This window comes from Ochotona princeps, chromosome 5 (genome assembly GCF_030435755.1).
Source record: "Ochotona princeps isolate mOchPri1 chromosome 5, mOchPri1.hap1, whole genome shotgun sequence".
NCBI lineage: Eukaryota > Metazoa > Chordata > Mammalia > Lagomorpha > Ochotonidae > Ochotona > Ochotona princeps.
In genome coordinates this window covers 45,986,901-46,275,258 of record NC_080836.1, presented here as the reverse complement: position 1 = coordinate 46,275,258, position 288,358 = coordinate 45,986,901, and the positions used below count along the sequence as shown (strand labels likewise).

Genomic DNA, 288,358 nt, shown 5'->3' with positions numbered 1-288,358 from the left:
TTTTGGAAATATACTCATACTATTAACCCTTAGCAATTACAGTATGTAAGATAAGTAGCCATTGGTTTGGCATTTCTTATCAGAATCTTAAAATTAATTTCAAGGAATGATATAGAGAGGATAATAATGCATGCATTTAAAGACTTAACTTTAAAAATTGTTATTAATAGTGCAAAACCTTAAATAACCTCATTGTCTAGTTACAGTGAATTGACCATATAATGTGTTACAATTGTACAGCATAATATGAAGTCAAAATTGTGAGGTCATTGAGTATTTTGCTAACATGGGACATAGTGAACACTATATTGATTACCAAAGATAAAATATAATGTTACATTATGAACTACTAGGGTCTTTTAAAGTATTACATATTTATACACATATGAGGGGCTTAACAATTCATGAAAACTGTAAGAGGTTTTTTGGGGGGGAACCAGAGGAGATAAGGAAAGAGAAGAGAAAAGGAGAGAAGAGAAAGAAACGCATACTCTAAATACAAGCAGGTTGGGCTAATCAAAATACTATGTTGTAACAGTTTCCTTGAAAATTTATTTTTATTTGAAAGGCAGATTTACAGAGAGAAGGACAGAGATCTTTCATCTGCTGGTTCTCTCCCCAGATGGCTACAACAACGTAAGCCGAGACAGGAGCCTGTGTTCTCTTGGTCTTCCCTATGGCCCAATGACGTGGCCGTCCTCCACTGCTTTCTGAGTCATATGTTGGCTCAGAAGAGGAGCAGCCAGGACTCAAACTGGTGCTCATATGAGATGGAAGTGCCACAGTGGAGGATGAGCCTGTTACACCACTGTGCCAGTCCCTAATACATATATTTTTTGGTGGGGTGGGGGAACTGTAGTTTTCAGAGAAAAATGGTGACCGGTAAAAATAATTGATTTTTGTAAGTATGTGCAAAATGCTGTTGTGATGTTATTTCTGCATGCAGAAATCACACCAATTAACCAGAAACCATTTTGAAGATAAGAAATAGAAGGCTTTAAAACTATGAAGTACAGAAAATGTATGGTTCTTTCTAGACAAAGCCAGCCAGCAGGCTGAGTTCTCGCTTTAAGACACTAGAATTCAGAATTTAGTGATATAGACTAAGAACTTAATTCAGAATGTAGCCAGAAGCCTACAGTGACAAGCCAGCAGGGATTTCTGGGGAAAACAAAAGAATTGGTGCAATAAAGCTGGAGAGATCAATGAGGTGTGTTGTGGAATACGGAACAAAGTCTGCATGGGTCTCCTGGGCTTATTGTGCAGAGCAGGGGCAAAATCAGCCGAATTCCTAGTTCAGCATCTGAAGGAGCTAAGGGAGAGACTACCATGCAAAGAACAAGCTCACAGCAGTCATGCTTCCCATAGAGTTAAGAAAACCTAAAATTCAAAACCAGGAATTTACAAGTTATGGGGTAAAAGACTCGACAGATACAGAATGAAACAGACTTTAGAAGTGTTTTTCTCAGGGAAAATTCAACTTACCCACTATTGTTTACACCAGTGGAAATGTTAAACACTGGGCTACAAACTAAGTCAAAAATACTACCAGTACACTAAATTTAACAATAAAGACAGGGAGTAATTTGCCAAGGCAAGCCACTAAAGCAAGTGATACAAACAAGTTCCAAAATCCATTCAATGCATGTTAGAGCAGAGAGGGAGAACTGGTAGCCTGCCAGCTCCTTATCTCAGTGAGACAATGCACTCTGCCATCCAGGATTAGTAATGGGTTCAAGGTTTGGGCTGGAGCATATTGTAATTCTATGTTGTCTTCCTGGGGAATGGCCTTTATGTCCATCAGTTCTGGAATCCCATCCTTTGGGTTATGGGCATATTACCAGCATCTCTGATGATTTCTCAAGTTTGAGGATTAGGCTTTACCTGTAGACATATTCTGATTTTCAACACCTCTAACCTCTTAAAATTTGTTCCAGCTTAGACACCAACAGATTTAGCTCAGAATCTTTCTTGTATGAAAATGAAAAGAACCCAAACATAGAACTAAATTCATCTGAAAAATTTATACCACCTTTATACCAACCATTATTATTATTATTTTTAGTTCCTACATTTTCCTTGCTGCTAACCATATTTCTAGCAGGCAACCACTTTTAGAGGAAATAAAAGCCTATGTTACCTAAAGCTTAAAAGGTCATACAATGGGACAGAAATTTTAAAATAATTGCCAAAATCTCCGTTGCACATGGAGCAAGTCACACTGTAAATTATAGAACAGACTGAAGCCTTTGTCTTCTTGAGGTTCTCTAAGGTATGTGGAAGGGGCTATGCAAAAATGTTTTAAAACACAGGTGGTAGGGAAAATAATACAATAGCAGATAAAATAGATTTTTGGCATAAAATTTGAAAATATCCAGTTAGATGCTGACTTGTTCTGCAATAAAGGGGAACAGCAGTTGTGCTCACATGTCTAGTCTCCATTCCATGAAAATTCAGGCTCTTAGTAGGTCGGAGTGAGGGAAAAAGCAGGTTTTCATCTATACTGCATCTCTAGCAGTGAAAAATTTTTTGACTTACATAAAACCATAAATTAAAAGCAATGTTCATTGATCTGTAGGTTTTAAAGAAAATATTTGGAGAAGACGCTTCTAGTACACAAAATATACAAAGCACCATCATGTGTTCTAATGAACATAAATATACCAATAAGTTGAATGCAAAAATTTGTATGAATTTCAGAAGAAAATTCATAGTATTTAAAGAAACCTTAAGCTTGTTTTGTTTCTTAAATCATGTCGCTCCTTCTCAAACCACTACTCCCTGACAGTTCATAGTTCCTGCAGTCCATCACTGAGAATATGGTGGACTTTAATGTATCTGTGGTGACTTTGAAGTAGCAAGTGATAGAAATGTTTAACACAGTTCTTGTTATTTGAACATTGGCCAGGGAATGGCAAGATGCAAGATCCTTTGTAGGGCCCAGTGTGCTAGCCTAGTGGCTGAAGTCCTTGCCTTGAATGCACCAGGATCCATTATGGGTGCCGGTTCTAATCCTGGTGGCCTGCTTCCCATCCAGCTCCCTACTTGTGGCCTGGGAAAGTAGTCAAGGACGGCCCAAAGCCTTGGGACCCTGCACCTGTGTGGGAAATCCAGAGGAAGCTCCTGGCCTGGCTTCAGATTGTCTCAGCTCCAGCCATTGAGGTCACTTGGGGAGTGAACCATTGGACAGAAGACCTTCCTCTCTGTCTCTCCTCATCTCTGTACATCTGCCTACCAATATAAATAAGTAAATCTTAAAAAAAATCTTTTGTAAATAAGGAGTGTATATCTAGACATTTTCACATGTTTTCAGATGTCAAAAGACATACCAAGAGTAATAAGAGGGTCAATCATTTCATTATTTTTTAATTAACAGAGAGAGGGGGAAGATTCACTTCACCTCAAAGCAAAGGAGCAAAATGTTTCTTTTCCTAGAAATCATTATGGGGAAAATAGAGAAGAATGACATCTACACCTTTTATCTTCACTTGGTAAATAATGAGTGTTTCTGAACTGAACAAATCAAACAGAAAAATGGAAATCAAGTCATAATGCTATGTCATAAATTTAAGCTAAGATGAAGAAACTGAGATCAGAAAGAAAACAGAAAAGGAAAGAAAAGGAAAAACATGAGAAAGAAGTGAGGAAAAGAAAGTTCTGAGTGTGTAAGACAATTGCACCCGTTGGAGATTCTACAAATGACTTTTTTTCTTATAAAAAGTGAGCTCCCCCCCAAAAAGTGTGATATTCTAAATAATAACTCTGAATGCTTAACAGTAAAATATAGATATGGTAATATTTCCTCCCACTTACAATTATAAAATTAACATTAACTGATAGTAAAAACCTTCCATGTACTCAACATCATGTGATAGATAAATATCATTTGTCATGTAACTAGGGTGATGGCAATATTTTATTCAGAAAACTCAAGGTGGTTCCTGAGGTAAAAATCCTAAAGTACCCTGTGGCTCACTCTCAGAATATCTTCGCCATGTCATCTCTAAAGCTCCGTGTTCACAGTCAAAATTTGAAAGCCTAATGCCACTGAGTAAGTAGCTTCCTTCCCCTCTGCTTTGTTTCCGTGCCATAAACAGGCAAAAGCAGCATGGAACTGAATGTGCCAGCAAGAGTTGTAGTTGCTATCCACTGTTCCTTTCCCCTGACGTTGAAGAGGTCAATTTGTCTCCTGTTTAGGGCAGCAGAAAGAATACAGTGATGCAAGTAAATAGGAGTATGGACTGCTACAAAGAGTTTTATTGGAAAGTCCATCAAGATAGGAAGAGCAAAGGGAATGTATAGGCTTCCTGTAGGAATGTTTGTTTTATATATGTTGTTTGCAATTTTATTTTGAGTTATAACATATGTGTCTTACAATATGAAAATAATGCTCGCACACTTTGTGCAACACATGGTCTTATAACAGATTTTAATTAATACACATTCACTAATGTTTAATTCATAAATTTACTGACTTGTTTAAATAAAAGCCCAGTTTTTGTAATTTTAAAGTCATAATCTCTTGCAATATAATGTTTTAATGTGTTCAATAATTAATGCATACAACAGAACTACATGTAGTGACTAATAATTAAATATCACCACGGGAAGGATGTACAGGCTCTACTAAAAAAATTTTAAACATGTTTAGTGTACTGTAGAAATTCTACAAATAATTTCAAAATTGTAGAAGCCATCAATATATAGCTGTCATCTCACAGAATCAGTTGTTTGGATGGTAAAGTTTGGTTTTCACTTGGTCAGAGTACTGGCATGTTTGCTGTCAGGCAAAATCAAATAAAAATTGTGTTCAGTAGATTGATTCTTAGGTAAGAAACAGGTTCAGCTACCATAGGATAGAACTCGTACAAGTACGAGGAACAATAAATTAAGAAAAACAGGAGTAAACTGAGGTTAAATAAAACTGCTTTTCAAACGTGGAGGCTGCTTGTTCCAAATTTATGTTCCAGCAATGACAACAAAATGATAGTCATTTGAGCAGCAACCAGAACACATACACAAGGCATGATCAAGTTTGAGTTGAAAAAAGCTTAGAAAGTTCAGTTGGCATATTTGGTTGAATTTAGTTGAAGTGAACTTTGAAAGTGTATTACTGGCAACCTCAAGTTCAAACTGGCTGTCCTTTCTAACTGTAGTGTTAACCTAAGAAAGTGATTTTAAAATACAATCAGGGAACTGTGGAGGAATGAAGCTCTGATTTTATATGTATACATTTATGTGTATTTTTAATCTCTCGAGACGTCAAAGTTTCATAAAAAGTAAATTCTCAAACCCTACTGATAATTTGTGTTGCCTAAAATGACTGCCTAAACAAAGGAGTTTTGTAGACAAATGCCGTGCTGTCAGCTTCTCACTGTGGCCGTCGTAACATCAGTCTCACCACATTTAATTTATCACTTTTCATCTGGTGGGTTCTCAGTATGTGTTTGCTGTTGATAGTGATGACAGTGGTTGACACTATGATCTCATTTTCCAGACTGTGAGCCTCTTCTCACTTTCAAGTCCCTCTCCAGGCCAGCAAGGCTTTTACTCTCACTCATCATGACGATAAACCTGTCATTGTGATCAGACCAGACATAAAAATTGTCAAGGCTAGCACGCCAATTCCTTTCCTTGCATGCTAGCCTGACTCATTCTTGTTGGTCTTGCTGGTGTCAGGAAGGTCACCTTGTATATCATCTGCCCATTTGTAGACCGAAAAGTCTACAAGGACAGGGCATCTAAATCCTGCTAATCTTATTTTGCAGCCCACTGGTTTGTGATAAAGGCTCCAAGATGACAAGATTTTCTTTTCAACAGCACAGGAATGTGTTTCTTTGCATTTTTTTCAGAATAGATCTTTAAAGAATATCAAAATGTGAGTCAAAAGTAGAGACAGCTTAAACATTTAAAATACACCTAATCCCTAGTACACAATCTGGGAAAGCTACAAATAGGCTCCCTACTTACTTGATGAAAACTGCCTATGTAGGTATTTGTGTTTCTCTTCTTCCTAAGAGTAAGTCATACTTAAAATTTTTCCTAAATTTCTGAAAATGTATCTTACTTTTAAATTAAATAAAGTTTAAAAAATCTGTGTAAATATACTGTGAGTGCTTACAATTTGGACTATTAGGATGTCAGTATTTACTGTAACAATAGCCTAGCTAAATCTCAGTATACCTGTTGGGCCTACAGGGAATGGGGATTGGTCACGATGGAGGAGCAGCAACAAAACCCCTGGGGCGGCTTCCCGATCCCTTCCAGATACAGGTGCAGCGCTTTCCCCCAAAATATTTCCAATTCTCAGAATCGCCCAATCACAAAGTTTATGGAGACCTGTAAATAACTTTCGCATTCACCAAAGCTTCACTCCCATGTTACTTGCCAGCCTATCACCTAAATCAACTCCAAACAACCCTCCAAGAGCATGACTCCACTGGCCCAGAGTTTCTCCCTGGACTAGTGGACCTTGCCCAGGAGTGCGGTTAATAAGGACTCTTTACTTTATTAGCCATCTCTCTCTTTTAAAGCCATACAATAGATTTCCAAAGTTTTTAAAAGCAACCCACAGCAACTGTCTAAAGTAGGGAAATGACAAATGACTTCGGGGTAGAGAGCAAAATACGTGAAATAGCACAGAGCAAGAAGCAGAAAAGTACCAGTAATATAGTTACTACGAAGGATAAACAAAACATCGCTTCAATTCTCAGGCTGCTGGTTCAAAGCCCTTGTTTTACTGATCTTCACATTGGTATTCTTTATGAAAGTGGAGCAACTTTTGGTGAGATCAGTAACTTCAACACACACATCATTTTATTCCATTTTTTCCCCAAGTTTTTTTTTTCCAAAGTTTTCTCTAGTGCAAGCAATTCATTCTTTCCTAGACAAAGAATGGTTGTAACATGTACTCATTTTGTCAACACAAATTTTCTGAAACAGAATTTGATGTTGAAAACAGCAAAAATAAAATGCATGGTCTTATATTCTGTTCATTCAGAAACATAATTTTCCAATTCTTAACAACTTAGCATAAAGTGTTCAAATTTAAGATTATTTTAATATCAGTAAACTGCCAAGATTTATACTTAAACTAGCTAAACATCCTCAAGAAAATAGATCCCACTATTGTAGCTTGACAAAAAATAGAAGAGGAAAATTCTTGTGTCCTTTGTAACAGTGCTTATCTTGTGGTCTTTGAAAAGGGGTGAAGACCAAGAAGGAAATCAGTTCTGCCCTCATTTTTCTGGTCCCAACGCATCAATAAACCTCTGAAGGTTTGACAGAGAGCACACAACATGTGCACGAAGCAGCCTGGCCTTTCTTAACACTTTGTTACGCCCTTTCACCTTTCGAGATTGTCACGGAGAGGCGACTGAATAAGGGATCTCAGGGCTACGTCCTGGATGAAAGATTGGATTTCAAATCTGAACAGCGCCTCCATCATGTGAGTGCTGTGTGACCATAACTGGGATGAAGAGTCTGGAGATGAGTCTAGTTGACTTTCTCATTTACAATGGAAATTTGGACAGCTAAAACACACCTACACACAAAGCACAAAAATAGCAAGCATTGAGATGTTGAAGCTACTACCTCTCTTGGATATAAAACAATTTAAGGATGTTGAAAATTGGAAATCAAACCAAAATCTTTTTTAAATACTCACATTCCACATGTGTGATTTGGGGGAAAATTAACTCAGGATTTTTTTAGGCATTCTGGAATTAGGTTTTCTTTTTTATGAAGCTCATATTCAAAAGAAAAAAGGGCAGGAAAAAAGATAACTTTTATAATCATGAAAAACCCTCCAAAAGAGGATTCTAATTTCATGATGCCTATGAAGACTTCAAAAATAATTACCACAGAAAAATTCCATTCCAATCATTTTATGTGACATATTTGGATAAACACTTTCAGTTGTACCCTGAAAACAAACAATTTCTGTGTGTGTAGCTGGTAAATATTTTTAAAATGTTGATTGATTTATTTTCATCTGTGAGAGAGAGGTGGGGCGGGGGCTGAGAGAATGTCTTTCATTTGCTGGTTCACTTCCCAAATGTACACAACAACCACAGCCAAATTCAGGAGCCTTGAACTTCATCCTAAAGTTTCTGGGTAGTCTCCCATGTGTATCATAGAGTCCCAAGCATTTGCACCATACTTTTCTGCCTACCAGGATCAAACCAAATGTATTTATCAGCAGGAAGCTGAACTGGAATAGAGGTGCAATACTTGAAGTCATTCTGTCATACGGATTGTAAGGGTCCTAAGTAATAGTCCAACCTTCTATGCTACTACATCCCCTCCTAATTTGTAAATATTGTATTGCTCATTTTGTGCATTTATATTTATACAAATTATAAAGATATATATTTTAAAATTTTTTTCTTGCGCTTTCTGTATGGAATTAAAAGATACTTGGAAAATAATTTTATGAAGTTTTAGAAATTTATGCTGTATACAACAGTCAAACTTATATGAATGGAGTTCTTGATTCCTTGATTTTGATTTTGATTTCTTCTCCATCTGATCAGGAGGAAAACCTAATGGACAGATAGCCTAATGCATATACAACTGTATATGTGTGTATATATATACACATGTGTGTATATATATATATACACACACACGTATGGTTGTGTTATAAGTTTAGTCAACCTCTTGTAAAGAAATTGAATTTATAAAGAACTTTCTAATTCAGGACTTGGAAAATTAGCATTATAATTGCAATTATAATGTCATTAGCTGGGCCTGGCATGATAGCGTAGTGGTTTAAGTCCTTGCCTTGCAAGCGCTGGGATCTCATATGGGCACCAGTTCCAATCGTGGCAGCTTCACTTCCATCCAGCTCCCTGCTTGTGACCTGGGAAAGCAGTCAAGGATGTTTGAAAGCCTAGGGACCCTGCACCCATGTGGGAGACCCAGAAGAGCTCCTGGCTCCTGGCTCTGGATCAGCGCAGCACCAGCCGTTGCAGTCACTTCGGGAGTGAATCAGAGAGAAAGATCTTCCATCCGTTAACTCCCTAAGCAGCTGCAACAGCCTAAACTGCACCTATCTGAAGTCAGGAGCCTCTTCTCGGTCTCCCACGAGGGTGCGGGGTCCCAGGGCTGTGGGTCATCTTTGACTGCTTTCCAAGGCCATGAGTAGGGAGCTGGATGGGAAAAGGGGCCACCAGGATTAGAACCAGCGCCTGGCGCATGCAATGTGAGGACTTTAGCCACTAGGATACCTCGCTGGGCCCTGCCATAAGGTTTTAAGCAAAATAGAAATGTTTGATGGACAATAGCATCACTTCTTAAAAAAAGGAATGAAGCAGTGCAAAAACAAGCAGCTGACACAAAGACACAGAGATAGGAGACCAAGAAGCTATCATAAAGGAACTGAGGGCTAAGGAAGCATAGAATCACAACAGTGATGCTGAAGACTAGCAGGGAAGGCAGGGAACAGATGGGTAGCCTGGGTTTTATTAATGTATGGGAAATCTTTGAAGAAATTTAAGAGGTGGGATGAAGGTCATGTTCAGATATTGGTATTAGATTAACCTCAAGGCAGTTATATTGGGAGGAGATTTGAAGGCATGTCAATGCAATCAAGGAAATCATCAGGAGGCTATCTCTTTCTTCAGGTAAGAAATGAAGAATAATGGAATTAAAGTGGGGACAGTGAAGATGCAGTTTTTGGGAGGGTTAAAAAGTGCATGAGGCAAAACCAGCACAACATGGTCATGATTTTTGAGAAGGAACCGACGAGTGAGAATAAGTCATCTTAGCTACTTTGAGGCTCTTTGACTCAGATGCTTGGCTACTTGTAACTGAGATGGTAGACACAGCAGCAGGAAAAATATTTGTGCAGGGAGGCAATCAGCAGATTTGAAGAAAGAAAGGTCCACAGTGACATAAACAATTAGAATGAAGAAGAAAAATAAAAAGGATAAATTATGTGTCTCTTCCCTGGAAGTAAATTTTATCTTCAATACTTCAATACTTCAATACTGATTTTGCATTGTTACAAAATATTTGCAAGCATTTTAATTGCTTATCTCTCCAATTTAATACTGTGAATGTGTGCTTCTGTTCCGTTTGTATCAGCTCTATGTGTCTACATTAAAATGCATGCATATTTATTATTTGGAAGGCGGAGTTATATAGAGAGAAGGGGAGACAGAGGGACAGATCTTCTATCTGCTGATTCACTCCTCTAATGGCTGCGGTGGCTGGAGCTGTACCAAGTCAAAGCCAGGAACATGAAGCTTCCTCCAGGTCTCTCATAAGGGTGCAGAAGCTCAGGTGCATGGTCATCTTCCACCACTTTCCCTGGAACATTAATAGGGGATTGAATTGAAAATGAAGCAGCCAGGACCTGAATCAATGCCCATGTGGGATGTCAGCAAGTAGGTGGTGCCTTAACTCATGATGCCACAATGCTGGTCCCTCCTAATGTTAATCTAACATGTTCTTAGTATTTTTCATGCTATTAAAATTTCTTCTAAATAAAATTTTTGTGACTGTGAAGTATTATATATTCTGCATACCCTACAATGTTTTAAGACCTGTACAGGACATGTATACTATTTAAATATTTCAAATATATAGAATACTATGGTGCATTTCCTTTTCTTAAAGGTGAAGTTACACTTTTAAAGATTTATTCTTTTTTTTTTAAAGATTTATTCCATTTTTATTACAAAGTCAGATACACTGAGAGGAGGAGAAACAGAGAGAGGAAATGGAGCTGCTGGGATTAGAACCAGCGGCCATATGGGATCAAGGTGAGGACCTTAGCCACTAGGCCACGCTGCCAAGCCCAAAGATTTATTCTTTTAAAATTTTTTATTTGAAAGGCGGATATACAGAGAGGAGAAACAGAGAGGAAGATCTTCTATTGATTGGTTCATTCCGCACAGCCAGAGCTGCACCGATGCAAAGCCAGGAGCCTGGAGTCTCTTTTGGGTTTCCTGCATGGTTGCAGGGTCTAAAGGCTTTGGGCCATTCTCCACTGCTTTCCCAGTCCACAAATAGGGATCTGAATGGGAAGTGGGGCCACCAGAATTAGAACTGCTGCCCATATGGTATTCCGGCATGCAAGGCAAGGACTTTGGCCACTAGGCTACTGTGCCAGGCCCAATGCATTTCCTTTTTTTTAAAATGAAAATCTGCCAATTTAAAGAGAGTTTCCTAGTGTATTTAACTACTATCTACACTTCTACCAACAGTATTCATATTTGACAATGAAGCAGATATGCAATAAAACATTTTCCTAATCTGACACTAATATTATTTCTATTTAGCTGACTTCTATAAAACATGAACACATTTTTTGTTTGTTTTTTCTTATTGGCTATATAGTTTTTGTAAGTTATATTTTCATTTTATTTTTAAAGACTTGTTTATTTCTATTGGAAAGGCAGATATACAGAGAGGAGGAGATAGAGAGAGAAATATCTTTCATCCACTGATTCATACTTCTTTCATAGTCAGTGTCTCCACATCTTCGACACTGAATATGTTTATAACCTATATAACCAAGATTAAGCAGCTTGTCTAAATACTCACAAATAATTGTAAAATGACATACGCTCAAAGTTAAATCTGACTTTAAAAATGTTCTTGCGGGACTGGTGCATTGGGCGAATAGGCTAATCTTCTACCTGCGAGTGCTGGCATCGCACAAAGACAATGCTCAGGTTTCGGCTGCTTCATTTCTGATCTGGTTCCCTGGCTGTGGGCTGGGATGGCAACAGAGGGTGGTCCAATGCTTTGGAAAGTGTTAATGACTCTGGATTTTAATAATAATTGCATTATATGCAGTGTTTATTTTCCAAAAGCCCTCTTTTTTTAAAATAGAATTCATCACATTTTCTAACATACATACATGTCTTGTACAATCAAACTCTCAGCACGAATTTTTGTAGCTACCAAACAAGCTGATTCTAAAATTTACAGGGCAAGGCAAAAATGAGGATATAAAAGCATTTTGTGAAAGAAAAGGATTCACATACCTGATTCAAAGACTTACAGCAAAGTTGCAGAAACCAAGACGGTGTGAGGACAGAAAGTGTGAGCACATACATCAATGGAGCAAAATAAATGTACCAGAAATTAACTCAAAGTAAGTCATAAATATAATTATAAAACACAGTTACAGCACATTTAGAAGAAGATACAATTAAAAATCCTTTGATTTTAGGCAAAGAACTCTTAGATACAACTTAAAAACAATTCATTAAAAAATTGAGGACTATGACTACATCAAAGTTAAAAATTCTTACTCTGTGAAAGACATAATCAAGACAATGAGGAAAGTCACAGTCACAGAGATTATGTTTTCAAATCATATATGCCCCCAAATATTTTTGTCAAGAATATTTATAAAGAACTCTCAAAACTCAATAATAGAAACTTAATTCTATAAAAATTTGGCAAAATTATTGAGCAAGCATTTCCAAGCAGATATACGGGTAATGAATAAGCATAAGAAAATGTGTAATGTCACTACCCATTAATGATAAATAAATTAAAACCACAATGATAATTAGAATGGCTAACATAAAACAAACAAAATAAAACTTATAATATCAATTGCTGATGCTTGTGTGAAACACCAATTATGTCCAAACATTGCTAGCAGACATGTAGGTGCATGTAAGCTAGTCAGGAAAACAATTTTGCAGTGTCTTAGAGAGTTCATTACATGAGGGCAAGTCCAAATGTTCAATGAAAATGAAAATAAATGTATGAATTTATTTTGGTCAAAGTTTTTCATGTTATGTGAGAAATCCATGTTAAAAAAAACTATAAATATGACTTCTTATTTCTCTTGGTACCAAGATTAATTCACTTTTAATTTCATTTATGTACTTTTTTATGTGATTCATAATCCTCCACACACGATTACTTGCCATGACAAATGGAAACTGGAGCTCTTAATAAAATTTCTATGTGAATGTTCATATCAACTTTATTCAAAATTCTGAACACTAGCTTAAAGGCCATTGTATAAACTGGTGTAGCTATCCAATGGAGCACTACTTTGTAGTAATAAAGACACATCGACAGCACGAAAAAAATTCAAATACATTGTTCTGAATGAAATGTGTTATATGCAAAAAACTATGCCCTCTAAACATCTATAGATTTAAAAATCCTGGAAAATCAAAAACTATAGTGACCATGAGCAGATCAATTTTCAGAGAGTAAAGTGAGAATTCGTTAGGATATTGCTGCAGGGAATTTTGGAGGCTGATCTAACTATTATGTAACTTAATAATAAGTGTTAGTTATAAGTGTTCCTTGGATCTTTGCATCAAAAAGTGAATTTTTAAAAATACATTTAAAAATAAATGACTTTTAATTTTTCCCTTTTTTTTTACAAAAACTAAACTACATATTTAAACTATAGCTAAATTTTATCTTAATATATGATATGCAGATCACATCTTATTTTTCTCCAAGTAGTTAAGAAACTTTTCTAATACTATCTACTGTTTGAACTGTGTTTCTTTCTTCCTCTCTGTTTTGGAAATAGCTTATGGTTTATTTATTTATTTATTTATTTATTATTTTTTCATAATAGGCTCCTGGTATTTTCCTTATTCCAGCGCCAATTTCCCTCCTCCACCGAGTCCTTCTATATTATTACTAAAGTATAGTTTTTCATACACAGTCATATGTCCATCATTGTGGGCATGGACAATGGCATAGAGTCCAACATCCTATTGTCAAGATATACTAAGCAGTTTCATTGTAAGTCCATCTTTGTCTGGAAGTAGAGATGCATACTACATTGTATCCTCACATCTGAATATATTAGTCTCCATTTCACAGCTACTGTATATCCCCTCAAATGAAAGGTTATAATATAAAATCAACAATAGAAAAATAGAAATTTATAATGTCATGAAGTTAAATAACATGTTACTAGATATGACAGTCTCCATTATACAGTTACTATACATCCCCTTAGACAAAAAGCCACAAAACAAAATCAACATCAGGAAGAAAAAAGAAATTAACACCATGAAGTTAAATAACATGCTACTAAATGACTAACATGCCACTGAAAAAATTAAAAAAAAAAAAACCAAGAACTTCCTTAAAAAATGATGCTATTGTATCATCAATGAGTCATTGAAGAATTTAATGAGAAGAAAGTGTTTTGAAGAGGTGAAACTAACAGAAAACATCAAAACCCAAGCGATATAGTTTCCGCTGATTTTTGTTGGTGAAATGTGTCTCTTCTAGACGACAAATAGATGGGTTTTGTTTTTTAATGCACTCTACTAATCTATGACGTTTGATTGAGCTTAAGCCATTTACATTCAGGGTTAATATGTATGGATAGTACGTTGGTTCTGTCATTGTAGGAATGGATTTTTCATTGGTTTAGTCTTCTGTTGTTACTTTTTTACTGGGATGTTCTTTGCATTTGCCTTTGGTTTTGGTGGGCACAATTTCTCTTCTCTGTCAAGAGAACATCTTGAAGTATCATTTGTAGGGCAGGTTTGAAAGAGGCAAATTCTTTTAACTTTGTTTTACTGTGGAAGAATTTTATTTCATTTTCAAAGAAGAAAGAAAGCTTTGCTGGATATGTTATCCTAGGCCGAAAATTTTTTTCTTTTAGAATCTGGAATATGTCACTCCATTCTCTTCTTGCCTGTAGAGTTTTCTGTGAGAGGTCTCCTGTGAGTTTAATTGGCATTCCTTTATATGTCAGTTTATTTTTTTCACGTGCACATTTAAGGATCTTTTCCTTATGTTCAACTGAAGAGAGCTTAATTATCATGTGTCTTGGTGAAGATCACTTTTGGTCAAGCCTATTGGGAGTTCTGTGCCCCTCCGGGATGTTATTTTTCAATTTTTTCTCCAGATTAGGGAAATTTTCCCTTAATATTTCATTAAATATATTTGTAAAACTAGTTTCCCTTTCTGCACCTTCTGGGACTCCCATAACTCTTATATTAGGCGTCTTAATAGTGTCTTTCAATTCTTGAATACTTTTTTTGGCCTGATCCAGCACTACTTCCAGCTTTTTGTTTGTTTCCCCCTGGTGACAGGAAATATGTTCCAATTCTGAGATTCTCCCGTCTGCTTTCTTCATTCTATTTTGGAGACTCTCCACTGTACTTTTCATTTGCTCTACTGTTCTTAATTTCTGATGTATCAGTCTTGATTTGCTTTATTGCTGATGTTGCTTCTGTAAAATATTCCTTAAATTCTTTGAACTTTTGTATGTGCTTCTCATTGTTGATCAGAAGCTTTAAAATGAGTTTTATGAATTCTGTGTCCTGCATTTTCTCAATGTCTTCCTTAGTGAACTCTGAGGTTGGCATAGAATTTTGCTCATTTGCAGGGGAGTTTTCAGTAATATTCATTTTGCCTTTGACTCTTCTTTTGTTCTTGGTCTTTCGGTTCTTTTGTTCTTGTACTTCTGGTTAGCAGAGTCTTCTCCATGGGGCAGGTTTCTAAGCTGAGTCACCCACAGGTCTACAGTTTGATTTTACTTATTGCAGTTGGTACACAACTCTTTGCTTGCAGCCACTTGTGCTACAACCTCCAGCGCGTTCCAGGTCTGGGTTCTTACGTTAGATTTCCACAAAGAACTCAGTAGCCCCAACTCCTGGCTCACCAAATCCTCCTCCTATAGTGCCATGCTGAGGCTGCACCATTGTCTGTACAACCTTTCTCCCCCTTCCAGTTGGAGCAGGTCCCAGGATTAGGAAGACACCAGGTGTCCTATATAGCTAGGTTGTTGGTGGTGCTGATCTTGCCGGAACCTGTTGGACATAGGTCTGGGTGCCACACGGACCTATCTTGACCTGTACAATGCCACAGTCAGTATTATTTTCCTGTGGGACCAGTGCAATTCATGGAACTCAGTGAATCTTGTGAGCTCAGCACATGCACAATTCACTGTTGTCCCCTGCAGTCCTAAAGCATTTGCCACAGTGTACAAAATGGCGCCTTATGTACCACTACTAAAGTTCTTAATTTGCCGGCCGTCAGGTCTGACGGCTGCCCAGACCTGTCTTGGGTGGAACCTGTAGAATGCCACGTTGATGCAGTTCACTGAATCAGAAATGAGTTCACCCCCATCTCAGCGTATGCTCAATCCTTTATCTTGCCTTTGCTTCCTTATGCAAAATGGCACCCAATTTGGCTTTAGTGGGTGACTTGGCTGTGAAATCCACCCGGTTCTCGCAATGCCTGTTTGGGATCTGCTGTTCTGTCTCTGCTTCTGTTCAAATCAAATGGACCAGCAGGATGGACGGTTCTTTGTCTGGGTTCACCTTCCAAGCTCCCAGTGAAAGTCCCTTCCCACCTGGTTGCTGGTGGAGTTCCGGCTGCTGGTGGAGTTCAGATCGCTGTTAGCTGAATGCAGCTGGAGTATCAGTTACTGCAACACCACACCGTTGTGTCCACTGCTTTCCTGTGTCTGTCAGTCTCCAGGTACCCCTCTGCTGTTGCTCTGTCCTCTCCTATTTCCTGGAATGTGTCCTCTTTGCTTCATCCTGATTAAATGTTTCTCCATCCATTTAAACGTGTCTTTCCCCTATTCTGCCACCTTGATTCCCTCAGAATGCCTTCTGGTTTTAAAGTTCTCAAGTATTTATTTGAGAGGCAGAGAAGAAGACAGACAGAGGCTAGGGAGAGAGAAAGATCCTTCCATTGGTTCACTCAGTATCCATTCACAAAGGGTGGAACTAGGCCAGGCCCTGCCTGGTGGATGGGAACTCAATGTTTCCCACCTAGATGCCAAGAACCCAGTTATTGGACATATCACTGCTGCCTCCCAAGGCTTGCATTAGCAGGAGCTAGAACCGGGTCCATGGCCTCTAATCCAATATTGGGCATGGGACACAGGACATGCCTACTTTAACAGATAACTAATTCGAGTATGTCAGCTTGTTGACAAACTTTCCTTGAAGAACTTTTTCAATGGAAATCGATGGGACTGCTTCAGAAAATTCATAGAGAAATGGATTTAAAAGATGTTTATTCTTGTGCAAACATTTTTTAAATCAATGCATGGATTTTTCATAAGATGCATTCTTTGAATTTTCTGAAGCCTCCTGGTCATTCATAAAGTCAGAAGAGAAGCTTTGTTAGACTAGGTAGTGGTGGCAGCATATAGAGTAATGGGCTTGGGGTGAATCTCCAGGGAGTACTGTCAAAATAACTTCTGTGGCCATGTTATTTGACCTCCACAGTTTGTTATTTTCAATTAGCCGACATTAGTCATTTATATGATCTAAATACATACTGGTATTTGTGTTTGTGATTCATGACTTTCTGGATGGACGATCAGAGAAAGAAGAAACTGTGAAAAGATCTTATAAAAACATTCACAGAATTTGGGAAACAAAGAGGGAGGTGTGTCATAATATCTCAGTGAAAGAAGAAAATGCACTTAATAGCTAGTCGAGATAATGGGTCTGGGTCATCTGTGACTTTAGAGAGAGTATACTATGTTAAATGGAGTTAGAATCAGCTCCCACTCTGCTATAGAATGATTAGGTCTCAGGAATTGAGTATAATGAGTGTAAACTGTTGCTATACAGTGTTTGAATGAGACGAGAACACAGGTGGGAGGGGTGAGCCCCTGTAAAGAGAAAGATGGGCTTCTTTCTGTGCGTTGATTTGCTTTCTTTGGACAGGGGTGTGAAGAACAAGTATGAGCTGAAGAAAAAGAACCAGTATAGAGGAAGAAGTTGAAAGGACAAAAAGAAGATAATTAATGGAAAAGGTCTTAGCCTCTGTGGTAGGAGTAAAATGAAACATAGGCCTGCCTGAATAGCAGGAAAGGCTACTGATCTTTCTTTGAGATTACAGAGGGGAAAGGAAGAGTATTTATTGATGTAGCTGTTTGTTGCTGGATGGAAAGTATTGCAAGGATTCACAAGTAGTTTCCACACAATGACCTCAATATTCTTGTTAGAATAGCAGGTGCACTAAGAGTGAAGGGGACAGATTGTGTGTGGCTTGAGTAATGCGATAAACACTTGAAGCAGTAGCTGTCTGGTTAGAGAAGGGTTACTGAGTGCTATTGAGCCATAAATCTGCAGAGCGACAGAATTTCCTCTTGCAACACTCAAGAACCCTGATAGGACGGGAATGACTGTAGCTCAAATGCAAGCCTGTATGTACCATGTATGAAATGACAGGTTACAGAGCCCTGTAGGGTAAGCTGCTGGTGTCCAAATGAAATTCTCAGCAAGACATGGAGAACATATAAGGAAGGGAGGCACTCAAAGTCACACTGAATTCTAAGAAAAAGGGAAAAGAGAGTTACACTTATAACTGCACTTCTAACTTAGTCTTATATTTTCACCTTGTTTCTTCTTCAGTATTCTCACTTATTTTAAATTCATCCAGATTATTGTATAAGACATGTTTCAGGTACACATTGGACACGCACAAATAAAAGGAAACTAAACATAGGCAGGTAGCCTAACCAAGAAGGTGATATTTAAAGTTCTCCATTGAACCATTTTAATTAAGAATAAGGTGTTAGAGGTAGTTAGGAGGTTTTCTGGATATAGTGTAGAAATTCATTGATGTTGTAGAGGTTGGGCTTTTCATTCTGTGGATAATTTTGTTCTGAGGACACACTGGGAAACACTTGAAGATATTTTTGATTGTTAAAAGTTGGGAAAAGGGTGGATGCTATTGATGTCTAATGCCAGAGATTCTAAGCATCCTGGAATACATAGCAAAAAAATCATCAAATGGATCAAATGCTGCTTATGTTAAGGCTGAGAAAGCCTATGTTAGATATGTTACGTATAAGAAGAAAGGAATAGGGGCCCGGCGGCGTGGCCTAGCGGCTAAAGTCCTCGCCTTGAATGCCCCGGGATCTCATATGGGCGCCGGTTCTAATCCCGACAGCTCCACTTCCCATCCAGCTCCCTGCTTGTGGCCTGGGAAGGCAGTCGAGGACGGCCCAAAGCTTTGGGACCCTGCACCCGCGTGGGAGACCCGGAAGAGGTTCCTGGCTCTTGGCATCGGATCGGCACAGCACCGGCCGTTGCGGCTCACTTGGGGAGTGAATCATCGGACGGAAGATCTTCCTCTCTGTCTCTCCTCCTCTCTATATATGACTTTGTAATAAAAATAAAATAAATCTTTAAAAAAAAGAACAAAGGAATAATAAGAACACTAGAAATCATGTGAAGAGCCACTAAAGACTGATGAAAGGAAGACCCTTTACAGCAGGCCCTGCCAGCTGCTGTACAATTCAAAGGGTATATGTATGTGGGTGGAGCTTGCTAAAAGATGAAGAATTCATCATTTGAAAACATACATGGGAAATTAGATTCATGGCACAAATTTGCAAATGATTCTTGTGTTAACACATTTAAAAAGCAAATGTATGGAGGATAAAAACAAAGAAATTTAGGGGAAGAAATATTCTATTTTCTGCTTGCACTTGAACAGTTCTGTTTCAGTTGTCCTTAAATAAGAGTTTCTGGTTCTTTCTATAAAAGTTTCCAGATGGCTCAGAAAAGGTCAGCACTGGTTTGGAAAGAATCTGTCTCCAACACAGTCCAAGAGCTTTGTTTTTGCCGTAACGTTCCGTTGGCCCTTTATATCTCATATTTTTCACCTTTTCTTTTGATTTTTCCAAGACAACATTGATTGCCTCCTTGTGATCAACCTCACAGAGCTGGCCATGAAGACTCCTAACAACAGATTATATAATAAACACTTTGTTTCAGTGTAATTATAACAACATCTCTAAACCTTTATGTTTCTCTTAATACTCCAAATAGGGAACACTTACTTCCTTTAGATAATACACTTTGAAATGCTATGTTTTGAAAGACCAAAGGAATTTCAGTGATTGAGTCCTCTTAATCCACAATTTGCTGTTTATTTGGGAGGATAAATATTTGCTTTACATTGACTTATGTTTATTCAGAGTGAATTGACTTAATTACTTTCTGTACATATGAAATTTAGTTAAAGATTTCAACTCTTCAGTAAGTCAAAGCTGATTTTTGTTTGAAGATTTGACTATTTGTTTAAAAGGTAGAGTTAGAGGGGGGAAGATAAGGGAGTAGGGGAAGAAGTAGAGGGAGAGGGAGGATAGATCTTCCATCTGTTGGTTCCCTCCCCAAATGGCTACATCGGTCAGGCCTGTCCTAGGCTAAGCTCAGGAGACAAATGGTTGCAGGAACCCAAGGATTTGAGCCACTTTCCTTTTATTACTCTAGAATATTAGCAGAGAGCTGAATTGGAAGTAGGACAGCTGGGCCTTAAATGCACCCATTTGGGATGTAATCACTGCAGATGGTAGCAGCCTAATTCACTGCATCACAATGCTGGTTGCAGCTGGAAATCACTACACTCACAGAGGTAAGCCAGTCCCAAATTAGAATCTTCTTTGATATAAACCAGCTAAAACACAAAGTACTATGGGTATGTGTGAATGTTTGTGGGTGAGTGTGGGTGTATGCACACATATACACAAACTGCACAAGGGAGATCAGCATACTTGGAAGTAAAGGTATTATTCAGTATGTATCTCTACTCCTGATAAAAGCAGGACTCCCAATTTAAAAAAATCTGTCTTTTCCTATATTTTTATGATATATTTAACTATCAGAAAGTTAGCCATATAACATGTACTGAGGCACTAGACTATCATGATAACACAAGGGCAAATAGCAAGAGGGTGAAAATGGGGAGACACATGGGGGTGGAGTAGGGAAGAACTTCTGTGCCTACAAAAATAACATATTCAAGAACATATATATAGGCTATAAAAAAGCTTTCTTGAGAAACCAAAAGGTGTACAATTAAACTTCAACCAATCTGGATTCCCATCCCGTTTTCATATGAATCCACAAGAGTTTTCTGCTTTCAATTCATTTCAAACTCTGAAGTTTCCCGAACATGGGAGAAAGAATACTTTGGTGGACCTAACAAAGAAAATAAATTAAATTTTAAAAATATATGCAATGCTACCCTTGTTCTTACTCTTGTTCTTCTTTTAGGTGTTTGTACAACTCTTTCTTTCTTTCCTTTTTTTTTTTTAAGAGTTTTTATTTTTGTTTGAACGTCAGAGTTACAATAAAAGGAGAGACACACACACAGAGATATTCCATTTGCAGCTTCACTTCCTAAATGGCTGGGGCTGAGCTGATCTGAACCCAGGAGCTTCTTCTACGTCTCCTTAGTGGGTGAAGTGGCTCAAGCACTTGAGGCATCCTCCACTGCGTTCCCAGATCACACACAGGGAGTTATGTCGGAAGTGAGGCAATCAGGACACCAACTGACATCCAGATAAGCTGCCAGTGTTGCCGAGTGAAGGCTTAGCCTACTATGCCAGGGCGCCAGTCCAAGTACAACTGTTTTCTACAACTACATTTACAGAAAGAGACTGGCAAAAGAGAAAGTTTTATTTCCCAGAATCTCATATTACTAGTGCTGTACTAGAAGAACTATTTTAATGAAATGTTGGTTGGGTATGGATCATAATGGAACACTGTTCTCGCTAGCATAAACTCAGCATTCAGGGCAAATAAGAGCCACATTTTAATATATGAATAATCCTCAAATAATTCCCATTGAGATTTTTGTATAAAACTCATGACCTTTTTAAAATCTAGCTTACCTTTTAACAACAAAATTAATTTTTACATAACAACTTTTTAGAAGAGGCCATATCTTATTCATTTTGAAAAAACCAAAGCACTTAGGTTGTTGGCACAGGTGTGTGATAAGTCCTAAAGAAGGAAGTTAATCCTTAGATAAATGATGCAATGATAGAGACGTTGAATGTAAGCTTGGTCAAGACAATCAAAATAATCATCATCACCCTTTTATTTAGAATTGTGAGTATTTGATATTGGGCCCCACAATATAGTAAATTCAGTACATCCTCTTTTTATGTGTCTCATTGTAGTTAAACTTCTAAATTAACATTTTATGTTTCTTGTTATAATAAGCTGCTTACTAATGAATAGATTTCTTTTCCTTAAAAACTTGTTTATTTTTATTGGAAAGGCAGATAGATATACAGGGAGAAGGAGATACAGAGAGGAAGATTTTCTGTCCAATGGTTCATTCCCCAAGTGGCCACATTGACCAAAAAAAAAAAAAAAAAAAAAAAAAAAACCACAACAAACAAACAAACAAAACCAAAAAATACATCATTTCTTTGGCCATAGTTAGGGAAGTTTTGGGAATAAAATTCACTCAAGGAATTTTATGACGATTTTTGAGGAGCTCTCCTTCTAAAATATATGTGTTTGTTGCAACCAAAGATATTAAATAAATGAAAGATTCACAAAGTAGTTAAGCATTACTTAACAAATCAGAAAGGAAATTTTATAGAGATGCATGGAATTTTCGTTTTTATGTTAACAGTACTACCCATTAAGAATGAAGTAAATTGTAATAACGAGTGACTGTTTTAAATTTTTTCTTTTAGCCACTGCTAATAGAACTCATTATACTTCAGAAATAAATGTATATAAGTATAAAAAGTCTTTTTTTAATTTCAGGAGATTTTGCTTAAAATTTTTACTTAAAATGTGGATTTGAAGTAAGAACATCTTTCTTACTATTCAGTTGCATATAAACAGTAACAACTTAAAATGGTGTACATTTTCTCTTCAGAACAAAAAAGTAATAATAAATGAATTGCTAACCTTGAGATCTCATGAACTCCAGCACTTTCCAGAAGATTCTATGCCTCTGAAAACATTTTTTTCAGTTTCTTGAAGTCTCCTTACTTTTTCCTTAAGAAAAAATAAATCGCTTTAATGTGTTACATAAGCTTATGTTTGTAATTAGTAAAACTGATTACAACTTGCCATCTTAATGTTTATACAAAAAAAATGATAGGAATATTCAAATATAAATAAGGCACTGAATAATATAAATGAATAAGCACATTCTATATAATTTAGTAAAGGAAGAATATCCATTCTAGAGGAATGCTTAGAATTTCTAATTATGCATACTTGCTTTATTTGCTATTTTCAATAAATGTGAGAGTCCCTGAAAAAGTTTACAAAGTGTATTATGAATAACTATTAATGAATGTTTAATTCATTTTGTACCATAATGCATTTATTTTGTAATTTCACTTTTCCATGAACATTTTGAAATCCCCTTATTTTGGTATAACCAAAACATCAAAGACACTCATTTTTTAGTCAGTTTTACACTAGATTTAAGCGATGGAATAGTTTCCAGAAATTCTCAAAAACATAAAAATCAAGGAAAAGTAACTGAAATGCTTTAGCTTTTGATAGTTGACAAAAATCACAATGATTACTACCTATGTTCATTGATTTACCAAAACAAAATACTCTCATCCTGACATTAACTAAAATATTTTCATATTCAGGGTTTTTTATAAATATTTATTTATTTTTATTTCAAAGACAGATATACAGAGAGGAGAAGAGACAGAGAGGAAAATCCTCTGTCCGAGAAGGAGGCTTTTATCCCAAACCTGAAGACTCCTAGATCCTCACCAAGGACTATCAGTATGAGCACCGAGGACTACATCCCTACTGCCAAGGAGACCACGGGGGAAATGGAGTGCCTTCGGAGACCAAGAACTCTGAGGTCACCCACCCCCATTTGGATCTACCACATGGGATGGAAGAAGCCCAAATCCTGCCTTGCAGGATCCAAGGTCATTGGAACAACAACCAGGATCCCTGAGCGGTGCACAGAAACAGAAGAACAGTAAACTTCCTTCGGAACTAGGGAGAGGAGCTTTCTCTGGTCTTTGTCTGCTTCCAATTTTGGGTCCCCACCCCCTCTCGTAATAACCATCAGGAGCACTCCAGAAACCCCTCAAAACAAACAAACAAATAGAACTAGAATAGATAGACAGAGGACAACAAGGAAAGCTTAGAAACAGACAGGAAACGGTCAGGGGGGATGCACTTATAACTCACTGGGTGGGACACAAAGATTAGTTACTCCTCACTGGGGTATGGAAGATTTCTCTGCACACCCCTCCTAAACATGCTCACCTAAACAGTTGACATATATCCTGTTAGAATTATAGAGTTAGACCACCTGAAAAACAGCCAGGTTCAGCAAAAACATGCTTCAATGCTACAAACTGCTAAAGACTAAAATTAAAATAGGCATGAGACAGCTGAATAGCAATCTAAGCCATTTTAAGGTGTATAGAACACGGCTGAATATAAACCAAAATTGAAATGTCTATGAAGAAGTCACAGGTTGTGGTTGGGAACCTGCATTTTCCTAGTAACATATTGGTTAATCAATACCATGTCAATTAATGTCACAATGTTGTAAATGGTTGGAAATATTATGTTGGGGCTTTTAATTGATTGGGATGATACTCTGCCGGCTCTACCTTCAGACCAGAGATGGTCTCACCAACAAACCATTGAACTGACCAGGACAATAAGATGCTGGACTTTATGCTTGGTAAATACCTCCAATGAAAGAATGTCAACTGAATTTGAATTATGGAAATGCAACAAGGTGGAGCAATCCGCCGGGGGGGAGGGTGTGGGGAGGGGTGGGGGGAATCCCAGTGCATAAAAAATGTATCACATAATGCAATGTAATTAATTTTTAAAAAATGAAATGCAATAAAAATATGTTTAAAAAAAAAAAAAAAAGAAAATCCTCTGTCCGATGATTCATTCCCCAAGCAGCCACAGCGACTGGAGCTGAGCTAATTGTAGCCAGGAGCCAGGAGCCTCTTCTGGGTCTCCCATGCAGGTGTAGATTGGTGCAAGGTCCCAAGGCTTTGGCCTGTCCTTGGTTGCTTTAACAGGATACTAGCCACTAGGCCATTGCACTGGGAACCATACGCAGGTTTTAACGTAACTTAGGTTTTAAAAAAATACATAAATCATTATTTAAAAGACACGCTGTAGTAAAAATTATTTTTAATTACAATATAATTCAGAATGAATAATGCAAAAATTTGAAAAGTTAATGAAATTCTACCAGTAATAACATAGACTATACTATATATATATATAGACTACACTATATATATACTATATATATAGTAACATATATGATATATATGTTACTCTTTCTATGTATTTGGTGGATTTTTTACTTTCACATGTCAAGGAAAACGTTATTATGTGCCATGTAAAAATTGTCCTTCAAAATGGGGCAAAGAGCCATGGAAAGTGTCATTTAGATATTGTGCTTTCTTAGTAGGCAGAACTGAACTATCCTTCATTGAGCCAATGACAGCTAACATAGAAAGATTGCAGTGTTACTTGAAAGAAGAAACGTCATAAACAAATAGAAAAAAATTATCTCTGTCGTATAGATTTTCTGGGACCTCTTTATGTTTTATGAATACCCTTTTAGATATGCTCTGATAAAGATTTGGAACAAACTGGTACACCTGTGATTCAATAAAAAATGATCAAGTTGTGTGTTGAATTGCAAAGCTAATGCAGATGGTTGTGTCCAGTTCATCTCAGACACCCAGACTGACAGTAGCAAACACGAAGAATCACGAAAGACAATTCAGAATTCAACTCAGTTATACTTCACTTATTTATACTTATGATACAATTCCATAGGTTCTGGGATTCCCCTCTGCACATAGCCCTCGCATCCCTAGACCCTTCCTTGTCACCAACGTCTCCTCTGTTATCACAAGGCATGGTCGTTAGCCCTTCGTGAATATTTGTAAGTCAATTATTCCACTATTTAAGTGTATCCTGATATTGTAGGTATGGACAACGGCAGAGTTAAGCATCCCATTGTCAAGATATGACTAAAAGTTTGTTTTGCACATCTTAACAAGTGACTCAACTTGTATTTTTTCAGTTTCAACTCAGGTAGACTTTAAAATATCTCTAAATTATATGATGGAAACCATATAGTCAAATGCTGGCACACGAAGAATCTCTGAAGAAGTTGACTCATCATTACATTCATTCTGAAGAACTTTTCAGGGTACAAGCTCTTCTATTTTAAATGTTAAAAATAAGCCATTGGATAGTAATACAAGCATCAAAAAGTAGGAATAAAATAAGCACACTAACATCTCTCAATTTTGCTTGAATACAAACTCAAAAAATGTTACAACTAAAAAAGAAAGAAATTAGATGCTGAGTTGAATATTTTGATAATTTTCATTAAACATATCAACTCAGACTTTCCTAGTTATGATAATAAATTACATGTTATTTAATATATGTCCCTTTTTCATATAGAGATGGCATTTAAAATTTTATCCCTTATAGTGCAGTTTTTTTTTGCTATAAAAAATGAGGAAAGTGCTGCCTAGTGCAAGCACCTTATTTAACAAATAAGAAACTGACTGTAATATGTGTCTAAATCTGAAGAAAAAAATTGATTACAGATTATTTAAATTAAATGCTTTAAAAGGCATTTTAAGATAATATAATTACGCTAATTAAAGATATTTTATTTAGAAAAGCAAAAGCATTGAGAAATCTAGTTAATTAAATGTATATATCTGTCCTAAAGACAGGAGCTATGGGAAAAGAGGAGTCAAGCTCTAACCTGTCTGTAGGTTAAGGCTGTGTAAATACATTATAGATAAGATTGACCCTATCTGAGATCATTGGGGTCAATAAGAGGAAGTTCACCACAAAAGATGGGTTTGGAAGAATAAGCCATGTTAATGACAAAAAGGTTCAAGTGTTGAGAATCAGTGACAGTTCTGTTCTGTGCACAGTAATTGATATTGGCAACTATTTCAGTTCAGTGTAACCTGTGGGCATTGGTTGGACAAGACTGCAGGAAAGTGTGTGTTCATGGAAGGAGAATAATGAGATTAGAATTGTGTTGCTATGATTTATAATACTCATGGGTTTAGCATGATTGCTCAGTGACTAAATCCTCACCTTGCACATGCTGGGATCCCATATGGGTGCTGGTTCATGTCCCAGCTGCTCCATTTCCCAATCAGCTCCGTGCTTGTGGTCTGAGATAGCAGTTGAGGACGGCTCAAAGTTTGGGATCCTGCACCCACATGGGAGACCTGGAGGAAGCTTCTGGCTCCTGGATTTGGATTGACTCAGCTCTGGCTGTTGGGATACTTGGGGAGTGAACCAGCAGATGGAAAATTTTTCTCTATGCCTCTCCTCTTCTGTAGATCTGATCTGATTTCCAATAAAAAACAATGATTTTATATTATAGATTTAAATTGCTTGCTGTTGGTCAAGTTTGTAGTAGAAGCATCTCTGAAAAATGTATTCAGGTAGATCTGGGGCTTCTCTTCTTTCTGTGCAGGCCTTTGGGTACATTGTTTATGGTCTGCCAAAGACAATGGGAATGGATATCATGCCTGAAATCCTAACCTCATGAGGTGATTGAGATTTGATTGGATTGCCCCAATAACATACTACAGAAGTGGGTAGTCAGGCAACATGTGGGCTAGGCACAGGGTCTACATCTGGGACTGGTTTGGGGTTAAACATAACCATCTCAGGTTGTGTGCAAGCTGAACTTATAGAAAACAGAAGCATCGTATACTCATGTAAATAGTGACAACATTTGTCTTCATATGACTTTGCTCTACTTGCCTAAAGAATGTCTGACCATTTATATCTGACCTTTTGTTACATTAATTAAGAAAGTTTCTAAACATCAGTTTCTTATTATCTGTTCAACTTCTTCAATATCACAATGCAGGAGAAAAAATGTAAAGACCACTTCTCTTCCTTCCAGTTATTTTAGCTTTCTAGTTGGCAAGAAACTCTACTGCAAATCACCCTGTAACCCCAAGAAGCCATCTGGAGTGACAAGGGCCAAAGCACTCTTCCATGTTTGCCAACAGTTTCTAGAAAGGGCATCTTTGGTAGGTCACTGAGGCACACAACTTTTGTTTTCATGTTTCAATCAACAGCCAAGACAGCACACATTGGAGTCACTCAATGTCACATCCCATTGAGCATAGGTAAACTTCTATTATTTTGAAAAGATGATTGGGTGATTAGCCATTAAGAAAACTTGCTTATTTGACATGCTTTTGTCTTGTTTCTTCCTTTAAAGAAATCTTTCTTGCAAATGCTTGTGTTTTAAGAATGAGCATTTTTCTCCAAGAATAATGTAAATTGAGACATCTAGTTCGACAAGTTCTGCATGTTTACAAGTTGTTTCATATCATAATTTAAACACATCAAAAGAGAGAACTGGTTAATGAATGCAAGTGTAGAAATTTTTTAGTGTTCATAAAACTTATAAGTTTACTATAATAATTTAATTATGATTGCATCTCAAAATAACACTGAATAATTAATAAGTCTCCAACCACTAAAGGTCTTTTCTATTCTGGAAGACAGCTTTATGACAGAAGGGTCCAGGGCAAAGGAATCTGGCAGGAGAGGCTGAACTGTTGTGTAGAGTTTGACCTAATCTTTTCAGGAGAAGAAATCCAGCTGACAAGAGATGTTGATTTGATTTAGAATTTTTCCTAAATAGGGCCCTGCAGCGTGACCTAGCAGCTAAAGTCCTCGCCTTGAAAACCCCAGGATCCCATATGGGCGCCGGTTCTAATCCCGACAGCTCCACTTCCCATCCAGCTCCCTGCTTGTGGCCTGGGAAAGCAGTCGAGGACGGCCCAAAGCTTTGGGACCCTGCACCCGCGTGGGAGACCCCGAGGAGGTTCCAGGTTCCCAGCTTCGGATTGGCGCGCACCGGCCGTTGCGGCTCACTTGGGGAGTGAATCATCGGACGGAAGATCTTCCTCTCTGTCTCTCCTCCTCTCTGTATATCTGACTTTGTAATAAAATAAATAAATCTTTTAAAAAAAAGAAACATTTCTATATATAAAAAAAGAATTTTTCCTAAATAAGAATACCTCTCCAATCTTGTGCCTTCAAAAGCAAACTGAAATATGACAGTGAAAAAAATATATAGGTAATACATTCATCTACCAGTCAATAGAAATTAACTTTTTCTAAACATATTGAAATATTTTCAAGAAGTATCAGTGTAAAAAAGTAAGGAACATGGTGATAGGATATAGTTATTCTATTGCAGTAAAGAGTTATAACAAAGTTTCTTCTATTGGTCCCATGCTCATGATGGGATTCTTCCATTCTGTTACTTGTGTTCCAAAGTGTGCATGCAAGTCTCTAGCATTTCTCAGGTTATTTTCTATTCAAAAGCATGGAAAGAAAAGTTATAATTCTATAATTATTGAAAATTAGCAAGAATCTCAAAAGAACTAAAACAACAAATTACATAAAAATTTTTAAAATCTAAGGAACAAGATGATTCCCCAGAGAATCATTAATTACTAAGACTGGCCCCAGAGGAAATGAAATCTTAACTCATGGCTTTTTACCATGGAAAGGTTGAAAATGTGATTCAAGTTTGACTACGATAATAGGTGATGGTAATAGGACCAACAGAATGTAGGAAAGCCTTTAACTTTTATGACAAAGATTTCCATTGCTTAAATCACAAAGTTCAGTAATAAAATGATTTCGACCTTTTACTCACTCCACTAAAGTTCCCACTTTCACACTCACTCAATCTACCTTTCACACATCATGATATTTTTCCATTTTATTGACTTATTCCCACCATGTGAAAAGATGTTATAATTTCACTCATTTTACTTCCCCTCTTTCTCCAGCACTCCATCTCAAATCATTTTGCATATCTGCTCCATTTGACAGCAAAACCTCTTTTTGAAAACATATTCTATATTCTTAAGCTGCATTCTGTATTAAACTCTGCAAATTAGGCTTCACTTCCACAGTGTTACAGAGATAACACTTATGAAGGTTATCAGTGAACTTGAATATTGCCATCTCAGTGGTGAATTCTCAGATCTTATTTTCCTGTCTCTCAATCTCTCTCTTCCCCCTTCCTCTTGCATCCTTCTCTCTGAGTTATATCAGACAAACATGATCCCTTTGTTGACGGTTTGTTGGATGTATTTTCGCTTGGCTTTTTAAATACCACACTCCCTTGGCTCATTGCTAAGTAGTAATTTACCGCTGTTTCTCAATCTCCGCTAAATTTCTTCCATTTTTCTGAATTCTAAGTCCTTCAACAAATTCAATTCTGAGACTCAACTGGCAAAAGTTGGAATGACTTACAGAACAGAAATAATGGCAGTATTAAACTGTATTAAACTTCCACCTCCCCCAAATGATATAACTGAAATTAATCATAGTGTTAAACTGTAACCCCCCGTTATAGTCCATAATAGTAAAAATAGGACTGAATAAATAAATGCATGGAGGAAAGAAAAATGTTTCACAGAAAAGAGGGATTTTTAAATAGTGGAATCAGATGATTTCCCTACAAATGGGATCCTCATTGACATCCCATCCAAAGCCTCACCCTCCATGTAACTGGATTTAGTGAAGAATTTTCAATGGAAGAGAGTATGGGAAAGTAAGTTATGTTACATTTCCATGGGTGAACGTGGTAGATGTCATCTCAATCAGTTGATTAACAATACCATAAGTAACAATACGTATTACAGGTATTGTGTACTCTCTGATACAATGTATTAAGAAGAACAATGCTCAAGCTGGCATTATGGCACAGTGGGCAAAACCAACATTTATGATGCTGGAATTCTGTATGGCCATGATTCAAGTACCTGCTGCTTCTCTTCTGACCCAACTCCCTGTTAATGTGCCCATAGAAAAGCAACAGAACATGGCTCAAATGCTTATATTCTTCTGCCTATGTGGGAAATCCAGGAGTTTTTGGCTCTTGGCTCCTGTCTGGCTCATTTTGTGGCCATTTGGGGAGTGAACCAATGGATAGAAGATTCTCTGTCTCTGCTTCTCTATAACTCAGACTTCTAAATAAAATAAACCTTTTTAAAGTGACATGTGACATTCTTCCTCAAATCTCCCTCTCTCAATCTAATCATAAGAAAATATCCTGAAGCTACAAGAATTTAGACTAGGGATTAAGTACCAGTTTAGACATCCATAGCCCTTGTTGAATGTCTGAGTTGTAACACCAGCTTCTGCTCCGAACTCAAGCTTCTTGTTCATGCAAAACTTGGGAAGTAGCCTCAACGGGCCAAATAATTACATTCCTGGTCACACTGGAGACCTGTATTTAGTTATTGGTACCTGGATTTGGCAGGTACAGTCTTGATCTTTGAAGACATTTTGAGAAGCTGTCCATCTGTACGCCTCATAAATAAATACCTCTTAAAGAAAATAAAGCATCAGAGAAAATTAACGTTGAAAAATAGTCACAAAAATTTGAATGATATTCTTCAAAATAGTTAGGGTCATGAAAAGCAGAAAACATTGAAGAGTTGTTCCAAATGAAGAAGACTAAGAGAAGTGGTATCTAAATGTCACAGGTACTCTTGGTTGTATCCTGTTCAGAAAATGGCCGCTGGAGCAGGAACTCTGAAATGTGAAGAATCTGTGCTTCAGTTCACAATGCTGCCTTCACTGTAACATTTTGGTTTTGATATATTTCTATGGTTACGTAAGAGGGTAAGGATGGGGGAAGTCAGGGAAAGGGTTCAGGGGAACTCTTTGAGCTATGCAGCTTCTTTATAAATCTAAAATCATTCCAGAATAAAATTTCATTTGTAAAAAATCTAGGAATGATTTATGCTCACTTTGTGTTCTTGCATTACATAAACAACCATCCTCCACTGTCAGCTACGCCCTCAATGTGTATTCTGAATCTGACTTCTTTTACAATCTCCACTGCTGCCTCCCTTGTCCAATTCTCCACATTTCTCCTTTCCCCTACTGGACAGTAACCTCCCACCAGGTCTCCTCTTTACCACCCTCAGTGACTCACCATTGCCTATTCACAAGTGCCAACCTCCTTTCTCACATTTTAACTTGTTCCTTTTCTGCAGAAGTTTCTCCTATTCCAGATATTGAATGATCCACACTCTCACTTCATTAAGCCTCTATAAAATAATGTCTCCAGGGAGGCCTTTCATTATCATCTTATCTAAACTAGCCACCCCTCTTCTGTTCCCTAACACCACTTAATTTTCATCACAGTACATTTGTGACATCATAATAATTTCTTGTTTATTTCCATCTTGACTACTAGTATAAATAGCACAAGGGCATGTTTCATCTTACTGAATAATAAATAAATATCTATTGCTTAAGGAAACAAAAAGTGGAATCTTATCCAAAATTGGTAAAAATCAGTCTTTTCTCATTTTTTGGAAAAAACCCTATGCCAATACGTATTAATTCATTATGTCTGCACATAGAAACCTATCCATTAAAAGGAAATCACCAGTAAATAAGAAAATATTTTAAAGAACATGCATACCAGTCCTGTTCATAATTTCATATTAAACAATGTGAAACAAAGGAATAATCAAAGAGGAAAGACAAGTAAAATTGCTTCAGATCTATAACTCAGAATACTATACACTGATTTCTGATGGCTTTTTTTGAATGAAATAAAGCTACGACAAATAATTTGGATAATTTCTATAAGGTGATATCTAATGAGAAAATCAAGATAAGCAAATTTGTGTGTTTATATATATCATGTTTTTTGGAACAAAAACTGTGAGGATATGTATATATTTATTCCATGAATATATCAATTGAAAAAATCATGAAAGAATATAAACCATGGTGTCAAGTTATTCTTGGTGGTAAGAGATATGGGTAAAGGATATAAGAAAAGACTAGAAAAAAGTTAAGCCAAAAAAGGGGAAGAAGGAGAAACAAATTCTGTTATGGTATTTAGGCACTTACACAAAGGGGTATGTTTCTTTATGAAAGAGGATTCAAGGAAAATGTAAAATAGACAATGGATTTTGATATGGGACTTACAATTTAATACAATTTTAAATAAAAAATTTGATTTCAGGGCTCCTTAATCTCAAAGAAGGCAGGAAATTGCTGCCAGAATCGATCAAATTTCCCAGGAAATGCATAAATTCTTACAGATGGTCCTAGGAATACATTTGAACTGCATGCTGAGTTAGTCAATGTACTTTCATGCTCAGCTGCAGAAAATAGAAACCAGACCCAGAAAAGGAAAATGGTATCTATTGAGAGGAATCAAAGGGTAGACCTTCCCAGAATTTGCTAGTTTGACTCTTAGTTAATTAAGCAATCTATGGTTGGTGCCTATCTTCACTGTAACAATGGACATTTTCCCTAGTGGATATCTCACAACAACTGCTATTCACAAAAACAAAGGTGAAACAAAGTCTTGACTTTTTGCTAGGTCTGCCTTTCAACTTTCATTCTCTTAAAAAGCAAGGGACACATCGCAGACTTTTTGGTAAGAATTTGTTCTTTGCCACAATAAAATGTAAGGTATATCCCAAGTATTCCCCTGTAAATAAATGCTCAGTGCCTAATAAGGATTTAATAAATGTTTGCTTACTTCTTCACACTTCTGAAACATTGTCTTGGCAGACAGAAAAAATCATATACAATTAAGTGATTAGCCTCATTCCTGATTGGTTCCTTCCCAACACCACAAAGCACATTGTATCAATGAAAGGTTCAAGTTGTAGATTAATGAAAGAAGGAATCTTTCCAGATATTTTAGAAGGAAATTTCATTACAAAATATATTTGTAAGTACACCGCATAATATATAATTTTACAATAAATTGACTTTACAAAAAGATGAAAAACAAATGATCCTGGAAAGATTTTAAATGTGTAATCATAGAAATGCACATTTAGCATAGTTAATGAGAGAAACAGTAGTGATGTGATAATGTTGTGGAAAGTATGTGGGCTCTGCAATAGCAAAACCTGAGGTTAGGGGCATGCATGCACCAGGATCCCATATGGGCACTGATTTATATCTCACTACTCCATTTCCCATCCAGCTCCTTGCTTGTGGCCTGCGAAAGCAGTCAAAGATGACCCAAAGCCTTGGGACCTTGCACCCATGCATGAGACCTGGAAGAAGCTCCTGGCTCCTGGCTTTGTATTAGCTCAGTTCTGGCAACTGAAGCCACTTGGGGAGTCTGCCAGCAGAAGATCTTTCTTTCCCTGTAAATTTGACTTTCCAATAAAAAAGTAAATATCTATATCTATATCTATATCTATATATATAGATATAGATATATATATACACATACACCCTGAGGTTAGCCCTGTTCTGCTATGTCTCACTGTCTCCAGACACAGCCACTGGGAATCCTCCCCAAGGCATGGTTGGGAGAGTGGGAATACGCAGGAAGAATCCTCCTGCCATCCATTGTCCCGGCAGAGCCTTTATTTGCTGAATCCACCTGGAAGTCAGTAGGCATGGAAGTTAGGAAGGCAGCAAATTGCAGCAGCACAAGGACTGTCTCAGCACAAACAACCACACAGTGATGACCCTTGAAATCCAACCTGTTGAATACAAGAGTGTTAGAAACAACTTTCTGCCTTCCAGTGCATGGCATAAAAAGGATATGCATGTGTAAACATAGGCAACATCTTCTACAGATGGCTAGGGTAATTCATAATCCCTTATGTAGTAGATGAAAATGAGTTCTTCCGATAGTAAAAAGGAAACCAGCTTCCTATGTCCTGGGAGAATATTGAGCTTGATAATAAAGCCTCATGTCTACTTTTGCCTAACGTTACTTTATTTTTGTCTTTCTTGGTTATGTTATTTATTTATTTGTTTATGCTTAATCGTGTAGGGCTTTGATTACTTGCAACAAAAAATCTTCCTAAGACAGCCACTATTAATTTTAATATTTAATATAGGTGTTAGTACAATTCCTAAGAATTATTAGTAAAAAAAGAATTAAGTTTAAGAAAGAATGAAACAAAAATGGTTATATTGGTAAGCCTTGTTCACCAAAGTGAGTTCATTTTCTTTTAACTTAAGAAGGTAGTATAGTTTTCAAAAAGTAAAATTTGCAAAGGCAATTTCTCTCAGAAATAAAGGGACAAGTTATATTTTTGATCCATATTTATAGAACATAAGATGCTAAAAAGAGCTATGTTAACCATTTTTATCCCATATCAACACTTGAAGTAAGATTTTTTAAAAGGGAGGATAATTTTTATTTTAACCTGTATGGAAAAGTGATAAAAGTGTCCCTATCCCCTCTGTATAAATCTAACCTTCGGATCTGAATTTTAGTGTTTTTTATTTTTTTCCTTTTTTTAATGTAACTCCTGTTCTTTTCGTTTTATGTTTTCTTCCTTGAATAGAAAATAGAGGAAAGCCAATGAATTTCATTTCCATAGGATAAAAATTCTTGCAAATACGAAGTTAATTTGCAGGTGTATTCTTCTATTATTATTATTTCATTTTGATAATCTTTACATAGTTGATTAGGGCACAAAGGGTCAAGAGCGATAGGAAAGTGGGTAAGACCATTGTTTCCACTTTATTTATTTATTTATTTATTTATTTATTTATTTATTTATTTATTTATTTATTTATATTTTCTAGATCTGGGGTAAGGGAAGAATAAAGGTAGAAGCCCCATCCAGCCTCCCACCCATCCCAGGTCCCCGACGTGGAGCATGCTCTGAGAGACCTGCTCAAGTGGTTTTGATAGTCCAATAGTTCTGAATTGCTGCCAACCTCGTCGTTTCAAACATTAAATCTCTCCAGAATCTGGCGGGGTTTTGTTTGTTTGTTTGTTTGTTTTTGTTTTTTTTTTTTTCTCTCAATAAGCCACTTTATTTCTCAGGGTTGTAAGGATGACATCAAAGAGCCAGCTGTGGCAATGACAAGGTGGGGGGGTGGAACCTTTTGCAGCTCTTCCGGGGCAAGGATGCGGAGGGCACGGGGTTGCCAACCTGGGTCACCAGCCTCCCTGAGACCCGGCTGGCCGTGGGTCCATCTGCCTGGGGGGGCACTCTTCGGTGCCAGGTCCCTCACCTGGGTGCCACATCTGGTTCTCCTGCCGCAACCGCTGGTTCTCGGTTCTCAGCCTCTCGACCTAGGCTGCCAGCTCCTCCACGTGGCTGCAATGCCGCTGGCCCGAGCGGCCCTGCAGCTGCTGCAGCCTCCTCGTCTCCTCCTCCGCCTGAGACAGCCGCCTCTCCAGATCCAGGTAGTCGCGTACCAGCTCCTGCTTGCTGAGGCCCTGCAGGCTCTCGGCATGGTAGCTCTCATAGGCCTCAGAGAAGTCCCTCTGCTGGAACTCGGCACGCGCCTGGTCCCGCCCATCGCTGTCCCCTGCCTCGCTCTCCCCACTGGAGTCTGGGTGGGAGATGCCGGCAGGTACATGCAGGTCAGGCTCCTCTGGGGCCCGGTCATTCATCAGGAACTGGGTGGTATTGTAGGGCGCTACGGGTTGGCCCTTGGCAAACATCTCTTCACGGGCCCCGGATGCCCGCTGGCTCTGCTTCTCCTCCCGTTGCTGCTTCTCATCCCAGCTCAGCTACAGGTAGGACGCCAGTGGGGAGAGCTGACACAGTCTATCTTAGAGTCTCCGTTAGACCAGATTTTCACTGCCAACACTTGGCTACGGCAGATCTCGATTTGTTCTGTCCTCTGTCCTGTTGTGGTACCAGGAGTCCTCTGCAGGTTCCAATGGACTGCCATGTCCTCCATGTGTGCTTGCATTTGCTCTCCACTGTTCCATCTGAGACTCCGAGGAGGCTCAGCTTTGACACTTGCACTCCATGGTCAGGGCAAGGAACCTGCACTTATCTTCATGGTTGGGGTTCTGAGATCAGCAGTTCAGTTGGAGGGATCCTCAAAGAAAATTCGTCTGAGGCGATCCCAGGCCTGATTCCTGTGTGTGCATGCCAGTACAGGGTCCAGAACAGCCAGTCGCCCCAATCAGCTTACGAAAATGTTGGTGGCTGCAATTGCTGGGTCAGTTCTGTTTATAGCCCTGTTTTCTAAAAGAACCAATGGATGTTGCAGTCCAGCCTGATTCTGCCTACCACACACTCGGCCCTCACACAAACCGGTGGGATTTGCAGCCTGGTTGGGGCGACTCCCAATAACCCCCACCAGGCCCACCGCCCTGCCCTGGTTGCCATGCTTGCCAGTATGTGCAGCAGACTTGTTCAGTCTGTCCAACATCCCATTCAGCTCTTCTACATGTCAATAGGCATTGAAGCCTAGTTCAACCCCACTAGCCTCACTATCCAGCCCACACTCATGCTGGCAGGTGCCATTCTGTCCAGTCCTGATTTTTATACTCTCCAGTGGGAGTGATAACCCAAGAGGGAGGTGCCCACTTTTTCCCAACTGGGCCCACTCCCACTCACAGATTATGCACTCTCCAGGTGGTTCTGCAGTTCAACTTGACAGAATTAGCCCCCAGGGGCAGTATCTGCCAGCTGATGCTGTGGCAATGCCCAACCAACCCTTACCCATTCTGATTTATGCTTGCAGGAGAAGGGACAGTCAACCAGGCTCTTCCCTGGTCTGGATCACATGACCTGTGCTCCAGCCTGGTTTTTGCCCTTGTCAGTGAGGTAAGGCTGGCTTGGCCCTGGTCACCCCCCCCCCCCCCACGAAAGCCAACCCACACATTAGCCAACAGTTGGAGTTACCCTGCTTTAGGATGTTTGTTTTTTTACCTAAGGCAGAGACAGACATCTTCCAACTGCTGGTTCGTTCCTATTTACCTCCACCTGATAGAGCTGGCTGAGGCTAAAGCTAGGAGCCTTCAGTTCAGTCTGAATCTCACTCATGGGTTTTAGGGATACAAATGTTTGAGCCGTCATCTGCTGCCTCCTGCAGCATACAATAGTAGGCTGGATCAGAAGCAGAAAAGCCACAACTCGATCCAAACACTGATTTGAAATATGAGTGTCCCAATGAGAGATGTAACAACCATACTGATCATCTGCCCCAGTTAGCAGTTTGTGTTTGTTTGACATACTGAAACTGAAATGCAGCTTACTTGTCAATAAAAGTTTTTGTTTGAAAAATAAATTTGTAACCCCTAAAATGTTCAAAGCTTTTGTCCACTTAATGATGTGCTTTTTACAGGTCTAAGTTTCAGTTTGTGAGAATGAACTTTTCCCCTATCTAAAGTACAGCAGTTGAAAATTATATTTCTCAGCAGTTTAGTATGTATTAGTCTGAATTTCTCAACTAGAGCATAAATTTCACATGACAAAAGCACACTCTTAACTCTGTGTATGATACATTTCAATGCCATCTTTAATCCTCACTTTGCTCCATTAATACTTTTATGAATGGGATCTTAATGGACTCTTGATACATGTGAAGAATTTATATATCATTAGTCATGGGAGGTACTAAAGGCAGGGCATCAGAATTTCAGTGTTTAATAAAACTAGTTTTAATGGCAATCAGTGTAGATAAGTTACATTTAAACCGAATCTCAATCTCTATCACTTTCCGTGTATTTCATTCCATTGTAATTAGTATCAGGTGAATTTAAAAAGTGTATGGGAAATGAAATTAAAGCATAAATTTACTTGGTGTAAAAGTTTTTGAAATCCATGAAAAAAAAATAGACATTTTTTATGGACTTTTTGAAGACCCCTTATACTAAAGTATAACATTGGAAAGTTACTTATGTTTCATGCTGATTTTTTGTTTTGTTTTTAATTAACCTTAAAGTTTCTTTTCCTGAACTCTTCTCTTCTCTTTTCCTTTCTCTCCCTTCCTTCCTTTCTTTTTTTCTTTCTTCTGCCCCTTCTTTTGACAGAAGAAAGCAGTTTATTTGTTTTGCACAGAGGAAGGAGTAAGGCAACTATCGCCCAATTCCTGAACTGCAAGCTTAAGTTGTAAATTTTCATTAATTTACTGGAGAGGAAAACAGACAGACACATGGAAGGAAGAGACAGAGAGGTCCCACACATTGATTTACAGGTCCAATGCCCTCAACATCCAGGACTGCACTAGACCAAAGCCAGGAACTAACTACTGATCTCTGTAATAGTCATCCTAATCAATAATTCTTTTGCTGAAAGTTCTTGAAATACATGTCAGCAAAAGTATGTACACGCACGCAGACATACACACATATGTATTTATCCAAAATATGTAGACATCTGTGACAGCATTATGAAGTAGCATTATGCTGAAACAAAATAACGATATTCTAAATCTACATTGTTATTTCTTCCAAATCAGGTTCTCAAAAATGGGCTGAATTCCTCAAATTAAGACTTAAGCTTATAAAACTCTACAGGACATATGTCAACAGTTTAGGTGCAGAACAGTTTTGAGGAGGGGTGTGCAGAGAACTCTTCAATGCCCTAGTCAGGAGTAACTAATTTTTGTGTCCCACCTAGTAAGATATAAGTGAATCCACGCTGACCTTTTCCTGTCTGAAGATTTAAGCTATATATTCAAAAATATAGCTGTTATTATTGGAGGAATTTTAAGATGAAGTATAACAAGTATTCTTTAGTTGTAAGTATGTGAAAGACAATTAATTTGGTTCAAAACTAAAATATGTGCATTCTCCATAACACAATATTCCCAATGACATTAATGAAATATGTATGATTTCATTCATTTCTTCCTCCACAAGACCTACCACAGAAGCTCCTGGTCTTATCACACATAATAGGAATCAATGCATAAATGTTTAGTACTTTTAGCAATCTGTCTAGCAATCTTCACTATCTTTACAAAGCGCAAGTGCTTTGGAAATTGTTTTGAATTTTATATTTTGAGGTTTTTTTGTCGTTGTTGGTAGTGGTGATTCTACTTAAGACTATTACAGATATCTATCAAGAATCTTAAAGTGACTTAATAGTTCCTTATATTAATCAAAGTTCATAAACCAATCAAATTGTTAGGATCATAATAATATAAATCAATCTTTACTACTGCCTCATTATTGTAATATTTCTAAGACAAGATAAAAGTAAACATAAGAGAGTCCATTCCAAGTACAGCTCTGTACGTATACCTTCATACCCAAAACTTAGGTGTCATTCAGAGAATTTTAAGTGTTGGTCTTTGATTTTAGGCAACCATTTACCTTCTTTATGACTTGCTCTTTCTTTATGGTCTTAAAAAATTGCACTTTGAACCCTAATACAGCCCACAGAGGAATGAAATTGAAACTTATCTAAGCCTTCTAACTTGTTCCAGATGCTTATAGTTGAATTAAAAAAACAATATGATAGAATAACTTGTTGACCAAACAAATAATGAACACTTCTGACATGAAACAGTTTCCTTTCCAGAGTGAAAGGGTTAAATAGGGCTGCCTATTTGGAAGTCACATCAATCACACCAACTGGCTTTAAAGCAGGACCAGGTTGAATTTTTCCATTTTTGGTTACATGCACACAAATACACATCTCCCAACCTGTCAGAAAGCATGCCTGCCTTTGTTCGGGAAACACAAAGACATTTACTTCAGGCGCTGGTTTCATCATCATCATCATACACAAAGAGGGTAAAGCCAATTTCTGGTATTCAAATCAAACTGAGAAGATAATGGTACTCTGAAGATGATTAGAAGAATTGTAGTTGTCTAAATTCATTTGGATCTGTTTTTAAGCTGCTATATTTTGCAGCTAGGTAAATCATTTGTTTTTATCTAGGCCATACCTAGATGACCCTCAAAAAGATTTCATTTGTTTACCAAGAGGTTTATAAAATGTAAACATACTAAGATTTATTTGAAAGGAAATCATTCTGTTAATGCAAATGTTTTTATAAAGATGATATCTTTAATTCTTATGCATTGTTGAACCGATGACAATATCAATTCTACCTAGAAGCATCTTGAATAAATCATACATGTGGAAATTTAGAACATTTTCTGTGATGCATTTCAAATCTCATGCTAATTAAACCTTATCCTTCAAATGCTGATAGTGCCATTATTACCACTAAATTACCTTTTATTTAGCTTGTTATCAAATCATGGGTAGCAAATATAAACTACAATTGCTGTTTTTCTGGATCCGTTATCTATTTTAATGGGTAAATAGAGATACATAAATGAAATCTTAGCTGTGATTCAATCCAATTCTGTTTTTAAGTAAAAAGTCAAATTTAAATGACTTGACAATGTAAACAAAATCTGTAACTAGTCAATAAAATGGAATAGAACCACTGCTTTCAGCTGGAACTCAGTGAAATGAAAGGAAAGTGGGTTCCTGTAGTCTTGAACTATTGAACAAGTTATGTAAACCCCTGAAGTCCAGAGGGTTTATTATCTCTTTCTAATGGAGTCAGTAAATGAAAAGTACAAAGGGTTTACTTTTTTATATAATTTTTTAAAATATTTTTTTAATTGGAAAGGGAGATATACAGAGAAGAGGAGAGACAGAGGAGAAGATCTTCCATCCACTGCTTAGCTCCGCAAGTGGCCACAATGGCCAGAGGTGAGCCTCTCTGAAGCCAGGAGCCAAGGAGAAGGGAATAATCTCACTTTGTTGCCTGTCATTAAGGATTCACCACACCTACTGTTCATTGTAACATTTTCACAGTATCATAAGTAGCATTATGTCACCAATACAAACCAATTTCTTTCATGTAAATGTAAAACAACATGTTTGCCCTAAGATATTTCCATCAATGTCAGTGACATGCAAGAGAAGACTCACCAGTCTGCCTTGTCATTTACTTATAGGGAAGGAAAATGAAACGTTCTTTCCCATTCAGATCAAATCTTCTACCTTCTGTTTCATTTAGCTCACGAAATTTGTTCAAAAGCTCATCATTGGCAGTATTCTACAGCCAGCACATGCTAGCATTTTCATTAGAAACCAACTGAAATGAACCCAAAACGGCAGGAAGCAATGAGGCAACAATTATCTTCACCCAAACATAACATCACTCTATTCCTAAGAGGAGCTGAGGTAGAAGAAACAGCTGTTATTTTTACTTGATGACTTGGGTTTCTCTAGCAATCAGTCCTGTAATTGATTCATAAGGCAGTTGTATTGCCTACTAGACAGACTCTAGACCCCTATGTGGTGCGGGCCATAGCAAGTGGACCACATTTTGATTCTTGTCCAGCTACTCTCCCTGGCCTTACTTTCCTCATCTATAAAGAAAGAGAATCTGCCTGGAATGTGTCAAAGATTATATTAGTTGTATCATTTTTTGATCATAGGTTGAAGTTTGACTCCTGTTGGTTTTTATTTTTTGTTTGTTTGTTTTTGCTTATTCTGATACAAACAGAACACATGGTAGTCTTAAACAAATGGACGGGGCTTCTTTAGAATACCCCCACATTAACAGAAAGTGCTTGCAGATCACATTTGCAATGTCTTTCTGTTTATTCTTCTTCCTCACTGTTATTGCCAATCATAGTTCTGATCACTTACCCAGATACCAGTTATTCAACGATGTATATTACCATTTACATGCAGCAATGTTTCCTTAAAATTGCTTGGAAATTCACAAAAGATATTAATTAAGAGTACTGCTGAAAAATATTCATCCAACCCTGCAAAGGTTGTTTATTGTTATAGTCTAAAACTACTCCTCTGACCACACTGGAAATGTTTTCTGCTCTATAAACTGAAGCAAGGGAGAAACTGAGTAGCTATAACCACATATCAAAACAGTTATGACAAAAAAGAACTCCTCTCTGATGGGACTTCTTCCTTCTGGGGAACTACTCTGGTGCTCAGAACAACTGCCTAACTTCCCTCTTCCAAACCCCAAGAACATCACTTTCATCTGCAAAGTATTTTAAGTCACAATTGTGAGACCTGATGTTGCCTAAATGAGCATGACAGGGACTTTGTGAACTCACAAGCTATTAAAAACAATAAGCATCTTGCATAGAGAAGTCCTGCAATTGATTTCTCCAGGCAAGAGCAAAATTCGTAGCTTTAGGAGAGGCATGGACACCAAAGCAGTCATAAACATGCTGGGAATGTTAAAAACGAAATCATGGGCATGGAAAATGCTGCACTGTTCTAATGGATGAGGTGGTACCTCACAGAAACGTGATCTTAGATTGATGACATTTTTCCAGAATTGTTAAAGGGAAAGTGATGGAGAAACACTGGGCAGCTCCTGCAGTGCTCTAGGACTTGGAAAAGGAGAACTCTCCAAAGTACACACAAAGAGTATTAATAGAGGGTGTTGGGGATCTTCAACATGAATGTGTTCCATTGTTATTTCCAAAGTAAAAATATGCACTATTCATTATTTCCAGATTGTAAGAAATGTCTGAGGCCTGACTCCATGGTTCAGTTAAGTAATGCTCTCCTTGCAAGCCCTGGATCTTGGCTGCTGCACTTCTCATCAAGTTCCCTGCTTCTGACCTGGGAAAGCAGTACAGGACAGCCCAAAGCCTTGGGACCCTGTACCCATGTGTGAGACTGTGGCAAACACTCCTGAGTCTGCCTGCTACCTGGTGGGCATGGCTTAGAGCTTACCTCCCCATGACCTGAGGCACAGCTTCTAGGTCTACATGGGTAAAGTAATCTCTGACATAGCTAAAAGGTCAAGGAGAATATATGTAGGACATGGCCTCTGATATGACTGGAAGGTCAAAAGCTGTAACCTGTGCATAATAAAGTAGACATTCCTCACCAGCTTGTCTACGGAGATTCTTACCATTGCCTCACCCTCGATGGTCTCAGGGCCTGCTGGCAGCATTTAAACCCTAAGATGAGACCCACAAGAGGCTCCTGGTTCCCAACTTCAGATCAGCTCAGCTCCAGCCATTGCAGCCACTTGGGGAGTAAACCAGCAGATGAAAGATCTGTCCCTCTCTCTCTCTCCTCTTTGGAAATATGCCTTTCCGATAAAAAAATAAATCTTTTCAAAAATAACAACATCTGAAATTATACTCTTTATTCAGTAAAGAGCTCTAGGCATTATCAAAGGCTTCTAGGCACTGATGACAATAAGATAGAAAAGGAAAGAACCTTGTTTTAGAAAATGATATGAGTTCAGTCTAATCTCTGTGTAACTCACCAAGTTTTGATGGCTATCTCTACTCAGCTGGGTATGTTTGTATATGTTCAAAAGTACATATCTACTAAAAAAAAAATAGAAAAGGAAAGGAAATAAGAAAAAGAAAACAAAACAAAATGGACTCAGCATGGTAGCTTAGTGGCTAAATTCCTCTCCTTGCATATGCCTGGATCCTGTATGAATGCCGGTTCATAGCCCGATTCCTCTACTTGTCATCCAGCTCCCTACTTATTGCCTGAGAAAGCAGTCGAGGATGGCGCAAAGCTATGAGACTTTGAACCCAAAGTGGGAGACCCGGAAGAAGCTCCTGACTCCTGGCTTCGGATCAGCTCAGCTCCGGTGGTTTGGCTACATGGGGAATGAACCATTGGATCTTTCTCTGTGTAAGTCTGATTTTCCAAAAATAAATAAATAAATAAATAAATAAATAAATAAATAAATAAATAAAAGCATCTTTGAAAAGAAATGTATCTTTTTAAAAGGCAACAAAAATGCCTTCCACAAGGTTAAAACCATGAAAAGCAAGGTGGGGAAAAGGCTGTTAACAAAATCTCAAGCAAAGCTAATCCTTCCTAAACCCATTGTCTGCCAACAAGTTTTCTATGTTATTGGACAATCTTGCCTTTAAAACTTGTATTGGTTTCTCTATTTCATTATTTCTGTACTTTTTAAAAGCCAAAAGCATATGTATGCATATGTATGTACGCATGTATATGTATGCTATATATTTATATAGGCACATATATATGTAAGCGTGCATACATACACCTAAAGAAAACTGTCTGTTCATTACGTCATGAAGCTGACCACGAGTCTAATTTTACTTGTGTACCAATCACTATAAAGATCTCACTGATTTCAAGACCTTGATTTCATATCCACATTCTGTTAAAACCAAAAGCATCTTCTTACATAGAAAGTGATTTTGTTTCACACAGGATTAAAAACGTTCTACATCTCATTGACTACTATTAGAAGTCCAAAGTGACTCAATTGATTAGTTTTCCAAAATATGGATCTATTTCAGAAAGCTGAAGACAGACATTAGATCATTTTCAGTGGTCATTTGCTTTCCTCTAGACAAATTCCTACCTCCATTATACTTATTCCATCCAGAAAACAGAAGCATGCTGCTGAGATTTAATTAATCAAAATGCTATTCTGTAAATATGTCTGGGATGATGAAGAACTTGAAGCAGATGTAAGCCAGTGGATACAGCTAAAAATCCCAAGAGTCTGTTATAAAACATGATTTAGAGCACAACTTCAGATACTCACAGGAAAAGTGATTAGAATTGGGTGAAGTGACACTATCAACACGCTCAGTCTTATCACAGCTAACACCTTCATCATCTGATTCCTGCACAGAGGAGCTGACAACTTCTCCAAACTCCCCTTTTAAAATTCCACTCATCGCTGCAGCGCTGTCACATGTACCTGTAGCAGGAATGGGAGCATTGAAGCATTTAAATACTTGTCTGCTGAATGTATAGCCAAGGTTTCAAAGTCTTTTCAAGGTCTGCAATTTTTTTTTTAGCAACACATACCACATTATCATATCCAGGCAGAAATTATTTTTCCCATAATGTTAGAAAGCGTTGAAACACCTAGAATGATTCATTGCTACTTTCATTCTTACTCTAATGGGGTCTTATATGAAAAATCCAAAATAACTGTGATGAACAAGAAAATATGCTTAAAGTGTTTTGAAATGTCAAAATAGGAGCCAAATACATTTATTCAATTTGTCCTAGTAAATTGTGCACTGTCATTGACAGAGCAAGAGTTCAGAATGAAATAGATCACTCACTTGCATGCTGTCATACCCAGAGGACACTGATTAGGGGATGTCTATCATGCTTGGGATTTCTTTTTCCTTGGGTACAAAAGCATCTGCTTTCCTGGGGCTCTTTGTCCATCAAAAATCAAATTGGCTGCTAGGAATGGCTATACCTGCAGAATTTAGATGCTTTATTATGTTTCTAGTCAGTTCAGCAGAGCTACAGGTCCTATGCCAAGGATATTGGTTGAATAGATTTGATACATGGCAAAACACAGTCCCTAAACTATTTTCTGGAAAAAGACAAAAGCATCACTTTACTATCTGTTTCAGCCTGGTTAGTAAAAGTCAGTTCGATATAAGGTCATACATTTAAAAAATCTATGTCAACTTAGATCATTCAATAAATCTGTGCAGATAATAATTTTTTATGAGTATAGAATGATAATTATGGTGATCAGGGGTTGTAAACACAAATTCCTGTGGTTCCAGGAAACCTCAGTGAATAGACAGGATCAGATAAATAAAATAACGAAATCATCTTCGTCTTTGTTATATTGCAATTTATAATAAAAGGTCCAAGAATTACTTCTCTACTTGAATATATAAAGACAGTAATAAATGGCCTCACCACTTTGCAGGCAATAGGTCATTAGTAGTGTCAATTACGGCGAACAAGAGAAGGCCTGCCCAGACTAGAGTGTGGGTAAGTCATCTGTAGATCTGGGCCTTTCTGCCTTATGCTATGAGGGTGCAGTAGTACACTGTGCTTTCCTCCTCTGTACCAGCAGGGGGCTGCCTGACAGCTCACCTTGCAGTGTGGAAATGAGGGAGTCAATTAGGGGCTACTGCAGTCAGGTCAGGCTTGCAGGTTGTGTCTAAAACTGGCCTTTAAATTGATTGGTGGCTGTGAGGAGTGGGGTCACCAACCAGGCTACTGTTACTAGTGTTCCGGGCTTCCTGTTTACCATCCTTTTTATAAGCATCACTATTAGACTCAATAAACAGATCGGTTGGTTGACTCCCGATCGTCTCCTTTCTCCCGCAATCTTTGGTGGGGCACCTAGAGCCTCACTTTGACATCTTCCAGGAGGACGGCATAAAGCAGCCTCAAGAGAGGGAATTCGTAACCTAGATTTAGGTCATATTGGCTCTAAATGTGACCAAAGCTCTAAATGTGACCATTCATATACAGAATGGTCTTTATACCATTAGGTTTCATGTTCTCTGTTCTTTCCCTTGGTAATTTTACTTGTAAAGTTAACAGAAAATTTTAGCATTGCAATTTAAATTCCACTTGGACTGAGTCTCTGAAATAAGGACAATGATTTAGAGCTGCTGTTTGGAGAAGTTAACAGACCATGGGAACAAGACACTTTTCTCCGTCAATTCAACATTGCCCCTTCAAAGTTTTCTACTAGAGCTACATCAGTTCTCTATGTGTATGGAGCAGTAAAAGACCTTATTTCACAAAAGACACATTATACAATATATACTACCAAAGAGAAGTGAAATCTTAAGCCTTTCATTCCTAGCATGGCCATCCTACCTATACCTTTCTAGTAGCAAGAATCATGTCTAATCAGAGTGACATATTTCAAGATGATAACAACCTCAGACTATCTTTTCTGATTATGCTCCTCATAGACCTCATGTTTTCCTTTGATTTGGATAGTGATATTTCACCGAGAAACCTCCTACATTAGGTTATCTCTCTCCATATTTTTTTAACATTATTTATTTATTTTAATATGTTGGAAGATTTCTGTAGACAAAAGCAACAAGCCCTCCATGTCATGCAAGTGGGGTAATCATCTTAAGTTACTTTAAAAAGAAAAGATCGTATTTCTTAAGATAATTTACCCTGATTTCCAAGGAACTTTTTCTTTTGTATTTTAATAGTACTTTTTAGTTTCTTTTTTTAATTAAATTTATTCATTAATTACATTGTGTTGTTGTAATTACATAGAATCTGGGATTCTCTCCCCACCCTCCCCCCATGGTGGGTTCCTCCACCTTGTTGCATAACCATAGTTCAAGTTCAGTTGAAATTCCCTCTTTCCAAGTATATGCCAAGCATAGAGTCCAACATCTTATAGTCCAGTCAAGTCCAACTACTTATTGGGTAGACCCTCTCTGGTCTGAGGGCAGAGACAGCAGAGTATCATCCTGGTCAAATAAAAGCACTAATATACCATCTGCAACAATTAACATCATTATGGAATTAATTGACATGGTATTGAGCAGTCAACATGTTAAAAATAAATGTGATTTCTTTTTTTATTAAATTTATTCATTAATTACATTGTGTTGTAATTACATGAAATCTGGGATTCTCCCCCCACCCTCCCCCCATGGTGGGTTCCTCCACCTTGTTGCATAACCATAGCAAATGCGATTTCTTAACCACTTTCTGTGACCCCCCCATTCACAGTTCAATTTTAGTTTATATACGACATATGACATAACATCCATAACATAACATGTTATGCTTAACATCATATCATCTTAAATTAAGGCAAACATGTGGTATCTAACCTTTTGGGATTGGCTCATTTCCCTTAGCATTATGGTTTCCAGTTTGGCCCATTTGGCCACAAAGAACTGCATTTTGTTTTTTTTAATAGCTGAGTAGTATTCCATGGAGTAGATGAACCATAGCTTTCTTATCCAATCCTCTGCTGATGGGCATTTTGGTTGTTTCCATGTTTTTGCAATTACTGATTGTGCTGCTATGAACATAGGAGTGCATGTTGGTTTCTCGTAAAACAAGTTTTTTGGATATATTCCTAGGAGTGCTATAGCTGGGTCATACGGTATGTTGAATTTGAGTTGTTTGAATATTCTCCATACTGATTTCCATAGAGGCTGTACCAATCTGCAGCCCCACCAGCAGTGGAGTAGGGTTCCCTTTTTCCCGCAACCTCGCCAGCAAGTGTTGTTGGTGCTTTTCATGTGGGCCACTCTTACTGGCGTTAGGTGGTATCTCATTGATGTTTTAATTTGGATTTCCCTTATTGCCAGGGAGCTTGAGCATTTTTTCATATGTTTATTTGCCATTTGGGATTGTTCCTTTGTGAAATGTCTGCCCATTTCCCGTGCCCATTTCTTGAGTGGCTTGTTTAGTTTGGTGTTTTGGCTGTTTTGTAATTCTTTGTATACTCTGGTCTCTCCGTATTTTTGTGAGATCCAAGATCGTGAGAACAGACTGACCTCAGCCACAGAAAGCTATCAGAAAAAAAAAAAAAAAACAAAGAAAAAACTACATTCACAGCGAAATGATTGAGAGAAATTTTCAGCAGAGAATGGGCAAAACAGAACAAATGGTGAGAAGAGAGGACAGAAAAACCACCACCATCAAATCCTGCATTTGCATGACTGGCTTCTGACTAGTAAATTCTGTCTTTATAGGACAATCTGAGAGGAGGCTGCCATGGCCACTACCACCACTTGTGGCTATGATACAACTATGACCTACTCCCTTCATGTCTGGCCTGGGAGCTGGACATGGAATGAACAACCACTTGGCTCTATGAAGGAAAGTTGGTACCTCTTTGCTCTTCTGCCATGAAAATGACGACTCAGTGTACTGTGGTGGAATTGCAGCTGAATTCTGTATTTTTATAGAAGGGGGAAGAAGGGAAGTAGGAGGTGGAGAGGAGAACATGGGCAGTTCTGCTGTCACAGGAGTGGCTGTCTGGGATCTGCTGCTCTGTCTCTGCTCCTGGCCAACCAAACAAACCAGCAGGATGGGCTGCTCTGTCTCTGCTCCTGGCCAACCAAACAAACCAGCAGGATGGGCTGTTCTTTGTCTGGGGTCACTTTGGAGTTCCCAATGAACTCCCCTTCCTACTTGGTTGCTGGTAAAGTTCTGGCCACTGGTGCAGTTCAGATCGTTGGTGGCTGAATGCTGCTGCTGAGATGCCTGGTCATTGCAACACTACACGCGGTCTCCCCTGCTTTTCCATGTCCATCAGTGTCAGGTGCCCCTCTGCCGTCAGTCTGTCCTCTCTTATTTTCTGGAATGTGCCCTCTCTGCTTCACCCTGGCTAATGTTTCTCAGTCTGTTTATACAAGTCCTTACCCTATTCTGCCATCTTGATTCTCCCCAATATGTGGGCTTTTTTTGAGAGTATATGACTGAATTTGATTCATATTTTTCAGCAGCTGAAAAATAATAGGGTTTATGTATATTTATTAGAAGTCAGAGATTTTTGGAACCTAGCAAAGTCTTGTATTTCCTAGTTTCAAAAATTTGATGCTTTGTTGGTTTGTCAAAATGTATCTAGTGGAAATGCAGTGTTATTACAGATCCTAAATGCAGTGATCATTTTTGAAACAGTACTCCTAATATGAAATGGATACATTTTTCACATTTATAGGACATAAAGCTATGGTCTGAATGCTTGTGTCTCCCTACAGTTCATGTACTAAAATCCTTTTTCCCAAGGAGATGATGTTAGAAGATCAATGTTCGAGGAAAGGATTATGTACTATATACTATGCTGCTTGAATACCCAAAGTTTAAATATACTGAATAGTCACACCTTATATATACTGTGCTTTTTTTACTCCTATCACCCTATGCAAAAACAGTTGTCATATAGCTGAGATGTAACCATGGTATTTGGTCATAGGTTAACTAGTAAAAGCTAGAACAAGGATGCGAGCAGAAGTTGGAGCTAGAGGTGGATGAATAAAGATGAGTAAATGGGAAGGTAGATTGTTCAGTCCCGGTAAAAGGGAGTGGAGTGGGGAGTAAAACAACAGGAAAACTGTTTTGAAAAATAGAAGGAAGAAAATGGTATAGTATTTATACATAACTTGTATGTATCTTCTAGTTGCTTGCAATACCCAACACAATCACCTCTAGTAACTAATGCAAATGCAAATGACTGGCCGGCGTGATGCCCTGGTGCCTAAATCTGAGCCTTGCATGCACTGTGAACCTATATGGGTGCCGGTTCGTGTCCTGGTTGCTCCTCTTCTTATCTGGCTTCCTGCTTGTGGTCTAGGAAAGCAGTTGAGGACAGCCTAAACCCATGGGACTCTACACCCACATGGGAGACCAAAGGAAGCTCCTGGCTCCTGGCTTCAGATTGGCTCAACTTTGGCTTTTGAAGCCACGTGGAAGATCTTTCTCTGTGTCTTGCCTTTTCTCTATAATTCTGACTTTCCCATAAAATCAATAAATCTTTTTAAAAATGCAAAGGATGTATAAAGAGTTGTTAAATTATATTGTTTAGAAGATAACCACAAAAAGTAAGTACTTGTTCAGCACAGGTGCAAATATTCTAAATCCATGGTTGGTTGAATTACAGATATAAACCAAGGATGGAAAACCGAAAGATCCAAAGGGTTGATCATGATATTAACATAATATAAAGAAGTAAGGTATAAAATGGGCAGTGTGTATGTATAGACAAAAGTCTCCTGTCAATGACACAGAGCCCAAGCAGAAATTGTGCAGCACAACATGTGTGTGCCTTGAGAACATTTGTAGTTGATCTTGTAACACTGAAAAGCATTAAAAGAACATGCGAAGGACTGCCCTGGAACGCAATGAATGAATGACTGTGGGAGGTCAAAACAGGCTAATCGAATATTATTTCTTTAATTATTCAGCAGCAAAATCATTTGGAGCACATATTATGTATCAGCAATTGTGTTGAGGTATTGATACAGAGACAAAGGAAACCCTTTGTCATTCAAAGTATAATTTAGGTAGCTCAGTGAAAGACTGCCATGAGGTCAAAGTGGTTGAAATGACTACACCGAGAAGCCATGGTAGAGAACACTGGACAGACCTGAGGTTTCTCTCCTTAGCTTCTACTGTGTGTTGTTTAAAGATTTCTGAAGACAGATTAGAATGCAGTCTCCAAGTCCAATTTCACATTTGACACTCTGCGATAGGTGACTTCACTGGGTAGATAGCATTGTCTGCTTGGGCTCCTTTATTTTTCAGATACCATATTGGGAAAACAAAACAAAACAAAACAAAAACTTAAAATAGTAAGGATATGTATTTGGTACTGTGGTTAAGATATTACTTTTATTGCATACATTCCATGAAGGATTGTCTGGATTCCTCCTCAATTCCAATTTCCTGCTTACGGAAAATCTGGGAGGCGCAGGTGATGGTTCAGGTAGCTGGTTCTTTGCCCCCCACATGAGACAGCACTGTCTTTCTCCTTGGTCCAGTCCTAACTGATGAATTTATCTGGGGAGTATATCATGAATGAATGATCTCTCTCCCCTACCCCTGTATTGTCTCTTTTTCCAGCCTGCTCTCATCCCTTCCTCTCAAATGAAATGAAAACAAATAATAAATACTTTAAAGAAACTGAAATTGTGAATTTAGGCCTCATGAGCTATAAGAAAAGAATTTTGATTAAACAAAGTAATGATTCTTTCTTCTTTTCTTTTTTTTTTTTTTTGACTTAATAAAGCTTTTCTCAGAATCTTTCTGCCTTAATATACTAACACCAATACAATTGCTATACCTGGGTAACAACTGATGACACATATTGATTTTCTATGACTAGCCTAACCTGAGGATGGAAAAGGAAATGCAAACCTCTATAAATACACTCAGCTATCCTGTTTATGGCATTACTTATTGTTTTTATTAAATATATTATCATGTGTCCACAAAATGACAACTATCAACAAGTACTAGAAAAAAAAAAGCTAACGTGAATTTTTGACCTTCACAGTAAGAACATGTAAAATGAAGGAGACTGTGACATCAGTCACACATATCAGAGTCATTCAGTGTTTTGGGTAGATAGCAAGAGTAAATTCTTGGTGTTCTGTAGCACAGCAGGGTGGCTATAGTTTAGTTCATAATGTGCTTTGATGTGTGTTGTAAATAAGTAACAGACAGGAGCATAAAACTTCAAAACATAAAGCAATGATAATGATGAGAAGTCAGAAATGTTAATTACCCTGATTTGGGCAGTGTACATTGTATATATTAACTGAACACTATTCCAGAGATGTGTACAATTATCACATTAATCAAACAATGTTTTTAATGTTAAAGAGAATAAAATGTTAGCTGTTGTCATTTGATCACACACATTGTATACATATTGTAGTATCACATTGTATCCTATAAAATACCCAAAAAATAAAGTTAAGAATTCTGTATGACCCTAAAATCCTCATGATGTTAAGTGTCAGAGATCATCAGCTGACACTGTGCTTTCTTGTCTACTTACAAAGCCCTCCTGAATTCTACGCATTTCTTTCATCCAATTCTAAAAGAGTCATTTAAATTATTGTGAATCATTTAAAATAATTATTTAAAATAAACAAACGGTATTTATTTTATGTGATTTTCCAGAAGCAAATGTTAGTCTCCTACTAAAAATATCATAGTCCCTATGCGTTAAATTCTTTATAGGTAAATTGATTAACTTAGAGTGAAATTACATCTGTAGACTGGTCACATGATTCTAGGATACTAGATACCTAAAATATTCACAGGTAGTACATGGAAATTAAATGATTTTTTTTAAGATGTATTTTTATTACAAAGTCAGATATACAGAGGAGGAGAGACAGAGAGGAAGATCTTCTGTCCGATGTTTCACTTCCCAAGTGAGCCGCAACGGGCCGGTGCTGCGCCAATCCGAAGCCGGGAGCCTGGAACCTCTTCCGGGTCTCCCACGCGGGTGCAGGGTCCCAAAGCATTGGGCCGTCCTCGACTGCTTTCCCAGGCCACAAGCAGGGAGCTGGATGGGAAGTGGAGCTGCCGGGATTAGAACTGGCACCCATATTGGATCCCGGTGCGTTCAAGGCGAGGACTATAGCCGCTAGGCCACGCCGCCGGGCCCAAATGATTTTTTAAATTAGATTTTTGACAATCTCTACATAGTTAATTAGGGTAAAAAGGTTCAAGGGCTATGGGAAAGTGGGTAAGACTATTATTTCCATATTGTTTCCTTCATGAATCTGAGGTAAAGGGGGATATTGAGGGAGAAGCCCCACCCAGTTTCCCACCCACCCCAAGTCCCGGATGTGGGGCATGCTCTGAGATGCTTGCTCAAGTGGTTTCGATAGTTCACCAGTTATGAATTGCTGCCAATCTCACCACTCCAAGCACAAAGATGTCATTGAAGAATCCACTGATGGACATAGTCCATCATAGAGTCTTCATTTGCCCAATATTTCGCTGCCAACATATAGCTGAGGTGGTTGATTGACTTGTTCTGTCCTCTGTCTTTTGATGATTGGGGTTCTGAGTCCAGAAGCTTGATTAGGGGGATCCCCAAGGAAACTTTGTCTGAGATGTTCCCAGACCAGATTCTTGTATATGCTAGCAAGCACAGGGCCCGGCACAGTCCATTATCACGATCAGCTGGTGGTTGCAATTGCTGGGTTGGTTCTGTTTCCAGCCCCGACTTCCACTGGAACCAATGGGTATTGTAGTCCAGCCTGGCTCTGCCCAGCACATACTCGGCCCTCACATAAACCAGTGGGAGCTGCAGCCTAGTTGGAGTGACCCACAATAACCCCCACCAGGCCTGTCCCCTACCCTGGTTTGCCAGTATGTGTAGTAGACTAGTCCAGTCTGTCCCACATCCCATTTGGCTCTCATACATGTCGATGGGTATTGAAGCTTAGTTCCATCTAACCAGCTCAACTATCCAGCCCTCACGGATGTTGTCGAGTGCCTCTCTGTCTAGCCACCTCAGTTCCTGTCCTAGTTTTTGTGCCCTCCCATGGGAGTTGTAACCCGAGAGGGAGGAGCCCACTATTTCCCTCCCTCCCAGGTCTCTCTCACTCCCGGATTATGCACTCTTCGGGGAGCTCTGTGGTTTGACTTGACAGAATTAGCCCCCCGTGCCAGCTTCTGCCAGCTGATGCTGTGACTAAGCCCAAACAACCCTCGCCCACTTTAATTTTGTTTGCACCAGTAGGAATAATCAGCCCAGCCTGGCTTTTCCCTGATCTAGTCCACATGAGACGCACAGGTGTTGTAGCCCTTCTTAGTCTGGTTAGCCCCCATTCCAGCTCATGCTCTCCAGTGAGAATAGCTGTCCAGCAAGGGAACCCCCCATTTTCCCCCTGCTTCTCTGTCCCCTCCCTTCCTGGTTCGCATGTGTGCTGGCTGGGTACTGCACTCACATCTGGCACAGGCAACCTCACCTTGGCATTCCATATTGTGTACTGGTTTTTGTCACGACCAAACCTGGCTCAACCCACACTCTGTTCTTGTGCTCGGATTTGCCAGTGGATGACGTGAACTGATTCAGCCTGGTCTGTCCCCACCCATGCCAAATGTATGCCTGTGGGAAACTTTCCATGACCTATTATGGGCTGTTTCCTGTCATGCTTCTTGCGCTTACCTGCAGGGTGTGTCCTGCCAGAGGAGTTGCCCAGGCTCCTCCATCAGAACCCTTCCCAGTGCCAGATTTTGCACATACCAGGGGATCCATGAGCCAGCCCTACTCAGTTCACCTCCTGTCCTAGCAGGAACAGTGGTTTTCTTGGCTGGCTTTCAACCCCTTCTGGTTCTTGCTGTTGGATGTTTCAGCCCAGCCACGGCTCGTCCATACCCACATATGGCTCACATGTGGCTCAGTAGGGGTTGAGACCTAGCCTAGTCTGCCCCACATCTACCCTGGTCCTCCAGGACACCAGACGGTGTTGGAGTCTGGCCTGGCCTGGAGTGTCAAGTCCCAGTCCACACTGGTGCCAAGGGAGATTACAGCTGTATCCTGATCAGAACGCAGCCCCCATTCCAGCCCATGCGCCCCTTGGTGGGAATCTCAACCCAGTTAGCGTGTCCCGTTAGCTCCCCAACTGGGCCTGTCCCCAGCCATAGATCACGCGCATGCCAGTGGTTGCTCTGACTCAGCTTGGCTCAGTCCCTCACCTGTCCCAGCCTCTGCCTTAGACACTGTGGCTTAGCATCCCTGACTCATGCAGACCAGTAGGTGCAAAAGCCTAGCTTGGCATGACCTGTGCTCCATCCTGGCTTCTAGTTTCACTTGTAGGCTAAGGTTTGCTCAGTCCTGCCCAGTACATCCCATTCCATTACCAATTCACACATTAGTCAGCTGTTGGAGCTACTTTGCCCAGCTTGTCCGACCCCCAGGTCTGGACCATATGTTCACCAGTGGGAGCTTTGACTCGCCAGGGGAGTTTCCCAAGTTCTGCCTCTTGATCCACTCCCAGACCCAGTTCTCATACATGCCAATGGGTTTTAGGCCAGTGCCTGGAGCAGTCTGGCCTTCCATTTGGCCTTGTATGAGCTGGTGAATGTTGCAGCCTGGCCCGCCCCACACCCTATTCAGGATGCACATTCGGGTGCTGCTGCCTTGACCAGTCCAGACTGTTGTGGGTTCCTTTACCTGTGATTGATGGCAGGCTCCTTGGTCACACCTAGCTTAGTCCATCACCATCCCAATTCTTGTACCAACCAGTGGGGCTAGAATTTCCACAGGGTTTGGCCCACACATTCCCCACAGAATCTACCCCTGGATATGGTTCTCGAGTGCTAGTTAATGTCATGGCCCTGCCTAATGTGACCAGTCTCCTGATCTACTGTCATGTCAGGCAATAGGATATCCTGCTGGACAAGCCCCGAGCCTTAGCTTTTGCATGAACTGGTGTTCAGTGCTCAGCCTTGTTCAGTGATTACAAGTTCTACAAAGGGAGAGTTACTGTCATTGGGAATCTTAAGGTCGTGCCCCTCACCAAACCCATTCACTACTCAATGAGGGTGGCGGGTCGGCCCTGGGCCTGCCCAGTCTCGGAGACCTCCCCCCTCGGTCAGTGTACTCACCCCGAAGGGAGCATTCCCCGGAGCCCAGTCAGGCCCGGGAACAGCTCACTACATGCATGTAGTGGCTGGTGTCTGGGATCCAGGCATGAGACGCCCCGTCCTGAGACCCACCCCGGAAATTAAATGATTTTTAACCAAAATACTTTTATGAACTTTGTATGAATGTGTGTATAAGTTAGGACAAATACAGAAATGTGTGTATGCATCACACTATTTTTGTATTCAAAGATATGCTAAGACCTTGATCTCACTGAAGTGTCAGGGTTCTTTGAAAATAAGTCACACAAATAATATCTATTGTTTTGGGCATATGACTAAAATCAATCAAGAAGTTAATCTTATTTAAAGAAGATTCCCTACAAATGTGTGATACTTGCAATTAGTGTTTCCATTTATCAAGTTCATCATAATCATGAATTAGGCACCTGAATGTTATATTGCCTGTGTATTCTCAGAACATGCACATTCAACAATTTTTTAACCAAACTGCTTAGGTCATTGTAGTAACTGAGATTCAAACAACGGAGAGAGGACTTAAATGATGTAAAGCTCCATCGATTCAGTGATAGACCGGAAACACCCAAATCTGATCAGTAGCTCAGTCATTAAATACATTGCTTGCTCCTTGATTTTTAAAAAAATTTATTTATTTTTGTTGGAAAGGCAGATATACTTAAAGGAGGAGAGACAGAGAGGAAGATCCTCTGTCCAATAATTCACTCTCTAAGCAGCTGCAATGGCTGTAGCTGAGCCAGTTCAAAGCAAGTAGCCAGGAGCTCTTCCAGGTCTCCCACGTTGGGTGCAGGGTCCCAAGGCTTTGGGCCATCCTCGACTTCTTTCCCAGGCCACAAGCAGGGAGCTGGATGAGAAGCGGAGCCACGGGGATTAGAACCGGTGCCCATGTGGGATCCTGGCATGTGCAAGGCGAGTATTTTAGCCACTAGGCTATCATGCCAAGCCCTGTTCCTTGATTTTAAAATGTGGAATAGGAACCTGGAGCAGCTGCCTAGTGGCTAAATCTCCACCATTCATCTGCCAGGGCATTGGTTAATGTCCCAGCTCTGCTTCCCTTCTAGCTCCTTGTCTGTGGCCTTGGGACCCTGCACTCATGTGGGAGACCTGAAAGAAGCTCCTGGCTCCTGGTCTTGAATTGGCTCAGTTCCGACTGTTGTGACTACTTGGGGTGTGAACCATCAGATGAAAGATCTTTCTCTGTCTTTTCTTCTCTATGTAAATCTGACTTTCCAATAAAAATAAATAAATCTTTAGAAAAAAATGGAAAATAACATTATTTTTAAAACAAGCTCATTTCTATGTTATTATAAGCCTTGTGTTAAACTATAAGATATTAAATATATAATGTCAAAAATAACACCTGATTCATATTTTTAAATCATCGTATTCTTCACCATAGAGGTTAATGTGATTCTACCTTTGCCTTGATTACCTTAATTATTTAGTGCAACGAAACAATGAGATCAAATTGAAGCTTTCTCTTACAAAAATTCCATTTCTTGTAAATTCAGTCCCATTCATTTCCAATAGCATGGAATTATTTGCCGAGCTACCATATTTCTGCTATCAATATAAAGTTGCCTATCTACACGTTAGTAGAAGCTGTTAAACATTTGCTTTTCCTTCGTGTATTTTCTAACTTAAGAGGTCCATGCAAACTCACAATTCTAAAAACCAACTTTTAGCTAATAAATCATCATGAAATAGTAAATGGACCCTGATAACAAACTCTAGAGCTGTCTGTAGGCCTGAATAGCCCAAAAATTACACCATTCTAGGAACTTCAGATACATTTGAATACTTTGATTGTTCCTGAAATATTGGTTATGCATTTTTGACACATAATCTAGTTCCTGGTGCCTGATTTGCTGTTAGTGTGCCCTTGAATGTCATCTATGTGTGTGCTGAAAGTGCTGGTACTGAAGTGCTTTACTCGTGTTAATTAATAAAAGCTAAATACTTCCCACTATTCCTGCTGCTTTTGAAAAATAAAGTACTGGCACACTAAATTAATTAAACTTTAAATAATGTATTGGCTAGATGTTAAATATTTTAACACATGGTTTAAATGTATGGTACTTTATTTGCTACAGTGCTAACACTAAATCAAATAGACTAAGGTTAATATTATGAAAATAAAGTATCATGTCACAAAGATTTAAATAAGTGGTCAAGAGATAATAGAGTGAGGATTATCACCCTAATTCTAATACCAGCAAAGCAGTTACAGCTTTATGATGATTTCTCCCCTCAACTAGCCAGGAGAAAAAAGGGGTGATGTATGCTGGCTTTACAGCATACAGTTTTAATTTAAGAAACTGCCTAAGATCAACCATGATGATGATTGCGTTTTGTTACAGAGAAAAGCCACATTAAAATATTTTCTTTTTTAAATAAAGAAAAATGTTTCAAATAAATCAGAGAAGAGATATATACATTTATTTTTATTCCATTTTAAATGAATTAATATTAAGACAAACAGTTTTTCAGTTATTGGGATGTGTCATTTTTAGATTAGATTATGAAGATAAAGAAATGACTGAATTACTAAAATATGGTCTGGACATGAAATTTGAAGAATTTTTAGCTTAATAATCCCAAATCATCATTTAATCCTCTGCACTATCCATTGCCTGGATCTATATAATAAGCTTTTCTGTTTATTGCTAAGATGATTAATATACTTAAAAACTGCCTTTTAACATACTATTGTATTTTCTGTATTACTAACTACCGCAAACGTAAACAGAAAAAGGAAATGAGGCTTTTGCAAAAGATAATAATGTACACAGCATCCTCCATTAAAAGCCCACATTTGAATCTTACAAACATTTCTGCCAAAGGAAAAGCAGATGCTCTTGCCTTGCCATCTCTCACCAAGCAGGCTTATTTGCCTTGTCTCGTTCTTCACTTGGACAGGGACTCTAGACTGTTTTCTTTCATGCTTTTTTCTCTCTCTCGTCTCCCTTCTAGCATGCACTCACACACCCACTCTCTTTCTCTGTTTCTCTGTAGATTCTGCCGTGGAAGCTACCATGGTTGTCTCATTTTTGTAAGACATGCAGACACTTGCCAGAAGCTGCTAGGAATTGCTGACTGAGAAACGGTTATCTACTGTTCAACCAAAATATGTGAACCATTAAGGAAATTATATAATACAGCAACAATATACTCTGGTTTTATTCAGAACCTTTCCCTTAGTGATTATTAAAGAGATGATATTTTTAGCCAAAGAAAGCAAAATGCATCTGCAGCAGCTGGTTTCCAAGGAAACAGAATAATTTAAAACCATGTGGAACCCTGCTCTCTAATTTTCATCAATTCTCCTTCATTCCTAGAGGTAGCACTACTTGGAATTCATAATTTCCAAAAATTATAACTGCATTAACTTAGTTCCTCTAGCATATTTAAGAGGTGAATATCTGGCCTTCTATATCTCCATAAATTACAGTATAACTGGTAGACCAATTTCCACCACATTTTGTTTAAGTATTAAAAATTTTAAAATTCATCAATAACTAGAAACTTGGCCAAATGTCAGTATTGGGTAAGGATTTTTGAAATTGGCAAATAATTCAAATATATTATGCACCAGTCCTTATTTGGATCAATAAGCCACTGAAATATGTAGACATGTTAGTAACAATGTTTAGTGCCTTTAGGAAATTTAAGGTAACATTTATTTACATAATCTTTACCTAATGTTCAGTATTTTTCTTATTTTTTTTCATTTTGCAAAAACTACTACATTTTTGTGCTCTATTCACAAACAACATCTATTCAACAAAAAAAATGAAAATAAGACTTTGAACACTTCAGAAATTAAACTCATTTTATATTAGTTTGTTTCAGGAAAAAAAGCATTAAAATATATCTATGAACAAATTGTATCTTTGAAAAATTTTATTTCATTATTAAAATCAACAGGTATGTATTGATTTCCGAAGTACTCAAGTCAATAACATTTCTTACAAATTCAGTGTTAATGAGATCTCTCCACCTGTAAATAATTTAAAACAATAGAACTAAATGACTTAAATTACTTTTCTGTATTTATGGCAAGTGTGTCACTTATTGTACATGTTTAGAACTCTCATATTTTCTCTAAGGGAAAATAGAAGATGTTGTTAGGAGATATAAGTCTTGAGTGAAGTAAAATTTCAGCTTTATTGCTGTTACAAGGGTTCCCTTGGGGGCATTCCCAGTGCTATAAACGTTGTGATGGAATTCTTATATAGATACAACTGATTGATGAAGTACAACTACCAATGAAACTTGCTATCTTTTACTGCATTGTTTAATCCTTCTCAATTAGGGCTTTTAGCTTTAAAATGAATATAGTCATGTACATGGTGATAAATAGAAATAGAAGGTTGTTTAATTATCACACAAACTTAAAATTAACTGAATAAATTGACACAACTACCCAATAGCATAAGATTATTAAGAGGGATACAATAATTGAAGGTATATGTAATACACACAAATCTTCATTCTAAATTAGTGCTTTTAAAAATCTACAGCCTGCAAAATTATTCTCCCAAGCCATTTATTGCATTGTAAGTATCAAAAGACATCACAATGAATTTTATATTTTATATGCAGAGAAGGCTCCATTTTCTCAAGACCTGTGGAATTTACTGAGCTTTTCTCATTCTTCCTTTGATTCTCAATAACACAAGCTTGAAATAAAACAAAAACAAGACAAATGACGATTCACACTATCTATTAATTGTTTAAATATCACTTGCTTGTAATGTTCTTGAGGATAAGGCATGCCTTTGGTTTCTTTTTCTGTTTGTATTGTTTTAATCAACCAAAGGTTCTGCAGAGAAAAAGCGCAGCTATTTGCAAAGCTTCCCCAAGTAATGAAAGGGGCACAATTTCAGGAACTGTCCTCAGAATTATTTCCGTATCACACAATTGTTTCAACAAGAATGGTTAGATTGTCTTTGAAAGAAAACAGCATTTTCTTTGCTTTCTCTCATCTATTTGCTTTATTTGCGCTTACCTGTAAATATGGTTTCTGTACTTCGGCTCCGTCAGAACACACTGAAGAGCATTCACTCCTCCCTCCTCCATCCATCCGGCAGCAGCCAACCAATAACAAAAGCTAAATCCTGGCATTCTCTAGCTCATGCTCCCTGCTTTGCTTCCATTCCTTGTTTCCTCCCACCCCCACTCTTTTAGAGGACAAATCCCTGCAGCTGGGAGAGAGGACCGGTGAGAGGGGGGCTGGGAGAAAATGGAGAGGAAAGCAGAGATAAAAGATACTTCAAAGAATAGCTTCCAGTTATGGAACACGTGCATAAGAAATCTCAGCTGATGTAGAAGGTCTTAGTGTAGACTGAAGGAAACATGGTTAATAAATGCCTCGACCACCTGAAATCAAATCAGGCCATTCATACTACTCAGTGGATTTACTGATTTTCCTTAGCAAAAAACAAATTCCCTCCTCATAGTATATTTTGATACATAAAGGAAGGAGGGTGAACATCCACATAATATCATGCATATTTAATTTGCAAAGAGATAAAATTTAAATGACTCAAATGTTTACATTATTAGTGCTACTATCTCTGCTGATGCCCCCATTCAAACCCAGTTTCAGGACTTAATACAAAAAAGTTACATTTCATCCTGAGTGTTGGAATATTCAAGTATTCCAATGTGGTTTCTATTACTTCAGATTCCTTAAATGCCAGCACCAATTTGTGAATGGTGGTGTTTGTTAAAGATTAAAAGGGAATCAGCCACTTGGCTGCCATGTCTCAAAGTGACTAATTGAATGCCTGTTTTATTCTACTAACCTTGGACAAAATCATTTCACTTCTGAACTAAAAAGTGTTACAGAAAGAAGAGGACAAATGAGGAAAACACCAGATTAGAATTAAGGCAACAAAGCAAATTCATCTGCAGCTTCAAAAGGCTAATTTAAAAGGAAAAGCTGTAACACAGATCCAGGCTTCTTGTGATAAAATTACAGTTAATTGAACTTATCCTAGTGAAAATGATGGGGAGAGGTTTCCTTGGGGAGATATGAATTAAGCAAGGCAGTTTATTTTCACCATACAGGTACACACTGTTTGCTTAAGATATTTAAAGAATTTTCTACCTAATTTATTAAATTGGTAATGTGTCCCATGGAAACAGGAATGAAAGAAGAAAAAGGTGGTAATAAAGTGTCTGACGTGAGGGCAAATCTTGATAGCTCAGAAATGGCAGTTCATAATGCCAAGAGGTGTCGCGAGAGGAGTAGCTGGTAAGTTAAAACTGACTATTGACATACATTCACCGACTTCACTTGTTTTTCATCATTATTTCAAGCAGTTTGGGGAAGCTCTTCCACAGGGTATAAAGCAGGTAAACTCTTAGACCCATCGCTAATGATCTCTATTGGCAAAAATGCTTTCAATGACATTACTTGTATTGCTAGTAATGACTGGAAGAATCCCTAGGAAAGCTACATTTTTTTCAAAATGGGCAGTGGAAGCTGTTTGCATCAGAATCTTATTAAAATGCAGATCCTTGGGCCACATTTAATGAATCAGCATTTAAACAGTTTGTGGCTGAGCTTTTTAAGCAGGCTCCCCCGCAAGTAATTTTTAGGCTAACTGCCTTATAGTGATTCATTGACAAGTGTTTCCTGGACACACACTGGAACTAGATTTCTTCTAGTTAGATGATATTGCCACGGTTTCAGCCAAATGAGGAAAAAGATGTTTGGGTGACAAAATGAGAAATGCACGTTTTGAAGGTTTTGGACATATAAATTTAGATATTCAGCAGTCACGTAACTCATGAGTCAGACTGACCAGCTGATCTAATTTGGAAATTGCTAGTTTCTATGGTATGGTTAAAGTAAGGAGAGTAGAAGTTAATAGCCAGATGTATAATGAAACCATCCAATTCAATAGTGGCAAAACAAAGTTAAAAACACGTAAAATACCTCAATAGATATTTCTTCAAAGAAAATATACAGAAATCAATATCTATAAAAACAGATGTTCAATCATTACTCATTAGAGACTTCCATATCAAAACCTCTATAAGATACTAGCTCATAACCTATTAAGATAGCTATTAAATTTGAAAAATCAAAAACATTGGCAAGACTACAGAGAAAAACAATTATTAGTTTTTTTAAATATAAATGTTTTGCTTGCAGGGGCTCAAGCACTTAGGCAATCTGCTGCTGCTTTTTCATGTTCATTACCAGGGAGCTGGATGGGAAGTGGCCCTGTTGGGACTCAGATTGAGTCTCATATAGAATGCTGGCATTGCAGGCAGTGTCTTTACCTGCTGTCCCACAATGCTGGCCCAGAAAAAGAACTCTTGCACAATGTTGGTGGGCACAATATTGTTGGTACAATCTTTATGGGAAAGATACAAATATTGCTAAAGAAACTGATAAGTAGAACAACTATAGAACCTAGCAATTTCTCTACTAAGCATATACCCAAATGAAATAAAATCACTATCTTGCAAATATGTTAGCTATTCTATGTTCAGTGCATTGGTTACTATACCTAAGATTGGGAAACAACCAAAGTGTTTGCTGATGAAACCATTAGGAAAGAAACTGCTGTGCAGTGGAACACTATATCCTACCTATAGAGAACAGCAGAATCAGCCAAGAGATCCCTCCAATTGTATTTACAGAAACTGGGGGCAATCGGCTTACTGTCTGAGCTGTAAAAGAAAAGCAAAATCTCACCCTGGAATGAGACATCATCCTATAAGAAACATGCTCACTCCCTTTGAAACCTTCCAAGAACCCAAGTTTATAGCAAGGGTCAGGTTATGGACATGTCCTAGAAATGTTTCAGAAGAGCTAGCCCCACTGCTGCTACTTTCTGTTGTCTGGGTTGTCACGGGCAGTGGGAGACATTCAAGCTCTTTCATAGCAGCACATAGATACTGATGAAAATTAGTATGAATCTGTTTACTAGTTGCAAGAAAAAATAACAATATACTTCCTACAACAAATTAGTTGAATATTTTTATTTGAAGAACCAGTTGTTGGTACTGAAATGTTGTAGTAAACAAAACCAAATGCCTGACCGATGGAACTTCCATCATTCTAAGGGAGAAAAATTGCATTATGTAGGAATATACACAGTATACATACACGCATGACATACATATATATATATATATATGCAATATATACACATACAATATATTCTCTCATTCTCTCTCTTTCTTTTTCTCTTGTGCCTGAGGCTGGAATGATGGTACAGTGGGTTAAGTTGCTACTTACGACACTTACGACATTAACATTCCACATCAGATGGCCAGTTTCAATCTTGGCTACTCCTCCAAAACAGCTCCCTGCTAATGCATCTGGGAAGACAATAGAAGATGATCCAAGCACTTGTGCTTCTGCCAATTTGAGGCCCTTGATTTAAGACAGATGCAGACATCTGGGAGATCCAGCCATTTCGGATGTAAAACAGCAAACAGAAGATCTGCTTCTCTCTCTTAGTTCTGTTGCCATCCAAATAAAAATAAATAAATCTTTTTAAAAAAATCAGCTTTCCAAGTAATTCTAAAAAAAATTACGACTCTGAATTTGTCATGTACAGAGATCCAAATTAAATAGCAGATAGACTTCCTGCCAAGAAGCTGGATTCCAGCAAAATGCATGACAAAGCGAGGATCCTGGACTCCAGTACAGCAGTACAGGAATCTGAAAAGAGTCAAATGTCATCAGATGTTTCCAAATAATAAGTAAAAGTGTTACAATATCCTTGAGGAATGGTAAACTGTCTGAATTTTCTGATTTCCCAGGAAATGTACAAAGATAAATAGTAGGTAAACTTGCAAGTCAGCATTAATAAACAATAAAATGGTGTATGTTTTTCATCAGTAGATATAAAGTTACAGGTTAAGAGTAGGTTAATTAAACTTTGGAATATGATATCCAGAGCCTGTATAGTAATGTAGCTAGTTAAGCCTCTAGCCACAGCATCAGCAACCCATAAGAACATAGGTTAGAGTCCCAATTGTTTCATTTCCAAAGCAGCTCCCTATTGATTTAAGGTAGTAAGTGATGGCTCTAGTCCTTGGGCTCCTGCACCCGTGTGGGAGATCTGGAAGAAGCCCTGAGCTCCTGGTTTCAGACCAGTCCAGTTTTAGCTGTTGTGGCCATTTGGGGAGTGAACCAGTAGGTAGAATCGCTCTCTTTCTCTTTTTCGCTATCTCTATTCTCTGTAAATCTACTGTTCAAATATAAATAAACAAGTAAATAAATATTTTAAAAAATATTATAATATTTGAACATCTGTCATAAAAGGAAAAGGTTGATATAACTTGAGACTGGTTCCTAAATATATTGTTAACAAAAAGTTTTAAGAAGAAAAAGAAATAAAACACGCATACATCTTTTCTTTCCCACTTTCTAGAAAAAAATATTAAAACATGGATTCATTTCGTATAAACGAGCAAGGAGAAGCATTTGGCTTAACATTTAAGATGCCCCTTTAAGACACTGTGTCCATACTGAAATGTCTGGGTTGGATACTAGGCTTGAGCTTCTGACTCCAGCTTCTTGATACTACAGCTCTAGGGAGGCAGTTGTGGCTTGGGTAATGGAAATCTTGCCAATACATGGTAGACTTGGATCAGGTTCTTGGCTCCCAGCTTCAAAATATCTGGCCCTGCTGAGCCATGTTGGCCATTTAGGGAGTAAACTAGTGAACTCTTTCTCTATCTCCCTGCACTGAAATAAAGACACATTCTCTGCCTTTGCCGATAGATAAATACAGGTTGTCTAAATACATCCCCTCCCTCTGCAGATAGATAAATACAGGTTGTCTAAACTTGAATTTCAAAAAATTATCAAGGAAAACAGATGGAATCTTCCAAATTATATGAAAATATGCATTTTCTTCAATGAGTCCAATGAATTTCTGTAATAACAGGAAATATCTGCAGAAAAACAAATCAACTGATTATTGGAATTAAGGGATTTAAAATGATTTTGATCCAGAGATTTTATTAATTTGGAACACTAAAATAATATCTTTAAAATATTAATGAGTGCGAATAATGTAAACCAAAAATATTAATGAGCGTGAATAATGTAAACCAAGTTACAGACACATGGAATATCTTGCAAAAAAATACAATCTCATGTAAAATAACAAATAATTGTTTTCTCGCCCTCATGTCTCAAACATTTCATCTACTCTTCATGAATGTGAAATACAGTGAAGCAACTTGAGCTTATTTCAAAATAATTAGAGAATATTTTTAAGATCTTATGATTCTCTGTGCCTTAGAAGAATATAAAGGAAAAATACTAAGCTTTGTGAGTAATAGCAATTTCTGAAAGTGGGAAATAAAGTATACAATTTAGAAATAAAAAAGATTAGCAATCTCATGAACCACAACCTGAGATCAATACTTTATTTTTATAACATCAATCTAATGATTCTCTGCCCAGAATATTCTGAGATTAAAAAAAAAAAGTGGAGGAAAACAACCTCCTTAATAGGAAACAGTTTGGCAGGTGACATAGAAAGAGAGCTCAACTAACATGGAAACATGCAAAGTACCTCTAAGATCCCTGCTGATTTTTCAGTTAGCTATCAGAGCCAAGAAGTTGAAAGGATGCTTGCATTTACTGCTGGTGAAGACTACAGAGACAGCCTTTACTAAAGTGTGAGTTGGCTTTCCCCCAAACATTGCATTACCCTTGAATGGAAAATTGATCAGATGACATATGGTGATAACATCTGCCACCCATGGATAAAGCCATAGTGCCATGTGGGTGGTAATGGAAGCTGTAATAGTGAGGGGGGAGAATTTAATGACAGTATGTAACACTGGAGAAAGTAACAGCAATCTGAAACAAAGGGACAATTTGTGTAAATCTTTATGATGGGTGCTACAGGGTCATCCATCCTGTTCCTCTGTAGTCATCCCAGAGTGAATAATAGAATTGAAAGATGCTTTGTCATTTTATTACTTCCAAGTTGATCTCTGCTGTAACCCCAAGGGAGTTATTTCTTCTAGACTGTATTGTGGGTATGAATTCTTTCCTTTGCAGTAAACAGATAATTGTTACACATTTGAAATGATCACAGCAAGGAGTTATGGCTACCAGGTCCATTTACATTTGAGACAAAATGAGGGCAAATACATTATTTTTAAGTCTCTGTTATCTAAATGAAGTTTTCTGGGTGTAAGGCAAAACAAGGAATGACTTCACTAAGAATTATTTTTTAATAAGAAGACAACTAATAATTCTTTTTTAATAAAATATTTGCTTTGTTCTATTCATAGAGGAAGAAGGTAAATGATATATATACAACTGCACATGTCAAATAGAATAGATTTACTTGCAAAAAACAGCAAAGAAAATCATGCCACAGCCATGCACAATGTGAGGTTTGACCTAAGTTTCCTAAATTATTGAAATATTGGAAAAGGTAGCAGGTCCCCTAACAGACTTGGGACAATTAAAAATATGTCAGGTGAATTTTCACTTATAATTACAAAAATGGCCATGAAAGGGACTCCCAATATAATTTTTAAAATTCCTTTAGTTAGTTTTAAGATAGATATGTATGCCTGTGCATTTAATTCTAAAGGATGACTTTCCATTCTTCTCTTTTTTATATTGAAGAAAGCAGCTACTGTGAACCAGCTCTGATACTCAACAGACTCCAAACTAACATCTGAAAGCCACAGATATATCAGTAATAATATGTGTGTGTGTTAATTTTTTGTTCCTCTTTTAACATTCATATACGTATATTTTATTTAAAAGATTTATCTATTTTTATTGGAAAGACAGAGAGCAGGAGAGACAAGGAGAGACAAAGATCACCCATCTGCTTGATCACTCCCCAAAAAGCCGTAACAGCCGGAGCTGAGTTGATCCAAAGCCAGAAGCCAGGAGCCCCCTCAGGGTTTCCCATGTGGGTTCAGGGACCCAAGGCTTTAGACAGTCCTCCATTGCTTTATCAGGTGACAGACAGGAAGCTGGAAGGGAAGTAGACCAGCAGGGACACAAACCAGTGCCCATACGGGATTCGGGTGCTTGCAGGATTAGCTGGTTGAGACACTGCACCAGCACCAGTACATACACATACATCAGAAATTTTGTAATCTTTTCAGTTTTCTCCCTTTTTTGAGGGCTACAAAAATAGCAATATTTTTTAAAAGACTTATTTATTTATTGTAAAGTCAGATATACAGAAAAAAGGAGAGACAGAAAGGAAGATCTTCCGTCCAATGATTCATTCCCCAAGTGGCCACAATGACTGGAGCTGAGCTGATCTGAAGCCAGGGGCCTGGAATCTTGTCTGGGTCTCCCATGAATGTGCAGGTGGCCAAGGCTTTAGGCCATCCTTGACTGCCTTCCCAGGCCACATGCAGGGAGCTAGATGGGAAGCGGGGCCGCTTGGATTAGAACCGGAGCCCATATGGCATCCCAGTGTGTTCAAGGCGAGAACGTGAGCTGCTAGACCACTGTGCCGGGCCCAAAAATAGCAATATTTTTTAAGCCTTGATATTACCAAGGAGGATGCTATAGGGTGCCTTATTATTGTTCATTAGTTTCCTTTTTTTTTGCTGCAAATATAATTTTTTAAATTATTTTTTAATAATCTTACTTAGTTGATTAGGGAACAAAGGGTCAAGGGCTACAGGATGAAAGTGGGTAATACCATTGTTTCCACACCAATATCATTTTTCCCTGTATCTGGGGTGAGGGAAAAAAACAAAGGGAAAAGCCCCACCCAACCTCCCACCCATCCCAAATCCCCAATGGGAGGCGCGCTCTGAGGGTCCTGCTCATACAGTTTTGATAGTTCATCAGTTCTGAATTGCTGCCAATCTCTCAGTTCCAATCGCAATGAACCCTATTCAGAATCCACCCACTGACAGTCTCTTCATGGTTGGGGTTCTAAGATCAGCAGTTCAGTTGGAGGGATCTCCAAAGAAACTTCATCTGAGACGATCCCAGGCTGATTCTTGAGCGAGTTTGCTAGTACAGACTCCAACACCGTTCGTCACACCAATCAGCTTATGCACATGCTGGTCGTTGGGATTGCTGGGTTCGTTCTGTTTCCAGCCCTGTCTTCCGTGTGAACCAGCGGGTGTTGTAGTCCAGTTCGATCCTGCCCACTTCATACTCGGTCCTCACGCAAACCGGTTGGAGCTGCAGCCTAGTTAGGGTGACTCCCTACCCTGGTTCCCATGCTTGCCAGTATGCACTGCAGGCTTGTCAAATCTGTCCCACATCCCATTTAGCTCTCGCACATGTCGATGGGCATTGAAGCCCAGCTCAACCCAACCAACCTACTATCCAGCCCACACACCTAATGGCAGGTGCCCTTCTGTACAGCCACCCCTGCCCCTGTCCTGGTGTTCGTGCTGTACAATGAGAGTGGTAGCCCCGAGGGAGGTGCCCACTATTTCCCTTCTAGGCCACACTCACTCCGAGATTATGCACTCTCCAGGTAGTTCTGGCATTTGACTTGACAGAATTAGCTCCAAGTGCCAGCCTCTGCCAGTTAGTACTGCGGCTAGCCCAACCAACCCTCACCCACTCTAATTTTTGCTTGCACCAGTCGGAACAGTCAGCCCACCTTGGCCCTTCCCTTATCTAGTCCACATGAGGCCCACAAGTGTTACATCCCTGCCTATTCTGATCTGCCCCCATCCTGACTCACGCTTTCCAATGGAAGTAGTTGTCCAGCAGGGGAGCCCACGTTCCCCTGTCAGCTTTGCCTCCTCCCCCTGATTATCACATGTGCTGTTTGGGTGCTGCAACCACATCTGGTACGGCTCATCTCACCTTGGCATTCCTTATTGTGTACTAGTATGTGTCGCAACCGAACCTGGGTCGGCCCACACTCTGCTCTGGCGCTCGGACTCACCAGTGGGTGATGTGAACAGGTTCAGCCTGGTCTGCCCCCAATCCATGCCATGTGTATACCAGTGGGATAATTTCCATTGCCTATTCTGGGATGTTTCCTATTGTGCTTCTTGCGCTTACCTGCAGGGACTGTGTCCTGCCAGAGAAGTTTCCCAGGCTCCTCCATCAGAAACTCTCACATTGCCAGGTTTCGCGCATACCAGTGGGTCCATGAGCCAGCCCTGTTCAGTTCACCTCCTGTCCTAGCAGGAACAGTGGTGTTTCCTGACTGTTCTTCAACCCAACTGGTTCTTATTGTTGGATGTTTCAACCCAGCCATGGCTCTTCCATACCCCCATACAACTTACACATGGTTCAGTAAGAGGTGAGACCTAGCCTAGTCTGTCATACATTTCCCCTGGTCCTGCAGAGCACCAGATGGTGTTGGAGTCTGGCCCGGCTTGGTGCTTCCATTCCCAGTCCACACTTGTGCCAAGTGGGATTACACTTGTATCCTGATCGGAATGCAGCCCCATTTACAGCCCATGAGCTCATTGGTGGGAAACTCAACCCAGCTAGAGTATTTGCTTAGCTGCCCAACCGAGCCTGTTCCCAGCCTTAGATCTCGTGAAGGCCAGTGGTTGCTCCGATTCAGCTTGGTAGAGTCCCTCACTTGTCCTGTCCCCTTAGATGCTGTGGCTTAGCATCCATGTCTTACGCAGATCAGTAGGTGCAAGGACCTACTTGGCATGACTTGTGCTCCAACCTGATTTCTGTTGTTTCTTGTGAGTTAAGGTTAGCTCAGCCCTGCCCATTCTGTCCCCTTCCAGTGGCAGCACGGCACACACCACATACTGTTAAAGGATGCACTTTCAGGTGCTGCTGCCTTGATCTGCCCTGACTGTTTTGGGTTCCTGCACCCATGTGTGATGGCAGGTAGCATGGTCACATCTAGCTTAGTCCATCCCAACCCCAACTTGCGAGCTATCCAGGGGAACTTGTATTTCCACAGGGTTGGGCCCACACAACCCCATAGAGTCTACCCCCAGACCAAGTTCTCTTGTGGCTGGAGAGAGTCTTGACCCTGCCAAATATGACCACTCCACCACTCCACCAAACAGTTGGGTAATGCTACCCATCACTGCCAAAGAGGCCCCCATCCATAGCATTGGTGTGGGCTGGTGTGCGATGATAAGTGATGTTCTAGGCTAACAGGCCATTTCTGTATTCCTAATTGGGCCGGTGTATCTGTCTAATCGAAATTGTCTCCTGGGTACTTCCCTCCAAACCACCAGTTCTCAGTCCTCCTGCATACCTATAACTTCCATGACCTTGTCACTGGGAATCACCCAAGATTCACTACTCACCTACACTAAAATTGAACTTAGTCATGGGTGTCCCCAGGCAGCAAACATATCTTAAAAAACCCCAGAGTTTGCCGCTGGGCGGCCAGCAGGCAAAGCCTGGCACCACATGGTGCCCTGGCCGCCCTGGGGGAGGCCGAGGACTCTTTCACTGCCTTGTGGCAAAGTCTTTGGCGTGAGCCCCCAGCATTGGGTCCGACCAGGCGGGGGCACCCCCCACAGCCGCCACACTGTGAGGAGTGGCACTTGCCCCCAAACCCAAGGCCTGAACCCCTCCCAAACTCACCCAGCCGCAAAATATTAGCAGCTGGGCGGAGCTAAGAATTTTAACTCAGTTCCCAAGTTCCCTCATGGCGCACTTACCCTGAGGAAAGAGCTCTCTTGGGTCCTGGGGGAGTGTTCATTAGTTTCTAATAAAGATCAGCTTGAAATCATAAATGTACTTAAAGTAAAAGGTTAGAATCAGCAGTGATGTGGTCTGTGGTTGAGATGGCTGTCTGTGTTCCGTATGAGAGTGCCAGTTCATTCTGATTCTGCTCCTTACGCTACCTTTTGTGGGACATGAAACGTGGCCTTGGTCTAGAGTGGAGTGTCTGGGGGCATTGTTGGCTTTAGGGGTAGAATTCCCAGTTGAGAACATCATCTCTCTCTCTCTCTCCTCTCTATCTCTCTGTATTTCCGCCTCAGAAACAAATAAAACAATTTTAAAACTTTGGAAAATACCCTCAAGTTTGCAAATGAGCACAGATGAATATGATGTACTTTGTGAGTTTTTCATCTAAAAGTTGAAGCAAAGTGCAATTAATGAGATGAGTTGATGAGAAGTATGTGTGATTAGCTTTGAAGTGATTATTATGTTACCTTTGCTTTTGTGGATTCCAGGAGAAACTGTATCAACCATTTGAATTTTTGTCAATGATATAGATGATACACAAAATACAGAAAATTTGAATGTTGAGTTCATAATACAGATCCAATAAATTGTGGCTATTTTCCTTAGAGTGAGATATGTGCCATGATTATTAATAGAATGGGATATAATTTACTTTTGGTTTCTATCAGTGTTCCGGAGATATGTTCAAACTCATAAAAGAGAAGTCACCCATCACAAGCTTTCCAAAATCTGAACAAGTATCTTAGGTAACCTTGGATTTTTCGTCTAAAAGGACTATGATTACTGAGGAAGAAGAGTTTGATGCAGAATGAGCTCTGAATTTGCCAGCAGAAAGAAGTTTTTCCCAAGAGATGGGAAAGAGTGAAAAGTAATAGAGGAAACCAGGGTGATTTCTTGCATCTCTGTGTTCCGAGCATCTCTTGCCTCAGTCACGCAGTGGTTGTAACGGACTGATGGTGTTTAGGAAAATAGTTACGTATGTGAATAAAAAAAGCTCAAAGTGAGTGTCTTATGTTGTGGCACAGAAAATTAAGGCTTCATTTGTATTGTGGGTCTCACCTGTTAGAGTGCTAGTTCAAGTTCTGGCTTTTGATATATTCTAAATCTCTGCTAATAAACTGATAGTCAGGCACAGAGATGGCCTGGCTTTGGTCCCTTCAAACCAAACGGTAGGTCAGAATGGAGCTTCTGGCTCCTGCTTGCGTTATGAACCGGGCCTGACTGTGGCAACCATTTGGGGAGTGAACCAGCAGATGGAAGACCTTTTTCTCTCTATCCTTCCCCTCTCTGTGACTGTACTTTTCAAATAGATATGTAAAAATTCCCCCCCTCAACTTTTTAAAAAGGAACATAGTCTTAATTCTGCACAAGATACTGTACTGCAATTGATTATGTCCTTTTTTATAGTCTAACCATTTAAATCTAATGTAATTACTATATAAATTTATATCGAGTATCTAATTTGTTTAAATTAATCCCTGATTTGCAATCTATTTTCTCTTGTTTTATTTTTTGTATTATTGAAACATTTTCATTTTCTTTTTCTTCACTTGTTATTTATATCTTCTTTTACCACTTTTAAATGACCACTACGTATAGTGGTTACTATGCAGATCACATTTATTGTAGTCAAATATAAACTTTATTTTTATCCCACCCCAAAACTTCTTTTGATATACAGATGGCAAGTTTGGCAACATGAGATATTTCTGAATTGTTGAAGAATATTGTGTAAAATGTCCACAAAGCTTAACTAAAATCCAGATCACTTCAAAACATGTGCAAATAGAAAGAAAGCATTCAGGAATGAAGTGGTAGAACAGAAGCCATAAGGAAGTGTTTCTTACCTGTTCATTTGGGCTATAAAACCTAACAAATAGGAGATACTCAGTCTCTGGATATCCCCCTAGAGTGAATCCCAGATGGACCTATTCATCCTTTTAGTTTTCGACATACCATCAATTCCATACAACTGTGACATGAGATCTTGATATGCGTCTATCTTTTAGGCCTTTCCTTATGCTTTCCTAAACAGCTGTGATCATGTTGGTATGAGGACTGTAGAAGACCATTATTCTAGACCACTTCCTTTTGGTGCTCATTTCACTGTTACATAAGACAGAACTTGATTAAGCAAATCTGCCAAGAGTTGTAAAACATTCAATAGTCCCCACTTTTCTTCATTAATATTTCTGTCTGCATACATTTTTTTCCCCAAAAACAACAACAACAAAATTTGGATTGAACAATTCAAAGTTTTTTTTTTCTTTTAGTTTGCCAAGGTACGTATTTTATGATCTTCCTAGATAATTAGATTTGGAGAAATAACTTTTTGGCATGGAGCAAGCAAATTGGTCTCAGGCCAATATTGAGCCTTTAGGAAAAATGACTTAACAAAGGGAGTATAAGCCAGCTGTTATATGGGAGTGGTGATCAATAACCAACTAGGCATGTTTCCCTTTTAAATTGTAGCACAGGAAAAAAAGTTATATTTTTACAGATAAAACACTGTTACATCATGGTTTATTTCTATTTTAAGGCTCAGATTCAAGTTAAGGAGGGAAGAAGAAACCCCACCCCATTTTCAAGAGGTGTTGCCCAGTGTGTTCCACCACCTACTTTAAATTCTGATGTGTGAAACAAACACTCATAGCTAGAGAGCTCCCTAGTTACCACGCAGGTGCAGCTGCTGATCATAACATGGATGCAACTAGTTTTGACACCAACCGTTTGTACTTGAAGAAATGTCTAATTTATTTTTTATTCCCTCAGATGGTTCCACACTCCTATAGCAAGTGGAAGCTTTTATTATAACATTCATTTTGGGTCAAGCTACATCCATTTTTGGGAACTCACCAACACAAATGTTAATAATATTCAGATCTGGCCTTTTCCTCAGACAGCATTGCATCAGCCAAACTTCATTTCCTGGGGAGGTTGCTAAGACAAGTCACACATCTTGCCAAATTTTGCTAATGTGCTGAGTAGAACCGATGTTATCATATGGGTGTTTATCAGGAGCCAAATCTCTGTACATACATATTAATCATCTCCTTTTTGTGTGCTTTTCCAGACTACTAATTTCCATAAAAATGGAATTTTGGGTGATCTCAACATGTATTCCCTTTTAACAATATCAACCACAAGGCTTTTATATACTTTCTCCCATGAAAGTCGAATTATTCACCCTTCTCCAAACATAGCTTATCCAGGCTGTGGTTCCTCCGCAGGTTGTTATGGGTCATCTGTGAGTATTACATTCTGTTCCAGAAGTCAATACACCCAACACTTCCACCTGGCTGTCTCAAAATCTGCATACCTCTCCTGACTTATTACATGCTGTAAAAAATAACTTCAAATCAACACTTCAGACAGCTCAAGACATATGTAACAGAAAGTTCTTCACAAACATTGTGTTTATGTGCAGTAGATTTGTGTGGCTATTGACAATCTAGTGTGTGATGTTTTGCTGCAATAGGTCAGAAAGGCTAAAAGATCCTGTAAAGTTACACAGTACATTCTTCATTAAAATTTTGTCCTGATACTCTGTACTTTAGAGAATATATTACTATTTTCATTCATATACATATTTTTTAAAAATTTATTTTTATTGGAAAGTCAGATATACAGAGAAGAGAGACAGAGAGGAAGATCTTCTGTCTGCTGATTAATTCTCCAAGTGGCTGCCAACGGCTGCAGCTAAATCAATCTGAAGCCAGGAGCCAGGAGCCATCTCAAGAGGGTGCAAGGTCCCAAGGACTTGGGCCTTCCTCGACTGCTTTCCCAGGCCACAAGCAGGGAGCTGGATGGAAAGCTGGGCCACTAGGACACAAACTGGCACTCATAGAAGATACCGGCATGTGGAAGGCAAAGGACCTTAGCCGCTGGGCTACTGTGCTGGGACCCCCATTAGTATATTTGCTGTGATGATTTAGTTCACATATTATCTCCATAAATAAACCAAAATTTCCAGAAATGAGGAAAAGTTTTCCATTTTCTCATAATTCTTTAAAAATGCATTACTTTTTAGGCCTAGCTTCTCTTTCTTGTTGCAATTTGTTGGTTTTTAGTTTCAATGTCATTTATTTTTGCTTTGATTTTAATCACTTCTTGCTTCCTTTTCACTTTTGATTTTTTAATAAGTCTTCAAGATGCATTATTAGCTATTTCTATTATAATAGTGAGGTATTTCCATTTTTGGCAAGCACATAATGTTGTAAGTATTCCTCTCAAAACTGTTTTTGCTACATCTCATGGATTTTGATATATATTTTAAAAAATTTTCATCTCTTCAAAAAAGTTTTTTTTCTTTTTGATTTCTTCAGTGACACATTGGTCATTCAGTATCATGTTATTTAACTTCACGTTGTTGTAAATGTTCTATTTTTCTTCCTATTATCGATTTTGTTTTATGGCTTTTCATCTAAGGAGACGCAGAATAACTGTGTAATAGAGACTGTCATATTCAGATGTGAAGATACAATGCAATATGCATTTCTACTTCCAAATCAAAGACAGACTCCCAATGAGACTGTTAAATATCTTGACAATATGGTGCTGGACTTTCTGCCATTGTCCATACCTACAATCTCAGGATTCACTTAAATAGCAGAATGATGGGCTTATGACTATTTATGAAGGACTGTAGTATTGCAATGATAGAGGGGAAATCAGTGGAGGATGGAAATTGGGGAAGGGGGAAATGCCAGAGTTCATGGAACTGTATCATAAAATAATTAAAAAGTTATAAAAAAATGTATTACTTAAAAGGCAGCTTCATAAAACACACACACACACACACACACACACACACACACACACACGCCAGCACACAGAACTGTCACAGGGAGGTTTACTTCCCAAATGTCAGAAGCAAGCTAGAACACAATTCAAGTCTCCCAACTGAGCCATTGCTGTTCTCCCCCAGAGTTTACATTAGTAGTGTCTGGAGTTAGAAGCAGAAACTCAGTACTGACAGCAGGTACAGGATGATGGCATTTTAGCTGGTATCTTAATGTTTTTTGGCTGAACATCCACTCCAGAGAAAGTTATAATTTATTTATCATTCCATTCTACCAAATAGTAAGAGTCAGTAAATGAAAACACTGGCTTCAGAACCAAAACTTTAATTCCACTCTTAGTTCTAATGTCAGTTCTCTAGGCTTCAGTTCCTGCTCCATTTTTGTAGAATTATTTTTAGAGAGATAGCATCTTTCTTATGCACACACAAATATTTATTAAGATACTTACATGTAAAAATTGTAACTAAAATATTTTAAATGAATATATTTAGTAAAAACAAATTACAAAGTGTTAATGAATTCCTCATCAGAATTTGTAATGTACTGATTTTAAAGTATGAATGCTTTTAGGAACTCTCATTTACGGGGTTACATGAGCGTGTACCAAGATTTCAAAGGACATCCTGGGAGGCCAGGCAGAGTGATGCTGTAGGGCTGGAGCTTCTCCGAGAAAAGCTGTGAGAGTAGAGCTGCAAAGGACATGCACAAATCACAGAGATAGGTGCCTGTGATGTCAGACACACCCTGAGAGGGTTTTAAGCAATGAGGCAGGCCGGTCATCAAAAGCCGAAGACATGAGCGTGCAGTCTCAGAGAGCAGCCACATGGGCAAAGTCGAGCAGCTGTGGGATCAGGGGTTCCTCAGACAAACTGGAATCCCAGGTAGAGACTCATTCCAAGGACAGAGTTACTACAAAAAGCAACCAGCAGGGAAATGCCTAGTGACGTACTGAAGAGATTCCTACTCGTGAGAACTGAAACATGGGCTGTTGATTAGCAAAGGGAATGGGACTGCCAAAATGAACTTTGGGACTCAATCTTTCTCCTTCTGGGTTTTGGTTTTGTTTTGCCCAATTAATTCTCTTTGCTTATCTCCCCTATGTGAAATGTGAATATATACCCTTTCTGTAACTAACTAGTCTGTTTTGGAAATACATGGCTTATTTTTATCACACAGGTTCACGGTTGATAGAATCTTCTTCAAATCTCAGGTGTTCAGATGTGCCTGTAGACTATGGACTTTTGAATTTTTTCTTAGGATTTGTTTATTTATTTGAAAAACAGTTTTATATATATGAAAGGGGAGAGAGGATCTTTCATCTGCTGGTTCACTCCATAGCAGTTTGGGTTGGACCAGGCTAAAAACATAGAACCTGCATCTCCATGTGAGTTTGCTACGTGGGTGGCAGGAGATCTGGTACTTGGAGCAACTTGAATTACCTTCCCAGGAGAGGAACTGGGCACTCTGTGCAATGCCATATAGTAAGCAGCACTTAATGTATTGTGCCATGGGGTCAGCCCCCAGACCATAGACTTTCAAATTAATGTGGACTGAGTTAAGACTTTGGGTGATGGAATTGACTGTATGTTGCATGTTACAAGAATATGAGTTTTAGGGAACTAGGAGCTGAATATTATGGGGACAGCAACAACTCTGCAAAACTCGTGCAGTTTCACTCTGATGACATAGTGGTTGACGGAGGTGTGGGGCTGGCGGGATGTCACTGGAGGCACGACCTTGGGGCGTAATTCTCAGCACAGAGTTCAAGTTACCTCCAGCTCTGTCTCTTTCCTGGCTTACCCTGTGACCATTATTCCACACCCACCAAGACCAGCTGTCAGCAGGTGCCAGACTCTGCGGCCATCTGATGCTGAACTGTCACCTCCAAAATGAAAACTGAAAAGAACATTTTCCATCTCAGAAATTTTCTGTTGGCTGTTTTAGTTTAAGTAACAAATAGTAGATCAATATGCCCAGAAACTAATTATTTGTCAATTGCCCCCTGGGTTCAGATAAAAGAGAAAATCCCTGGTGCTTCTCTAATTCCTGCACCAAGGTGGGTGGCAACAGCCTAGTATGTTGTCTCACACTAGAAGCTCCTATAGAGCAGCAATTCTTATGCATCTTTGGATTCTTGTTGTTCAGCACTGTGTCAAATGTATGAAAAAGTGATCTGCAGTACAACTGGATACATAGCACTATTCCAAGTCAATATCTATAGTAGACAATGCCAAATACAGTTTTATTTCTGTGAGTTTGTTAAATAGTTGTACATGAGAAAATAGAGAATTTGCTACATGGATGTAGGTTAGAGGTATTATTGCACTGAAAATATTAGCAGTAAATCAGATTTTCACAACAAATACATGAAGAAAGATGACTTACTAGTTATTTGTTCAGTATGTACAATTATTTCAAACAGAAATGTTAAACTGGCAAGATTTGGCAATGTCACATATATTAGTATAAAGCATAAGAGAAGCGTATTAAGGCTAAAATCTTTTCCTTAATTTATTAGAATTTCAAACATCAATGTTTAATTCTATTGCACTGCTTAGTAAATAATAGAACACTATTGTGCCATTTAAACAAACTATATATTCACTGCAAAAATGTGCTTCCTGATGTGGAATGATATATACATTTCAGTGTATGTGTGTATGTAGCGAATTTTGAAAGAATGCTCAAAATCTATCATTTTACTTCTGGAAACATTATTATATATCGCTTCTGTTTTCCACCCTCTGAATCACTTCCCAGATAGCCATAATGTCCAGGACTGGACCGGGCTGAACCCAGGAGCCAGAAGCATTATCCAGGTCTAGCCTATTGTCTGTAGCAGCCCAGTCCTAGCGGCTATCTTCCGATGCTTATTCCAGGCCTTAGCAGGAAGCTGGATGGGAAATAGAACACCTGGGACAGGAAGTGGTGCACATATGGGATGCTAGCGTTGCAGGTTGCAGCTTTATAATACTGGCTTCAGTAAAAGAATATTTTTTTAAAAAAAATTGTTATTGGGAAGTCATATATACAGAGAAAAAGATCTTCCATCTGCTGGTTCACTCCCCGTGTAGCTTTAATGGCCGGAGCTAAGCCAATCTGAAGCTAGGAGCCAGGAGCCTTTTCCAGGTCTCATATATGGGTGCAAGGTCCCAAGGCTTTGGATCATCCTCAATTGCTTTTCCAGGCCACACACAGGGAGCTGGATGGGAAGAAGGGCTGCTGGAATTAGAACCTGTGTCCATATGGGATTCTGGTGCTTGCAAAGTGAAAACTTTCTCCACTAGGCTACCGTGCCAGGCCTAAGTAAAAGAATCTCAAAGCAAATTTGTGGTAGAAGTATATTCCCTCCCCCCAAAAAACTAGCAAAAGCAGTAGATATCTTTTGTTGACAGGTTAGGTTAAAGAGGCATCCTTATGATTTGGTTCAAATTTTCAGTAGAATTATTTTTGTTGAAGATTATACAATGACTTTCTTTCTTCTTCTACCTAAAAACTTTATTTTGGAGGACATACTACAAGAAAATTTAAAAGCAAATAATTTGTTAGAAGTTTTTCATAAAAAGTTGTTTATAAAGGGAAAACTTGAAAATAACGCAGATATACAAAATAAACAATTGTCCAATGAAAGTAATGATGACCATTGGCAACTAGCTGGCTAACACATTAAGTTACGAGGACTATGTCAGTGGGAACTAACACTTACAGCAAATAAGTGAGCTACATACATATGTGAAAGTTTTAGAGCTATATAACCATGTAAGTATGTGCATCAATGATCATCAGAAAGGATTATGTAGTGAGGGTAAGAAGTGAATTCATATTTACTTCTATAGTAGATTTTACTAAGCACTTTACCTAATTCATCTATTTTAATCTTAGGGCAACCCTATGAGATAGAGTTTACTTATCCAGTATCTACTCAGCAAGTCATGTGGCTTGCCAATGAATAACTTCCTGGGTGACAGAGCTCATAATCAAATTTGATCTGAAATTACTGTTTATTTGATGTAGTCAGAAATGTAGAAAATAGTGAGAGAGAGATCAATGAAATTAAAATCTCAAGGATATTACAAATATATGCATGTATACTATATATGAATATTTTTTATATCTGCAAGTTAGGTTTGCTCACTAGGCATGTACTTTGTAGCACTATAGTTTGAGCTTACAGTGGAGTAACATTTATTTCAATTAATTCCAACAGGTATTTATGAAACACTTATATGTGTATTAATTACTACAAAGGCTAAAAAAATGTTGAACTTCAAGATGCATATGATATGTGATTGTGAAATTTTGAAAGTACAAACCTTATTAAAACAAGGCAAAAGATACAATTGATACAAATCAGACCTGACACAACAGCTCAGTGGCTAACTCCTTGCCTTGCAAGCACCAGGATCCCAAATCGGCACTAGTTCAAGTCCCAGCTGCTCTGCTTTCTATATAGCTCCCTGCTTGTGGTCTGAGAAAGCGGTAGAGGATGACCCAAAGCCTTGGACCCCACACCCACTTGGGAAAACTAGAAAAACCTCCTGGCTCTTAGATTTGGATCAGCTCAGCTCCGGCTGAGCTGACCACAAGGGGAGTGAACCAGCAAATGGAGGATCTTTCTCTGTGTCTCTCCTCTCTGCAAATTTGATCTGCAGGTGTTGCAGCCTGGTTGGGGTGTCTCTCAATTAACCTCTACATTTGAACAATTATACTGAATCAGATTATTCCAAGTTGAAAACATTAAAGTATCATGAAAATAAGTGGAGGTGAAGCCTTTCCTAATCATGATTACAGAAAAAGAAATGGAGCAGAATCTCACAGCTTATAAGTGGACAGTTTGCCTGGTCTTACAATGGGTCCCACATCACAGTGCATAGGATTGACTCCTGCTTTTGGTGCCTGACTCATGATTCCAACCTCCCACTAACGTGGATCTTCGGAGGCGGTTGTGATGGCTCAAATAATTTGGTTTCAGCCCCAGGGGAGGCATGCATTATTTTCCAGTTCCTGGCTCTGAACTGACCCTGGTCAAGTTCCAGCCATGTAAGCATTTGAGGAGTGCACCAATAGATAGAAACTTTGTCTTTTAACTTGTCTGTGTCTCTCTGCTTTTTTATCTGTCTTGTTCACTTTCAAGTCTCTCTGTCCCTGAATTGACTAAATAAAAGTGTATCCTTAATATTATCTGACATAGTCGAGAGGATGCAAAACTTAAGGGCCTCTGATTAGGATGGGGAAGATCAGGGTGGAGGAAGATGGGTAGAACAAATGTTTCAGTTTTTTTTTCCTGTGTCTTCAGGGAAGGAGGGGGAAAGAGTTGCTTCTAGTTGTCAAACTACATCAACACCCAGGGATGGGAGCAGTCATTTGATGATGCTTTGGAGAACCTGGTATGGGGAAAAGTGTTCTAAGGGTGTTACTTGAGTGATTTTGATAGTTCAGAGACATTGTTAGTTTTGTTGCTCTTGAGTTAAGAAAATCTTTTCAATGACTATAGGCTGACCAGATCCACGTCAGGGCCTCCACAGACCCAGTGATTTGCTGCAAAACTTGGCCTGAATTGTCCAACCTATTTTGCTTTCCAGCCTCTCATGGGATAGTCAATGCCCCTGCTGGCCTAGATGAGCTGGCATCAAGTCCTCTGTGTGCATCTGGGAATGCTGTCCACTGCTCAGGCATCAGCCACTGAAGAAGGCCAGTCCCAGTACATGCACTCTAAGGTTGTCCCATATATATTGTGTTTTTCCCTTTGGTCAGGGTATGAGCCCAGAGTCTAGTTGGGGAGTCCCCCCAGAAACCTCATCTATGGTGACCTCAGACATGACTCTTGTGTGAGTCAGCCAGTGTAGGATCAGGTGCAGTCTGTCACCTGGTCAGTTCCATTTCAGTTCAACACATCCCATGAACCAACAAATGCTTCAGCCCAGTCCAGCCACAGACCCAGTCCTCACACATTCCTGCAGGTGTTGCAGCCTGGTTGGGGTGTCTCTCAATTAACCTCTACCAGGATTGTTCCCAGCTCTGGCTTTTGCATGTGCCAGCCTCTGCCTGAATAAATAAAAATTAACACAACTTCACACAGTTTACTGAATGAACACTGCTGTGACCCAGATTTCATGGGACATAGTCCTGAAAGTAATTACTATAATTTACAACAGCTCTGTTAGAAAAAAAAAATTCATTCTCATGTAGGTTATAAACCAACCAGAATGTGATGTAAGTGCAACAGATAATACTTGGGGGAAATTATCATGTACAAAAATATATTGGCAGAAAAAATCTAACTCATGATTTAATTTTAAAATGATAATTGGTTCATTTTTCAAAAGACCTTAATACTGAAAATGTTTTCCATATCCTTTTTGTGTAAGTAAAACCTAATGATACCCTAGATAACAAGTTCCCAAATGAAATTACCAACAATTAGATGCTACATATAGTATTTTCAAGTCTACAATGTTATCAAATTAGCCTTGCCTTGCAAATTAATACTTGCTTTCATTTCTATAGTAGTGACCAAAGGAAAATAAGCTCAAACTGAAAACAAAGCAGTCAATATGAATCACTAAAATTTGTGCCTATTTTTCCCTAGAGTATTTTCCTAATACATGAAAACTATGGCTTATAACAACAATAATAAAAAATTACCCATCCTTTTTGGTAAACCTGGTGCCCCCACCACAGGATCTTTATTTCGCTAGAAAATTTACTACAGAGGGAATACTGTCCACTGGACAAAGCCTGCATATTAAATACGCTTTTTCATATTTGTTGCTGACTTATCAAATGTGTAGTTGTCAACCTATTCAATACCTTTGATGGCCCAAGATTTCTGTTACTGAGAGTAAACATATACCTCTGAGCTGTATACTACTCTCTGAAGACCAAAAAACGTGGTTGTCATGGCAACTGTGAACCGGGTGATTCCATCACGATGCAGTGATGGAAAACATCTGCCTAGAAGTCACGAACTGGCATGAGGTCTTCGGAAGGAAGCATTTGAGAGAATTTAACCCACAAAGTTTTGCTTGGTTCTAGTCTTATGCTTTCTCACTATAAATGCTGAAAATTTTTCTATTCTTGCCAACAAATGCAGCGCACCATGTAAAGGGAAACAGAGATAAAATGTGATGTTTTAGTCATTGCCAATAACACATCTTTTATGGAATTAAGGTTTTCTTCCCTTGGAATAATACTATTTAAAATAGGATATATTTTCAAATCAGAAGTAAGAGTAGTAAAATAATTTTTATTATTTGACTCAAACTACTGGTTTAAGCTTGCACCGAAAGAACACACAGAACTTGTTCATACACACGTTGTGGGGCCCCATCTCAAAGATGATTAAGTAGCTCAAAGTAGGGTCGGAAAATGTGGGTTTCTGTAGTTCTTCTGTGATGCCACCATTACTTGTCGCAAAGCCACATTTTAAGAACCACAAATCCAAAACAAACAAACAAACAAACAAAACCTTCAAGTATTTTAAAAGTTTGTTAGGAGCAGAATCTTGAGAGGGATCAGGAGAATATAAACTATGAAGCTTACTTTAATGATACAAACTCCGTGAGAAATCACTGCAGAAAATTCCAGATCTTACTGCTAGAGTTGGTCTTGGAAGAAACTCAGTAGATATTCTGAATAAGCAGCCCAAGTTTATTCCAATTAAACCTTCACCTTTAATTTGGGATCCATTGATTCAAATCATGTTGTCACTTGGCAGTGTGCAGTGATCAGCTCTGACATTTGCTTTCAAAGTCTGATAAGGAGCAGGAATTTGTTCCGGTAGTTAAGATGTCAGTTAAGAATCTCCAGTCCGAATACCTGTGATGGTTCTAAGATACATGGCTTCAAAACCAGCTGTGACTTTGGATTCTGCCTGTTCACTCCAGCTTTCTGCTCATGGAAGCCCTGAGAGGCAGAGATAATGGCTTGCCACTGGGATCCTCACAACCATGGGGAGGCCTTCATTGGATTCTCTCAGCTCTTGGCTTTGGCTCCTTGTCTGCACCAAGACCAAAGCGGATGTTAGCCAGTAGGTTCCCGGGAACAGGGCAGAACAACTGCTAGGTAGCGCCAGAAGTTTCCGTGGAGAATAGCTGACCCAGACTCATCTAAATGAAGCTGACCAATCAAAAGACAACACATACGTTTACCTCCAGCATTGGCATCACCACTATTTAAGGTGGGTGCGCCTCAGTCCTGCGTGACTTCAACTGCCCACCACTTTGCTACTATGTTACTTTGCGGACCGATGAACCTCGCCTGGTGGCAGATCTCAATGAACTCTGATTTTACCATTATTCTGGTCTCAGCAATCTTGCTGTTTTGGTGCGATTTTTTGTCTAACAGCAGGCATTTGCGGGGTAACCTAGAGGATGGACAAGTTTGGCTCTCCAGCTACCTTTAAAATAAGTAAATTTTATGAGACTGAAATAAGTAAATTTTAAAAAGTTTAAATTTTGCCCCAGCAGAATTCTGTAGGCCTAGATGGGACGCAGGATCATGGAATTTCATCAAGTATCACCAGGATTTAGTGCAGGTGAACGCAAGTATTACTCTTTAAAGTGAGATGTTAAAAAAATCTATTGAAGATAGAGAAAAGAAGTGATACCTCAAAAACATTTTTTTAAAGTCTGAAAACTAAGCTTTATTTGTATCTGGCTCTCACAATTTCTATACACTCAAATACCACTTTCTAGGAGCGGGAAGAAAGTGGTACTCAGGAACCACTTTCTCTTCAGCTTGGAGAGATTAACATCAATGTTTGCATTCCAGTGTAGTTACAACAAAGAACAGTTGTTTGGCCTCATTTATGAGAATTTCTCTGTTTCTTTCTAGTTTTCACTGACCTACACCTTCAAAACTTAACTAGTGGCTTAAGGAGAATGTCCATTGATTCAAAACATTGCAGATAACCCAAACACAAGTGAACCCTCTGAAAATTTCCTAGTTAAGACATTCCCTATTCTTGGTGCAACTTGGTCTTTCCTGACCTAAGAATATTCTAGGACCTTGTAAGTAGCTGATTAATAAAAATGATCATTATTTTTTGAACTAAAAAAGGGCAATGAAAGACTGCTTTGTAAATGGATGGTTCTTTGATCTTATACTGAAAGTCTGTGCACTGAAAACATGGAAAATGGATTTTCTGCTTCTTTAAAAATCTTCAAAAGGATTTCAGTTAGTTTTAACTAGCTTAAAGATAATTAAACTAAAACCAGAACTGGATCTGCTTGCATCCTGATTTCGAATTAGCCAGCTGCCAGAAGGGTGAGAAAGAAATTTCTATCGTTTAAATACAGTCTGCAGTTTTTCTATTTTGACATTCTGAAGTGATTTAACACAGGGGCCGTGGCACCAATACAAGATTTTTATAGCTTTTCTGATTTTCTAGACTGATTTCACCTCACATTTGTTAAAATTTTATTAATGGGTAAGTATATAAAGGCTAGATAATGCTAATTCTTATCTAGTTTTATCACCCATTTTAATACTGCTACAATGCTTTGATTTTATTAAGTATGAAGCAGCAAGCTAGGGATCTATACAGAAAAGACTATTCTCATTGTGATTAACTTCTGAGACTTCTTAGATCATTGTACTTGATCATGGCTCAATTTCACATGTTTGCTAAGGTGAAGTTAGTTGGATTTATAAGTAAACAGCTTAATAAGCTTGGAGGATAAAAAAAGACTTGCTAGATTATATCATACAGAAATGAAGTGAAATGAATCCTTAAAGGATTAGGGGTTTTAAAATGTTTTATTGTGGGTTGACATTTGACACAGAAGTTAAGATGCCTCTTGAAACATCCACAGCCCATACATGAGCCGAGTTGAATGTTGTCTCCTCTTCCAATCTAGCCTCTTGCTAATACACTACATGGAAGGCAGTAGGAGTGGCTCAAGCATCTAGTCCTGTCACTCAAGCGGATTGTGGGAGAACTAGATGGAATCCCAGGATCCTTTGACCTGGCCCAGCCCTGACTGGCTATTATGGGCATCCAGGAAGAGAAACAACAGCTAGACTTGTCTGTCTTTCTCTCTCTCTTTCTTGCTCCATCTTTCAAATAAATAAACATTTGAAAATTATCATAAACCTTATTTTTATTCAAGAGATAGGGATGACTTTGTAATTTTTTGCTACATACCTATATACTGGGTCACCTACTTAGGCAAATTATTTATCAATTCTGTATCACTAAGACACAAGAAGAGTGGCTGCCTACTTAAACTCAGTGATGATGGTCTCCTCCTCCCTGCCTCCCTGCCTCTGGTCACTAGAATGTTCCTGTTTTCTTTTGGCACCTAGGTATACCAGGACTTAGGGGCCCTGTGTTCCCACCCAGTCGGCTCATTAAGGCTCAGAGCTGTCTTTGCACCAGGGGTGGTTCTAACGGTAGGCTTTGACTGTGCAGTGGTGAGGTCACCCATGTTCTGGACCGTGTGTTTTTTTGAGGGGCTGAGTACTCAGAACAAACCTTTTGTTACGGACAGTACATCCAGTCCACTCTCAGCGCTGGTACAGAGCAGGAGCCGCAGACTGAGCTCTGTACTACTTGGCTCCAGCCCCTCTTACAGTTACTGAAAATTCTGTTTTCTGACATCCCTTAGCATCATACTAGTCTCTGCGTTCATTGTGATGTAGTAATACCGAACCTGGTGGTCAAATTCAAGCACTCCCAGCATTTGCTTCATCAAACATCTGCCCATTGCTTGTTTTTTTTTTATAAAGATTTATTTATTTTCATTACAAAGTCAGATATACAGAGAGGAGGAGAGACAGAGAGGAAGATCTTCCGTCCAATGATTCACTCCCCAAGTGAGCCGCAACGGCCAGTGCTGCGCCCATCCGAAGCCGGGAACCAGGAACCTCTTCCGGGTCTCCCACGCGGGTGCAGGGTCCCAAAGCCTTGGGCCGTCCTCGACTGCTTTCCCAGGCCACAAGCAGGGAGCTGGATGGGAAGTGGAGCTGCCGGGATTAGAACCGGCGCCCATATGGGATCCCGGGGTTTTCAAGGCCCCTGCCCATAGCTTGTTAAAAAAACAAACGAACGGGCCTGGCGGCGTGGCCTAGCAGCTAAAGTCCTCGCCTTGAAAACCCCAGGATCCCATATGGGCGCCGGTTCTAATCCCGGCAGCTCCACTTCCCATCCAGCTCCCTGCTTGTGGCCTGGGAAAGCAGTCGAGGATGGCCCAATGCATTGGGACACTGCACCCGCGTGGGAGACGCGGAAGAGGTTCCAGGTTCCTGGCATCGGATTGGCGCGCACCAGCCCGTTGCGGCTCATTTGGGGAGTGAATCATCGAACGGAAGATCTTCCTCTCTGTCTCTCCTCCTCTCTGTATATCTGACTTTGTAATGAAAATAAATAAATCTTAAAAAAAAAAAAAACAGATGAACAACAGCAACAAAAACCAGTAATAATCCCCAAGACTATTTTGTAGACAGCTACTTTGTTTCAAACAATGAATAGTGTCCCAGAGACTCAAAGTGGAAAAATAGAAAACTTTCTGCTCATAAAGTCCTGAAATCCATAGTGGTAAGTGCTAAATTAGAGCTATGAGTGAGAGGGAAAGAAGGATGGAAGCACGATTTATTTAGCATTTTTGGAACAGAGAGAGACCAAAGTTCGGGACTGAATGACAGGTAAGGTGTGATTTGTCAGGAAAGGAGGAGAGAAGGCACTGCATGCCGAGAGAAGAGCATGCGCGGGAGTGTGGAGACACCCGCTCTTGCTTGGCCGCACTGGATCATAGGTATTTGTCCTCCACCTGACAAGTTCATTACAGGAACAAGAAATGGAGTTATTGGGAGAAATACCAATGATGATATTCACAGAAACTAAGCAGGTATTTCTGAAAAAAAAAAAAAAAGCTTGACAATGTAAATGGACATTATATGCTTTATAATTATTGTTCCTGCTGCCTTTTAAAAAATGCCTTTGTGAAAGAAAGGAAAAACAGGGAAAGAATGTGTTTTGCATCATTTGCTAAGGAGGTTGCCATGGAGAAGCTGAACCTCAGAGCAGGGTTCACTGATGGAGAGGTTACCAGAGCAAGTCTCAAAGTATTCTGCTTTCAGGCACATGACCAGTTCCCCTTGGTATCAGAGACATTCTCTAACAAACATGTGTTTTTCAGGATACTTACACTTGCAGGGGTCAACCGTTTAAGAGACAAGCTTTACATGATCTGATGTTTTGTTTTTCATCTTTCGTTTTTCCTATCAGCCACAGAGGCGAAATTACATTTAATAGTAAGATCGCTAAAATCCAAACAACAAGCCATAGACCCGGCTTCCCATTTAGTTAGCATTAGATTCCTTTGTTAGGTACATACATGCTTGTTCTGCAGTCTTTTGTGCTGAGCAGTCTTCTAGGCTTTGAGATTAAGCTGACAATAAGACAGATAGGATCCCAAACCACAAAAGCCTCATTCTGCTATCAGCACCGCTAAGAAATGGGCAGTTCTACTTGGTCATCAGTTGTTCACAGACCCCAGAGCTCCTGAGCCCTTTTCAGAGGGTCTGTAGATGATGCATAGATGATGCAGAATCATGGCTGGTTTGCTGGCTGATGTTGTGGTCTGAAACCCATCAGTGGTACTCATTATTCTGTATGTTTGATCATTGTATTCTTACAGTCACATGCTAATAGAAAACATTTTTTAAAGCAGTTTCATTTAAGAAAGTCCTTGATGAAACAATAAAAATATATTGAATCATAACCCTGGAGAACATCCTTTACATATCTGCATGCTTAAACGGTAAGTATGAACAACCCACATCTGTTTCTTACCAAAGAGTACTGGTTATCTCAAGAAAACACATAAATGAGAGTCTAAGCCAAGAGCTGAACAAGCTGCTGTTTTTTTTTTTTTCATGGAAAACCACTTTTTCACTTGAAAGAATGATTGGCAAACAAGCTATGGTTTTTCAGATTTGAGTATTTGGCAGGCAGTTCCCTGAACATGAAGGAGTGAGGCTGTGATTTTAAAGAAAAGTGACAGCGTTTGTTACACTGATAAAATTTAAGGTTTCAAGAAAAAAATTAGAATTTCAGAAATCTGTCCCATTCCCATTAATTTGAGAACTAGGCAATAGGTAGTGGCATTAAAAAAGTTATTTTTTATATTGTATGGTGAAATATATCAATATTTGGCAATTATGCATAGCTCTGAATAATTTTTTCTAAATGACCAATGCATCATATTATAAAACAATGCATTAGTAAAATGTACCCTCAAAATTCAGGATAGATCAAGATATTTTAATATAGCAAAATACAATGACTTAATTGGCATTGTTTCAAATTTCACATTGCAGCTCATTTTTATAAAGGTACCCTTGTCAATTTCTGGAATAGAACTAAACATGAATGCCTATGATAATCTGCAAAGACAAGTAACATGTTGCTTCCTTTTGTAATTGTACATCTGTGTGAGGCCAATTTTGTTTTTTTTATGTTTCCACAAGCACTACACTCTAACACTTTTAAACATAGAAACAGACATGAGATTCAGTTGTCTTCTTTTAAGTCAGAAATTTGCATAAATATCAATCATTGTCATTTTCTCAACTTTAAATATTAACTTTTCAGGAAAAATAAATCACTGATGTTCAAGTGTTATATAATAATGAAATATTGCTACCTATAATAGATTTAAAAAAATTTTTAAAAATTAGTTATTTCCTTTAAATCCTTATGCCGTGACTATATCCCCTATAATGTAAGCTATTGGGTGTCTTGCAGAATTTTCCACATGCTCCTGTTACTAGAAAGCATTTCAGAGGGTTTTTTTGTGAGAATATGTCTGCTAAAATGCTAAATGCAGGGAAATCTTGTAATTCACAGGAGAATCATCAGGTTTATAAGTTAGACGTCTTTCTGTGAGGAAGGAAAATGTGACTGGGCATGGAAGGGTGAATAATAGTTTTCCAAATACTAGTGTGGGTCAGAATTAGCAAGACAACCTGAGAAAATATAGAAATCCGCTCCTTTCTACATTCCTGATCCCATGAGATTTCAGAAAATCTTGAAGCTCTTGGTACAGCAACCAGACTAGGAGAGTCATTACCTGCTGTGCTTGAGGGAAGTGTTTCTACATTGGAGACTGTAATGGATTCTGACAGCTAGTCATGGCGAGTCAAGTTTTACAAATGGGACCACCATATTCAACCAGATTGAGCTTGCTTTAAATACTAGTTGTAAATGTGGAAGTTTCTAGATCATTTGTAATTTTGACCATCTATCTAACATCTATTCCCCAGGGTGGGGGTGTTTCTTACTGCTCCTTCAATTACTTACTAAAGCAAAGCACAAATCAGAGAAAATACTAGACTTATGGTTATAGCATTTAAACTTCACTTCATTTCATTTCTTCCTTTTTTTAAACATAAAAACTGCAAATAGTGCTAGCCAAAGGGAGTGAGTGACACACAGGGTAAATGGGAGAATCCGAAATATGAAGGATCCATTTCCCTCTCCCTGTGGACACAGAACGGTCACCATTTCATCACCTCAACATGGGAAGACACACAAAGTACAGTGTTTCACCTGTTCTTTTGTGTAGGAGACATTATTGCAGTATTATTATATGGCCAGGGTTAATTTAGTTGTTGGCTGTGAGTGAGCTGTATCTCCAACCCCTGTGTACTCCTCAGATGTTGAAGTAGTATCTTGTGCCTTTGTAGTTTTGCCAGCACTCACTATGCGTCACTGCATTAGTGTAAACTCTCAGGGTCCTCCAGGAATACCCAGAGTACTCTTCTCATAAAGGAAATTCCAAGGACTTCAAAACTGCTTTCCAAAAACTGGGGCAAACCACCAGCCAATTCTTTGTTATACCGCAGAGACCAAGCACATTGGCACTAAAATAGAGACATAAATGTGTTGTTTTGCATGAGTAATATGTGTGTCTTGACTTCTAGATATTTCAAAATGAAAAACCTAGAAAAACAGCTTGGGGCCATTTTTGAGATACCCTTGAAAATGGCTTATGTACTTTACCCTTTTCCTAAGAATGAGTATCTGTAACTATATGTGTATATATATATATATATATATATTTACCTGAATTACATTACATTTTTTACTTCAATTACATATATTACAGCATTTCAAAAGATTTTAGAAAAGACAATGGGCTTAGCCCACATTTCTAAAAATCTCATGTTTATAAATTGCTTCCAAAGAAGCTATCTTTATTGTGGACAATACTAGGAGATGCGCCTCTCCTCTTTCTCAGGCAGTCCTCTGGTCCACTCAGGATGTTTATTTCTCTGTGTAGAATGTGTGTTTGTTCCCTCATCATTAAGAAATACTATTCCTGTTTGTGCACACTGAGTTGTTTCCATGCTGACTAACACTTTAAGACAAGTAGTAAAAGCTTCTTTATGTTCCTGTACAAGTTAGTGTCTGAATTTCCAGGGCTGATAGTCTGTGTAGCCCCATGCCTAGACCAGGGACTGTTCCTTGTCTTTTTTAGTTAGCTATTCACTTTGTTATTGACAGGTTTTTCTCTCTGGAATTCCATATTTGTGCTCTTCCTAGGAGTAATTTTCTGTATCTCAATTTATCAATGCTCACACTGACCTCTTAACCTGCCAATATATTACTTCCCACAATTTCATTCTAGCCAGATGCCTAATTATATATTCTCATTATCAAGTTGATCATGCCAGGAAGAGAAATTACCAGATCTTAAACATTGTATCATTTCCCTGTGGTCTTAGTTTTTCATGCACAAGGATTCTTTCATTCTGTTACAACTTCCAGCTCCTAGTCACACACTGTGATTTGTGCCCTTGTATACTGCACGGATATGACAAGATACACAGTGCAAGACGGACACACTAGTTCAGCCACACTGTTCTCATACCTGTTACTTTGGTTTACTGATTGATGGTGGTACTGGTTGATTACATTGGAAAGAAACATAGGTGTTTTGAACTATGAGATACACTGATCTTGCTCACATGAAATTCTGAACATGGTTGAAGTGTTAGGAGCTAAGCAATTAGTGGAAACAAACACAAGAAATACTGTTATAAAATTTACAGTTAGGTAACTTGCAACTTGTTTGAGTATAAACACTATTAGAAATCTGTAACACATCTCTACTTAAATATACCTATGAAATAATTACTAATCTATTGATATATTTTTATATGGTATCTTCTAGAATATATTTATAAACCTGGGATCCAGGGTTATCACTGGATCTTCTCTTAACTTTTTCATTTTTTCTGGTTTCAAACAACCATTTTTTCCTTAACTTTTATTTACCTAAGAGATGGACTGAAAGAGGGTGGCCATCCAGTGATTCACTCACCGAATGCCTCCCAACAGTCAAGGTTGGGTCAGACCAAAGCAACAAGCCAGGAATTTCATCCAGATCTTCTATATAGGTGACAGATACCCAACTGCTTAAGCCATTGCTACTGCCTCCCACAGTCTACATTAGCAAGAAATGAGGATCAGGAATAGAGTTCAGATATGAACCAGCCCACTCCACTGTGGGATGCAAGCATCTTAATGCTTGGGCCGAATGTCTACTTGCATCCTTTTCTTTTAATAAAACGTTACACTTTTCTGTGAACAGTTGCAGTAGTTGTCGTATCATTTTTTTAAACAGAACTCTACTGAGGAGCATAGGTTATCTTACAGTTAATTATTCTTACAAATAACGTAGCAGCGACATTTTTCTTGCATTTTATTATATTTATATGAACATGCTTATAGGATATGCTTTTAGTAATGGGTTCGATGATAGAAAGGGATATGTTAATTAAAATCTTAGATATTATAAAATTGCCATTCCCAAATGTTTCACTTTATAAGATCCTGGTTAAAAAATAACACAAGTATAGAGGTAGACCTTTTCTGCAGCAGGTAAGATACCCCTTGGGATGCTTGTGTCCCCTACTGGAGTGCCTGGATTGAAGCTGGCTCTGTTTCTGATTCCAGCTTCCTGCTAATGTGTAGAAGGCAGCAGTTATGGGTAACAGCTTGGGTCTCTACCATCAATATGGGAAACCCAGTGATCTCTGGGGCATGCCACAGACCAGGCCACCACACTCACGGGAAAGAGAGGCAGCTTAAACTGGGGGCATGTCTGATTTAGGCCAAGGTTCCTACTCACATGGGAGACCTGGGCTAGAATATGTAACATTGCCTGTTACCTGCCAGTGAATGCAGAAACTAGGGCTGTGAGGCATGCCCAGCAGCGCTAGGCTGCAATACTTGTTATTGAGTGTCAGGCAGTGGGTGGGCCACATCAAACTGGTTTGGGAGTAGGCTGTAGTACCCAGAAGCATACATGTTGGTTGAATCTGAGGGTAGGCCACATTGGTCCAGTCCTTAGCACTTACTGGTACGTGCAAGAGCCAGGATGGAGTACAGGCCAGGCCAGGTTGGGTTATATCATCTTCCAGTTCATCTAAGGGTCAGAACTGGAGATGGGCCAGGCTAGGCAAGGCTAGGCTGCAGCACCCTCCAATGAATGCTAAGACTGTTGGCGGGCTATGCCAGACTGGGATTGCCACACTGGCTGGTATGTGCCAAGACCTGAGGCTGAGAATGGGTCTGGTATACTTTGGGGACTCCCCTGTCAGGCTGCTGCTTCCACTTGTGAGTGTGAGAGCTGAGACTGGGGTGGGCTGAGCCAGTTAGGGCTTCAGCACCCATTGCCTGGCATGTGGGCTGGGTCTAGAGGTGGTTCAGGCTGGAGAAGGCTACCACGCCTGACGGCATACATGAGAGACAGAATGGTTTTCAAGTAACATCCTCAGAACATTCTAGCCCATATCAGGGTCTCTAAAGAGTCACAGGATGACTGCCCCTCATCCACAGGGAGCTGATATCATTTGACAGTAGAGAATGGTACCAGTCCCTTCCCTTACTGTGGACACAGGATGAAGAAAAACCGAAAGATTTATTCACTCCCCTTCCTCCACGCCTCAATCCTTCCCACTCAACAGAGGCCCTGTTAACTTTGTAAACAATATTAAAATAAAAAACTAAGAACAATTTATACTTTATTATTTTTCATGTGCATTTATTCATGATGTGCTGTTATGCTTTTAAAATCTTTGTATATAATCAAGAAGATAAGTCATTTGCATTGGACTTTGGGGCCTTTGTTAACTTAGAAAGTCATTTTCTACTAAGATAATATCAACAGGGGCTGGAGTTGTAGTATTGTGGAGAAAGCCTCCTTCTGTAATGACAACATCACATATTGGCACCAGTATGAGTCCCGATTGTTCTGCTTTCCAACAAGCTTCCTGCTAAAGGTTTGGGAAAGCAGCACAAGATAGCCCAAGCGCTTGGGCCCCTGTAATTCCCATCAGACAGCCAGAAGAATCTCATTGATCATGGCTTCTACCTGGCCCAGCCCTAAATATCGTGTCCATCTGGCCAGTGGACCAGAAGATAGACTATTTCTCTCTCTTTGTCTCTCTTCTCTCTGTGTCACACTGACTTTCAAATAAGTAAATTAAAATCTTTAAAAAAATACCAATAATATTAACATTGTCTCATATATTTTTGCTTTTATTTTAAATATTTGAGTGATGGCATACCTTTAATTTATTGTTATAAGAAAGGAAATTTAGATTGACTTCTTTCCCAGTATATTGATACAGCTGCCCAACAACACAGACTAAATAATTGGTCTTATCCAACTTGCATGAAATACCATGTCTTTCATATCCCAAATCACTGTTTGGATCTCTTTCTGAATTTGCACAGGCATAATTGCATTAATATATCTTGCCTGTGCCAGTATGAGCTATGGGACTTCCCACAGCTTTAAAAATGATTGAACATCTTGGACTTATCCTCTCCCAATGATAATTTGAAAATAAGTATAAAGATTATAAAACTGAAAGTAATATTTGGCCAGTAAATCTACTTCCATGGTTTAATTTAAAAAAAATTAAAATTGTCTATTACTCAAATGTATGTGATTCAAAATTTTTCAAATCTAATACAAATATAGCATAAATTAAAGAATTACAAATAAAATGACCAATCCTTTGCCTACAAATAAAGAATATGTGACTTTCAGTGCTAAAACCAGGAAATTCTCATGAAACCACATGGTTGATTATCTCAGCTTCCATGTGCTTTTGAGTTCTTGGTTCTTTGGCTTATGCATGGTTTCTGTGCTTGGAAATCTTTCTTCCTACAACTATCCAGGGCAATGCTAGCTTTCATGTGTGTATACTCAAGAACAGCTGATAATTACTCTCACTGGCATTTCTGTGGTTCCATGTGAATCTTTGTTGTGTGACGGTGGTTTCGCTGAATTCACTGTTGGTACACATGTACGTCACCCTGAAGCCAAGCACCTGACAGCCAAAGTAAAAAGACCAGATTTTCAATCCTGAGAAAATCTTTCTTTTATATGGAAGTTGCAGGGGCAAACTTGACAGACGCTGCCATACCGGTTCTTTGATGTACTCAAACCTCCATTTAGAACATCCAAGCTACTGAGTCCTCAAGCCTGCCTTCAGTAAGGAACTGTCAGAGGTCTCTTTTATAAACAAATGGTTATCTTTTGTTTTTTCTTGACTACTCTGTTGATGTCAGTGAATTCTCAAGAACTTACCTTTGGGTTGTCACCTCTCATTTTTTTCGTGTGTTCAATGTTAGAAGAAAGCTGGATACTCTTAGAGCAGAAACAAAACAACTGCTGGTGAAGATTTACATAGATTAGGTTGATTGTTATTAATTTTACAACTTTTCATATGGATGAAAGAAGAGAATACCAGAAATTCATGAATGTACTTCAGTTATTTACAATAAACTTAAATCACCTGTATCATTTTAGTATCTCCTGACATTTAAGTGTCTCTTTGTAAATTCAACTTAGTACATTTATGTGGATTTCCAAAAGCAGCAATGATCCTTATTTATCTGCCAAACCATTGATAGATAGACACATCAGTAGATAAATAGACAGGTAGAATTTCATTTGGATATTACCTTGTTACTGAGAATCTCTCAGGAATTAATTCTATTTCCTTGTGTTAATAAAATAAATAAATATTTAAATCACCCTACAGTCCTACAGTAAATATAGGTCCCATGTTATGTACAAAATACTGATTTATAGCATGTCTGAAACTGCTGTCTTTATAGTAGCCTGATTGCTAGGTTGGGCCTCGGCTGGAATCTGAGGATTGAGGTACACTGATATGTAACTTTCCCAAAATAATCAGTGGTTCATCGTGCTTAGAATATTTTCATAGATCATGTGTTTTATGTTGAATACCTGTTTTCATTCTAGGAGTCTAAATCTCCATGTAATAATATGTGGTAAAAAAAAAAAAAGATAATGTGGGGAAAAAAAAGCATGGGAGTTTTCGCTCCCTGCCCCTTCTCTACCCTTGAATAAATAAATTCTTAAAATACAAAACAAAAAGGGAAGAAAAGAAAAAAAATTATGTGGAATGCTGTGAATTCTTTCAGTGAATGTCTAGAACTGGAGTGTACTTGAAATACCACACTTTCCCTAAGCAGAGATTTAGTACTATCTATTCTAAGGTTACAGGAATATTTCAGGGGAAACAATATAAATGACAGCACTCTAGATTCATTGAGTTCCTGTGGGCATAATGACTGTAGTGATACAGGTGACACCAGCTAAATTAATTCTCCCATTGCCTTCGTGGAGGGATATTTTTAAACCATCTATCCACTTATAATAATTATGTCACAATTTCAATGTCAAATTTTACTGATTAGAAAAATTCTGTTTCCATGTAATAATTTTTCAAATTATGTCTGCTTTTTTCCTTACATTATATTTGACATTTTGTGTTATTAATTGTTGAGTGAATCTATTTTCTCAAATTTTGCTACTAAATAAAACTTTAGCAGTTTGTATGTTTACCCAAATGGGGCACTTATAAGACACTTATTATGCCAATTTAGGCCCTGAAAGACTAACATAATTTGGTTACAAAATGTGCATTGGGAGCTCCATGGATTTTATTTCTCTCCTTTTCTTTATTTCTTCTTTCTTTTGGTTTATCTTCATTTCATGCCATCTTGAATACTCCATCCTTATTGGTTGGGGTGATGGTCTTGTCTAGTATCATCAGAGAAATATGTTTGTATGTCTGAAGCAAGACATACTTCTATCCAAGGTTACACATTTCAACCTCAAAATCTTCTGAACTAGGACCACCAAAATAACATATTTATTTATTATTCCGGTGGTATCAATGGAATTTTTGCTATTGTATTTTCTTTCTGTTCACTTCTTTTAAAAAAGAGATTTAGTTATTTGTTTGAAATGCAGAATTATGAAGAGAGAGACATAGATATATAAAAAGATCTTCCACGAGTTCCTTTCCTCTCACCTGTCCAGAATGGCAAGGTTGGGCTGGGCTGGGCTGGGCTAGACCAAGACCGGGAGCCAGGAACATCTTCCAAGTCCCCAGGAAATGTGCCCAAGAACCGGGATTTCTTCTGCTGGTTTCTCAGGCACATTAACAGGTAACTGGTTGGGAAATGGAGCAGCTGAACTCAAACAGGCACCCATATGGGATTCTGGCATTGTGTGTGGCAGCTTTATCTGCTATATCCCAATGCTGTTCCATTTTTTAAAACTTATTTAAAGGAAAACTACAAGCTTTTTTTATATTAAAAAAATAGTTGAGAGGAAATGAAAAAAAGGGGGTGGGGAGAGAAAGAGAGAGAACACTCCCATCCACTCTACTAAAGCTTTAGTGTCTCTGGACAGAGTTGAGTACAAGGCAGAGATCTGGGAACTCAATGCATGTGTTCCAGTGCAGGTGACAGGAACGCAGCCATCTGAGCAGGAAGCTGGAGTCAGGAGCCAGAGCTGGGTGCTGAACCCAGGTTCTTTGACATCAGAAGCAGATGTGTCTATCACTGCTTCCCATTCTCCCCCACTTCCAAGAAACCCAAACAGTGGCACTAGAGTGACATTTTAAAAAGATTTATTTGTTTTTTATTTAAAAGGCAGATTAATAAGAAGGGGAGAGGGAGAAAGAGAGAAAAAGAGAGAGAGATTCCATCTGCTGGTTTACTCTTCAAATGGCTGTGATGGCTAGAGCTGGGCCAGTTTGAAGCCAAGAGCTGAAGCTTGTTCCAGCTCTCCCATGTGGGTTCTGGAGCCAAGGATTTGGGCCAACCTACACTGCTCTCCCAGCCCATAAACAGGGAGATGGATCACAAGTGGAGCAGCCAGGAACTGAATTGATGCCAGTATGGGATGCTGGCATTGTAAGTGGAAACGTAATCTACCACTCCATGGCACAAATCCCTGTAGGTGAATGTCTTAATATTCTGTTTTATAAATGTTATTTCTTTTTTATTCTATTCGAAGATGTTTCTTTTTGTCCTCTACCACAGCCAGAGCGGCAACATCAGAATTTCTCTGGTGGCATCTCTCTGCTTCGTTCCTAGCCTGTAGAGTTTTATCCACTTATGTAAAACATTCTTTGAAGATGTGCTAACCAAGGAGGCATCAAGAGACTGCTATTCAGGATTGCCGGAGGCCCAAGTATGTTGCACAAACAGAATGGAACCTGGCAAAGTTTGTATTCAATGATAGGTAAGCCTTTTGAACTAAGCCATTAACAGAGGAAGCTAGAATCTGAAGGATTTCAGATCAACCTCACCCACACACCAATTAATAGAGTTTAGAACACTAAGATAACAAATGAGAGCCATTTGACATATGTGTATGAGATTGCAAACAATACCAGAATGTCCCTGGAACTCTTATAAAATCAATGGAGCTCACATTATTAGAATCATTTTCACACTTTTCAGTTTCGGTTTTGTAAGCAAGTTTCTTATTATGAACACATTTTTGTTTTTACCTTAGTGTGCTTCATGTGATACCGAGAGATAAAGAGTGTAAATTAGCACAGAGGTTGGAAGGATTCATGTGAGATCCCTGGTTCTGCATTTTCAAGAAGTGAACTCTGCAGACATATGGTCTTCAAATATTGCCATGCTGTATAATTTTTATTACATATTAAAAATTGCTCTTTAAGTAGTGTTACCATAGTATAAATGAAAATCCCATGTCTAACAATACCAATTAAGATAATTAGGCAGGAAAAAAGTTCTGAAATAAATTGCCAAACAATCCTTTCATTTGTAGTTTATATTAAAAAAATTTTTCAACTTGCAACTGTCATTAGAAACTGAGTCTGGAGCTGTTAAGCTGGATTACAGAGATCTGGGCCTGGACAACATTCCAACAGTTACTAAAATCTTAACAAAGTGAATGCTGAAACACTTCTACTTAAATGTTATTGTCCACTTATTTATGCTTATTACCATTAGTAATAACATCTGTTTTGGATAAAATTTCTTTTCCAGAGAGGGTTGTATGCTGAAAAATAAAAATTTAAAAAATTCCATCTGAATCAGAAAAAGTGAAATGAAGAAATGTAGAATGAAAAAAGGGGCCTGGGGAACATTTCCAACCAAGTACACTTTGGTTGGATCAGAAAAATTGGCTTATTATTATTTAAAAATTAGTTGATTTTTATCACCTTGCGTTAGCTAAATGTAGTGCAAATAAACACAGTCTCAAAGGATGAACTAACAAGAGCATAATGCCAAAATCTGCAAATCTTAACTGTTGAGTTTACAGCTGCAACCACAAACAAAAGTTGTGTAGGCTGACCAGACGTATACACATGATACCCACAAACACTGACATTCAAAAGCCATAAGAGGCTTCTGCAATTAGAGGGATAGCTTCCTGTTTCCACATCAGCAGTTTTACCAATTACCCAATGATTACTCTTTACAATAAGAGCAACTGCTTTTTTTCTGAAAATTATGAACACTAAATTTGATTATGATTTCTTAATTCCTTTTGAACAAATTCAGGCATGGTGTTACTCTCAGCCTGTAATCGCTTGCTTACCAGAATGTTTTGTCATCATTTTCAGAGAGAGAAAATTAATGTTGATGGTGCTCTGAATAGGACTATTTGTTATTGTGGTTATTCTGTGGCATAGCACACCAACCATCCACCTGCAGTGCTGGCATCATATATGGGTGCTGGTTCACGCCTTGGCTGTTCCACTTCTGACCCAGCTTATGATCTGGGAAAGCACCAGAGGTTGGCTCAAGTCCCTGGGCTCTTATGAGAAACCTAGAAAGAAGCCCCTGATTCCCAACTTCAGATTGGCTCAGCTCCGCCCATTGCAGCAATATGGGGAGTAAACCAGCGCCGATTCAAAGCCAGGAGCCAGGAACCTCCTCCAGGTCTCCTACATGGGCACAGGATCCCAGAGCATTGGGCCGTCAAGCAGGGAGCTGGATGGGAAGTGGGGCTGCGGGGATTAGAACTGGTACCCACATAGGATCCCGGCATATTCAAGGCGAGGACTATAGCCGCTAGGCCATGCCACCAAACCCCACATCAATTTTCAATTGACTTCCATAGTGGCCACACCAGTTTACACTGCCATTAACAGTGAAGTGGGATACCTTTTTCCCCCACATAGATGCCAGTAAGTGTTGCGAGTATTTTTCCAAAGGCAATTCAATCCCACTGAAGTTAGGTAGAATCTTAATTTGGTTTTATTTGTATTTCCCTAATAGCCAGGAAACCGAGGCATTTTATCATAAGCCTATTAGCCATTTGAATTTGTTCTTTTGAAAAATGCCTGTTTATTTCCTTTGCCCATTTCTCCAAAGGGCTGTTTGTTTTGATATTTTCAGTTTTTAAAGCTGTTTATAAATTCTGGATATTAGTCCCCTATCTGTTGTGTAGTGCGCAAAGATTTTTTCCCAATCTGCTGGTTGCTTCTTTACTTTGTTGATCATTTCCTTTGCTATTGAGAAGCTTAGTTTGATGTAGTCCCATTTGACTGCCTGTGCTTTTGGTGACTTTTCCGAGAAGTCTCTCCCAAGCCCTGTATCTAGAAGAGTGCTTCCATGTTTTCCTCTAATATTTTGATGATTTCTGGGTGTAGAACCAAGATGCCTGTTGACCAAGGTATGGCTAAAGAAACTGTGGTACATCTGTTTCATTGGACACTACTTAGCCATTAAAAAGGAATGGAATTCTAAAGAAAAAAGTCCTACTATTTGCAACAAAATGGTTCCAACTGGAGACAATCTTGCTCAGTGAAATAAGCCAATTCCAAAAGGACAAATATCATATGCTCTCTCTGACATAAAGCAAGCTTCATGCAAATTACAAGACCAACACACACACACACACACACACACACACACACACACACACACACACGTAGAGGAACTGTATAATGGAGACTAACATAACGAGAAGTGAAGATGCATTACAGTATGCATCTCTACTTTAGAATTAAAGGAGAACTCTCAACAAAACTGCTAAGTCTATCTTGACAATAGGATAGTATATTTTCTACCATTGCTATACTTACAATGTCAGAATACACTTAAATATCAGAATGTTGAACTTTTGACTGTTTTTGAAGGCCTAACTCTTGTAACAATATGGAAGAACACGTGGGCATGAGGAAGAAGCAAGGGGAACTGGAGAATCCCTCTACCTACAAAACCCTATTAGGAAAAATAAGGCAGCTGAACAGAGGGATACTACCCAGGAGGAAGTCAAGCACAAGATTTCTTACATCTCATGTTCACAGAGTGTTTCAGTTTATGCTTCCAGTTTTCTTTCCTAGAAAACAAAAATACGTTCAAAATACCCCAACACTGTAGAAATAGAAGAGCTGCCAGGGCAGGCAAGATCGGCGTTTCCCTTTTTTGCTGGTGCTGAGGCTTTATTGATGACCAAGCTAACCCTATGACTTTGATCTTGTTTGCCTCTGAAGAAGTATCTTACACCTGCTGTGACTAGACTGCTCTATGAGCATCCTTTTCAGTACACAAACCTGACCATAGAGATCTACTTTCCTGTGAAGAAAAGGCTTAGATTTAATAACTTGGACAGTCTTCTCTTAGCTGACATGTGGGATTCTGGTGGAATTTGTGTTTTCCCCATGTATGCATTATGAACTATTTTAAGTGCTGTCAATCCTATACCTTCTAAAACATCTCTTGTGTTTGCATCCTTGTGTGATCATGCATTTTCTACTTGCTTTGAGAAATTCTATACTACAGACTTTAGACATTGCATGAGGTTTAGAGGCAGGAAGTCCAAATGAAAGAGGAACTGGCATGCTGGTACTATTCATCCCCTACACTACAAGGCAAGTGTTCATGAAAATACTTGCTGAGGGCCCAGCATGGTAGCCTAGTGGCTAAAGTCCTCGCCTTGCATGCACCAGAATCCCACATGGGCACTAGTTATAACCCCGGCAGCCTCGCTTCCCACTCAGTTCCCTGCTTGTGCCCTGGGAAAGCAGTTGAGGACTGCCCAAACTCTTGGGACTCTGCACTGGCGTGGGAGACCCGGAAGAGGCCCTGGGCTCCTGGCTTCAGATTGGCTCAGCTCCAGCCATTGTGGCTGCTTGAGGAGTGAATCATTGGACAGAAGATCTTTCTCTCCTCCTCTCTATATATCTGACTTTCTAATTGAAATAAAATCTTTAAAATAATATTTGGTGACTGAATTAGTGAGTAAACACAGAAATAAACCTCTGTTACAGCATCTGTTCAACTCAGCTTTGGATTCCCAAGTGCCTATGAAAGCCAACTTTTTAAATAGACACTTGATAAAGTGACATTCCCCTCCCTCACCTGTGAACTCTCCACCTGATAGAGTTCAATTGAGGGGGAATATTGGCTGTTAGCACTGTTACAGAGTGAAAACCGTCTGAGGAGTATTTTACCTGTTGATAGGACAAAGATATTGAGTTAAGAAAACAGGTAGATTAAAGAGAACTGAGTCAGATTCAGAGATGAGGCATATTTCAGAAAGTAACTTGGGTCATACTACATAGGTACATATTACTGATCTTTGTGACATCGGGTGAGTTAGTCAATCTCATTGTTCCTAGTTTCTATATGTGGATTGTCACAAAACTTTTACTTATTTATATTTATATGGTATTAATTCTTCATTTGAAAGGTAGAAAAAAAGAGCAAGAGAGAGAGAGAGAGAGAGAGAGAGAGACAGGAATCCTCCACAATGACCTGGGACCTGGGACCCAAGAGACCACAATGACCTGAACTTAGCAAGGCTGAAACCAAGAGCCTGGAACTCCATCTGAGTCTCCTAGCTGAGTGGCACAGTCCTGAGTCCTTGGGTCATCTTTCACATTTTCAGGGTGCTGGATTTATAGGGGAAACATCCAGAACTTAAACCTGTACTCATGGAATGTGTTGGCATGGCAGGCAGTGGCTTAAATTTATGTACCATAATGATGGTTCCCATTATATTTTGGTGAAAGAGAGAAATGAGACAATTTACATACATTGTTTAGAGTGTCTGATAGAAAGGCGAAATGCAGGTCAACAGTAAGAACAACAAATGTAACACAAATATTATTCTATTATCTTTAATAATAGAATTTAATATTTTAGAATGTTTTCTTCATTATGGGTCTTACTGGGGGTGGTACATAAATTATTGTGAAAGAAAAATCTCTGAGTATGGTAGGTACATTGCTCATAAAGAATTTTATGAGACCTAACTTTGGTAACGAGTGATTATTCTGAGGAATGCACAAAGTTGTGTGTTAATCTTCCAATTTCTTTCCCTTGGTGATAAAAATTATTCTGTATTTCTCTTTTCTCCAACCCTTTTCTTACCAGTTTACATCATTACCCATCACAAGCCTATTTTTCTCCTCTTTTTTTTTACTTAGCTTTTAAACTACAAACATACAGAGTCACCAAGATTTCCCTGTGCATATCAAATGAAATGTTTATGGCAAGAGGATCATGTGGTTTGAAAATCCTAGCAGAAGGAGATCAGCATTAGGAAGGCTAACTCTTGAGGAGTCATGAGGCAAGGGAACATATGGAATGAACTAGAAGGGTTGATGTTTTAAGGAAATGAGATGGTAGAAAGGTTATACCATGTGAGATCCAGATTGTTTAGGGGACAGTGTGTCTCCATTATGCTATGTGCTACTTAATTGGAAGAGTTAGCCTCACCTATTCATAGCAGGAAGTCAAACTTCACCACAGGACCCTGCCTACTCAGCCTTTAAGCTGCCGAGTGAGCACCATCTGTGTATCCAGATGATTATTCAACAGTGACAAGAATTCAGGCTCTCACGTGTGGGCTTATTGCCAGTATGCATCCGTGGACGTATATGCTGTCACCTTTCACTACTGAGTTTGACATATGAGAGGTGACAAAAGATTTGAAACATTCCTCAGTGTGAGTTAATGTGTGGTCAAAAAGGAAGCTGTAGGATTTTATTGAGCAGTAACCTACAGAGCGCTACAGTAACACCAAGAACAAAATAGTAGGAGGAAGTTTCTGGCTCTTATCTTCAGATCAGCTCAGCTCTGGCCATTGTGACCATTTGAGAAGTGCATGAGTGGATAGAATCACTTTCTCTCTCTCTTTTTTTTAAAGGTTTTTTGTTTTTATTTTTATTGGAAAGGTTAATATACAGAGAGGAGAGACAGAGAGGAAGGGAATTCAGACACTCATGCCTCTGCTTAGACTTACCCGGACTCCACATACCAAATAAATAAGTAAATACATAAATATTTTAAAAATTGTTTCTTACTATGATTTTTTAAATATTTATTTATTTTTATTGCAAAGGCAGATATACAGAGGGGAATAGAGAGAGAGAGGGAGATCTTCCATCCAATGATTCACTCCACAAGTGAGTGCAATGGCCAGTGCTGCGCCGATCCGGAGCCAGGAGCCAAAAATCTCTTCCAGGTCTCCCACACGGGTGCAGGAACCCAAGGCTTTGGGCCATCCCCCACTGCTTTCCCAGGCCACAAGCAGGGAGCTGGATGGGAAGTGGGGCTGCCGGGATTAGAACCAGCATCATATGGGATCCTGACGCGTTCAAGGCGAGGACTTCAGCCACTAGGCCACTGGGCCAGGCCCGGAATCACTTTCTCTTGATCTTTCTTCTCTCTCTGTAAATCTGCCTCTTAATAATAATAATAATTAGTGATTATATATTATTTAGCAAAAGGCTTAAAAATAATGTATAAACTTGACTTTTTATGGTGCTAGCATTATGTGACTGAAAAAGCAGTAAAAGAATGTTAAAGGGGATATTTACTTATGTTTCATTAAATCCATGAATATGTTCACTTAATGTTATATGTATTGGAATGAACAAGTCAATTCATAAACCGTGATTTGTTAATGGAAAGTTGATCTTGAATGTTCAGCAGAGCCACTCAGTGTTTCATCTTTGCCCAGTCTTCACACTCTGTGCTCCACTTTCCTTATGATCAGTTATTTCTGCTGAGAATTCTATGCTTACATGTTTCCATTTATCTCTAGATGGGGAGTTGTTGTGGGTGGTTCAGATGAATTTATATAGAAACATCAACCAGAAAATGAAGTTATCTGGGGTTAAATTTGTCGCATTCCTGGAGGTTGCAATGTGAGGGTGTGGAAGAAAGTAATTATATACTCTCCAAAGCTTCAAGTTGGATTTATTTCAAGTTTGAAGTGTTCGAGTTTGTAAGAGTGAGAAAATAGGTTGACTCATCTGGAGTTTTCTCTTTTTTCTTCCTTGGTCACCAACACATTCCAAAAGTAATAGTAGCTTTGTGTGAAAAATAATGTCATCTTTAGAGTAGACCAATTTAAAAATTAAAATGAAAGATAATTACTGAAGAGCTATTTCACGGAATGTAATGAAATATTGAAGAACCTGGTCATGTGAAGAATTAAGGGCTTACCAGCTCTACTATTAAACAGTTCCTCTAGCAATCCCAAGACTGTACTTCAGTTCAGATTTGTAACAGACAGGACCCGACCAACCCAGTTTGTGTGAAGTGTTCTTTCCTCATCCGACCAACTTTGACCAGCAGGATAAGGTAGCACAATGGAAGAATGTCTACTGATATCTATTGGATGTGTTGCATGTACTTGGGGAGGTGTGTTCCTTCATAGAGTGCTACACATTCAAGTAGCCCCCAAACTCTTTGGAAAATCTCTAAACCTGTTACCATCCCTTCTATTTTGCAGTGATCTTTGGTGAATTCGGTCAGCCCTTAATGTCCCTGCATATCCAGGTTTCACTTGAAAATTCAACCCAGTGCACATGGAAACCACTTGGAAAAATAATGGAACATTTACCAACTGTTTTCTTGTTACTATTCCTACACGAACACAATATCACAACTATTTGCATTGTATTAAATATGAGAAATAACTTGAAGATTATTTTAAATATATGGGAGGATATGCAAAGGTTTTATAAAAATTCTGTCATTTTATTTATTCTAAAATATTTATATTTATTGGAAAGGCAGATATACAGAAATAAGGGGATACAGATAGGAAGATCTTCTGTCCAATGATTTACTCCCCAAGTTGCCACAATGGCCAGTGCTGAGCTGATCCAAAGGCAAGAGCCAGGAGCTTCTTCCAGGTCTCCCGTGCGGACACAAGGTCCCAAGGCTTTGCCCTGTCCTCACCTGCTTTCCCAGACCACGAGCAGAGACCTGGATGGGAAGTGGAGCAGTTAGGATTAGAACTGCTGCCCATATGGGATCCCGGCATGTGAAAGGTGAGGATTTTAGCCTCTAGGCTACTGTGCCTGGTTCTCTATGTCATTATATATAAAGAACTTGAAAACTTACCGGTTTTGTTATCAGTGTGGGTACTGGACTCAATTTCTGTGATTTCTAAGGGATGACTACAACTTCTATACAGCTGAAACTGTTGAGTGAATGTGGGAACTGACATAACACCCTGACATAGTCTATAATTTTTCCTAAGCAACTGACACTAAATGTTTCCAAGAAGCCAAGATGCATCTGTGGTCAGGAATCATCCCAATGGAGACCAGTTTAAATTCCGTTAATTCCTTGCATAAAGACAAAAATGCAGATTTCCTTTTTGACAATGTATTTTGGACAATTCATTATGCTATAAGGTAAATGATGTTGGCTTTTCTTTAGCGTTTAAGTTCCCTTAATGTCCTGACCTCTTCATTATCATATGCAGATTCATGCCTTATTCAACTCTTGCACACAAAGCCTAGCACCTCAGCAGACATGTATTAAACCAAAGCAATCACTTCCTGATTGATCAGCTTGCCTGTTCCATTTTATTAACATCTGATTAAATTAGGACTCAATTAAAATGGTTCTTAAGTAAGAATTAGGCTTCAGTTTTAGATGATAATTCTCATTGGCACATATCATTCTTTAACACATTTTGCAAGATCTTGCCAATAGCATTTAAAATCTATCTGCAAATGTACCACTCTGCAAACTTTCTCAAGCACCAATGTCTTCCTGGGATATGTACTGCCTCGCAGAAGTCTTTTCAAGCTCAACATTATTTTACAATATTGTTGTATCTGTTTTTTCCTGTCACTGTGTTTGAGTATGTGTTTTCCAGCTTGTGGCTGCATGAAATAATAATTTATTGTCACAATTACAGAGTTACGAGGCTGCTTGTTCATTTATGTTTTACTTTATGTTTTCAAATGCTTAGGTAAGTGATATTAAAATGAACTGATTGTGCACTTTCTAGGTTGGTAAAACTGCATATGCACAAAATTCCCAGGAATTCCTCATATCTTCAGTAACAAAGCCAAGTAAAAACAATGACTAGGTGAATTCTCCATGATTTTCTTCTTAGTGTACTGGTGGAAAATTAACTTCATTTTTATTTTATTATTTGTTATTTTTTTAAAAAAGGTTTATCTATTTGAAAGTCAGAATTGCACAGACACACATACACACACACACACACAACACACACAAAGAGAGAGAGAGAGAGAGAGAGAGAGAGAGAGAGAGAGAGAGAGAGAAAGGGTCTTCTATCCGTTGACTTATTTCCCTCCTGGCAGCAATGACCGGAGCTGGGCCTGGTCAAAGGAGTCAGGGTCTTCTTTTAGGTCTCCCACATGGGTGGCAGGGACCCCTAAATTTGGGCCATCTTCAGCTGCCTTCCCAGGCATGTTCACCGGGAGCTAGGTAAGAAGCAGAGCAGGGTTAACTCAAAATGACACTCCCATATGGCATGCCAGGCTGACCATCAAATAGATTCAAGATTTCTTCAATGGTAATGCGACATGACTTTAAACTCCTTATTGGTATGAATGCTTGGATATTTTTCTAATTCAGATTTACTTATATTTTTAAAGTGTTTTCATTAGTAATTTCTTTAGTTTATAATTTGTTTAATACTCAAGGAAATATTTTTTTTCTAAATACAACTGGTTCACATCATTTCTTTATGAACAAACGTAATGCTTTGTTTTACAGTAATGTTTATAAAGTGTACATTTTCTTCTATTGTTTTACATCTAAGGTAGATGTAAAATAAGAAAAAAGAGTTAAGGCTAACCACCTAGACGCCCTTGCCTATCGGGGGGGAAAAAAGCTAAGCATGTTTCTTCATGGAAGCAGCGCCCCCTAGTGGGTATGATCACAAAATGTTTTCTAATTTTTTTCTCATGAATTTTCACTGAGATAAAATTTAATTAATATAACCATTTTGAAGTTTGAAGTTCAGTGATGCTTACAATGTTGTACATCCACCAGCTATCCTTAGTTTAAATTTTTTGTCAACTCTTTAAAATATCTCATAACTGGGGAATAATTACTTCCTATTCTGCTTTCCTTCTGGTAACATTTAATCTGCCTTTTGTCTGGGGTTAAGTTAAGCTAAGTAGCTTCTTCACAGCAAAACAATTAACAATGCAACCAAAAGAGTAGGAGGACATGTTTGAGAAGTCCCACTACTGGAAATGCATTCAAAGAACATGAAATCAGCATCCATAGGAGACAGCTCTTCTCCCACTTCTAGAACACTTCAATTCAAAATAGTCAACACATAGAATCAACCTAGATTTCTATCACTTCAAAATTTGATGAAGAAAATGTGGCAGGAATACACAATGACGTAATACTCAATGATAAAAAGTATCAAATCCTGCAATTGCAAAGTATTGATGACCTTAGATATCAGTATTGAAATATTTATATTCTAAATAAATTATAAAAATCTAAATAAATATTCTAAATGAAATAACCCAGACCCAGAAAAAGCAAATTTCATGCTTTCAATTATTTGTGAAATTTCATATGAGTATAAACATTGTGTGTATGTTGTAGCATTTGATATATAGTTATAAATGCTGCTTCACTGAATCATACTATGTGCATGATAATATATCCATTTTCCCCATGTTATGGTCATTGTGGTACATATGTGTAGGTGCACAATGTTTACATTTGAAATCCATGTGACAAAACGTCTAAAAATTGTTGTGTTTAAACAAACACAAGTAAAATTACAATGAAAAAGTAGCATTTTCGGACAGATGAGGTGCCTTGTATTGCTAGCATTCCCATTTGGCTGCTGGTTCCAGTCCCAACTGCTCCACTTCAAATCCGACTCCCTGCCGATGGCCTGGGAAGGCAGCAGCAGACAACCCAGGGTTTTAGGTTCCTGTGACCACCAGAAGATCCTGGCTCCCAGATTCAGGCTTCACCAGATCTGGAAGATGAACCAGCAGATGGAAGTGATACCTCCCAATCTCTCTCTCTCTCTCTCTCTCTCCCTCTCTCTCTGTATAACTCGGAATTTCAAGTAAAATAAATAATCTTAAAAATGACAGATTGAAAAGGGATCATACAATATATGATTTTTTGTGACTTGCTTCTTTTACTTTGTGTGATGTCTTTGAGGTTTATTCAACCTCACATGCTTTTAAAGTTAATTCAGTTTTAATATATGGATATGTAAAAATGTACTTATCTATTCATTTATAGGTAAGAAGTTGGATTATTTTCACCTTGTAAATAAATTAATTTATAAAAATTGAATTATTTTGCTTATTTGAGAAGTAGACAGACACTTGCTCACACACACAAATAGCACTCACATGTATGGCTTCACTCCCCTGGTGCCTGCAGCAGCCAGGACAGGTGCAGGTTTAATCCAACAGCCAGGAGACAAAACTACTTCAGCCTTTGAAGAGTGCTCATTAACAGGGTGCTAAAATAGGGAGTGAAGCTGGGATGCGAACTGTATACAGAATATGACTTTCTAAGTGGATTTTAACTGCTGTGACAAATATGTGCCTCATTATTATTATTATTATTATTATTATTATTTACAAATTCTGCACATTTATATAGAAGTTTTTAAATGGGTATGGTTTTCTGTTTTTCTTGGGTATATATTTAGAAGTGGAGTTTTTGAATTATATGATCATTTTATGTTTGAATATTTGGGAATTTGCCAAAAAATTCTAACCAAGGCATATCAGAATATATGTTTCTACTATATAGACAGAATACTGAATGCCTACTATTATGGGAAAAAAATGGCAACAGTTACAAAACTCAATCATACTTGCTTCAAGTAATAGGAACATTTTATAGGAAACCTTTCTAGATTTGGGCATGGGATGATAATACTTCTTACCTTCCTAAAAGCTGTCTCCATTAATACGCTATAAGATTTAGCAAGTCAAATATGAAGGATACAGTTCTATATACAAAGTCAGTGTTGAACTTAACCCTACTAGTACTCTCTCTTAGTAAATTCTTCATAATAAAGACCATGAGCCTTTTTAATTCAAAAACAGAAATTCAGAAGCCAACGGGATCAACAAGGAAAAAAATCACCTTCAAATTTGACCTTTTCAACTTTGTGGGAATAGTCAGTTTTGCACGATAAGACCTAAAGTTCAGATAACAGATCATAGCATAGATTTCAGAATAAGGGCAATGTTTTATGTAAGAGATGGTTCCTTACCTCCCAGGACAGGAAAAGCACTTCCTGTTGCTGGTCTGAATCATCAAAAAGAAAAAAATGAGCGATGACTCAGTTGCCCTTCCTCACAGGCATAACTACATTGTGAAGACGGAAGCAAACATTAAAAGGTAGATTTCAAAGACTCCTAGAGGGCACAAGACCAAGAGAAATACAAGGAGTAGAGCTCTGGAGGACTTTGGATTAGTCATAGAGGTGCAGGGGGAACCCGAGGTGACGGCCGCAAAGCCGCACAGTCTCCTGCCAGCAGGCAGGAGGATCCAGAACTCCTTTAGGGCTCTGGCACAGGCAGCAGCAGGGAGTTAGATGGAAAAATGCAATGGACAGAGACATCTGGACACAACACTCAAAGAAAAAACAATTACAGCAAACATCTGGGGACTGCAGAGCCTTGAATTTTGTGAAGTCCTGCGGTGGCTACCAATTAACTCCTTCATGTAGCATAGTAAGTGGTAGGTGATCAGGGTTTCATTTGGTCTAATTCCTTGATTCATTGGATCACCTCATGAACTAGTGAAATCTCAAATAAACTGACATCTGTTCATTTTTTTATTTGTAAAATAGTCTTGGGTTTAGTATTTTTTTTCTTTTTGTTATTTTACAGAAGACAGTGAATGTCAACCTATAATGGTAAAATAGAGAAAAATTATCTCCATATTTCATGCTTACAAAAAATCCTTCTAATTGGAGAGAGAAAATTTGGGGCAAAGTAAACTTGGGAATTTCAGTAAGAGGAGATCCATACCAAAGCAATTACAACAAATAGTATTTTTTTGTCAGCAAGAAGAAAAATGACCTACAGCTTAGAAAATACAGGAAAGAATAAAAAATACTTTCAGGTAAATATGAAAGAATATTCCTTTAGCCTGATACCAATAGCCATTACTATGGATATTCTTTTACATTAAAATAAAAGTCAAAGGAAAAAATTAAATATTTTATAAACTTAAATAGGCATTGACTATAGAAGAGTAGCAACAAAATGTTTTCCAGAGCTTAAATTACATGTATAATAAAAACACATGCTAATCACAGCATGAATAATGAAGAGGGAGAGATGGAATCAAAGTATTCACATGTTCTAGCAGTGTGCATGGAGTGGTAAACCACAAATTTATTTTGGAATTTAGTCAGTTATGTAAGCACGTGACAATTGCTGGGGTATCCGCAAACGATATGGGAACACAATATACCACTGAGTAATACAAACAATCAAAGAGCAGTCATAAATTCATATACAAATATGGCGTGTGTGTGTGTGTGTGAAAGACTTCCAGGCTAGATACAAAATGAAGCTTGTCAATATTCATTACTGATTATGAGGTTAAAGATATGCTGTGCAAAACCATCCAAACCCACAATTAGTTTAATACCATCAGACCAAACAGCTTAAGACTTGAAGTGCTGGAAATGATGAGATCTAGTTCATAAAGATAGCAGGGCTAATCTGCTTTAGAAACATAGCAATTATAAAGAGTAGTCATGTTATAGCTATCAAATAATGACAGAAGAAACAGGGGAAATTGAAGTAATCCACAATCATATTGGAATCTTTCCATTTGTCACATTGTAAATTGTAGACAAAAATAATCAAAGTAAACTGATAGATGTGCTTTGAATGATGAACAGACTTCACCGGGTTAACAACTGAAAGCATTGCAAGTATAAACTGAGCAATGAGATTTATTTTCAACAGAACAAGAAACATATGTCACATCTGAGCCATGCTAAGTTACAAAACAATTCCTCCCAAATGTTAAATAAAAAAACACTGTGAAGCAATGATCTGAACAAGAAATTAAATTAGCAATAGAAGCAAATATGTCTAGAAAATTGTTCAACTATTTGGGCATTAGGGAGTGCTGTTCAAAATTTCCAGTGCAATGAGAGACTTAAAAAAATTAAAATATATTTTAAGCTTGTGGTAAAAAATAAACGCACATCTACAGGATCCTGCTAAAACTATGTTTACTAAGAAATTTGAAGCCAAAAGTACTTTTATTTTAAACAAATAATAAAAGCTGAAAATCAAAGTATCCAATAGTCATTAGAAAACAGTGTTATAGTAAAACCAAAGAAATAGAAGGAAGATCAGGACAAATATAAAAATGAACAGGTAATAATAAAAATACAAAAAGAATACACAATAAAGAATACCTGCAAATTGAAAGTTGGTTCTTCGAAAATTAGATAAATAAATACAAAAAAATCAGTAATCAGAAAAGGGCTCATTACTTCAGTTTTAAAAGATAAACAACCTTACGTGCGTGAACTTGCAATATCAGCAAGTTACACAAACAAAAAGAAATGAAAATTAGTAGAATCCTTCCCATTAAAGAAAAGAGTACAGAGAAACAGCTCAGTCTCAGAATTTTTCACTAGCTATTTATCCAAATAACTAAAGAAAATATGAGATCCATCGTAGTATCTATTGGAAAATTTAAAAAGAATTCCAATTTATTTTTAAGATTCTTTAAATCATTTGAAACTCATAGTGACAGACAGAAGGAAGAGCTGAAGGAAATTTTCCATGTGGTGGTCCATGCTCCAGATGCTCATGCTTGCTAGAGCTGGACCAGGCTCAAAACAGGAGCCTGGAACTACACTTGGCTCACTCATGGAGGTGACAGCAACTCCAGGGCCTCCCAGGTTACCTGGAAGCTAAATCAGGTGTATAGTGGCTGGGGCTTGAACAAATGATTCTGACATGTGTTGTGGATATCTCAAGTGATGTTGTAACCCCCTGTGCTACAAAGCACCTCTAACAATTTAAGAAGTTAGCCTAACCTTGATATTAGAACCCCTACAAGGAAGCATAACCTCCTTCACAAAGATATAGGAGTAGGAAGCAAAATATTGGAAAACCAGATACAATAGCACTTGAAATTGGTATCTAAACAATATTTGAATTTGGTGTCTAAATGACAAAATCGGATTCTTTAGGTATTAACATTATAACATCAGTGTCTGTTATTTGTCACAATACTGGAATACAAAAGGAAAGCAAGATTGAATAAAACACAGACAAAATTTATATAATTCAGTATTTAGCAATTATAAGTGATATTCTTAAAAGTAGAAACTGAAGGAATCCTCTTTAAGAGGATAGTGAGTATCTCTCAAAAAATAAAACTCTATACCTGAGGGTACACGTCACAAATTATTATGAAGCAATTTATTCCACAACTCAGATAGGAACCAGAGTAAAGCTAGTATTATCATCATAATTTTTCAATGCTATTTGGATGGCCAGTGAGTAGAGTAAAAAAAAAAAACCCTGAAATTGATAATAAGATTAGAAACTGATAGTGACAGAAACCTGAACAGTACAAAGAAATTGTTGCGTATGTTAATAAAGCTTCAGAATTCTTAGAATAATCAGTACATGCATGAATATATAATTTTTGATATCAGAAGTGAAGGAAGAAGAGTGTAGATTTGTTATAACAAGTAAGGTGCTTGAGAAATCCCCATCACGTATTAGAATGCCTGGGTTTGAGTCATGGCTCTGCTGCCAATTCATTTCCTGTTCATGTCCACCCCAGAGGTAATAGCTATTGCTCCAGAGGTTGTGTTCTTGTCTCCCAAATGGGACACTCGGATAGGTTCCTTGCACCTGGCTTGAGCCAGCCCCATGCCAGATTGTTTCAGGAATTTGGTTTAAAAGAACTAGCAAATGGAAGATTTGATAGCTAAGCAACTTTTTTTTCCCCTCACACTTCTCTCTTTTCACTTCCCCTGTCATTGCTGCAATTAACAAGCAGAGCCATTTCAGAAAATAATTTATGAAGCATATCTTTCCATTTCGTATGTCATCCCCTACTTCTATTTTGCCTTTTGTATTTTTGCACCCTTCCTTCTGTCTTCCTTTTTATTTGTGCATTCATTGGTAATATACAGAGTTCAGAAAAATTATTAATTATGTCAGCTGACCCAAGAAGGCAGAAGACTGGAATACTTTCTTGTCTCGTGAGCTAACACCAGCAAACCTAAGTGTACTTTTTACAGCTGACCGGTGAAAGCTGTTTCTGAATTGTCTAAGTTAATTATTTTGAGTTTCAATACATTGTCATTACACCTAGAAAAGCACAACTTGTCAGAATATACACACAAATACACACAAACCTTTGTTAGAGAGACTGATATCTTTAGTCAAAATCTCTTGTACAAAAAAATGCTCAAGATCCTGGTTTCATTTATAAATTCTGTCAATAGTTGAGAGATGACTTCACTTTAAAATATTATTTAAGGAGTGAATGCCTCCTAAACTGAAAAAGGCTCAGTTGATTGTTATCACACAATAGGGCATGATTCACCTGTCGGTTCTTCCATGAATTCATTATTTCTTAGACCATCCCCATATTCTTCTGATCTAGCTTACACTAAAAGTGGGGATGCCATACTCTGTGTGTGTGTGCCTGTGTATGTGTGTGTGTGCATGTAAGATGGGAAAAAAATCATCAAACTCTTCTCATAGAATCCCTTTTACATTACAATCCTAACAAGCAAACCCAGGTATGTATTAATCAATGTCAGGTCTCACAACATGGGACACATACTCTAAAAACCATCAGATCTCAAGCCTCCTTCATGAATTGTGTATTGGGGCCCCGGAAATGAGTCTATTTTCTGTGAAACATTTTTTCCTAATGGGCAAGGATATGCTTCTATGTTGTTTCTCAGCTTTCAGAATGAATGAACAGAACACCAGTGAGGATCCTTATAAACATTGCATGCTTCTGTCTTCCCAGAAATGCTCTAGTCCTCACACACACAATAGTGTGTGTGCATGCATATCCATATCTATAATTAACTACGAATATAAATATGTGTTTAAACTGCTCAGATAAGTCTAATGTGTAATTGGAGTTGAAAATCTTCTAAAATGCTAACAATTATGTGGAAAAACCAAATCTTGTCATTTATGAATTCTATTTGTGGGTGTTTATTATGAAGAGTTGATGTCTAATCTTTCCTAGAGTTTTTCCAAGGAAATTTTTAAAAAATGAGATAGAGGCACTATTGTGTACTTGGCAGTAAACTGTGAGGGGCCCACTGTAAACCATGAATTCCTGTAGACTATAACAAACATGATTTGATGACTAGAAAGGAAAGTGGAAGAATATCCTGAGTGAAAAATATTAACCCAAAGGAGGAATGGAAAAGTTTATGAAAAATAAAACAATAATAGATAAAAAAGACTAAAAAACTGACAACAAAATTAGGTAGACAAAAGGAGAAAGGGATACACAACTTAAAATGTTAATCAATTTTTTATTAATTATCATAATTTTCCACTACTCTGAAGCCATTTCTGAGGTTTTGGCCAATATTAAAACTAGATATCCAGTACACTCACCTCAATTGATTTCCATTCCATGAAAAAATTTTAAGATGAGTTATTATACTTAATGTGTATTCTTTACATTTACCTTTTTCTGAGATCATTTTTACATGGTAGAAATTTAAGTGGCATTTCAAAGATAAAAACAAAGACAGAACAATTAAATACTAAAGCAAAAACAAAACCTTTATTCTTTTGGCTTGATTGTAATGTGGTTTTACCGTTCTTTATGGTAATAGCATTTTCCTGCATGCATTTCACCAACACACTACAAGTCAATAGCTTTAGTATAAAGAATCTACATTTAATGCTGCTTGTGAAACACAAAATATTTTGCTGTAACCGGTGAAATAATCTCACTACTTGGTTCTGTGAGGGGAAAAAGGCTTGAATCCTGTATCATGTGGATACTAGAACTTGTAGAGTTCTAGTGCCATGTGGGTTGGTGTGATTAGACTTGTTGGTGTGAACAAACACTGGAAAAGATTGCTGATTACTGAATAAAAAGACCAAGTAGAAACAAAAAATTCAAGCGATGCTAAGACTCAGTTGATCTTTCCCTAAGCCTCTCTTGATGATAAAGGTCTCACTATTTGAAAGCAAATACCAGGACTCAGCTTGAGATTTATTTCACAATGGAATGTGTGCAAATTTACAAGATTCATAAAAAAGCAGAAACCTCTACTGTGTCTTAGTGCTTACTTCTTATTCTGTGAAGTGCTTTAATTCAAAAGTGCTAAGAACAAAAACTAACAATGGTGACTGTGACATCAACCTGAAGATACCTTTAATTCTCATTTAATGTACAAAAGGCTGAAAAATAAAATAAAATGAACTTTGTACAGTATTTATATTTTCTTAGAAAACTCTAACCATATATTTTCAACAGATTTAAGCAGCTTGCAACGTGTTTGTACAGTCAGGCTTTTCACCGCAGACGACTCAGTCATGATTGGCAGAATAAAAAGCAAGTAGCTCTTCACGGTTTGCTGCAATCTATTGCTTCACAACATGAAGAATGAGGTCTTGATAGAACAACACGCTTCAATCTACCACTGACATATGGCTTCCCATATCAGACTTTGGAACAGTAGAAGGAATAAGATACAGCAGCATTGGCAAGATAAACATGCAGCAGAGACAGCCTCAAACTATAATGGAACCAATTACATCATATTATCTGTTGAAAGCTTGCAAACTATACTTACGGTGGTACATATTTGATGCAATAAATACTGTGCTTAAGTCATCATTTTTGTTTGCTCAAACATGCACCACTGGGTAAAATTACTATTTACAAAGCAGACTTTTGTTTTTAAAATTGAGATATGTCAACCTTACCAAGAGCAGAAGATGGCTAAACAATACTGCAGGAAAAAGTAGAATCAACTTTATAAAGTGGTGGTGGGGATGCTTTTTGGTCAATTTGGATTTCATAGAAAGAACTGACAGGATATTTTAATTTTATGCCAAAGGACACTTATAAAAAATGTTGTAGTCATGCTGCTGGGACTCAACTCTGAATGACTATGTAATGGTACCTATGTATGTGTGAGTTTGTGCATGTGTATATGCATATATGTATATACACACAACATACCTATATACATATATACATGTACATTTAATGGAGTATGTAAAAATAAAACAACTCTTAAATGCTTGTGTTCTATGAACATTTACAGGCACATTAAAATCTTTTGTGGATGAAACATCTCAAAAATATGAATAGCTATTTAAGCACCTCAAAATCTAAAAACATCCTGAAACAAGACATAAACTCTTTCATTGAGTGATGTGATATCTTTTTCATGTGTGAATGAGAGTTATAACATGCCACGATTGAAAAATGCACCCAGTTATACAATAAAGATATGGGGGATTCACTCCCTTGACTCCCTCTTCCCAAACAGAAACCCGTTTACAAAAATAGTCACGTGTAATAGTAAACAACCTGTGGATTTAAAAAAAAAGTGATAAAATCACAGCACACAATTTGTAAAAATATGACAGGGGTGGCAGTTAAAACATAAGCAGTGGTGACAATTACTATTATCAGTGTCACGCATTGAGTTTACATACAAATTGAACTTCCCTCCCCCTTTGAAATTGGTTCCTATAGTCTGAGTAGCCATTAGGTCTCTGCTCTTCAGCAGTGTCAGCTGGTTGTGAAAACAGAAACCTCCTGTTGACGCTGTTTCCCGAGTTTATTGAGTCTCCGTTTGCTGACCAGAGGTCGCTGTCTTGTTATAGGCACTGACCTTAAGTACACATTTATGAAAACACAGTCAGTTTGGCATAGACTTCCTGTGGGAGTCCTGTGGACACAAATAAATCACTAACACAGGCTGTAAACAATTGATCACAAAATGGAATACTCTTCGCTTCTTTTTACTTTTTACTTTCCCTGATATCTTTTCCTTTGTCTTCCTTTTCTGATTTGTCTTTTTCAAATTTTTCCTTTTCTGGTTTTGTCACACTATCATACGAAGGTGGAGAAGTGGTGGATGGTGTCATGTCGGTTTTCTCTGGAGTTGAATTCTCATTTAGTTTGTCAATGAGGATCTCTTCTTTAATAGGTGTCCCATCACCTTCCTTGCTTTTGTCTTTCTTATATATAGATGAAACCTTTTTAACCTTTTGCTTCAAGAGGTAGCGTCTGTAAGCCCTCTGGATAACGATAGCAGACACTTCCTCTTGCTTGCGTTTCAGAGTGGTTGTGATGGGTTCATAAGAGACCTTGGAAGGATTTGAGGCCATGAATCGTTCTTCCATCTGTATTCTAAGGGCGTCCATCTCTCCACTCTCACCCAAAACACGCTTTGTAAAAGCAAACAAAATGTCGAGGCAGTGGATCCGGTCGCCACTGACCATGGGCAGGTCCATGGCAATGAGCTGTACTTTGTTTGGTTTTGCTATGAGAAGAGGAGGATCCAGGGCAGCGGCAAAATCAGAGAGCTTGGAGAACTCTATAAACTGGGTGGCATCTGGGTCAAACTTCTCCCAGACCTCGTAGAACATCTCAAAGTCATCCTCACTCAGGGGCTCTGCACTTTCCTCGGTAGCAACACTGAAGTTCTCCAGGATGACAGCGATGTACATGTTCACCACCACCAGGAAGGATATGATGATGTAACTGACAAAAAAGAAAATCCCAACGGATGGGTTCCCGCAGTCTCCTTTAACAGAGCTCCCAGGGTGATCTTTCTCAGGGTCACAGTCGGGTGGGCCACTATTGAGGATAGGTGCTAGCAGTCCATCCCAGCCAGCAGAGGTGGTTATCTGGAACAGGCAGATCATGCTGTTGCCAAAGGTCTCAAAGTTGAACATGTCATCGATCCCTACTTCCCTCTTAACATAGGCAAAGTTGGACATCCCGAAGATGGCGTAGATGAACATGACCAGGAAGAGCAGGAGGCCGATGTTAAACAACGCAGGAAGGGACATCATCAAAGCAAAGAGCAGGGTACGGATCCCCTTTGCTCCTTTGATCAGACGTAGGATTCGGCCAATCCTGGCCAGTCGGATCACGCGGAACAGGGTAGGTGACACAAAATATTTCTCTATCAGCTCAGCGAGAAACATGCCTGTGAAAAACCAACAGGCAACAAAAATAGTGTGAATATTATGAAACAAAAATCTGTAAGGTAAAAACTACCCAGTAGTAAAAATCTTTAGTTGATAATTACATATTCAAGCACATATGTATTTATATGTATATATAATTTGAGAATGTTTGTTTAGTAAAATAAAACTGGCCTGTTTTGGTAACAACATTAACATCTGTGCTAAGTAAAGATGGTAATGGTCAGACTTATTTCAAGATAAGCATTTATTGAGAGAGTGCATACTAGCGAAAGAGTGACCTAAGCATTGAGTGACCCAATCACTCAATGATCAGAGACATCACAAGTGCATGGCAGCCAAAGACAGAAATGGATTACTATTTACAACATACCAGTCTCACACTTTCGTAAGGATAAAGGAAAAGTCTTGTGATACTTTATCAGGAATATAGGAGTTCTTATGCTTCTGAAATAGCTGTAATACAGATTTATTTGGGAGGGGGAAATGATATAAGGAGTAAAATAAAGCCGTTGTAGACAGGCATACTTGTGACAAAATCCTGTCCCTTGTTTTATGCATCACTGTATGCTGAAAGTGCCAAAATTTTTGTTTTTATTGTTCTAATTAAACCTAACAGTTACTGAATCTTTTCTTTGTTCTAGGCACAATGGTAAGCGCATTCATGTAAACAGACTACAGACATACTACAGTCATCGAGACTACAGATACAGTCCTTGGAAAATGAGGGGCTAGAAGGCTGAGGTAAATTGTCCCAGGTCATAGAGTTGGTAAATGGTGAAATATGAATAATCCCTGTAGATACACATGAGTCATCTCTTAGGAACTACATCCTGGCATTTTTGCGAGGAACCAATGGAATGGTACACAGGTAAAATGCCCTATAATAGGAGCACTTGCAGAATGAATAATGGTATATTATTTTCTTCCCCATGTTTACAAGGGTATATATTTTAAAGTTCACAGCATACTAAAAGATAAATTTATCTTGGTATAAAATTCTTCATGAAGTTCATAGAAAATACGCATTATGAAAAAATGGAAGAATTGTTTTAAAATGTCTGCACCAAGACAAAATGTATCTATTATTTCAATTATGTTGAGGAACTTTTGCATGTATACTTGAATATTCCCTTTCTTCAAATAGGCAGAATCATGTCTTGATTTGCCCACTGTCATCACCTTATTTCATATCCTTCACATAAACACTTAGCACATATTGCTGATAATGAATTTGTTTTCGGTTTTTGAATAAGATGTCATCTTCTGAAAATCAATATTACATTCCATAGAAAACTGTTCGGACACAAAGATAATATGAAAGTTCTATTGTGCTATTATGTATAGCCCTATACACTATTCTGTCATTATCCATATCCATATATACTTTGAATTATCAAAGAAATAATAGTTATATGGATGGCTTTATACCACAGGAGTATGCCTGAGTACAGGACATTTATGCAAAGCTGAATCGTCTTTTGAAACATGACTAAAATAAGAAACGCAGGTGAAAATGTAAATTTTTTCTGGCACATCATTTCATGCACAATATGAGATTAGAGAAATAACTGAAGGATAACTATTTGAATTTTATTTGCAGTTTCAGGATGAAAGGAAAGATTAGTGGAAACACATCGAAAGTTTTAAAATGCAACCTTTTACTCCTAAATTTCTTAATTGAGTAAAAGCACCTCCTCTTACCGACAATGGAGAGAATGACCACAACAAAATCAAAAATATTCCATCCAATTGTGAAATAATAGTAGCGAAGGGAAATTAGCTTTAGCACACATTCTCCAGTGAACAGCACAATAAACACCAGATTAATCCAGTACAGAATATTTGTCATTTCTTGACTCTGGTCGTCCGTTTCCACCATCATGGTGACCATGTTGAGGCAAATGAGGATCATGATGCTGATGTCAAAGACTTGCTTGGTGACAAAATCAAAGACCATGCCTTGGAATTTGTTCTGCAACAAATAATATATAACAGTGCATTTAGAAACTGGAAATCTGACATTAATCTAGAGCTATGAAAATGTAGCTTTTATAAAACTTATCACACTTATTTTATACTCAGGATACAATTTTGTATATCAGAAAATCTAACTCTTTCAAGTATATTCATATTGTTCATGAAGCAAGACTTTATAAATTGACTACTAACAGCTGTCTATGATGTTCTTAGTGCCTAGAACATTAATGTATTTGGATGGATTGTCAGTAAATATTTAGCACTATAATAAATCTCTTTAATCAGTGTGTTGGTGGTGAATATTGAAACTAATTTTAAAGAAGTAATGAACACTCCTGCAGATTTTTCTTGTTTTTTCCTTTTATTTCACTCATCAGTACCACAATATCTTAAACTCATCTGAAATTTCAGCCGAGAAATCTTTTCAAAATGATAATTCAGTTTTGGGAGGTAGCATGTGATGTATTTCTCTTGGACTTTCAAATCATCAGACAGTAGTTTAAGAAAAATTACATTAATGAAAAACTAGTGAAATCCAATTAACTTGTGTGATTGAATGATATTTTATCGTTTAACTTCTTAGTTTTAATAATCAGGTATTGTTTTTTATGAGGATAAATTAAGTTTGTAAAATAGTTAACATAGCTGTATAAACATTATATGATCAACTCATCTGAAGTGATAAAATTATTACTTAAAAGTTATAGCTCACAGTTATATTCAAATTTTATTTTCCTGGATCTTGATACTAATATTGTTCTTAATATTTCATACTGGTGTTATGCTCCTTTTGGCTTAGAGAGCTTTCATTATTTCCATTTGAAATTAGGAATCAAGCATCATCTGTTCTACGTTCCTCTTGAGAAAATTTTGGCCTGACAAGCTGGATGTTTATTAGAGGTTTCCAAAAGCTAATAGAAAACACATATTATGAAAAAATTACATTGATTTAAATTTTCGCACCAAAGCATACTTTTCTTTCAACTTTACTTTCCATAAAAGTTTGGAATTGTCATACATGCATCAGCTGAATCTGCCCTCCCAGTATCCCCTTCAGCTTAGCACACATGTCTAATTCCAATCCCCTTGTTTCTACCTTTCAGCTATCCTGTCTTCCACTCTCACTAAAATATACAACCTGTTCTCTATGATTTTATCGTTTATCACTCTGTTTAAACAACCTTCCTTACTGTTTCTACCTGGTGAATTCTAGCTCAATTTTAAGAAAGCATTTTGTGCTCTCAGAAAACTTGTTTCTTTTCATCGATAATAAAAAAATCTGACTGTATTATAAACGTTTTGCTTTTTCATTTTATTAATTTTTTTCCCATTCCACTTGCTTGGGAGTTCCTGAAGAGAATGGCAGTGTCATTTTCCTCAAAAATGAAGCACCTGAGATTCATTCGGTTCAAAATACCTTAAAAGAAGGAATTCGGTCTTAATTTTTATGTCATCACAATCAACAAGATTCACTGCACATTTAGTAAGCTAAGGAACACTCTACAATCATGAATCACTAACATTTGTCTCCAATAGAAATATTGGGTGTTGGATCAGATGAAGAGCAGTAAAATCCTGAAGATCGTGCTTTCCAAGAGGTATGTTCTTTAATTCCGTCTTGGTCTTTAGTAAGAAGGATGATACCTATGTCCTTGGTTTGCTCAGTACAATTCCATACTTCTCGGCAACTTCACATTGTATTTCTCCTGCTTCTTCTATGAGAATCTCAAAATTAGTGCTAGGGAAGTCCTCTATTTCCTTTAGAATTTTGCTTTTTTTAAAAAAATATTTATTTATTTATTTATTTATTTATTTATTTATTTATTTATTTGCAAGTTAGTGAGTTCCTTCATCTGTTGGTTTGCTGGCTTAATAACCAGATAGTCACAGGAGCCAGTGTTGGGCCAGGACAAATCAGGAGCCAGGAGCTTTCTTGCTGTCTCCCAGATGGATGCAAGGGTCCAAGCACTACAGCGATTTTCATTTGTTTTTTTCCCCAGAACATTAATAGGACGCTGGATTGGAAGTGGAACATCTAGACATGAACCTGTTACCATTGGCAGATGCCAATGTCACAGGAAGCTTTACCTACTAAAATGCATTGTATACCCCAATTGTCTGGTTATCTTGATTTTCATATTTTTTCATGCACTATTAAATTCTTTAGAATTCTCTAAATCTGACCTCATCACTCATGTTCTTCATTCACATTCTATGCAACTTTGTCACATGCTTATTCCTTCTCTCCTCAATTTCTTTCCCCACAGAACTCCCTTCAATGGACCTCAACCTAATCTCCCAGTCTTGAGAACTTTGATTACTTCTTCTAAATGTTAACCATTTCTCTTCAGCCTTCCTGTATTTGTCTTTGGATGACAGACCTCAAGGGCTCTGCTGGCAATTTCTTGCATTAGCCCAAACAGAATAAGCACCCACAATATGCAATTGGAAGAGTTATAATCATAAAAAGCATGGTATTATTCCATGTAGGCAGTAGTAGAAGAAAAAAGAAGGTTTAGTTATCTATTCAACTAGAAAAAACTGTGATCCATTTCATTAATAATTCCATGCAATCTGCAGTGAAAATAGTTGCATCTGAGATATACCAATTACTTCAATCAGTCCTATGCTGAGTATATTCAGTATTTCCACATTACATAGGATGTGTATATGTTTTCCTATCCATATCATCATAAACTGCTTACCAATGTCAATTTTGTGTGCTAATCCAGGCATTTAAGCCTGAATTTTAAATTTATGCAATGCTTACATTTAGATACAAGATTTATCTATAATAAAATCTGTAATGTTATGTATATTTAAAATACACTTATTCAGGCTATTTAGCCTAGCTAGTTACATCATAAAGGTAAAAACTTTCTGTGCAAATTGACAAAATACTACTTTCCAGCAATTTTGTTTTTAAAAACAATGGAAAACATAGCTTTAACTGGAGAGGAAAGGATGGTATCCTTACAGCAGGTCGAGGTATGGGTTTTTGTGGCTTCTTTGAACCAAGTTTTTTCATTGCATTGTAGTATTTCTTCTGTTCTTCTGTCATAAAAATGTCCTGACCTCCAAAGTAAAGAAATGAATACAAACTTGTTAAAACCATGTTCTTCACTGGCTATATAATCCAACTTAATAATCATGTTAAAAATTGGCTCCCACAGTGTTATACAATGTTAACAACATCCATATTTATGGAAATGCATATATTACACACATAAATTATAGTGCATTTGTTATATTTCCAGACTAGAAATACACAAATCCATAACCTAAATTACCAATTAAATGTTGTCCCTTATCAAATATATCAAAGTAGTTTCAGAATTTTATATTGTTTTCTTTTGCTGATAAAATTTTGGAACATGCAGGATGCAAAGTAACATATGTTCACATTTTAGAACAACGACAAAGATTTAATATACTTATCTTCTTTTTCTGTTGGTTGAAGTTATCTATAATGACACCAATGAAAAGATTCAAGGTAAAAAATGAACCAAAAATGATGAAGATGACAAAATAAAGGTACATATACAGATTGTCTTCATACTTGGGTTGCAATTCTACCTACAAAATATGAAGAATAATAATCACTGAATTTTTTTCATAAAAGCACCTCAGTGAATTAAATTCTTAGAGCATGCCTCAATCATTATATGAGAAGAAACCAAACATTAAACTGATTTGATGATCATTCACATTTTGTAGAGTCACAGATAGCTATTTGTTGATTTGAGGAAATAAAATATTTAACAGATAAGTTAAGAGTGATAAAAACTTTCACTCACTAAATGCCTATGAATGCATTTTTGGTTATAAACGAAGATCTCATTGCAACATGCAAACTAATGTTTTTTAATCTTATAGAAGATTAGCATGTATTTTGTCTGCCTTGCTTCCCTCAACTGCAAAATGGATACAATAGAATCTGAACCTCATAGGGCCACTGCAAAACTTAAATATACTAATACAGGAAACATACTTAGAAATGCACCTGTATAGTAGTAATTGCTAAGTACAAGGGTTTAATGTAAACATATAATTCCTGAAAAGGAATAGGACCACTACTGCACATTTTAGGCAGTTGGAACTGTTTCAGTAACAGTTACTGTCTTATCCAACTCACCTGTTTAAGAAGAGACAGTATAGTTGGTTTGAATTTCGGCTGTCACTAGTTTTAACAGCTTCAGTTCTCACATTGGCTTAACACATTGAGTTAACTAGTCATTGATGATAACAAATACAAGTTTTCACTATGGGAGGAGGGTTTGGGGAGGGGTGGGGAGAATCCCAGTACCTATGAAACTGTGTCACATAATACAATGTAATTAATGAATAAACTAAAAAAAAGTACAAGTTTTGATTCATTATGTTGTGAAATCAATTTAGAAGGTCATTATCAACATAAAGTTCCCTAATAATATAGTAAATAACAGAATATTGTAAAGTTACCTGTTTGGTGAGATTTCAATTTTATTTGTATGTATGTGTGTGAAGCAATATAAAATGTTATTTGAAAATGTTTTACAATTGAATACAATACACATTCAAGAAAACCTATGGTAATAAATGCAATATATGAAATGCATTTCTAGAAAGTGAAATCCATAGCCCAGGACATTTTTATAAGCTTAGAAATCTTTAGTTTATTCTTTTCAGCCACAAATCCTAGCAAACCTGTGAGAGGTAACCATTATTCTAGCACACACGGTAAATTTTTATTTACTTGATTTTTTTAAAAGAAAGATTTCACACTGTTTTACTATTTTCTTTTATAATTTTACAATTAAAAAATGCCATCTTCACCATTTCTGAAATGTTTGTTTAGTTGAAAGAGTGATGAAGAGATAGGAAGGGAGGGAGAAAAGAGAAGCAAGAGAGAAATAGTGTGGGGAGTATTCCATATGATTTTCTCTCAGAGTTCTCACACCAGTTGGATCTGGGCCAAGCAAAGGTCAGGAGCCAAGAAGTAATTGGGCCTGGGAAGTAGTGAAGAGAGTGGTGCTGAGTCCATGCTTGTGATCAGAGTTCAAACACATGTTCTACATTTAATGTGTGAAGCCTCTTTCTTCAACGACAAGATAAGATTGATATCATCTGTATGATAAAGTTGGTAACTGAGATTAAATAAGCTAATTTAAGAAAGTCCTTAGCATAGTGAACACTCATAAAAAAGTTATTATGATTCAGAAAGCATCCACAACTGGGATTCCTGGCAGCACTAACAGAGGGGTTTAGTTTTTCCTTCTATTTCAGCTTTTATAAGGTAGAAAAAATTTTATGAATTCGTCATTTGGCAAGTTAGCTGCAAGGTTGACACTTTGGGACAATGTGTTAAGTTGACACTTGGCAGCCCATTATTCCATGTTGGACTGTTGGTTCAATTTCTGGTTGCTCTGCTTCCTACCAAGCTTACTACTAAGCTACCTGGAAAAGTAGCAGGTGATGGCTTAATAGCTGGGTTCCTGCCACACATGTAAGAGACCTTACAATTCTCCTGGCATTAACCTTGCCCAGACTTGGCTGTTGTGGCTATTGGAGGAGTAAATTTGTAGATGGAAGAGCTCACTTTCTCTGTGTCCCTCTGTTCTCCCTGACACTTTGCCTTTCAACCAACCAATTGATCAAATATAATGAATTTCTTTAAAAAGAAAGCTAGTTCCTGGTGCCAGAGAAAGAGAATTTTGAACTTAACTGCCATGCTCTTGCAAACTAAAATGTGATTTCTCCCTTGTTAAACAGTGAAAACTGTAAAAAAAAGTTGCAAAGTACTGATACATATGACGTAAATCTGAAAACTTCTGATTTCTATCATATAAACTCACTTTCAGAAAGAAAAAAAAGCTTCTAAATTTCCCTTGGTTGCTATTTTTCTCCAGCCATTAGTCACATATTTACTATTATAAGGAAGACAAATTGCTGAAGCAAATGTATAACGGATGAAAGAAATTGCCTATTAGGGTTTCTAGTACATAAATCATTGGGATGACCAGGGCTAAAACCCAACACTCTCAATTTGTAAATATAACCAATATTTGTTAAAATATTCAAAGTGAATCAACAAAAACATACTAGTAGGATTGAAAGAAATACTCTATAATCAGTTTGTATATATATACATATATATACAGATGCACTCGAAAAATTGATCTATGGTATGTTGGAAACATCACTAAATTACAGAGCTGTGGAAATGGTTACTTGACTGAGTCAAACTTTCCTCTAAACAAACTTACATTTCTTGAGTCGACAGCTGCATACATGATATCCATCCATCCTTTAAATGTGGCCTGTAAAAAGATCACATCATTTATTTTTTCTAAATTATAATCGTAGAAAATATGTTTAAAATCCTAGTTGATTCATATTGTTTCAAGTACAGGCATATAAAATAGTTTGAAGTTAATATATAAATTTTTGATAATTTTTAAAACAGCCTTTGAAAACATCTCAAATTCCTATTTTTATAATATCTGTATGTATAAGTTAACATCTAATTAGATCATGTTTTGCCAATTATATCCTATCATGAAAGTGGCATCTGCATTTTTTTACTCCCATACGATTATAAGAATGTCACATAAAATTTGATGAAAAAATTTCATTTACATCAGAATGAGATAAATCCAAAAAGATGCTGAACTGTATGATTTTAAAGTTTTGCTTCTGTTTATTATTCTAAATGATACTGTCAAGAAGCATTAGGAATTTCTATTGAGTATTTTCAGGTAATTAATTTGTAAACAACCTCCTAGTATGAAAAAAAACCATACTCAACCACAGTTTGGCATTTTAAATATTTATTTCCTGATGTATGTGCAAAGGATTCTGAAAGCAGGAGTCTTGCACATTTTCGCAGTGCCTTAGTGCCTTGGGCTCTGTCTTTTGCCCATTTATGTCTAGAGTGTTTGATGAGCTCAGGGAGCAGGCGGAGAGGGGACACTATGTTCAGCTGATGAACTGAATGAATTCTTATGAACATACAGCAGACATAACCTTGATAGGACGCATTTCATTTGAAGGAGAGTAGAGTGTTCATCTGGCAGGCAGGAATATGGAAACAAGTACAGAATTTGAGCATGGGTGAGGAAGTAGGAGATTTGGTTATGCTATGGGTGGTATCTGGGTGGGTGGTGATTTGATATTAGCATATACTATCTGCACTAGAAAAAGGAAATCTCTTTTTCCTTTCTCCTGAGAGAAAAAATATCCTCCCAAGCTTTTGGGGACAAGCATATCTACTTTGCTCAGAGTTGGGATGGGAGAAAAACAATGGAAACCTAAACAGAAATCTCACAAGTAAGAGACATGAATGGGGCTATTCAATTCTTAATCTGAAAAATCAAACTTTGTGGAACTGTCTTGTTTTCCATCTGGTACAGAGAAAAAAACAGATCAACAATTACTGAGGGAGGAACTAGGGAAACAAACCTTAGAAAGATTTTGCAAATGCTGGGGAAAAAGAATTGAAGTCCTATTTACATTTCATATATTTATGCAGTTTATTATATTTATATATATCTGCCTTTTAATTTTAGTTCCTTTAAATTTCTTTTAAAGTGACAAATAATAATTATATATTTGCACAATATTATATTTTGAAATACACATACATTGCTGAATAGTTAATCTAAGTAGCATATGCATTACTTCATTTATTTTTTTTGTGGTGAGAACATTTAAACTCAACTCTCTTCATGATTTTTGAGTATATAAAGCATTATTTACTAAAATCATCATGCTATACATTAGATTCCCAGAATTTATTTCTCTCATTAAGTTGAAAAGTTGTACTTATTGATGAACTTTCTCCCTATATCCAGCTCCCGGGAATCTCTTTTTGCTCTCTGTTTCTTTTTTAGATTTCATATCTAAAAGAGATCATGTGGTATTTGTCCTTCTGTTCATGACTTATTCCATTTAGTATAATGACCACAGATTCATCCATGTTGTGAATGTAGTTTTCTTTCTCATTAAGGCAGAAGCATTCAGTTGTGTTTGTGTGTGCATATATACACACTACTCATTACCCATTCATTCATTGACACATGTTTATGCTGATTCTGTATTTTGACTTGTGATGATGGCGCTGGATGTAAAAATGTTTAGACACCTGTTTTGGAGACAGTGACTTCATTTTCTTTGGACATATGCCCAGAGGTGGGAAAGCTGGTCTTAAGTATTCTTATTCTTAACTTTTGAGGAACTTTCCTACGGCTTTCAACAACGGCTGTGTTGATCTGCTCTTCAACCAACATGTTTGCAAGGATTCCCTTTTCTCCACATAGCTGTCAACACTTACCTTTCTTCTTTTTAATAATATTTATTCTAGGTGTCAGGCACTATTTCATTGTGGAGAAGAATTTTAGACTCCTTATAACCGTATATCACAAAGATTAATAAAATGATTACTTACTACTTGGAGCAGGGAAAGATATCCAAGTCCCACGTTGTCAAAGTTCACTTTCACGTTTTTCCACCTTGCTGTTTGATTGCTTTCTATGAGGGCTTGACATTCACTGTAGTTGTTGACTACGCTTACATCAAACATCTCTCCTGTGGTGAAGTTAATGCAGTGGTAAAACTTGCCAGCGAAAAGATTCACTCCCATGATACTGAATATTAGCCAAAAGATCAGACAGACCAGTAGGACATTCATTATGGATGGGATGGCTCCTAAAAGAGCATTTACAACCACCTGGCACAGAAGACAGGGAAAAAGGTGAAAATTCAATTATAAATCTTCACTATTATGTATTATCACATAGGATAAAAAGAATGAGGGTCAAATATTAGAAAAGTATCTGTTCTTTAAGTTCTTGTTGAGTAGAAATTAGGTTCTAGTAGGTCTAAAAATTTTACAATTATAGTTTGGAAGAGCAAAAGATAATTATTTTATGGTAGAATGTTTTTTTCAAGATGTAAGTGTATGCATGTAATAATGTTTTCCCAAAGTGTCGTTGTGAAAGCAAAAATAAATACAAATAGTGACCTGAGTATAGAAACATGGGCATCATCTCAATATCACAATTTAAAAAACATTTTTAAAAATATTAAAAAATCATGCCAACTATGCAATTTGTTATCCAGAATTTGAGAGTAAAGGGAAATGCTTGTGTCAAATTCCATATAGAAAATATAAAAATTGTTGTTTTGTTTGTTAAACTTACTATTGCAAAACAACTTATTTCAAACTGATAAAATGAAAACAACAGCAATTCCTCTCCATGTAATTCTATATACCCAAGTACACACACACACTACTCCCACAGAGACACATACCTCTGTACATGCCATTCATTTCTGGTTGTGTTTGCAGCAGAAAGAAGTCTAAGTATCACTTGAAAATATCACAAAATGTCCATTTTCTAACAGTTTCTTTTGCATAGTTAGAGCCACTAAGACACAGCATCGTTGTTTACTGGAGAGTGAAGGCATGTGGTCTGTGGTCTTAGGTTTGTGTCCTAGGCTATGACACATTTCAGCACCCATTCCCCCCGCTTCCATTGTGGCACCTTTCTAAATGAATAATTTGTTTTCCACAGTTGACCTACTTTTTAACCATCTCAGCCTGTTTTTAAACTGACAGATCACATTTCAGCTAAAAATACATTATTAGAACAGTGAAGAAATGATGAGTAAAGATTCAAAAGTATCCAAATCCAGTGAGTAGAAATTCCTGTACATACATGAATGGAATGGATATAACTAGTCGTAATTTAAATCAGTAGCTTGCAAAAACATGGTATAAATTTCCCATAGGACAAAAATCTAGTCAATTAGAAACAAGCACTGGGATATCACATTTCATTATTGTCTCTAGTGGTGGCAAGTACTACGGATATCTGATAAATGTGGTTATTGATTACTTTATTACATCAGTATTTATGTAGACAGCACAAATTATCCACGGACTTGCCATCTGCAAGGTAAAAACTATCAGTCTGGTTTCCTTTGTGGCTTCTAGGAATTCTAAAGCATTTTGTCTTACCCTCATTCCTTCAAAGCGGGATAAGGCCCTCAATGGTCTCAGGGCTCTTAGTGTTCTGAGGGATTTGATGGCACCAAGTTCTGAATAACCCAAAGCATTGGCAGTTAAGCTAACCAATGAAACCTAAACAGAAAAAGGAACACAGTCATCTTAGATACAGACAAAGATATCTATTCAATTGAACCTTGCTTTGTGGAATAAATATCACCCAGAATGCTTATCAAAGATACCAATATCTAGCAGAGTCTTATTTAGTAGGTTTGGGATTTATAACTGAGTACGTTTCTACAAGTTCTGAGGAGAGGCTAACAATTTAGGCCTGTAAATCATAGATAACAGAAGTTGGGGATAGACATTGTGGCACAAACTATGTTGCTGTCTGCAACACTAGCATCCCAAACAGGAGCTGGTTCAAGCTCAGCTGCTCCACTTCTAACCCAGCCCTCTGATAATGCAAAATATGGTCCAAGTACTTGTGTTCCTGTCACCCACATAGGATACCTGGGAGGGATTCAGGTTGTTGGCTTCAGCTTCGCCCAGCCTAGGCGAGTCCTAGCCCATTTGGAGAGTGAACAAGTGGATGGAAGTTTTCTCTGATCCTTCCTCTCTTTTGTTAATTGTGCCTTCCAATGAATAAATACTGCCCCCCAAAAGACCTATACTTTTCAATATTTTTCACATAGAATACGCTTACCTAAGATTTATGTATTTTAAAATCAGAGTTACAGAGAGAGAGAGAGATAAGAAAGGAGGTATGGATGTTGGAAGAAGGAGAGAGAGGGAGAAAGAGAGACAGTCTGTTGGCAGGGGTGGGTCAGGCTGAAGCCAAGAACCAGGACCTCCATCAGGGTCTCTCACACAGAGCCCAAGCACTTGGGTCATCTTTCACTGCTTTTCCCAGGTCATTATCAGGGACAAGGTTTAGAAGTGAATCAGTTGAGACACAAACTTACACCCATATAGAATGCTGGCATTGCACATGGTGGCTTTACCCAACACATCTTAATAGTGTCTCCATCAGATAATATATTTTTTAAGAAATAAAACAAGCAGAAAAAAAAGTACTATGATCTTCATCTATAAGTCTACGAAATCATATTATTTTGAAGACCTGAAAGGAAAATTAAAGCTTGTTAAACAAGTAAACTGCAAATCACTGGTGAAAATGAAGATACATACATTCAGATAGGACCAGTTCTCAAAATAGTGCCTGTGTTCTTTTGGCAAATTTCAGTGCAAAAGGCACAAAACAATTTAGTTAATCAAATACATTTAGTGAATTAAAAAGGTGAAAAGTTAAGATTTTATTATAATCAGAAATTGCAGGAATAATGTTTTGTTGAGTTATTCATGTAGTTAACAAAAGTAATGTAGTTAACGAAAGTTCTAAAATCCCAAGTTAAAAAAAAAAAGAACTCTCATAGGAAGCTCAGAAATGTCTGATTTCTGTTGGAAGAATATATAGAAACTAATTAAATTTATGTAAACTAAAGAATGTATTTTGTAATGTAGTTCTCTTGAATTTCAAAATCAGATCCACAAAAATAAAGGTTTAGTATTCCTTTTAAGAGCATGTTTAATACATTTTTAATAATAACCAGGCTTATTTAAACTGATTTTATATTCAGGCCTGAAAGTGCTATATATATAAATTTAGGGAAAAAAACTGAGCTATAAATCTTATCTTCAATGGTCTGTGTGGTTTTAATAAAACCTAATTTTGTAAGTTGTTAAATTATACAAAATTGTGAAAAAGGTCTGCAATGCAACACAAGAGCTTGTAACACCATTACCTTCTCTGAAGACAAAGCCAAAAAGAACCAGACGTAAGTAAAAATATTAAAGATAAAAAGTTTGATATAAAGACATACTCTGAAAAGGGGCAATACTTATCAACTTGTTAAGACAGGTGACAAATCATCCATTGTATGTGTCTGTGGTGTGTGTGTGTGTGTGTATACCTGCCTTGTGTAGCTCAGTGTGCAAAGGAGATATAGTTAGTTTTTTTTTTCTGGGACATGATAGTAATCATGTAATAGGTCTTTTGGTCTCGAAATAACCCCATTTCTATTCCATCATTCACTCTTCCAGCAAAGTTGTTTCATTAAGGGAACAAATTGGTCTTGTGGTACCCTGTATGTGATTCTTCACCGCTTGAGCTTGCTACCTTGTTACCAAATTGTAAATCCAAATTTTTTTGGATGGCAGTTTTTTTTTTTTTTTTAGCTCTTCTCCAACTTACCTTTCTTACCTTATCACTTAATTGTAAATCTTTTCCTCCATTTCCTGGCATCCTGTATGTATCCACAGTGACTTCTTTTTTGAACCAGCCCTGAATGTTATGTCAGTGTTCTGATTCTTTGGGGTCTTTTCCCTTACCTACTAACATCCTCATCCTTCGAATTCCAGCTCAACTCCACCTTTCTCATGAGAACACTCCTCAAGTGACAGAAATGATATTTTTACTACAGGTGTCAAGTTGTCATAGGATACATTTCTGTTTTCACTATTCAACTAAGATCTCACAAAAATTTAAAAAAAATTACTCTATTTGTACCTTCTAAAACATAATAAACAATAAGCATTGGAATTAAAGAAGTGTTGATCAGCTTATTATGCCAAAATAGTTTTCATAAACCAAGAAAAGTAAATATCAAAGTAAATTAGGTAATTTGAGCTCTGTCTGCAGGACAACAAGATATCTCTTAAGAACACCTTCACAAGACACAATGCAATATGCAGCCCTACTTCCAAATCAAAGATGGACTCCCAATGAAACTGTTGGACATATCTAGACAATGGGATGCTGGACTCTCTGACATTGTCTGTACTAGCAATGTTGGGATACACTTAAATAACAGACTGATGAAAGCACAACTTGTTATGAAGGACTATACAATTGTAGCAATATCGGGAAAATCAGTGGGGAGGGAGGTGGGAATTTGAGGGAGTGGAATCCCAGAACCTACCTAATTGTTCCCTAAAATTCAAAATTCAAAAATTTTTACATTGAAAAAAGGAATACCATCACAGCCAAGTAATGTTGACTTATTGTCTTTATCATCATGTAGATATATTAAATATTAGATACTTCATATGTCTGCCAGCCTGTCATGATCATATGCAAAAAGTAGAGAAAGAATGAATACTTGTAGTATATTGCATAATTGTATCACACAAATAAAAGATTTCTGCATTTGTGCCTTGTCCCTCATTTTTAATGTCCAGGCATATATGCATGATTTTAAATATTTCTTATTTTATTGCTAGAAAAAGTTAAGATTATTATACAGCTAATCAATAAGTTACATATAGTGGACTTGTCTGATTCTTATTTTAAAACTTTTCTACAATTTGATACTCCATCTTTATCAATACTAGTGAAATTTAATGAAATCTTCAGATAATTGGTTAATAGCAAGTCTGTTTCTACCGACAGAAAAATCAAGTAGTGTTGCCTGCTTTTTGGACTTTAAATTTCCTTATAACTGCTATTCCAGCTGTGTGACAACCCCATCTCAACAGGCTTTTATGATGAGAAAGATATCACATCCAAAGATGCCTGGGAATAATTTAAAGTTATTTTGTGAAGCGTAAGAATGAAAAAAGCGAAATTTCTAAATTACTATATGATCTTGAATAACTTGTGATTTAAAATACAACTCTGACATTAAATTAGCAAGTATGTGGGTATTTCAACCCACTTATGGAAAATATAATTAAACATACATTTACTTTAGTGTCAATTTTTAAGAATCAATGTACAGTTTTTCCATAAGATACATTGTCTATAAATTTTATGGAGTCTTAGAATAAGATGATATTTCATTGTTCCTGGCTCTCTGAAGATACATGTATTCAAATTGGCAAAAATGTTTTTGGGATGTCCTCTCCCTGGGAAGCAGGAAATCTCATGTGTATTAGGGTGCAGCATGGGCCAGGAACCATTGTCAAGATGAGTAAACAGCAATGAATGAAAGAGGAAATAGAAAATTGCAGGATACTCACATCAACAATAAGGAAGTCTAACCAGCACCAGGCATTGGTAAAATACATTTGAAAACCATATGCAACCCACTTTAAAAGCATCTCTAGGATGAATATATATGTGAACACCTTGTCAGCATATTCTAACATGGTCTTAATGGTTTTTCGCTGTTCAATGTAAATATCTTCAAAGGCCTGTAAGTGAAAAAAAATGCTATTGAATTTATTATCATAAACAGTCTCTTGGCTGTCTTAGCAAAGCAAATGATGCAAGTCGCCTGGTCGGGGCTTCAGGCTGCATGGCTGCATGTTTCTCAGAAGTGACTTTTACTTAAGTATTATTAACTGATTTTTATTAAGTATTATTAACGGATACCTGGGTATTTCAGTCAACCAAGCAATTCTAAAGGTGTATGGATTTTGTTATCAGCATATACCAAAAGATTATGAAAATTTTGAGAGCCTGTCCACTAATTTTCTTCAGAACAAGATTCAAGGCTCCACAGTGCATCTTGGTAAGTACTTGGTGAGCGGGAGAAGCAGGGGTGACAATAATAGTGGGATCACTATCATTGAGCCATCTGGGACCTGGCTATCCTTTGGGGAAATTAATGACCCAGCAATACAGTGGGTGGAGGTGGGGTGGCGATACAAGGAAAATAATTAAGAAGATAAAGAGGGAAAATGTCATCGTAATGTATGTGATTTCCCTTATAAATGCGAAACCAATGCAATCCTACCTAGACTAGAAAGAAATTATACTGACTCTGAAAGAGGTAAAAAGTCATCTGAGGTTCAGTATTCTTTGCTCAACACAGGTACTAGGAGGTGCTCCTCCTTGTACTACAAATATAAAGTAATGAGGTCCCTCAGCTTGAGGGAAATGGAAAGGATTCTCATCTGACACACACACACTCCCTTCCCCCTAAGCAGGGTGTATGCATGTAGGTCTCCAAACTATCACTCTCATACAGAGTGGGAAAGCATAGGAAACACATTGATGTGGACACCTGGATCTTCAGGAGTAAAAATACCACTTAAATTGAACTGAAGCCTCTTACAGGAAGAATGAGCAGGTAAGATTGGTGGCCTCAATTAAAAACAATGGAAATAATTCACTTTTAAAGAATAGTGGTATCCAGGTTTAAGACCATGGCTCAGTGCAAGTACCTACAGGCTTTTGGGCCCAGCTTACAGTTGGAACGGAAACCTTCCTCAAGAATCAGACACTCCTCAGTCATGTTTGTGTGTTTTGGTGAACTTTCATGGGATACTAAGAACCAACACCTGTTACAGGAAGCTCACTTATTATCCTGCAGAATTCCCTCTTTAATGGCAAGAGGACCCTCTGGGAATTAAGTGGCATGATGGAAGATTCATTGTCAAACCAGAAGAGGGCTTAGTGACTTTCAGACACAATGCAGTAGTTCTTTTAAAGGGACCAATTCACCAAGCTCTCCAATAATTTATTTTTTTCTCCAATAATTTAATGGAGAAAATTAAAGAAGTACGGCCACATGTGAAAGTGAGTCATGCCACTTTTACCACGTTTTTTAAGTATTTTTGGTTGATTATGGTCAATCAGTGTGAACAAGCCAAAATTTCTTGCAGCATGGAATTTATGTTTGACTGTTTGATATCTAACTGGCAATCCCTCACCATATCTTCATAGCCATTCTTTAAGAATTGTCTATGGACCAAAAGTCAGCAAATTCCTCTTTTACATATTGCAAGAAATCATGCCATTCTCAGCTTGATTCCATCTATGGAACATGCCAGGCAGTAATAAAAGGTGCTAGTTACCAATCTTCATTCTGCGGTGAATGCATCGTACATACTGTCTCTCATTTTCATAAGCACTGTATTTCGAAACAGGGTAAAGTTTCTGGCAGGAAAGGGAGGGATTTCAGGTGGAAGAGGAAGGAGCATATCTCAGGTCACCTACCAGAGCCCCACTGCTGAGCAGAATCATGAAGACAATGAAGGTTTCAAACCAATTGTGCTCCACTATCTTATAGCAAGTTTTTCGCAGGTTCCACCAGAGTTTCCCTTTGCCTTCTTCTATGCTTATTTGACAGCACTTGAACTTCCGTACACAGTCTACAATATAGAGGAGTAAATAAAGAAAAAAAAGCCACTCAGTATGTGTGTGTATCCATGTATGTTGGTGAGAGAGTCGGCTACACTATGAGATTATGACACATTCTGGATCACAGCTTTAAATTACAGCTACCACTTATAGAAATCAAGATTACCTGCATAAGGGCCTGGCGGCATGGCCTAGTGGCTAAGGTCCTCGCCTTGAACACACCAGGATCCCATATGGGTGCTGGTTCTAATCCCGGCTGCTCCAGTTCCTCTCTATCTCTCCTCCTCTCTGTATATCTGACTTTGTAATAAAAATAAAATAAATCTTTAAAAAAAAAAGATTACCTGCATAAGCTTTTACATGATTTGTTTAATATTTATTTTTGTTTGTGAAACTAATATAATTATTCTGTTATAATAACAAAAGTATGAAGATAGAAAAATAGAGAAGATAAAAATTAACCAAAGCTGATTTTTGTATCAGTATAGTATAATTACACTATAAGTATTCTACATGGACCCTATATGTATATTTGAATTCTAATTAGTCCAATTAATAAAACATAAATGTTTTCTACATCATTACCAATAAATAAATTTACAAAAAGTTTCACAATAGAAAAATGGGAAAATAAACCAAAAAAGTTCCTTAATTCTGTGAATAAGATTACTAAAATCCATTGCACTACTATTGAACATTTAAGTTGCTTCAGTTCCAGGCATAATCAGACCAATGTAACAGTCAGCCTGTGGAATTCATGGACTGCTAGATAAGACGTTTTTCAGTCAGTATTAACTACTTGCTGTATTTGAAGGACTGTGCCGCACAACTCGCAACACTATAATATGCAAGGTAAGTCTTTTCCCTAAAAGAATGTACATTTTAAGTACAGATGATTTGCTTACAACTTATCTAGTGATAGAAAAGGAAAAAAATTACTAAATAAAGTATTGTAAACATGCATTATTCAAGTTTAATTTTTGAACTTTGTGTGGAAGACTATTTGGTGATGGGTACTGAAGGTGTACAGACATCACATAATGTGGGAAAGCATGTGGCAGTTAAGACGTCACCTTCTGATACAGAGCCTCAGAGTGCCTGGGTTTAAGTCCTCGTTCCATCCCTAACTACAGCTTCTTGACAAGGAACAACACAGGAGGCGGGAGGTGACAGCTTCAATACTGAATCCTGGATTTCTGGCTTTGGCCTGGACTATTCCTAATCATTGAAGGCATTTGGATAATGAATTGATGGATGGAACATCTTTCTTTTCTTATGAAATAAAATCAAGATAAATAAGATTTCTTAATTTTTAAGAAAATAATCACAAGTAGGATATGAAGCTGTAAGAAAAATAACACAAGCAAAACTTAGTGGTTGGAAAGTTTGTCAGTTGAGCAGAAAGAATTAGGAAAAAAGTGTAAAAACGTTGCTTAAATCCTGTGGTTTCAGATGGCATGAAACATGACATTTTTATTACAATAGGCAATTGATCCATATTTCAAATAGTACAGTTTTAACTTTCTTTGAGATTACCCCAATGACATGTTGCCCCACTTAAAGCAACCCACAGTAAATTTTGACATTTCATTGTTTATTATCAGTTCAGAAATAACAGAAAACTTTGACCTTGAGCAATAGGAGCTGCTTCTGAAGGGCAGATTAAATTTACACTTAACATTTCCTATAAAATGACAAAACAGTAAGTAATAAATGACTTTTTTCACTCATAAAAATTTAATTTCCATTTGTTAAACATAAACAGTGATTTGAATGGTTGGACCTTCTCTCCTGTTAGATATATTCTGGAAGGCTAGAGAATAGCCTGCTAGTTCCATGTCGCAAAGTTGAACAAGAGCCAAGAAAATAATAACTACTTACACAAATTATGCCTCAACCTTTTTTAAAAGTCTGTTTAATTTTGATATAGAAAAGCAAACATCAGCAACTAAATGCAAGTTTTTAGGTGGTTAGCTTCAGATGATTATGGATAGATGGGTCATTGGTAGAGACAGAGGCTAGCTTGGTGGATAATGCAGATGCGTGGATAGGAGGAACAATCATGTACATCTGTGTGTTGCCTACCTTCTGTAAAACAGGCTTCAGGTTCAAGGGATTCTTCAGGTTCAGCTTCAGGTTGTTCTCCCTCGGCGGGAGCTCCAATGTCCACAGTGCTGCCTTCTGATGAACTAGTTGCATTTAGCTTCTGAAAATCAACCCCACAGGAAAATGCTTAAATATTTTCCGTAATCTAAATATAAGAATATATTAGATGTGCCCCCTGTCTTCGGTATGCATTTTCTTCTTCTGTAATGTAAAAGTGACTTAACCATAATGCCAGTCTGCTTTGGTAAAGGCGGGGGGTCACAAGATTAGATACAGAAACAACACCATTTTGTTTTCTTTACCATATCGTGCAAACAAGTGGAATAATTTTTATGTAAACCCATGTATAGAGATTCTAAAATAAAAGCCCACAAAACTTTTGTTAGCTGCCAGAGACAGAGGATCTGGTGAGGTCAGATTATGACTCAGTTTGCAAACAGAATAAACAATTTTTTACTCTAAAATTGTGACCCAACCAAAGAAAGCTGCACAAGTGCATTTTCATGTCAAATGCAGAAAAGATTTGTTCAAATGCACATAAAAAGCAATAATCTAAGTTAATCCACTTTTCATTGACATGAAAATGTTTTCCACTGGTTGTTATTAAATGTATGCTAGAATTTTCTAATTCCAGAGAGAGCAGCACATTGTTAGCTACATAGCAAGAGCTGATAAAACTTCGCATTCTCTTTGGCCAATGCACCCCTGTGCTGTATTGTGCATTCGGAAACTACTTGTTACTTTGGCACTCTTACCTGTCCTGCGAATATGACAGAAATTAGTCTTTCTACCATTTTATTTATTTTCCTTTAGGCTAAATAAATTATCACCAAAAGAAAGACACATTAGAAAGAAATCTCAAATTTTAAAAATCAATGAAGCTTAGCCAGGGCAGGCCCTTCTCGGGATTAGCACAAATGGAGGTAACAGCCAAGCTTAAACTTGGTTTTTAAAGGACACAACAATGATGTAGGGCCAGGTGTGAGTGCCGCATGGAATCAGAGTAGTTTGGGCCAGAGCATTCTCGAACCTGTTACAATGTTATTACCATTATTGTATAACATTAAGAAATGGCTGAGCTGACAAGAGGAAGGTTATAACCGCAATGAGGTAAGCACATGGCAAAAATGCACACGGAAGTATGTTAAACTGGAATAAAATGGATGCTGTTGTCAGCACTGGAATTATTCTATTCATATGTAGGCTAAGGATTATATGAATTTTTTGCTTGGAAAAAAATATTTACATCATAAATATGTAAAATATGTAAAATATTTACATCATAGAGTAGCACCAATAAAGTGAAACCATTTATATTAGGTAACATATTTATGCGAATGAAAATGCTTTTGTCCCAGCTAATCTAATAATATTATGTTAGAAACATAAACAATAGTTATTTCTGCCTTAGTAATGTTAATTTGGGGATTAATTTGTAGTTTAGCCAATAGTTAACTCAAATACTGTATATATGTTTCCCGAAGGTAGTTGGCTTTTTCTCTTCATCAGGCTGTTCATAATCCACACTTGATCTTAGCCAAAAGGCCGAGAAGCGATCATAATCCTAGACAAATAGACAAATCCTAGACAAATAGTCATGTCTTTCTCAATAAATTTGAACATACTTTGCTATAAGATTAAACATTGGAGTGAGAGATTTATTACGAAGTTCAAATTTTTAAAATTTGCTATCACTTATCTTTGGGAAAACTCTTAGACAATTACATATCTAATTACATATCAGTAATTGTCTAAGAAATTATTAAATATCCCTTCATTTCAATCTTTCTAATTCATGAGAAGCTGCTACACATTGAAGACTGGCCATATTGGTCTTCCCATTTGCAGGATGTTGAAACATAACACAGGTACATAGATGCAGTAATGTTTAGTTGCATATGATTGCCTTATAGAGACCAGAGCTTGCACTCTCTTTTCAATAACTAACTACTTCCAACACCTTCTATCTAACTTTTGATATAAGTGATATTCTCTGTATTTTAGGGCACTACAAGTCCTCAAAGGCTCTGATTGTATAAGGAATCTTCATCTAAATGAGGCTGCAGATTATTCATGAGACTATGAGATAAACTTAAGTTTAACTCTGAAAGCAGGAAGACTATTCCGGAATCATTCTAACATATTTACTCTTTCTGCTTTGCATACAGGGATCTATAGTTTGAGTAGTAAATGGAACCTCTTTCAGGATAATCAGTCTCATCCTTCTTCATCTTGTTTAGGACCTGTGACACGTGTAAGAGGTCTTCAAATGTTCACATGAATGAACAATATGGAAAACTGTGGATGGAGTTCAGCTTTTTGCATCAAAATAGACCTAACATTTTAATTTCAATGTTTCATGAGTCTTTTTTGCAGTATCCTCATACTACTCGAATATTATTAAACACCTGGTACTTACAGATATAAGAATCTAAGTTGCCCTATCAACACATCAAGAATCCATTTAGGGAAGGAAATTCAAGTTGAATCATCTATCAGTGATGAATCAGTGAATCAGTAGTGAATCATAATGAATCAGTGTTGGACTCTGGACCTTCTGCACCTCGTATCTGCCACAATTCTCTAGAGGGCTTCTTTGATGATTCACAAGCAAACTCAAGCTTTATTCATATGAAATTTTGTGGACTAGGCAAATATCACAATGCATGTGACATCGTTCATTGACAAGTTTTATATTCATGAACTTTAGTATTTACTCAAGCTATGTTCATGATGTTCAGGTATTTTAATGTAATGGCAAATTCATGTTAGAATTATGTACTAGCAAAGTTTACTCTAAATAATAATCCTGAGAAGTAGATAATTAAGTATTCATTTAGAAAATCTTTCTTAATAACCTCAATTCAATGATTTCTTTAAAACACTTGAGAGAAAAATGTCATAACATTATGAAATGTGTCCCTAAAGCAACTAAAATATGTAAAGAGCCCATAAAAGCACATGAAACAAGTCAAGGATATAAAAACCTTTAGCTTCAGATAAGTTCATAATTACAATCAATATAGTGGCAGGGAAATTCGCAAATTAGAGTTGTCAAACGCATGTCATTGTATCGCTCTATTAGCACCTCACACACTTACTGAGGAATCTTCAAAGAAAATCCCAAACTGGGCATCACTAACTCCAAAGTGCTACATAAATAACATTTTGTACATAAATAGGAGACGGAAATATAAACTGGCTATAAGTAGCTTAATAACCTTTAACTTTCCCTTTGGTAAATTGGAATGTTCACGTTGTCTTTCCATTACCCATACTTATTCATCTGGAAATATATACTGAAAATATTAGTTGAGCATTTTTGCTGGAAACTTCTTCACATGGTAGATACTCTTTAATATGCTGAATTCGAAGTGGGAGGTAATCCATTCATACGTAGTAAGCAGGAAAGAATTACAAGCTGCCTAATAGTCTAATAAACTTCAAGATGCAATATTCCATTTTGTATTTTATAATACTGCACTGCAGATTTTACTCCATGTGATAAATCAATACTAAGCATTAATAGTACTTCCTTCAGGACCTGGAGCATTGGCCTAGCAGCTAAAGTCCTCGCCTTGAACGTACCAGGATCCCATATGGGCGCCGGTTCTAATCCCGGCAGCTCCACTTCCCAGCCAGCTCCCTGATTGTGGTTTGGGAAAGCAGTCAAGGATGGCCCAAAGCTTTGAGACCCTGCACCCGCGTGGGAGACTTGGAAGAAGTTCTGGGCTCCTGGCTTAAGACTGGCTCAGCTGCAGCCGTTGCGGCCGCTTGGGGAGTGAATAATTGGTCGGAAGATCTTCCTCTCTGTCTCTCCTCCTCTCTGTACATCTGCCTTTCCAATAAAAAATAAAATAAATCTTAAAAAAAATAGCACTTCCTTCAGAAAGTAAACTAGATATACATGGGTAAATTATTTTTAGATATTCACAATAAAAAAGGCAAGTCTGATTTCCTATTAAGTTTTTCATAGGAACACTTGTTTCTCATTATGAATTTAAGACATTTTAAAACAAAACAAAATTAGTAAACGACATACAAAATTTAGAAAAATATCCTTATTCCAATCATAAATGCTAAGAAATTGGGAATTTGATTTAAATAACTTTAGATGATATAACCCAAATCTTCTCTGACAAGTCAGTCATTTTGCATGAAAAATTGAGAAAACTTTCCCATAAGTACTACATATTACTCAAAATAAAACTTTAGATTCAGGTGTTTTGGCCCTTCCCGCTCCCCTTGTATTGGAAGTCAGCCTATCCATTTAGAGAGTGGACATTTTGTGACAATTGCTCAAGGAAATTTGAAATTTCAGTAGTTCGAAAGTTCAGAATAAATGTGACCACACTGATTCCTCTAGTCTGTGCCTTACCACTCTCCAGACAAATTTCCTGTAGTCGTGGGTCGATAACTTACTGATTGTAACTTTGTCTCCTTTATCTTTCTACACAAGAACTTGCAAAAATATTATGCTCAGATAAAAATAAAACTAACTTTTGCTCTTTCCAAGGAACTTGGAAAATAAGCTATTATATTTTTATGAGTTAATACAAGATAGTGGAAAAAAAAACCCATATTTTGTCCTTGTTTATACGTGTGTATCTGTAGTTGAGACTGAGCAAATATTTATTTTGAATTCCATTTAATGTGAATCTATTCCTCAAAAATATAAGGCATTATGTTTCCTGAAAACTATAGGACCTCTAACTGAATTTCTTTTTCAAAAGTATAAAGGAATGTTCCAGGAACACCATAACGATTGCTATTTTCAAAGAAGTGGAAAAAAAATCTCTCTATATATATGTAATTTGATTTACAGTTTTAATGGAAGAAGAGAGGAATTGTTATGTAAATGACAACATACTTAATATTCTTTTCTTTTTAGAAAGAATTAAATTTTCCTGAACAAATTGATTATTTGTGCATAAAGCTCTGATTTCAATACCAGAACACGCCTGGAGCCCTAACTGGAGTCCATAGTAGGATTGTTATGAATCAGGATAAGGGCAGTCTCCTTGCTTGAAAGACAGTAATGCAGCAAGAGCTCTCCAATTTCTTCCCTTACAGGTGTGAAGTGTGTGTGGTTAGACCTACTGAAGCAATATTCTTCAGGAGAAAGTTTTTCAGTAGGTCTAGATGAAATTGAGTGGGAGACCCCATCATGGACAAAGGATAAATTAGATGAAGAAGGTGGACTTGAAGATAGAATGAGCACACCCTTTAGCTCTCCCTCTGCGTGAGCAGAAGACAATTATTTTTTTCTGTCTAGGAGTTTTAAGGATAAATATAAGCTAAATGTCCAAGGGAATCTTATTCTAAATCCAAAACATTTTTGGTCAATTGCTAAATAAAGCAATACCATTTTCTCTAAAATGAAGCAGATAAAAATTATACTCACGCAGCTAGCAGCCAAGACAAACATGACAATTCATTTACATATAGCACATTAAAACATCATTTAGGAAGTTTACACATGAATAAGGGATTGCTTTAATCTGTGAATTTTTCTTCAGAAAATGATAGAATGGCATTAACCAGAAAAATTACTAGCAAGTACTTTCATTTGTGCTGTATTAAAAACATAAAGGTAGGAGCAAGAAAACTTTTCTGAGGAAATTTTTCGTAATATCCCTGTTACTCCTTTAAGCCTTTAGCATTTTCAAAATTCTGAAAAACTTACATGGAATTAAATAAATAATAAAGCCATGCACTTTTATTTTTCATTGAATACGACTTCTATTAAAATCTATGTAAGAAAATCAGCCGCTAAATCTTAAAAAGAAAAAAAAAAAAGAGAGAGAGAAAGAAAGAAAGAAACTTAGGGTTGTCAAACTTGCCTGACCATGCTTTCTATGACTCAGCATAATAGCAGCTGTGCATGTTCTTATTTTACTGCCAATGGATGGGCAAGGAACATAGCTGAGTAACATGCAGGCCAGTCAAAAGTCATTTAGAAATTGATTATATTGATATATGCACAACTTGCTTGGGTAACCTGGATAAAAGTGGTGGCACGAGCCTCTGACTTGTTAAAAAACACCAGAGCTGTATTCTCGATGGCTCCAGCTTGATTTTACCCCTGTGAGAAGTAAGAATGGTAAGCAGTGAAGGTCACCATTATTGCACTATTCAATTTTACTTCAAAAAATAATAAATTCAAGTATGGTTTCAATATTAATAAAAACTCTAAAAGTGAAATCAGTCATAATTATGCTAAGTATAGTCAAAATAACATAAGAGTTAAAGCATATAGTGTTATGACATGAATCTTAAGTGAAACACTGTAGATAATATATAGAAAGCTACAAAAAATCAGACTTGATAGACATAGGAAAACACCAGCAAACCTTAGTCCACTCAGCTAAAATGCCTCATAAAACAAGAAATGCACTTAAATATTGCAAAATAGAAACAGTAATTTTCTCTTTAACAGTAAAAATCACAAAAGGAATAGTGATAAGACTCATTTTCTTTCTTGCTTACTAATTCAATATTTTGCACCCAATCCATCTAGTAAAATCCCATCCAACCAATCAAAAAATGACCAAACAAAAATTAACAGAAGGCAAATACTGAAAAAATATTTTTCAAGGGGAGAGTTTTAAATTCTTGGAAGGTTATTTTGATTCTGGTTTATTTTATAGTGTAAAGTCACAAAATAAAACTCTACAAAATTAAAATCTAAAAATATTCTTGATCAGCTGGTTAACACAATCCTTTCTTTGTTTACAAATTTATATCTAGAAAGTTTGCTATAATGTCATTAAATTAATCATTTCCCAAGTATCAACTTTAACATCAAAGTAGCTAATTGACTAACATTTGATTCTTCATGATTATAAATCTTAGTTTATATAGCACACTAGATATTCTACATGGGAAAAACCCACGTTTAGATACAATGCCAAAAGACTAAGAAAACAATATATATGAAAATTCTATTTTCTAAATGCTGACTTTAGCTGCTATTTAAATGTAATAGAGGAAATTAGATCTAACCTTTATACCATTATACTCTTTTAAAATTTTATTGCCAAGTTTGCCACATATTATTCCATCTTAAAAAAAATGTTAGTTCAGTTAATAAAAATGTTAGTTCAACTAATTTCAGTAATTCTTTTCTCCAAGCTATGGTTTACTATTTTTTCACTGAATGTCTTCAATTATGTGTTAAACTAACATCTCTTATCCTGTCACTTATATTTTAATATTTAGCACCAATGTTTAAGCAGTTTTAATTTAATGTTAAATATCTATATCTATATAACAACTTATGAAGAGCAAGTTTATCTACCCCAAAACAAAGACAGAATGCAGATTACTCTTGAATAATCTTGTGAAGTACATGAAATCACACTGTCTGAAACATCTAGAGTGCTCTTCTTAAAAATATGCTTTCCTGGAAATTATAATTTACCTGTAACTCTCATGAGAATAGATTAAAAATCATGCTAAATTACTTCAGTTTCGTACTACTCTGTACCAACTTCCCATATCATCTGTCTTAATGTAAGAACAGTCATGAAGAGCTTCATCCTCTCTGCCAAGCAATTCCAATGAAAAGGGGCAAACCTTTGCTGTGAATGTCTCTTTGTTAATGCAAGAATTTGCTACTAAGCATCTTAATTTCATTTTTATAGAGTTAAAAATCCCAACGTTAAGATGTTTAATTCACCTTTCTCTGTTGTAACTCAGCACCTATTAATCTATAGGTTAATACAAATAAGACAAACCAAAAACATTGTCTGGCTCATGTTCTGTAAAACAAAGGCTACCTTATGTTACCAGAATACGGCTGTCTATTGAACTGATGAATACAGAATTTTGCATTCTTTAAAGTATTAAAGTTTTCTTTTTGTTTAAACAGTATGCTTATTAGGATAAAAATATTTGTAGCATGATTTTTTGTCACTACTTCTATTCCTTAAAAAAATTGCTTCAATAAACAGAAAACTGCAACAGATATCAAGCCAACATCCCAATCAGCTTTCCATAAGTTATTATGCCTGTGCAAGCTAAATAACATAATGCTTTATTAAACATTTCATAAAAGACAAAATGTGACAAGATGACAACTAGAAGAAGTACCCTCCCATCAATTATTTCTCGGATACATACAAAACCACCATTGTGGGTGAATTATAAGGAACAAAATGTACAAGCAAGGCATTTTTGCAAATCTAAAATCATTTCAATGTACTTAGGAAATTTCATATTAGTTGATGTTAATATTATCAAAGATACCAAGCAATGCATATGTGATAAAAGTTACATCTTATATTTGGGTATATATTAATCTCTCATCAATGTACTTATTACTACTTTTGCCATAGAAAAGATGCCAATAGATATTTTCTTATTCTTCTGGAAAGGAAGCATATAATAATTTTAAATTTAAAATAATTTTAAAGTAATAGAAGTGTAGAATTACAAAAATACCTTTTTAAAATTTCCTACCTCTTTGCTTTCTTCCATATCTGATTCACTGCTGAATTCTTCAGTATTCAAGTTTTCAAAGTCAGATTCCCCAACAGCAATTGGCACCGTCACTGTGAGGCTGGGGTTGTTTATAAATGACATGTAATCACTTTCGTCCACGACATACTTCTCTACACTGCTGCCTATGCCACTGGTAGTGCCATTTCCGTCTTTGAGATAGTTAAGATCCTTGCCTATTTCTATGGTGGTATGGTTGGAAATGCAGCTGTCTTTTTTGTTATTTAGATCTTCAAGAGGTTTAATTTCATCTAGAGCTTTCTGCTTTCTAACAAAAGCTTTCTGAATAAATTCACGTATTTTTCTTTTAACAAAATCAATTCCTTTCTGCATCCTTCCCACAGCAATCTGGAGGTTGTTCATTTCGTTGTCATCATCAGTGGCAGCAAGGTTGTCAGAACTGAAGGAACTTAAGAGCAAGGCCAGAAACAGGTTCAGAACCTAAAAGAGAGCACGGAACAGGAGATCACAACCTCAGTCATTTGAATCGTTCTAACTAAATCTCCTAAAGCATTCCTACAACTTAACTGTATGTTAAGGATTTTTTTTCTAGTTAATGATTAACAATCCTCAAAAATGAAAGAAACTAAAAATACCTGATCAACATCAAATCTATCATTGCAAAATCCTGAGGCCATGATTGCACAGATTTGATATTGATCAGGTATTTTTAATACTATGAATAGCACCACAAATTTTTCTGTAAATTGGACTTCCACAAATAGTTCTTAGTGGTATGAGTGAAAGGTTTGGTGATGAGAAATCATTGTGAGAATTCAGAAGGAGGTAATTTTCTAAGGAGTCAGTCATTCCCAGGGATACAGGATTAAGTCATATCTTATTTCAGGATTTGACAGATAGTATCCATGATTCCCTGGTTATTGAAGCACACAGAAGGTTATTAACAGGAAAGATGGACAAATGCATATAAACAGAACAGTAGTATCAAAGAATCCTAGGAAAAAAATTAAGTAAAATTCCAATGGAAACGATGCTGCGTTCTACTCTATTGATATCTTTCTATTAAGCTAATGAGGCTTAACATTTCCTTTGTGTGAAAGTAGTAAATTAGGTTGAACAACGGTGCTTAAAAAAACAAAAGTAAGAAAAGGGCAGAGATCCAGAGCAGTGATTTAGATGATGCTTGAAATTTCTATATTCTATATCAGAGTTCTTGAATTTAAGTCCTGGCTTTGTTTCAGATTGCAGCTTCCTGCTCAAGTAAGCCACCCATGTCAGAGATTAACATTGACATCCAGACATCTGCTCTCAGCCTGACCCAGTAACAACTGCTGCGAACAATGGAGGAGTGAACCAGCAACTGAAAAACCCATGTCTGTATCTTTACCTTTCTTTTTTTAAAAAAGATTTATTTATTATTTTTATCAGAAAGGCGGATATACAGAGAGGAGGAGAGACAGGAAGATTTTCCTTCCGATGGTTCACTCCCCAGGCGGCCGCAAGGGCTGCAAGCTAAGACAATCCGAAGCCAGGAGTCTGGAACTCTTTCTAGGTCTCCCACATGGGTGCAGGGTCCCAAGGCTTTGGGTCAGTACTCGACTGCTTTCCCAGGCCACAAGCAGGGAGCTGGATGGGAAGCAGGGCTGCCGGGATTAGAACCGCCGCCCATATGGGATCCCAGCGCATGCAAGGCGAGGACTTTAACCACTATGCTGTTGCGCCAGGCCCTGTATATTTACCTTTCAAATAAATAATTGTAAGTAAATTAATATTTACAAATGATAAAAATATATAAAATTTAATAAGGACCGCAAGTACTTTTGAAAGCCTGTAGTGACCCATCCAACAATCCCCATGTGATAGAACCTGATAATTATACTAAGTCATGATCAGTTACTTCTGGAAGTTTTTTTTTTCATGGTAAAATTATTTTATTTTGATTTACCTTTATGTAGATGAAAGAGATAAAAGAAGGAAAATAAAATTAAATATTACATTTTCATTTTTATATATAATGAAATAAATTTTTCTCTTGAGTATTTCCTTGATTTATTTCCCTAAAATGTATTAATTTTAATTAAAGTTTGTTAATTCATCCTTATTTATTAAGTGAATTTTTCCTGTTATCTATCAGTCAGAACTCGTAGTATGAGATCTAATCTCTATTGCTTTAATGTACTGGGAAAATTACTTTACTTATACAAGTCATTTATTGTTCTGTTTACTTGATTTATTCCCCTTTCTCATACTGTCTTTGTAAATTTCTTCACTCACATCTCTATCACATTGTATTAGATTCTTTTTGCTGACAGACTGGAAGCTTTTTAGGTCATAAACATGCCTTAAAGAGTCATATCCTAAAGCAATATTGATACTTGAAAGAAAGAATGAAAGTAGCTCTTTGTGAGCATCTGGCTTATGCTAAGCATTTTATAAGATTCAGATGACTTAAAACTTACAGCAGTTCCATAAAGCAGTACTTATTATTGTTAAGTTTATAGGTAAGAAGACTGGAGATTCTGTAAGCTTAGCTTGTCTAAGATCACCCTTAATCACTAAGAAAGTGGGGTCAGCATTGTGGTGCATCATGGACAGCCCAACCTGAGACCATCTGGTCTCGGCTGCTCTCCTTTCTCTCCAGCTTCCTGCCAATGGCCAAGTGCTTGGGCCTCTCCCAGCCATGTGAGAGACCTGGATGAGGTTCCTGGCTCTGGGCTTTGGCCTGACCCAGCTACAGCTGTTGTAGACACCTTGGAAGTGAACCAACGAATGGAAGATCTCTGTCTCTCCCTCATTTGCTGTAACTTCTTCAAATAAATATAATTTAAAGAATTAGAGAAGCTGTGTTATTTTGCTAATATGATTTTGTGATGTTTGCTCTTGTTATGGTTACAGAATGAATAAGGAAACAGTTTTTCATTTCCACCTTGTTTGATGATTGCTTTCTGTTATTATTTTCAGTGTCATTAAGGTTATTTTTCATTTTTACTGCTCCTATATCATAACTTACTCCACTGCTCTTCCCTTGTCAGGAAAAAGTATTCAATGAAAATGACCTTTTTATGTCATCAATACACATGTGTGACTTTTTTTTTTTAAAGAGATAAGAGTTACAGTACAATAAGCTAAGCTATTGCTTGCAACACCCACATCTCATTTGAGTGTATAACACCTTCAGTTAAACATCCTTTGTCATGGTTACATTACCTATCATTGAAAAACGAGGAAAATATTTTTTACTACATACCACTAGGTTTCCAATCACCATGACCATCATGAAGACAGTAAGGCACATGGTTTGACCAGCGACCTCCATGCAGTCCCACATGGTCTCTATCCACTCTCCACACAGCACGCGGAACACAATCAGGAAGGAATGGAAGAAGTCATGCATGTGCCAGCGAGGAAGTTCACAATCATTGGAGATCTTGCAGACACATTCTTTGTAGCTCTTACCAAAGAGCTGCATGCCGACCACGGCAAAAATGAAGACAATGATGGCTAACACCAAGGTGAGATTTCCCAGCGCCCCCACGGAATTGCCAATGATCTTAATCAGCATATTTAGTGTGGGCCAGGACTTTGCCAACTTGAAAACTCTGAGCTGAAAACAGAAACAAGATGACTATTAACGTCTTGCATTTCTGAAGAATCTACTTTTTTATAGGGAAAATTTGTAGTAATAACAATCTCAGGTGTAGACTAAGAAGAGGTTGTTTATATGCCAAACTACTAGCAAATGCAGCAGTTACCTGAACCTCATAGAGTATTTTAAATCCATAAAGAGCTTTACTATAAATATAATAAATGATAGAATACAAGTTTTTAAATGCCAAAATTTCTAGAATCCTGCAGAGACATTTGCCTTATCTTTTTTTTTCTTCAAATAACTGGGAAATTTGAGATTACTGGTGGTTAATTAGCACATATTCTATTACACAAAAGTTGAGGTTCCCATTTATTTATTTTTTAAACATTTTATTTATGAGGCCAGCATTGTTACATAGCCAGTAAAACCTGCAATTCCAGCATCCAAAATGAAAACGGACTACTTTCCTGGCTGCTCTATTTCCTATTCAACTCCCTGCTATAGGCCTGGGAAAAGCAGTAAGCCCAGGTGTTTGAACCCCTACCACCCACATGGGAGACTCAGATGAATCTCCTGGCTGCCGGCTTCAGCCTGTGGCCAACTGTGCAGTGAGTCAATAGATGGTTTTTCACTCTATCTCTCTGTCTCTGTAATTCTGAGTTTTAAAATGAATAAATCTGCAATAAGTAAATTAAAATTTTATTTATTTATTTAAAATACGGGGTGACTCTTGAACATAGATCACTTCTCAAATGTGTTTAATTACCTGGCTTGGGGTTGCTTAAGGCCATAAATCAGAGTTCAATCCAGTCCTCTCACATGAGAGGAAGGAATCCCATTACTTGTACCATCAACATTGCCTCCCAGGGTCTGCATTAGAGTTTCTCATATTAAATCTCAAAATATTTTCTTTTCTGTGTAGTTGAAATTCATGATGAATGCCACATGTGCAAATAATATCAACACTTAAATCATGTAAGTGTAAGAAGAAAAATAAACCAATTTCTCTAGGTTTTCCAATTACTTTACTGTAACTATATCTTTTCATTTGCTGTAATGCTAGACTATTTTTAAAAGATCTATTATGTTTGAAGAAGAAACACTTCAACTTCAGTAAAAAGTTGCACATTTTCAATATTTATGTGACTTAATTAATCCAATCATTATACTGTTTAAATGGCCTTCTGCCGCTATGTTTGATACATTGGTTGTAATATTATAAAAGCCCTCATGTGCCATTGGTATTTAAACAGCAGCAGCACTTTATTTCTGATGTTTCAGTAAATGTCAAGCTGAGAGTAGCACATTGTTTAATGGCCTCTAAGTGACCCAAAGCAGCAAATATAAGATTCAATATGTTTCATTTATTCCCAGGGAAGAATTTATGCAAAGAACCCTCAAACACTACGTAAAAACTAAATACATGCTTCCTTTTTCCCCAAACATACTTCACATAACCATGAACATTTACTAAACATTTTAAAAAATGGTTGCCAATACATCTCATATAATCATTTTTCATTTCTGATGCATTTCATGCATCCTTATAGTTTCATATTAGATATATACTACCCTTGCAGTAAGAAGATCATAATTAGGTAACAATTCATCTTTCAACTTTGAAAGTTGTAGGAGAAATTTTAAATTTCACAAAAATCTGGTGAGTTCTCAACATTAAGATAAATCACATAGGAATTTGTGTTTGGTAATCTTTTTTAAAAATTGCAAAAAGTTATAGCCAACTTAAGATACAATAAAATGTACCAAATTTCAGTGGATATATGCCAAATAAAATTTTGTACCTTAGCTTTGAAACACCACAAAATTTACAAAACACAAAGATTAATGAAATATACTTATTTTAAAAGTGACAAAATACATTACTAGTAACTCTATTCACAGAGTAGATTTGATGACTTTTCAGTTTGACTGAAGGAGCAGATGTATGTGGAGTTGTGTTTGTTTATGCTCCCCTCAATCGAACTCTTTTCCTGAGCCCCCACCAGAAAGAGCGAGCCCCTACTGGCTCCTGATGAAACCTTGGGCATAATTTCACAAAACAAACATAACGGACTGGCAGCTGTGGTATCCTTAGTTGTGATTTGTCTGTGACTTCCCGTTCCTTCCTTTCCATTATACCTATCAATTAATACGGAGAGAATTATTCACTGCTCATTTGACTAAATTTAACATGTTTATTAAAGTTACAGTGTAGGAGAGCATTTCGTCCTAGCACTTAAGCCGCTGTTTAGGATACCTGTGTTCCACATCAGAGTTCCTTGGTTTGAACCCAGGCCTTGCCCAAAATTCCAGCTTCCTACAAAAGTGCACCTTTGGTAGCAGCAGATGTTGGCTCAAGTGTCTGGGTCTCTGGAACCCATATGGGAGATGTGGATTGAACTTGTGATCCCTGGCTTTTACATCCCAAATTAAAGTTGCAGGCATTCTGACAATGAACAAGTAGAGGAATCTCACACACATTCCTTTCTCTCTCCCATCCTTTCTCTGTCTCTCTGACTCTCCAAAGAAGAAGAAGAAGAAAAAGACTATCAGGTGCAACAACAGATTTGTTTTAAAAATGAATTCAAATAAAATTGTAATTGTGTGAAATTTTGTTATAAAATATGAAGACTAAACAAATAACTCGTGAAAATACATATTACAGACATTTCCACTTAATTTACCAGACGAAATGATCGAAGAACGGACAACCCTTCCACATTGGCTAAACCCAGTTCCATTAAACTAAGGCTCACAATAAAACCATCAAAAATATTCCAGCCCTCTTGAAAGTAATAATATGGATCCATGGCAATGATCTTGAGAAACATTTCTGCAGTGAAGATCCCAGTGAAGACCTAAACAAGAAATGTATTTTATTAGATGAGTGAATAACATTGAAATGTAAATTACTACTGAGTAATTTAACATACTCCCAGAAAATCAAAATGAAATATTGCTTTTAAAGATTGGTGTGTGATCAATGAATTGGTGTTCTCAAGTTCTTTGTATTTAAGTACGTATTTAATATTTGACTATATTGAATGTCAATCAATTAACAAAGAACGCATGGATCAACGCAATAAAATTTAACAGCTGTATTCTCATATGAAACAGACATCTGACTTTTTGTGTGAGACTGCCTGGGGCTGTTTCTGATGTCCCTAGGCTTATGAAATGACCACTTATGAAATGAACAGTTAACAATTTAGACTTCAGTCATCAAGCACAGTGGATTGGTCCCCTCTAGCGGCTGTGCAGAGGGTCACTAAGGATGCTTATGGAACCTGAAATTTACATTGTTACCACTAGCCTTACCAATGATAAGATATTGTTAAGTTCTTTTCTTTTTCCAGCCAAAGGGAGGCAGCTTTTTCCATCACAACAAACTTTTCCAAACTCTCTGTGTCATCCTATCCTCAAAGTTTTTTTTTCCTACTGCACTCTGCTTCAACACTCTTGCCTCTCACAGGTAATGGAACTCAACCAATCTGGGATATTTCTTTTTATCTACTTTTTATACTATGTATAGCTCTTTCTATATCTAGATTTTTCCTTCTTGTTAAAACGAAAGAAGTGCTCCTATTTTGAGCTAATCTCTCTCCAATTGTGTTATGCATCTCCCTTGGACTTCACAAGAAATCCATCATTTCAGTTGATCTGTAGTTTCAACCTGTTCCTCCTACTGGTTGCTATATGGAAGCATTGGATGTGCAATCCTTTCTCCATCTCAAAAATGCCAATTACTGTCATCACAGAAACTCTTTTTGTTTTCCACACCCACATCCCTTTCTCTTTGCCACAATTCTTGTACCAAAACTCTGTAGGCAACTGTACTTTTCTATTTTCACTAGTTCCATTTTCTACAACTTCACAGTATTAGTCAATACAAACCGCTTTAACTAACTTCACCAACATGGCTAACCCTCAGTCGATGTAACAGAAATTTGTGATAGTTATCTTACTTTTCCGCGTTGTTTTCTATTCCTTGTTCCAAGAAATATTTTTTGTCCTTCCCTTCTGTGATTCATTCAGCTTTGTTGATTCCAAATTTCCCTAACAAATATTCCGATTTCCTTGAAATTCTGTCTAGGATCTTTGCACTCTAATTTTTTGTTAATGGTAAGTTAAGATTTTTATAACTTGTTGGCCTTTTGAGGTCTATCTTTTTTTTAAGGAAAGCTCTTGAACTCCAGAACTCCACTACTTACATGGTGATGCAGTGCCACATTCAGATGGTTATTTCATGGGTTGCTAAAGCACACCAGGTACAAAACTTACCCTCCCACTTTCTCTTTCATATTTGTAACCTCAGAAAAATGACATCTCTCTACCTAGATGGCTGACTTAGAAATCAGAGAATCTTAGGGGCATCTTAAACACTTGACATTGAGGTTCATCCATGCATGCACTATTTATTCTTTTTGTTGCTGAATAACTATAAATATCTTTCATATCTTTTCTAAGAAATCTTTGCCTGGTCAAAGGTATTTCACATTATCTTTTAATGGTTAATTTCACTGTTGGCAGAATAAAGGACTAGATTTCTCTCTTTCTCTCTTCCTGTCTTGCCCTCTGAAATCAGGACAGTTTGTTCTGAGGTGAATTGTTTCAATGTGTGTAGGTTCCAGGAATGTACAAAGTATCTTCTTTCTGATTTCTTCCAAAGATATGCTTGTATTTCAACAGCACAACTAAGATGTGTGCAAATGTATTGTGTTTTACATTTATCTGTTGTTCACTGAAATTTTGTAAGTTAACATGTTAATATTAAAATATCTAAATTTAATTTTTTTCACTTTATAACACTTTCTTTGTTCTAATCTCTTGCTGGCAGCTACATGAATCCTATTGGGTTTTTTAAAGATTTATTTTATTTTTATCACAAAGTCAGATATACAGAGAGGAGGAGAGACAGAGTGGAAGATCAGCTGGGACATGAACCTGTGTCCTTTTAGAATCCATGTTGATAGAATGATGCCAAGAATGGGAGACTATCCAGGAAGAAAGCAGGGAAACATTGAAAAACCTGGCGCAAGAAGCCAACGCTCAATGACATTGGCTGGACCTCGAATCTTGCCAGGCTGAAACCTGAAGCCAGTTCCAAATGGAGTTTAGTTATCAGAGGTGATGAAGTCCCTTTACTTTTGTTTACACTCATCTGATTCATCTCCTAAGATGAATAAAAACTTTCATGTTTCAGGTACCTCATAGTTACAGGAAAGTATAGTAAAATTATATATTTATAATGTTGAAGAAATGCCTATACAGATGAAAATTTGGGCAAGATAACATTTTTTGTGCTTTCCTTTTTAAACATTCTGATTTGTAACTACAGCATACAGTAAGTAGCCTCTGAAAGCTCTCAGAATCTCTCATCCAGAATTCTGAACTTTCTCATGGTCACAGTCTCCTCATTTACAAAATAGAGACAATCATACTATCTACCTTAGATACAGCTTTATGGAACCCTCTGGGTATATGTCATATAGACCATTTGGTCTAGTATCTGATACAAAATAAGTGATCAATAAATGCTAATTGTATAAATTTATTTAGTCATAAAATATTTAAAATAGAATTTTAAAATATGGCTTTTAATTTATACCTCTAAGTGATATATTTAGAATATATTATTTATAATTTACATACAACCTGTTACTTTATTTATCAAGTTGGGAGGTGCATGTTAATTTAGGCATTTGGTATTGATAGTGATAATTTTGTCACATAATTTAATTTATATGGTTTCTCTGTATTTCCATTTGTTTATTTTTAAAATAAATTCATTTTATTTTTTACTTGATAGAGTTATATTGACAGGTAGAGATAGACAGAGCTTCCATTTGCTGGTTCATGTTCCAAATGGTAGCAGTGATGGGAAACCAGCTCATAACCAGGGAGCTGGATCGAAATGGAGAAACCAGGATTAGAACCGGTGCCCATATGGGAGGCTGCAACTGTTGGCAGAGGATTGGTCTGATAAGCTATTACACTAGCCCCTCTCATTTTATTTATATCACAGTAACATTTATCTCGTGAATGTTAGGACTTATTTTAAATGAAAATATAAGCAAAATTTATTATTTATAAATCCTTAATGTGGTAGGAATTATTTACATTGAAATAATATTTATTCATATAGGATTTCCTACCCAGAAATCTATCTAAAGATATTTAAAAATATTTCAAAATTATCTGGACTATCATATTTTTATGTCTGATGAATGTAGGACTCTCCTAAACAATCTGTTCTAAATACTTGAGAAATATGTCATATACAAATATCTTCCATAATTCATAATCATCTTTCAGATTAATAATTTAAATTCAATTATAAGCAAAATTTTAAATAATGTTCATATTTCCTATCCATGTTTCATCACAGTTGTATATTAAAAATGATGATAAACTTTTGATGTACAGTTGAATATATTAATATTTAATTTCAATAAGTTCATATTTCATTTCATGAAATTCACTAGAGTTAGCCTTACCAGATTTCCAACAGACAATACACTGCTGAACTGCTCTGTCATTGGATAGTGCTCCATGGCCATGAAGAGAGTATTTAAGACAATGCAGATGGTGATGGCCAGGTCAACAAAAGGGTCCATCACGACCAGGTTGACAAGATGTTTCACTTTTAGCCATGGTTTGCAGCAGTCCCAAATCAAGCACATGTTAGCAAACTTATACCAACAAGGTGGACATTTCTGTCTTGATTCTTCAAGTTCTGGAAGAAAAGAAGTTGGGATCTTCAGTAAAACCATTTGCTTTCTATAAGTAGTCATTGCCTTAAAATCAATTTGCAAAAAATTGTCAAGTTATGTTTTAATCTGATTATGATGCAGGGAAAAGTATCTCTACTTTGGTCTATGTCATTGAGCAAGTGAGTACAGAATGTCTAGTCAACTTTGCAGTTATATCTGGGTAAAACTTAGTTTCTAAGAATCTATGCCAAATTATACTATCTGATAATTCTCAGGGTCACAAGAAATTAAAAAGTAGATATTAAATTTAGTGTACTTATTCATCCATGACTCAATGAAACAAGAGCATATATCAAAGTTTTTTTTTTTACAGGAAGTATGCCAGAAGCCTTAATCACTGATGCTGAATCCGTTTCTTAGATTAAATAGGGGCTATGCGGGGAAAAGAGAGGGGAAATGTTTTAATGAGATAGTTTTGTTAGTGTCATGGGTCTTAGTTATAAAGTCTTCCAATGAAGCCCCTTTAGATGTAAGCTTGTGTGTTAGACTCAATTTGGTCTTTTCCTGTATTTAACTGGAGGACACAAAAGAAGAGTGAATTGCAAATCTGAAAAGGAATGGTCCTCCCTATGAGCATAAACAAACATTTCTTCAATGTCATTGTAATTGTGCTATATTGCTTTACATTGTCAATATTTCATGTTAAAATAATGAGATTTTTTTCTAATGGATACATGTGATATTGAAGAAAAGCCTGTTTAATTAATGTCATTAATTAGAAAAATACCTAAAATTAGTCACTGCCCCAAAACTTTAAATGCCCTGAAATGTTATAATGTATATGAAGGAAACTTGATTACAGTTCCCCAACTTGACAATTTATTAACATTATATGACATTAATAATAGTGAATTGAGAAGCTGAAAGAAAACTTGCTAACTGTAATAAACAAAATCTGTTTTGATCTATAAAAAAACAAAACAAAACAAACATTTCACGAAGTAGAATGCATGTACTATACATGGTAAATCCAATAGGATTTTAGTAGTAACATGTAAAATAATAAATGCTCATGGTATGCATTGAAAATTTATGCACTGAATTTTATGTACTGAAATCTGTTACGTCAAGCCTATGATATATACTTCTGTGTTAAAATATTTTCATATATAAAGAATACAGTCATTTCAAGAACTGTAACTAAATAAATAGGATTTAAAAAGAGAAATGAATGAATCTTAAAGGTGACAGCCAAAATTTGGTTCACATGATGAATAATTTTGGTGAATTGGGAATAGGAAAAGAGTCTCCCTCTTTCCTTTGGCAACACAGTTTCCACTGAATCCTCACTGGGAAAAGAATGAAGAGTTGGTTGTTTCTGATAATAACATGGCTGTAAAGCCTGTCAGCTGCCTGCTAAACATGAGATCACCACTTTTTAGCAATGAAATGGAGAGTTTCTTCCTTTTTCATCCATGGGATAATTCCTCTTTATTGTTACTATTGTAACAACTGGATTTTTTCTCCATACCCACGATAATAATGAATTTAAAATTTGTAAGGAATATATCTGCATATGAAACTGACAATCACAAGTATAGGTTACAATTATTTGTTTTACTAGTAAATATATAACACAAGGTAATGCCATCTAGTTTAGTAATTCCCTAAAATGAATTAGTTTGCTATTTATTTTGCAATAGAATTACATTAGAAGTAGATTCTTCAGTTGTTTCTCTGGATATTGAAATTCTTGAAGCTTGGTATTTATTTCCATTTTTTAAGCAACAAAATACTTGAGTTGTAAATTAGAGAAAAATACACATGCGATTTTTTATACAGTATTTATTTTGTAGTTATTTTATGACTCCACATAACTGCACAGTTATTCTCATGCTAAAAATGAGATAGGATTATTCATAGGATAAACCAAAAAAGAACTCACAAAATCTCACTTTGTATCCTGTCAGAATAATTATTTGAATGCTAGCTATTACTTAGTAAATAAATAGAAGCAAAAAATAATTGCACAGGAAACAAATCAGAGAAGTTTAAAAGAGAAAATTCAGCAGGCAGTGCTCATCTTCAAACTGGGAAAAATCAAAGTTGAGTTCTAAAATAAAACCATACAATCATTTATTATAAAAAAGCAAATCGTGTTCTTTGAAACAAAACAAAGCTCTGAGAACTACAGCCACTCCTCCATTAGTCCACTAACTCATTCGCAGCTTAGTTTATACCTTTTGCTGGCTCAGCTTGACCCTTGGGGTGATTCTAGCTCACACTCCCAGTATCATTCTCAGGGTATGGCCAAGAGATATTTCTGTATGGTTTCTGAATCTTAAAAACTTAAAAATCAAACCATTCAATTCTGCTCTTTTCCATTACAACTTTTTGAAGTTTGAAGCTATTTGACTATCCTGGACAATGAAGACTTGGCTGTAGTTCAAAAGAAGGAAAACAAAAATTGCCAGCCGGATCCTAAGCCTGGTTCATGAAAAGAGAATCGGAACTAAAACCATCATTAGACTTAGAAGAAACAATTCCCAAATAAACACATTATTTCAAATAAGAAACCTTTCCACCGTTAACAGAAATAGCAGCAACAAAAAGGGGGAACTGAATTAATGTTCTGGTGCGGTGTATATGTACTGAATACAGTTCATAACCAACCTTTACCAATACCACATTCCAAGTGTTTGAACACAATTACATGAAGAAAAGTCTGCTGGTTATCTAAATCATAAGTTAAAGCAGCATGAAAACTTAGGCATTATCCCTCACAATAATACAAAACACTCTGCAGACAAGTAAACGAAACACTCCCAGTCTGCTGTTTCCTATGCCTTATTTATTCCTAGAACACTTCTTTTTCCATTCTAAAAGAGCAATTCCATGAGATGTGATTCCACAGAGGAATGTGTTGGCGCATTCATTTTAAACTTTGTATCTGAATTAGTGGATACGTCTGGTCTGGTGGCTATTTGATGTGTTTTAAGTAACTTCTTACATTTAATGTAACTTCTCAAATTTAATGCTATTGGAAGTGCAAAGTATGACTGTTGATTTAGACTTACCCTGTCTCCTTCTCTACTTCCTGCTTTAAGGAGCAGACATGCTGCTGACATCGGTAGCAGAACCACTGGCAGCTTCCTCTCAGTGGTTTTGCTCTGGCAAGGAGCAGAAGACCAGAGAATCTTCAAAACATTTACCTAGAGGGATAGGGAGGAGCAAGCTACTGGCAGCTGGGGTGGAGAGGGAGTGCAAGCTAATGCAGGCGAGGTTGGGGAAGAACGTATCAATTTTTAATTTTTAATGTTTCCTTGAATTCAGTGAAAAGATTTCTGATGTTCTACTAGGAGATTATGTATATCGGGTCTTATAGTGTGGACTTATTTGGGATGTACATAGTAGTCTACACTGTGAGGTTTTTTATAGCTATGACTTTTCAGTTTTGGTACTGGTGTGAATATCATGAGATCTTTGCATTCAGATTGGAAAATAACTATTTCAAGTATCTGCCCTGTCTCAAGAGTAGCTGTAATTAACATTCTTTCTCTTGGCCTCATTGGTTTTTCTCATTCTCCTTTGACATAAACACAACAAGCACATCTGTGGGAGGAGGTGCAAGGGGGAGTTGTAAAAAAGGAAATGGATGGAATACATTTGACATAAATTAGGAAGGCAAACTAGAGAGGGAAGGGAAGAAGAGGGATAGGCAGAGCGTAGAACACATTTTACATGAAGCATGTCCAAGTAGTTGAAGTTGATCATTGTTGCTTGAATTCACTTACAGTATGGAAAGGAAAAAACATGTGAATTAACAAAAATAACAATAATGGAGTAACAAATAATGATAATATTTATTGCCTTCTGTATGCAAGATATGTAAGAGCTTTATATATGATATCTTATTGATCCTTACATCATCCTCACAGCTAAGCAACATTATCAACACTTTCATGATGAGGAAACTAAAAATCAGAGTCACAAAATAAGACATCTCATGTGGCAGAGTCAGGAACTTAACAAAGATAAAATCATTTCCAAAGTCTTTATTTTGGTATTATTCAATACACACTTCTAAATACAATGTGAACTACTCAGATAAAATCTGCAACTAAACAAAAAGTTGAAATACTGTACTATTCTAATCAGAGACAAATTATAGGATGGAAAAATTTTAACACTGTACTTCATCAAGCTCAGCATCAAATCCTAATTTACAAATTTCATTGATATTGTTGGTTAAATAAAGGAATTGTATAGCATATTTATCAAGCAGTTAACATAATTCGAATAGGTTAGCACAGTCTTCATGACCTATACTTATCATGACAATATTTTTTTGACATGCACACAGGTTTCAAGAGTTTAGAACTTCAACTATGAAAGCAATATTCCAAATATACCTTGAACTTGCAGGAGCTTTCTGGAAGCTAAATGTAAAACCCACACGAAACAGTTAACTGAGTCCATGCTATTATACAGTAGATATCTAATTATAGTATATGTGCTGTTAGGAAGCTTCCTCTTGGAACTTATGGGACATTTGTTTTCATCATGAACAGAGCTCAAATAGTTATGATATAAGGCTTTTGACATACCTTCCATGGTGTTGGTTAAAATACTCGCTATACTCATTGCTCTTTGCCTTGAATTGGGATCTTCCAACAAATCCATGGAAACATGATAAGAACTGGATCGTCGCTTTCTTATTTCTGTTTCAGTAGTTGTGCCCTAAAAATAGAATTTCAGGTTAAATAATCATTATTCTTGAGGACAGAAAAACCCAAAGCAATTCCCATAGTGGGTGTTATTTGACTGAATGCTTTCCTGTTTTCTCACACATAAACAGATTATTATATATGGCAGGAATTATCATTCCTGGGCAGGATTTTTTTAACAGTTTATCAGAGTCTCAGCTTTTGAAGATGGCTGGGTTTACCAGAAAACTTCCTGTTCATGTGTCCTGGTGTTAGGATGGAGAGATCTTGTCTACTAATGCTGATCTTTCAGCATTTCAGCACACCTACCTACAATGTTAGACCAAAGCATTGTCCCTTGATTGATCTCTGTTTCAGTTATTAAATCATTACAGACCTCTTCTTCTGGTCCAATATATAAAAAGCAACTAAATTTTTCTTTAGTAATGTTTTCCCTGAAAAGTGAATTTCAGTGATAAAGTGCTTGTTGATTAAAGACAGATGATATTTCTCAACATCCCTCATAATGGAACCAAGTTTAAGAACCCATCTGTAACTTAGACTTACATTTGTAAAATAACTCCATCCTCAAATGACAGATTCTTGACTTTGAAACTCAATGTAAGAAGAGAACACCAAATTGGGGAACAGTTGGCTTGAGAGAAATTGAATTTTGGCAATGATATAATTATTTATTTCCTTCCCACAAAAAGATAGATTTACTAGGATTTTAATAAGAGCAGAAATGTATCCAAGAGAGCTAATGATGGCAGATCTCTTGAATAAATTCTTGCATTCAGTATTATAAGCAAGAAGAATAAACTCAAATATTTTAAATTCAGGTCTTGGTGTTTATGACCAATAAGAAATCATTCTCAGTTCTCTGTGGACTTTCTCTATTTCTAATAAACAAAATGAACGCTATTCTTCTATTTGGACCTTCTTGTGCTGTGAGTCATTAACATGAACTTAGTCTTTACTAACTACATAACTCTATCACATATATATTCAAAACCAAAATTTTTCCACTAAGTTGATTCATTGTTACCAATGGTGATAAATATCCCTACAGGTCACTTTAACTGTAATTATAAAGGAGAAGAGAGGTAAAATTGAGAAAAGAAAGCTTGAAAGCTTTCTGAAAATAACACTCCTTATATCAAAAAGGTGTCTTTCAGAACTCGAAGTATTTTGTCTTGTCAGTGAGAGAGACAATTTTGTTCCATTCTGTTTTTGATAGGGTCAGGTTGCAGTCCACACTGTCTCTCCTGTTCTATACAGAACTGTGAGGACAATTCTGGAGCAGTTCAAATTCTAATGAGAGTTTTCAAATCCATTTGTGGTATTACTAAGGAAATTCTTAAGTTATACCGCCCCAGTTGAGCTTATGTGTAGAGTATAGTAAATGGCATGTTTTGGAGTGTGTCATGTGTCTGTAGCTATTTAGTTTTCATTCTCATTTTCTGTTTGCAGTCCTCCAAAGCAGCCTCATTTCGTCCGTAGCTGCAGCTCATTCTGAACAATAGTGCAGTGTCCTGCCTCAAAGCCTCTGATCACAAGAGGGATGAATGGACTTGATGGCTTTAGGTAAAGGGATCACACCAAGTTTGGCATCAAATCAGCCCCAGCTTTTTCTTTAGAGATATGTCCCATTGTCTCTTTTAGGACAAAAGACTTATGATGATTACTAGTAGTGTCTGATTGACTGACATTCTCTTTGTGTTGATGCAAAGAAGTGACGGATTTTTTTTGTTTGCTTAATAATATATGTAAGAATTAATCTGGATTTTTTTTATTATGACTAAGAGCCATGTGGGCGTATTGTGAAGGACAGAGATCCCCAGATATTGCCCTCAATCTGAGTAGGCTTGAGTGGCCTAGGGATCTCCATTTTCTAGGAGCATTCCAGGAGATTCTTGTGTATATAAACAAGCACTGGTTACAATGAAACTGTGTGTTTCCTTACTCTTCTCTTATTTTCCATTTAAAAAAAAGTTTAAAAAAACAATGGGAGACTATATTTCAATAAGTAAATAAGTACTGAATGTAGATTCAACGTCCTGCAGACCTCATGTCCAGGAGATCTTAGCTGCACCAGCAACTGGCCTCAGTTTCCTCCTATGTAAAATCTGATAGAATCGGTAACTACCATTAACGGTTGTTGTCTGGGTTAAATTGATTGACATGGGTAAAGTGTTATGGGTAGTGTTTGTTACCTAGTAAGCTATGATAACCATTACAAAAAATTGGTATTTCCTCTTCACTTTTCCTGATTTTTTCCACTATGACTTTTTACTTTTCTCATGGCTTGATCTGATTCCAAGGAACTTGGACACTTCTCTATGAGGAAGAGGAGGGACAAGGTCATACACTGGAAAAAATGAAGGTCAGGGCTATTTTTTTAATTCAAAATAAGCAGCTTCTCTGGGGGCTGAAAGCTAATTTTGTATCACTTCAATATGGCTTAAAAGTTTGTCCAACTAAACCAAAGAAGCTATGTTAAACAATTCACATGAAGGTAATTTAAATCTCATCCATAGAAGTGTAAAAAATGGTCAAATAACACTGTTGGAATATTTTTATAACATCAAAGGAAATTTTATTTAACACCAATATTAAAGACATCTGGTTTTATGATGGAAATGTCAGTAACATGTTCCCCTAATGGTCTAGTATTTATCTGAAATTCTTTTTAATCTGTATGGTTTTGGACTTTATTAGTTTATAGAAGAATCTATGATAGCAATGTAAAATTGAAATCTACTTAAAAATAACAACACTTGACTCTGCACTAGATTCATTTTGAGTGACCTCTTTATTACACAAATTTGCAATGGACATAGGGCTACGAGTGGGATTATTTGAGTGGATGCCAAATATGTTATAGCACTCTGACCTGCAAAGAGAAAGAACGTTGCATTATAGGCTTCAGATGTATATTAGTAATATTACTTCAAGTAGAAGGATCAAAATTTTTAAAGAAATATCGACATCACATTTCTTCAGAGGAATATTTATATAATTTATGATCCTTGATTTTTGTATTCATTGCAATTAATTAAACTTTTAATACATTATTATTTTGTTTCTTGATAAATTTCAAGTGGTAGTAATAATAACAATTTTTAAAAACACTCTTTGGATTATATTGAGACCCAGACTACATTTGAAATGAATTTATCCAAGCTCTAGACCTTTAAGCAAAAGGCTCAGCAATATACTTAGCTGTAGAAACTTCTGCCTGAGTCAGTCTATAGCTCACTTCCATTCAGCCGCAGTTTTACTCAGCCTTACCTCTGGCAGGAGCTGTCCTGTGGGAGATGTGAGGGCAGAAGGTCCCCCAACCAGAGATACCACTCCATTACAATCCACAGCACTATGCATCTTCCCATTCATGGGCAGAATGGGGAGCACCCTGGAGGTGCGGCTAGCCTGGCTCACATTGCTGTGACGTCGTTCTCCATGCCTGTGTGGCACAAACAGAGAGTCTCTTCGGCTGTCATTGTCCTCAAAAGTACTGTGCTCATCATCAGCAAAGTCATTTTCAGAGCCAATATCCTTTGTTCTCCCTCTGAAGCTGAAAAGGCTTGCCCTACTGTTGCGTCTTGGAGAGAAAAGGGAGCCGCGGATGCTCAATAATGACTATGAAGAAATAAAAAGAAAAAGATGGAAAAAGTCAGGGTTTGTATCCTGAAAAGTATAACGTGACTCGTTGCTTCATAGTTGGACACTTATCTAACTCATTGGAAAAGTATGATAGAGGGTTCCTGTGGTGACTGCTGGTTGCATACTGGCACTCTACCAGATTCGTCTCCTTTTCTTTTTTTTTTTTTTTTCTTTCTATTGGTCCTTTTCTTCATCATGCAAGAGCTGTCTCATTTTCTCCACTTAACTCATGCTGTAACACAGTCAGAAGTTCCTTCTAACAATGCTCTGTCCTATTTCTAGCTCTCAGAATTAAAATTTTTGCTAAACCCTCTTTTGGATGTTAGTTTCACATAGTGATGCAAAGCAAAACAACCAAACACACATATAACTTTAGATCTTTCTGGGCCTGGAGTGAATCCTAAAGTCCCGTGATGGCCACATCCTGATGTAAATCTCACCAAGGTAGAATGTCAGTTTAATTATACTACAGGAAGATGCCTCTCCCACTTCCTTTCCATATTATAGTAGTCTTCAAGAATATATTAAACAAATCAAGATGATGGAAGTACATAATCTGTTTCCTGCTTTTTACTTCTCTGTCTCAAGTATTCTGAAGAATAACATATTAACAAACGCCTGGCTTTCTCTAAAAATTTTGTGCAAATCACCTAATATTTTCTAAATTTTGATCTTATCTGTCCCATTATTTATTTATGAGAGAACTATAGACAGGGAGATGGGGAACAGTGCCATTTGCTGTTTCACTCCTCCAAATGCCTGCAATGTCATTTGAGACAGACTGGTGCAAGGCTGGAAGTGGGAACTCAATCCAGGCCTTTCATGTGGGTGGCAGGAAACTAATAACTTGACCAATCACTGCCTTCCCCCCTTGTTTGCGCTACCAGAAATCTGGAGCCATGATCCAGGCCTGGGAGTCGATCTCCAGTGCAATGATATAGAACATAAATCTGTTCTCTGTTGCTTTAAGTGCTAGGCTAAACTGTTGATCTGCTACTCAACCTTTGTGATTCATTATATTGAAAATTAATGTCTGCTTATCCAATGTACATTTTCTTCTGTTGACTGGCCTCTGAGTGTCCTTAAGCAACTGTCCTCCTCTCAATTCATGCATCTAGCAGTGGGAGAACATCCTACTTTCCAGAATATTTCAAACACTCAGCCATACAGACTGGCTTAAAATTGGGCATAAGATGCAGCTTTTTCACTAAGAGCCATTCCTTTTTAAAATAATTGTCCAGAACTATGCTTTTCAATTGTATAGAAACTACTAGAGCTGCTCCAAGCATCTTGCCACAATTAGAGAAGCCTGGACTGAGGTACTGGGAAAACTTGGCTATAGTGAGCCTTAGTGGGATCCAGTCATACTTTAAGTCTCTTAAGATATTATTTACATGAACAAATTATAATTTAGAAGAAAAAATTCTACTCTGCATTTTTTTTCACTTGAAGGCATAAATAGTTTTCAATCACTCTTCCCAATATATCATGAGAGATATGGGGCCTCCATCAATATGCCCAGATTAAATACTTCTTACTGGTTTGCCTTTTCCAGTGTTACTTCCAGTACTTGCAGGTTGGGGATAGTGCAATTTTCTCTTTCTTCCCTCCTCTGTCTCACCTATCTCTTCCTCTTCCATCTCTCCATCTTTCCTTTTGTCTTCTCTTCAACTGCCTAGTCACTTGTCTCACTATTTTTTTTTTCAGGTACAAAGCAAGCATGCTTCAATATTGGTATGCAGAAGCTCCATAAGAAATAATCAATGATTTGCTCTAAACATGGCATGTCTTACAAGTTTGTGATCACTCACTGCCTAGCTAGCTAGGAAATAGAGGTAGGAAGACACTATAGGAACAGTGCTATCTCTCTGGACAAAATTTACAGAAAGAAGCGCAGCAGAGCATGACTTTCCAGGTTTCCTCATTCGTCCAGAACTACTTCAATCCAATTTGAAATGAAGAAAATTTCAAGGAATCATTGGTATCTACTGATATTATGCTTCAAATCAATGCAAAAATTTAGGCACATTAGGGTAAAAACATAGACAAACGTAGGCCAAAATAGAGGAAAAAAATAAACAATATTTTCTCCCTGACTTTTTCCTTTTTTCTTCTCCTAGGAAAAGAAATGCTGTCTTTGATTTGATTTTTAGGATACTCACATTGATTATTTAATGTCTGGACTAATCAAACTCTAAAAGTTGTGACAATAAAATAAAATTTAATGAGTAAAAGTTGATATTTAGTGAAGGACAAATTGTGTTTTATGATTGGAATTGAATGCCAATAAATCTCATTTTCATAATTTTATTTGTTTTCAGAAGGAATGAGACTTATGTGTTTACTACATGTAAAGGTGCATGGATTTGGCCAAACAAAAGGCATGAAGACAAAGCATAATCCATATGTCAAATACATATCTTTTAAATGAAATTGCATTATATATTTTCCCACTAATTTATTTTAAAGATTTATTTATGTTTATTTAACAATAGATCTACAGAGAGAAAGAGAGACAAAGATTTTCCATCCACTGGTTCACTCCCCAAGTGGCCACAAAAGCCAGAGCTGAGCCAATCTGAAACCAGGAGCCAGGAGCTTCTTCCAGGTCTACCAAGTCTTTGGGCCATCCTTGGTGCTTTGCCAGGCAACAAGCAGAGAGCTAGATCAAAGTGGAGCAGCTGGGACAGGAATCAGTGCCCATATGTAATCCTGGTACATGCAAGGCGAGGACTTTCAGCCACTAGGTCACTGTGCAGGATCCTCAATTAATTTTTAGAGATATTCTTTACTGATAGACTGAAAGCATGGAAAACTCAATTTTTTGATATAAAATCTTATTTGAATCTCAACCCTTAATAATAATTATATGGTATTATTTAACTCATTGAAGCAAAGACACAGTGGATATATACCATACAGTATCACGACTAACAATGATTATTATAACGTGGAAGGAATCATCAAGTATATAACAGGCACTTAATAAGAAATATTCCCCTTTATAGCTAAAATCTGAGAATATAATTAAATTAGTACCTATTCTGGTTTGTAATGAGGGACTTAAATTTGTATAAATAGCAATACAATGTGCAAGTATTGATGGTAGCATTGCTAAAGATGTCATTGTTACAGTTGCTATTTTACTTAATGAACTTATATTCACTTCTTAAATTGTCTTAGGAACTATTGTGAGTTCCTAGCTATTCTCTTAGAAGTTTCAGTGACAATTAAAAATCTTAAATTTCAAAGTTTCCAAGGCTGTATGAATTACACAAGTTGAGGCAGCTGGTGACCAACCTCTGCAGTACATAAATCAGGATATGCTTTGGCTGCAAGCCCTATGTATAATCTGAGACACAAATAATCAAGGATGGTTAAACACCATCTTTCATTTAATGTCATGAGTCTTTTGCAGTGCCTGTCTCCTCAAGAATTTGGTGACAGTTGGAAAAATTTTCCTTCTGTTCCCTTTGAAACAAATGGACAGGTTTGCTTTGCATATAAAGATTGTGTGAAGTGGGAACAGCCATGCACATGTCCTGGGGGCGTCCCTAATCCACCTCTGTGCTCAGACCATCCAGAAAATCCACAATACACTGGGCCCAGGTACAGTAGCTAATAAGAAATGGGAACCATCTACTGGTAATTCTCCTGTGGAATATTGCCTGAGGATGCTCAAGTCATTAACAAAACTCCAAAACTGCATCCCTTCCCCAGCCAGCAAGATCTAAAAATTCCTTTCTGGAATTCCAACAAATGGTAAAACTTGCAAATTGTCAGAAGTGACACCTGAATCCTGGAACGCCATTATCATTCAGTGAGCAGTGTGCCATGCAGAGGACAGTGTCTCTCCATCAAAGTTGGCCATGCTATCAATAGCTACTCGGCTTAGACATTAGTGTTGTTACCTGGTGTGGAGAAGAAAACCTCTTTTCATATGTCAGCCTACTTCCTTCTAAGGAAAAGCGGAAACCTTTTCTTCTTATGCTGTCTTCAGATTCAGATTTTCTGACTACCTCCGTCTTCTCTTCTTCTCCGGACTGTTCTTTCTGCTTCTTTTTCTTTCTTCTGTTTTTCAACTCTTTCTCACTCTTGGAGCTCAACTTCGATGCCACCGAAGAACTCTCGGAGAAAACGCCAACCCCGCCCGCGCCACTGAAATCCCTGGATTCAGCGGAGGCCGCTGCAGCTGCTGCCTGGAGGGCACAGAGTAAGTGGTTATCGCGTATATCTTTCTAGAAATCTGTCATGTTGCTAATTTAGTTGTAATAAACTACTTAAGTGGGAGAACAATAGATAGAGAAGAGAGAGAAAGTTCCTGGCCCTTGCCAAATGCCTGCAACAACCTGAATCTAATCTCTGCCTCCCAGGACACGCAGAAGATGTTGTCTGTGACTGGTGAAAACTCATAAGCCGCTAAAATCACATTGTGTTTTCTAATGATGAATGATCTGTCTGTGGCTTTAACTATTATTTTAAGAAAGAAGAATTTTAAGAATTAGAGGCTTTCCATTTTTAGCTTATCGGCAGGTACACTCCAGCACTTCTCTTTGGCAGTGAATATTAGTGCCAGCCTGCATTATTTGATTTAATTCAGTATAGTGCCGTGTTTTACAGAACTTTTCTCTCCTTGAGACTATTGCTAAGAAATGTAGGTCAAGAGCATATTGTGTATTGTACATTGGGAAATTATAGATCATAACGCATGAATTTATGTACATTATGGCAATTAAAAAAACTATAGTGTCCAAGTTTATTGTTACGGCCTTAGGACACTGTGTTGTTTTGGAAATTATTATGCATTTGAGTACATACAGTAACAAAAGGAAATAACCCTCCATATTCAAAAGAAGCTTGAAATAGTCCACTGGATTACTTAAAGCAATTAAATCAAGCAAACAAATTATGAAATCATCACCATGTTTCAAAGACTCTTCAAGTCCAAATTAACAGATTTGTAGCATGCAAGGTAGATATGTGAGTGTTTGTATTGGTTGACCCCTTGAGCAATCCACACATTTGCATTTGTGCACATCATCTAGAGGAGAACACCTGCTGACAAGGTCCTTGGCTTTCCAGACTTAGCAAGTTATCTGTTCAGCTGTGATTTTCTGACCCTTTCATCCTTGGCAGCACTGCTGTAATGAAAAGCAACTGCGACCACATCTTTGTTCCTCAGAATTTAGGATATGTTGATGAAAGTCATGTAGGATGCCTAGTTTGAGAGCATGAGTGCGAGAGGGTGTTGATACAGCAAGGCAAAGAAGTCAAACAGAATCTCCATGTTTTGATGTCAATAGTGTTGCTGATAGTCATCACATAAATAGGCCTCAACACTAACACATAGACAAATTTCTAACGTGACTGCAGTCACTGATCTCGGCAATTAGGTTAGAGCACTGAGAAAGTGAGAGTGAAGAGGTTACCCATACCTGAGCTTCTTCTTGCTGCTTTTTCAACTGCTCAAGCATCTGCTGAAACTCAGCTTCTTTCTGTTCAGCCTCTTCCAGGGTGGCCTGATTCTGTTCCTCATAGGCCATGGCCACCACAGCCAGGATCAGATTTATTAGGTAGAATGAGCCCAAGAAAATAACCAGCACAAAAAATATCATGTATGTTTTTCCTGCAGCACGTAAGGTCTGTAAAAATGGAGTTGACATTTTAACAATTATACTGGATGTTATAAGCTCAAACTCAAATAATAAAATATTCTATAGCAGTTCTGCTGATGTTAATACTTCTTGCTTGCTAGAAGGATTTAAAAAATATTTTCTCTTATTAATAAGGATTTAAATAATATTCTATAGTCATTATCTTGTTCTTAGTACTTAATTCACCCAGAATTATTTTGTCTTTCTCACCAGTTGATAAAGGTTTTCCCAAAAGTCTTGAGTCATGAGGCGAAATAAGGACAAGAAGGCCCAACTAAAGGTGTCAAAGCTCGTGTAGCCATAGTTGGGATTCCTACCAGCCTTCACACAAATGTAACCTTCTGGGCACTGGCTGTAGTTAGGTTAGAGAGAAAAGAGAAAATCAGTAACAGCATGTCAGCTGGGTAGCTTCTCTGTTCTTGATATCCATCTTAACAGCCTTCCATTTTACAAACTTAATGGAAACTTATTTCTCTCACTCTAACTAACAATTGACCTAGCATTATGGAGACTAACCCACATAATAACAATATCTATTAAGTTTTTTTAAAACTCTTCTATGCTTTTAATTCCCATATTATGTCTATCATGTTTTCATGTAAGAGCAGTCATTTCTTCTCTAATACCTTCTGGAAATTGTGAACATAATCCCATAAGTAAATCCACAGGAACAAAGTTTGTTTTCACTGAGTATTTCTTGAAGCAGAAGTTTGTGTGAGTGTAGGGTAGGAGAGATGAACAAAGATTGGATGGAGCATAATAAGAAGAGAAAATGGCTTTGTTTAGTGAGAATTTTATTGTATGACCTTAAAAATCAACCAGACCAGATCTAAGTGGAGCACTTTGCACTGTTGGGCAAGATGCTCATGAACAAGTTTCGTAATCTTGCTAATCTTCATATATATCATATGAGAGGGCTAATACTAGAGATATCTCTCAAATTCTGAAGCAGTGAATAGGGTCATATATATGAAGTATTTAATGCTATGATGGTAAGAAGTTAAAATTGGTTTGTTTTACTTCTCACTGGCATATGGAGATAAAGGTAACTTTAGATTTTTGTGTCTACTTCAAAAATCTTTCCAAATAGCTAACAGATCATTTCTTTGAATTTCCCTAGGATTTAGCTCCATGTACCATGCTTCTTAATGATAAATGTTTGAACGATGTCAATCATAATAATTAAAAGCTCCTACTGAGTGCTGTAATTGTTCTACATTCATTGATCCACTGAATCCCAACAGCAATCCAATATAATTGCCATTTGTCACTAGAAGAAACTAAAGAAGTACATGATGTAATCATATGTGAATCTGTGTGGACTCTGAATTACTCTCTCAATGACTTTACTAAAATACACCTGATATGTAGTTACCATCATTCTGAGATCGACATCGTATTCAGCAAGCTATTTTCAGCCATGGGGATCACATTAACAAATGCTAAATATAACACAAAAATATGTGCATATCAATTCTATCAACTTAAGCTTCTTCTGTATAGGTACCAATTTTCTCTATTTTCCACTGAACTAATTTGAAAGATTAGACGTGACCTAGTATGGAAAAATAATTGCTGCATAAGAGTGTGTGAAGGAGGTGAGAATCCACAATTATCTGGCTATTCTGAGTCAACGTGACCAGGAATTTATGGAGGACTTTGAATGAGAAGTGAGCGGGGGAGAATGGGGTAGGGGTGGCAGATTATTGAGGCTGATGGAGCAACATATACTGAAACTTATTAGGAAGCACAACTTACCCTGCATCTGAGCTGTTGCCACAAAGCAGAGCATCATTTTGCCCTTCCAAAAAATAAAAGTGACCTATTTGAAGATCAAAGTTAGAATCATTAAAACAAATCTTGAAGGCATTTTACAGATAATTCCATGCTTTTGGAAAATATGTAAAGATAAAAGATTAAAGACAGAGTATTATAGATGAGGCCCAGATTGTGGCATAACTGGTGAAACTGTTACCTGCAAACCGTGTATTCTACATGAGTGTCAATTCTAGACCCAGCTGCTCCACTGCTAATTCAGCTCCAGGCTAATGCCACCAGGAGTGCAGAGGAGGGTGACCCAAGAGCTTGGCCACCTGCACACACAAGGGAGATCCAAAGGAAGCTCCAGGTTGAAACTTCTGATTTCAACCTGACCCAGCCTGGCTATTACATTTATGTTTAGAGTTAACTATCAGAAGAAAGATATCTCTCTCTCACTTTCTCTCTCCCTTAATTTCCCTCTCTCTCTCTCACTTTCTCTGTAACTCTGTCTTTCAAATAAATGAATTATTGTTTTTAAATAATATAAAGGTGCCTATTTTTATTATATCCATCACAGGGCATCTTCTAAACATAAAACTAGAAAGAACCAAGTCATCCCATTTGGTAATTTAAACCAATATTTAAGAATGATAATGTATTTATTTGAGATGCAGATGGGGGAGGTGGTGGGGAAGTGAAATTGAGAGAGCAACCATGTAAGAGTAAGGTCCCATCTGGTAGTTCATTTTTCAAAAGTATGTAATGGCCCAAACCAGAGCTGAAACAGTCCAAATATCCCAAAGAAGTGGCAAAGACCCAAGGTCTTGAGAATCACCAGATGCCTCCCCAGCTGTGCACAGCAGGAAGCTATAATCGGGAGTGGAGATAGGATGCAAACCAGGAACTCTGATATGAGATGCTTGTGTCACAACCCATGTCATAAACGCTAGGCCAAACCTCTTCCCCATAATTGGACTTAGGTATACAAAATTTGTTATCATTTATGCATTAAAACAATTAATAAGATGGAAAATAAAAGCTTAAAGATATTTTTGTCACAAAAGACACTACATTGTTAATATATCTGATAAATTAAAGAATCCCTACACATTCTAAGGGGTAAAATGTCAACAGATTCTTTTTTTACATTTAAAAATATCTTACTTCTTTTTATTATTATCATTTTATAAATTTTATTATTATCATTTTATAAATTTCCCTTATCCCCGCCCCAGTTTCCTACCCCCTCACTGAATTCCCCTGTATCATTACTATAGTATAGTTCTTCATACACGGTCATATGTACATCATTGTGGGCATGGACAGTGCCAGAGAGTCCAGCATCCTATTGTCAAGATATATTAAACAGTTTCATTGGAAGACCATCTTTGTCTGGAAGTAGAGATGCATACTGCATTGTATCCTCACATCTGGATATGAGAGTCTTCATTACACAGTTACTGTACATCCCCTTAAATGAAAAGCCACAATACAAAATCAACAACAGGAAGAAAATAGCAATTTACAATGCCATGAATTTAATAGCATGCTACTAGATATGATATTCTCCATTACACAGTTACAATATATCCCCTTAAATGAAAAACCACAAAACAAAATCAACAACAGGAAGGAACAAAAGAAATTAACACAATGAACTTAAATAACATGCTACTGAATGACTGATGTGTCACTAAAGAAATGAAAAAGAAAATCAAGACTGTTCTTGAAGAAAATGATGCTTCTGTATGATCTATCTGTCAGTGAATAATTCAATGAGAAAGAAAGTATTTGAAGAGCTGAAAGTCTTTACTCCCAGTTTCTCTTTCTGCACCTTCTGGGACTCTCATAACTCTTATATGTGACCTTTTAATTGTGTCCTTCAATTCTTGAATTTTTTTTTTTGGCCTGATCCAGCCCTGCTTCCAGGTTTTTGTTTGTTTCTCCCTGGTGACAGCAAATATCTTCTAATTTTGAGATTCTTTCTTCTGTCTCCTTCATTCTATTTTGGAGACTCTCCACTGTACTTTCAATTTGCTCCACTGTACTCTTCCTTTCTCATATATCAGCTTTCATTTGATTCATTTCCTGTGTGACGTATTCCTTCATATTCTTGAACACCTGCTTTACGTGCTTCTCATTGTTGATAAGCAGCTTTGTAACAAGTGTTTTTAATTCCGTATCCAGCATTTTCTCGATGTCATCCTCAGTGAACTCTGAGGTTTGCAAAGGGCTTTGCTCCTAGGCAGTGAGTCTTAAATAAAATTCACTGTGCTTCTGTCTCTTCTTTTGCTTTTGGTCATTGTACTTCTGGTTATCAGATCCTTCACCTTGGGGCAGGCTTCTAAGCTGTGTCACTCACAGGTCTACAGTTCAACTTTACTTATTGCAGTTGATACACGGCTCTTTGGGCTGTTTGTTTGCAGTCACTTGTGCCACTCCCTCCAGTGAGTTCCACGTCTAGGTTCTTATGTTAGATTTCCACCATGGTCTCTGTAGCTCCAGCTCCTGGCTCACCACCCTCCACCGCCTGTGATAACGTGCTGAGGCTGCACCGTTGTCTGTACAACCTCTTTCCCACTTCTGGTTGGAGCAGGTCCCAGGATTAGGGAGATACCAGGTGTCATATATAGCTAGGTTGGTAGTGGTGGTGGTGATCTTGCTGGAACCTATTGACTGTTAGGTCTGAGAGCCACACGTAAGTATTTCAACCCGTACGATGCCATAGTCAGTATTGTTTTCCCATGTGACCAGTGAAATGGACTGAGCTCAGTGAGTTCTCGCCGAGCTCAGTGCATGCACAGCTCACTGTTTTCCCTGCAGCCTTAAATTTTTTCTATATTGTAAGAAATGACGCCTGATCTGCCACTACTAGAATTTTGATCTGTTAGCCATCAAGTCTGAGGGCTACCAGGACCTATCTTGGGTGGAACCTGTAAGATTCCATGTTGTTGCAATTTGCTGAGCCAGAAATGAGTTCAGTCCCAGTCCAGTGCATGCGCAGTACTGTCCATAGCCCTTGCTTCCTTATACAAACTGGTGCCGATATGGCTCTTGAAGGCCAACTGGGTTGTAAAATCCACCCTCCTCCCGCACTGCCCATCTGGGACCTGCTGCTGGGATCTGCTGCTCAGTCTCTGCTCCTGGTCAAATCAAACAGACCAGCAAGATGGGCAGTTCTTTGTTTGGTTTCACATCTGGAGCTCCTGGTAAACGTTCCCTCCCACCTTGTTTCTGATGGAGTTCTGGCTGCTGGTGGAGTTCAGATTGCCTTTGGCTGAATGCTGCTAGGATATCAGTCACTGCAACACCACACCATTGTGTCTGCTGTTTTCCTGTGTCTGTCAGTCTCCAGGTCCCCTATGTTGTTCTGTCCTCTCCTGTTTCCTTGGAATGTGCCCTCTCTACTTCACCCTGGCTAATATTTCTCTGTCTGTTTAAACGTGTCCTTACTCCATTCTGCCACTCAACAGATATTTTATATAATAGTATAGCAAATACACAATTTATTAATAATACTAATAAACATTCTACATATTCTATTATATAAAATGTTAAGGACTAAATGACAAAAGCAGGTGCATTTTCATTCTATCAAAAGATTTTAAAAATGATAGTATGTATCAGTAATATAGCCTATATGAGTACTCAATTCAGTACTAAGGTCACTACTCTAGGGAATGTATGGAAGTATGACCTCTCAGAAGAGCAGTACCACTACCACTGCCATAGATAGTGTGCAGCAAGGTGATCACCCAGTAGCACAATCTGATAACTTCAAAGTAGTTAGTCTTAATTTTGTCATATGTTTTAGCACCTCAAAATGCTATTAGTAAAAATTCATCTGAAAGAAACACCTGCAAATAGGAAAAAATTTATGTACAAAGATTGTCTTTATACCATTATTACAACATTAATCAGTGGGAAATCCATTTTGAACAGAACAATTCCATTTGTCCATTTATCCAATGAATCTTTTTCTCTCAAGTACAAATCATTATAAAGCTGCTCACTAAACAGTATATTGTGAGAAGTTATGTAATTTTATATGACTCTAAAAATCATGCAGATCATGAAAAATATCTTGGAATAAGTGTGCTAGCAGGGTATTGATAATAAGAGATCAATGGATATTAACTAGCTAACAATGCATGGAGAGGGAGACTTCCAAATGACAGGAAGGCTGACTATAATGATAAGAAAGTTTATTTGTAAGTCCATGCCTAAAACAAAATCAAATGCCACTTATAAACATTATAATAGACTGACAACAAAAGGATAAATTGGAATACCAATAAGTCAATGGATAAATCAGGGTTGCTTAACTTTCTGGTAATTGCACAATTTCTGGTTTTGCCTTGGTGAATGATATCTGTGTTTCCATTTACATAACATGTATTCAATGAATGTGTTGATTCAACCAAATGAGATACTGTGCTCCATCACTACCTCTATTAAAAACACATTTCAGCACAATACACTGAACAGTTCATACTGCAGACTTAAATATTTACAATTTTATTTTAATTAGTTTTTAAGAGTAAATGTAAAAAAATACATGTAATTTTTATAGATGTACTTTCTTCTTTCCAACCCCTTCCTTCTGCTATTCTCTCCTTTTTTTTAGTTTTTAAAATAACATTTTAGATTTGCATTACTTTAAAAGGCTTAACATTTCATTCAGAAAAGTGTATCAAGTAAAAAGCACATATTTTTGTTCATATAGCATAAATGGAATTGCTTTCAACCCTGGTTTAGGAAATGATGTTATATATTTTCCTATAATGATGTATATTAAATTGCCAAATGACAGAAAATTGATAAGGAGTAAAAGCATCACTTGGTGTTTCTTTAACATGTAGTAAGCTATTTTAAATTAGTAAAATTTTAAATTTTAAATTAGTTATCATAAAATTCACATCAAAGTTGAGATACACTTCATTATATACAGTTTTCTTTTTCCCACTCCCAAATCAAAAGAGAATTCCCAATGAAAGTGTTAACTATATCTTAACAATAGGATGCTTGACTTTCTACCATCACCTATACCTACTATATCAGGATATATATTAATAGTAGAATGATAGACTTGTGACTGCTGCTGCTGAAGGACTATACTTTTGTGATAATATGGGTCGAAACAGTTGGGGGTGGTGGAATGAGTTGGATGGAAGGAGAAATCCCTGTGCCTATGGAATCATATAATGAAAATTTAAAAAAATTAAAACAATTATTAGATAAAAGAGTATATCTTACTTTTATCCTCGATATACTCATCCCAGTTGAACATATTCATTGTCCTGTTGAAAGTGGTGCCATTTCCATCCAGTGAGTTATTAAAGAGAGAAGTAATGTTTACTTCAAAGGAAGAGTTATCTGGGGGCCACTGCAAACACTTGTTCCTCAGGTTGCCCATGAACAGCTGCAGCCCTATGAGAGCAAACACGCTCAGACAGAACACGGTCAGGATCATGACGTCAGAGAGCTTCTTCACCGACTGGATCAGGGCTCCCACTATGGTCTTCAGGCCTATAGAGAAAATCAGAGGGAGAAATTAAATATGGCATCCAAATGATTCTTTACTGATAAAAATATCATTTGCTTGTCCTGGAAAATAAAAATGTCATGCAGAATGACAATCATATTAGTTATGTGTGTGTGATTGAATATTTTCATGAAAAGCCTGCTAGCTGGTGAAAATGAATGAAAGCAAAACCTGTATGGTCATTAGAAAACTGAATGGAAATGAATCAAAGCATATTTCTAAACACTCCTTAGAGCAAAAGAAATGATTTTGTTATTCATGCTTAAATATCAACCTTGTGTAAATATTTTGCTTTTATTTGCAGATGTCTTACTCCCTAACCCCTTATTGGTTTTAGACAAACCTGTATGAATGGAGTAGAAAGAAATCGTGAAGCCACTGAATTATGAATTTATATATTTGTGGGTTTCGCATACTTGGAGATAGGTTAGCAAAAGGAAGACATCTGAAAATTGAGCCTCATGCAGCACTCATGCTATCCCTTGCTCTTTCATGTATTTGCAATTAAAGATTACCAATTTTAGGCCTGAATGTTTTATTTTGTATCTGTCTGAATGTCTTAATAATTCAGCTTCTATGCAGAAAGCTTGATGTTACAGGATGCAAACCATGTAGCCTGTTACTGCCAATGCCTCATGCAAAAGTTGTTAAACTCAAAGGCTGATTTAGAACAGTTGTAAAGAAAGCAACCAGTAAAAAGCGAAGAATCCAATCTGTTCCGAATATGATGCAGTGATTCTTGCCTTCCGTGTGCACTTTATCAGCATGACACGACAAGCAACAAGGCAGCCTCTGCACAACAGCTGTGGCCGCAGCACCAGTGCAGCTAAAGTCAGCCTCGGTGTTTAACCTAGCTCTCACCTGGAATGACTGAAATTGTTTTCAGTGCTCGGAGAACTCTGAATGTTCTCAACGCTGAGACATTGCCCAAGTCCACAAACTCTGTCACATATCTGTAATAGGGGATTCACACACAAACACAATGACAGAACACAAGAAACAGTTGGAGATATAAGGAGCCTACCACCTTATACCAGTGTCTTCTTACCTGGGATTACAGAAATAGTTTTCAAAGCTCTCAAGACTCTGAAAGTTCGAAGAGCTGAAACATTGCCTAGGTTTACAAATTCTGTTACATACCTGTAGAATTAAATCAGAGTTATTCAGAATTTAGCGAAATCTAAGTCTATGTTGGTCTTTCATGAAGACCTTTTCTACTCAATGAGTATTGCCATCAAGTTTCCCATTTAAGAGAAAAAAATGGCAGTTTCATCAATCAGGATCTTGGATATGTGGGCAATCATATTTTAAGGTGTTTAATGGAAACAAAGCCATGTCATTTACCACGAGAGTTCCTAATTTCTCCAAACTGAATATTGATTAAAAACAATCCTAGATTTGCATGACAACTAAGAAAATGCTTGATCTGGCATATGAATCCACCAAGGAGAACTATGGTTCAGGATCCCACTAGTGATTCACTCTTCCAGGTGAATGTGTTAAGAATATGTATTAAGATACTCACGCAAAAGTAATGACTGTGAAATCCAGCCAATTCCATGGATCCCGTAGAAATGTGAAATCTTCTAAACAAAAGCCCCTTGCAAGTATTTTAATAAGTGATTCAAAAGTATAAATTCCTGTAAAGGTGTACCTGAGAGAAAATATCCAAGCTCACATTAAATAGTAATTTATATGTACATGTCTTAAAGGTGTCTTAATAAACAAGCAAAAAATAGAGGCTCCCACAAGAAATATTAAAATGAAAGACATTCTCAGTATAAATAAATGAACTTTGAGCTTTCCCTATGAATTAATTTAATAGATTTAAATAATATAATTCCCTATGAATATCTGAAATATACTGGCATTCAATCTGTTTAAGCAACTAATATTAATGTAAAAATGAATGAAGCATTTGTATTTCATAAAACATGTACCATTATGGTTAATGAAATCAGTACTACTAAAATAAGAGACTGTAGTAATCACGAGAAAAGGAACATTGAAATTAGGTATAATTTTAATCAGAAGATACTAGTAAGAACTGTGAGAAACTCGCAAGGAAGAGGGTTACAAAAACTGATAGTCAAATGGTGCTGTTATTTGAGCAAATGAGTATGCCACTGCATGCTTTAGCATAGAGGAAATTAGTGCTTTAAATGCACTTGAATTAGCATCTGCTTGTATGATTTGGTAAGAAAAAAAAGTGACGTTAAAGACACAAATTTGAAACAGAAGAGGATGTTGATATTATAAGAGGATTTTTAAAAATTTTACTTACTCCACATTCTTTGTCCAGTCGGGAGGGTTACTCATGGTCATAAACACACAGTTGGTCAGAATAGTGCACATAATGAGCACATTGAATAAAGTAAAAGAATATTGTTAAGGAAAACACAAGTCAATGGAAACATCTTATTTTCACACATTCTCATGCCTTCATCTGAAACCATTATGTTTAAAACAATTTGTGTTATCCTTGTTTTATGCTACTATTTTATCATTCAGTTTTTTCCTGTATATACTTCAATAACTGTGTATCTAAATCATATCTCAAGTCAAATTATGAGGTTATTTGGAGGTTTTATAGATACTTGCAGTAGTTAAAAAGACTGAATGCAACGAAATGAGTTCATTGGTTGATTGTGCTCACTCCAGTAGCGCATATACTAAAAACTGGTTAACAGTTCATCAATGTGTATTTTCTTAGTGATGCACTCAACTCAACACCTGGAATTTCAGTGCACAAATAAATGCTAGCAAAAATTCACCAAGAGGATTTGAGTAATTAATGTATTATGACTTGATTATAAGGGTAATGTTGGTGGGAGGTCTTATAATAAGCTCCTTTCTAATTGCAGTGTATAATATCTTGTAATTGCCCATAAAATTCTGAAGTGTGAGACAGGATGACTAGTGTTAGCACTGGCAATTCTTGAGTTTATGACTGAGTCAAATTACTTATTAAGTTTCCTGGGTCTTATTGACCTAATCATAAAAGCAAAAAAAATCATGTTGTAGAATTGCCATGGAGGTCAAATTAATTAAAAATGGGTGAATCTCCTGCAATTGAATATGTGAATATGAATGCTGTGAGAAAATGTTCAAAAATCTGTTTTTCTTACTACCTGAACCATAGAGATCACTGTAACAATGCCTGATTTGTTTCATTCCATCACTCTTTTCCATTGTAAATGTAGCCAATATCCTTTTACTTTCCTTTGTGCTGAAAAAAATAACAAAAATAAAAGTATTCTGAAGTATTCAGTACCCTGAGAATTTAAATGATTTTTCTTCACATTTAGCAAAATACACAATAATGGCTCATGGCAATTATGTAAAACCTCCTTTATCAATGTGACAATTTAAAAATTTGCAGATGGAATATATAATATTCATTGTCTATTTTTGTTGTATCATCACATTACTTATATATAATAAAAAGTAACCCAGATTTCAACTGCAGTACAACAGGACAATGAACAGCTTATGTTTTGTTCATCTAGAAAGGAAGATTCTATGCACATACAAATGACTTTATTCAAAACATCATTGATTTTTCTGTTTCTTTTTAGTTGCAATGTAGTAAAGCCCATGCTTAACTCTCAGCTTGCTCGAATGAGTATACATGAGAAACAGTCACAAGTGAATGATGTGGATTGGCCACCTGAGGGCACTAGAATCAGAGAAAACAAAACCACCATTTCAGGGAAGAAACAAATTATTTCCCTTTATTGCTAAAAACATGAGAAGATCAAACTAAAGATATTTGATTATCAGTTGGTACCATTCTAATGCATGCTCATCAATGCTAATGGTCATCTACAAGTTTTGTATTTTCCCATGTGGCTTCATCTTCTACTTCATGCAAATATAATTTCAAATATTTTGTCCTCTCCTTCAACACCCAGTCCTTTTCTTTCATCCCTATCCATTTCAAGCTGATGACCTTATTTCTCCCTCATGATGAGGAGAGGTAACACCAGGGTGTTCCCACTTATAATCTCAAAATCGACCACATCTGGACTTATTCATTTCTTCTATTATAGTGGCGAAGTTTTCAATCTCTGGATCCTTTCCTGTCAACTGAAATTTGCTTAAATCTCTCCTTTTTAGAGCAAAAAAGAAAAAGAATTACCTCCTGCAAACCACAGCCTCCTTTCACTGCTTAGGACCCTCTCTCTCCCTTTGATTTCACACTCAAATTTCTTGGGAAAGTGATTTATCTCTCTTTGCCCATGTATAACATTCTCATCTGTCATCTTTATCGCTAGATGATAAACATTTCCATATTTTGTTCTAGAAACAAAAAATACTACTGCTGAGTTCTTCATTCATTATGTTTTCCAGCAGCATTTGGCAACAGTTATTCCTACTTTTTCTTGAATTTTGTTTTCTATGTTTTTAGAAACTAATCACATAGTTGTTTCAAGTTTCATAGGCAAAAAGTTTTCTACATTCCTTGAAGTACTTTGGTCCCATTTTTTAAAGGAAAGATACAGGATTTCTTTGCTATCATTTTTCCTGCTATACTCAGCTTAGTAGATTCCATCAACAAACATAGCTCCCGGCACTAATGACGTACCCACTGGTCTCAAATGCTTCTCTTTAGGTTAGATTTCTCTTCTGTATTCCACACCACCAGTTGGCCATAAAATATCTGTATTCACAAATCTCATCAGCGTGACAGTCACTTAAAAGATTTTGCATTCTGAAACTTATGAATTACTTCATCTCATCCCTCTTCCAATACTACTCCTCTGAGATCTCTGTATCTTTTTGAATATTCATTGATTTGGCTAGGAATATAAGAAGACATCTGTAATTTTTCTCTCTCCCTAAGTCTGCACATTCACTGTACCACCAGCTACTATCATTCTGGATTCAGCCTATTTTGTTTTATCCTAACATCATTTTACGGTCCAAATGTTTTTCAAGATTAGCGTTAAGACAAGTATTCACGTTTAATCATTGCAATCTTTTCAGTACTAATCTTTCTGAATCCATGTTTGACTTGCTTCAATTCATTGTTCATTCTGCATTAAAATAATCTTTGTAACTGTAGTTTGAATCATTTCTCTAGCTTTCTACTACTCTTGGGTAATAATGAAAATGTCTTCACAGAGTCAAGATTTTAGCAGGACTGACTCCTGTCCATTTCCCTAATTTCCTGAATGTTTTAGATATTCTTTCCCAAACCAACATCTTGAAAATTCTACCTCTTTTCCGCAGAAAACTCATTACTTCATTGTAGCCAACTCATCATTTTTCTGTAGTACTGAGATTGACCAATTTTGATTCTACCAGCTATGTGTCTCTATAACACCTTGCATGGTTGCTCCAATGAAAAATATTAATGTTGGTTTTTCTACTAGATTTTTGAGGACAGGGACTGTTTTATGTTACTGACTACTATACATTTGCCATTTCACCCAGTGTCAGTAGACTATTCTTAAATTTTGCAACTTATTTATAACTGAAATGGTTAACATTTTTCCTTTGATGATGAATTGGGTAATGTGATGGAAAAGCACAGAATGCAACATGAAATTTGTCATTACATAGATTGTATATGTAAGTTTCCACATGTTTTTGGAAAGATGGGACACAGAGTGGCTACACTGTGTAAATTAATAGCTTCACAAGTTTGTGTCACATAATTCATTTAATTGTGGTTTTAAGACCATTCAAAATTTTATTCTTGGGGAGAACATCTGGTCTAGTAGCTAAGATATTAGTTGCCATGCTTTCACCTCACATCAGAGGACCTTGGTTTGTCTTGTGGTTCTGCCTCATGCACATCTTGAGAAGCACCACTGATAGTTCACCTGTTTGAACTACTGGAGAAAACTGAGTGCACTGAGTCCTCAGCTCCCAACTTCCATAGCCCCACCTGTTGATTCGTGGGGGCCCTTGTGGAGTGAACCAGTGAATAGAAACTTTCTCTCTTTCCCTTGTTGCTCTCAAACACATAAATGAATTTTCAAAACTCTACCCTTTATAATAACAGAATGTAATGACATGCAGAAGTTTCAAAAGTTCATGGAAATGTATATTATCTTCTAATTGAATTTTCTATAAAGTTTTGAAACATTCATATATATGAAAACAAATATATATTTCAATATTAATCATCAATTGATATAATTTCCAGCAGCTCACAGACAATAAAATATGATGTTCAAAAAGTGAGTTATTTTCCAGATTGTATAACTATCTTCTTCACAAAACAGTATATATTTAAGATCCCTGACAGATGCTTAAAAAGAAATACAATTATTTTGTCTTGAAATAACGAGATAATCTGTGTTGGTTTTTATGCTTGAGATTTAATAGTTATTTCTAGATAGAAAGTTGCAAAATCTATCAACGTTATTATTCATTGCTAATTTATTTCATCAACTCCATCCTCTTCAAATTATTGCATTTTGGTGAATGACTAAAACAGTAGAATATAAAAAAAGAATATCAAATAATCATTTCAGGTTTTGAGGCATATAAAAATACAATGTAGTTAAGAATTTATACTGATGATATAACAAACACTGAAAAAGTATAGAAAGTCAATATTAAGGTAGATCTTTAAAAATGACTTTAATAGCCATGCTAGTTGTTTTGTTTTGTTTTGTTTTGTTTTGTTTTTAGTGTATCTATTGATTTGAGAGAACGATTCTCTTCGCTTAGTTCACTCCCAAATGCTTGCAACAGCTGGGTCAGGTCAAAGTTGAAAACTCAAGACCGGTCCCTCATGTGAGTAGGAGGTATCTAACTACTAGAGCCATAACCTGCTGCTTACTAGAGTATGTGGTTGACCAGAAGGTACTATCAGGGCTCAAACTCAGACTCTTTGATACGCAATGCAGGTGTCACAACAGGCATTCTTAAGCTCTGGGTCAAACATCTGCCACAAAGGCAAATATCTTAGACCTAATAGTGAAATGCATGTTCTACATTATTTTCTACATTTATAAGCCAAGGCATCTGGGCTCAGTGTTTAGCCTAGTAGTTGAAGTCCTCTCCTTGCGCGTGCCAGGATCCCATATGGGAGGCTAGTTCCTGTCCCGGCAGTCCCAATTCCCATCCAACTCCATGCTTGTGGCCTGGGAAAGCAGTCAAGATGGCCCAAAGCCTTGAGACTCTGTACCCACATGGGAGACCCAGAGGAGGCTCCTGGCTTTGCATCAACTCAGCTCCAGCCATTGTGGTCACTTGGGGTATTAATCAGCAGATGGAAGATCTTGCTTTCTATCTCTTCTCCTCTCTGTATATCTGTCTTTCCAATGAAAATAAATAAATCTTTAAAAAAGAGGCTTGGTAGTGCACAGATTGATACACTGTTAATGACACTAGTGCATTCTGTTTGAGAATTTAAGAAGGCATTTTTCTTTTGTTTTGGAATAGAAAATGCAAAGCTGAGAACTAGAAGGCATGGTATGAAGTTTTTAACTCTACCACTTACAGAAAACATAGCTGTAGAAAGTATTAAATATCTCTGGGCCTCAATTAACTGATTTGAAAAATCAGATGGTTGGGACAGCTCACATTGTGCCTTGTTTACATATAGCACCAAATTCTGATGCTACCTCTAAAACCTTAATTTTTTTTTACTAAGTCATGATGAGACTTGGTTGCTCCATTTTCCTACCCAGCTCTCTACCAGTGAACACATGAAGCAGTGGAAGATGGCCAAAGTGCTTCAGCCTTGTCACACACATGTGGGACAATGTGGGAGATGTGGCAGAAGGTCCTGCTCTTGGCTTCAGACAGAGCTGGCCATTGTAACTTCTGGCAAATGAACCAGAAGATGCTTTCTCATTCTCTCTCTGTATTTTTTCTCTGTCCCTGTCTCTAACCCTTGCTGTGCAACTCTTTAAAATAATTAAACAGATCTTTACAAAGAGTCATGTGTCTAATAAGTAAATTTGAGAGGTGGGATTTGAATCTAGATATGATGCCAATAGCTAGCTTGTCATTTTGCTGTTTTGTAAATGTTGGGAAGTTTAGCATTACTGTGTGATTTGGAGCACCCTGTCATGACTTTACAAGTTATTAATATGCTCATAATTTACAGAGTTATATTGATGTACAGCACAATTCCTTTCAGTATCCAGATTGGCATGTTAACCTCAGATCTCACTGAATATATCTCAGCCATATCAATCATAACACACTCAAAGCCAAGCTCTTGATTTTATCCACCAAATCGGTCCACTCTGAGTCATCTCAAGCTCAGTCAACAGCAATTTTGGTTTTTCCCTTCTTGACACACCTAGGGTTATCATTATATATAGGGTTATAATGCCTTTCTGCCTCATTTCTAAGTGGCCAGAAAATCCTTTTAGCTCTGCTGTGAAATAAATCTACAGCTCTTAGCCTATCATTGACATTATTGTTCCTACTGTGGTACAAGCCACCATAACCTCCTGCCATCCTGAGCACAGCAGACCTCCAGGCTTTTTCCTTGCACCCAGTCTTTCTTTTCGTGCTGTTTACTCTCCATAAGGTGAGGATAATTTCAGAATGATTGATGAAAACATATGGCAGGTCATGATACTCTTCTAAGGGGAACTCTCCCATCATCTCCCCTCTTCTTATTTAGAATGAATTTGATGTCCTCACCATGGCCCATCACGTCAGTACCTGCCCTCTCTGCTTTAATGGTTCTTTCTGGTTCCCATAGCTCATTTTCCTTTCCCACTGATGTCCATGGTTCTTTCTCTCACTTCCTGAACATCTGCTATAATGACTTTTTTTCATATGTACTACCTCATACACACCCTATATATATTGTAAAAATCAAATATATAAAATTACATTTATTCATAAGAGTGATTTCAGGGACCAGCACCATGGTGCAGTTGGCTAAGCTTCCACCTGTGGTGCTGGGCATCCCCTCTGGGTGCAGATTCATGACCTGGCTGCTGTACTTCCAATCCAGCTCCCTGCTTGTGACCTAGGAAAGCAGTAGAGCGCAGCCCCAAGTCCTTGGGCTCCTGTACCCACATTGGAAGCTCAGAAGAAGCTGCTGGATCCTGCTTTCAGATAGCCATAGCTCTGGTTTTCTCAGCCATTGGGAAGTGAACCAACAGATGGAGGTTCTCTCTCTCTCTCTTTCCTGTAATCCTGCTTTTCAAAAAATAAAATGAAATGAATCTTTAAAAAATACTGATTTCAAAATGAAAAGTATTGAGGGTGTCACATTGTGGCACAGTGAGTAAAGCTTCTATCTGCAGTGCTAGTATCCCATGTGGGCACAGGTTAATATTTTGACTGCTGTACTTCTGATTAGGAACTGTGCCAATGTGCGTGAGAAAGTAGAGGACAATTCAAATGCTTTGGCCCCTGCACTGCCCTTAAAGTCAGGGAACCAGAATTTGAGTCTAGGTTTGCATTGTGAAGCAGAGGGGATAAACCCATTGTAAAAAGCTAGTCACAGGCTACAGTATTATGTGCATTTAAGTTCACCAGGATCTCTGAAGAGTTGTGCCAGCATCACCAAAACACTGAAGGGTTTGGTGGGCTGTATTGTTGGTAAAGTGAGTTAAGCCACCATTCATAAGGATGACATCCTGTACCAAAGTATCAATTACAGTACCTGCTTCATGCCAATGTGCCTGAGAAGGCAACAGAAGATGCCCCAAATATTTGGGTCACAGCTACCCATGTAGAAGATGAGATGGATGACCTGGCTCCTGGACTCTTGGATTTGGCTTGGCACATACTTGGTTGGGAAGTGGACCAATACATGGAATTATGGAATCTCTCTGTGTCTTTCAAATAAATATATATTTTAAACAAAGGAATTTTCTATCTTATCTGTTCACCCAACTGTTTTTTCTTTTATCTCTTCTCCAAATTAAGACATCTGAAGTATGTTGTTTTTGTTAAGGCAATGAGGGATTTGAAAAAATCCTATATTCTATTGTGGAGCATCTCTATGGCTTTGAGCAATCTATAAGTTTCTAGCTGAGATAGCAGTTCAGCTTGGCACACCTTAATCCATTTACCTGGTTGACTATGCATTTCAACTTGCATTTCAACTTGCATTTCCATAGGCTTCAAAACAACTCTGCTGCTTGGAGATTGAGTTCTTTCTTCTGGCAACCTCATAGAAACTTCAAATGCAAGCTTTACCGATGTTTTCAGAGAGCACCTGTCTTTAGCTGCGCTCTGAATTCCCCAGATGGACTGGCTAGAACTTCTCAACCTGCCTTGGCTCTCAATCACCAGAGACGTCTTTTCCAGGATGTCTTAAAGCTAAGTTCATATTATCTTAAGATTTTATGGAATAGAAATGATAATTTTTCTGAGTTTTTTAAAAGAAATACAATATCTTGTAAATATATTTTAATAGAAAATCTGCCTTTTTCTTGGTACTGGACTTTCGGGATTCCATCTCATCATTAAGATGCAAGACAAAACAGTTTTCTGATCAATTTGAACTTTCCATTCCGCCCCCCTTTTTTTTCAACTGAATTCCTAACTTCTGATTTATTAGTCACTTATTTATTTTAAATACCCTGTTCAGTGTCTATCATGAACTAAGTTTTGGGCTAAGTATGAACTCCACAGAATTTCAGAGACAAATTATGTTTACATAAGGAACATAAAGTTTTTAAAACTTACAGTGACAACTTATGGAAAGATTTTTTTCAGTGTAAAGAATATAAACACTTGACACGTAATGGTAGATCATCATTTATATTTATATAAATATGGATCAAATATAAATAATATGAATCTTAACTTTATTGTCAATCAAAGGCTAGTTCCTTGTAACTGGGTTAACTTACTTGAAAAAAAAAAACAGACATAAAAAAACATATTATTGCTTAATGTTGACAGGGCCTGGATCAGTAGCTTAATGGTTAAATCCCTGCCTTGCAAGTGTTGGCATTCCATGTGGATGCCAGTTCATGTCCTGGTTGCTCCATTTCCCATTCGGCTCCCTGTTTGTGGCCTGGGAAAGCAGCAGAAAATGGCCCAAAGCCTTGGGACCCTGCACCTTTTGTGAGAGACCTACAAGAAGCTCTCGGCTTCAAATCAGCTCAGCTCTGGACATTATAGTCACTTGGGGAGTGAACTATCAGATGGACCATATTTCTGTCTCTTCTATGAATCTTATCTGCCTTTCCAATAAAAATGATATTTAAAAAAAGAGATAATGCAAGATTGACTACTAAATATTAAAAGCATAAAACATAAATATTAAATGTGAATATATTGATATTCATATAAATTGTCATAGGAACAAGGTACTAGAAGTTAAAAACAGGACTTACAGAATATCATGCTGCTAAAGGCATCATTTGCCACCTTCCTTGGCAAGATGGGAGGTAAGCTCTACAGTCCTGATCCTTAGAATTAAAACATGTCCTTCATATCAGGCTTACTCAATATACAGAATTCTCTACATTATTTAATACAAAATATTTTCTGGTCATGCTAATGGCAGTACACTTCTCTACTGCCAGGATTAATCATAGGTTGATCATATTATGGAACCTCAACAGTGGCTTTCTAAAGAAGAAACTTTAAAAGTTGTCCTGGGGCCAGTGTGGCATTGCAGCATGGTAATCCCCTGCCTGCAGCACTGGCACTTCATATGGGTGCTGGTTCAATGTCCCAGCTGCTCTCCTTCTGATCCAGATTATGGTCTGGGAAAACAGTGGAGGATAGATCATGTACTTGGGCTCCTGAACCCACACGGGAGAACCAGAGGAAAATCCTGGCTCCTGCGTTTGGATGGACACAGCTGTAGCCATCACAACCAGAGGACGAGGATCCCTGTTTCTCCTTCTCTTGTTTTTATTTGTAAATCTCTTTCAAATTAAGTTAAACAAATCTTTTAAAAATATTTTTTAAAAAGTTGTTCTGCCAGAGGCTTTGCTGAATGTGGGTTTACCCTGACTTCTGGTTCCTGATGCTTAACTCTAATCCAAGACGTCACAGTTCTTCCTGTTAATGCCCCCGTCCAGTACAGGCTGTCTTTGGCTTTTTCCAGGGCTGCCTGCCTGTTAGGCAAAATACTGTCCCTGGCCCAAAATAAAATCTTTCATTTCCCAAATATTCTTTTCAACTCTCAAGACAAATCAAATTACTAACTTTCACCAATGTTTCACCAATCTCATTTCTGTAAAGTAGATGTCTTAAAAAATGGCAGTAAAGACTAAAATAGAAATGTACATCAATAGGTAGATGGTAAGCCTTTGGAGACAAATGATTGTAGTAAGCAATGTGTAGGACTGGTATAAAAGAAAATAAACAACAAATGAGAAATTAAAGTAGGAAATCAATAGGAATACTGTGTGGAAAATAATTTGGAGAAAAATTTGAAAGTCTGATGTCTATACCGACACAATTGGAAACATTGACTAACTTAATTCTTTCAAATGTTAAAACTAAAGACAAGAAATTAAAACAAATAAGACCAAGATAACACAAAATTGGAAAATTTAAATTAGATATGAACTTTGCAAATGTAAAAGTAGAAAAAGATAGCACATGCCATTTATTGTATTATAGAGCACCATAAAATTAGAAGTGATGGATGCAGCAAGGAGTTCCTAAAAGACTAGAGAAAAGAAGAAAGAAGAAGTAGAGAGACAATGGGAAGAAAACAACTTGGAAGATGACGGGAACTGATTTGCTTACCCGTGATATCATTTTATAATATGCTAACTGTAAACAAGAAGGAAAAAGACAAACATGTAACCTTGCCAACTACATGTATTTTGAAAACTCAAAAGCTCAAAATGTTAAACAAAGAAGAAAATCTTATGAGTGACATCAGAAAAAGGATATGAATGTACCAAAATCTTTATAGCTAATTTTCTAATAGGGTTGAAGGGAGTTAAAATGTACAGGGCAGGGGTGGCACTGAACCGAGAGATTGCTTTCCCTTTATTCAATACTATAAATGTCTGAAAAAGAAAGCACACACATAAGGCAGAATTTAGGGCACCCATTAAAGACATGTTAAGAGAAAGGCTGAGATCACTATTTAAAAATACTGTCCTATGAAATAATATAGTAATGTACTAATTATCAACATATGACAACATGATAGTTTCACTTTCTTTCTGAATATTATAAACTTTCCTAAATTTGATAAGTGCCATGAGGATCTCCAAAAAAGTTGCCAAGGATTTCTTGGCATCTTTATCGATTTTTAACCTCAGTAATTTAAATTGTATTTGTTATTCACGTAAAGAACAAAAATGAAGCTTTGATTATTTCTTTGATTAAATACTTTTCTCCAGAGAACTTCAAAGCTTTTCAGGTGTTCTTTTGTTCAAACTCTCTTTTGGCCTTAAAAAGTTACCTGTTTCAATTATTTCTGTGGAGATCCAATAAAGGAAGAAAGTCTATGTGGTAAGTATAAAAAATCAGATTAAAAAATGATTGATAGCTATAAATTGTCAGAGGAATTCAGATCCTCTTGGAAATGTAAAGATATATCCAAATTTTGCTGCCCCAAATTCTAAGAAAATAGAGTGAATTAGCATTTTATTTAGGAAAATTATTAATATTTAAAAGGTAAATAGGCTTTTGTCCTTCCTCAGTTTCTCTGCTGTAGAATGGTCCTTCATTTTTCTGCCTGTCCATAGGATATAGGTTCCAATGAGTGTTTCCAAAAGACTTATAGAACAGTAAGTCTTTTAGAACAAAAGATCTGACATAGGGTCAGACCCATCTAGCATATTAGTCATATTGTAGGCAGAGGGGAGGAGGCACAACATTCTTTCCCATCATTCCTGGGACTCACCCAGAACTTTTCAGTGTATAAAAGAAGAAAGGCGACTTGACTAACACTCACTTTCTTATTAAGATAGTAGGGGTCCAGGTCCTCCAGAGGCTCTGACACCATCTCTGGAGGAATGTCTCCATAAATAAATGGAAGAGACTTTCCTGCTTCCAAGTCACTATTTGGCTTTGGGCCATTTTCATCATCCTCATCCTTGCGCTCCTGCTTGGGTCTCTTGGCTTTCTCTTCTGCAATGCGTTGTTCAATAGCAGCAAGGGATTCCCTGGTAAAGAAGCGGAAGCTGTCAGGTCCTGGCGGTACCAGCACTGATTGTGCCATCTTTTCATCCTGCTTCTTTAATCACTGTTTAGCTCCTTGCATAAGAAAGTGCTACAGAGACAGGGGAAAAAAAGGCAGTGACCATTAGGATTCAAATAGTAGCTTTATAACACTGAACAATGAGATAACAAATACAAACTAAGAGAGTTGTAGTAATTTACACATACAGCTGTATATGGCATTTGGGGAATCTCCTGCATGCAAGCACTCTGTTGTTTGCATGGAGATCCATCTGAAACAGTCACTAGGTGTCTATGAGGTAATCTAAATTTCCACTCCCAAAATACTCTAAGTAACTGGGCTTTTGAAAGGAAACATTTAATTCAGAGCGTTCAAGAAGAGAGGTAACTTGTTTATGCTTGCAGTTTCAGTACTGATTTGTGTTTGCTGTTTTGACTTGTGTGAATATTTTGGCAGCCATCTTTTTAGCATTCCTTCAAAAAAAAATCACCAGACATCCAAAACAAGAGATGAGCGATGACACAAAATTGTAAGACTGCCGCTTTGCGAGGATTTACAAGTATTTGCATTCCCCCACACTCTTTGGCATACTTCATCACATTTAAGAGTTTATTCAAAGTCAATACCTGTGGTAAGGAGGTCTGGAAATCCTGAAATGCCAGGCTATGGAACCCTAGGAAGACACTGCTTGAACGCAAGAGCATGGGAAAGCGCAGGAGCTGCCTGCTTGTGTTTGGAACTGCTCGGAAGCTGAACAGGAAGGAACTCGGCTCCTGCCAAACTGGGCAGGAAGTCACCCACGTCAGAGGTCTGTAGCTTGGACCCCTGGCTTAGCAACCTGCTGCTAGCTGGTGGAATTACTTCTTAAACTAACAGATTTTTAGTAACTTAGAACATGCTATAAAAGTAGCTCATTTTCTCAAATACTGCCCATTTTACAAAACCTGCAAAGCAGTCTCTATGATTATTTTAGAATTTGGATTAAAAATATCACAAGTCCAAGCCAGCTTATCTTTGAAACACACTCTTGTCATATGGGTCATTGTGATAACATAAATGGTGTTTCACTAGAATTAGACTCATATTTACCAGCTCAAAGTGGATAACATCAGTCATTCTAAATGGTATTTCTATACGTGGAATGGAGTTTCTCTCTATTACTGGAAACAGTACAAATCAGAGCTTGACTATCAAATGCCGTCTGCACAAGAACACTTAATCAACATTTTTCTTCATTTAAAATCATCAATATATTTTAACCCCTACCACACAGAATGAGAGTTATCACTTAAAAATAGGAAATGCATTTTCAAATATCAAAGTGTATTAATAATCAGTCATTTATGCAATATATACTAGAAAAAGAGAGAAGCCTAAAATAACATAAGCTACAGTACAGTTTCCATTTAAAAAATTCTTTGAAGTAGACCAGGACCCTTCAGCTAGGAGGCTGCCCTCCCAGCATCACAGCATTTCTGAATACATCTCTCTCATTCCTCACTCCTCCTCAGGGACCCTCATGCCCAGCGATAGGCACAGGCATGAAGACAGTCTTTGAAAGTCTCGGGGCAGGAAACTGCCATGCCTGGATGCTCTAATAGAAAGAGGAGACATGCTAAAACATGCAGCTAGCAGCTTCAAAATGAAAGTGGTCCCCCTGCAGAATTCCCCAAGGATTCTACTGTAAAGGTAACAGCATCACAGAGAAAAAGCATAATAAGAATATTAAAACATTACCCCTGCAGAATCTTTTACACTCAGAGTTTGGGGTTGATAAGCTGGCACCAAGAAGACTGCAGCTAAAATTCCATCATGCTTTAATTTTTTTTTTTTTAATTCTCCTTCAAAGACCACACCTAACTTCCTGTAAAAGGATTCTGGTAACTGAAGTAAGAACAGGCATTTCCTGTGCAGGGACTACAAAGTGGCGTTTTTATAACCACCACTAGAGGGCTGGGGAGCTGTGAAGAGAAACACATTCCTTCCTCAGTGTACAGAGACAACAAGCATAAAGCATCCCAGGCTGTCAGGGATGGAGCTCTGATCATGTGCAGGCTTTATTTAATTGTTTTTTAAAGCACTAAACGTTAAGACTTTACTGGTTTCAGTCATGAATTATGTACATCAATGATGGCTTCTCTTCATGTTTTTATTTGCAAATAGAGGATTTCAATCCATGTAATGAAATTGAAAAGCATTGAAAATAAAACTGCATCTAAAATAATAATTATATTAAAGACATTCTTTTAAAAAACCGTGAGATTTAGTATTTACTTTAACCCAGTGTCTGAAATCCAGTAGAGTCCTTGGCTAACTCCACAGAGATGACTTTTGCTGTGGGAGTGGGAGGAATTAACACAGTGACACACCAATATTATTATTATTTTTTTTGTTTAAGTCGCTGAAATCAAGAAAGAGTAGTGGTAATCCAAGGGGATCTTACGTGTCAGTCTTTCATTGAATAGCGTACTTACAATTGAAGTATATGTTAAGTGTCAACCACTGAACTACAGTACCTGCATAACTATAGCTTTACATTCTCTGCCCCCTCAAGTTCCCCCACCACAACTTGAAAGGTAAACACTTTTGAGATCCTTATCTGAAAGCTGAATAAAGAACACACATTGATATTAGAAAAAGTAGCCTAATATCATACAAATTCAAATATGAAAAAAATCTGTGATTTTTACTCAGTGTTTAAAAAAAGCTGTTAATGTACTTAAGGCCAAAGAGGAGATGAAATAAGAAGCAAGCATGACCCCAGTTACACTCAGAGACAGGTCTACCTATTAAATAAACACATTTTGCACATTTTCTGATTGTACCATCTTCATCAGGAAATAGTCATTGAAAACAAGGGGAAGATACAGTCTTAAAAATATTTTGTTCACTCTCTTAGGAAACTTTGACTGTAAGGGAAAAAACAATGTACATATTCATTTGGGAAAGGAAAAAATGGACTAAAGAAGGGAATTGGGTTCATGGTTTATTTCCAAGAGTTAGTTTTAGGCAAGATAGTTGCTGGAACTCAACTCATGCTGAACCAGCTGATTCTGAGTCCCACAATGACAGCTTTTCTAGAGTTCTTTCTCTTACTACAGTATGCTGTAAGAACAGATCCAGCATCCAAATCTTTGAAACTCAGATCCAATAGAAACAAAATTCCAGAGAAAACTCTTTGGATCTCATTGGCCCCAGTAGGATTTGTCATTCCTGAAGTAATCACTGCAGTTAGGATAATGCTGTCCTAATTTGGTCTTAATGAAGTCCTATGACCCATGCATGCAATAAGGAATAAATATCACTTAAAACTTAAGACCATGGTGATAGCATGAAAATATTCCTTAAAAGTAGAGTTGAGGTACCAGCACTGGATAAAGGGGGAGATTAATTTGCACTTTAGTCACATATCAGTCACATCTACAACACCTCAGTATTTAGAGAGTGATTCTGTGTATGTATGTATGTATGTATCTATCTATCTATAGATATAATCTATCTATATATCTAATATATCTATATATGATATATATATATATATATATTTATATGACATATATACCTATATATCTAATCTTCCATGTTAGGCAATGTAGAGAACAGAAAAGATATCTTCAAGATTCGTTTCCCAAAGTGAGTTGACAAACCTAATCAAACACAAATATTTCACAAATCTCTCTGGTGAGCATTATCTTCATCTATCAAATATTCTTTACAATAGATATGTTTGTCATGCAAAAGATTCTGGTTCAAAAAATAAATATGAAGCCTTACAAACTAATTTGCAAATATTATATCAGGGGTAAATTGAACACAATAAGAACGGACAGAGCACCTACTTTCAGTCAAGAACTAGTTTAAGAGCTACAAAACCATCTATTCTTATAAAAATTTGATGATCATCTTTATGGAAGACTTGAGAAAACAGACACCAAAAGTTAAATAATTTGTGATGTGCGTAGGTTCTTACAACTGGAAACAGTAGAGTCAGAATTTGAAGCTAGGCTCTCAGGCTACAGAGTCTGTTCCTAAAGATTATGCAAAGGTCAACATTGTGATACAGCATGGTAAGTCTCCATCTGTGATACTGGCATCCCATTTGGTGCAATTTGGAGTCCTGGATGCTCTGCTTCTGATCCGGTTCCTTGCTAATTGCCTGACAAAACAGCAGGGGATGGACCCAGTCTTTGGGCCCCTGTACCCACATGGTAAACACTAATGAAACTCTTGGGTTCTGGCTTTGGCCTGGCCCAGTTCTGGCCACTGTGACCATGTTGGAGTGGGCTAGGGTTGGCAGACCGGCCCCCCCAACCCCAACCTCTTCTTTCCTTCTCCTTCACTCCAACTCCTCCTTTTGAACAAATACAAAACAAATACTATGTAAAAATTAAGCAATGCTTAAGACATTTTCTGGAATCAATCACTAGATACATAGTTTCTCTGAAACTATATTAGCTTTTGCTCACATGGACAAATCAGCTTATTAAATTCTTTACATATTGTGACTGGACTGACAAAACATGACTATAGAATCTGCAGGAAGAAGGAAGATGACCAGAAACACTGAGAGAAACAAAGCATTCATGCTATTTAAATCCTGAAGAATTAGCTTTGCTGTTTGCTCCTCTAATGTTTTCAAACCAAGAACTGCACTGGGAGAGGAACACATTGCATGAGAAACTCTCCCATGTCACTGCCCCATCCTCCTTCTCTATAAGTCAAGGATATCTCTCATATCTCATGAAGCACCTTCCAAAAAACACAAGAAATGAAAAAAGCCACCTGGTGGAATGATATTATAGTATTACAACTTAAAATTGTGCTATCCAAAATAGCTGTAAGACAGAGTATTCTGAATTGATATTGTGGTTCAAACAGACCTGCAATATAATCTTCTATGCAGATTACACATTTTCAAAGAATTACAATATGAATTGGGGCCTGGCGCCGTGGCCTAGCGGCTGAAGTCCTTGCCTTGAACGCGCTCCAGGATCCCATATGGGCGCCGGTTCTAATCCCGGCGGCTCCACTTCCCATCCAGCTTCCTGCTTGTGGCCTGGGAAGGCAGTTGAGGACAGCCCAATGCATTGGGACCCTGCACCCGTGTGGGAGACCTGGAAGAGGTTCCAGGCTCCTGGCATCGGATTGGTGCAGCACCGGCCCGTTGTGGCTCACTTGGGGAGTGAATCATCGGATGGAAGATCTTCCTCTCTGTCTCTCCTCCTCTCTGTATATCTGACTTTGTAATAAACATAAATCTTTAAAAAAAAGAATTACAATATGAATTAACAGAAACAAAACTTATACAACCATTATCTTTCAAAAATTATGCCGAAACAATGTCAACTTTCAAATTGTAACTTATGGAAACAATTTTCTGCAGTCACCTGTTCATCACAAATGCCTCTCAGTAAGTGGAGGCATTTCATCGTCCGCCAGCGGCATGGCCGCTTCCTCAGGGTCACCCACCCTAGGCTGTGAGTTTTGTTTGTTTTGTAGACTGACCAAAAGTCTATTTATGGATATGATGTTTTATGTATACAAAGTGAAATGACTGAATCAAGACAGTTAATACAGGGCTTGGCACAAATGGTTCAGTGGCTAAATCCAAGCCTTGCACATGCCAGGATCCCATATGGGTGTCAGTTTGTGTCCCAGTTGCTCCACTTTCCATCCAGCTCCCTGCTTTAGGCCTGGGAAAACAGTAGAGGATGACTCAAAATCTTGGGACCCATAGGAGGCTCCAAACTCCTTGGTTCAGATCAGCTCAACTCTGGCCATTGCGGCCACTTAGGGAGTGAACCATCGGAAGGATGATCTTTGTCTCTCCTTCTCTCTGTAAATCTGCCTTTCCAGTAAAAATAGAGAAATCACTTTTTAAAGATAGCTAATACATTCATCACCTAATATACTTATGTTTTGTGTGTAATTATGCCTTTCACTAGGTCTATAAGCTGCTTTACATAATAAAGTCGTTGTGGAAATCTATTTTCTTCATTTTGAATTGAAACACCACTTCAGGTATTACGAATTTGGACAACATGAGTTAAACCCTGAAACACACCCATTCTCATGTTGACATACATTTGAGATTGAAAAATTTAAGACACTGTTGGGACTTTTTCAAGCGCACAATAATTAGGAAATATTCTCAGGTAAAGATTTACAAAATAACAAGGAGTTGGATGAAATGAGATGTTAAGGAATTAAGGAAATAAAACAGTTAAGAACAAGCCTTTTAAAATTAGATACCTTTTCACCTTGCGCTCAAACCTCAGGCTAGATAATAAGAGAAGGGACCATAATAAAAGATTTTGACAAACGAAACATAGGTTAAGATTTATACTTCTACCTTAAACCTTACCCTCCTGCAGCTTCTTATTACATTGTATTATATTTATGGCTATGTATAACAGTTCAGAAATAGATTTTGTACCCAAGAGGTAAGAAGACAGAAGAAAAACTAAGTAAGGGATGTCTTCTGCAGTGATTTTTTTTACAAATGGATTTCTGATTTTCTTCAGCACCATGGAGAAATGTGGCAAACATATACCAAGGTTTACTAAATATTATTTAAAAGTTTACTGTCCAGATTTCCTGGCTTGTTGGTTCTATAGATGAGTTCATTTTCTCACAAACCTTTTGATTGCTACTTGACATTTTTTTTTTCATGGAATTTACTCTTTAGTCTTAATCCACTAGCTCTTTACTATAACTAACAATTTCCATAGGGGACGTGGGGGGAAAGTTCTGAACTGTCAGAATTACATGATTTTCTGCCATACACCAGGAGCACAGCATAACAGAAAATTGAAGGGTTCAGTTGAATGTGTAGCATTCAGAAAAAGTGCCATTCTTCTGCTTAACTCTTTTATTCAGTTCTAATGTGAAACAAACTCAGTTTGAGTTCTTTACTTTTATGTTATGTGCGTTGAGCAATATTCTTTATGAAAGTGTCAGTATTGCTGTAAATGATTCCTATAGTTTAAAGCATATTTCATTCTACTTTAACAGAAATGCACACTAATTTTTTCCATCAAGATTCCTGGAAAATAGCATTTAATTTAGACATTACCCTTTAAGCCTGATTTTCCTTGGAAAAATAAGCTGACCATATAAAATAAGATGTGCACACATCTTTATAGGCACATCTTTGTTTTATGTAGGTAGACTGGCAACACGTTTCGCCTCCTTTTTAAATCTTCAAATAGCTCATCAGCAAGAAGAGCAACTCTAACCTGCTATTAAAGGGCAACTTATTCTGAGACGACAGAATGCCATTTCAGCATCATAATCACTAAGTAAGTAAAAAAATTCTCTGGACTTTGATTCTTCCAAGAGGGTGAAACACCTCTCTTTGTTTTATGTGCCTGAACATGTCCAGTTCAGCTTTCCTCACTCTTTCAATTTTCAGCAACATTACTTTATTTTTCTATCTTAGGCCTACCCTCTTCCAGCTTCTAAGTTCTGCAGAGAGAGGTTAGATCCGAATGTCTGAGCAACACACCAGTGTCAGAACAATAAGACAGAGCCAGGAGCATATAGTCTTTGGACTGAAAAACAATGTCTAAAAAAGTTACATTTTAAAGAGTCCTACACACACAGTTTATGTGTGCATATCTCTGTGTGTGTGTGTGGAGAGAGAGAGAGAAAAAGAGAGAGAGAGGGAGAGAGAGACCTAGAGACAAAATGATGACAGTGTAAGAACTTATTGGTTTGTTTGAATCATGTCAACATGAACTAAATTTGATATCCTCTTAAATCTTGATTTAGTTTTTTTTATTTACTTGTTGCAATATGTGTAGAGAAAATGGTGTGATAGTTATTTTCCAAATGTGGCATGATCAGGGATTATAGATGTTGAGTAAACATGCCATTGAGCTGGAGTTTGAACTCACATGTGTTTGATTAAGATCCCAAGTACATTTTATTGTTTCTCTTTCTCTTCCTAAGTTAGAAATGTATCATTCAGACATAAGTTGAAAAGGATGATGATGGAAAGTACATCTGCTTTTAAAAACACATCCTTGGATTCCTATGTATATCCAAGATATTTGTAGAATTCCACAGGCCCATTGTTGCACAAACTGGTGACTCACTGGTAGTAACTATGTTTTCTGTTATAGTTTTGCTGCTGTAGAATTAGTTTGGTTTCTGCTGAACAACAGAAAATGCTTTCTTAGTATACTCACGTGCACCATAATGAGCACATTGGCCCAAAGCACATCTTCAAGAAACTAAGATATTGACAAGAAAGATGAGTCTTGAATATGTAGTCCTTTGCTGTTGTACCACTTCAACGTATCTTTTCTTTTGTTCTTTCCTTTTCTTTAATTTTATTGGGTCTCACTTATTTATTTACTTATTTGGTAAATTTCACTTAAAATGTGAGGAAATCACAGGAATGTGTTAGCCATATTCAAGAATAAGTGGGCAGGGAGGGGAAAGGTGAAAGAGAGATGTTTCTAGTTTCTTCTTGTGTCTGCAGGAGAGCACTGTCCCCCACATCTCCTGCACTCCCTGCCTGGCTTCTAGGAACCTAAGAAGGGAAGTGGTCACATGATATCACTCCCAAGTGCTTGGTGAGCAGCAGAACATCTTTAAGAGAGATGATTTGTTTGGCAGGTAGACAGTGTTACAAATGGCAGAAGAGATAGGGCTTCCGACTCATAACTCTAAGATAGGTACCTGCATCTCCCACTTCATTTACCCCTCAGAGATTTCTGACACTTATTCTTTTTCTAGAAGTACAATACTTATTTTTCTAAGTTTTATATTTTTTTCTGTCTTTCATTCAAAAATTGTCAAGAGACTATAATCTAGATTACTTCTACATTTAGATTTACTGATATCTTCTCAGATATCACCATCAGTACCACCTAAGTCAACTTATATTACGCAAAACAACCTCTTCCAACCTCATTTATTATTTTTTCTTGGCATTTACCACCATACATATGGATACCAAAATTATGATTTTATGATTTGTAAGTTGACACACTTATTGATTATAGGAACTTTGATTTTCTAATAAAATCAGTAATATTCAGCTTTATTGTTAAAAATTTCAAAGAGAAAAACTTAAATCTCTTATCCATGAGTAAGATTAATTCTATCACAACATTTTAGTGCTAGACTGTATTTTCTGTTTTATCTAGTTCAATCATTCAACTAATACTTGTTTTCTAACCTCTTTATCAGCTTCTTGTACGAAATTATTCCTCTCAAGGTTGTTGGTTGTCCATGTCATGACTTCACAGTTGTAATCTGTCTCTCATCTTCTTCCAAACTGTCTAATTTGGGGATATTTCCCTCTTAAACCTTTACTGTTCTGAGAGTTCTACCAATATTTCTTAGACCACGTTAATTTTTTCCTTATTCCCCCTTTCCAATGTCAATTATTTTCAGATTTTCATTATGATATACCAGTGTTTCAAGTTGCCTTTTCATCATCAAATGCTCCCCAATTTTTAAGTTCCTTAATATCACCTTTAAAGTGCGGTGTTTAGAATTAAAGCAATAAACAAATTCAATGTAAGTTGGGAAAGTACATTATCATGGTCCCCCTTCCCAAATAAAATATGATTGAGAATATAGTAGTGAAATCATATTACTGATTCTTATTCTTAACAGCTACTGAGGATGTAGATTCATATCATCTTTAAAACTACTTCCTAATGATTAGTGGCATAGGTCTTGCATGTCTTGTATTTGAAAATCTTATCCTATCTTATCTAATGGGTTAATCTCATGAGCAGGAGAAATTCAAGCCAGTGCCAATGGCAGTGGTGCCTGCATCATCGTTGCCACTCTAAGAAGTCATTGGCCTTTTTGGTTTCTTTTGAAATAGCAAGCGAGGTCCTTGATTGGTTCACAGTAGCAGGCTGACTCATCATCTGGGTCTAAATAGGGATGGTCCTCTGCACTTCACAGGAGTTAAGGTGGCTCAACATGCCCTGATGCCCTGAGTGTTCCATGCCAGGACATAATTGTTTGACTCTGGTCCCTGAGATCAGAGATCCTGTCACATCTGAAGTCAACAGGACACAAAAGCCCACATCTCTTGGTGATATCAAGGCCATCAGTACCTCCCAAACCCACCAAGAGCACAGGCCTCAGGACCTAACTTAGCCTTTTGACTTTGCCTTATTTTCCGCTATTTCAGATTTATCTCCTGATTCATTTTGCTTCTTAATTTTGAGTTTCATCCAATGTTTTCCTCTTCAGAATATATACTTTCTAATGACATTCATTTCTTGATTACATGCCCAGTCTTCTGAATGCCTCACTTACCCCTGTATGATCATGACCTTAATATAAACCACTAGTTACATTTAGTCAAAATCCTACCACATATTCCAACAACCCTGGTATATTCTCTTCTTGCCTGTCAATTCTAGGACTTTTAATGAATACTGCTTCTGCAGGAAAAAATGAAGAGATTCTTTATAAGAAAAATGTAAAAATAGATTTATAATATGATCCAACAATCCCACTACTAGGTTTACACCAAAAAATAAAATTATTTTATCAAGGAAACATGTGCACCCACTATTTCTAGCAGTACTGTTTTAAAAATTTTTTTCATTGTTTTTTTAAATTTACTTATTATTATTATTATTATGATTTTATGATACAGTTCTATAGGCCCTGGGATTCCCCTTACCCACTTCCCAATCCATCCCACCCTCACTGAATTTCCCTATATTATTACTATAGTATAGTTCTTCAAAAGCAGTCATATGTCCATCATTGCAGGCGTAGACAATGGCAGAGAGTCCAGCATTGGACTCTATATTGATACATATTGTCAAGATATATTTAAGTTTCATTGGGAGTCCATCTTTGTCTGGAAGTGGAGATGCATACTGCATTGTATCCTCGCATCTGGATATGATAGTCTCCATTACACAGTTACTATACATCCCCTTAAATGAAAAGCCACAATACAAAATCAACAACAGGAAGAAAAATAGCAATTTACAATGCCATGAATTTAATAGCATGCTACTAGATATGATAGTTTCCATCATACAGTCATTATACATCCCTTAAATGAAAAGCCACAAAACAAAATCAATAACTGGAAGAAAAAACAAGTAACAACACCATGAACTTAAATAACATGCTACTGAATGACTAATGTGTCACTGAAGAAATGAAAAAGAAAATCAAGACTGTTCTTAAAGAAAATGATGCTTCTGTATGATCTGTCAGTGAAGAATTTAATGAGAAAGTGTTTGAAGAGCTGAAACTAAAAAAAAATAATAATAAATCCATGAGATATAGTTTCCTCTGATCTTTGTTGGTGAGATATGTCTCCTGTAGGCAACAAATAGATGGGTTTGTTTTTTTAATCCAGTCTACTAATCTCTGACATTTTATTGATTAGTTTAAGCCATTTACATTCAGGGTTAATATGAAAGGTGGTGATTTGGTCCTGTTATTTTAGCTATGGGTTGTTCATTGATTTAGTCTTCTGTTGTTATTTTACTGGGATGTTCTTCATATTTGCCTTTGGTTTGGTGGGCACTATTCCTTTTCTCTGTCAAAAGAACATCTTGAAGTATCATTTGTAGGGCAGGTTTGGAAGAGGCATATTCTTTCAATTTTTCTTTATTGTGGAAGGATTTTATTTTATTTTCTTTCTTTTTTTATTATTTCATTTTCAAAGACAAAGGAAAGGTTTGTTGGGTACGTTATCCTGGGCCAACAATTTTTTTTGCTTTTAGAATCTGGAATATGTTGCTCCAATCTCTTCTGAGTTGTAGAGTTTCCTGAGAGGTCTCCTGTGAGTTTGATTGGCATTCCTTTATATGTCAGTTTATTTTTTTCACGTGCATATTTAAGGATCTTCTCCTTATGTTCGATTGACGAGCTTGAATATCATGTGTTGTGGTGAAGATCACTTTTCGCCAAGCATGATGGGAGTTCTGTGCCCCTCCTGGTTGTTACTTTTCAATTCTTTCTTCAGATTAGAGAAAATTTCCCTTATTGTTTCATTGAATACAGCTTTACTCCCAGTTTCTCTTTCTGCACCTTCTGGGACTCTCATAACTCTTATATGTGGCCTTTTAATAGTATCCTTCAATTCTTGAATACTTTTTTTGGCCTGATCCAGCTGTGCTTCCAGCTTTTTGTTTGTTTCTCCCTGGTAACAGGAAATATCTTCTAATTTTGAGATTCTTTCTTCTGCCTCCTTCATTCTATTTTGTAGACTCTCCACTGTACTTTCAATTTGCTCCACTGTACTCTTCCTTTCTCATATATCAGCTTTCATTTGATTCATTTCCTGTGTGATGTATTTCTTCATATTCTTAAATGCCTGCTTTACATGCTTCTCATTGTTGATAAGAAATTTTATAACAAGTGTTTTGAATTCCGTATCCAGCGTTTTCTCGATATTTTCCTCAGTGAACTCTGAGGTTGGCAAAAACTCTTTTGTTCCTTTGCAGGAGAGTCTTCAGTAATATTCTTTGCGCCTTTGTGTCTTCTTTTGCTCTTGGTTGTTGTACTTCTGGTTATCAGATTCTCCTGCTTGGGGCAGGTTTCTAAGCTGTGTCACTCACAGGTCTACAATTCAATTTTACTTATTGCAGTTGGTACACGACTCTGTTTGCAGTCACTTGTGCCACTCCCTCCAGTGAGTTCCAGGTCTGGGTTCTTATGTTAGATTTCCACCATAGTCTCTGTAGCTCCAGCTCCTGGTTCACCACTCTCCATCTCCTATGAAACTATGCTGAGGCTGCACCTTTGTCTGTACAACCTTTCTCCCACCAAGTCCCACAACATGCTTTGTATTCCAATTAATTTCACTTACACAATCCAAAATCAAATGTAAACAGCTAAAATGATGAAGATTATAACTATTGAGCATTAACCCACATATATGTGGCTCTTCTGAGTCATGAAACCAACCCTTGCTGATGATCTCTGAACTAGCATCCCAGCTTTGTTCTTAGTTTCCTAGTTTGTTTTTAATGCAGTAGCCACTTAAAATACAGGAGAATTGAGTCAGTATTCTGCTCAAAACTGCAATGTTTTCCAGTACTCAGAACAGTCAAAATACATACAATGGCACCTGTGGCCCTGTAAGATGTGCCCATCCTGCTCACTTCCTTCTGTCATTTTTTTTTTCTCCTGAACTTTCTCACGTGATCATCTCTTTTGAAGTACTTCAGGCATGATCCTCGTTCATGATTTTCCATTTGCTCTTCTCTCTCTCTCTCAAAAAAAAATGCTTTCCCATGCCACTTACTTGACTCATTCTAAAGAGCCTACTGGCCTTTTCCCAAATGTGACCATCTCAACACAGTATATAAAATTACAAACCTAGCACCTGAACGTACTTGTTTCTTTATAACTCTGTAGTTTCAATTGTCCACAACATGACATGTAACTTCATTATTTCTACTATGTATTTTCCAATTCTGTTTTCTGGAAGGTAAATTACCTTTACCTCATTTAGGTAGTTCACTGGAAATAGACATAGGAGAGAATTAATCAGAAAAAGATTAATATCCAGAATATACAGAAAGAGCAATAGCAAAATTTAGACTAATTTAAGAATAGGAAAAATATATGAAAGCCATTTGTTTGAAAGGAGAATTTCAGGAAAAATTTCTTCAAAAGGAGAAATTCAAATGATCAACATCTTTATGTAAATATATATCATTAATCACCAGAAAAAATGAAAAACCTGACTATAGTGTGATGCTGCTTTATCTCAGAGCAGCTATAATCAAAAACATATGAAAACTGTGGGTAAAGATGTAGAGAAAAATGTTGGAAATGTAAATTAGCACGTCTTCTATGAAAAAACAGCACTGAAATTCCTTAAGAAACTAAAAATAAAACTACCATATGAACCAGCTACCCTATCCTGTTCTGCATATATATTTAAATCATTGTATGAAAGCAATATATGCATTACTACGTTTATTTTCACATCATCCACAACTAAAATATGAAATTAACCTATGTGTCCATGATTAAATGAATAAATAAAGAAAATGTATATAAACACAACAAAATAGTCGTCAGCCACAAAAGTAATGTTATTATTGGCAACAAAATGGAGGGAACTGGGCCACATTAAATGAAGTAAGTCAGACACTGAAAAACAAATATTGCATGTCCCTCTCTCACCGAAGAAGCTAAAACAAAGTTAATTTGAACAAAGACCAATGATTAGCACAGACTGGAAAGGGAATAGATACCAGAGACTCAAACTGAATTAGAGGAAAGGGGTACGTTTGGGTGTTCTACAGCACAGTGGGTGCAACTGCAGCTTACAAAAACTTAGGAAGTAGTTTATCAGTCACTGAAAGAGAGGAACTCAAAGATAAAGAGACAGTACAGAGATGAAAGTGTTAACTGCCTTGATCTAACCTCTACAAGTTGTAAATCTTGAAATAGCACATTGCATTCCAGGAATAAATAAGTTTGGTGCTTATGAATAAAAATTATTTTTAAAGTTCAAGGGAATGGAAATATTAATTAGTGTGATTTGTCCGTGATGCCTTGTATGCATATAATGAAGCACCATACTATACCCTATAAAATGCATAAGAAAACTCAGAGAACACGGAATATTAAAGGAATCGGCAATCAGTGATTTTAAAATTATTCATTGTGCCTCTTCCATCCTCTTCATTGCCAATATCAGATTCAAAACTTCACTATCATTTAATTGAGATACTGCAACATTAGCCCCATGCATATGTATAAAATTGATAGCATATTGTTTTAAAAACACAATTCTAGCTATAATGATTTGTCTACAGTTTCAGTAGTTAAGTCTCATAGAAAGCCAAAATGTGTTATACTTTTGTGCTCTGAACTTGGTTTCCTTTCTCATCTTTTACATCTCTGGCTAATCACCAAGATGGCATACTGCATCAGATTGTTGGTTCAAGTCCTACCTGCTCTGCTTCTGATCCTGCTTCCTGCTAATGCAGCTAGAAAAGAACCAGAGGATGGCCCAAGGACTTCAGTCCCTGCCACACATGTAGGAGAGCTGGATGAGTTCTGGAATCCTGGCTTTGGTCTGGTTCAGACCCCACCTTGGCAGCTATTTCAAAAGTCAATCAGCAGATGGAAGATTCTCTTTCTCTGACTCTCTCTCCCTCTCACTCATTATGACTTTAAAAAAAAAAGAAAGAAAAGGAAAACAAAAATGAAATCAATCCTCAATAATAATTATCAAGGATCATTTTTAATTTTAGGAAATGAAGTTATGAGAACTTTTAATGGCACACTGAATAAGTGCTACACACTGACTGGCACATGCTAGATGCTCAATAAATGCAAGATTTTCTCCTAACATTCAGATGCCTTCATATTATTTGTCACTTTTACTTTTTTAATCTAGTTACATAAAAACTTGTATATCTCTCCCTTTATTTCATCTCCCTTATCTTACTCATCAGGATAGTTAGTTTAATAATCCTGTATTTACTAAATAGCTGTCTTGGCATCTTCATTGATTATACCTTCTTTTCATTCGTACATAGTTTATATCTTGTTATGCAAACTAATCACTTACATTTCTGTAATTTTTCATTATTTTACTTATATATAATTATATAAATGACTGTATATATTAATAGATCCTATGTGTTTTGAAGTTACCACACCTTTTTTTTTTTTTTTTTAAGATTTACTCCATTTTTGTTACAAAGTCAGATATACTGAGAGGAGGAGAAACAGAAAGGAAGTGGAGCTGCCGGGATTAGAACCAGCGGCCACATGGGATCAAGGCGAGTACCTTAGCCACTAGGCCACGCCGCCAAGCCCGTTACCACACCTTTCTAAAGGCGTGACCCTTAACAATCAGAGTAGGCTCTCCACTTTCTCTGTCCCTCTGTCACAAGCCCCCACACATACATACATACACATGTTCACAAGTACACAATTATGAATTCAACAATTTGCTTCTTCCCTTGTAGCTTCTTTCATCAGCCCAGGAAACTCAACATTCACTTATTTATAATTCTTTCCTAAAGTTTTAATTTCTACAGATCTAACTGCTTTGGAAAACTTTCTTTGAAGAATTCCTTTGTATCTGCTTAAATTCTAATTTAGTTAAGAAGTGGAATATCAGTTCAGTATAAACCTCTTAATGCTTTCCTCTCTTTACATTTTTATTTACTTTAATTGACTGTCCAAACTTTGGCGATCAGATTTAACAAACATGTCATGAGGCATTTATTACCCTCATTCAAGAATTGTCTACATTCCTGTAACAGTATCCATAGGGTAATTTGTACCAAACCATAGAAATTCCTTTCCTTAGAAAGAGACTGTTAATTTTCATTTCCAGGACTCCTTCTATCAATCCCTATCAATTTCTTCTGCTTCAGTTTTTCTAAACTTGAGCCATGATTTCTGTATTTCTTTCTGCCAGCTATTGCTTCTGTTGTTTTCACCATCTGAAATCCACTACACTGCCAAATCAACCTGAAGAAACAGCACCTGTCTTAACCTCATAACCAGAAGACAATGCAGTTAAGATGCCCTATAGGCAGGTAATTGGAATGTATAATTTAAACATATGTCCAACTTTAGACAACGTATACAGTGCTATGCTTTCCTTAGACATCAATTTATCTGTTATCTGAAAAGAACCATGAAGTCAGAATTAGAGTAGTTATTTAAATCATTTATAAAATTTTAGCATTGGAGGGTCTGGTACGGTAACCTATTGGCTGAGGTCATCATCTGGCATGCATTGAGATCCCATATGGGCACCGGTTTGTGTCCCGGCTGTTCCATTTCCCTTCCAACTCCCTGTTTGTGGCCTGGGAAAGCAGTTGGGCAGGGCTCGAGGTCTTAGGACTCTGCAACCGCATGGAAGACCCCGAGGAGGTTCCCGACTCCTGGCTTCAGATTAGCTCAGCTCTGTTGGGGCACTTTGGGGAGTAAACTAGAGGGTGGAAGATCTTCTATCTCTCCTTTCTGGAAATCTGACTTTCCAATAAAATAAATAAATCTTAAAAAAAAAAAGTCCTGGGTTGGCGATAACATCTATAGAGTGGTCACAGAACAGATCTTCTTCCCAGTGGGTAATCATGCTTGGCTGTGTATACCTGAAAGCAGAGAGTCAGGTGGACTTTACTGAGGTCTTTCAGGTTCCCAGTGCTTACTGCTTTATGTGGAAGCTTTATAAATATGGGATACGGAACTAATAGGGAGAACTAGTTTGTATTCTTATAACATCATCAAAAAGTCTCAAGGGGCAGGTGTTGTGGGTGCAGTGGGTAAAGTCACCACCTGTGATGCCAGTATCCCACATACAGATGCTAGTTTTATTCCTAGATGCTCCACTTCCAGTCCAGCTCTCTACAGGTTGCTTAGGAAACAGCAGTAGAAGAGGGACCAACTGTTTGAATCTCTGCTACACACATGGGAGGTGGGGCTGAAGCTCCTGGCTTCTGACTTCAACCTGGCCCAGCCTTAGCCTTGGAGGCAACCTGGGGAGTGATCCAGCAAATAACTTCTTTCTTTCTTTCTCTCTTCCTTCCTTTCTTTCTTCCTTCCTTTCTTTCTTTCTTTCTTTCTTTCTTTCTTTCTTTCTTTCTTTCTTTCTTTCTTTCTTTCTTCCTTTCTTTCTTTCTTTCCTTCCTTCTTTCTTTCTTTTGTCTTTCTGTCTTCTTTCTCTCTCATTCTGGCTTTCAAGTACAAAACAGAAATCTTTTATAAAAAGTGTCACAAATAGGGTGGGAGTTTGGCTCAGGTTAAGACACTAGTTAAGGAAGGCCATACTCCAAATGAGAGTGATTGGGTTTGAATTCCAGCTCTGATTTCGATTCCAGCTTCTTGCGAATGTGCAATAGATAACATATTTTTCCAGGAGACCCAGAAGAAGCTCCAGGCTCTCAGCATTGGATCAGCTCAGTCTAGCCATTGCGGCCAATTAAGGTGTGAATCAGCTATACAAGACCTCTGTCTGACTTTCCTTCTCTGTCTCTAAAATACATTTTTCAAATAAAAATAAATCAATCATTAAAAGTGAGTGCATAAATGAATAAGTAAATAAATTTGAAAGTATCAAAGAAGGAGAAAGAATCTTGCCAATAAAATATATTCACTTTTAAATCACAGTTAATTACAGTTCACTGAACTGTAAGGAAAACAATCAGGGGTATGATCTGGAAACATTCTGGACCTATTTCATCATCTTAAATAAATCCATTTGTCTTTATTTGGCTTATGTTGTAAATACACTTTCAGCAAATATGTTAAAATATGGGTGCAGACACATTTTTAAAATTTAAATTAGTTGCCTCAGAGGTCTAGGCATTTAACAGTGTTGTGGCTCTAAATAACTTTGGAATTCCCTCCTTTGGAGCTGGTTTTGTTTTTTAGGGAGCTCGTTTACAGATCTGTTATTTTAACCAACTATTTTTGGATCACAGTTTCTAGTTGCACCTTATTTATATAGCAGCATTCATTTTTGTACAGCTCTCCTTTACTTACCACTGTTTGATTGAGGCATACTTCCAAAACAAAGGTAGTAACTTTGGAACTAAATATGACTAATTTGCATCTTTACTTCTTTATGTTCTATGTGTGATTTTTGTGGACAAAGATTGCTATGAGGATTATAAAAGACACTGTAAGTAAATGTCCAATAGACATAGGAGGCTACTTTTTCAAACAAATTTAAGTGCCTGTTAGGAGTCAGGATTAATCCCAATACTTGAGACGCTGTAAAGAACCAATGAGATAAAACCAGGTAAGTGCTTGCTGTCCTTATAGTTCATATCTGAATGAGTGAATGGATGAGGCTAAGGTACAAATAAGTCAAATACACAAGTTGATAGGCACTGTTATTAATATGGAAAAAAATAACAAAAGGAATAGAGAAAAATCAGAGTGATTGCAAAGCAGGATGATCAATGAGAGTTACGTTGTAGAAATGATATTTAAGTAAAATGGTTGAAGGAAGTTGAGAAAGCTTGTCAAGTCATGAACCCACCCAGGGGTCTGGTTTCCAAGCAGAGAGAAAAAGTCGAGAGTTCTAGAAAAGTATTCACGTTTTGGAAAGGTAAATAGCACTGAACAAATGCAATGACAGCACAATGCACATCAATAATAAGAAGAAAGTAGAACAGGTAGCAGCAACAGTGAATATAACAGCAGATGCTGCCAACTTCAGTTAGGCCTGCCATCTGGTGTCTCAGCAGGCTCACCAGTGACACCTGTGACATAAATGTCAAGATCATAGCCCAAACTAGACCCTGAGAAGTAACAATCGCACCTGAAATGAAATACACAACACACACACACACACACACACACACACACACACTCCCCAAGTAAGTTCACTGCCTAGCAATGGCCCTAGTCCAAGCACAGAAGGAGATCATTAAAGCAGGATAGCTATGCCTAGGCTACCCGGAAAAACCCCAAACTGGCTGCATGTAGGGTGGACCCAAGAACAGCTTTACGGATATGGAGAGTACAGCAGCCAAATTTAGCAGCCAGAATCAGAGAGGAGAACAAGGCAAAATGTTGCCTACTGCTAATGCCTTAAAAACTATTTTAAATCATAAAAGATAAGAAAAGTGATGTTCTTTTTGATCATGATACAGTTTTTAAAATAGGTAGTAGCAACAAAATAATGCATCTGCGACACAGGTGTCACTACAAACCTGTTTTTACTATGTTCATGTGCAAAAAGGAGTAATGACTATGTTGGGAATGTGTTGGTCTATTTGCTATGTTGGCAGCTGATTCATTGGCACATCCTGAACTTCTCAAATTTCTGTGTTTTTAAAAAAGATTTATATAGAGTGAGCAAATTTCGCTTATTTCATGATACATATTTAAGAGCATAGTGAAACTTACCACCAATCTTAATTCCTGTTTATATTTCCTACCTACCTTACTTCTCCCCTATTTCCTTCTTTAAAAAAATTACATTGTAATTCTTATTTAACTTTGCAATCACAGGCTTAACACTCCACTAGGTAAAGATAATATCACATACTTGCCAGAAAAAACAGAACCTACTATTCCTCAGGATTATAGACAAAGGCTGTATACAGTAATAAAACCTCACAATGTCACTCTCATTCATTTAGATTGCATTTTTTACACTCTGTGTATTGGTTATCACAATTCAGGGAAAACAAATTAGCCTTATCTTTTTCTCATGTTCTATAGAGACAATAGGGAAAGAGTCTCTGTATTTTTTGATTCACTAAACCTCTTGACTGTTGATTTTTTCACTGCTTTTTATTTGTTTATTTTTATCTTTGTTTGTTTATTTGCTGGTTTTTATCTTTTTAGAATAAGGGTAATTTGTTCCTGGTAAAATCCTTTTGATTGTTACTGGAATGAATTTCGATTATTGAAATAAAAACATTCCATGCTCATAGCAATTTAATTATAATATCCAAGAAATACAAATAATGTATTTCATAAGTATAAATAACAGGATAAAACAAAATAAAATGCATTATTCACATGCAAATCTATTCATTTATGAAAGTAATCAGACTAATATATATATAACTTTTTGGGTATATCTCAAAAGTTTCTGAGTCAGTGAAAAAAACTCTCAAAATGTCACATATACTATGAAATTCAAATTTCAATTATATGTACGTATATTATAAGTAACAAAAATAATATACAAATGTACCACAAATTGATAGCTGTCAGGGGTAAAAGATGGTGGAAAAGAGGTTGATACACAGTCGCTGAGATGAATCAACAGAAATATTCTTGTGGTTATAAAATAGAATAGTACAACCTTATCCATGAAGAAAATTCTCCAAGAATGCCAGTATGCTTAATGAAAGGATAATATCAAGTGCTAAATGTGCTGTCCCAATATCCGTGTGCTAAATTTTGCTTCCCATATGCTCTGTAGAGTTGCCACAAAATGCCAGAATCTATCTGACTTTGCATGATGTCTGTCCAAGTGCCTCTTGGACACCACACTTTTGAAGGATGATGATTTCCTGAACACAAAGCTTTAACCTGAAAATTAACCTGATAACACAGGAGACAATTTAGGCGAGAAATGACACGTTTTCTAACTGAAAAGTACTATTACACAGCTAACTAATTTTCATCCTTAATGGTGTTAAAGATGAAGTTTTGCCTGTAGAACAAGTGACAAAGGGACTAGATAAAAGCATCTCTTACATTCTAGATTTAAGTTATCCCTATAGGTCTTCATGCATCTGATACTTGAACACGGATAAATTTTAAACAACATCTTTATCCATGTATACAGAGAAGGAAGCCCATAGATGTCAGATTCCTGTGATTTTCACCCCAGCATATTACTGCACACATTTCATCTGAAGATAAATATAGGGGGAAAAAGCAGCCTGGAAAATCAAAACGGGCAGAAAGCTCAGGAATTCCTCTAACAAAATGGTCATTTACTTTTCACGTATGTATTACTAAGTTGCTTGTCATCCATGACGTGTTTCTTTTTTATTATCATTCCCAGCCAAACAAAATACGGAGAAATGATTAAAAGCAAAGACTGATCTGTAAAAGCAAAGCCTCATCATGTGGAAATTATGAAAGGGCAAGAAATGACTCACACAGTTTTTGAAAAGTCCAAATCATGATCACAAATAGTGAACTGTATTATTTTCCTTTGGTTGAGAAGAAGAGGAAGAGAGAGTTAGAGAAATGGAGGGGGAGAGAGAGAGAGATCATTTAGTTAGGGTTCTTATATTCATCAAAGATTAAAGTAAATCAGAGACAGATGGTTTTGTCTCATATCTCATAACAGAGATTTCACAACTTCCCTGGTTGCCTGTTCAACTCTTTAATCACCATATAATATATTATTGATATATGATCTGTCAATATTAACACAATCCAGGCTCTTTTCACTAACACTGTATTGAATGGAAGTGGAAGCATCACACACACCATTATCTAGGATTGATCAGGATCAAACTGCCAAAATAGGTTCATCTCAAGAATTAACCAGATTCAATGACTTCTTTATAATTGTAGTAGAAGGAAAACATTGACTGACAGGAGAATTGCTAACAGTCAGCCAGCAGGCTGCTTTTCTGCTCATCCTCCACATCATTTTTTTAAGGAATAAAATACCAGTGTGATCAATGAATTCCTGATTCAACAAAACATTTAAAAGATTGAGCCAACATGTATTTAAGCATGTTCTATTCCAACTATTACTCAATATGAAATATTTTCTAATTTTCCCCATGAGTTCTTCTTTGCTTCATGGATTAATAATTTATCTGTGGGTCACTTAACCTCATAAAAGGGTGGGGGTGCAGTTTCTACATGTCTTATTAGTTGACTTAATTCCATTGTGGTCAATATCATTTGAAGTTAATTGAGATTTATTTTTATGGCTTATTACAGTGCATGTTCCATGAGTGCCTGAAGATGGTGTCCTCAGCGTGACACTGTGGAATAGCTCCCCCAGCCAAATATTGTCATTGTGGGAATTTGGGGATTTAACTAACAGAAAGGCGCTCTTCTGCTGTTTCTCATCCATAACCTCTCTTTTAAATAAATAATAAATTGTACATGATCAGTACAAGTACAGTTAGAATATTCTCAGCTTCAGTACATGGATAGGCAGGGTCAACAGTACTTCTATGCAAAACAAAATTATGAACTACTTATACTCATGTAAGAGCAAAATGAACAAAATCACTAAAAATGGTGTTAAGAGATGACATTAAAAAAAGGAAACATTAAATTTCATTTATGTGAAGTTGTGGAGCAGATGAAACAAAGTTATGATAATGCAAATCTGAACAGTGGTTGACTCGAGGCACTGGAAAATCTTACACATTGTAATTAACATGAAAATTCAAATTAATATATACTTTCATATTACAAATTATTAAGATTTCACCAGTCATGGGAACCAAGTGACAGATGCAGGACAGTAATTCCCGGAACATGACTTGGGGAAAGATGTATTGTTCCGTATTGTTTACTGTTTATAAGAAATACCAGGTGTTGGGCCTGGTGCAATAGCATAGTGGATAAGGTCCTCGCCTTGAATGTGCCGGGATTCCTTATGGGTGCCGGTTTTAATCCCGGTAGCCCCACTTCCCATCCAGCTCCCTGCCTGTGGCCTGGGAAAATGATCGAGTACGGCCCAAAGCCTTGGGACCCTGCACCCACTAGGGAGACCCGGAAGAGCTCCTAGCTTCTGGCTTCGGATTGGCTCAGCTCCAGCCGTTGCGGCCGCTTGGGGAGTGAACCATCAAACAGGAGATCTTCCTCTCTGTCTCTCCTCTCTGTATATCCGCCTATCCAATAAAAATAAATAAATCTTAAAAAAGAGAGAGAGAGATACCAGGTGTTGAGGGATGAAGTAATTACAAAGGCTTCTTTGTTGGGGCAATGTTTGCTTACATGCAATTTCCAGACAGGCTTAGGGAAAGAAGATAGTCAATCTGGAAGAGGAAATCATGACCCAAGGCCGAGCCTGAGAAGGACATGATTTTGCCCAGACAGAGGAAACAAAGCAAAGCAAGACAGGTATGCGAATTGGGTGGACATCAATGGAAGTATTTGCCTTAAAGACATTACTGACCCTGTTAGAGAATGAGGACAACACTGAAATCTTTACTATTTATGTTTGTCCCACAGAATATAACTTTAGAAAACTGTCAAGTTCAATTCCAGTAACTAAGGAGCTAAAACCTATCATTCATTATATTCCAGAATTGGTAGTGATTGCCAGAAGTATGAAAACAGGGTAGCGAAATGAGTAAGAGTAAGCACATGCTGATAACCATATTTAATGATATGAAAACAGCAGCTTTTAGGAACCAGAAATCTAGCTTTGTAGTCAAAAGGAAAAAGCAAAAGAAGACAAACGAATCAGTGCTTAGTTTGTGAAATGAGGAAATTCAGTGCCTCACATTGTGTTGCTTTGCTCTTTTTGCCCTTTCTGTTTCTGTCTCCCTTATTAGTTCATCCATGTGAGCACTCAACAGGTTTGAATAGGCTATCTGAAATATGCTCACTTCTTTGGAGCTTGCCACTAGGCCAAGCTTCTTTTTTCCCATCAGTAGCTCTCAGCAGATACTTTCTGTCAAATAGTTCAAAGTCTTTTACAGAATCATTCATTGCAATGGATTTTATTCAACTGTCATCTTTCTTGAAGGTGATGTCCACAATGTAGATTCTGCAAGAGTCAGGTCAGCTCCTTCGGGAACTGCTTGCTCTCCAGCAACACCAACCCAGTGCTGCCTGCCCCATAAACCCCAGCACACCACAGACAGAAGCCCAGATATCGATTTAATGTACATAATACTTCAATGAATATAGGACTGTAGATACCTGTTCGATATATTGATTTAATTTTCTTGGTACCTAAAAAAGGAATGCTGGTTTTGGGGAATTTCAATTAAACATCTTTGAGAACACTTCAGAGTTTTCCAGAATGATTGTACTAACTTACATTCCCATCAACAATGCATCAACAATTCCCTTTTCACATCTACTCCAGCACTTGTTCTTATCGTTTGTCTTTTTTTTTTTTTTTTGGTATGGTCATCTGAACAGATGTGAGATTATAGATCAATATGATTTCAAATTCCTTGATGACTAGAGATGTTGAATTTTTTCATTCACTTTCTGGCTATTTGCATATCTTATTTTTCAAACATCCACTCATGATCTTAGCTCAATTTTAGATTTGGTTATTTGTTCTGTTATTTGGATTTTTAAAATTACTAATGTACTTTGAACAACAGCTACTTAATAATGAACATGGTTTGAAAATATTTTGCCCCATTTGCAGTTAATATACCCATATCCCAATCAGAATGCCTGTGTTTGATGCCTGGCTCCAGGTCCTGGGTCTAGTTTCCTGCCTGTGCAAACCCTTAGTCACAACAGTAGTGCCTTAAGTAGCTGGGTCTCTGTAACATTCATGGAAAATCTGAATTTCATTCCTGGCTCCCAATCCCAGCACTTGGTGAGAACTTGGGAAGAGAACCAGTATGTCAGTGCTCTGTTATCGTCTTTCTAGCTCTCCCTGGGTCTCTCTGCTTCTCAGTAATGGGACCGCTGCCTGCAAAACTGCCATCCCATGTGAGCACTGGTTCATGTGCCAGCTGCTCCACTTCTGATCCAGCTCCTGGCAAACGGCCTAGGAAAAGCAGCTCAAGAAGGCCTAAATGAAATGCTTGGGAATCTGCCATTGTTGTGGGAAACCTGGGGAAGTTCCTGGTTGCTGACCCAGCCATGGAGGTCACAGTAATCTAGGGAGTGAAATAGTAAATGAAAGATCTCTTTGTCCTCTCTATCTGTAACTCCGATTTTCAAATAAATGAGCAAATAAATATTGAAACTAGCAATAATCAAGCAAAAAGAAATCGAAGAAATTTTAATGAGAAAGTCATTTAACCTAAAAGATGATAAAAAATAATTGCTTTTAATAAGAAAATAAAAAATGTACTAATTGGAGTCAGGTAATGTTGCCCTTATATTGTATTTTTATTCATAAAATATCTGAAAGTTTTAAGCATTTTCTTTTGGATAAAATAATCACTGGATCACAGACCTCTAACTTGTCACTCACACTCTGTTAGGTGCAAATGAAAAGAGTATTACATAATTGGAATAGAGTTGGGGATGGAAAATATCTATCATTGCTGGAACCTTGATAAGGAAGATCTGCACACACCATAGGCATATTTTTTCAGATGTAGGTAAGCCAATGAAAATGGAAGGAAATGCAAATATATGGAAGCATTAGAGAAATGTTCTCACACAGTAATTGCTAAGGAAAATTGCATCTTTCATGGAAAGACATCTCTAAGGTCTACTTCAACTCTGCAGAAGAAGATAATGGAAAAAAGGGAATTATAATAAAAAGAATTATCTTTAGTTTAAGCTTTTTGAAGTTGAATTATAGAATTAAATTTAAAACTGTTGACAAATTGATTCTAAGACATTACATTTAGGAAGAATGTTTCTTTAAATTTAGAATGAAACATAATGAGGAAATAGACAAGAAAAGAAATAATCAACATTTTATAGTATAAAGGGCTATTTAATAGAAACTGTTTCATTAGTAATGCTGACAATTTATCTTACAAAAGCAGAATTAAACAAGGTAATAGATGCATTACAAACAACTACCAAAAATAAAGGGAGGAAAAATAGGAAAAATAACCCCTAAGTTTTTTATATAACCCAATAAGCAAATCGGAAAAAACAATGAGGATTAAAATAGAAATCATGAAAAAGCTATCAGAAAATATCAGCTATCTCCAACATTTGCAATAATAAATTGAGGATGGGTTGATTCATGTTAACGAAAGTACCAAATTAGATCATAATGCAAAAGTTGAGCAGATGCTGTTTATTTGAAAGAAGCATGGAACAAATTACCAAAATTAAAAATAAAAAGTGGGCAAAAATACACCAGACAAATACAAACAAAAATTACAGACAAGACATATTTTAAGATAAAAATAAATGGATAATTAAGGTAATGCTATAAAGATAAATTTTCCAATAAAGATATGCTAGTCATAAAGTTAATAGTAATGCATTGTTATGGAAAACTGTTATAAATTCAACCTCTGAATATATTTTTGCTAATATTTGAGAGATCAAGCATGCAAAAATAAAGCTAATACACACATGAATGAAGTAGCTATTATTGTTATTTTAGCAAGTTATTGTTCTAACAAGTATGTACCCTAGAGAGAATACATCTTTCCCATATTGTGTTAAACCACTCAATTATATAGCAACAAGGAAGCAAAACATCACCTAAAACACAAGCACACACATACACAAGGCAGCAAGGTGATAAAATAAACAAAGGAAGATGCAAACTACAGAAGGCGGTGAGTTAGGTGGTGAGTTGGTGAATCTCTCCCATGTTCATTTACCACATTACACTAAATTTATGGAACTTGCTAAAATTCTAACAACTGACTAGAAATTGGGGATAGAAACTTTTTTCAAAGAGTTTATTCTTAATTTAAAAAGTAATCAGAGTCATAATACTGATGTTTTCTAGTATTATAGAAATTTAGAAGCCAATAAATCAATTAAGTTATATAAAGAATAATTAGTAGTCATATTTGAGATGACTATTTGAAATAGGCAGTAAAATAGAAAAATATCAAGTTTCACATTAAAAAGAAAAGACAAGTATGCACTTAGAAAATGAGGAAAATGTCAATAACAAAAAAGCAAAGATGAAATTTCCTATATAAAACTGTGTTCAAATCTTTGACATTCTCTGTGAAATACACATGTCTATGAAAATGCAATTCTCAAAAATGATGACTGAAATAGAAAAAATATTTCTGAGAAAATTAATTAAAATAATGTATGTAAGTACTTCAAAACAGCAATAAAATATTTAGATGAGTTGATATGTGCTATGAAATAAACACTGAAATTATGTAGAAACAATTTTACATCTTGTAAATCTAGTTCTAAGTATCGAAAAGTTAGATGTAAAAATTGTAAATAGAACTTGCAACAACTCAGCCAAATAATATACCAAGTAATACATCTAAGTAAGATAAAAAATAGTAATGCCAAAATGATATCATACATAAATGTATTAATGACATAAATTATATCCATGACCCCAAAAAGAACATGGAATATATTCAGATGTTAATTTAATGAATACTACATATCTCTATGAATTGTTAAATAATGTTTGTGAAAGAGAAATAATAGGAACTGTCCTATATAATGAGGTCTGTATCAAAGCAAATTCATATCATGTAACAAAGCGTACTGATTTGTGTGTATAAATAATCATATTAGTGATGAAACATCATAAATACTTATATCAAAGATAAGAGAAAGTTCTATTTTTATTTTTATTTATTTTTTAAACATTTTTATTACATTTCATTTTTTTTAAATTAATTACATTGCATTATGTGATACATTTTTTATGCACTGGGATTCCCCCCGCCCCTCCCCACACCCTCCCCCCAAGGCAGATTGCTCCACCTTGTTGCATTTCCATAATTCAAATTCAGTTGACATTCTTTCATTGGAGGTATTTACCAAGCATAAAGTCCAGCATCTTATTGTCCTGGTAAGTTCAATGGTTTGTTGGTGAGACCATCTCTGGTCTGAAGGTAGAGCCAGCAGAGTATCATCCCAATCAATTAAAAGCCCCAACATAATATTTTCAACCATTTACAACATTGTGACATTAATTGACATGGTATTGATTAACTAATATGTTACTAGGAAAATGCAGGTTCTCAACCACAACCTGTGACTTCTTCATAGACATTTCAATTTTGGTTTATATTCAACCGTGTTCTATACACCTTAAAATGGTTATAGATTGCTATTCAGCTGTCTCATGCCTATTTTAATTTTAGTCTTTAGCAGTTTATAGCATTGAAGCATGTTTTCGCTGAACCTGGCTGTTTTTCAGGTGGTCTAACTCTATAATTATAACAGGATATATGTCAACAGTTTAGGTGGGCATGTTTAGGAGGGGTGTGCAGAGAGATCTTCCATACCCCAGTGAGGAGTAACTAATCTTTTGTCCCACCCAGTGAGTTATAAGTGCATCCCCGCTGACCATTTCCTGTCTGGTTCTAAGCTTTCCTTGTTGTTCTCTGTCTATCTATTCTAGTTTTGTTTGTTTGTTTGTTTACTGGAAACATTTCCCCCCCAAAATAAGAGGGTATTAGGATTAATTTGTCATTTGTGGGCCAGGCTGTCTCTAGCTGCGATTATCTCACTCTGTCTTTAACTCTTGAAACCACTAATGGGAAATGAAAAATGCATTTTTATTTCTATGACTGCATTATAATATAACTCTATTTCTAGAGAAGGAACTTCAAACTTCGCATAATTTTTATATGCAATAATAATTTCTTACTTATTTTCTTCTTATTTTAAGCAAAGAAGACTATTACAGTCTTTTGAAGCCTGGTATGGGCTATACGTGCCTGTTGACAAGGTATCAGACAAGTCAAACTGTAAACCACATGCCTCGTTATGAAAAAAATTAAAAACTTAATGTAAAAAGGGCTATTTGCTACTAGATTTATAAGCAGAAAGAAAATTTTAAATATAAGGTTTTTATGGGTTTCTCCCACATTATGACTAGCTGGGTTCAATACTCAGCTTTGACTATTGTGGATGGTTCGTATGTTAGCCATCATACATGGGCATGCATTCTCTCTGCCTCTCAAATTAAATTATATTTAACTTAATTAAATATATTTAAATTAATTTTAAAAACATTACATATTTTGAGGGAGATAAATAATAGGTGAAATGAATTTAACTAGTATTTTGGGGATTTTTATCTTCAACTTCATTAATTTATTTTAAAGATTTATTTATTTTATTTGAAAGAAACAGTGATAGCGAAAGGAAGGGACAGAGAAAGAAAGTTCTGTCATTTGGTTCACTATTCAAATACCTACAAGAGCTATAGTGAAGGCAGGCTGGGACCAGTGGTGAGGCACTCCATCAGGATGGCCCACTTGAAACTAGATACAAATTTGTGACTATCATCATTATTTATAGGGAATTTAAATCCACATTATTCAGTGAGATCAGATAAAATGAATTGATGGAATCAGAGGTATTTCTAAGGAATGAAATTTGGAAAGAATAAAATAATTGTGAACTGACTGTGAAAAGAGTAAAGACCATGTACTATCCTGGAATCCAAAGGAAAGAGGAATATCACTGAAGAAGCAAAAAGAGACTGTATCTACTAATTCCATATTGCCAGGTAAGATGAAAACTGTATGAATCATGGGATTTGACACTGGGTAGCGACCAATTCCTACGCATGTATGTTACTAAAAACGGAGTAATTCTAGTCAATTGATTATAATTTTAAAAGCATTTAAAGATCTTAAACTTGCTGAGACTGATTTATTGTTCTGTTCTATAATGTATTTTGCTATATGTGTACATGCTGTATGTCTAATGCTAAAATAGTAATAGTTTGTTTTAATTTATGCATAGACAGAATTAAATAAGATGGCTAAATTAGCACAAAAACCTCTGGCTCGTGTTAAATAGGTTGTTTTAAAAATACTTTAACTCACGGATGCATTTGTACACAGGTTTGCTAATCAAACAAGTTGCTCATGTTATATTCTCATTGTTCTCTTTAGTGTACAATTTAGTTTCTACAGTTGTTCAGTAAAAATTATAAATATTTTGTTTTCTTAAGTAATTTAAGTAAAATTTAAGATGGTAATTGTAAACATGTACTTTTGTCTCAAATATATAGCAGACATCAGACCTTTGGGTAAATTTTTTCTGGAGTTGTTATTTCATAATTTTCACTTGATACTGTTCCTGAGAGTAAGCAATTTGGTAGCACAGTCTCATTCTTTCATTTCTCCTGTACTATAAGACGCTGAAGGATTCTCAGAATGTACAGTTTGACCTCCAGACCTTATAAAAGTTACAGCTAACTTTTTCTGTAATAATGCCTGTCCACATATAAAACAGCAAGGAGCCTAATTGCTTCCTCGTGGGCATCGACTTATCTCACAGTAAAAACTGTCAGAATGTAACTATGACTACCAATTTCTCACTCAGTCCATTAAAGGTTTAGGGCTAGAACTGAACATCCCCTTGCCTGGCATCCTAGAGGCTACTTCTGTGGTCTACTTTTTTACAGACCCAGAGGGAGAAGAGTGAGGTAGGAAGTAGGAGGCCCATTAATGTGACTCTATACAATGGTCTGATCTCAAACAGACCTGCAAGGACAGTCCACCCTCAAACAGTACCTACTTGTAATGTTGGAAGCCAGGAAATTGCGCAGACAGAAGTCAGATTTCAAGAGCCCTGTTAGCTCTACCAAGAACCAGGACACTGGAAACAGAACTACCTGGAGGCCAAAGGACATTTGGGTCTAAACCACTGTAGGTCACAAGCTAAGAAACCCTTCACTCTGCCCAGCTTCCAAAGCATCCATCGCTGTGTATGGGATGGCTTAAAGTCAGCAACATCACAGGTTAAACTGCATATTTCTATCTAGAGACACTGCCTATTCTGTACTAGCCTCCTATTCATACCAGCTCTCCTCTTAGTCTTGCCAAGTAATGGGAATCAATGGAATGTCTCTCTTAAAGAGTTTCACACCTTCCTTATGATACCTCTTCTAGTACTCCATGTGAAGAGATAGTTAGGCCTGAGCCTCGCATACACCTGGTCAAACTTTAACATTCACCTAATTACCAAACTCCTCCTGTCAACTTGTATTCAACCTCTCAATGGGAAAACTTTTGGATTTGGGTAGCAGTAAAACTTTTCTGGGTCCTCTAATGACTCTGTCCTTTGGGACCTTGTGTATTTAATCTGCTTACTAGTTATTTCTCCTCCAGACTCGAAACTAAAGAATTCTAAGTACCCATGCATATAAAACCTCAGAACCATTTTCTGCTACCTTGGCTTGGCAGCCCTCTGAGTTCACCTTCTGCTGGAACCCTGGCTTGACCACAAACCCTACTTTGCTCCTACTCAGCTGAAAATTGTGTAGTCCAGAACCAGAAGCTGGGTAGATTAATTCCATCCCACAGCTTCTTGCTACGCATGTACACTATACAAACAGGAGCATTTTTTTCTGTACCACAAAGATGCATATTATTTTTGTTTTTTTTCAAACCCAATTTGCTTTTTTTTTTTTTTACCTTGTTGAATGTTTCCTTTGCTGTGCAGAAGTTTCTTAGTTTGATGTAGTCTCATTTGTTTATTTAGGTCTTAACTACCTTTGCTTTTAATGATTTTTCTAGGAAGTTGCTGCCTGCACCTATATCTTGTAGAGAATTTCCTACATTTTCTTCTAAAAGTTTGATGGGTTCTGGGTGTAGGTTAAATCCTTTATCCATCTAGATTATTTTTTAAAGGTTTATTTTTATTACAAAGTCAGATATACAGAGAGGAGGAGAGATATAGAGGAAGTAGAGCTGCCGGGATTAGAACCAGCGACCATATGGGATCCCGGCGAGGACCTTAGCCACTAGGCCACGCCACCGGGCCCTATCCATCTAGATTTGACCTTTGTGTATGGTGAAAGTTGGAGATCTTGTTTTTTTGGTTCTGCCAGCTGCTATCCAATTGTCCCAACAGTGTTTATTGAAGAGATCATCTTTCTTCCCTGGGTTGTTTTCTGTTCTTTTGTCAAAGATTAGGTGGTTGTTCATGTGTGAGCTCCCTTCTGATGTTTCTATTCTGCTCCACTGATATTCCTCTCTGTTTCTGTACCAGTACTAGGCTGTCTTGATTACTACCACCCTATAATATGTCTGAAGGTCTGGGATTGTTATCCCTCCAAACACAATGTCAGTATCATACTGAATGGGGAAAGATTGGAAGCTTTCCCACTAAGATCTGGAACTAGGCAAGGATGTCCATTATCACCACTTCTATTTAACAGAGTCCTGGAAGTACTCGTAAGTGCTATTAGACAAGAAAAAGAAATTAAGGGAATTCAAATTGGAAAAGAGGAAGTCAATCTATCTCCGTTTGCAGACAATACGATTCTATACAGAGGAGAAGGAAAAGACTCAATAAAGAGACTGCTAGAACTTATATGAGAGTTTGGTAAAACGGCGGGGTACAAAACAAATGAATAGAAACCAACGGCCCTAGTGCATGTAAACAACTCCAAGGCTGAAAAAGATCTAATCATTATGATACCCTTCAAAATTACAGAATATACTGAAATACCTAGGAATAAGCCTAACTAAAGATGTGGAAGGTCTCTGAGAAAATTACAAAATATTGAAAAAAGAAATTTAAAAAGACTTTAAAAAGTAGAGAAATATACCATGTTTCTGGTATATCATCAAAATATCTGTATTACCAAGAGCAAATACAAATTCAATGCAATTCCAATCAAAATATCAAGAATATTCTTTGCAGAGCTGGAAAAAAAATCATACAAAAGTTCATCTGGAAACACAAAAGACACAAATAGCCACAACCAATTTGCTTCACAAGGCTTCACTGATTAATCTTTACCCAACTTTTCCTAGGCCAATACAAGCATCTGCCCACTAACGTTCCAGCCTAACCTTCCCCCATGACACCCCTATTCAGCTCAAAGCTGCCAGAGACAAACGGCACCCACAAGCAATCTAAAGCAAAAGGTTGGCGTGTTAGGTTGGGCAGAGCAGCATGCTGATCTGAGGCAGAGTGAGAGTCCATGAAGCGCTGCCCTGGCTTTCTCTCCTCAGGAATACCAGGAACACCCTACAAGACCCACTCAGGCCTTGCCTCAGCTTACCACGATGAATACTCTGCTATGGCTACCCTGCACTACAAATCATCTTCACCTGCACAAGCCGAGGAGCTGCTACCTTCTCCCATCCCCCGTGCCCAAGATGTATAACAGCCCAGTGCTGTATATGCCGGGTGGCCGTTTCCCTCTCGCGGTCACCCCACCTTGTGGAAGTAGTCCCGGCCATCTCCTACCAGGGAACAGTCTGTTAGACTCTCTCCCCTGACTGATAAAACTCTTTGGGGGCACAGAAATCTGAAAAAAAAATAAAAGCACAATCAAATCATCTTACTTAGGATAAAATGAATAAATTGCATATAAGCAATATGGTTTTATAATAAAAATACTTCGATATACATTAAAACATTTAAACATCAAAGGAAAAAATAGTATCTTTTTGGGAGAACATTTTATTTTTAATTTTAATCTTTAAAAGAAGCACATGACTACTACTAAAAATGCAAACTGAGAAGCAGACATTTGGCTTTGTGGTTAAAAGCAGCTGAAATGCCCAGCTCCCACTGTAGGGTGCCTGCTTTTCAGCCTCAGCTGCACACCCTTACTTGTAATTTCCTACTTTTGCATACCCTGAAAGGCAGCCCTAATACTTCATATACTGGGGTCCTCAACATTTATTAAAAGACCCAGATAGACTTTCCAACTACTAACTGCCCATCCTGGTTATTGTAGCCCTTTCAGGAATGGAGGAATGAATTGAGAATGGGAAACTCCTGACCCTGTCTCTCTTCTCTTTCTCTCCCTCTTCTCCTTCTCACTATCTACCAAATAAACACCATAACTTTTAAAATTCACAAAATGCAAGGGGCTGACATTTTAGTGTAATGAGTTAAGCTGCAACCTGCTGCACCAGCAACTCACATAGGCACCAATTCAAATACCAACCAACTGTTCTGTTGCCAAACCAGATCTTTGTTAATATGCCTGGGAAAGCAGCAGAAGATGGCTCAAGCACTTGGGACCCTGAAATCATGTGGGAGACCCAAATGAAGTTTCTGGCTCCTGGCTTTGGCCTGGCCCAGACCTGGGCATCGAGGCCATCTGGATGAAAGGTATCTTTCCTTCGCTCTCTCTGTACTCTACCTTTCATATAACTAAAATAAATCTTAAAAAAAGTCAAACTAAAAAATGCAAGCTAAATAAAGGGAAATAAAAATTCTATACATGTCCTCAAAAGCTGATTGTTGATAAGTCTTTGCAAATTATTAATCCAAAAGTAATATAAACATTTGCCTATATGAACGTATACATTTTTATAACATTATGAAATCTACATATGAATTTGTAAAAAAATTTTTTTGACTGTTCTTTCTTTTTTCCATAGATAGTAGTATACATACTGTTATAATATTATTTATTCTACTTCATGATATTTCTTTATTTTTTGAATATATAAATAACTAAAGCTACTAAAGATTACATAATATTAATGTTATTGATTTGCTACATTCAATTAAACCTATCTTTATTCATGGATATAGAGGTTATTTTAGCTTTCTACTCCTTACACACAAGGTGATGATGAATTGATGAATACAGGTGTGATGAGTATGTTTTTGAATAAATTTCCAAAGTAGAAATGTTGGATCAAATGATCAAGATCTTGTGGTTGCATTTGGTGTTAGAGTCAAGATTTCCAGCTCCAGCTTGAATCGAGCTTCCTGTCAGTGCAAAACCTGGCAAGCAGCAATGTTGGTTCGAGTAATTGGATTACTGACAATAAAATGAAAGATTGTGTGCTTGGCTTTCCTATTTAGCCTCTGGCCAGGGGCTATGGCATTTGGAAAATGAAGAAAGGATGGAGGTGCTCTCTCTCTCTCTCTCTCTCTGGATCTTTCCTTCCTTTGCCCCTCCCTCCTTCTGTCTGTGTCTTCAGTCGATGCATCTTAAAAAATAAATAAAAACAAATTTCAACAGGTAAGCATTTTTTAAAATCTTGATATTATTTGTAGAAAGTGTATTTCCATATTTTTCTGAAACTTAGTTTTCACAAAATTTGTAATATTAATTAATATATGTTGAAATGACAATGAAGCACTAATATTTTGAGAAAGAATGATATGTTACATGATTTTATATATTTTAATATATGTTTATTTATTTATTTATTATCATTTTATGATACAGTTCCATAGGCCCTGGGAATTCCCTTATCCCCTTCCCTTTTTCTCCCCCTCTCAGTTCCCCTATATCATTACTAAAGTATAGTTATTCATACACAGTCATGTGTCCATCATTGCAAGCATGGACAGTGGCAGACAGTCCAGCATCCTATTATCAAGATATAGTAAACTGTTCCATTGGGAGTCCATCTTTGTCTGGAAATGGAGATGCATACTGCATTATATCCTCACATCTGGATATGACAGTCTCCATTACACAGTTACTATATAATAATATGATATGTTTTAATATAAATTTTCACATCTAAGTGAAACTAAATGAATTAGTCATTGATGGGAAATAAAAACATCCCCATTAAAAGGCTCAAGACTTGATATTGAAAATCAAAATATAATTATAGCATCTTTGAGAGTATTAAGAATATATTATCTTTAAAAAGATTTTTGAACCCCTAACTTAATTTTCAATATTGATCTTATGAAACACAATTTATTAACATAGAACCTAAATAAGCTACAAATTGCAAAATAAAACCTTCAAAATGATGAATATTTATGTGACTTTTTAAAAAACAGGGTTTCCTACTATTCTATTATGAAGAAATCAGGGAAGTTTGAATGTACACATAGAAGTATATACACATATAATTACACAATTTATAATATGTGTAATATGTGAATATATATCACATGTCTACGTTTAAAACATTAGAAGGTACTACAGATTGGAAAACCATTGCCACAAGCAGTATAGAGGATTTATGTTTTTTAAATTCTGATTATTTGGTGGGAAGGGAAGCTAGACAAAGAAGGAAAAAGAGGAAACTCATTCTCTGATTCACATTTCAGTCCCAGAGTCTTTTAATGATGGTACAGGGCTGAAGCTGAAGCCCAGGACTGGAGAAACAATCCAGGGCTCCCACATTGGTGATGGGAACTCAATTTTGAGCCATCATCCCTGTTTCCGAATGTTTGCGTTACCAGGAATCTAGAGTTAGAAACCAGAGCCTAGGGTTGAATACAGATGCTCTGACATGGGATAAGGACATGTTAATTAACATCTTAAGTACTAAACTGAATGCCAGCCCCTGGAGAGCTAACTTTAAAATTACGTATTTAAAACATACAATCCTTTTTTTTTTTTAAGATTTATTCATTTTATTACAGCCAGATATACACAGAGGAGGAGAGACAGGGAGGAAGATCTTCCGTCCGATGATTCACTCCCCAAGTGAGCCACAACGGGCCGATGCGCGCCAATCCGATGCCGGGAACCAGGAACCTCTTCCGGGTCTCCCACACGGGTGCAGTGTCCCAATGCATTGGGCCGTCCTCAACTGCTTTCCCAGGCCACAAGCAGGGAGCTGGATGGGAAGTGGAGCTGCCGGGATTAGAACCGGCGCCCATATGGGATCCCGGGGCTTTCAAGGTGAGGACTTTAGCCGCTAGGCCACGCCGCCGGACCCAAAACATACAATCCTTTAAGAAGTCAACAAATGTGTCACAATAGAGAAAATTGGACAATGATGATAGAAATTCCCATGAAAAACATAGAAAATTGTTTTCATTTTCAGTTACCAAAAAGATTCTCTTTTTAACTACTGAACCAAAAAAATAATTAATGCTCAAGCCCAGTAATAACAAACTTAAGAAGATGAAAATTTGTGTACAATTGGATAGAAAACATAAATGACTACATTTTAGTATAAAGCAGGTACACAATGAAAATCTTGATTCAATATCTGAAAATACAGAAATTTATTAAAGAACACAATGAATTGTATAAAGCTTAGCTAATATATACATTATTGAAATATTTGTTACAGTGTGAATACTGAAAACAATTCAAAACCTCAGGACAGAACTTTGGAGAAATGCATTTTGAATTGTCATTGTAGTAGAATAATACAAACATAAAATCATTATACAGAACAGTTAATTGTGATGAAAGCAAGATATGACATTTAAAAACCAAAGCAGTGCAGTATGAACACATATAAGAATGTATCAATTAGCTAACAAATATATTTACAGTAAAAAATATAGTAATAAATTAGTCTTATGTGCCCTTGTGCCTGTTGCCTAAATGGAATGTGATGAATAACATTACTTTCCTGGCAAGTAATAATTCAAATTGTTCCATTTAATGTTAGAAAAAGATAGACACATGGTGCACTGAAAACATCCTGTGAAGCTGAAATTTTGCTTTTAATGACGCAGCCAAGATAAAGCTTGAGCGACCAACCTTGAGTCTTCTCATTGGCTTGGAACTATTTACCAAAGAAGGATTTTGTCTAACTCTCATTTCACTGTCACTTGGAAATCAAAAAATAAAGTTAGCAGGCTCTTATGCTTTATGCCCATTACTCAAAATTATTTTTACAATGTCTATTCACAGGATTCTATGAACTGAGTATGAATCTCTTCATTACTCCTGCTACCAGTTATTCTAAACCAGATTTCTCTCTTCTGTATTCCTAATTCTCATTCATGTTTCTTTATAATCCATTCTCTACAAAATACCACTTAAAGTACAGATTAGAGTACATCAGTCTTAAACCTTGCTGATGACTTCCAGTTGTATTTTGAAGAAAAATGAAACTTTTAAAGATGATCTATGAACTCCAACAAGATTTGCTTTGCCCAATTTTGTCTTTGAAACAAAGCAACTACTGCATTGATTTTACTCTCTGAAAGTACTTTATTTATTTATTTGTTTTTTGTAATTCAGTGTTTTTTTAATAGGAGTGCAAACTTAATGATAGCAGAAATATTGTAGAGTCTCAATTGTACGCAGGGTAATTGGAACTGTGCTTTTCAAGCAGTATGAAGCTGAGGATATACCAATAAAACAAATCATGTCAACAAAATACAAGAATCACTGAACTATCTCTCAGATAGCCATATTCATATTCAATACAAAATATCTTGTGTTTTCCCAACTTCAGTTTTATTCAATAGTGCTTAAAAAAAATAGGGACCAGCAAGGGTTAAGACTGGGATGTGGGAGTGCCAGTATCTGACTCTTTGTTTCCAATTGCAGCTCCCTGCTGAAGTGCATCCCAGAAGACACCAGGTAATGGTTCAGTACTCTTGTTATGCCGACCGTGTGGGAGATCCAGATTGATTTGCAAGTATCTGAAGAATAAATCAACAGACTAAAGCTCTCTCTTTTCCTGTCCCTTTTGTTTCTCTTCCCTTCTCTCTCTGTCTCCCACCTAATATTTACATTGATGAGATATGTCAAGGTGGTGTAGAATCAAATGAAAGCACACATTTGTCAAAACTGGAGCAGTTAGAGTAGCAAATTACATTTATATTGACTTTAACCCAAATTTAAAAGTAAATGGTTATGACTACATACTGATATAAATTATTGAATAAATAAATTAATAGAAATATCCTGCATAGAAAAGTTTATATTAATTCATACAGGTACTGTTTGGAAGATTGCAGAGGAACCACATCATATAAAGGCTATATATTATCAATATGATCTAGCACTCTTGAGGTTGGCTTTGATTGCTTGGCTAAGAAAGTAGTCATCTTTTTGCTGAGCTGTAAAATGACTCTCCGTTTTTTTTATATTGTACTTTTTAGAAAGATCTCATCACATATTGCTCACAATTAAAGAGTGAGGAGTTATTTTCCTCCATTTGTGGATAGAATACTTACATAAATTATTTGAAATTTTCTGCACAGATATTTCTCCCCCACTAATTAGAACCTCTAATAGATAAATTCTTGACTAATCCAACTATCTGGACTCTGAAAGAGGAGGGAAACTATGAAGGAGAACATATTTCAAACACATTAACTTATGCAAATCTTTATTTTGAAAATGATGAAAAATGCATAAAGAAAAGTCATGATTTTAAAATACACAAATATGTTCTTGGGATCATTCTTCAGAATACCAAAAGGCAATAAGAATATAAGCATTTACCATTATGGAAAGTTCTAAGTGATTCATGATACTGTCTGATATGGAAAAATATATATTAGTTGATGAGTTTGAAATTTATGTCCACATATCAAACTATTCAGGTCTCAAAACCATCATGTTGAGAATAAAATAAAAAATGTATAAAGGTATTTACAACATGATAGCACTTACATAAAATTTTAAAGCACATGTAGCATTGGTCCATATTGTGTGGAAATGCTTGCAGATTGTGTGGTGTATAAATTAAACACCATACATAAAGTTTAAAACAGCCGTTATCTAAGAAAATAGAGGTAGGAATTAGTTTATGCTTCAGCAGAGCTGCCTCTTCTTGTAAGAATCTGAACTAGTGCGACGAAGGAAGCCATGATAAATATTTCAAGGCAATAAAAAAATGTAAAACGTGAAAAATAAGAAAAAATCAAACACTATGTCCAGTCTCATTTTATTGCTTTAAGTACTGGCCTTCTCGCTCAAGAAAGGCTTTAGTTGACAATAAGCACTTTGTTCCACCCCATTTAATACTTATGGGCTTCCTTCTATCTAGCCCAACTGTTGTTGCTCATCTGTTATTCTCTCTTGATACTCTACTCATTCAGATCTTTATTCCTGCCTCTGACCTTTATCAGACCTCAAGCAGCATTTTCTATTTTATGTATTTTGCTAATGCTACTAAATCTCAAATTATTAAAGAACTCACTTGGATTTAAAGGCAGAAAGCCATGTAGTTTGTTTTGTTGTTCTTCTAATGAAATATGTCTTTTATCAGTACTGTAATTTTGTCTACTATTATCTTTTCAAATGTTTTGTCTCCACTATTGCCTCTATTATCTCCTTCTAGAATACCTGGTGTTGGATTTGTAATTCTACTTACTATTTCTGTTAGCTTCAGGAAAATCATTGTCTTCTAGGCAATATCCTATATCTTCCTCAACTCTTCCTTATTTCAGCTGTGACTCATTCAAGCCATCCGTTAAATTTTCAAAAGCCGTTCTAACAATTTTCACTTACAAACTGTATTTTTTTTAACATCTGCTTGATCTCACTTTCATTCTGGTTTTGAGAGGCAGCTTCAATTCTACCTGCTTTTTAAATTTAAACTTCTGTATTTAGGATAATTTTATTAAGTTTCTGAGATTCAGTATCTCTCCATGTAGTTATGTTATAACTGTTGAATGTGCGGGTACTTCATAAAGTTCATGGAAAAATGGAATCAAACATAAGTTTATTTGGTGCCAAAAAGAATGAAATCCATGCTTATAGTATTTAAATAATATGTACTTTTCATTCCCCTTGTATATCTTATGGGGATTTATTTCTCATGCAGTTGTACTTTTTATCATAATGGTTTTGTGAGTGATTTTGGTGTTTTTTTTTTAGTTGTGTGGAGTATAATTTAAACATTATACATAAAATTCAAAATAGCTTTTATTTGATAAACTGGCCTTTGCCTGTTTTATTACTGCTTCCATCAGCCGTTCCACCTGTTGTTAATCTAATACAATGTTTTTGTTAACTTAGGCACTAAGAAATTTCTTCCCATATCACAGTATGTCTTCAGGTTGTAAACCTATTTGATGCAGTCGTAGTATTTAATGACTTGTTAAAACCATTTTTTATTGTATGATAGATAAGACTAAGACAGACTTCTTTTTATTCCTGATAAGCAGATTGTATCTTCCGATTTTTGTTTTAGTGAAACTACGACTAGTGGATGATGCTCTTTCTTTTCAGGAGTTTTCAAATTAAATTCCCAAAAGGAACAAAACTTCATCTCTTTTGGTTGTGATTCAATTATGTCCCTCAAATTTCACATACTAGAATACTGTTCCCCAGCATGAAGTTGTGATTGGTAGTAGAAATTTTAAGTAGTGATGCTTACTGGAAACTGATTGGATAAAGAAGTCATCAATAGCAGTTTCCCAGAATGAGTTCCTTCCTAACAGCGCTAACTGTCTAGAGGGAAAGACTGGCTCCTCCCTGCTCTTTGGCTTCATGTCCTCACCTTGTGTCACAGCCAAAGGATTCATCAAGGTATATTTAGATGTTACCAAAAGAGATCTGTATTCACTGAAGTCCTAGTAACCATGTTTTAAAATTCTTACAGGTTTTGAGTAATGAGCTATGCTTCTTCTAGTAGATCTCATTTTGCATTAAAAATAAACTAGTATTAGAAATTGTCAATGCAGATTGTTTTGTGAATGCCTGCGTACAAGCTAGGTTCAAATACTGAAGGGTTTCTTACCTTTGGCTTGTTCTAAGTTGATGATAGCAATGTATAATTTTTAATATAGATTTCTTTTGCCCACTATTTCCTTCCATGGAAATTCAGGTTCAAAATTCTTGAAGTTCTGTCATTCCTGGTGTTCTAACTAAGACTTTAAGAGTGTTTAGAAATTTCAATAAGTGGATCTATCAAGGGTAATAATTGGGGAAATTTTGTGGAAGCTTTTTATGTAATTGGTGGACAATTTTGTGTTTTAATTTCATACTGATTAAACACATGCACCAAGGACCATTTATTTGTGTAGACTTATTAAATGATAAACACAGCAGAATCTTCTTCAAAATTTATTTCCATCCTTATACATGGGGTGACCTTATATCTCATGTCTCATTGGACAATATTAGTTTTACTTATTTTAGCAAATCACATCCTATTTAGATAATTATGATCAACCTATTTATGTAACTAGACTCTCAGAATTGTTGATACTCCAAGTGCAGCTCTGAGAACTGCTCTAGTGGGTCCCTGCTATCTGACAATGGCTGGATATCTTAGTTGTTCAGTCCAGAGGAGACATGGAAAAGGAGGGGAATGTGCCAGCTAAACTTGATCTTAGCCAAAAGGTCAAGAAGCGATAAAACATGCCAGCTAAGGAGCTAAGTTAAACAGATAGAGTGTACTCAGCACCCATAATTGGCCAGCTTCTATTTTGGGAATTTTACTTATTAAAAAATTATTTTCTATATATTTGCAAAGAAGAGTGGCAGACAAGTGCACACACACACACACACACACACACACAGAAACTCAAGTACTTGACTTATCTACTGTTTAAAAATCTGACTCTAAAGTTGCTTTATGTTTTTGTGATTTTATTATAAACTATCACTATAAAATATATAATTTTCAAAAAGAATTCACATAAAATCAAATATACTCAAATACCTTTGAAAGTCCCTCAGTCTGAGAAGTGATGAGACAGGTTTGCCTCAGGCTTATCATTCAGTTCAGAACCTCTGGCACCAAATACTGTCCAAAAGCCTTCTGTGAGTTTGCAACAGTTGCTAATGGAATTCACCTTGAGTTAGTGTTTCCATCTTAAACCATTAAATATCTTTTCCACATGCCCCACTGACATCCAGAAAAAGCGATAATACATGTTGAAATTCTGAGGTAGATAAGGGTTATGAGTGCCACAGCTGGTAATAAGAATATGAATTTATCAGCAACAACAGAATAAGAACAAACACATACAAAACCTAGCATCCATCTTAGAAATAACTTGGAATCTGAGTGAGATAAAGGTGTTTTCCTTTATTAAGCTGAAAAGCTGAATGATAGAGTTATGAGAATGTCCATATGACTCTCAGGGGAAGAATAAGACAGAGGAGCCTAGGAAAGTCCTCCTATTCACCCTGCCCAGGATTGCCGCTGAGGGAAGGAAAACCATTCCTATTGTTCAGCCACCCACATATTCCTTCTATGTCCTTCTCACTCTGACTGTTAGAATAACCATTTAGCAAAACTGAGTCGGATGCAGAATCAAGAGTCTTTTTTTCCTGTCCCATGGAGTTTAAACTGATGTAAAGATGTCTGAACTAAAATCAACTATTTCAAAAGAGCAACATGAAAGATGTTTTTCACTAATATGTAAACCTTCTACAAAGCTTCACTTCACCTGTCATGATTTATTAATGCAAAGAATCTCTAGAAAAGATCAATTCTAGGAAATACAAGAGAAGATTCTGGAACCGGTTAACGGGTAGAAACAGAAAAATTCTAGTACGAAACTTAATAAATGAGGTTCGTTCCATAAGGGAAGGAAGTTTGTGTTTATGTTGACATTTTTCTTTCCCTACAAAGCTCCTGGTGACAGTACTAACAAAACTGTAAGAATTTTTAAAAGAAAAGAGCTTGAATTAATTCAGATGCTGGCAAACTAACTCTTAATAATCAAACTAGATATGTATAACAGATAATATTGATCAGATCCATTGTGACTTTTTAAACAGAACTTGTATTTTAAAAAGTAATTCTGAATAAGAAATAGAGCGTTGTAAATAACAAGCTTAACATGAGTGGTGATTCATCAATCTCCAACTCAAGGATTGATGTGACTAAGCTATGCTCTGCTGGATCATGTTTTGCTACTGAGGACTAATTATTTCTTCCAGAAAATCCACATGTCACAAATAGCCTAACTGAGGTACCAGCTGACTTAAATAGAAGAAATATTTTATAAGACAGACAAGAAATTAATTTCTAAAAACAGGCCATCCAAAGTGAGTTACACTTGATTTTCTCTATCCACATACTCACCGACTTACTCCTAACTCAAAAAGGAAGCATTTTTAAGACTTACCTGTCCTATCTCTTTCAGAATCTTGATTTATGGTTTATTTTGTCTCTCCTCAATTTCTCCTTAGGACTTTGTAGTCTTAATCTTTAAAGACTTGGGTACTCAAATTCTAACGAAGTTAAATTTTCCCCAACAGTAATTTCTTTAAGCTATAAAATAATTCTCTTCCTCCTAATTTCCTTTTACTCCTCAAATTTTAACATTATTCCTCCATTCATATTCATTCCACTTTTGTTCTCATCAGTGTCCACTAATGTGCCTTAATTTTTGCTCACAACCTCATGTGGAATCATATATTCATCTTTAACCTTTAATATGGTATCTGGACGTAAAAGATTCCAGCTTCTTACAGATCCTCTCTGCAGGAGAGTATGTGTCAGTATATAAAATTCATACCATCAGGAACAAAATCCATCAATCTTGCTTTTGCAGCCCCATAAGAAAATCAACAATCACACCATCAACCTAAGGAAACAGGCTTTCATCAACTCACTTGTCATTCTCCATGATCTTGCACACAGTTCTCTGTAATCAATCACTTATTTCCTCATGTTTGTTTATTTCTGCTCTGTACCTGTTGTGGGAAACTTTTTTTATTTTTACTTATTTGTACCTGACTCACTCCTAATGATCTAATTTAATTATTTTAATTTTTTCTAAATTATATTTTCCTCTGTACCTTGAACTCTTCATAGACAGAAACTGGAACTACTGCTTGATTCTGAATGGAACTCAGTGCCTGGCCCAAATTAGACATTCCTGTTCCTCCATTATTATTTTTTTGTTTGTTTGTTTTGTTTTGTTTTTTACTTTTCTTCAGTCTTAATTTTTGTGTTTAAAATACTCAGAACTATGATTGTGACTATATACATTCATTTCCACATTAAACTCCTAAAGGCAAGCTCTTTAACTCTTTTTTAGTGGACAATTCTTGGTAGCCATGTGGTACTTCATGAATGCTATATCCAGAAGGGACATTCTTTAATTCCCCTTATTTTCTCAGGATACTGAGGACATAAGGCTTGGCCAAGCCTAGTAAGGGAAAAAAACAGGAAGTATGGACAGAACATGAGATGATATTCAATACATGTCAATAGACTATATTTATAGTCCAATCTATTGAGTATGAGGAACAGGGCCATAACTTAGCATGTGGATATTCATACACTTTGTGGGCACAGGGTAAACTAGTATACTTCATGTCATACTGAAGTTTAGATTCTTTGTTAATACTATTGAGTAATTGAGAATGGCACATCATGTGCCACTTATTAAAAATCTATACTGCAGAAAATTCTGTTTTAGAAATTATTCTCTCTCTCTCTCTCTCTCTCTCTCCACACACACACACACACACACACACACACACACACAGTGAATTTCGGCACACCTGGTTTGTACCACCTGGACATGCTCGCATTAAAAGTAAATGGGTTACCACTATGGGGCATATTGAAAATTGTCAATTAGTGCTTTAGCCATGTCTGATTCTAATTTAGCATGTGATTATAGACAAGTCACTTAATCTCTCAACCACAGTTGCTTTCGTCTAAATGAGAAAATACTAAGAAATCTGTGATTTAAAAAAATTCTCACTTATATAGATATGTGGAACTAAAAATTCTGTATAGATTTCGTGTGTTAAAAGATCACACACACTTCTTCCTCTCAGTGACCCAAGCTACTCTATAAATTCACTGCCAATAGCTAAATTACCCCATGGCCTTCACAGCCTCTGACACAGCACAAGCATCACTTTACAGAAAACGAGGCCTGAGATAGAAACAGCTTGATGCATCCAATGCTATAACTTGCCACCTCCACCATCTTCTACACACACACACACACACACACACACACACACAGAGATATCTTTCCATAGGAGGAGGAAGCAAGGCATTTACAAGTAATTTTATGAAAATAAACTTTAAAATGTCTAAGTATTAATTCTAAAGAGCAATCACTGGCTTTTAAGTGAAGATTTTATATATTTCTATTGTTCTGATAATAATGAAAAGAGGGTTAAGAAATAATGCGAAGCAGCAGAGACAAGCAAGCCTGTTGTATGCAATTTCTACCTCCTGAGTCATTCCACTCTTCAACACAGCTGTCACATGACCTAAAATAATTTAAAACCTGAGCACCTTCTGAAATATCAACTATCTCAAATTACCATAGTTCATCATCACAAATTTGGCAAAATCTAAGGATAATTCACCTTCACATCATGTAATTGTTTTTAGCTCACTTCTCACATCAATACTGGTACTATCATTCCAAGTCTATTAACACATTACGTAAATCTTCATTCATGTGGGTGTAATGACCTATGTATTGCTTCTAGCTGATAAGAACCAAAGCCCAACTAATCTGCATCTTGATAGCCAGTAGGAATCATTTAAAGGCCTTTGGGTTCAGGAGACTGGCGTACCTTTTGAGGCTGCTGTTAGAAGCGGCAGCCCTGGGCTTTGGCAGAGTCCCTGCCATGTTAATCTGCTTCATTACATCTCTCCAATTTGCTCACCACATTAAAGAGCACGAGCAGCATTTCCTTCAACAGAATGACCCATTCTTCACTTGGAAAGCTCTGCCATTTACTAAGTAAACAAATGCAATCCATTAACAGACCCTAAATGCTGAAAAGCCAATGAAATGTTAAAATACATCAGATCATAGTCAGAGCTCGTTTAAGCCCAGGAATATTTTTAGATACAGAATAGCTAGAATTAGGGCTGCTGAATCTTTCAGATCTAATTACAAACTTACAAAACACACACACATACACACACAAATCTTTTAAAAATTATCATCATTAAAATCGATAACAATTCCATGAAAGATCAGAGCATGAATCATGCTGGCTTACCTGAAATAAAGGGAGTGGTAAATCAGAGCACAGAATCCATGAATGTATTGAAAATAATGGTTTCCAGGCAGGTTCCTGCAAATTCTGTCTAAAGCAGAAAGTAAAATCTCACATGTGTTCTATCCTCACTACAGATAAAACAAGAAAGACAGCTACGATTTTCTCTCTGCTCCTGCCTTAGCTTTCTGTTCTAACACTCACTCGATGGTAACCAGTGACAGAAAACAGTATGCTAAATTGGAAAAATAAATAAATAAATAGGAGGCTGCATGTTACATGACAGCTCCATCTCCTGGTCAAAAGTGGAATCATTTTAATTCAGATTTCTTTGGCAATGCAGTATTTAGCAATATGATTCAACAGTATAAACAGCCCATGATCCCGCTTTATTTGACATAAACTACTTTAAGTAATTGTAAACTATAATCTCGCCATTCAAGAAGGATTGTGGCACGAGTTCCTAAAATTTACAACTAAATTTTGGAAATACTATGAAAATTGCATATGTTTCAGATTTGTGTTACTTTATGTTGAAACAAAAAGCACTATAAATGCCTAATGTGTATTATATTTTTCAGATGTGACCAAGCAATATTTATTTCCTACAAAAATAATTTTACATAAGTATTTTTGTTGCTGAACACTTTGTTGTAGAAATTTATAAGTTGTGTTGTTAGAGGAGTACTGTGTGGTGTTGTTATTTTTGCTAAGGAGGAATTTGGGGGCTAAAATTTAATCTAGGACAATGAAATGACAAAAAAGCACATGTGAAAATATTTGATTTTAAAAAGAGCAATTCATTTTAAATTTTTGAAGAAAAAATTAAGTACTCTTACTCTCTGATTTTCACCATACCATTTGAAATTGGAAACAGGAATGTGAAGTGATGTTCTGTGTCAGGTTTGCTGAAGCAGAAGTTACTCCTCCACAAGTACAGTATTGCTGTCCATGGTGCTGAAAAGTCTGCAGTACTGTCTTTGGAAGATTTGAAATTAAGAATGGGAGTTGGGAGAGAGAGATATATCCTCCATCCACTGGTTCGCTCCCCAGATCGAGAGCCAGGAGCCAGGTGCTTCTTCTGGGTCCCCCACATGGGTACAGGAGCCCAAGTACTTGAGGCATTGTCTGCAATTTTCCTAAGCATTTCATCATGGAGTGTGATCAAAAGTGAGGCAGCTGGGACTCACATCAGTGCCTGTATGGGACGCCAGCACCAATGGCAGATGTTTAGCCTGCTTTTCCATAGCACCAACTCCAGATGCACAATGTTCTAAAATCTATGCATATAAGAGGCACTCAAGAATGTTTTGGAAGTGCATTTTATGAAAATGTTATGTATAAATTTCATTTTTGTCAAACTAAACCTGTCTTAACTCCCTTTACACAAAAGATGAAGTAGCCTCATAAATGTTATCAATGAAGCTTCACTTTATCTTAAAACTGTAAGACATTTACAATAATTTTTAAAACATTGACTTATTTTTCCTAACATAGTAATTATTTTCCCCATAGGTTTGAAATAAATTTTACCTTTTAGGAATGTGTACCTAATTTAACCTACAAGTTAATATACCTGTAGCTACCACACGTTTCTAAGGGTACCATGTATCAGCTAAAGTCCCTTTAGATTATGCAACACAGCAGCCTGAGGAATCATGTTAGACTGAAGAGGCACATACATTCACTCTTCCACTCAGTCCCTTTAGGTGGCTGCCCACCTCAGAATTAACCCAAACTTGCCTACGTGCTCAGGTTGTTCTTCACAATTTGGATGCCTTTATTTTTCTGTTAGCAATGTTATCATTCACCCTTCTGGCTTCTTCCAAGCTACTTCAATAAAGCAGGTTTGTCTCCTCCTCAGGAAGTGACTGCCTTGACCTCTGCCTTGAGTGATCCTACACAGGTGCCAGATAGCTCACTTCCTCTTTCTGGTTGTGGTCTAGAGCTATCCTGTCTCCCCTACTTTTTCTTTTTTTTCTCACCTAGAACTTGGCTGGCACACCTTTGACATACTACATGTGGAATGACATATACCGCATGTATGCATGTTTTGCAGACACATTTATAGAACTTTTCCTGAAGTGAACTTGTGGTTAGGAATTCATTAGCCTGCTTTAATCATAAAACCCACACTTATTTTTGGACAGCTTTACTTTCAAAATGTTTTTAATTTTTAGAGATAAAACTAAACAAGCCTTAAAAATTCCATTTCCATTAACATAAATATCGACCTAATTTTGAACATTTTCACAAAGTTTTCATTCAACCAGTCTTTTATCAGGACATAAAAAATCAAGAGTCTACTTCATATTCATTTTTTTCTTTTTAAAAAATTTATTTGTTTTTATTGAAAGGCTTTTACAGAAAGAGACACAAAAAGATCTTCCATGTGCTGCTTCACTTTCCAAGTGGTCACAATGGCTGGAGCTGAGCAGATCGAAAGCCAGAAGCCAGGAGCATCTTCAGGGACTGCCACGTGGGTGCAGAGTCATAAGGCTTTGGATTGTCCTAGACTGCTTTCCCAGACCACAAGCAGGGAGCAGTGGAGTAGCCAGAACATGAACCAGGGACCATATGGGATCTCAGCAAATGTAAGGCAAGGATTGAGCCACTGAGCCATCATGCTGGGCTGAATTTTTTTCTTTCATTGAAAATGCAAAGGAGAGGCCAGAAGCCAATGCAGTAGCTCCACAGTCCAATCCTCCACCTGTCAAAGTCGGCATCATATGTATGGGCCTGTTCATGTCCTGGCTGCTCCACTTTCCAGTCCTTGTTATGGCAGGAAGGCAGTGGAGTATAGCTCAAGTCCTTGGGTCCTTGCATCCAAGTGGGGGATCTAAAGGAGGTTCCTGGCATCAGTTCAACTCACCTCTGATTGTTGAGTCCTTTTGGGAGTGAACCAGGAGACAGAAGATCTTTCTCTGTCTTTCCTACTCTCTGTAAATCTGCCTTTCAAATAAAAAAATAAATAAAACTTTAAAAAACAGAAAATGCAAATGAGCAGACATTTGCTAAGGCTAATGTAATTTATAATTTAAGTCGACTTTAAATATGTTAAAATCTTTTAAAGTGTTGGGCACCCACTTCAGGACAATCTTAGAAAGTTGAATTCTATACCTAATGTTTTTCCTATCCTCTTAAAAAATGACCAATACTGATAACAGAAGCACATCATTACAAAATTTTCCAATTGGTTTAAATTAATAATATTTAATATTAGTATCACCAAAGAGTGGGTAGTGAAGCAAAGAATAAGTGAAAATTAGATCAAAAAATCATACAATTTATATAAACAAAAGCTTATAAGTAGAATATTTCCTGTAACTCTTTTAAGGAGAGTATTACAAATGTTTGTAAGATAATGTTTACTGAACACCATTTATGTATCAAGCTAAGAATGCTAACTAATTTGAATAAATTATCTCATTACATTTGTGAAGTAGGTGTTTATTTTTCTGCATTTTAGAGATGGGAAAACAAAGTTAAAATTTCTAGTAACGGATGTTATCTTGAACTCCAACTCAGACTCAATTCTTAACATTCAAACTCTATTTGAATAAGTTAAAAAGAAACAAACAAAAAATACATTGGCAAATTAGTTTCTTTATTTTTTTCTTTTTTTCTTCTTCCTTCGCTCCTTTCTATGTGTGTGTGGTTTTTTCTTTATTGTTTGTTTGTTGATTTAGGATAACTTAATGAGACACTATGACCAGAATGAGTATGTCATCACTTCTTTTTTTTTTTTAACAAATCAGAAAACTGATTCTCTGAATAAGTAGATGACTGTAATAGTTATGTTTAAGGGTCTATATGGCTGAATTAAAGGATACTCAAAGTTAATTACATATTATTTCTGGATGTGTCTATGAGGCAGTTTCAGAAATAAGTTGGCATTTGAATGAAACTCTATTCAAATAAAGAATATATGTTCAGTTAATTTGGGTCTGTATCACCGCATCAGCTTAGACCCAGAAAGAACAAAAGGAAAAAGAAAAGGGGATTGAATTTCTCTTCCAGAATTGAGGCATCTTTTTTCTTCTTTCCTCAGATATTATACTACATTCTTTGACTATGGAGCTTGCTTCAGTGCCCTCCTCCAGTTTCTCCACCTTTTAGGTTCATATTGAGAACTAATACTATTGGTGTCTCTAATTCTGAAACCTTTGAACCTGGACTGACCCATACTGTAATCTTCTCTGGTTCTCCATGTGCAGATGGGTTGTTGTGATACTCTCACCTGTATAATTGTACCAGTCAGTTTTCATAACAACAAGCCATGTTGGATATGAAGGCAGGTGTTGCCATTCGACTGTGTGGCTGCCTCCAGGACAACCTCAACCTCAGACAATCAGGCCTGTGTCCTTGCCCATAGAAGACAAGGAGTATGCAGTAACTTGTTAAACAGAACTATATTTTCATAAAGGCTTTTTACTGGTTGAATTTCTCAAAATATTGAGAGCATTAATGTGTGTCATAATATTTTAATAGAAACCACTATGTGGGAATAATTCACTTTAAATATTGGTTGTGGTACCTTTTTTCTTGCTGCAGTATCAGGTATAGAAACCTATCCAGGGCTTTTTGTTCTAAAAAGATGTATCCATCTACTTGGCCTTCCTATGAATGAAAGTATTTCTGGATGTGAATACTATCTCCACTCCAAACCCTGCTTCCAACATCCTAGCAGGAATATAACTAACAATGTGGGACCTAATATTGCAGTTTACATTCACAGATTCCAAAGGGGAAACAATGCAAATAAGAATGTGCCAAGAACTTATCTCTCTGCCCCAAAATATGTGTATTTGTTTGGAAATAAGCAGAAAATGTTTTCTTCAATTCAATTCTTGGAAAAGTGAAAAATTCTTTACCCACACATTAAAAAGATATATCCACAAGCTACAGTCAGTATTTTTAACACTTGTTGGGAGTCATCCAGTCATATAAGTTTAGAACAGAATATGAGCACAGAAGGCTCAAAATGTAAGAGTGGGAGTTTTGCTGCTAGGATAAATTTAATGGCAGTTGTGGTTACAGCCACAAAGCTCAGGTTTCCAGCCATGTGCCAATAGGTCCAGTTCTCTCTGCTGGTTTTCTATCTAATCCAAAGCTAGGATTGCTCTCTTTCTGCCATCTTCCTTCTATCTTCATTCCAGTCTGATCAAACACAACACCTTAAAGATAAAGGGTGTCATATTCAATTTATCAAGAATTACTTTTTATGTATTATCTCTGATATCACCTGTAAAATAGCTTATTATCACTCAAATCTTTAATGAGCTTCCTCAGAAGGGGAAGAAATTCAGAGCCACATCTTTGGGTAAGACCTTGAATTTTGATCTCAAGTATAAACAACATACAATTTGAAATAAAAAGTCATTATTTTAATCATGCTTCCTGCAATACTATCTATGAAACACAGAACTAATCATAGATGTCACCTGCTAAAAACACCCAATGCTTGCTACTCTCTAAAAATGAACTCTACATCCTTTAAGTATTGACTTTGCGATGTGACTCCTTCAGGCTTTGTGAATGTGCGTTTACCTTCATTCCCTCAGTGCCATGTACTGTTAGCTTCCATTTACTAAGAATTCCTAATCACAAGACACATACCATGCCTCTGATCATTCCTTTACATTGCTGTATCTGCTGAGCATGTTTTTGCTTGTTTCTTTGTTTATCTTTGCTTTTTCCACATTATTTGTTTGACAAGTTAATAATATTATAAATTTCAGAGCCTGTGAAGACTTCAACATTTCTTTAAAGCAGCCTCACAAATGTCATCTCCCTCAGCATGGATACAGAATTAAATCTTCCTGTCCGAACAAATACACTAGGTGTAGTGGCACAGCAAGCTAAAAAATTCCCTGGGCCCGACGCAGTAGCTTATTAGCTAAAATCCTCACCTTGCATGCTCCAGGATCCCATATGGCACTGGTTCTAATCCCAGTGGCCTCACTTCCCATCCAGCTCCCTGCTTGTGGTCTGAGAAAGCAGCTGAGGACAGCCCAAAGCCCTGGGACGCTGCACCCATGTGGGAGACCTGAAAGAAGGTCCTGGCTCCTGGCTTCAGATCAGTGCGGTTCTAGCCGTTGCAGCCACTTTGGGAGTGAATCAATGGATGGAAGATCTTATTCTCTGTCTCTCCTCCTCTCCGTATATTTGAACTTATAATAAAATTTAAATAAAAAAGAATAGCACATTTTAAAAAAGATAAATTTTAAAAAGGGCCAACATCCCATATGGGTACCAATTCATGTCCCAGCTGGTCTGCTTCTCATTCAGCTTCCTGCTTATGATCTGGGAAAGCAGCAAACGTCACACTTTCTTGGGTCCTTGTACCCACATGGGAGATCCAAAAGATTCTCCTGGCCCTGGCTTCAGATCATCTCTACAATGGCTGCTGAAGCCATTTGGATAGTAAATCAAGGGATGGAAGACCTCTTTCTCTGTTCCTCTTTTCTCTGTAAATTTTTCCTTTCAAATAAAAAAGAAATCTTTTTTTTTTTTAAAGAATCAAATGAAGTTGTGTTTCTGGTATCAACTATCGCCAAATTATCTTGAAATTATTGACAGGAAGTTGTTGATAACAATTCCAAGAACTTGTGAATTTGTGTTTCTTTCTCCGTTTTGTATTGATGTAGATTTCATCACAATCTAACATTATTCATTTAAATTTGTAATCACAATAGCTCCTCCTCTTACTTTGTCATTCAGAAGACAAAGAGCAAACTGCCAATCAGAAGAGTCCCAGCTGGAATGAAATTCAGAGTGTGGGTACACAACAAAGTGTTATTGACTCTGAACTGAAGCAAAGGATCTGAGACACACTTTCTTTCTAGAAATAGCTCCTGGGCTCTGTCTACCTACCTTTCCATCTCTAGGTGTTAGTCATGTGAGCTTATAAAAACAGTTGCAACACATTTCTCACCTGTCCCATTAAGCTAAAGCAATCCCCAGTTCCTGGGCTTATTAAGAACATCATGTAGATCAGGCAGCATAACTGTGTATCAGAAAGCCCTGTTTTGGGTATTAGGGACACAAAGATCAACAAGAAAAAAGCTTTGATTCAAATAGCTCGCATTCTGTTAGATGTGAAGGAAAACAAAACCAAGATTGTCATGTGTTTCATAACATAGTCAAGTATGACAAATGATAGAAACAAGATTTCCAAAGTAGGTCATACGGCAGCTCAGGTGAATAGACTGCAAAGTTTACCAGGATACACAAAAACAACTTTTCAACACAATCTATTTTCTTTTTGTCCAACCTTTAGAGCACTTATTGTATGAATTAATCACAAATATCTACATTTAGGAAAATGTTATAATCCACATTTTGAATTGCCAGATATAACTTTACTTTCCTTCTTCTGCCTTCTCATATGTCTAAGTTTCAAGAAAACTTGAGGTTTCTTAGATTTAAACTTATTACTCTGCACATTGATTTGTTTACTAAAATAGTTCTTATAGTTAAATATTTTTAGTTTTATGGCACTCAATGTCTTAGTTATTGACAAAGTAAGTTTCATTTTGAATTGATTTTAATTTTATATTACTCCTCACATTCTATTCCTTTTATTTCTGTATTTATTAAACAATCTACAGTTTGCGGTCCTTTCTGGAAAACCTGAAGATATATTTAGAAAAGTGAAGAATCATTTTAAGTCCCATTAGTATATTTGACATTGCAAAGTCGAAGTCAGAACCACAGTCAGTATAAAGAATATAACAGAACGCCACTTCATTTGCAGTTTCAGTCAGATTCTACGTTTAAAGGATTCTAGAATTACGTTTGTTTATTTTAAACTTATTTCTTTCTTTACATATAAATAAACTTGTTTATTCATTTTAAAACTTGATCAATCTTCTGGTTCACTCAGCAAACACCGGCAGCTCATGGAGTTGATCCTAATACAGGTCTCTCCTATCTAGGTGGTAGATAGCTTAAGACATTATCTACTGGCCCCCAGGCTCTTTAGTAGGAAGTTGGAATCCAAAGGGGAGCCAGTGGTTTTCTGCTTACTGTTGGTGAATTCTTTATTTTCTGGGGGGTTAAGCTTGTGATTATAAATTTGTAAGTGTGTTGTAAAAAATTAAAGGAAAAATGAGAAAGAAGAAGGAGTGAAAGCACAGATGAGGCAGAGAAGGAGGCTTTGGTGTGGTCTTAAAACTACGTGATTACATGAAATCTACTTCCTTCATATAATTTTTTAAAATAATCTTTAAAAAAAGTGGAACCAGGACTCAAATCAGGACCCCAATATGGAACACCAGTAACCCACGGGGCAGCAAAATTGCTGCATAGAAAGTCTGCCTCTTGCCTGATTTTTAAGGTTTTTACTTACTTCAAAGAATTTTGTAGCATCTTTCTTTAGAACCGCTTTCCCATCCCTGGGTACTGATGTAATGTGGCAAATAGGAGCCATCTCTCCCCCCAGTTTGCCTCCCCCCTACCCCAAATACAGGAGAAAAGGAAAAGAAAGGAAAGTGGGAAGCATTTGCCCGACCCACTTTCCCCCATACCTTGACCCTCCCTACCCTTCTGCATTCCTGTCAACTATGTAAATATCAAAAATAAATTGGAATTATATGTTTAAAAATAAAGATGGCAATTTCTCAAGATCAGTCAAACTGAAATTATATAGACCATTGATCTAGAAATTATCCAGGAGACTTTCAATAACAATTTGCTTTTTCCTTTGGGGGGGAAAAATAACTGATTCACTAGTGTAAGTTATTCCCATTGATAAATTTGGTAAATTGGCAAACACCATAGTAAATGATGCAGTTGGAAAACTGAAAATATACCTTGAGCTTTTGAAAAAAGTTCATACACACATACATATATACAAACACATATGTACAACCTTATTTAGTAACAAGTATTCAGATCAGTTTCAGTATAAAACTGTTGCTTTTGTTTGAATGTGGTCATCACAAAAATAAAGAAATAAGAAAGAAGCAGAAGCTTTTCAGTGGCTCTGCATTGGCCCAGCTTCAACCAGTCTGAACCATGTGAAAGCAAAGAAGCTAAAGGCCGAATGAGAGCCAAGAAGCACACTGTGTTTCCTAGGGTGAAGAGCTAACTTAATAGTGCTTCTTTACGACACATGCAAGTGAATAGTTTTCATTCATCCTTTAATTAATTAGATTAATGTAAGCACTAGTTGGAGGGGATAAATGTTTGTTTTTTTCCATTCTGGTGTGTTATGATTTGCTTATTGGTAACTCAGCTCCATTTCAGATAGCTTAGAGGAATAATTCTGATCATTGAAGCATGCTGGCAGAGCTGGTTTCAACACAAAATACGTCTGCATCTCAGAACATTGCTTAAAGGTATCTGCAAAGAAAATACCACTCCTATTAAATCAGGCAGGAACATTTGTCCCAAAGAGATGAAGCAAAAAAGCAATTTCTTACAAGGCCCAGACTGAATGTTCCAAGAAATTATTTCCTCATGCCATGTTTTTCTTTATGGCAAGTCATCTCTATACTCTGCAGCTGAAGCATTGGTTTGAGTCACCTCTTTCTGAGTCTGGCCTTGACTATTCTGAACGCCCTTTGCTTTGCTTTTCTAAACAACACATTGTTTCTGCCCTTAAAAATAGCACAGTACATAGAAGTCTGCTTGGATTAAGAAACAGTGTGGTCTGTAGAGCGGGATATTCTTTGGGTGAAACCTGGTTCAACTGTTTCCTAATTGTATACCACCAGGTCCTTTACTTTTTCTCCCTAGTGTCAATGATTCTCATCCCTCACTCCCTTGTATGGTTGGGATAATTCACTAAAAATAAAAATGTAGAGTTCCTAGAAAAAAAGTAGGTATTTCCCAAGTCTTATGATATCTGTTCAAATGATATTCCATATCATAATAAAGATGGCTCATTCATGTTAATTATGTTCATATAGATATAACTAGCATGTAGAATATATTCATTATAATTGACATTTCTGCAACACTCTACATTAGACAGTTCCAAATAGATCCTAATGAAATATTAACAAATTTGCTTGTTTATTTAAAAGACTCTAGTACTTGATCTCCTATTTCCCTGTTCAAAGTACAAAGACATCCATTTTGCCAGATCCTCGCTATTCTTTGCTTCACACAAAGTCATGTCCAGACTCTCACTTTGATAAAATTGCTTTCTCCATTTTAGTTACTCAGTCTTTTTTCTATCATGTACCTATTCCCTTCACGCTGGAACAGGGGTGAGCGTTATCCATGGGATTAAAACACTCACCTCCTGTCTACACGTGTCTGGGTTTTCTACTTGACTCTGGTTCCTGACACCAACTTCCTGATGACACAGGCCCTGGGAGACACTGGTGGCATTTCAGGGAATTAGCTTTTTGCCGCCTGTGTGGGAGACTTCTGTGGAGTTCCTGGTCAGGTCCAGGGCCCAGTGTGAGCATTTAGAGAGTGAAACAGTGGGAATAGACACTTTGTCTCTCCTCCTTCTTTCTGAGTCTTAAAGGAATTAAAAGATTCAGGAAATAAAATAAATGAAATGATAATTTCTAATAACTAAGCCTCAGAGTTTACACATGAAGAATGACTCTTCAGATTATTTTCCTTTTAAATTCTTAAAATTGTATGTAATAATGCAGTCATTTTCTGAAATAAAAGAATTTTAGGCACCACACAGAAATCATGAGTATGTATGATTAAATTACACACAAATACCCATTCTAATATAGATATGAATACATATAAACACATACAAAAACACACGTGCACACATGCTAAATCATTTCAATGGTTAGTCTGTTTTTGTATTTTCTTGGAGCAGACACTCATGTTCTTGCCTTTACCGATTTATAGAGCTTAACTCTGAACTGCTTTTTAATACATGCATACATACATACATAGATGCATATATACATATATAGTTACTCATTCCCACTAGTATGAGAACATATATATGTGTATATATATGTGTGTGTTTATACATAACTAAGAGTTAGACTAAACTTATATGAAGTGTAAGTAAATATACTTTCCACAACACATTTTATATAATTGCTAGTAATGTTACTGAGATATGGTTTATGTATCATAGTTTATTCATTTAAATTATATAATGCCATGTGTTTTGATATGAACACAGAATCATGTAATTATCACCAACTCCAATATTAGAACATTTTCAATCCAACAAGAAACCTCATATTCCATATGTGCTGTTCTGCTAATGGGACCCTATAAGGTCCTGAAGGAAGGTAATCGCAGCAGAATAAAAGCAAAGATGGTGTGTTATTGGCTGAATATTTGCATCCCATTTAATTCATATTTTGAAATCCTAACCTCTGGGGGAGGCAAGGTCTTTGATAGATGACTAGGCTATGAAGGTGAAGCCCTCACAAATATGATTACTGTCCTTATAGTAAGATGCTAGGGAGTTGGTATGTACGATGTATCACAAGAGATTACAGGACAAAGTCCATCTGCAGACCAGGAAGCACTCTCTCACCAGACATTTAGCCTGGCAGTACTTTGTTCTTAAGCTTTTATCCACCAGAACACAGTGTGTTAAAAAACCTTTCAGTCTGTAGTATTCCAGTATAACAACCAAAACAAACTAGGGAAAAAACCACTTAATAATAGTATCTAAAACCAAGATGACACTTGGATGCCAGGAAAATAAAAGTTTTTCAACAAACGACATTGGGTCTGCTGGATATTTCCACACAAAAAAATAAAGGTGGACATTTAGTCTAGTGGTTAGAAAGCCCACAATCCCCAATGCAGTTCAGGAGTCTGGTTCCAGCTCGTGATTCCAACTTCCTGTCAAGGCTGAGGCTGGCCAGCAGTAGTAAGCTATGGGTAGCTGACTCCTGCTATCCACGTGGAGACTGGCCTGGGCTCCTAGCTCCCAGCACCAGCTGCCCTTCTGCCTAGGCAAAGGTCGACATTTGAAGAGAGAACTGGCAGGTGGGAGAGTTCTCTCTCAGTCTCTCTTCATACCCACATTTGTGTGAATGTGTGCTTGTGCCTCTCAAATAAATAAAAATTAAAGTAAAATTGGACTCCTAATTACATCACATGAAAAAAATTATCAAAAAGAGGATCAAAGGTCAAAATGTAAGAACTAAAACTATGAAACTTTCAAAAGAAAGCAAAGACATATTTCTTATTATTGTACACAAATAATAAATCTCTTAGATATGACACCAAAAGTATAAGTGGCAAAAGAATAGCAGATCAGTTGGATTTTGTCACAGTTAAGAACTTCTGTCCTGGGGCCAGCATTCTAGTGTGGCAGGGAAAGCTACCACGTGTAGCATCAGTGTCCCACATGAAGCTCCCTGCTAATGCCTGGAAAAGAGGTGGAAAATCGTCCAATGGCCCAGTGACCTGGCATGGTTGCCTAGTGAAAAAGTCCTCACTTGCACTCGCAGGGATCCCATACCAGCTCTGGTTCCTGTCCCAGCAACCCTGCTTCCCATCCAGCTCCCTACTTGTAGCTTGGGAAAGCAGTCAAGGGTGGTCCAAGTCCTTAGGACTCTGCACCAGTATGGGAGACCTGGAGGAGGCTCCTGACTCCTGCCTTTGGATCAGATCAAGGAAAGGGGGGGGGAGGAGAGAGAAGGAGGAGGAGGAAGAGAGGAGAGAAGGGAGGGGGGGAGGGAAGAAAGAAAGACAGACAGACAGAAAGAAAGACAGACAGAAAGAAGAAAGAAAGAAAGAAAGAAAGAAAGAAAGAAAGAAAGAAAGAAAGAAAGAAAGAAAGAAAGAAAGAAAGAAAAGATAAGAAAAGAAAGGAAGGAAGAAAGAAAGAAAGGAAAAGTAAAGTGGTACAAGTGTTTAGACTCCTGTACCCACGTGGGTGACCTGAAAGAATTTCATGGCTCCTGGCTTCAGCATGGGCCAGCACTGGCTGTTGGAGCTATCTGGGGAATGAAGCAGTGGGTAGAGAAATCTCTCCCTCTCTCTCAACTCTGACATTCAAATAAACATTTAAAAAAAGAACTGCTCTCCTTCAAGGGATATCAAAATAAAAAGATAATACATAAAATGCAAGAAACTAAAATTTTCTTGCATCCACAAAGGACCGGTTCCAGGATTCTCAGGGATTCTAAAATTGACAAATGCTCAAATGCTCAAGTTCTTTAAATAAAAATGCATAGCATTTACATATCATATGGCATGCACATGTTCTCTTGCTTACTTTAAATTACAAAGACACATAATACAAAAGCACTTCTGTGTGCATGGTTATATTGCACTATCTAGAGAATAAATGCAGAATAGTCTGTACTAGTTAAGTGTAAATGCGAATGTTTTCTATTATTTTCTGCCTGTAATTTGAATACATAGATTTGGAATCTGAGCCCAATTTTTAATTCATATGTCTGAAAAGAGATTTGTAGATGGAGTATATAATGTCTCTTACAGTTTAGAAATAGAAAACCAAGAGCCAGCATTGCACCTTAGCAAGTTAAGACACCTCCTGTGACAACAGCATCCCATATCTGCTGTGGTTTGTGTCCTGGCCGTTTCGCTTATTATTCAACATCCTGAAAATGACCTTGGAAAATAAGCAAAAGATGGCCCAAGTGTTGGGTCACTGACACATATGAGAGACCTAGATGAAGTTCCTGGCTCCTGGCTTTGGCATAACCCGTCCTGGCCATTGTGGTCATCTGAGAAATGAACCAGCAGATGGAAGATCATTTTATATCTTTGTAACTCCTCTAAATAAACAAATAAACCCTTTACAAAAGAAACTCAAATAACTCCATTTAAAAGTGACCAAAAGATTTCAATAGAAATTTCTTTGAAGAAAATATTTTTAATTGCCATTAATTACAAGAAAAGAAGGTTCGACATCATAAGAGAAATTGAATGAGTAAGTTCCTATTGTTATAAAGCAAAATGAAGACTATAATCTATAAGAACCTGAAAAACATATGAACAATTAGAAGAAAGATACTCCAAGCTTCCAAACATAAAGTAATGTCAAAGAAGCAGGAGTTGTTCATTACCTTGATCTCATCAGCAATCATTGCCTATAGGTGTTGAAACATTGCACTGTAGTCCATACACATGTACAATTATTGTTAAGAAGAATAAAATAATAATATCAAAAAGAGCAAGCAAAAAACAGCACTGCAGAACACTACTCACTTGGACCTAGGATGGATGTAATCACACACATTCTGCAAACACACAAGCAACAAGTACAAGTACTTGGAACCCTCCACCCACACTCACTGAGATCAGGATGGATTTTCTAAATCCCAGCTTTATCCTGGCCCAACCCCGGCTGTTCCATGTATTTAAGGAGTGAACCAACAAATGGAAGATTCCCCCGTCTCTGTTTTTCTCTCTCATTTTCTTTCAACACATAAGTAAATCTTTAAAACACACACGCAGGCATCAACAAAAAATGCACTTGAATTCTGGTATCAAAATTATTAATAACGGCCCAAAAGTAGAAACAGTGTAAATGCCCATTAACTGATGAAAAGATTAATAAAATCTATCATATACATATAGGTATGTGTTATTTGATGATTGCAGTGAAAGCAATGTGTAATCTGATGCAATATGGATGATTTTTTAAATTATGCTAAATACCAGCTATTTGCAAAAAACCATATCATATGTGATAGCGTTTTTATGAAGCATTCAGTATAGGTAAAATGGTAGAGACAAAAAGCAGACTAGTGTGTGCCAAGAACTGAGTATAGGTGTAGGGCTAAAAGTTGTGGGGAATTGGAAAGTGATACATAAATTATGTCTTAATGCCATTGTTAGAAATTATATGAAATGTATTGTGGAAAGTGTATTTACTTACCATTCACATAAGTTTAGTCTAACTCCTAGTTTCAGACTTGGATAAAAAGATACTGAAAACAAAGAACAACAAAAAGAGAAGAATCAGTGAGAAAAAAAGTGTCACCAAAGCCATCAGGGAGGAGACTTATATGGAGAAAGGATTCAAGCATGAAAACTAATGCATAAACGTCAAGCAGCTTAAGAACAGGAATAGAGCTTGCCTTTTGTATTTGGGGACATTGCTGACTGATGGGAAATTGATCTGAAGAGTGGTATCAGTGAATTGGATGGTGGTAGTCAAGGATTAAACACAGGATTCATTCATTTCTTCATGTGCTACCTTTGGCTGTTGAAGATACACAGAGCCCAAGCACATCAATTAGGTTACATTTGATCATTTTTCTCTGTTTGTTCCCCTTCCTCTGGCACATTGTATCCAGCTGTCAAGAACTTAGATGATTTTCTTTGTCATTTCTCAACTCATACTCATCATTTTCAACTTAGAACTGAATCATAAATTCTAGCTCCAAGAATTCTATTGCAATGGCATTCAAGTGTGACTCTCTGACAAGTTTATTTTGTTTACTTTAGTTTACTTTGGTTTGTTTAAGAAACTCTCTAGTAGACAGATCTATGATATAGGATGAAAAAATTATTGGTGTTTCAATTTAATCCCAAGCCATAATGTATGGGTAGGACAGAGGGGTAAGGAGAGAAGTTTATTTCAGAATAAACTAGCCCCCAAAACATTTTAGTATTTTAGGGAAACAGTTAAATCTTACCAGGAGATAAAATGATTTATAGAGTATAATATAAGCCTCTGGCTTTGGATATAAAAATCCAACACTAAAAGTAGGATGAGGTGGACCAAGCTTAATAAAATTGTGGCTGCAAAAGAAAAATGCCTGTTCTGACATACCAAATCTTAAATTAAAACATTTTAAAGGTCATTCCTTTGGACTCTCTTTATATCACTTTGATATTTATGCCAAGAAATTTTAGTTAAAGTAAGGAAATAGAAGATTTTACATGAAATGATAAGTGTGAAAACAGTTTAAATTTTGTAGGTTCTACAGTTACGTAATTTTACTTCTATTATTGTTTTTATTTTATTTGAAAGGCAGAGAGAGAGGTGGGGGAGAGAGAGAGAGAGAGAGAGCTATCTTGTTTATTCATCTAATCCCAGAGTGCTAAGCTAGGCTGATGCCAGGAGCCAGGAACTCAGTCTGAGTCTCCCAGCAGAGTGGCAGGGAGTCCAAATATTTGAGCCATCAACTACTATCTCTCAAGGTGCATGTTATCAGGAAACTGGAATTAGGAACTAAGCCAGGACACAAACCCAAGTACTCTGATATGAGTTGCAGAATCCCAAGCAGTAGTTTAGCCACTGCACCAATCATTCTCAACAGAGCTTTGGCACTATTTATTCAAAGGGAGGCAGACTTGCTTTTTGACAGCCCTTGGACGATCAGAAAATAAACATGGAGATTCTAGAGGCCACCTTGGCACAAGAGCTAAGGGCTTTGGTCTGAATAAAGCCCACAGAGAGGAATGGAAAGAGCTGGAAGAGCGGGGATCCAGATGATTTCATCGGATTAACTGCATCAGCATTGCCTGAAACCATACCAGTCACTAGGCCTTCAAATTTCATTAGCCAATAAACTCTGTTTTTGCTTAGGCCAGCCATGGGTGGCTACCATTATCCTGAAGCCAAATGATTCTGCCTGATTTTTGCATCACTGTTCTTAAAATGTCTGCTTCTTGGCAGGCAAAAGAAAACCAGTCATTTAAATAGCCACTGAGGCTCCTGATAAGAATAAATAAATAATAAATTAAGACTGGCTTAACATCTTTTCTTTCCCAATGATGTGGATTATTAATGCGATTGATTGAACCCTGTAAAACCCCTAAATGGAATAGAACTGTGTTTTAAAAACCTTTTCATTTGCAAGTGCTCTGGGAAAACATTATCTGACATGTGATAGCTTTCATAGAGCAGTTTTAGTTCTAGCACTTGAAATTTGTGTATACAATTATAAATTTAGCTTATTAAGTGGGAATCTCATTTTATTTGCCTTTACCCATCTGTGGCTTTGATTTCACTAACTCATGACACACCCTGTGAATTAAGCCTCTAGAAAAATGCTTTTAATTTCCCATGAAATTAATGTCTATATCTAAAATGGCACAAAGATTGCCCCTCAGAAATTACATGTCACTTAAATTCTGGGCTTTTGATTTCTGAGACATGGCAGACAACCTTGACTTGTCATGCTGTTACCTTCCTTCAAGCCTGTGATCTACAGAATGGAATTATTCAATGCTTTCTTCCTCAAAATCTAACACACACACACACACCACACACACACCACACACACATGACGTCCATGCAAAAGTGGAAATGAAGTTTGAAGTTCTTCATGAACATTGAACTACCATATATATACATATATATATGTGTGTATATTATATAGAAACATTGTGTCAGATAGTCATATAACTGAGGTTAGCCATAACCCAAATCATTAACTTGTCTTAATGTTATCAATCCATCATAAAAAGATTACAAATAAATTTTGTTTTCTACATCTTGATCACTAGAAATGATTCAGAATTTGATGGTGTGTCTGTAATCATGATCACTTCTAGAGACTGACAGTAGTATTTTAAAGTTGAAAACTCAGCTTTGTGATTATACTGTTTCTTGTACATCATGTTTCAGACTCTTCATTCCTTAGTTACAAATAATTGGTAAACTAACTTAACAAATAAATTTACTTTCTTAATATTCTTCTGTTCTAAAAATTACTAGTTTTAAATTTGTGTGAAATTGTAGAAAAAAATTCTGATTCAGCAAGAAAAGTTATTCTTGCCACTGATCCCTAAAAAGATGCATGGTTAATAATTATCAATTCTCATTTATATAATGCTTCTTTTTGGTGATGATATGAACAATATTATTCCAAATGATCTACAAGGATACTATTCAGATGGAAATAGATCCATAGTAAGGAAGAAAAGTCATTGGAATGTTTGCTGGTAGAAACCTCTGCAGATAATAGCAATATTGATAAATAAATGAATCACTGAATCCTTATATAATCAATACCATATACCAAAAAGAATTCACAGAAATGAGTACAGATTAAATAGAGTAAGTGAATCTGGATATTTAACTTGGAAAATTCAGCTAAGAGACAAAGGATTAATAAATGGAATGCTGAATTCCAAGGAAGGTTCCAGAAACCAGGCCCTGAATAAAATGCCATGACTCAAACAACCCTACATCCTCCTGAAGGGCGTGAAATTTGATTTGCTTATCCATCCATCTATCTATCCGTGTGTCTGATTAATCCCATTTTGCTAAAGACTTAGCCAAATGCAGGCTCTTTCCATGCCCTGAAACAAAGATGTTTATTTCAAACATACGTTGGATGTTTGCTTAATAACTTATTAGAACAACAGAATTTGAGCATGTACCTTATAATTTTGAAAGAACTGATGTTACTTTTTAAAGATGAGAGAAATTTTAATACTTAAAACTCATAAATATCCACAATTATCTTAGAAAACATAATTAAAAAGAAACCCATGGATTTTTTTGCAGCTGGGTTACCCAGAAAGCTTTTTGTTTTTGATAAAGCTCTCCCAACTTCTCATAGATAGTTATCCCTCACCTTTTCTTTCGGTCCACCTGAGTTCAGGGCACAGACTCCATTTCCTTTCTTAACAGTAAGTGTGTGATCCAGCTTGGGTGATCTGAAGCTTCACCCAGGGTGAGAGGTCTTGGTCTGTGTTCTGTAGCTGATCCAGTCAGAGCCAATCCCAGCTTTTCTTTGGAATTTTATTAGGGCACTTGGTAGTAAAATATACTCATTCTTACTACTGTGAAATCTTCATGGATCTAAGCCAGGCTTGCAGTAGTACATCATGTGAGGAAAGCCTGTCTAATTTTGCCAAGTAGAAAATGGAGCAGAAGACAGAGAAAACAGATTTGAAACACCACCACGGAGTAGTGGGACTCAGACGGGGCCAAAGTATCTCCAGCTCCTATAGCTTTCAAGTTTGGCTAGACTTTCACTCTCTGACTCATCTTGAGTTCTATGAAGTACAATCCACACTGCTTTAAAATTGTAAACACAGTCATGTGATGTTCTCTGAGACTGCTTCTAGAACAGACCATTAGAAATATATTTTCAATGATTTTTTTTTAGGTAGGGCATTGACTTTATGAACCATTTTTAATTTTCAGAGATGCTGGAATTTCACATGTAGAGAAGGAAAGTGTTTGATCTGAAAAGCAGGCCCAGCAGATGTGCCGTAGAAGCTATACGTGCTGCTGTCCTCAGACAGGTGTCTCTTCTGAAGCTGCCTTTTCAGCCTTCTGCCACAGAATGCCAGCTGCTTGAGATCAGGCATTGTATTACGTTTCACCCTCCAGGAAAATGAGTGGAACACCTTAAACTTTCAGTAAATGTTGAGTAAATATTTAATCAAATTTCACTATTCTTATCTAAAATTTTAAATTATGATTTATGCTTTTTATGTCCCGTAAAATTGCATAGATTCTTGTTAACATGTCACGATAGTGCCCATACTGATAGGCTACCATGGCATATTTACAGGCATTAATGAAACAAACGTGGGATACATCATGATCATGACCATTTACATGTCCTTATTTATTTACATTTGGAGACTTGGAGCACATCTCCTCTGGTTATTCATAAATACACATGAATTTGTTGTGAACTGAAAGTACTCCACTGTATTTTGGGGCACTAGAACACATTTCTTTTAGTCTGTGTTTTGGTATCCATTATTGAACCTCCCTTTAATTCTTTTCCTACTACCCCATGATCTTTTCCAACTTCTATTAATAAGTTTACACACTCAGGTAAGCTTTTTTTGCTTTTTGTATACTTTTTAAACATTGTAATTATTGTCACAAATTATGCTTTGGCATTTAAAGGCTCAGATTCCGTCTTGGTATATAATTTGTAGTGATTTAATATGTTTGTATATAAAACAGATTCAGAGTATCTCTTTGGGCCCTCATATTAAAAAGACAGCACAAACAATGCAGTTCTTACCTTGAAGTGTACATCCCCCAAACAAAGAGCTAATCAGGTTGTAACTTTTATTTATATTTACAAACTTACCCAGATCAAGTGACCAGTATTTTTCTTTAGCCTATATCGGCCATATCCTCTGCCAGGCTCTTAAAGCTGAATGAATAAATAAATGGCTACAAGTTGTTAGTGGAATCTACTTGAAGGTTGGAAAACTGACACTGATAAAACAGTGAGAAATGAACAACAACTAATATTTATCCAGTGCTTACAATTGCTCAGTCAATGCAGAGCACCTGTCTGAATGTTAACCAACATTTAGCTGCTGGGTGAGTGGGCTGCCAGGTTCTACTTAAAGTCAGGAATTATTTTAGAATCTGAAGTCTGTGTGTTATCTGCCCTCCAATTTGACTCCCCTACAAGGTTCCCACAAGTCATGTACACCCACTCACTCAGCAAGGCTGCCTGGTGCAGGAGAAAACCACTGTGCTAAGTCCAATTATTTCCTGTACGTCAGCCTGACCTTATCCCACCTGCTGCACTTGAGCTGAACAATTGGTCCAGGTGTGCAATGCAGAGAGCAAAGGGGACCAAAACCAGTGCCACCTGTCTTTCTGGGTGGCAGGAGGCAATGCTCTTCTGGAAGATAATACATTTCCAATTTGGGGCAAATTATGTCTCTAATTGAAGGAAGTAAAAGTAGCATTTTTTTCAAGTGGAGTTTTTTTTTCTGAATTTATCTTGACAATAATATGCTGGACTGTCTGGCATTGTCTGTACTAGCAATGTCAGAACACACTTAAATAACAGAATGGTGGACTTATGACTGTTTATGAAAGACTATACTATTGTAATAATATGGGGAAAATCAATTGGGGGAGGAAGTTTGGGGAGGTGGTAGGGAAATCCCAAACTGTATATTTATACAATAAAATTCAAATTTTAAAAAATCTTGAGGTTTTAAAATCTAGCTATAGTCTACTACAAGAAAAAGTAAATATGCTATCGTTCTCCCGAAGATTTTAATACTCAGTTATCAGAAAAGACAAAGAATTTTTTTGGTAATTTTGAAGTCTGAATGTCATTGTTAGTCCGTGTCAATACTGCAATGGAACTGTGGTCTTCTTACTTTTCTACCTGTTGAATATTGTGATTCACTGCAAATCAAGTCTGTGACTATAGAGTGGATTAAAATTACATCTGTAAAAACTGATGAAGAGGGGGAGGGAAGGGCAAATGGGAGCAGAGGAATTGAGGGAAGTGTGGTTGTCTTTCTGGAGCTGTTCCTATGAAATACACAAAATTTATTTTCTTTATATTAATTTCTAAACGTAAAAAATATGAATTCTTTGGCTCTTGATATGTCTATTCTATACACTTTATTTACAGTAAGTTATAGTGTTTTTTCACATGACAAACCTTGCATATTTAAAATGCTGTTTAAATTTTTTTTGTTGTTCAGCTATTGAACAGCACTAAAGCATTAATATTTCTCTACAATATTTCCAGTGACTTAACAACTGTGTCAGGCTCTTTCATCTCGTAGACGGAGAATTATTACCCATAAACTCTATATTCTCCACTTAAAAAATTATCTATCTCCATGTTTAGCATAATTAACATTTTCTGTTTTAGCATTTTCACTGACAGCAACTTTTGATCTCACCACTGTCCCTCACACAACCCATGTGCTTAGTGAAGTGTCCGGCTGGAAATGCCAGTGGATGGCCAATGCATTGTTTAGTTCTTTCGTGGTGAGATAAGTCTATTTTGCAGGGAATTTTGAACTGCGATTCATTTCACATTTTCATCCCCCATTTCCACATTATAAAATTTTGTGATTACAAGGATGAAACATTCTAGTTTTCATGAAATCTACAGCCTGCTGGGTGATCTAAGATATGCAGCAATTTTAATATTGGACCACATAAAAATTGCTAAAGGAGAGCCACAAAAGCATGATTGACTTTGAAGTACAGCAAACAGCTCTTAAGAATATCAGAATAGGGCCCGGCAGCGTGGCCTAGAGGCTGAGGTCCTCGCCTTGAAAGCACCGGGATCCCATGTGGGTGCCGGTTCTAATCCCGGCAGCTCCACTTCCCATCCAGCTCCCTGCTTGTAGCCTGGGAAAGCAGTTGAGCATGGCCCAAAGCTTTGGGACACTGCACCCGTGTGGGAGACCTGGAAGAGGTTCCTGGTTCCCGGCTTCGGATTGGTGCAGCACTGGCCGTTGTGGCTCACTTGGGGAGTGAAACATCGGAAGATCTTCCTCTCTGTCTCTCCTCCTCTCTTTATATCAGGCTTTCCAATAATAATAAATCTTTAAAAAAAAAGAATATCAAAATATATTAAAGAAGTGACACATGCAAAGGAATTTAAGCTTATTGTCATTTGTTACATATTACATTATGGAAAATGTAAAACATATTCAAAACCAAAGAAATCATGGTGATGGATTTAACACCACATGAGCCATGGTCAACATTTTACAAAACCTGATTAGTCTGGTTCTCCCCAGATTATTTTAAGGTGCACTTCAGATTTTGAAGACATTGTACTCTTCCATTACTGAGGATTTTGTTTAAGATCTTCCAATCCGTTGATTCATTCCCTAAGCGGCCGCTACAGCCTGAACTGCGCTGATCTGAAGCCAAGAGCCTGGAGCCTCCTCTGTTCTCCCACGCAGGTAAAGGGTCCCAAGGCTTTGGGCCGTCCTCAACTGCTCTTTCAGGCCGCAAACATGAGCTGGATGGGAAGTGGGGCCACTGGGACAAGAACTTGCAGCCATATGGGATCCCACTATGCTACTGCACTGGGCCCTGAGATATATTTCTAATGTGTTCACAATTTTTTTTGTATATCACAATGCATTAGTATTCTTAGAAAAATAAAAGTTGTTTTCATTTAATTACTAGCCCATTTTCAAAACTCTCTTGTTTCTTTCGGAATGGAGGGTTTTTGCAATTGGTTTATTCTAAATATATATAATAGATTACATATATTATATACATAGATAGTGTTTATTTTGTGGAAAGTTAGGAATGCCAGGTTTGGGAGTTTGTGATTACTCCTTTAAGGTACTGACTAAAATGGGAGAGAGCACAGCTTCTTAAAAATCTCATTGAAGTGAGTGAATGAAAATGATGCTCCAGGCAGCATCCTTGGCAGCTGTGTAATCACTTGGAAAGCAATCGTACTATCTCTACTGGGAGGTCATGAGGCACTCATTCCAGTGGCAGCAGCATCGCTGATTAGAGGATTAGTGTGATCATTAGCATGCGTGAGAAAGGAGACCAAGACGAAGTTGTCTCCCACTTTTCCACTGTTGTATATTCACAGTGCTGTAGCTAGAAAAAAAATACATTGCCAAAAACTGTAGTAACCAACATACATTGTTTATAGTGACTGGTACAGTGTTGAATGTTTCATATGAAGTTCTTTTTCGCATTTATCCCTCAGCTATATGAAGTAAGTATTGGTGCTATATTCAGTTTAAAGTACAGAAACTAAGGCTTTGACAACTAACTTGACCAAGATTGCAAGCTGGTGAATTTGGAATAAGCATATCAATGATTTCTGATATTTCACTGTTATTTTTTTAAGACTTATTTTACCTATTTTAAAGGCAGAGTGATGGGGAGGGGGTGGGGAGAGAGAATGATGGAGAAGGGGAGAGAGAAAGAGAAATGAATCTTCCATCTGTGTGAATAAAATCAGTAGAGGGCAGTTTTGCTACAGTTGTTACAAAAGTCCATGGGAGGTACATGCTGGGAAGCTGTAGATGATGGCTCAAGTACCCAGGAGCGTATCTTACCCATGGGTGATGCAGACTGAGTTCCTGGTTCTAGGCTTTCCCCAGGCCCAGCCCTGGTCATTGTGGGTATGCACATTAGCCAATGGAGAATCTTTTCTTTGTATGTCTTTGTTTCTCTTTACGTCACTGTGTCTCTCTGGCTTCCCAAAACAAACAAACAAAAACCTGAAAAGCATCTTTAGTTCTCTCTCCTCTCCCTCAGTACCCCAATCTCAAAAATCATGTTGTTCATTTTTACCTTTTTCCTATTCTTTGGCAAATTAACAAAAAGGAAGACACGTAATTCCCCTGAACTCTTCTATGGCCTTGAAGGTGAAGCTCTGCAGCCCATGATGAAAAGAATCTGTGGTGGCAGGTAGGAGGAGGTGCCTCAATTCAGAAAGTACATCTAGAAAACAGATCCAGGAAATCATCAGTAGTATAGAACCTGTTCCCTGAGAGCTCTCTGGAAAGAGTTTTAACTCCCAATGGGTGTATTTATGATCTGCATAAATAGATGAGACCCATTCAACTTCTTAGGAAATCATGGCAGAGATAGGACCAAATAGACAAATCAATGTAAAACTAAGAAGTTGTTTGAATACAAGACCTCAAGACTTTGGCGTAGGCAAACACTTCTTGGATAAGAACCTGGAAGCACAAGAAATAAAGGCAAGGATAGACAAATTGAAATATATCAAGCTAAGAAGCTTTTGCTCAGTAAACAAAAGACTCATTGAAGTAAGCAGACAACTAACAGTATGGCAAAAAAAATCTTTGAAAATTACACATTTGATAAAATGTCAATATCCTAGATATATAAAGATATCAAGAAACTCAGCAATAATAAGCAAGAAATAATTTAAGTAATAAACAAGTGACCCTGGTAAGAAATGGTCTAAGGATACAAATTGGCATTCTTCAAAGGGCAAAATATAAATGACCAACAGACACGTATTAAGATGCTCAGCATTCAGGGAAATGCAAATAAAAACCATAATGGAGCTTTACCTCACCCTAGATAGAAATGCTATCATCCAAAGTTCGAAAAATAGCAAATACTGAAGGGGGTGCATGAAAAAAGATACCCTAAGATATTGTTAGTGGAATTACAAGCTTGTACAATTAGAGAAGACAGTAGGAGATTCCTTAGAAAACCGAAAACAAAACTACCATATGATCCAGTCATTCTATTTCTAGGAATTGACTCAAATGCAATGAAACCACTAACTGGAAGCAGTCATTTACATCGCCATGTTTAGAGCAGCCCAACTCATAATAGAAAAGACACAGCATCAACCCACAGGTCCATCAACTGATGACTGTAGAAAGCAATTGTGGTATATGCACGCTATGGAATATTACTCAGCCACAAAAAGAATGAAATCCCATATTTTGTAATGTAGTAGTTTAAACTGGAGACCATTATGTTTAGTGAAATAAGTCAGTTCTTAAAGCACAAATGTATATTCTCCTTGCTTTGTGATAACTAATACACAGTGTACAAAAGTGTGATGTGTACAAACAAAACTGTCATTTTGAGTTTTGATTGTTTATAATCCTTATCTGTACTTCTGAGGAACAGTGGATTTGCTGCTTTCTAATCATTGAATTTTTATTTAGCAGAGGGTTAGGCTTGTGGTTATAAAGAAAATTAAAAGTACATAATTGTAAAAAAATATTTAAAAATAAAATAAAGGAGGGAGAGGAGAGGAAGGGGAAAGGAGAAAAGGGCAGAACATATCATTAAGCTCTTAAAACTGTACATATGAAATACATGAACTTTTTTCAATCATATAAATTTATGAAAAGTAAAAGAACAATATTCCAAGTGAAAATAGTCAAACCAAAGCAGAGCCAGAAGTGAGAAAGAAGCAGCAATAGTTAAGCATTGAGCACGAAATAATACATAAATATATGGTGCTATCACATTTCTGATGATGTCAAACTACTGCTCAGAAAGCAGACCTCCACCTTGAAGCATGGTGTGTTTTTACTTCCAAAGGAAAGAAACATGGTCCCAGATAACCATCAAGCAAGATAAAGAACACTAGCAAGAGACTCTGATAAAACATGAAACACATCAAAACAATCCAGATGTTGTCCCAATGATGGCAATTGGGTAGCATTTATAAAAGTGCAGTGTGAAGGAACAAGGAGTCAAGTATACTGACAGAATAAAAAGAACTTTAAGATTCAAAACTGGGGAGAAATTTCTGTACAGATCATTTGAATTCAGAGCAATAGGTCTTCCAGGAACCTAAGGCCTGGGATTCTTCCCTCCTGGGCAGCCTTCGGCAACTTCAGGGAGAGCAAAACCTCCAAGAGAATGGCTCGGTGGGATACCCAAAAGAGAAGTTTCATGTCCCAAAGTTCCCAGCCCCTTCAAAGATTTTTAAAGAGTCTTACAAAATGTATCAAACACATGAATCACTGCTTAAATGATATCATATTTATAAGACTTTCTATGCAGTAATCCAACTTAAAATTATAATCCACTACTCCATCAAACATTTTAATATTTTCAACCATGTTTGATAGCTGTCACTCTCAAGAATGTATTTCTTTTCTATTTCTTACTATTTTAAAATCGATAATTATTTTAACAGATTCAATATTGTTTGCAGGTATGATTTTTTAAATGTATTATTTACCATGATACAGTTTTGTAGGTATAGGGGTTCTTCCCTCATCTTCCCCTCTCTTCCTTCCCATTCCCCCACCACCCAGCATTATTTCCCAAATTGTCACAGTAGTATAGTCTCTTAGTAACAGTTACAAGATCAGCTTCCTTCTCCTTGAATGTAAGTAGATATGATATTAAGAACATTATAATATTCCTTTTTCCCTCCCTTCCCCCTTCTTTAGGTAATACTGATCAATTTCTAACATATTGCACCATTAAGTGATATATTATTGATGTAGTTTGTTACATACATCTTTTTAAAATTTTTTGAAAGAAAGGAAGAAGAAACAAATAAATAAACAAAGATGAAGGGAGTGGAAGAGACAGAGAGATGAGAATCCTTTCGTCCACTGGTCAGGCCCCTGATGGCTACAAGAGCCAGATCTGGATCAGGCTGAAGCCAAGATCCAGGAATTATTATCAACCTACTATTTCCCATTCACAATTATGTAAATTACACAGCATAAACTCTATAAGATATGTTAAATCCATGTACCTAGATACATCTTCTTTCCACTTAGCATGATACCATTTTTCTCCCAGGTTTATAACAGCATTACCACATCCTGCTCCATGAGTTTGTTCTCGATTTTCTCTAGAATGCAAATTTAACAATGCCACCACTTGCTTTGTTTCAAACACCCTCATCCTCACGTTCTTCTCAAGTACCCATCGCCCTGTCCACAGTACAGCTGCATTAGTCAGTTCACCTCAGGAAACGTCATAAGAGCAGCTATTTTCTGATGGACACACAATAATTTCAACTATGATTATTCTGATTTTAAAAGAATCTTTTTAAATTGTATTTTTCATTAATAGAGTGATCTTAAAAATTGTAAAAGGCTTAGATTTAAACATTTGCCTTTAAAAAAATCAAAGTAGGAAGAAGAAAAAAATCAAAGTAAGCAAAATCCATACTAAATAAAATAGAGCTCCGAAACTGCTATACCAAGACTTATACGTGTAAAAGATACATGGTCTAAGCATGCTGTGCTCTCTCACTATATCCCTTCTAAATAATGCAAAGCAAATAGGTAAAATCCAATGGAAACTGCAAAGATAATGCAAATGAATACTTTCAAAAAAAAAAAGAGCATGTTAAAGTTTCAATTCTTCTCTTGTTGACATAATTATTTATAATTCTGGACACAGTTATTTGCATGCTCCAAATTGTAGAATACAGACTGAGAGACCATATAAGCAAACCGTCTTAAATGCCTACTTATAATTAACAGTCTGTGCTAAGGACTCATGGGAAAACCAATAGCGTGTTTTTGCCTTGAGTTTAGATGATCTGACAGTCTGAAAGTGTCACACTAATGAAGTTTGTGTAGGAAAAAACTGGCTGGTTGCTTAGTCACGAAACCCTTGAGTGGAGGGTGTGCGTGTGCGTGCACGAGTAAACAGCTTATCCAGAGATGCTTCCTGACAAAAGCAGAGATTCACATCACCCAGTCTCCGTCCTTATCAGCTACACAGCTTCTTAAAAGAAACCCCGATGTAAATCATGAGTGTTTATAATCACCTAAGAATACCTGTTATCTGAAGGGATGGATCCTTTTCACATCCAAAATCATGTAAATCTTTGAGAGGTAATGAATACATTGGAAACAGCTAAAACTTTGGCACTTTGGTACAGGTGACCGTGGGTTGTCACACTGTTGGGTAGATGGAGCAGCTCTGCCATTTCACAGAGCAGAGTCTTTTTCTAAGTCTGCTCTTTGCTAACACTTATTTCCTTACAACTTGCTTTCTAAATAGGAGAGGTAAATCATATAAAAGTGTGTACAGTGCAACACTGTTTTGTCCTACTCTGATAGATATACAGATATTGAACCACTATTACTATGTTCCATACATTGCACTACGTTCTGAAAAAAAGCAGCAAAAATAGGTCAATTTCCCCTCAAAGAACACTTAGTCTAGTGTAGGAGAATACTGAGGATGACTAGAAATAAACACCAACATTTTCAGTGTGACCTGAAAAAAAATGTTGTAATAGAATGTTTAGGGACTGCAGAAGAGAATGACTAAGTCACTGATGGGAAGAGTAGAACAGGAGAGCGAGATAATTACCTTGAGTATTCCAGAAATATGCAGTAGTTAGCCAAATGTTGGATGGAAATGACCATGAGATTAGCAGTAAAAGAAATTTATTTCAAACAGGGAACAGCAATTGGAAAGGGATAGTGGACCAAGATACTTTTGCAAAATTACAATGACCTAATTACACAGTTACAGCAAGAAGATAATTTGTATTAGAAGCAAGTTGAAAGTTGAATTTGATTTACTGTATTGTTATTTTTAAAGATAAAGCTTAGAGAATATCTTGATATTACTGGTCAACCACACCGAATACTTGAATGTGATATTTGTAGAATTTCAGTAATTTTAACATAATCCATTTTGCCTCATTTTTATTATTACTTTTCTTTAGTATTTAATTTTTAGATTTAATTATTTCAATATTTTACCATATTCACTTCAAGTGTAAATATTATACTCATACTATTTTCATGCTATTTTTCTTGATAACAAGGATATCAACATAATATGACAGATTCACATCAAGGATCATAAAGTGAAGAAAGAGGAATATATTATCATTCAAATGATATAATTCAATGAATTCAACATTTATAATCATCTCTATGCTAAGTAACATTGCATCCATACTTTTTTAATACTCATTATATATTAACTCTCACATGTGAAAGAAAATATCTGGAATTTGTATTATTTCTGATGTATTTTACTTAACAGAATGATCTTTATGGTCATCCATTTTGTTGCAACATCGGTATTTCATTTTTTATGGCTGAGTATTATTGAGTAGTATTCTATTGTGTATGTACTGCCTTTTCTGTATGCAAAAATTTTTCAAGATTTATTTATTTTATTGCAAAGCCAGACATTCAGAGAGAGGAGAGACAGAAAGATCTTCCATCTGTTGATTCACTCTCCAAGTGGCCGCAGTAGCCGGAGCTGAGCCGATCCAAAGCTAGGAGCCTGGAGTCTCTTCCAGGTCTCCCATGCAGGTGTAGGATCCCAATGCTTTGGACCATCCTCCAAAGCTTTCCCAGGCCATCTCCCATAAGCAGGGAGTTGGATGGGAAACAGGACCACCAAAATCAGAACTGGTGCCCATATGGGATCCCAGCATGTGCAAGCCACTAGTCTTTAGCCACTAAGGTATCGCAACGGGCCTGCAAAAATTTTTATTTATTCAAAAGGAGAGGGAGAGAGAGAGAGACAAAAAGAGAGAAAGGAGAGAGAGCTCATTTACCAGTTCCCTCCCTTAGTGCCTGTAATAGTTGGGACTGGGTCATACAAAAGCCAGGAACCTAGAACACCACCTTGGTTTCCCACCTGAGAGGCATGAACCCAAATACTTGAGACATCCTCTGCTGCCCTTCAGGTGGGCATGGCCAGGAACCTGGAGTCGGGAGTGAGCCCAGGACTCAAAGTGAGATGCTTGGTGTGAGATGTGGGTGTCCTGTGTAGTGTCTTTCACTGTAGCAAATGCCTGCCTGATTTTTATTTTTCTACACCAAATTTCCCACCTGAAAAATGTGTAAAATATTACCTTCTCTAGATTTTAAACATGTCATAAAGAGACACAACAATTTTGAAAGCATTCATTATCTTTTTTTCAGAAGGAGACCATTTATTCTTTGCTATGATTTATGATACCTTAATCGTAGAAATTGGATAAAAGTGAATTAGTCTCAGTATTCACTGCTAGGCGATTGCAATCTGAAGTGGAATACAATTTGAAATGTAAAGCCACAGATAGAGTAATGTGATTTAGTTCATGCTTACTTAAAGTAAATACAGGTATGATGGCAGTAACATTGTTTTCATGGAGCCTGAAGACAACGTATGGAAGGTCTGTTCGATAGAGGTCTTTGGCAGAAAAGGAAGTCAGGATCAACTCATTTAAAATAGTAGATAGAATCCATCCCAGATTCAAATCAAAAAGTGAACAACTAAGTGATAAGTAAGCACGAATGTGTGAGGGTACAAGTTTAATATATTTTAATATCTTAAATTCCTTTAAAAATATATACTGAAAATATCCAGGTGCACAAAGTTTATTCTGGCCAAAATCATGCAGGGTAAGTCCTAACAATTCCTTGCATTTCACTCTGCGTTCCTTTGCCCTCCCCAGAAGTAACTACTCTGAAAGGATTGAAATAAGAGAGCACGCAGAGCTTTAATGTTTGGCTCGGTGAATTACCATGAAGTGAATTCCAGAGTAACCATCACATCCTAGTCAGCCAGTCCAGAAACAGGCGCACACCAGTCCACAGAACAGCCCTTTATCTCAACCAGTTTTTGCCAAAGACTCTCTCATATGTTGAGAGAAGCCATGAATCTTCAGCATTTGCTAAAATTAGAACCCGTTTAATCTATTTTCAAATTTGATAGATCCATGCTTTGTTTTCATGTCTATCTTCTTCCTAGTATTTCATATACTTGTGCAGTCTATCAAATTCTTTATGGGAAGATGCGTTTTCCTTCATTTGCCTCTCTGTGCAAAATTATGGATCAAGCATACACCATGACTTTTACAATTTGTTCTTTTGATGGATGTTGGATTTCTTCTCAGTTGAGTTGCTTTGAATAATTCTGCAGTGGACTATACATCCATTTTCCCAAGTATATTACTATGAGTTACACTTTCTGGTTCATTGGATATGTAGCTTTAGTTGAAAAAAAATCAAATGGTTTTTCAAAGAGATTGTACTAATGTGCAGTTTCACGTTCAGTGTGGGAGAGCTTTCGTAGCTCCAGGCCATCTCATCAATAGTGTCACCATCTTTTGAAAGTTCAGCCATTCTGGTGGGTGAATAGTGGTGCCTTATTAGCAGGACAGGAGTATTCCTAAACACACAGTTTGGAAATAAGATGGTCTAGGATATGGGCTAAGGGGCTTGAGATAGAGGATTTCTTTCTTTAAAAAAATTATATAAGGTGAGCCAATTACATGAATTTCACATGTACAAATTTAGGGGCATAAATATATTTCCCATCCTACCATCCCTCTCACTCACATGTCCCCACTCTCTCCTCCTTCCTCTTATTTTTTTTGTTTTAGTTTTTATAATGGTATACATACAAGTTGTTTTATAATCATAAGTTTAGTTCACCACTAGATAAAGAATTCAACATATAGTAAATAGAAAAAAAGCCACTGTTTGTCAGGAATATAGGCAAGAAGTGCAAATAATCATCAAATAGCAAAATATGAGCTTCATTCATATACATACATATATTTTATACTCTGTATATTAAGTACCATAAACCATGGGAAAACGTGATATTTGTCTTTTGGTGTTTGGCTTATTTCACTAAACATAACAGTTGGGAATTTGTTTCACAGATGCTATGAAAGCATGGGTTTTATAAGAAGCTCATAAAACCCAGTCGAATCACCCAGAGTTATAGCTGTTATCCACAAAGTTTCTGGGATCCTTGAGGATCCAGAGGTTGAAAAGATGAAGTAATCAACTCAAGGCCTAACTGGAAGCTGTTAGTGCTACTCTTCTCTGAAGTTCTGTGATTTATGCAGGTTTTATCGATAAAGGGTGTCCAGATGCCACTGAGGTTCAAGATGCCTCAGATTTATAAGCAGTGACTGTTTCACCTGAATTTTTTCCAGGATCTACTCACTGAAGACCTGAAAATTTCCTGTCATTTCATCTGCAGAAGCAAAGTGCAAAAGCCACTACCCTGTTAGAGCCATAATGAAGGACATGGTCACTTTTACTTTCTTCTGTTTCTATATTTAAACTGACAAATACTGCACACATAAAATCAGTTTCTTCAGCAGTAGAGAGTAATTTGCTGGCATTTTTTCTTTTTTGTTTTGAGATACATTGACAAAACAATTAAATTTTGCTACTTCATCTTATTTCTCATCAATTTTTATTCAAACGTAGCCCAATAGCAACCTTAAAAAATCAACTCCTCAACAGACACTAGCAGGAAACTCCTTTGTGTGTCTGGGTGCCAAAAACGGGGCATTAAGGTGACTACCCTATCAATTACTATTATCAGAAGTGAAGTTAACATGGAGTGTGGGGGACCAACAGTTACTGAACATTTAACTAAGCAGTATCGAGTAAAGTCAATCTGCCTGTGACTTTAGAAGAAAAAAAAATTAAGATGTTTTTCTACCTAGAAAATAAAGCTTTAAAAAGCAAAATTCATTATCTAATAAAACAATTAGACAATGTGATCTCACGTCTTTTCACTGAATGCGTGAGTGGCTGTGGTTTCAGTTAGTGGAATTTCATTTCCTCTGTCTCCTCTACCACCTGGTTTCTTATTCTACTATTATTGTCTGTGTTGGGATGATAGGTGTTGTACTAAACTGACAAGCTTTTCCACCCCTTCATATTTTACTCCTTCTTTGCCTGTAATAATATGAATAGCACCTTTAAGTGCGTGGAGTACAACGACGATCTTGTTAGTATTTTTGTGTTTCATTTTTCTGAAAATACTTTTCCCAATTCCCCTTCCTACTTCCCTACTCCTTCTTCCTAATTCCAACCAGATAACTGGCTAGATTATTGTCTAGGTGGGACTGACATTGGAAACAAAGAAATCATCAAATTCTTATGCTTTATGTTTAAACGCTTTTAATTTAGAAGTTAGAGGTTGAATTGTGTACAGATATGTTGGAGTTCATATCCTTAGTAATTTAGAATATGCCCTTATTTAGAAATAGGATCTTCACATAGAGGTAATTGAGTTAAAATGCAGTCATTAGGGAGAACTCACAACTCAAAATGCCTCTCTTCCTTATAAAAAAAGAGATACGTGGACACAGACGTGCACACAGGGGGAACACCAGACGAAGGCAGAGGCAGAAATTAGAATTACGGCCACAGACAAGAGGCAGGAAAGGACCCTTCCCTTATCCATCTCAGGAGCAGCACGGCCCTCCCAGACTCTTCATCTGGATTTCCAGTTCCAGAACTGTGAGATAATAACTTGCTGTTGGTCAAAGCCTACAGTAGATACTTCATTTGCACAGCCCTAGTACACTGACACATTGGGTACGAGGAAGAAAGATCCAAGAGACAAACTTGTGGGTCCTGTCACTCCCGGCACCAAAAAAAAAGAGATCCAACCATAACACTATTATGGCTGGAAGGATGTTTGAGTGAAAGTACGGGAGTTTACCTCCAGAGGAATCTCTATCAATTAACAGAAGCTTACTCAGTTTCAGCTGAAAAGGTGAGAAGACGCAAAGTCGGAAGGCTCCAGTGCAACAGGGCCACAGGGCTTGTGCCTTCCTAGCCTGAAGACACAGAGTTTTTAATGTTGGAAGCAGTAGGGCCAGCAGAGCAGAGAAGACTGCCCAGTGTCTGATGCCTGGAGAGGTGTTGGCATCACTCAGCCACAACGCAGAGTAACTGAAGATGCTGCGTGCGTCTCTTCCTTCCTCCACTAAGGACAACAACCAACTTTACCCAAGAGGAAAGGCTGACCAAACTGTGGTCACCAAGAAGGGATGCTAGCACGCAGGGCTGGAGGGATTGACAACCTGGGGCCAAATGGGAATGTGGGAACCTGGGTGGGTGTGGAGTGATGAGAATGCCCCTCCCGACCAGACATGGTTCTGCATCTCAGAGGATGCTCAGCTAAGGGAAGAGGAAGTCAGAGGTATGCTTTGCTTTCTCCCACATATAAATAATCCTGAACTAGACCCATCTCCCTGAGGATTGATGGGAGAAGAGAATCGCGCATTGGTTTGTGGCCAATCCAAAATTAGTGGGTAAAGGCACCAACAATCCAGCTTACTTGAAATGGATTACATTTATTTTGTGCTCTCAAAATGAGGGGTTGTAAGTAAAAACTAAATCAATGGTATTTCTTAAAAACGTGACTTGAAAATACGACTTCAGTAATATTTTGTCTGTCTTTGTGACAAGCTCCTTAACGATAGACGTATTTGTCTCTTTGTCTTCAAAGCTAATATAATCCTTGGCAGAGTTATTATCCATTTACATAGGTGATTCATAAACTTGAACATATTTAATTATTGATAAACAAATAAAACTAGTTATTTTCTCTAAAGGCAAAATGAAAATTCAAGTAAAAACAGCACTTTGAGATATCTCTTCATAAATATTCAGTCATCTCTCTTTTGTTGATTTTTATTCGTTGATATCCTTACAAACAATACATTCTTTGAAGTATTTTAAAGACTTACAGACATAATATACAACTATTGACTTAAATTATCTCCTGCTAAATGATTTTCAACTTTTCCACATGTTATAAACCCCCCCAAATAATCTAAAGATCTAAATTATCTTAGTGTCAGTATAGAATATTTTTCTGCATCCATATCTTATTTATTTCAAATGTTTACCAGGAAGACACGCAGAACGACTGGCAGCGAACAAGTATTACATGGTTCTGCAAGAGAAGGATTAGTCATTCCGGAAATAACTCATTCCATTATGAGAAAACATTTTCAGAAAAACAGAACAAATCACAAGAGACAAGTGTGTCACCACAATCGAGAAAACAAATGTTTGAAAAGTTCTGGTATTTTTATGGGTGACACAACTTCGCAAATGCATAATATGTAAAAAAAGGAAAACACATCTTGAGATACCAATGATTACATGTGCTGTAGGGTCCCTGTGTGCATACACTTGTGTGGTGTATACGCTGCCTTTCTGTAATGTCTCGGGAACGTATACCCCCAGCACCTCGCCGCCGTCGTCTCCAGCACTTCCACAATCAAGGATGTTTCCCCACAGGTTTATCTTCTCTGACACAGGGTAACCAAACTGTTTCCCTGTGATTACATTTTGCCTGTCTGCCAGTAGGTGGCGCGGTACCACGTTGAGTGTCGCCAGCTTTTTTTTTTTTTTTTTTTTTTTCTTTTTCTTTTTCTCCTCCTGGAAGCTGTTTTCTGATATATGTTGGGTACCAGAGAGTGGATCTCAGAACAGGAAGCGATGGCATAAGCAGAGAGAGGGTTCTGCAAAGGTCTCTTTGTTTTCTTGTCCACAGACAAAGCAAGAAAAAAATGTGATTCACGTGTAAACCTCTCTTGCCAAAATCTGGACAGCTGCAGGCGACGGCACATTGTACTCGAACCATCTTGGATGCGGGGCTTTGTTGTGCTGGTAAGAAAGGCTCGGTTTTTATCAGGTAAGCTGCCGAAACGTTTCATTATCTGTATCATAGACTCTAGCTGCCAGGTCATTTAAAAATCATCTTCATGCCACTGTTTTACTCTATTGTTTAAATGTAAGCTACAGGAACCAAACGTATCATTTGATGGGTGAACTGCTTATTCTTTCTTTATCTTTCAAAGGAAATAGAGCCTCTGTCTAGAAATGGTGACTTAGAGTACAGAGGAGGCACTGATGGTCTCGTGTTTGTGAAACATGCGGGTGCTGTCATCCATTCTTTTCAGAGATGATTTTTTTAAATTACAATTAAAGCTAACCTAATGAATTCCATGTCTGTACACCATCTAATCAAATGTCCAATGTTCCCAATGAGCAGAAACAAATAGTTAGATTGGAACTATCTTTTTTGTGCTTCAAGCTTTTATTTCAACAGCTTTGGAGAGGCCATGCATATTGGGAGTCATAACGCAGGTGTGTGGCTATCATTATTATTTTGTCCTGAAATCTGTTTTCATAGAGGGGGAAAAAATGACCAAAACTGACCATTAGAAGAGATTTAACTTTCTAGTAATAAAATCATTCTTGTATGTTCTATAATGTATTTCTTTTTAATACATTCATTTCATACTAAAATTTTATCTTTTAGTATATTGATTTAAACTGTACTGCGTCTTCTTAATGAATTGTCCCATATGCTTGATAGATTCCTGCTTATGTTTTATGTATAGATTTAATATGGATTATTATCATTATCATAATGATTAATTAGCAAGAAGACACTTGATTCTAAATAACTCTAATAATTCATTTCATCTACAATCTAAATTTTCTGTAGTTGCCTTTGAAATATTTTGTGGCATCAACATAAATTTTCCCCTTAGGAATCATATTCTTAGAATTAAAAATTAATGACAGAAAATCTATAGATATTAATTAAAAGATAGATTTGAAAAAAATCATAGTTTTCTCTCTATACATATACACGCACATAGACAACAGGTTGTGCAATGCAGTTTATCAAGACAAAGATAGGATATAAGTGCCTGTATGAATTTTAATAGAAATGCTGCATCACATTCACTCTAATTAATGTGTACCCTGTATATATTGAAGACCTTTGTTTTCAACACAGGTTGACAATCAAGACAAGCCAAAAAAGGGCTTCAAACATCAAATCTGGGATGCATGTGAGGTGCAATTTTAATGTCATAGAAATATTGATATTTTGCACAAAAATTTATATTGAATAGCCATACTATTCCTAAAAATATTTCAAAATAGTGGTTGCCTCAGAGGAAAGTCTACTGTAGGATATAAAGGAAACTGTTTCTTTTGAAAAGATTCCCAGAAACGGATGTTCGTTGACTCGAGAGCGTTGTACACGCCTTCCTTCCTTACAGGTGACTGAATCTGAGTAACTTTGTTCTGTGTAAACACCAGAGCTGGGTGACTGAGCTGGTTTACATTTATGAATGAATGTTTGTGTCTTGGCCCTGCATGTTAGTTTTAACTGTCGATGTGAGAGGGAGGGAGGGGTAATGGTGGTTATAATCGGATGGTCAGTTAATTGTTCATCTACACAGGAAGTCAACGTGAAAGGGACATGAATGCAGGGCTCTTCACACTATTTATTATTGAAAATGTTTAGAAATCAAACTGCTTTTGGTTTAGATGGTATGTCAAATAAGTCTGAATATCTCACTTTTCAAAAGACTCATGATAGGATCATTTGTAAGGACAGGAATATTTTTTTTCCCATGCAGTAAGTGGATTGAGCTTGAGCTAGAAGCCTTAAGATCTAGACAAAATTCTGTTTCTAATGAAATTTATCACCTCATTAGGCAGCAACTGTCTTTGATGTTTTCCTTTCTGTAAAAAGTAGGAATTGGAATCAAAGATACACAAGGGTACTTTTCATTCCATGATTCTAATTTACCTTGAGTTTTCTCCAGTTGATTTCTCAAGTTAACTATAATCTAATTGTCTTTATCCGACTCTTGTAGGAGTGTGTATTGTGATTAATGATACATTAAGTATGGGGAAATGGGAGCAGGTGAATAGGGATATTATAAATGTCCTTTCAATAGTGGAAAGCAGCAGAGAACAATATGAAATGGCTGAGAGTATGTGCTTGGCAGGTGAAATCTGGGACCCACGGTTACTCGACAGATGACTTAAACTTTCTGGGCCTCTATTATACCATTTATGAACTATGAATCATAATACTGACTTCACAGGACTTTGTAAATAAAATAATGTCCATTCAATGATTAACATAGATTCTGAATATATTTACTTTTCTTTCTCTTCCACAACCCTGTCCCGCAAACACCTACCACAGAAACAAATACCATTGTTAGTCTTACTGCTGGTTGTAAGATACTTGCCACCACAACAGGAAAGACAGAATGAGACTGCCAAAAAATTCTGGAGATGAAAAATGAATAATTCTCATTCTAGGAGAGTGTCCTTGCTGAAATGCCAGCAAAGATGTGAACGTTAATAATATCAATTAGCAGTTACATCCTGGGCCTTTCATTCAGCATTTGCAGAATTCTAATACCATCTAGAAAACAGTATTTTTGCCCAAGGATATATTATCATGGATTCTATTTCAGATTCCTATTTTTAACAAAATAGAAACAAGGAGCTTTACTTTATTTTGGGTTAATGGGATTTACCTGATACACAAAAGGCTTCAGGGAACATTCACAAAGAGCATCTGGGTTTCGTGGAAAAGCACATTTGAGTGCTACATAATCCCTATTATGATCACCAAGACTTCAAATTCTATGGAGTGGTTCTTGGTTATGTGATAAAGTCAGAAACTTTACTGGTTAAGCCCTGTTAGTGAAGGAGAAGTGGAAAGGCTAATTGTACCTGATGAAACTATTGACATACTGCAAACTCCCTGCTTTCCTCCAAAGGTTTTCTCCAAGTGCAGTTCCCTGTTCCTGACAGCTGTGTGCTACTGAGATCCTTGGGTCCTGCAGCTGGGATGACCTTTCAGCACCCCAGGCTTCCTAATCCTTCCGTTCAACCACCCTGGGCCTCTTTAAAATGACTCCAGTCACTATGCTGTCAGCTTCAGCTTCATGGCAGCCAAGATGACTTAATGGAATCGTGATTAGACAGATATGAGATGGCTGAGGGCTTGAGAGGCGTGAAGATAGGAGGGAAAGCTTTCTCAATTAGCCAGTGCTGGTGCGCAATCTGCTGCTAGTATCTCCTTTGGCTTCAGGTCACTGCCAGGTTTACAAGTCCTTACGTCTAGGCTTGAGGTAATCTGAACATAACCATAAGTATAAGTGTTTAAAGACATTTATTTTCATTAAAGAATGGACATGGGATAAGCAGTGAAATTTCTTCACAAGAAAGACTCTAATATTCCCTTTTTCTTTTCTTCCTTATATAGGCACATGATGAGTCCAGTGATGGTTGAGAATTAATATTTCATTTGTCTCCTAAAAATATATTGTTCATTCTTGGTTTAATATTAATAAATATTTTATCAGTTTCCCCAAACTCAGTTAATAACCCATGTACTCTGAAAATGTGATTTAAAATTTTAACACTTCATTTCTGTACTTTCATATTTCTAAGTTATGATTAATTTAAATTCCAAGTAAACCTTTACTTTCACTGGAATTTTGTCCCATAAACAATTTTTATGGCAACTCATTGTACAACCTGACACTTGAACTACTACTTCTTGAGGCAGTTTTTTAGGTTCATCATAAAATTTGAAAGTGAAAATACCAGTCATGGGTAAATGTACACATTTTTCTTTGACTAGAAACCTACTATTGTAACTCAGCTTTACCTGATAATTTTTTTCAATTATTTGAATATATGTCCATAGAATCCTAATAGTTATAAACAGAACAAAATAGTGTTTACCATCAATTACTAAATAACACAGCGATGAATACAACCTTGTTGTCCTACTGAGGAAAGGCATACTTGATTCTAAGCTACCTGAGTGGTACTAGTTTATGGACCTTGAATCTACATCCAGGGAGATGCCTGGCCACAAAAGAACTACTTAAAAAGCCTGTAAATTTTACCTGACTGGATTTAACTGATGGATATTTTGATAACTATTTCATGGATATTTTATTTAATGGAATCCATTTATTGATAAGTTTACCTTATGGCCTTACCACTTTCTTCCCAGAACATGAAATAATATGAACATGGAAATAATTTCAAAGAAGCTTTTGCCCACAAAGTATGAATAAAGAACAACTATAAAATAACTTTCAAGCATATTTACAGTATTAAAATACTGTAAACATATCTGTTTATAAACATATAAACATATGTGAGAGGGTGAATTTCAATGATTTAGTTCAGAGGAATGTCTCAAAAGAAAGTCTGGAGTTATTTTTCAAGAATCGAAATGGCCTTTCTTCCTTCTGGAGCTTGCATAGAGGGAGCTCTTCACGTGGTTAAATTCTGTGCTGGAGCAAAGTAGGAGAAATGATGGTCCCTAAATTATTAAACAGTGGTTTAACATTGTTTTATTCAATGGCTGAATTAAAAGATGAGAAGTCACTCTTTAAGTAACTGTGGCCATTTTCTGCCAAGAAGCTCCCTTTGGGGAATTTTATCTCCTGGTATTCACAATATACTTTATTCTTGTCTGGGTTGTAGAGAACATTTTGTCCTTTCTCGAGACTTTATCTGGGATAATTCATGAAATACCATGTCTAATTACAAAGAAGTGACACTATAGTTCTAGACATGAGCTCGACCAATATTGCATTAAGTTTAATTGAACACACGTTGTGATTACAAGCCTGTTTGTGAGAACTAATCACCCGTTGGTTCTCTGTTTACTTTTGTTTCTGCGGATGACATTCTTTTTTTTCTCTTTACAAGTTGTTTTTCTTCTACCTCCCCAATGATGTTTTCATGGAACTCATGGGTGTGAAGTGACACTGATGAATATATTCTGGGGGATACAACTCTAAATTCCTACATGGATAAAACAGGTGTGACAAACGAGTTAAACAACTCTGTCCAGGACTGAGAAGCTAGGAAAATACATGCAGGGCCTTGCCAAGAAGGGCACGTTCATTCACAGGGTTATAGATTGTCATATCAAATAGTTCCTCCAAACTGCATAATAGAGCCCAGCATACTGAGAAGTAAAATACAGGGCAGTATGCTTCTCTACTCCCAAATCAAAGATGGACTCCCTATGAAACTGTTCAGTATACCTCGACAATAAGATTCTGGGCTTTCTGCCATTGTCCATGCATACAGTGTCTGTATATTTAAACAACAAAATGGTAAACTTATGACTGTTGTTGAAGGACTATACCATTATAATAATACAGGAGAAATCAGTGGGGGGAGGAAGCATGAGGAGGGTGGAAGAGCAAATCCCTGAGCCTATGAAATTGTATCATGAAAAATAAAAGAAATGAAAAATTTAAATAATAAAAATTAAAAATAGTACCTTCAAGAATTTTTAAAACTTAAATTCGTATTACAAATCTCCCTCTTTTAAAATTATTTCAAAATTGTTTAAAATACAAGAAAGATCCAAGAAAACACAATTATAGGCATGATCTGGCCAACGTTTGACTTCATTTCTGTTTTGTTTTGTTATTCCTCCTTTTGCCAGTCTAGCCAGTACTTTTGCCTCTCCATGAAATATAATCATCGTAAAGAGGGAATTGCTTGGTCTCAGGTTTCATATCTCTGCTTGAGCTCAGCCTGCTACCCACCATTTCTCCACCGCATTAATTTCCCCTCTCAGGTTTCTGCTTTTCCTGGTGATAGTCACACCACAGGCCTTAAATCAGTATAGTGAATCCTTTTCCTTCTGTTTCCTGTAGTCCATACTTCCCTTGTGTTTGACGTCTTGTTGGGGCTGTGTCTAAAATTCTCACTTTGATCTGTTTTACAACTGTGGAACATTTTTTTTACGGTTTAAAATTGAGGATAAATGTGTCTTTTAGCTGTGAAATTGAAGAACAGAATGCTCACGTGTCCTTGAGCTCTACTTACGCTCTCAAAGTTCTAAACTCTCATGTCTTTAAACATTGCCAATAATGATTACAGTTGAAATAAGCTCTACGAATACTGACTTTATCCAATAGCAGAAGGTTCTGCTATCAACCTTTATATAAGTACACAGGCCAAAGTATATTGTGTTCTTCCTCAATGAAATCTTGATGACATTGAATGAAAATATAAATCAAATACATGCATCTGTTAATGATAATTTGTTGGCCAGTAAGTAGAAAATCAGAAAGAAAAAATCAAACTGACAAAATGAAAACAAAAAACATATTTGTAAAACTTCGCTTATAAAAACAACAGGAGGAAAAAAACAGCTGAAAGGAAAGATACAAAGTTAGAGAAAACACCAAGAGCTGAAACATGAGCTCATTCACAGAAGCCACAGCTGTGAACCTGGGAAGCTTAAAAAAGAGCAGTGCTGGGCTCAACCCTCAGCCACCTCTGTACGAGGCTGGGCCTACGCTTTTAAAGCAGCATTTTTCAAATATCTGCAGAATACTTCAAATATGGATCCAGGTTTATAACTAGTTGGCTGGAGGGAAGCAGATAGAATAATAGAAACTAATGAGCTCTTTCCTAGGCAAGTGCAAAACAGGTAACAGATGACTTTCAAAACAATTTCCAGCTTCTAATGAATTGGCATGTCACACATACTGAGATGACAAATACTCCAGAAAATAGCTGGAGACATTTGCGTCCCCTTTTCCCATGGTTGAACAATTTGGCATATTTATTGATGTATCAAGCAAGTTTCTAAATAGTTTTCTTATCCTTCAGTTTTTGAATGTTGACTGTTATGGTCTATTTTGCAAGTTAAACATAGCGGCAATGTGTACACTTGGAACCCCGTGTCAGTCAACTTCCATTTTTAGAACCACAAATGAACCTTTATTTATTCTGCATCTTAGAAATTTTTGTCTTGAGAAGCAAGCCTTAAGTAATCAGATAAGGAAGGACCTATTGAAATGCCCAGGTCTAATGAATGTCCAAGTAATCCAGCTAGAAACAAAATACATTGATTTGCAATTTTTTGAAGCTGCAATTTGGACAGATTAAGACGAAAGGCAGGTTCTATAAATCAACAAAATTTGTAAAACAAAAATGCACTTTAAATGTTTTTTAAATATATGATATTTCTGAAAAAGCAGTGAATTAATCTAATAGCTAAGTGGAATGAATAATTAATTGTATTTCTCAACAGGAATTTTGTTGCTGAGGTGAATCAGCTTTTTCAGCTCTTTCAGGAGACTTCCTGAGTTACCAGTTCGACACTGCTTTTCCATGTTGGTTTCACAATTAGAAGAAAACTGTGGCAGCTATTAACAAGACAGTTTCTACTGTTCTTTAGAGCAGATTATATCCTGAGCTCTTTCCTCTAAAGGATCAGCATTTAATATTCATATTTAACATTTCTTTCTTCACCACTGCTTAACTTTTATCAGCCTGGTCAACACACACACACACACACACACACACACACACACACACACACACAGGTGGACGGCAACTCTTTGGTAGAGAAGGAATATCACATTTGAGCTCAGGTGTACGAAGAACACTGTTACATAGTGCTTATTTACTTAAAAATATAATGCCACACCTTTTTGCATACAGTGTTTGAATAATCTATAACAAAAATGGTAATAATAAAACAATACGATGATGATGATGACAATAATGAAACCCTAAAGCAGGAAAGGAAAGCTTTTTGAAGAAAAAAAAAAAACTACTCAGTTTGGAGAACAAAGCATAGATTATTGGTATAACATCCCCTCTGCCAACATAATGAGACCCGTAAGAAATAATGACTATTTGGTGGAAAGCATTTTGGCTTCTTATTCAAAATCATTTCATATGCTTTGAAAAGGAAAGATGAAGCTTGGCAGTAAATGGAAAGTGGCAGAGCATATCCAAATCATGTTGCACATCTTTATGCAAATTAACACAAAAGAGTTAGGAGACACCGGCAAAACAACAATTGTGAGTGGTCTTTTAGGCTTAGTAACTTAAAATTTTCCTGAATCATCGGAAGATACTTTAAAAAAATGCCTTATGAGTGGTGACAACATATTATGACAGCAACTTATTTAGGAAATAATATGGACTTTTTGAGGAAACCTGGAAAGTTAAATTTGAGAGGTTTTATGGATAATAATGTTTCTACTATCGATTTTCTCAATTTATTTCTAAATAAAAAGCATGAAAACTAAATATTTAAGACATGAAAAAGGGAAACTCTTTATGGGAACTTTTTGTACCTTCTAATTAATTTTTTCATGCACTGAGAATGTCTCTAAAAAATGTCTATTAATTTTTGAAAAGGGAGGGAGCTTGAAGAATGATTGACTTCAGAATCCAATTTTACCAGGGTCCTGAGTCATCTGTGTCCTTGAAGAGCCAGTTCAAGCAGACACCCCACACGTGGTGGGACATCAGTCTCCCCTGGCATCTTTCCTTCCCCTTTGGCCTAGATTTTCCCTCCTGTGCTGCCTTCCATGGCCAGTTTCTGTTCTAGGAAAGAAACAGACAGGCTGGCTCCACCAGTCTTCTTGGCTCCCAATGGCAGTTTTGTGGCTGTGCTCCTTGTTTAAAATAAAATTTTGCATTTCAGGCGAATTTCTCTTACCTGTACCCTTGTGGCTGTCTTCTACCTCAAAGGAATTGAGCAGTGCACAGCATCGCCCCTGCCTTTTCCAGTAGACATACCTCCTGCTCCGTGCTCCTCAGTGCAGTCAGTGGCATCATCCACACCTAAACCAGGGCGGTGAATGCAGGGTTGCTCTATTTTGGTGACAGTGATAAACTCAGCAGCTCGGAGAAGAACACATATTATCTGAGTCTTGAATTCAGATCCAAGAAAATATTTTTTTTTCGTATTATATTTATTTAAAAGACATGCTTTGGTGGGGAGTGAGATTTAACCAAAAGACTAAACATCCTCCAACAATCACAAAAAAATAGGCTTAAATGTTTATAGGGTTTTTTTTTTTTATCTGCAACTTTTGTATAGTTTCTCAGATAAGCAGATTTTTGTTTTGTTATTTTAAAGAAATCAAATGCACAGAGTTGAATGTTCAGAGTCAGAATTTCACAAACAGTTCCTTTCAACAACCAAACTTCAACTTATGTCCTGTCTCAGATGTTATTCATATTACTTATTCAAAGGACAATATAAAATTGAGCTAAAGAGGACTTCTGAACCAAAGCTTTCTAAAAATGAAGATAGCTCCCAATAGGTGTAACCCACCTACTTGAACAAAATGATGAGTGCAGGATTTGACATCCATTGTTCAAAGTATAGGATATTGTTTTACCCTAAGAAAAAGGGGAACATTTGAAGCTCGCATAGCACAGACTCTCAAAGTCTGAACTAGATTTTTTCACTATATTATTTGAGGAAAGAGAGAGAGAGAGAGAGACAGACAAGCAGACAGACAGATGAAAGCTTCCTATCAAATGATTTGCTCTTAGAATGCCCACACTGACAAGAGACCTGTCTGGAGCCAGAAACTGGGATCTCAACCATGTTTCCCATGTGCACGGCAGGAAACTTGTCACCTGAACTATTACTGCTGCCTCCCAGATGCTACACTGACAGAAAGACCAGAACCATGAACAGGAACCAGGAGTGAACCTAGGCCTTGCAATGTGGGACATGACTACTTTTGCTAGTATCTGAACTGCTAATCCAAATGCCCACCTCTGTCATTTAAAGACTAGAAAAAATGCTCTCAAAATCATCTGCTTGTTTTCTCCATTCTCCCTTTTTTAAATAGATGTAAACACTGCACACATGAGATCACAGGAAGTGATTGCAGAGTAGTCTAGAATATAAGATGCCTGAATAACAAATCTTGGTCCTTTCCTTGTTCCCATTTCTCTTAATTCCTCTCTCATTAGAGCTTGTTTCTAAACAAGATAGTGCAGAAGCTTGTATTTTTATATTCTGTGTCTGTGGATGACATGACTCTGTAGCTCTATAACAACATATTCACAAAGTATGGCTGTTAGGGAAGGTTTTCTCATGTGGCTAGGTTTTGAGCAATGAAAATCACAGGACAGCCAAAACTCAGAACCTCCTAAATCATCCTGTGTTCCAGTGGATTGGACCATGTACCCTGATCTGAAGGTAATGATTAAATCCCCTCTGCCACAGGCTAGGTATTTTAAACCTCAAAGGAGTGCAGCTAACATGGGGAGTAGGCAACACTGACATCTTGAAGTCATACAAGTTGTACCTCGAGATCCTAGTTCTAAATTTCTCTCAGGTTGCCAAGTGAAAAAGGCAATCAACTCTCAGCACTTAGTTGTGAAAACAGTATGCTGTCATTTTGATTACACTCAGTAAACAGTCTGTGTTTGCCTGGAAAGAAACTGCCTGAAGCACAGAGTATCAGCCAACAGGAGGAGAAATGTGACTAAGGGCAACTCACAGGGCTCTATGTTGGGGCTGATGTGAAGGTGGGAATGAGGATCAAGAATTAGCAAGAATACAGTTTGCTTTCTGCTTGCCAGGGTGCCAATTTACTTTAAAATAGAAACTGTCCTGTAAGTCTCTGAGAGTCAGATGTTAATGTGGGCTTTAGTCCACTGTGTGTGCACATACACAATGTTTGCTTAAGGACAAATTAGCTTTTTCACTGTACTCTTTCTTGGCTCCAAATCCTATTAGCCAAGGGCAAAAGGAACCATCTGACTACGTGAAGCAGAGACTATTGATCCAGAGACACCTTGTTCCATTTTTAGAGATTCTTAAAGGGGGGAATTCAAGCATTTGTTCATGGATTTGATCATTTGAAGAGAAGTAATACAGATATGCAAATGTATATAAGAAGAAAAAAATATCCAATAGAAACATAAAAGAAAGCATGAGTTTTTAATTTTTTGAGATGTCAGCATCAAAAATACTTAGAAGAAAAAAGTAAATTTATTTTTGTTAATAAGGCATTTTATTTAAGCTAGTGTGTTCAAAATATTATTTCTTAAGTTGGGCACATAAACACATTTCTAGTATTCAGTTGCTAATCTGTCAGTGAATACCACATTTTATAGAGCGTTTGGGGAGGTAACTATATAACTATACTCAGTAGATAATTTAATAATCTCTTGCTTATGTGAGATGCAGTCAATAAATCCTTAACCTCCAAT

The 288,358-nt window shown here is 36.9% G+C and overlaps 1 protein-coding gene and 1 pseudogene across 1 annotated transcript; both read right to left on the bottom strand.

The window, feature by feature from the left end:
- Positions 1–35,703: 35,703 nt before the first annotated feature.
- On the bottom strand, positions 35,704–45,171 carry LOC101518593 (protein HEXIM2-like; annotated as a pseudogene).
- Positions 45,172–118,797: 73,626 nt separating this feature from the next.
- Positions 118,798–285,933, bottom strand: SCN2A (sodium voltage-gated channel alpha subunit 2). The gene is made up of 27 exons (XM_058664577.1): positions 285,837–285,933; positions 194,653–194,970; positions 193,638–193,756; positions 183,115–183,204; positions 182,356–182,484; positions 181,692–181,783; positions 180,542–180,814; positions 175,283–175,346; positions 173,735–173,876; positions 173,306–173,512; positions 171,782–172,069; positions 167,499–167,846; positions 164,106–164,238; positions 159,283–159,521; positions 155,470–155,643; positions 152,444–152,800; positions 149,197–149,676; positions 140,713–140,833; positions 138,484–138,638; positions 136,560–136,733; positions 132,552–132,674; positions 130,977–131,258; positions 128,797–128,850; positions 125,990–126,127; positions 125,529–125,633; positions 122,276–122,546; positions 118,798–120,573 (listed from the first exon to the last, which is right to left on the bottom strand). The coding sequence occupies exons 2-27, from the start codon at positions 194,917–194,919 to the stop codon at positions 119,378–119,380; spliced, it is 6,021 nt and encodes a 2,006-aa protein (XP_058520560.1). The 5' UTR covers positions 194,920–194,970; positions 285,837–285,933; the 3' UTR covers positions 118,798–119,377.
- Positions 285,934–288,358: the final 2,425 nt, after the last annotated feature.

Coding starts and splice junctions, on each gene's coding strand:
- SCN2A (XM_058664577.1), bottom strand. CDS start 194,919: ATGGCACAATCAGTGCTGGTACCGCCAGGACCTGACAGCTTCCGCTTC. Junction 182,485..183,114: donor GACTGGACAAAGAATGTGGA/GTAAGTAAAATT, acceptor ATTTTCTCTCAG/GTACACCTTTACAGGAATTT. Junction 175,347..180,541: donor TGAGTATATCGAGGATAAAA/GTAAGATATACT, acceptor ATCTTCAAATAG/GTCACTTTTATTTTTTGGAA.